Here is a 287,752-nt window from a genome sequence, read left to right as displayed (position 1 = left end):
ATCAGAGATGGGGAATCAGAGGCGGGGAATCAGAGGCAGGAAATCAGACACGGGGATTCAGAGGCTGGGAATCAGACGGGGGGAATCAAAGGCGGGGAATCAGAGCTGGGGAATCAGAGGCAGGGAATCAGAGTTGGGGATTCAGAGGCGGGGAATCAGATATGGGGAAACAGAGGCGGGGAATCAGAGGCGGGGAATTAGATATGGGGAATCAGAGGTGGGGAATCAGAGGTGGTGAATCAGAGATGGGGAATCACAGGCGGGGAATCAGAGGCAGGGAATCAGAGTTGGGGCATCAGAGGTTGGGAATTAGATATGGGGAAACAGAGGCGGGGAATCAGAGGCGGGGAAACAGAGGCGGGAAATCAGATATGGGGAATCAGAGGTGGGGAATCAGAGGCAGGGAATCAGATGTGCGGAATCAGAGATGGGGAATCAGAGGCAGCGAATCAGAATCAGAAGCGGGGAATCAGAGGCCGGGAATCAGAGGCCGGGAATCAGATGCTGGGAATAAGAGGCCGGGAATCAGAGGTGGGGAATCAGAGTCCGGGAATCAGAGATGGGGATTCAGAGGCGGAAAATGAGATATGTAGAATCAGAGGCGGGGAATCAGAGGCGGGGAAACAGAGGTGGGGAATCAGATATGTGGAATCAGAGGTGGCGAATCAAAGGCGGTGAATCAGAGATGGGGAATCAGAGGCTGGGAATCAGAGGCAGGGAATCAAACACGGGAAATCAGGGGCGGGGAATCAGAGCTGGGGAATCAGAGGCGGGGAATCAGAGTTGGGGAATCAGAGGCAGGGAATCAGATATGGGGAAACAAGGGCAGGGAATCAGAGGCGGGGAAACAGAGGCGGGGAATCAGATATGGGGAATCAGAGGTGTGGAATCAGAGGTTGGGAATCAGAGGCAGGGAATCAGAGGCGGCGAAACAGAGGCGGGGAATCAGATATGGGGAATCAGAGGTGGCGAATCAAAGGCGGTGAAACAGAGATGGGGAATCAGGGCAGGGAATCAGAGGCAGGGAATCAAACACGGGGAATCAGAGCTGGGGAATCAGAGGCGGGGAATTAGAGTTGGGGAATCAGAGGAGGGGAATCAGAGGCGGGGAAACAGAGGCGGGGAATCAGATATGGGGAATCAGAGGTGGGGAATCAGAGGTTCGGAATCAGAGGCAGGGAATCAGAGGCGGGGAATCAGAGGCAGGGAATCAGATGTGCGGAATCGGAGATGGGGAATCAGAGGTAGGGAATCAGAGGTGGGGAATCAGAGGCGGGGAATAAGAGGCCGGGAATCAGATATGGGGAAACAGAGGTGGGGAATCAGAGGCGGGGAAACAGAGGCGGGGAATCAGATATGGGGAATCAGAGGTGGGGAATCAGAGGTTGGGAATCAGAGGCAGGGAATCAGAGGCTTGGAATCAGATGCAGGGAATCAGATGCGGGGAATCAGAGGCGGGGTATCAGAGCTGGGGAATCAGAGGTGGGGAATCAGAGTTGGGGAATCAGAGGCGGGGACTTAGATATTGGGAAACAGAGGCGGGAAATCAGAGGCGGGGAAACAGAGGCGGGGAATCAGATATGGGGAATCAGAGGTGGGCTATCAGAGGCAGGGAATCAGATGTGCGGAATCAGAGATGGGGAATCAGAGGCAGGGAATCAGAATCAGAAGCAGGGAATCAGAGGCCGGGAATCAGAGGCCGGAATCAGATGCCGGGAATAAGAGGCCGGGAATCAGAGATGGGGATTCAGAGGCGGGGAATGAGATATGGGGAATCAGAGGCGGGGAATCAGAGGCGGGGAATCAGAGGCGGGGAAACAGATGCGGGGAATCAGATATGGGGAATCAGAGGTGGCGAATCAAAGGCGGTGAATCAGAGATGCGAAATCAGAGGCCGGGAATCAGAGGCAGGGAATCAAACACGGGGAATCAGAGGCGGGGAATCAGAGCTGGGGAATCAGAGGCGGGGAATCAGAGTTGGGGAATCAGAGGCGGGGAAGCAGAGGCAGGGAATCAGACGCGGGGATTCAGAGGCGGGGAATCATAGTTGGGAATCAGAGGCGGATAATCAGATATGGGGAAACAGAGGCGGGGAATCAGGGGCGGGGAAACAGAGGCGGGGAATCAGATATGGGGAATCGGATGCGGGGAATCAGAGGCGGGGAATCAGAGCTGTGGAATCAGAGGCGGGGAATCAGAGTTGGGGCATCAGAGGTGGGGAATTAGATATGGGGAAACAGAGGCGGGGAATCAGAGGCGTGGAAACAGAGGCGGGGAATCAGATATGGGGAATCAGACGTGGGGAATCAGAGGCAGGTAATCAGACGTGCGGAATCAGAGATGGGGAATCAGAGGCAGGGAATCAGAATCAGAAGCGGGGAGTCAGAGGCCGGGAATCAGAGGCCTGGAATCAGATGCTGGGAATAAGAGGCCGGGAATAAGAGGTGGGGAATCAGATTCCGGGAATCAGAGATGGGGAGTCAGAGGCGGGGAATGAGATATGGAGAATCAGAGGCGGGGAATCAGAGGCGGGGAAACAGAGGTGGGGAATCAGATATGGGGAATCAGAGGTGGCGAATCAAAGGCGGTGAATCAGAGATGGGGAATCAGAGGCGGGGAATCAGAGGCAGGGAATCAAACACGGGGAATCAGAGGCGGGGAATCAGAGCTGGGGAATCAGAGGCTGGGAATCAAAGTTGGGGAATCAGAGTCAGGGAATCAGATATGGGGAAACAGGGGCGGGGAATCAGAGGCGGGGAAACAGAGGCGGGGAATCAGATATGGGGAATCAGAGGCGGGGAATTAGAGGCGTGGAAACAGAGGCGGGGAATCAGATATGGGGAATCAGAGGCGGGGAATCAGAGGCTTGGAAACAGAGGCGGGGAATCAGATATGGGGAATCAGAGGTGGGGAATCAGAGGCAGGTAATCAGATGTGCGGAATCAGAGATGGGGAATCAGAGGCAGGGAAACAGAATCAGAAGCGGGGAGTCAGAGGCCGGGAATCAGAGGCCTGGAATCAGATGCTGGGAATAAGAGGCCGGGAATCAGAGGTGGGGAATCAGAGTCCGGGAGTCAGAGATGGGGATTCAGAGGCGGGGAATGAGATATGGAGAATCAGAGGCGGGGAATCAGAGGCGGGGAAACAGAGGTGGGGAATCAGATATGGGGAATCAGAGGTGGCGAATCAAAGGCGGTGAATCAGAGATGGGGAATCAGAGGCGGGGAATCAGAGGCAGGGAATCAAACACGGGGAATCAGAGGCGGGGAATCAGAGCTGGGGGAATCAGAGGCTGGGAATCAAAGTTGTGGAATCAGAGGCAGGGAATCAGATATGGGGAAACAGGGGCGGGGAATCAGAGGCGGGGAAACAGAGGCGGGGAATCAGATATGGGGAATCAGAGGCGGGGAATTAGAGTTGGGGAATCAGAGGCGGGGAATCAGAGGTGGGGAAACAGAGGCGGGGAATCAAACACGGGGAATCAGAGGTGGGGAATCAGAGGTTGGGAATCAGAGGCAGGGAATCAGAGGCGGGGAATCAGAGGCGGGGAATCAGAGGCAGGGATTCAGATGTGCGGAATCGGAGATGGGGAATCAGAGGCAGGGAATCAGAGGCGGGGAATCAGAGGCGGGGAATCAGAGGCCGGGAATCAGATATGGGGAATCAGAGCCGGGGAATCAGAGGTGGGGAAACAGAGGCTGGGAATCAGATATGGGGAATCAGAGGTGGGGAATCAGAGGTTGGGAATCAGAGGCAGGGAATCAGAGGCTTGGAATCAGATGCAGGGAATCAGATGCGGGGAATCAGAGGCGGGGAATCAGAGCTGGGGAATCAGAGGTGGGGAATCAGAGTTGGGGAATCAGAGGCGGGGACTTAGATATTGGGAAACAGAGGCGTGGAATCAGAGGCGGGGAAACAGAGGCGGGGAATCAGATATGGGGAATCAGAGATGGGGAATCAGAGGCAGGGAATCAGATGTGCGGAATCAGAGATGGGGAATCAAAGGCAGGGAATCAGAATCAGAAGCAGGGAATCAGAGGCCGGGAATCAGAGGCCGGAATCAGATGCCGGGAAAAAGAGGCCGGGAATCAGAGGTGGGGATTCAGAGGCGGGGAATGAGATATGGGGAATCAGAGGCGGGGAATCAGAGGCGGGGAAACAGAGGCGGGGAATCAGATATGGGGAATCAGAGGTGGCGAATCAAAGGCGGTGATTCAGAGATGGGGAATCAGAGGACGGGAATCAGAGGCAGGGAATCAAACACGGGGAATCAGAGGCGGGGAATCAGAGCTGGGGAATCAGAGGCTGGGAATCAAAGTTGGGGAATCAGAGGCAGGGAATCAGATATGGGGAAACAGGGGCGGGGAAACAGAGGCGGGGAATCAGATATGGGGAATCAGAGATGGGGAATCAGAGGCAGGGAATCAGATGTGCGGAATCAGAGATGGGGAATCAAAGGCAGGGAATCAGAATCAGAAGCAGGGAATCAGAGGCCGGGAATCAGAGGCCGGAATCAGATGCCGGGAAAAAGAGGCCGGGAATCAGAGGTGGGGATTCAGAGGCGGGGAATGAGATATGGGGAATCAGAGGCGGGGAATCAGAGGCGGGGAAACAGAGGCGGGGAATCAGATATGGGGAATCAGAGGTGGCGAATCAAAGGCGGTGATTCAGAGATGGGGAATCAGAGGACGGGAATCAGAGGCAGGGAATCAAACACGGGGAATCAGAGGCGGGGAATCAGAGCTGGGGAATCAGAGGCTGGGAATCAAAGTTGGGGAATCAGAGGCAGGGAATCAGATATGGGGAAACAGGGGCGGGGAATCAGAGGCAGGGAAACAGAGGCGGGGAATCAGATATGGGGAATCAGAGGCGGGGAATTAGAGTTGGGGAATCAGAGGCGGGGAATCAGAGGCGGGGAATCAGAGCTGGGGAATCAGAGGCTGGGAATCAAAGTTGGGGAATCAGAGGCAGGGAATCAGATATGGGGAAACAGTGGCGGGGAATCAGAGGCAGGGAAACAGAGGCGGGGAATCAGATATGGGGAATCAGAGGCGGGGAATTAGAGTTGGGGAATCAGAGGCGGGGAATCAGAGGCGGGGAAACAGAGACGGGGAATCAAACACGGGGAATCAGAGGTGGGGAATCAGAGGTTGGGAATCAGAGGCAGGGAATCAGAGGCGGGGAATCAGAGGCGGGGAATCAGAGGCAGGGAATCAGATGTGCGGAATCGGAGATGGGGAATCAGAGGCAGGGAATCAGAGGCGGGGAATCAGAGTCCGGGAATCAGATATGGGGAAACAGAGGCGGGGAATCAGAGGCGGGGAATCAGAGGCTGGGAATCAAAGTTGGGGAATCAGAGTCAGGGAATCAGATATGGGGAAACAGGGGCGGGGAATCAGAGGCGGGGAAACAGAGGCGGGGAATCAGATATGGGGAATCAGAGGCGGGGAATTAGAGTTGGGGAATCAGATGCGGGGAATCAGTGGTGGGGAAACAGAGGCGGGGAATCAAACACGGGGAATCAGAGGTGGGGAATCAGAGGTTGGAAATCAGAGGCAGGGAATCAGCGGCGGGGAATCAGAGGCGGGGAGTCAGAGGCAGGGAATCAGATGTGCGGAATCGGTGATGGGGAATCAGAGGCAGGGAATCAGAGGCGGGGAATCAGAGGCCGGGAATCAGATATGGGGAAACAGAGGCGGGGAATCAGAGGCGGGGAAACAGAGGCTGGGAATCAGATATCGGGAATCAGAGGTGGGGATCAGAGGTTGGGAATCAGAGGCAGGGGATCAGAGGCTTGGAATCAGATGCAGGGAATCAGATGCCGGGAATCAGAGGCGGGTAATCAGAGCTGGGGAATCAGAGTCTGGGAATCAAAGTTGGGGAATCAGAGGCAGGGAATAAGATATGGGGAAGCAGGGGCGGGGAATCAGAGGCGGGGAAACAGAGGCGGGGAATCAGATATGGGGAATCAGAGGCGGGGAATTAGAGTTGGGGAATCAGAGGCGGGGAATCAGAGGCGGGGAAACAGAGGCGGGGCATCAAACACGGGGAATCAGAGGCGGGGAATGAGAGGCAGGGAATCAGATGTGCGGAATCGGAGATGGGGAATCAGAGGCAGGGAATCAGAGGCGGGGAATCAGAGGCGGGGAATCAGAGGCCGGGAATCAGATATGGGGAAACAGAAGCGGGGAATCAGAGGCGGGGAAACAGAAGCTGGGAATCAGGTATGGAGAATCAGATGTGGGGAATCAGAGGCGGGGAATCAGAGCTGGGGAATCAGAGGTGGGGAATCAAAGTTGGGGAATCAGAGGCGGGGACTTAGATATGGGGAAACAGAGGCGGGGAATCAGAGCTGGGGAATCAGAGGCTGGGAATCAAAGTTGGGGAATCAGAGGCAGGGAATCAGATATGGGGAAACAGGGGCGGGGAATCAGAGGCAGGGAAACAGAGGCGGGGAATCAGATATGGGGAATCAGAGGCGGGGAATTAGAGTTGGGGAATCAGAGGCGGGGAATCAGAGGCGGGGAATCAGAGCTGGGGAATCAGAGGCTGGGAATCAAAGTTGGGGAATCAGAGGCAGGGAATCAGATATGGGGAAACAGTGGCGGGGAATCAGAGGCAGGGAAACAGAGGCGGGGAATCAGATATGGGGAATCAGAGGCGGGGAATTAGAGTTGGGGAATCAGAGGCGGGGAATCAGAGGCGGGGAAACAGAGACGGGGAATCAAACACGGGGAATCAGAGGTGGGGAATCAGAGGTTGGGAATCAGAGGCAGGGAATCAGAGGCGGGGAATCAGAGGCGGGGAATCAGAGGCAGGGAATCAGATGTGCGGAATCGGAGATGGGGAATCAGAGGCAGGGAATCAGAGGCGGGGAATCAGAGTCCGGGAATCAGATATGGGGAAACAGAGGCGGGGAATCAGAGGCGGGGAATCAGAGGCTGGGAATCAAAGTTGGGGAATCAGAGTCAGGGAATCAGATATGGGGAAACAGGGGCGGGGAATCAGAGGCGGGGAAACAGAGGCGGGGAATCAGATATGGGGAATCAGAGGCGGGGAATTAGAGTTGGGGAATCAGATGCGGGGAATCAGTGGTGGGGAAACAGAGGCGGGGAATCAAACACGGGGAATCAGAGGTGGGGAATCAGAGGTTGGAAATCAGAGGCAGGGAATCAGCGGCGGGGAATCAGAGGCGGGGAGTCAGAGGCAGGGAATCAGATGTGCGGAATCGGTGATGGGGAATCAGAGGCAGGGAATCAGAGGCGGGGAATCAGAGGCCGGGAATCAGATATGGGGAAACAGAGGCGGGGAATCAGAGGCGGGGAAACAGAGGCTGGGAATCAGATATCGGGAATCAGAGGTGGGGATCAGAGGTTGGGAATCAGAGGCAGGGGATCAGAGGCTTGGAATCAGATGCAGGGAATCAGATGCCGGGAATCAGAGGCGGGTAATCAGAGCTGGGGAATCAGAGTCTGGGAATCAAAGTTGGGGAATCAGAGGCAGGGAATAAGATATGGGGAAGCAGGGGCGGGGAATCAGAGGCGGGGAAACAGAGGCGGGGAATCAGATATGGGGAATCAGAGGCGGGGAATTAGAGTTGGGGAATCAGAGGCGGGGAATCAGAGGCGGGGAAACAGAGGCGGGGCATCAAACACGGGGAATCAGAGGCGGGGAATGAGAGGCAGGGAATCAGATGTGCGGAATCGGAGATGGGGAATCAGAGGCAGGGAATCAGAGGCGGGGAATCAGAGGCGGGGAATCAGAGGCCGGGAATCAGATATGGGGAAACAGAAGCGGGGAATCAGAGGCGGGGAAACAGAAGCTGGGAATCAGGTATGGAGAATCAGATGTGGGGAATCAGAGGCGGGGAATCAGAGCTGGGGAATCAGAGGTGGGGAATCAAAGTTGGGGAATCAGAGGCGGGGACTTAGATATGGGGAAACAGAGGCGGGGAATCAGAGACGGGGATTCAGATATGGGGAATCAGAGGTGGGGAATCAGAGGCAGGGAATTAGATGTGCGGAATCAGAAATGGGGAATCAGAGGCAGGGAATCAGAATCAGAAGCAGGGAATCAGAGGCCGGGAATCAGAGGCCGGAATCAGATGCCGGGAATAAGAGGTCGGGAATCAGAGGTGGGGAATCAGAGTCCGGGAATCAGAGATGGGGAATCAGATGCGGGGAATGAGTTATGGGGAATCAGAGGCGGGGAATCAGAGGCGGGGAAACAGTGGCGAGGAATCAGATATGGGGAATCAGAGGTGGCGAATCAAAGGCGGTGAATCAGAGATGGGGAATCAGAGCTGGGGAATCAGAGGCAGGGGATCAAACACGGGGAATCAGAGGCGGGGAATCAGAGCTGGGGAATCAGAGGCGGGGAATCAGAGTTGGGGAATCAGAGGCGGGGAATCAGAGCTGGGGAATCAGAGGTGGGGAATCAGAGTCGGGGAATCAGAGGCAGGGAATCGGATGTGCGGAATCAGAGATGGGGAATCAGAGGTGGGGAATCAGAGGCGGTGAATCTGAGATGGGGAATCAGAGGCGGGGAATCAGAGGCAGGTTATCAGACACGGGGATTCAGAGGCTGGGAATCAGACGCGGGGAATCAAAGGCGGGGAATGAAGCTGGGGAATCAGAGGCAGGGAATCAGAGTTGGGGATTCAGAGGCGGGGAATCAGATATGGGGAAACAGAGGCGGGGAATCAGAGGCGGGGAAACAGAGGCTGGGAATCAGATATGGGGAATCAGAGGTGGGGAATCAGAGGTTGGGAATCAGAGGCAGGGAATCAGAGGCTTGGAATCAGATGCAGGGAATCAGATGCGGGGAATCAGAGGCGGGGAATCAGAGCTGGGGAATCAGAGGTGGGGAATCAGAGTTGGGGAATCAGAGGCGGGGACTTAGATGTTGGGAAACAGAGGCGTGGAATCAGAGGCGGGGAAACAGAGGCGGGGAATCAGATATGGGGAATCAGAGATGGGGAATCAGAGGCAGGGAATCAGATGTGCGGAATCAGAGATGGGGAATCAAAGGCAGGGAATCAGAGGCCTGGAATCAGATGCTGGGAATAAGAGGCCGGGAATCAGAGGTGGGGAATCAGAGTCCGGGAGTCAGAGATGGGGATTCAGAGGCGGGGAATGAGATATGGAGAATCAGAGGCGGGGAATCAGAGGCGGGGAAACAGAGGTGGGGAATCAGATATGGGGAATCAGAGGTGGCGAATCAAAGGCGGTGAATCAGAGATGGGGAATCAGAGGCGGGGAATCAGAGGCAGGGAATCAAACACGGGGAATCAGAGGCGGGGAATCAGAGCTGGGGGAATCAGAGGCTGGGAATCAAAGTTGTGGAATCAGAGGCAGGGAATCAGATATGGGGAAACAGGGGCGGGGAATCAGAGGCGGGGAAACAGAGGCGGGGAATCAGATATGGGGAATCAGAGGCGGGGAATTAGAGTTGGGGAATCAGAGGCGGGGAATCAGAGGTGGGGAAACAGAGGCGGGGAATCAAACACGGGGAATCAGAGGTGGGGAATCAGAGGTTGGGAATCAGAGGCAGGGAATCAGAGGCGGGGAATCAGAGGCGAGGAATCAGAGGCAGGGATTCAGATGTGCGGAATCGGAGATGGGGAATCAGAGGCAGGGAATCAGAGGCGGGGAATCAGAGGCGGGGAATCAGAGGCCGGGAATCAGATATGGGGAATCAGAGCCGGGGAATCAGAGGTGGGGAAACAGAGGCTGGGAATCAGATATGGGGAATCAGAGGTGGGGAATCAGAGGTTGGGAATCAGAGGCAGGGAATCAGAGGCTTGGAATCAGATGCAGGGAATCAGATGCGGGGAATCAGAGGCGGGGAATCAGAGCTGGGGAATCAGAGGTGGGGAATCAGAGTTGGGGAATCAGAAGCGGGGACTTAGATATTGGGAAACAGAGGCGTGGAATCAGAGGCGGGGAAACAGAGGCGGGGAATCAGATATGGGGAATCAGAGATGGGGAATCAGAGGCAGGGAATCAGATGTGCGGAATCAGAGATGGGGAATCAAAGGCAGGGAATCAGAATCAGAACCAGGGAATCAGAGGCCGGGAATCAGAGGCCGGAATCAGATGCCGGGAAAAAGAGGCCGGGAATCAGAGGTGGGGATTCAGAGGCGGGGAATGAGATATGGGGAATCAGAGGCGGGGAATCAGAGGCGGGGAAACAGAGGCGGGGAATCAGATATGGGGAATCAGAGGTGGCGAATCAAAGGCGGTGATTCAGAGATGGGGAATCAGAGGACGGGAATCAGAGGCAGGGAATCAAACACGGGGAATCAGAGGCGGGGAATCAGAGCTGGGGAATCAGAGGCTGGGAATCAAAGTTGGGGAATCAGAGGCAGGGAATCAGATATGGGGAAACAGGGGCGGGGAATCAGAGGCAGGGAAACAGAGGCGGGGAATCAGATATGGGGATTCAGAGGCGGGGAATTAGAGTTGGGGAATCAGAGGCGGGGAATCAGAGGCGGGGAATCAGAGCTGGGGAATCAGAGGCTGGGAATCAAAGTTGGGGAATCAGAGGCAGGGAATCAGATATGGGGAAACAGGGGCGGGGAATCAGAGGCAGGGAAACAGAGGCGGGGAATCAGATATGGGGAATCAGAGGCGGGGAATTAGAGTTGGGGAATCAGAGGCGGGGAATCAGAGGCGGGGAAACAGAGACGGGGAATCAAACACGGGGAATCAGAGGTGGGGAATCAGAGGTTGGGAATCAGAGGCAGGGAATCAGAGGCGGGGAATCAGAGGCGGGGAATCAGAGGCAGGGAATCAGATGTGCGGAATCGGAGATGGGGAATCAGAGGCAGGGAATCAGAGGCGGGGAATCAGAGTCCGGGAATCAGATATGGGGAAACAGAGGCGGGGAATCAGAGGCGGGGAATCAGAGGCTGGGAATCAAAGTTGGGGAATCAGAGTCAGGGAATCAGATATGGGGAAACAGGGGCGGGGAATCAGAGGCGGGGAAACAGAGGCGGGGAATCAGATATGGGGAATCAGAGGCGGGGAATTAGAGTTGGGGAATCAGATGCGGGGAATCAGTGGTGGGGAAACAGAGGCGGGGAATCAAACACGGGGAATCAGAGGTGGGGAATCAGAGGTTGGAAATCAGAGGCAGGGAATCAGCGGCGGGGAATCAGAGGCGGGGAATCAGAGGCAGGGAATCAGATGTGCGGAATCGGTGATGGGGAATCAGAGGCAGGGAATCAGAGGCGGGGAATCAGAGGCCGGGAATCAGATATGGGGAAACAGAGGCGGGGAATCAGAGGCGGGGAAACAGAGGCTGGGAATCAGATATCGGGAATCAGAGGTGGGGATCAGAGGTTGGGAATCAGAGGCAGGGGATCAGAGGCTTGGAATCAGATGCAGGGAATCAGATGCCGGGAATCAGAGGCGGGTAATCAGAGCTGGGGAATCAGAGTCTGGGAATCAAAGTTGGGGAATCAGAGGCAGGGAATAAGATATGGGGAAGCAGGGGCGGGGAATCAGAGGCGGGGAAACAGAGGCGGGGAATCAGATATGGGGAATCAGAGGCGGGGAATTAGAGTTGGGGAATCAGAGGCGGGGAATCAGAGGCGGGGAAACAGAGGCGGGGCATCAAACACGGGGAATCAGAGGCGGGGAATGAGAGGCAGGGAATCAGATGTGCGGAATCGGAGATGGGGAATCAGAGGCAGGGAATCAGAGGCGGGGAATCAGAGGCGGGGAATCAAAGGCCGGGAATCAGATATGGGGAAACAGAAGCGGGGAATCAGAGGCGGGGAAACAGAGGCTGGGAATCAGGTATGGAGAATCAGATGTGGGGAATCAGAGGCGGGGAATCAGAGCTGGGGAATCAGAGGTGGGGAATCAATGTTGGGGAATCAGAGGCGGGGACTTAGATATAGGGAAACAGAGGCGGGGAATCAGAGGCTTGGAATCAGATGCAGGGAATCAGATGCGGGGAATCAGAGGCGGGGAATCAGAGCTGGGGAATCAGAGGTGGGGAATCAGAGTTGGGGAATCAGAGGCGGGGACTTAGATGTTGGGAAACAGAGGCGTGGAATCAGAGGCGGGGAAACAGAGGCGGGGAATCAGATATGGGGAATCAGAGATGGGGAATCAGAGGCAGGGAATCAGATGTGCGGAATCAGAGATGGGGAATCAAAGGCAGGGAATCAGAATCAGAAGCAGGGAATCAGAGGCCGGGAATCAGAGGCCGGAATCAGATGCCGGGAATAAGAGGCCGGGAATCAGAGGTGGGGAATCAGAGTCCGGGAATCAGTGATGGGGATTCAGAGGCGGGGAATGAGATATGGGGAATCAGAGGCAGGGAATCAGAGGCGGGGAAACAGAGGCGGGGAATCAGATATGGGGAATCAGAGGTGGCGAATCAAAGGCGGTGAATCAGAGATGGGGAATCAGAGGCCGGGAATCAGAGGCAGGGAATCAAACATGGGGAATCAGAGGCGGGGAATCAGAGCTGGGGAATCAGAGGCTGGGAATCAAAGTTGGGGAATAAGAGGCAGGGAATCAGATATGGGGAAACAGGGGCGGGGAATCAGAGGCGGGGAAACAGAGGCGGGAATCAGATATGGGGAATCAGAGGCGGGGAATTAGAGTTGGGGAATCAGAGGCGGGGAATCAGAGGCGGGGAAACAGAGGCGGGGAATCAAACACGGGGAATCAGTGGTGGGGAATCAGAGGTTGGGAATTAGAGGCAGGGAATCAGAGGCGGGGAATCAGAGGCGGGGAATCAGAGGCAGGGAATCAGATGTGCGGAATCGGAGATGGGGAATCAGAGGCAGGGAATCAGAGGCGGGGAATCAGAGTCCGGGAATCAGATATGGGGAAACAGAGGCGGGGAATCAGAGGCGGGGAAACAGAGGCTGCGAATCAGATATGGGGAATCAGAGGTGGGGAATCAGAGGTTGTGAATCAGAGGCAGGGAATCAGAGGCTTGGAATCAGATGCAGGGAATCAGATGCAGGGAATCAGAGGCGGGGAATCAGAGCTGGGGAATCAGAGGTGGGGAATCAGAGTTGGGGAATCAGAGGCGGGGACTTAGATATTGGGAAACAGAGGCGGGGAATCAGAGGCGGGGAAACAGAGGCGGGGAATCAGATATGGGGAATCAGAGATGGGGAATCAGAGGCAGGGAATAAGATGTTCGGAATCAGAGATGGGGAATCAAAGGCAGGGAATCAGAATCAGAAGCAGGGAATCAGAGGCCGGGAATCAGAGGCCGGAATCAGATGCCGGGAATAAGAGGCTGGGAATCAGAGGTGGGGAATCAGAGTCCGGGAATCAGAGATGGGGAATCAGAGGCGGGGAATGAGATATGGGGAATCAGAGGCGGGGAATCAGAGGCGGGGAAACAGAGGCGAGGAATCAGATATGGGGAATCAGAGGTGGCGAATCAAAGGCGGTGAATCAGAGATGGGGAATCAGAGGCGGGGAATCAGAGGCAGGGAATCAAACACGGGGAATCAGAGGCGGGGAATCAGAGCTGGGGAATCAGAGGCGGGGAATAAGAGTTGGGGAATCAGAGGCGGGGAATCAGAGCTTGGGAATCAGAGGTGGGGATCAGAGTCAGGGAATCAGAGGCAGGGAATCAGATGTGCGGAATCCGAGATGGGGAATCAGAGGTGGGGAATCAGAGGCTGTGAATCAGAGATGGGGAATCAGAGGCGGGGAATCAGAGGCAGGAAATCAGACACGGGGATTCAGAGGCTGGGAATCAGACGGGGGGAATCAAAGGCGGGGAATCAGAGCTGGGGAATCAGAGGCAGGGAATCAGAGTTGGGGATTCAGAGGCGGGGAATCAGATATGGGGAAACAGAGGCGGGGAATCAGAGGCGGGCAAACAGAGGCGGGGAATTAGATATGGGGAATCAGAGGTGGGGAATCAGAGGTGGTGAATCAGAGATGGGGAATCACAGGCGGGGAATCAGAGGCAGGGAATAGAACGCGGGGAATCAGAGGCAGGGAATCAGAGTTGGGGCATCAGAGGTTGGGAATTAGATATGGGGAAACAGAGGCAGGGAATCAGAGGCGGGGAAACAGAGGCGGGAAATCAGATATGGGGAATCAGAGGTGGGGAATCAGAGGCAGGGAATCAGATGTGCGGAATCAGAGATGGGGAATCAGAGGCAGTGAATCAGAATCAGAAGCGGGGAATCAGAGGCCGGGAATCAGAGGCCGGGAATCAGATGCTGGGAATAAGAGGCCGGGAATCAGAGGTGGGGAATCAGAGTCCGGGAATCAGAGATGGGATTCAGAGGCGGAAAATGAGATATGTAGAATCAGAGGCGGGGAATCAGAGGCGGGGAAACAGAGGTGGGGAATCAGATATGTGGAATCAGAGGTGGCGAATCAAAGGCGGTGAATCAGAGATGGGGAATCAGAGGCTGGGAATCAGAGGCATGGAATCAAACACGGGAAATCAGGGGCGGGGAATCAGAGCTGGGGAATCAGAGGCGGGGAATCAGAGTTGGGGAATCAGAGGCAGGGAATCAGATATGGGGAAACAAGGGCAGGGAATCAGAGGCGGGGAAACAGAGGCGGGGAATCAGATATGGGGAATCAGAGGTGTGGAATCAGAGGTTGGGAATCAGAGGCAGGGAATCAGAGGCGGCGAAACAGAGGCGGGGAATCAGATATGGGGAATCAGAGGTGGCGAATCAAAGGCGGTGAAACAGAGATGGGGAATCAGGGCAGGGAATCAGAGGCAGGGAATCAAACACGGGGAATCAGAGCTGGGGAATCAGAGGCGGGGAATTAGAGTTGGGGAATCAGAGGAGGGGAATCAGAGGCGGGGAAACAGAGGCGGGGAATCAGATATGGGGAATCAGAGGTGGGGAATCAGAGGTTCGGAATCAGAGGCAGGGAATCAGAGGCGGGGAATCAGAGGCAGGGAATCAGATGTGCGGAATCGGAGATGGGGAATCAGAGGTAGGGAATCAGAGGTGGGGAATCAGAGGCGGGGAATAAGAGGCCGGGAATCAGATATGGGGAAACAGAGGTGGGGAATCAGAGGCGGGGAAACAGAGGCGGGGAATCAGATATGGTGAATCAGAGGTGGGGAATCAGAGGTTGGGAATCAGAGGCAGGGAATCAGAGGCTTGGAATCAGATGCAGGGAATCAGATGCGGGGAATCAGAGGCGGGGAATCAGAGCTGGGGAATCAGAGGTGGGGAATCAGAGTTGGGGAATCAGAGGCGGGGACTTAGATATTGGGAAACAGAGGCGGGAAATCAGAGGCGAGGAAACAGAGAAGGGGAATCAGATATGGGGAATCAGAGGTGGGGAATCAGAGGCAGGGAATCAGATGTGCGGAATCAGAGATGGGGAATCAGAGGCAGGGAATCAGAATCAGAAGCAGGGAATCAGAGGCCGGGAATCAGAGGCCGGAATCAGATGCCGGGAATAAGAGGCCGGGAATCAGAGATGGGGATTCAGAGGCGGAGAATGAGATATGGGGAATCAGAGGCGGGGAATCAGAGGCGGGGAATCAGAGGCGGGGAAACAGATGCGGGGAATCAGATATGGGGAATCAGAGGTGGCGAATCAAAGGCGGTGAATCAGAGATGCGGAATCAGAGGCCGGGAATCAGAGGCAGGGAATCAAACACGGGGAATCAGAGGCGGGGAATCAGAGCTGGGGAATCAGAGGCGGGGAATCAGAGTTGGGGAATCAGAGGCGGGGAAGCAGAGGCAGGGAATCAGACGCGGGGATTCAGAGGCGGGGAATCATAGTTGGGAATCAGAGGCGGATAATCAGATATGGGGAAACAGAGGCGGGGAATCAGGGGCGGGGAAACAGAGGCGGGGAATCAGATATGGGGAATCGGATGCGGGGAATCAGAGGCGGGGAATCAGAGCTGTGGAATCAGAGGCGGGGAATCAGAGTTGGGGCATCAGAGGTGGGGAATTAGATATGGGGAAACAGAGGCGGGGAATCAGAGGCGTGGAAACAGAGGCGGGGAATCAGATATGGGGAATCAGACGTGGGGAATCAGAGGCAGGTAATCAGACGTGCGGAATCAGAGATGGGGAATCAGAGGCAGGGAATCAGAATCAGAAGCGGGGAGTCAGAGGCCGGGAATCAGAGGCCTGGAATGAGATGCTGGGAATAAGAGGCCGGGAATCAGAGGTGGGGAATCAGAGTCCGGGAATCAGAGATGGGGAGTCAGAGGCGGGGAATGAGATATGGAGAATCAGAGGCGGGGAATCAGAGGCGGGGAAACAGAGGTGGGGAATCAGATATGGGGAATCAGAGGTGGCGAATCAAAGGCGGTGAATCAGAGATGGGGAATCAGAGGCGGGGAATCAGAGGCAGGGAATCAAACACGTGGAATCAGAGGCGGGGAATCAGAGCTGGGGAATCAGAGGCTGGGAATCAAAGTTGGGGAATCAGAGTCAGGGAATCAGATATGGGGAAACAGGGGCGGGGAATCAGAGGCGGGGAAACAGAGGCGGGGAATCAGATATGGGGAATCAGAGGCGGGGAATTAGAGGCGTGGAAACAGAGGCGGGGAATCAGATATGGGGAATCAGAGGCGGGGAATCAGAGGCTTGGAAACAGAGGCGGGGAATCAGATATGGGGAATCAGAGGTGGGGAATCAGAGGCAGGTAATCACATGTGCGGAATCAGAGATGGGGAATCAGAGGCAGGGAATCAGAATCAGAAGCGGGGAGTCAGAGGCCGGGAATCAGAGGCCTGGAATCAGATGCTGGGAATAAGAGGCCGGGAATCAGAGGTGGGGAATCAGAGTCCGGGAGTCAGAGATGGGGATTCAGAGGCGGGGAATGGGATATGGAGAATCAGAGGCGGGGAATCAGAGGCGGGGAAACAGAGGTGGGGAATCAGATATGGGGAATCAGAGGTGGCGAATCAAAGGCGGTGAATCAGAGATGGGGAATCAGAGGCGGGGAATCAGAGCTGGGGGAATCAGAGGCTGGGAATCAAAGTTGTGGAATCAGAGGCAGGGAATCAGATATGGGGAAACAGGGGCGGGGAATCAGAGGCGGGGAAACAGAGGTGGGGAATCAGATATGGGGAATCAGAGGCAGGGAATTAGAGTTGGGGAATCAGAGGCGGGGAATCAGAGGTGGGGAAACAGAGGCGGGGAATCAAACACGGGGAATCAGAGGTGGGGAATCAGAGGTTGGGAATCAGAGGCAGGGAATCAGAGGCGTGGAATCAGAGGCGGGGAATCAGAGGCAGGGATTCAGATGTGCGGAATCGGAGATGGGGAATCAGAGGCAGGGAATCAGAGGCGGGGAATCAGAGGCGGGGAATCAGAGGCCGGGAATCAGATATGGGGAATCAGAGGCGGGGAATCAGAGGTGGGGAAACAGAGGCTGGGAATCAGATATGGGGAATCAGAGGTGGGGAATCAGAGGTTGGGAATCAGAGGCAGGGAATCAGAGGCTTGGAATCAGATGCAGGGAATCAGATGCGGGGAATCAGAGGCGGGGAATCAGATATGGGGAATCAGAGGCGGGGAATCAGAGGCCGGGAATCAGATATGGGGAAACAGAGGCGGGGAATCAGAGGCGGGGAAACAGAGGCTGGGAATCAGATATCGGGAATCAGAGGTGGGGATCAGAGGTTGGGAATCAGAGGCAGGGGATCAGAGGCTTGGAATCAGATGCAGGGAATCAGATGCCGGGAATCAGAGGCGGGTAATCAGAGCTGGGGAATCAGAGTCTGGGAATCAAAGTTGGGGAATCAGAGGCAGGGAATAAGATATGGGGAAGCAGGGGCGGGGAATCAGAGGCGGGGAAACAGAGGCGGGGAATCAGATATGGGGAATCAGAGGCGGGGAATTAGAGTTGGGGAATCAGAGGCGGGGAATCAGAGGCGGGGAAACAGAGGCGGGGCATCAAACACGGGGAATCAGAGGCGGGGAATGAGAGGCAGGGAATCAGATGTGCGGAATCGGAGATGGGGAATCAGAGGCAGGGAATCAGAGGCGGGGAATCAGAGGCGGGGAATCAGAGGCCGGGAATCAGATATGGGGAAACAGAAGCGGGGAATCAGAGGCGGGGAAACAGAAGCTGGGAATCAGGTCTGGAGAATCAGATGTGGGGAATCAGAGGCGGGGAATCAGAGCTGGGGAATCAGAGGTGGGGAATCAAAGTTGGGGAATCAGAGGCGGGGACTTAGATATGGGGAAACAGAGGCGGGGAATCAGAGACGGGGATTCAGATATGGGGAATCAGAGGTGGGGAATCAGAGGCAGGGAATTAGATGTGCGGAATCAGAAATGGGGAATCAGAGGCAGGGAATCAGAATCAGAAGCAGGGAATCAGAGGCCGGGAATCAGAGGCCGGAATCAGATGCCGGGAATAAGAGGTCGGGAATCAGAGGTGGGGAATCAGAGTCCGGGAATCAGAGATGGGGAATCAGATGCGGGGAATGAGTTATGGGGAATCAGAGGCGGGGAATCAGAGGCGGGGAAACAGTGGCGAGGAATCAGATATGGGGAATCAGAGGTGGCGAATCAAAGGCGGTGAATCAGAGATGGGGAATCAGAGCTGGGGAATCAGAGGCAGGGGATCAAACACGGGGAATCAGAGGCGGGGAATCAGAGCTGGGGAATCAGAGGCGGGGAATCAGAGTTGGGGAATCAGAGGCGGGGAATCAGAGCTGGGGAATCAGAGGTGGGGAATCAGAGTCGGGGAATCAGAGGCAGGGAATCGGATGTGCGGAATCAGAGATGGGGAATCAGAGGTGGGGAATCAGAGGCGGTGAATCTGAGATGGGGAATCAGAGGCGGGGAATCAGAGGCAGGTTATCAGACACGGGGATTCAGAGGCTGGGAATCAGACGCGGGGAATCAAAGGCGGGGAATGAAGCTGGGGAATCAGAGGCAGGGAATCAGAGTTGGGGATTCAGAGGCGGGGAATCAGATATGGGGAAACAGAGGCGGGGAATCAGAGGCGGGGAAACAGAGGCTGGGAATCAGATATGGGGAATCAGAGGTGGGGAATCAGAGGTTGGGAATCAGAGGCAGGGAATCAGAGGCTTGGAATCAGATGCAGGGAATCAGATGCGGGGAATCAGAGGCGGGGAATCAGAGCTGGGGAATCAGAGGTGGGGAATCAGAGTTGGGGAATCAGAGGCGGGGACTTAGATGTTGGGAAACAGAGGCGTGGAATCAGAGGCGGGGAAACAGAGGCGGGGAATCAGATATGGGGAATCAGAGATGGGGAATCAGAGGCAGGGAATCAGATGTGCGGAATCAGAGATGGGGAATCAAAGGCAGGGAATCAGAGGCCTGGAATCAGATGCTGGGAATAAGAGGCCGGGAATCAGAGGTGGGGAATCAGAGTCCGGGAGTCAGAGATGGGGATTCAGAGGCGGGGAATGAGATATGGAGAATCAGAGGCGGGGAATCAGAGGCGGGGAAACAGAGGTGGGGAATCAGATATGGGGAATCAGAGGTGGCGAATCAAAGGCGGTGAATCAGAGATGGGGAATCAGAGGCGGGGAATCAGAGGCAGGGAATCAAACACGGGGAATCAGAGGCGGGGAATCAGAGCTGGGGGAATCAGAGGCTGGGAATCAAAGTTGTGGAATCAGAGGCAGGGAATCAGATATGGGGAAACAGGGGCGGGGAATCAGAGGCGGGGAAACAGAGGCGGGGAATCAGATATGGGGAATCAGAGGCAGGGAATTAGAGTTGGGGAATCAGAGGCGGGGAATCAGAGGTGGGGAAACAGAGGCGGGGAATCAAACACGGGGAATCAGAGGTGGGGAATCAGAGGTTGGGAATCAGAGGCAGGGAATCAGAGGCGTGGAATCAGAGGCGGGGAATCAGAGGCAGGGATTCAGATGTGCGGAATCGGAGATGGGGAATCAGAGGCAGGGAATCAGAGGCGGGGAATCAGAGGCGGGGAATCAGAGGCCGGGAATCAGATATGGGGAATCAGAGGCGGGGAATCAGAGGTGGGGAAACAGAGGCTGGGAATCAGATATGGGGAATCAGAGGTGGGGAATCAGAGGTTGGGAATCAGAGGCAGGGAATCAGAGGCTTGGAATCAGATGCAGGGAATCAGATGCGGGGAATCAGAGGCGGGGAATCAGAGCTGGGGAATCAGAGGTGGGGAATCAGAGTTGGGGAATCAGAGGCGGGGACTTAGATATTGGGAAACAGAGGCGTGGAATCAGAGGCGGGGAAACAGAGGCGGGGAATCAGATATGGGGAATCAGAGATGGGGAATCAGAGTCAGGGAATCAGATGTGCGGAATCAGAGATGGGGAATCAAAGGCAGGGAATCAGAATCAGAAGCAGGGAATCAGAGGCCGGGAATCAGAGGCCGGAATCAGATGCCGGGAATAAGAGGCCGGGAATCAGAGGTGGGGATTCAGAGGCGGGGAATGAGATATGGGGAATCAGAGGCGGGGAATCAGAGGCGGGGAAACAGAGGCGGGGAATCAGATATGGGGAATCAGAGGTGGCGAATCAAAGGCGGTGATTCAGAGATGGGGAATCAGAGGACGGGAATCAGAGGCAGGGAATCAAACACGGGGAATCAGAGGCGGGGAATCAGAGCTGGGGAATCAGAGGCTGGGAATCAAAGTTGGGGAATCAGAGGCAGGGAATCAGATATGGGGAAACAGGGGCGGGGAATCAGAGGCAGGGAAACAGAGGCGGGGAATCAGATATGGGGAATCAGAGGCGGGGAATTAGAGTTGGGGAATCAGAGGCGGGGAATCAGAGGCGGGGAAACAGAGACGGGGAATCAAACACGGGGAATCAGAGGTGGGGAATCAGAGGTTGGGAATCAGAGGCAGGGAATCAGAGGCGGGGAATCAGAGGCGGGGAATCAGAGGCAGGGAATCAGAGGCAGGGAATCAGATGTTCGGAATCAGAGATCGGGAATCAAAGGCAGGGAATCAGAATCAGAAGCAGGGAATCAGAGGCCGGGAATCAGAGGCCGGAATCAGATGCCGGGAATAAGAGGCTGGGAATCAGAGGTGGGGAATCAGAGTCCGGGAATCAGAGATGGGGAATCAGAGGCGGGGAATGAGATATGGGGAATCAGAGGCGGGGAATCAGAGGCGGGGAAACAGAGGCGAGGAATCAGATATGGGGAATCAGAGGTGGCGAATCAAAGGCGGTGAATCAGAGATGGGGAATCAGAGGCGGGGAATCAGAGGCAGGGAATCAAACACGGGGAATCAGAGGCGGGGAATCAGAGCTGGGGAATCAGAGGCGGGGAATCAGAGTTGGGGAATCAGAGGCGGGGAATCAGAGCTTGGGAATCAGAGGTGGGGATCAGAGTCAGGGAATCAGAGGCAGGGAATCAGATGTGCGGAATCCGAGATGGGGAATCAGAGGTGGGGAATCAGAGGCTGTGAATCAGAGATGGGGAATCAGAGGCGGGGAATCAGAGGCAGGAAATCAGACACGGGGATTCAGAGGCTGGGAATCAGACGGGGCGAATCAAAGGCGGGGAATCAGAGCTGGGGAATCAGAGGCAGGGAATCAGAGGCGGGCAAACAGAGGCGTGGAATTAGATATGGGGAATCAGAGGTGGGGAATCAGAGGTGGTGAATCAGAGATGGGGAATCACAGGCGGGGAATCAGAGGCAGGGAATAGAACGCGGGGAATCAGAGGCAGGGAATCAGAGTTGGGGCATCAGAGGTTGGGAATTAGATATGGGGAAACAGAGGCGGGGAATCAGAGGCGGGGAAACAGAGGCGGGAAATCAGATATGGGGAATCAGAGGTGGGGAATCAGAGGCAGGGAATCAGATGTGCGGAATCAGAGATGGGGAATCAGAGGCAGCGAATCAGAATCAGAAGCGGGGAATCAGAGGCCGGGAATCAGAGGCCGGGAATCAGATGCTGTGAATAAGAGGCCGGGAATCAGAGGTGGGGAATCAGAGTCCGGGAATCAGAGATGGGGATTCAGAGGCGGAAAATGAGATATGTAGAATCAGAGGCGGGGAATCAGAGGCGGGGAAACAGAGGTGGGGAATCAGATATGTGGAATCAGAGGTGGCGAATCAAAGGCAGTGAATCAGAGATGGGGAATCAGAGGCGGGGAATCAGAGGAAGGGAATCAAACACGGGAAATCAGGGGCGGGGAATCAGAGCTGGGGAATCAGAGGCGGGGAATCAGAGTTGGGGAATCAGAGGCAGGGAATCAGATATGGGGAAACAAGGGCAGGGAATCAGAGGCGGGGAAACAGAGGCGGGGAATCAGATATGGGGAATCAGAGGTGTGGAATCAGAGGTTGGGAATCAGAGGCAGGGAATCAGAGGCGGCGAAACAGAGGCGGGGAATCAGATATGGGGAATCAGAGGTGGCGAATCAAAGGCGGTGTAACAGAGATGGGGAATCAGGGCAGGGAATCAGAGGCAGGGAATCAAACACGGGGAATCAGAGCTGGGGAATCAGAGGCGGGGAATTAGAGTTGGGGAATCAGAGGAGGGGAATCAGAGGCGGGGCAACAGAGGCGGGGAATCAGATATGGGGAATCAGAGGTGGGGAATCAGAGGTTCGGAATCAGAGGCAGGGAATCAGAGGCGGGGAATCAGAGGCAGGGAATCAGATGTGCGGAATCGGAGATGGGGAATCAGAGGTAGGGAATCAGAGGTGGGGAATCAGAGGCGGGGAATAAGAGGCCGGGAATCAGATATGGGGAAACAGAGGTGGGGAATCAGAGGCGGGGTAACAGAGGCGGGGAATCAGATATGGGGAATCAGAGGTGGGGAATCAGAGGTTGGGAATCAGAGGCAGCGAATCAGAGGCTTGGAATCAGATGCAGGGAATCAGATGCGGGGAATCAGAGGCGGGGAATCAGAGCTGGGGAATCAGAGGTGGGGAATCAGAGTTGGGGAATCAGAGGCGGGGACTTAGATATTGGGAAACAGAGGCGGGAAATCAGAGGCGGGGAAACAGAGGCGGGGAATCAGATATGGGGAATCAGAGGTGGGGAATCAGAGGCAGGGAATCAGATGTGCGGAATCAGAGATGGGGAATCAGAGGCAGGGAATCAGAATCAGAAGCAGGGAATCAGAGGCCGGGAATCAGAGGCCGGAATCAGATGCCGGGAATAAGAGGCCGGGAATCAGAGGTGGGGAATCAGAGTCCGGGAATCAGAGATGGGGATTCAGAGGCGGGGAATGAGATATGGGGAATCAGAGGCGGGGAATCAGAGGCGGGGAAACAGATGTGGGGAATCAGATATGGGGAATCAGAGGTGGCGAATCAAAGGCGGTGAATCAGAGATGCGGAATCAGAGGCCGGGAATCAGAGGCAGGGAATCAAACACGGGGAATCAGAGGCGGGGAATCAGAGCTGGGGAATCAGAGGCGGGGAATCAGAGTTGGGGAATCAGAGGCGGGGAAGCAGAGGCAGGGAATCAGACGCGGGGATTCAGAGGCGGGGAATCATAGTTGGGAATCAGAGGCGGATAATCAGATATGGGGAAACAGAGGCGGGGAATCAGGGGCGGGGAAACAGAGGCGGGGAATCAGATATGGGGAATCGGATGCGGGGAATCAGAGGCGGGGAATCAGAGCTGTGGAATCAGAGGCGGGGAATCAGAGTTGGGGCATCAGAGGTGGGGAATAAGATATGGGGAAACAGAGGCGGGGAATCAGAGGCGTGGAAACAGAGGCGGGGAATCAGATATGGGGAATCAGACGTGGGGAATCAGAGGCAGGGAATCAGAATCAGAAGCGGGGAGCCAGAGGCCGGGAATCAGAGGCCTGGAATCAGATGCTGGGAATAAGAGGCCGGGAATCAGAGGTGGGGAATCAGAGTCCGGGAATCAGAGATGGGGAGTCAGAGGCGGGGAATGAGATATGGAGAATCAGAGGCGGGGAATCAGAGGCGGGGAAACAGAGGTGGGGAATCAGATATGGGGAATCAGAGGTGGCGAATCAAAGGCGGTGAATCAGAGATGGGGAATCAGAGGCGGGGAATCAGAGGCAGGGAATCAAACACGGGGAATCAGAGGCGGGGAATCATAGCTGGGGAATCAGAGGCTGGGAATCAAAGTTGGGGAATCAGAGTCAGGGAATCAGATATGCGGAATCGGAGATGGGGAATCAGAGGCAGGGAATCAGAGGCGGGGAATCAGAGTCCGGGAATCAGATATGGGGAAACAGAGGCGGGGAATCAGAGGCGGGGAAACAGAGGCTGCGAATCAGATATGGGGAATCAGAGGTGGGGAATCAGAGGTTGTGAATCAGAGGCAGGGAATCAGAGGCTTGGAATCAGATGCAGGGAATCAGATGCAGGGAATCAGAGGCGGGGAATCAGAGCTGGGGAATCAGAGGTGGGGAATCAGAGTTGGGGAATCAGAGGCGGGGACTTAGATATTGGGAAACAGAGGCGGGGAATCAGAGGCGGGGAAACAGAGGCGGGGAATCAGATATGGTGAATCAGAGATGGGGAATCAGAGGCAGGGAATCAGATGTTCGGAATCAGAGATGGGGAATCAAAGGCAGGGAATCAGAATCAGAAGCAGGGAATCAGAGGCCGGGAATCAGAGGCCGGAATCAGATGCCGGGAATAAGAGGCTGGGAATCAGAGGTGGGGAATCAGAGTCCGGGAATCAGAGATGGGGAATCAGAGGCGGGGAATGAGATATGGGGAATCAGAGGCGGGGAATCAGAGGCGGGGAAACAGAGGCGAGGAATCAGATATGGGGAATCAGAGGTGGCGAATCAAAGGCGGTGAATCAGAGATGGGGAATCAGAGGCGGGGAATCAGAGGCAGGGAATCAAACACGGGGAATCAGAGGCGGGGAATCAGAGCTGGGGAATCAGAGGCGGGGAATCAGAGTTGGGGAATCAGAGGCGGGGAATCAGAGCTTGGGAATCAGAGGTGGGGATCAGAGTCAGGGAATCAGAGGCAGGGAATCAGATGTGCGGAATCCGAGATGGGGAATCAGAGGTGGGGATTCAGAGGCTGTGAATCAGAGATGGGGAATCAGAGGCGGGGAATCAGAGGCAGGAAATCAGACACGGGGATTCAGAGGCTGGGAATCAGACGGGGGGAATCAAAGGCGGGGAATCAGAGCTGGGGAATCAGAGGCAGGGAATCAGAGTTGGGGATTCAGAGGCGGGGAATCAGATATGGGGAAACAGAGGCGGGGAATCAGAGGCGGGCAAACAGAGGCGGGGAATTAGATATGGGGAATCAGAGGTGGGGAATCAGAGGCAGGGAATAGAACGTGGGGAATCAGAGGCAGGGAATCAGAGTTGGGGCATCAGAGGTTGGGAATTAGATATGGGGAAACAGAGGCGGGGAATCAGAGGCGGGGAAACAGAGGCGGGAAATCAGATATGGGGAATCAGAGGTGGGGAATCAGAGGCAGGGAATCAGATGTGCGGAATCAGAGATGGGGAATCAGAGGCAGCGAATCAGAATCAGAAGCGGGGAATCAGAGGCCGGGAATCAGAGGCCGGGAATCAGATGCTGGGAATAAGAGGCCGGGAATCAGAGGTGGGGAATCAGAGTCCGGGAATCAGAGATGGGGATTCAGAGGCGGAAAATGAGATATGTAGAATCAGAGGCGGGGAATCAGAGGCGGGGAAACAGAGGTGGGGAATCAGATATGTGGAATCAGAGGTGGCGAATCAAAGGCGGTGAATCAGAGATGGGGAATCAGAGGCTGGGAATCAGAGGCAGGGAATCAAACACGGGAAATCAGGGGCGGGGAATCAGAGCTGGGGAATCAGAGGCGGGGAATCAGAGTTGGGGAATGAGAGGCAGGGAATCAGATATGGGGAAACAAGGGCAGGGAATCAGAGGCGGGGAAACAGAGGCGGGGAATCAGATATGGGGAATCAGAGGTGTGGAATCAGAGGTTGGGAATCAGAGGCAGGGAATCAGAGGCGGCGAAACAGAGGCGGGGAATCAGATATGGGGAATCAGAGGTGGCGAATCAAAGGCGGTGAAACAGAGATGGGGAATCAGGGCAGGGAATCAGAGGCAGGGAATCAAACACGGGGAATCAGAGCTGGGGAATCAGAGGCGGGGAATTAGAGTTGGGGAATCAGAGGAGGGGAATCAGAGGCGGGGAAACAGAGGCGGGGAATCAGATATGGGGAATCAGAGGTGGGGAATCAGAGGTTCGGAATCAGAGGCAGGGAATCAGAGGCGGGGAATCAGAGGCAGGGAATCAGATGTGCGGAATCGGAGATGGGGAATCAGAGGTAGGGAATCAGAGGTGGGGAATCAGAGGCGGGGAATAAGAGGCCGGGAATCAGATATGGGGAAACAGAGGTGGGGAATCAGAGGCGGGGAAACAGAGGCGGGGAATCAGATATGGGGAATCAGAGGTGGGGAATCAGAGGTTGGGAATCAGAGGCAGGGAATCAGAGGCTTGGAATCAGATGCAGGGAATCAGATGCGGGGAATCAGAGGCGGGGAATCAGAGCTGGGGAATCAGAGGTGGGGAATCAGAGTTGGGGAATCAGAGGCGGGGACTTAGATATTGGGAAACAGAGGCGGGAAATCAGAGGCGGGGAAACAGAGGCGGGGAATCAGATATGGGGAATCAGAGGTGGGGAATCAGAGGCAGGGAATCAGATGTGCGGCATCAGAGATGGGGAATCAGAGGCAGGGAATCAGAATCAGAAGCAGGGAATCAGAGGCCGGGAATAAGAGGCCGGAATCAGATGCCGGGAATAAGAGGCCGGGAATCAGAGATGGGGATTCAGAGGCGGGGAATGAGATATGGGGAATCAGAGGCGGGGAATCAGAGGCGGGGAATCAGAGGCGGGGAAACAGATGCGGGGAATCAGATATGGGGAATCAGAGGTGGCGAATCAAAGGCGGTGAATCAGAGATGCGGAATCAGAGGCCGGGAATCAGAGGCAGGGAATCAAACACGGGGAATCAGAGGCGGGGAATCAGAGCTGGGGAATCAGAGGCGGGGAATCAGAGTTGGGGAATCAGAGGCGGGGAAGCAGAGGCAGGGAATCAGACGCGGGGATTCAGAGGCGGGGAATCATAGTTGGGAATCAGAGGCGGATAATCAGATATGGGGAAACAGAGGCGGGGAAACAGGGGCGGGGAAACAGAGGCGGGGAATCAGATATGGGGAATCGGATGCGGGGAATCAGAGGCGGGGAATCAGAGCTGTGGAATCAGAGGCGGGGAATCAGAGTTGGGGCATCAGAGGTGGGGAATTAGATATGGGGAAACAGAGGCGGGGAATCAGAGGCGTGGAAACAGAGGCGGGGAATCAGATATGGGGAATCAGACGTGGGGAATCAGAGGCAGGTAATCAGACATGCGGAATCAGAGATGGGGAATCAGAGGCAGGGAATCAGAATCAGAAGCGGGGAGTCAGAGGCCGGGAATCAGAGGCCTGGAATCAGATGCTGGGAATAAGAGGCCGGGAATCAGAGGTGGGGAATCAGAGTCCGGGAATCAGAGATGGGGAGTCAGAGGCGGGGAATGAGATATGGAGAATCAGAGGCGGGGAATCAGAGGCGGGGAAACAGAGGTGGGGAATCAGATATGGGGAATCAGAGGTGGCGAATCAAAGGCGGTGAATCAGAGATGGGGAATCAGAGGCGGGGAATCAGAGGCAGGGAATCAAACACGGGGAATCAGAGGCGGGCAATCAGAGCTGGGGAATCAGAGGCTGGGAATCAAAGTTGGGGAATCAGAGTCAGGGAATCAGATATGGGGAAACAGGGGCGGGGAATCAGAGGCGGGGAAACAGAGGCGGGGAATCAGATATGGGGAATCAGAGGCGGGGAATTAGAGGCGTGGAAACAGAGGCGGGGAATCAGATATGGGGAATCAGAGGCGGGGAATCAGAGGCGTGGAAACAGAGGCGGGGAATCAGATATGGGGAATCAGAGGTGGGGAATCAGAGGCAGGTAATCAGATGTGCGGAATCAGAGATGGGGAATCAGAGGCAGAGAATCAGAATCAGAAGCGGGGAGTCAGAGGCCGGGAATCAGATGCCTGGAATCAGATGCTGGGAATAAGAGGCCGGGAATCAGAGGTGGGGAATCAGAGTCCGGGAGTCAGAGATGGGGATTCAGAGGCGGGGAAACAGAGGCGGGGAATCAGATATGGGGAATCAGAGGCGGGGAATTAGAGTTGGGGATTCAGAGGCGGGGAATCAGAGGTGGGGAAACAGAGGCGGGGAATCAAACACGGGGAATCAGAGGTGGGGAATCAGAGGTTGGGAATCAGAGGCAGGGAATCAGAGGCGGGGAATCAGAGGCGGGGAATCAGAGGCGGGGAATCAGAGGCGGGGAAACAGAGACGGGGAATCAAACACGGGGAATCAGAGGTGGGGAATCAGAGGTTGGGAATCAGAGGCAGGGAATCAGAGGCGGGGAATCAGAGGCGGGGAATCAGAGGCAGGGAATCAGATGTGCGGAATCAGAGATGGGGAATCAGAGGCAGGGAATCAGAGGCGGGGAATCAGAGTCCGGGAATCAGATATGGGGAAACAGAGGCGGGGAATCAGAGGCGGGGAAACAGAGGCTGGGAATCAGATATGGGGAATCAGAGGTGGGGAATCAGAGGTTGGGAATCAGAGGCAGGGAATCAGAGGCTTGGAATCAGATGCAGGGAATCAGATGCAGGGAATAAGAGGCGGGGAATCAGAGCTGGGGAATCAGAGGTGGGGAATCAGAGTTGGGGAATCAGAGGCGGGGACTTAGATATTGGGAAACAGAGGCAGGGAATCAGAGGCGGGAAAACAGAGGCGGGGAATCAGATATGGGGAATCAGAGATGGGGAATCAGAGGCAGGGGATCAGATGTTCGGAATCAGAGATGGGGAATCAAAGGCAGGGAATCAGAATCAGAAGCAGGGAATCAGAGGCCGGGAATCAGAGGCCGGAATCAGATGCCGGGAATAAGAGGCTGGGAATCAGAGGTGGGGAATCAGAGTCCGGGAATCAGAGATGGGGAATCAGAGGCGGGGAATGAGATATGGGGAATCAGAGGCGGGGAATCAGAGGCGGGGAAACAGAGGCGAGGAATCTGATATGGGGAATCAGAGGTGGCGAATCAAAGGCGGTGAATCAGAGATGGGGAATCAGAGGCGGGGCATCAGAGGCAGGGAATCAAACACGGGGAATCAGAGGCGGGGAATCAGAGCTGGGGAATCAGAGGCGGGGAATCAGAGTTGGGGAATCAGAGGCGGGGAATCAGAGCTTGGGAATCAGAGGTGGGGATCAGAGTCAGGGAATCAGAGGCAGGGAATCAGATGTGCGGAATCCGAGATGGGGAATCAGAGGTGGGGAATCAGAGGCTGTGAATCAGAGATGGGGAATCAGAGGCGGGGAATCAGAGGCAGGAAATCAGACACGGGGATTCAGAGGCTGGGAATCAGACGGGGGGAATCAAAGGCGGGGAATCAGAGCTGGGGAATCAGAGGCAGGGAATCAGAGTTGGGGATTCAGAGGCGGGGAATCAGATATGGGGAAACAGAGGCGGGGAATCAGAGGCGGGCAAACAGAGGCGGGGAATTAGATATGGGGAATCAGAGGTGGGGAATCAGAGGTGGTGAATCAGAGATGGGGAATCACAGGCGGGGAATCAGAGGCAGGGAATAGAACGCGGGGAATCAGAGGCAGGGAATCAGAGTTGGGGCATCAGAGGTTGGGAATTAGATATGGGGAAACAGAGGCGGGGAATCAGAGGCGGGGAATCAGAGGCGGGAAATCAGATATGGGGAATCAGAGGTGGGGAATCAGAGGCAGGGAATCAGATGTGCGGAATCAGAGATGGGGAATCAGAGGCAGCGAATCAGAATCAGAAGCGGGGAATCAGAGGCCGGGAATCAGAGGCCGGGAATCAGATGCTGGGAATAAGAGGCCGGGAATCAGAGGTGGGGAATCAGAGTCCGGGAATCAGAGATGGGGATTCAGAGGCAGAAAATGAGATATGTAGAATCAGAGGCGGGGAATCAGAGGCGGGGAAACAGAGGTGGGGAATCAGATATGTGGAATCAGAGGTGGCGAATCAAAGGCAGTGAATCAGAGATGGGGAATCAGAGGCGGGGAATCAGAGGCAAGGAATCAAACACGGGAAATCAGGGGCGGGGAATCAGAGCTGGGGAATCAGAGGCGGGGAATCAGAGTTGGGGAATCAGAGGCAGGGAATCAGATATGGGGAAACAAGGGTAGGGAATCAGAGGCGGGGAAACAGAGGCGGGGAATCAGATATGGGGAATCAGAGGTGTGGAATCAGAGGTTGGGAATCAGAGGCAGGGAATCAGAGGCGGCGAAACAGAGGCGGGGAATCAGATATGGGGAATCAGAGGTGGCGAATCAAAGGCGGTGTAACAGAGATGGGGAATCAGGGCAGGGAATCAGAGGCAGGGAATCAAACACGGGGAATCAGAGCTGGGGAATCAGAGGCGGGGAATTAGAGTTGGGGAATCAGAGGAGGGGAATCAGAGGCGGGGCAACAGAGGCGGGGAATCAGATATGGGGAATCAGAGGTGGGGAATCAGAGGTTCGGAATCAGAGGCAGGGAATCAGAGGCGGGGAATCAGAGGCAGGGAATCAGATGTGCGGAATCGGAGATGGGGAATCAGAGGTAGGGAATCAGAGGTGGGGAATCAGAGGCGGGGAATAAGAGGCCGGGAATCAGATATGGGGAAACAGAGGTGGGGAATCAGAGGCGGGGTAACAGAGGCGGGGAATCAGATATGGGGTATCAGAGGTGGGGAATCAGAGGTTGGAAATCAGAGGCAGCGAATCAGAGGCTTGGAATCAGATGCAGGGAATCAGATGCGGGGAATCAGAGGCGGGGAATCAGAGCTGGGGAATCAGAGGTGGGGAATCAGAGTTGGGGAATCAGAGGCGGGGACTTAGATATTGGGAAACAGAGGCGGGAAATCAGAGGCGGGGAAACAGAGGCGGGGAATCAGATATGGGGAATCAGAGGTGGGGAATCAGAGGCAGGGAATCAGATGTGCGGAATCAGAGATGGGGAATCAGAGGCAGGGAATCAGAATCAGAAGCAGGGAATCAGAGGCCGGGAATCAGAGGCCGGAATCAGATGCCGGGAATAAGAGGCCGGGAATCAGAGGTGGGGAATCAGAGTCCGGGAATCAGAGATGGGGATTCAGAGGCGGGGAATGAGATATGGGGAATCAGAGGCGGGGAATCAGAGGCGGGGAAACAGATGCGGGGAATCAGATATGGGGAATCAGAGGTGGCGAATCAAAGGCGGTGAATCAGAGATGCGGAATCAGAGGCCGGGAATCAGAGGCAGGGAATCAAACACGGGGAATCAGAGGCGGGGATTCAGAGCTGGGGAATCAGAGGCGGGGAATCAGAGTTGGGGAATCAGAGGCGGGGAAGCAGAGGCAGGGAATCAGACGCGGGGATTCAGAGGCGGGGAATCATAGTTGGGAATCAGAGGCGGATAATCAGATATGGGGAAACAGAGGCGGGGAATCAGGGGCGGGGAAACAGAGGCGGGGAATCAGATATGGGGAATCGGATGCGGGGAATCAGAGGCGGGGAATCAGAGCTGTGGAATCAGAGGCGGGGAATCAGAGTTGGGGCATCAGAGGTGGGGAATTAGATATGGGGAAACAGAGGCGGGGAATCAGAGGCGTGGAAACAGAGGCGGGGAATCAGATATGGGGAATCAGACGTGGGGAATCAGAGGCAGGGAATCAGAATCAGAAGCGGGGAGCCAGAGGCCGGGAATCAGAGGCCTGGAATCAGATGCTGGGAATAAGAGGCCGGGAATCAGAGGTGGGGAATCAGAGTCCGGGAATCAGAGATGGGGAGTCAGAGGCGGGGAATGAGATATGGAGAATCAGAGGCGGGGAATCAGAGGCGGGGAAACAGAGGTGGGGAATCAGATATGGGGAATCAGAGGTGGCGAATCAAAGGCGGTGAATCAGTGATGGGGAATCAGAGGCGGGGAATCAGAGGCAGGGAATCAAACACGGGGAATCAGAGGCGGGGAATCAGAGCTGGGGAATCAGAGGCTGGGAATCAAAGTTGGGGAATCAGAGTCAGGGAATCAGATATGGGGAAACAGGGGCGGGGAATCAGAGGCGGGGAAACAGAGGCGGGGAATCAGATATGGGGAATCAGAGGCGGGGAATTAGAGTTGGGGAATCAGAGGCGGGGAATTAGTGGTGGGGAAACAGAGGCGGGGAATCAAACACGGGGAATCAGAGGTGGGGAATCAGAGGTTGGAAATTAGAGGCAGGGAATCAGCGGCGGGGAATCAGAGGCGGGGTATCAGAGGCAGGGAATCAGATGTGCGGAATCGGTGATGGGGAATCAGAGGCAGGGAATCAGAGGCGGGGAATCAGAGGCCGGGAATCAGATATGGGGAAACAGAGGCGGGGAATCAGAGGCGGGGAAACAGAGGCTGGGAATCAGATATGGGGAATCAGAGGTGGGGAATCAGAGGTTGGGAATCAGAGGCAGGGGATCAGAGGCTTGGAATCAGATGCAGGGAATCAGAGGCGGGGAAACAGAGGCGGGGAATCAAACACGGGGAATCAGAGGTGGGGAATCAGAGGTTGGGAATCAGAGGCAGGGAATCAGAGGCGGGGAATCAGAGGCGGGGAATGAGAGGCAGGGAATCAGATGTGCGGAATCGGAGATGGGGAATCAGAGGCAGGGAATCAGAGGCGGGGAATCAGAGGCGGGGAATCAGAGGCCGGGAATCAGATATGGGGAAACAGAAGCGGGGAATCAGTGGCGGGGAAACAGAGGCTGGGAATCAGGTATGGGGAATCAGATGTGGGGAATCAGAGGCGGGGAATCAGAGCTGGGGAATCAGAGGTGGGGAATCAAAGTTGGGGAATCAGAGGCGGGCACTTAGATATGGGGAAACAGAGGCGGGGAATCAGAGATGGGGAAACAGAGGCGTGGATTCAGATATGGGGAATCAGAGGTGGGGAATCAGAGGCAGGGAATTAGATGTGCGGAATCAGAAATGGGGAATCAGAGGCAGGGAATCAGAATCAGAAGCAGGGAATCAGAGGCCGGGAATCAGAGGCCGGAATCAGATGCCGGGAATAAGAGGTCGGGAATCAGAGGTGGGGAATAAGAGTCCGGGATCAGAGATGGGGAATCAGAGGCGGGGAATGAGATATGGGGAATCAGAGGCGGGGAAACAGTGGCGAGGAATCAGATATGGGGAATCAGAGGTGGCGAATCAAAGGCGGTGAATCAGAGATGGGGAATCAGAGCTGGGGAATCAGAGGCAGGGGATCAAACACGGGGAATCAGAGGCGGGGAATCAGAGCTGGGGAATCAGAGGCGGGGAATCAGAGTTGGGGAATCAGAGGCGGGGAATCAGAGCTGGGGAATCAGAGGTGGGGAATCAGAGGCGGTGAATCTGAGATGGGGAATCAGAGGCGGGGAATCAGAGGCAGGTTATCAGACACGGGGATTCAGAGTCTGGGAATCAGACGGGGGGAATCAAAGGCGGGGAATGAAGCTGGGGAATCAGAGGCAGGGAATCAGAGTTGGGGATTCAGAGGCGGGGAATCAGATATGGGGAAACAGAGGCGGGGAATCAGAGGCGGGCAAACAGTGGCGGGGAATTAGATATTGGGAATCAGTGGTGGGGAATCAGAGGTGGTGAATCAATGATGGGGAATCACAGGCGGGGAATCAGAGGCAGGGAATAGAACGCGGGGAATCAGAGGCAGGGAATCAGAGCTGGGGAATAAGAGGCGGGGAATCATAGTTGGGAATCAGAGGCGGAGAATCAGATATGGGGAAACAGAGGCGGGGAATCAGGGGCGGGGAAACAGAGGCGGGGAATCAGATATGGGGAATCGGATGTGGAGAATCAGAGGCAGGGAATCAGAGCTGGGGAATCAGAGGCGGGAAATCAGAGTTGGGGCATCAGAGGTGGGGAATTAGATCTGGGGAAACAGAGGCGGGGAATCAGATGTGCGGAATCAGAGGCGGGGAATCAGAGGCAGGGAATCAGAATCAGAAGCGGGGAGTCAGAGGCCGGGAATCAAGAGGCCTGGAATCAGATGCTGGGAATAAGAGGCCGGGAATCAGAGGTGGGGAATCAGAGTCCGGGAATCAGAGATGGGGAGTCAGAGGCGGGGAATCAGAGCTGGGGAATCAGAGGTGGGGAATCAGAGTTGGGGAATCAGAGGCGGGGACTTAGATATTGGGAAACAGAGGCGGGGAATCAGAGGCGGGGAAACAGAGGCGGGGAATCAGATATGGTGAATCAGAGATGGGGAATCAGAGGCAGGGAATCAGATGTTCGGAATCAGAGATGGGGAATCAAAGGCAGGGAATCAGAATCAGAAGCAGGGAATCAGAGGCCGGGAATCAGAGGCCGGAATCAGATGCCGGGAATAAGAGGCTGGGAATCAGAGGTGGGGAATCAGAGTCCGGGAATCAGAGATGGGGAATCAGAGGCGGGGAATGAGATATGGGGAATCAGAGGCGGGGAATCAGAGGCGGGGAAACAGAGGCGAGGAATCAGATATGGGGAATCAGAGGTGGCGAATCAAAGGCGGTGAATCAGAGATGGGGAATCAGAGGCGGGGAATCAGAGGCAGGGAATCAAACACGGGGAATCAGAGGCGGGGAATCAGAGCTGGGGAATCAGAGGCGGGGAATCAGAGTTGGGGAATCAGAGGCGGGGAATCAGAGCTTGGGAATCAGAGGTGGGGATCAGAGTCAGGGAATCAGAGGCAGGGAATCAGATGTGCGGAATCCGAGATGGGGAATCAGAGGTGGGGATTCAGAGGCTGTGAATCAGAGATGGGGAATCAGAGGCGGGGAATCAGAGGCAGGAAATCAGACACGGGGATTCAGAGGCTGGGAATCAGACGGGGGGAATCAAAGGCGGGGAATCAGAGCTGGGGAATCAGAGGCAGGGAATCAGAGTTGGGGATTCAGAGGCGGGGAATCAGATATGGGGAAACAGAGGCGGGGAATCAGAGGCGGGCAAACAGAGGCGGGGAATTAGATATGGGGAATCAGAGGTGGGGAATCAGAGGCAGGGAATAGAACGTGGGGAATCAGAGGCAGGGAATCAGAGTTGGGGCATCAGAGGTTGGGAATTAGATATGGGGAAACAGAGGCGGGGAATCAGAGGCGGGGAAACAGAGGCGGGAAATCAGATATGGGGAATCAGAGGTGGGGAATCAGAGGCAGGGAATCAGATGTGCGGAATCAGAGATGGGGAATCAGAGGCAGCGAATCAGAATCAGAAGCGGGGAATCAGAGGCCGGGAATCAGAGGCCGGGAATCAGATGCTGGGAATAAGAGGCCGGGAATCAGAGGTGGGGAATCAGAGTCCGGGAATCAGAGATGGGGATTCAGAGGCGGAAAATGAGATATGTAGAATCAGAGGCGGGGAATCAGAGGCGGGGAAACAGAGGTGGGGAATCAGATATGTGGAATCAGAGGTGGCGAATCAAAGGCGGTGAATCAGAGATGGGGAATCAGAGGCTGGGAATCAGAGGCAGGGAATCAAACACGGGAAATCAGGGGCGGGGAATCAGAGCTGGGGAATCAGAGGCGGGGAATCAGAGTTGGGGAATGAGAGGCAGGGAATCAGATATGGGGAAACAAGGGCAGGGAATCAGAGGCGGGGAAACAGAGGCGGGGAATCAGATATGGGGAATCAGAGGTGTGGAATCAGAGGTTGGGAATCAGAGGCAGGGAATCAGAGGCGGCGAAACAGAGGCGGGGAATCAGATATGGGGAATCAGAGGTGGCGAATCAAAGGCGGTGAAACAGAGATGGGGAATCAGGGCAGGGAATCAGAGGCAGGGAATCAAACACGGGGAATCAGAGCTGGGGAATCAGAGGCGGGGAATTAGAGTTGGGGAATCAGAGGAGGGGAATCAGAGGCGGGGAAACAGAGGCGGGGAATCAGATATGGGGAATCAGAGGTGGGGAATCAGAGGTTCGGAATCAGAGGCAGGGAATCAGAGGCGGGGAATCAGAGGCAGGGAATCAGATGTGCGGAATCGGAGATGGGGAATCAGAGGTAGGGAATCAGAGGTGGGGAATCAGAGGCGGGGAATAAGAGGCCGGGAATCAGATATGGGGAAACAGAGGTGGGGAATCAGAGGCGGGGAAACAGAGGCGGGGAATCAGATATGGGGAATCAGAGGTGGGGAATCAGAGGTTGGGAATCAGAGGCAGGGAATCAGAGGCTTGGAATCAGATGCAGGGAATCAGATGCGGGGAATCAGAGGCGGGGAATCAGAGCTGGGGAATCAGAGGTGGGGAATCAGAGTTGGGGAATCAGAGGCGGGGACTTAGATATTGGGAAACAGAGGCGGGAAATCAGAGGCGGGGAAACAGAGGCGGGGAATCAGATATGGGGAATCAGAGGTGGGGAATCAGAGGCAGGGAATCAGATGTGCGGCATCAGAGATGGGGAATCAGAGGCAGGGAATCAGAATCAGAAGCAGGGAATCAGAGGCCGGGAATAAGAGGCCGGAATCAGATGCCGGGAATAAGAGGCCGGGAATCAGAGATGGGGATTCAGAGGCGGGGAATGAGATATGGGGAATCAGAGGCGGGGAATCAGAGGCGGGGAATCAGAGGCGGGGAAACAGATGCGGGGAATCAGATATGGGGAATCAGAGGTGGCGAATCAAAGGCGGTGAATCAGAGATGCGGAATCAGAGGCCGGGAATCAGAGGCAGGGAATCAAACACGGGGAATCAGAGGCGGGGAATCAGAGCTGGGGAATCAGAGGCGGGGAATCAGAGTTGGGGAATCAGAGGCGGGGAAGCAGAGGCAGGGAATCAGACGCGGGGATTCAGAGGCGGGGAATCATAGTTGGGAATCAGAGGCGGATAATCAGATATGGGGAAACAGAGGCGGGGAAACAGGGGCGGGGAAACAGAGGCGGGGAATCAGATATGGGGAATCGGATGCGGGGAATCAGAGGCGGGGAATCAGAGCTGTGGAATCAGAGGCGGGGAATCAGAGTTGGGGCATCAGAGGTGGGGAATTAGATATGGGGAAACAGAGGCGGGGAATCAGAGGCGTGGAAACAGAGGCGGGGAATCAGATATGGGGAATCAGACGTGGGGAATCAGAGGCAGGTAATCAGACATGCGGAATCAGAGATGGGGAATCAGAGGCAGGGAATCAGAATCAGAAGCGGGGAGTCAGAGGCCGGGAATCAGAGGCCTGGAATCAGATGCTGGGAATAAGAGGCCGGGAATCAGAGGTGGGGAATCAGAGTCCGGGAATCAGAGATGGGGAGTCAGAGGCGGGGAATGAGATATGGAGAATCAGAGGCGGGGAATCAGAGGCGGGGAAACAGAGGTGGGGAATCAGATATGGGGAATCAGAGGTGGCGAATCAAAGGCGGTGAATCAGAGATGGGGAATCAGAGGCGGGGAATCAGAGGCAGGGAATCAAACACGGGGAATCAGAGGCGGGCAATCAGAGCTGGGGAATCAGAGGCTGGGAATCAAAGTTGGGGAATCAGAGTCAGGGAATCAGATATGGGGAAACAGGGGCGGGGAATCAGAGGCGGGGAAACAGAGGCGGGGAATCAGATATGGGGAATCAGAGGCGGGGAATTAGAGGCGTGGAAACAGAGGCGGGGAATCAGATATGGGGAATCAGAGGCGGGGAATCAGAGGCGTGGAAACAGAGGCGGGGAATCAGATATGGGGAATCAGAGGTGGGGAATCAGAGGCAGGTAATCAGATGTGCGGAATCAGAGATGGGGAATCAGAGGCAGAGAATCAGAATCAGAAGCGGGGAGTCAGAGGCCGGGAATCAGATGCCTGGAATCAGATGCTGGGAATAAGAGGCCGGGAATCAGAGGTGGGGAATCAGAGTCCGGGAGTCAGAGATGGGGATTCAGAGGCGGGGAAACAGAGGCGGGGAATCAGATATGGGGAATCAGAGGCGGGGAATTAGAGTTGGGGATTCAGAGGCGGGGAATCAGAGGTGGGGAAACAGAGGCGGGGAATCAAACACGGGGAATCAGAGGTGGGGAATCAGAGGTTGGGAATCAGAGGCAGGGAATCAGAGGCGGGGAATCAGAGGCGGGGAATCAGAGGCGGGGAATCAGAGGCGGGGAAACAGAGACGGGGAATCAAACACGGGGAATCAGAGGTGGGGAATCAGAGGTTGGGAATCAGAGGCAGGGAATCAGAGGCGGGGAATCAGAGGCGGGGAATCAGAGGCAGGGAATCAGATGTGCGGAATCAGAGATGGGGAATCAGAGGCAGGGAATCAGAGGCGGGGAATCAGAGTCCGGGAATCAGATATGGGGAAACAGAGGCGGGGAATCAGAGGCGGGGAAACAGAGGCTGGGAATCAGATATGGGGAATCAGAGGTGGGGAATCAGAGGTTGGGAATCAGAGGCAGGGAATCAGAGGCTTGGAATCAGATGCAGGGAATCAGATGCAGGGAATAAGAGGCGGGGAATCAGAGCTGGGGAATCAGAGGTGGGGAATCAGAGTTGGGGAATCAGAGGCGGGGACTTAGATATTGGGAAACAGAGGCAGGGAATCAGAGGCGGGAAAACAGAGGCGGGGAATCAGATATGGGGAATCAGAGATGGGGAATCAGAGGCAGGGGATCAGATGTTCGGAATCAGAGATGGGGAATCAAAGGCAGGGAATCAGAATCAGAAGCAGGGAATCAGAGGCCGGGAATCAGAGGCCGGAATCAGATGCCGGGAATAAGAGGCTGGGAATCAGAGGTGGGGAATCAGAGTCCGGGAATCAGAGATGGGGAATCAGAGGCGGGGAATGAGATATGGGGAATCAGAGGCGGGGAATCAGAGGCGGGGAAACAGAGGCGAGGAATCTGATATGGGGAATCAGAGGTGGCGAATCAAAGGCGGTGAATCAGAGATGGGGAATCAGAGGCGGGGAATCAGAGGCAGGGAATCAAACACGGGGAATCAGAGGCGGGGAATCAGAGCTGGGGAATCAGAGGCGGGGAATCAGAGTTGGGGAATCAGAGGCGGGGAATCAGAGCTTGGGAATCAGAGGTGGGGATCAGAGTCAGGGAATCAGAGGCAGGGAATCAGATGTGCGGAATCCGAGATGGGGAATCAGAGGTGGGGAATCAGAGGCTGTGAATCAGAGATGGGGAATCAGAGGCGGGGAATCAGAGGCAGGAAATCAGACACGGGGATTCAGAGGCTGGGAATCAGACGGGGGGAATCAAAGGCGGGGAATCAGAGCTGGGGAATCAGAGGCAGGGAATCAGAGTTGGGGATTCAGAGGCGGGGAATCAGATATGGGGAAACAGAGGCGGGGAATCAGAGGCGGGCAAACAGAGGCGGGGAATTAGATATGGGGAATCAGAGGTGGGGAATCAGAGGTGGTGAATCAGAGATGGGGAATCACAGGCGGGGAATCAGAGGCAGGGAATAGAACGCGGGGAATCAGAGGCAGGGAATCAGAGTTGGGGCATCAGAGGTTGGGAATTAGATATGGGGAAACAGAGGCGGGGAATCAGAGGCGGGGAATCAGAGGCGGGAAATCAGATATGGGGAATCAGAGGTGGGGAATCAGAGGCAGGGAATCAGATGTGCGGAATCAGAGATGGGGAATCAGAGGCAGCGAATCAGAATCAGAAGCGGGGAATCAGAGGCCGGGAATCAGAGGCCGGGAATCAGATGCTGGGAATAAGAGGCCGGGAATCAGAGGTGGGGAATCAGAGTCCGGGAATCAGAGATGGGGATTCAGAGGCAGAAAATGAGATATGTAGAATCAGAGGCGGGGAATCAGAGGCGGGGAAACAGAGGTGGGGAATCAGATATGTGGAATCAGAGGTGGCGAATCAAAGGCAGTGAATCAGAGATGGGGAATCAGAGGCGGGGAATCAGAGGCAAGGAATCAAACACGGGAAATCAGGGGCGGGGAATCAGAGCTGGGGAATCAGAGGCGGGGAATCAGAGTTGGGGAATCAGAGGCAGGGAATCAGATATGGGGAAACAAGGGTAGGGAATCAGAGGCGGGGAAACAGAGGCGGGGAATCAGATATGGGGAATCAGAGGTGTGGAATCAGAGGTTGGGAATCAGAGGCAGGGAATCAGAGGCGGCGAAACAGAGGCGGGGAATCAGATATGGGGAATCAGAGGTGGCGAATCAAAGGCGGTGTAACAGAGATGGGGAATCAGGGCAGGGAATCAGAGGCAGGGAATCAAACACGGGGAATCAGAGCTGGGGAATCAGAGGCGGGGAATTAGAGTTGGGGAATCAGAGGAGGGGAATCAGAGGCGGGGCAACAGAGGCGGGGAATCAGATATGGGGAATCAGAGGTGGGGAATCAGAGGTTCGGAATCAGAGGCAGGGAATCAGAGGCGGGGAATCAGAGGCAGGGAATCAGATGTGCGGAATCGGAGATGGGGAATCAGAGGTAGGGAATCAGAGGTGGGGAATCAGAGGCGGGGAATAAGAGGCCGGGAATCAGATATGGGGAAACAGAGGTGGGGAATCAGAGGCGGGGTAACAGAGGCGGGGAATCAGATATGGGGTATCAGAGGTGGGGAATCAGAGGTTGGAAATCAGAGGCAGCGAATCAGAGGCTTGGAATCAGATGCAGGGAATCAGATGCGGGGAATCAGAGGCGGGGAATCAGAGCTGGGGAATCAGAGGTGGGGAATCAGAGTTGGGGAATCAGAGGCGGGGACTTAGATATTGGGAAACAGAGGCGGGAAATCAGAGGCGGGGAAACAGAGGCGGGGAATCAGATATGGGGAATCAGAGGTGGGGAATCAGAGGCAGGGAATCAGATGTGCGGAATCAGAGATGGGGAATCAGAGGCAGGGAATCAGAATCAGAAGCAGGGAATCAGAGGCCGGGAATCAGAGGCCGGAATCAGATGCCGGGAATAAGAGGCCGGGAATCAGAGGTGGGGAATCAGAGTCCGGGAATCAGAGATGGGGATTCAGAGGCGGGGAATGAGATATGGGGAATCAGAGGCGGGGAATCAGAGGCGGGGAAACAGATGCGGGGAATCAGATATGGGGAATCAGAGGTGGCGAATCAAAGGCGGTGAATCAGAGATGCGGAATCAGAGGCCGGGAATCAGAGGCAGGGAATCAAACACGGGGAATCAGAGGCGGGGATTCAGAGCTGGGGAATCAGAGGCGGGGAATCAGAGTTGGGGAATCAGAGGCGGGGAAGCAGAGGCAGGGAATCAGACGCGGGGATTCAGAGGCGGGGAATCATAGTTGGGAATCAGAGGCGGATAATCAGATATGGGGAAACAGAGGCGGGGAATCAGGGGCGGGGAAACAGAGGCGGGGAATCAGATATGGGGAATCGGATGCGGGGAATCAGAGGCGGGGAATCAGAGCTGTGGAATCAGAGGCGGGGAATCAGAGTTGGGGCATCAGAGGTGGGGAATTAGATATGGGGAAACAGAGGCGGGGAATCAGAGGCGTGGAAACAGAGGCGGGGAATCAGATATGGGGAATCAGACGTGGGGAATCAGAGGCAGGGAATCAGAATCAGAAGCGGGGAGCCAGAGGCCGGGAATCAGAGGCCTGGAATCAGATGCTGGGAATAAGAGGCCGGGAATCAGAGGTGGGGAATCAGAGTCCGGGAATCAGAGATGGGGAGTCAGAGGCGGGGAATGAGATATGGAGAATCAGAGGCGGGGAATCAGAGGCGGGGAAACAGAGGTGGGGAATCAGATATGGGGAATCAGAGGTGGCGAATCAAAGGCGGTGAATCAGTGATGGGGAATCAGAGGCGGGGAATCAGAGGCAGGGAATCAAACACGGGGAATCAGAGGCGGGGAATCAGAGCTGGGGAATCAGAGGCTGGGAATCAAAGTTGGGGAATCAGAGTCAGGGAATCAGATATGGGGAAACAGGGGCGGGGAATCAGAGGCGGGGAAACAGAGGCGGGGAATCAGATATGGGGAATCAGAGGCGGGGAATTAGAGTTGGGGAATCAGAGGCGGGGAATTAGTGGTGGGGAAACAGAGGCGGGGAATCAAACACGGGGAATCAGAGGTGGGGAATCAGAGGTTGGAAATTAGAGGCAGGGAATCAGCGGCGGGGAATCAGAGGCGGGGTATCAGAGGCAGGGAATCAGATGTGCGGAATCGGTGATGGGGAATCAGAGGCAGGGAATCAGAGGCGGGGAATCAGAGGCCGGGAATCAGATATGGGGAAACAGAGGCGGGGAATCAGAGGCGGGGAAACAGAGGCTGGGAATCAGATATGGGGAATCAGAGGTGGGGAATCAGAGTTTGGGAATCAGAGGCAGGGGATCAGAGGCTTGGAATCAGATGCAGGGAATCAGAGGCGGGGAAACAGAGGCGGGGAATCAAACACGGGGAATCAGAGGTGGGGAATCAGAGGTTGGGAATCAGAGGCAGGGAATCAGAGGCGGGGAATCAGAGGCGGGGAATGAGAGGCAGGGAATCAGATGTGCGGAATCGGAGATGGGGAATCAGAGGCAGGGAATCAGAGGCGGGGAATCAGAGGCGGGGAATCAGAGGCCGGGAATCAGATATGGGGAAACAGAAGCGGGGAATCAGTGGCGGGGAAACAGAGGCTGGGAATCAGGTATGGGGAATCAGATGTGGGGAATCAGAGGCGGGGAATCAGAGCTGGGGAATCAGAGGTGGGGAATCAAAGTTGGGGAATCAGAGGCGGGCACTTAGATATGGGGAAACAGAGGCGGGGAATCAGAGATGGGGAAACAGAGGCGGGGATTCAGATATGGGGAATCAGAGGTGGGGAATCAGAGGCAGGGAATTAGATGTGCGGAATCAGAAATGGGGAATCAGAGGCAGGGAATCAGAATCAGAAGCAGGGAATCAGAGGCCGGGAATCAGAGGCCGGAATCAGATGCCGGGAATAAGAGGTCGGGAATCAGAGGTGGGGAATAAGAGTCCGGGATCAGAGATGGGGAATCAGAGGCGGGGAATGAGATATGGGGAATCAGAGGCGGGGAAACAGTGGCGAGGAATCAGATATGGGGAATCAGAGGTGGCGAATCAAAGGCGGTGAATCAGAGATGGGGAATCAGAGCTGGGGAATCAGAGGCAGGGGATCAAACACGGGGAATCAGAGGCGGGGAATCAGAGCTGGGGAATCAGAGGCGGGGAATCAGAGTTGGGGAATCAGAGGCGGGGAATCAGAGCTGGGGAATCAGAGGTGGGGAATCAGAGGCGGTGAATCTGAGATGGGGAATCAGAGGCGGGGAATCAGAGGCAGGTTATCAGACACGGGGATTCAGAGTCTGGGAATCAGACGGGGGGAATCAAAGGCGGGGAATGAAGCTGGGGAATCAGAGGCAGGGAATCAGAGTTGGGGATTCAGAGGCGGGGAATCAGATATGGGGAAACAGAGGCGGGGAATCAGAGGCGGGCAAACAGTGGCGGGGAATTAGATATTGGGAATCAGTGGTGGGGAATCAGAGGTGGTGAATCAATGATGGGGAATCACAGGCGGGGAATCAGAGGCAGGGAATAGAACGCGGGGAATCAGAGGCAGGGAATCAGAGCTGGGGAATAAGAGGCGGGGAATCATAGTTGGGAATCAGAGGCGGAGAATCAGATATGGGGAAACAGAGGCGGGGAATCAGGGGCGGGGAAACAGAGGCGGGGAATCAGATATGGGGAATCGGATGTGGAGAATCAGAGGCAGGGAATCAGAGCTGGGGAATCAGAGGCGGGAAATCAGAGTTGGGGCATCAGAGGTGGGGAATTAGATCTGGGGAAACAGAGGCGGGGAATCAGATGTGCGGAATCAGAGGCGGGGAATCAGAGGCAGGGAATCAGAATCAGAAGCGGGGAGTCAGAGGCCGGGAATCAAGAGGCCTGGAATCAGATGCTGGGAATAAGAGGCCGGGAATCAGAGGTGGGGAATCAGAGTCCGGGAATCAGAGATGGGGAGTCAGAGGCGGGGAATGAGATATGGAGAATCAGAGGCGGGGAATCAGAGGTGGGGAAACAGAGGTGGGGAATCAGATATGGGGAATCAGAGGTGGCGAATCTAAGGCTGTGAATCAGAGATGGGTATCAGAGGCGGGGAATCAGAGGCAGGGAATCAAACACGGGGAATCAGAGGCGGGGAATCAGAGCTGGGGAATCAAAGGCTGGGAATCAAAGTTGGGGAATCAGAGGCAGGGAATCAGATATGGGGAAACAGGGGCGGGGAATCAGAGGCGGGGAAACAGAGGCAGGGAATCAGATATGGGGAATCAGAGGCGGGGAATTAGAGTTGGGGAATCAGAGGCGGGGAATCAGAGGCGGGGAAACAGAGGCGGGGAATCAAACACGGGGAATCAGAGGTGGGGAATCAGAGGTTGGGAATCAGAGGCAGGGAATCAGAGGCGGGGAATCAGAGGCGGGGAATCAGAGGCAGGGAATCAGATGTGCGGAATCGGAGATGAGGAATCAGAGGCAGGGAATCAGAGGCGGGGAATCAGATGCGGGGAATCAGAGGCCGGGAATCAGATATGGGGAAACAGAGGCGGGGAATCAGAGGCGGGGAAACAGAGGCTGGGAATCAGATATGGGGAATCAGAAGTGGGGAAACAGAGGTTGGGAATCAGAGGCAGGGAATCAGAGGCTTGGAATCAGATGCAGGGAATCAGATGCGGGGAATCAGAGGCGGGGAATCAGAGCTGGGGAATCAAAGGCTGGGAATCAAAGTTGGGGAATCAGAGGCAGGGAATCAGAGGCGGGGAATCAGATGCGGGGAATCAGAGGCCGGGAATCAGATATGGGGAAACAGAGGCGGGGAATCAGAGGCGGGGAAACAGAGGCTGGGAATCAGATATGGGGAATCAGAGGTGGGGAATCAGAGGTTGGGAATCAGAGGCAGGGAATCAGAGGCTTGGAATCAGATGCAGGGAATCAGATGCGGGGAATCAGACGCGGGGAATCAGAGCTGGGGAATCAGAGGCTGGGAATCAAAGTTGGGGAATCAGAGGCAGGGAATCAGATATGGGGAAACAGGGGCGGGGAATCAGAGGCGGGGAAACAGAGGCGGGGAATCAGATATGGGGAATCAGAGGCGGGGAATTAGAGTTGGGGAATCAGAGGCGGGGAATCAGAGGCGGGGATACAGAGGCGGGGAATCAAACACGGGGAATCAGAGGTGGGGAATCAGAGTTTGGGAATCAGAGGCAGGGAATCAGAGGCGGGGAATCAGAGGCGGGGAATCAGAGGCAGGGAATCAGATGTGCGGAATCGGAGATGGGGAATCAGAGGCAGGGAATCAGAGGCGGGGAATCAGAGGCGGGGAACCAGAGGCCGGGAATCAGATATGGGGAAACAGAGGCGGGGAATCAGAGGCGGGGAAACAGATGCTGGGAATCAGATATGGGGAATCAGAGGTGGGGAATCAGAGGTTGGGAATCAGAGGCAGGGGATCAGAGGCTTGGAATCAGATGCAGGGAATCAGATGCGGGGAATCAGAGGCGGGGAATCAGAGCTGGGGAATCAGAGTCTGGGAATCAAAGTTGGGGAATCAGAGGCGGGGAATCAGATATGGGGAAACAGGGGCGGGGAATCAGAGGCGGGGAAACAGAGGCGGGGAATCAGATATGGGGAAGCAGAGGCGGGGAATTAGAGTTGGGGAATCAGAGGCGGGGAATCAGAGGCGGGGAGACAGAGGCGGGGAATCAAACACGGGGAATCAGAGGTGGGGAATCAGAGGTTGGGAATCAGAGGCAGGGAATCAGAGGCGGGGAATCAGAGGCGGGGAATGAGAGGCAGGGAATCAGATGTGCGGAATCGGAGATGGGGAATCAGAGGCACGGAATCAGAGGCGGGGAATCAGAGGCGGGGAATCAGAGGCCGGGAATCAGATATGGGGAAACAGAAGCGGGGAATCAGAGGTGGGGAAACAGAGGCTGGGAATCAGGTATGGGGAATCAGATGTGGGGAATCAGAGGCGGGGAATCAGAGCTGGGGAATCAGAGGTGGGGAATCAAAGTTGGGGAATCAGAGGCGGGGACTTAGATATGGGGAAACAGAGGCGGGGAATCAGAGACGGGGAAACAGAGGCGGGGATTCAGATATGGGGAATCAGAGGTGGGGAATAAGAGGCAGGGAATTAGATGTGCGGAATCAGAAATGGGGAATCAGAGGCAGGGAATCAGAATCAGAAGCAGGGAATCAGAGGCCGGGAATCAGAGGCCGGAATCAGATGCCGGGAATAAGAGGTCGGGAATCAGAGGTGGGGAATCAGTGTCCGGGAATCAGAGATGGGGAATCAGAGGCGGGGAATGAGATATGGGGAATCAGAGGCGGGGAATCAGAGGCGGGGAAACAGTGGCGAGGAATCAGATATGGGGAATCAGAGGTGGCGAATCAAAGGCGGTGAATCAGAGATGGGGAATCAGAGCTGGGGAATCAGAGGCAGGGGATCAAACACGGGGAATCAGAGGCGGGGAATCAGAGCTGGGGAATCAGAGGCGGGGAATCAGAGTTGGGGAATCAGAGGCGGGGAATCAGAGCTGGGGAATCAGAGGTGGGGAATCAGAGTCGGGGAATCAGAGGCAGGGAATCGGATGTGCGGAAACAGAGATGGGGAATCAGAGGTGGGGAATCAGAGGCGGTGAATCTGAGATGGGGAATCAGAGGCGGGGAATCAGAGGCAGGTTATCAGACACGGGGATTCAGAGGCTGGGAATCAGACGGGGGGAATCAAAGGCGGGGAATGAAGCTTGGGAATCAGAGGCAGGGAATCAGAGTTGGGGATTCAGAGGCGGGGAATCAGATATGGGGAAACAGAGGCGGGGAATCAGAGGCGGGCAAACAGAGGCGGGGAATTAGATATGGGGAATCAGTGGTGGGGAATCAGAGGTGGTGAATCAGTGATGGGGAATCACAGGCGGGGAATCAGAGGCAGGGAATAGAACACGGGGAATCAGAGGCAGGGAATCAGAGCTGGGGAATAAGAGGCGGGGAATCATAGTTGGGAATCAGAGGCGGGGAATCAGATATGGGGAAACAGAGGCGGGGAATCAGGGGCGGGGAAACAGAGGCGGGGAATCAGATATGGGGAATCGGATGTGGAGAATCAGAGGCAGGGAATCAGAGCTGGGGAATCAGAGGCGGGGAATCAGAGTTGGGGCATCAGAGGTGGGGAATTAGATCTGGGGAAACAGAGGCGGGGAATCAGATGTGCGGAATCAGAGGCGGGGAATCAGAGGCAGGGAATCAGAATCAGAAGCGGGGAGTCAGAGGCCGGGAATCAGAGGCCTGGAATCAGATGCTGGGAATAAGAGGCCGGGAATCAGAGGTGGGGAATCAGAGTCCGGGAATCAGAGATGGGGAGTCAGAGGCGGGGAATGAGATATGGAGAATCAGAGGCGGGGAATCAGAGGTGGGGAAACAGAGGTGGGGAATCAGATATGGGGAATCAGAGGTGGCGAATCAAAGGCTGTGAATCAGAGATGGGGAATCAGAGGCGGGGAATCAGAGGCAGGGAATCAAACACGGGGAATCAGAGGCGGGGAATCAGAGCTGGGGAATCAGAGGCTGGGAATCAAAGTTGGGGAATCAGAGGCAGGGAATCAGATATGGGGAAACAGGGGCGGGGAATCAGAGGCGGGGAAACAGAGGCAGGGAATCAGATATGGGGAATCAGAGGCGGGGAATTAGAGTTGGGGAATCAGAGGCGGGGAATCAGAGGCGGGGAAACAGAGGCGGGGAATCAAACACGGGGAATCAGAGGTGGGGAATCAGAGGTTGGGAATCAGAGGCAGGGAATCAGAGGCGGGGAATCAGAGGCGGGGAATCAGAGGCAGGGAATCAGATGTGCGGAATCGGAGATGAGGAATCAGAGGCAGGGAATCAGAGGCGGGGAATCAGATGCGGGGAATCAGAGGCCGGGAATCAGATATGGGGAAACAGAGGCGGGGAATCAGAGGCGGGGAAACAGAGGCTGGGAATCAGATATGGGGAATCAGAGGTGGGGAATCAGAGGTTGGGAATCAGAGGCAGGGAATCAGAGGCTTGGAATCAGATGCAGGGAATCAGATGCGGGGAATCAGAGGTGGGGAATCAGAGCTGGGGAATCAGAGGCTGGGAATCAAAGTTGGGGAATCAGAGGCAGGGAATCAGAGGCGGGGAATCAGATGCGGGGAATCAGAGGCCGGGAATCAGATATGGGGAAACAGAGGCGGGGAATCAGAGGCGGGGAAACAGAGGCTGGGAATCAGATATGGGGAATCAGAGGTGGGGAATCAGAGGTTGGGAATCAGAGGCAGGGAATCAGAGGCTTGGAATCAGATGCAGGGAATCAGATGCGGGGAATCAGAGGCGGGGAATCAGAGCTGGGGAATCAGAGGCTGGGAATCAAAGTTGGGGAATCAGAGGCAGGGAATCAGATATGGGGAAACAGGGGCGGGGAATCAGAGGCGGGGAAACAGAGGCGGGGAATCAGATATGGGGAATCAGAGGCGGGGAATTAGAGTTGGGGAATCAGAGGCGGGGAATCAGAGGCGGGGAAACAGAGGCTGGGAATCAAACACGGGGAATCAGAGGTGGGGAATCAGAGGTTGGGAATCAGAGGCAGGGAATCAGAGGCGGGGAATCAGAGGCGGGGAATCAGAGGCAGGGAATCAGATGTGCGGAATCGGAGATGGGGAATCAGAGGCAGGGAATCAAAGGCGGGGAATCAGAGGCGGGGAACCAGAGGCCGGGAATCAGATATGGGGAAACAGAGGCGGGGAATCAGAGGCGGGGAAACAGATGCTGGGAATCAGATATGGGGAATCAGAGGTGGGGAATCAGAGGTTGGGAATCAGAGGCAGGGAATCAGAGGCTTGGAATCAGATGCAGGGAATCAGATGCAGGGAATCAGAGGCGGGGAATCAGAGCTGGGGAATCAGAGGTGGGGAATTAGAGTTGGGGAATCAGAGGCGGGGACATAGATATTGGGAAACAGAGGCGGGGAATCAGAGGCGGGGAAACATAGGCGGGGAATCAAACACAGGGAATCAGAGGCTTGGAATCAGATGCAGCGAATCAGATGCGGGGAATCAGAGGCGGGGAATCAGAGCTGGGGAATCAGAGGTGGGGAATCAGAGTTGGGGAATCAGAGGCGGGGACTTAGATATTGGGAAACAGAGGCGTGGAATCAGAGGCGGGGAAACAGAGGCGGGGAATCAGATATGGGGAATCAGAGATGGGGAATCAGAGGCAGGGAATCAGATGTGCGGAATCAGAGATGGGTAATCAAAGGCAGGGAATCAGAATCAGAAGCAGGGAATCAGAGGCCGGGAATCAGTGGCCGGAATCAGATGCCGGGAATAAGAGGCCGGGAATCAGAGGTTGGGATTCAGAGGCGGGGAATGAGATATGGGGAATCAGAGGCGGGGAATCAGAGGCGGGGAAACAGAGGCGGGGAATCAGATATGGGGAATCAGAGGTGGCGAATCAAAGGCGGTGATTCAGAGATGGGGAATCAGAGGACGGGAATCAGAGGCAGGGAATCAAACACGGGGAATCAGAGGCGGGGAATCAGAGCTGGGGAATCAGAGGCTGGGAATCAAAGTTGGGGAATCAGAGGCAGGGAATCAGATATGGGGAAACAGGGGCGGGGAATCAGAGGCAGGGAAACAGAGGCGGGGAATCAGATATGGGGAATCAGAGGCGGGGAATTAGAGTTGGGGAATCAGAGGCGGGGAATCAGAGGCGGGGAAACAGAGACGGGGAATCAAACACGGGGAATCAGAGGTGGGGAATCAGACGTTGGGAATCAGAGGCAGGGAATCAGAGGCGGGGAATCAGAGGCGGGGAATCAGAGGCAGGGAATCAGATGTGCGGAATCGGAGATGGGGAATCAGAGGCAGGGAATCAGAGGCGGGGAATCAGAGTCCGGGAATCAGATATGGGGAAACAGAGGCGGGGAATCAGAGGCGGGGAATCAGAGGCGGGGAATCAGATGCGGGGAATCAGAGGCCGGGAATCAGATATGGGGAAACAGAGGCGGGGAATCAGAGGCGGGGAAACAGAGGCTGGGAATCAGATATGGGGAATCAGAGGTGGGGAATCAGAGGTTGGGAATCAGAGGCAGGGAATCAGAGGCTTGGAATCAGATGCAGGGAATCAGATGCGGGGAATCAGAGGCGGGGAATCAGAGCTGGGGAATCAGAGGCTGGGAATCAAAGTTGGGGAATCAGAGGCAGGGAATCAGATATGGGGAAACAGGGGCGGGGAATCAGAGGCGGGGAAACAGAGGCGGGGAATCAGATATGGGGAATCAGAGGCGGGGAATTAGAGTTGGGGAATCAGAGGCGGGGAATCAGAGGCGGGGATACAGAGGCTGGGAATCAAACACGGGGAATCAGAGGTGGGGAATCAGAGGTTGGGAATCAGAGGCAGGGTATCAGAGGCGGGGAATCAGAGGCGGGGAATCAGAGGCAGGGAATCAGATGTGCGGAATCGGAGATGGGGAATCAGAGGCAGGGAATCAGAGGCGGGGAATCAGAGGCGGGGAACCAGAGGCCGGGAATCAGATATGGGGAAACAGAGGCGGGGAATCAGAGGCGGGGAAACAGATGCTGGGAATCAGATATGGGGAATCAGAGGTGGGGAATCAGAGGTTGGGAATCAGAGGCAGGGAATCAGAGGCTTGGAATCAGATGCAGGGAATCAGATGCAGGGAATCAGAGGCGGGGAATCAGAGCTGGGGAATCAGAGGTGGGGAATCAGAGTTGGGGAATCAGAGGCGGGGACTTAGATATTGGGAAACAGAGGCAGGGAATCAGAGGTGGGGAAACAGAGGCGGGGAATGAGATATGGGGAATCAGAGGCGGGGAATCAGAAGCGGGGAAACAGTGGCGAGGAATCAGATATGGGGAATCAGAGGTGACGAATCAAAGGCGGTGAATCAGAGATGGGGAATCAGAGCTGGGGAATCAGAGGCAGGGGATCAAACACGGGGAATCAGAGGCGGGGAATCAGAGCTGGGGAATCAGAGGCGGGGAATCAGAGTTGGGGAATCAGAGGCGGGGAATCAGAGCTGGGGAATCAGAGGTGGGGAATCAGAGTCGGGGAATCAGAGGCAGGGAATCGGATGTGCGGAATCAGAGATGGGGAATCAGAGGTGGGGAATCAGAGGCGGTGAATCTGAGATGGGGAATCAGAGGCGGGGAATCAGAGGCAGGTTATCAGACACGGGGATTCAGAGTCTGGGAATCAGACGGGGGGAATCAAAGGCGGGGAATGAAGCTGGGGAATCAGAGGCAGGGAATCAGAGTTGGGGATTCAGAGGCGGGGAATCAGATATGGGGAAACAGAGGCGGGGAATCAGAGGCGGGCAAACAGTGGCGGGGAATTAGATATGGGGAATCAGTGGTGGGGAATCAGAGGTGGTGAATCAATGATGGGGAATCACAGGCGGGGAATCAGAGGCAGGGAATAGAACGCGGGGAATCAGAGGCAGGGAATCAGAGCTGGGGAATAAGAGGCGGGGAATCATAGTTGGGAATCAGAGGCGGGGAATCAGATATGGGGAAACAGAGGCGGGGAATCAGGGGCGGGGAAACAGAGGCGGGGAATCAGATATGGGGAATCGGATGTGGAGAATCAGAGGCAGGGAATCAGAGCTGGGGAATCAGAGGCGGGAAATCAGAGTTGGGGCATCAGAGGTGGGGAATTAGGTCTGGGGAAACAGAGGCGGGGAATCAGATGTGCGGAATCAGAGGCGGGGAATCAGAGGCAGGGAATCAGAATCAGAAGCGGGGAGTCAGAGGCCGGGAATCAGAGGCCTGGAATCAGATGCTGGGAATAAGAGGCCGGGAATCAGAGGTGGGGAATCAGAGTCCGGGAATCAGAGATGGGGAGTCAGAGGCGGGGAATGAGATATGGAGAATCAGAGGCGGGGAATCAGAGGTGGGGAAACAGATGTGGGGAATCAGATATGGGGAATCAGAGGTGGCGAATCAAAGGCTGTGAATCAGAGATGGGTATCAGAGGCGGGGAATCAGAGGCAGGGAATCAAACACGGGGAATCAGAGGCGGGGAATCAGAGCTGGGGAATCAAAGGCTGGGAATCAAAGTTGGGGAATCAGAGGCAGGGAATCAGATATGGGGAAACAGGGGCGGGGAATCAGAGGCGGGGAAACAGAGGCAGGGAATCAGATATGGGGAATCAGAGGCGGGGAATTAGAGTTGGGGAATCAGAGGCGGGGAATCAGAGGCGGGGAAACAGAGGCGGGGAATCAAACACGGGGAATCAGAGGTGGGGAATCAGAGGTTGGGAATCAGAGGCAGGGAATCAGAGGCGGGGAATCAGAGGCGGGGAATCAGAGGCAGGGAATCAGATGTGCGGAATCGGAGATGAGGAATCAGAGGCAGGGAATCAGAGGCGGGGAATCAGATGCGGGGAATCAGAGGCCGGGAATCAGATATGGGGAAACAGAGGCGGGGAATCAGAGGCGGGGAAACAGAGGCTGGGAATCAGATGTGGGGAATCAGAGGTGGGGAAACAGAGGTTGGGAATCAGAGGCAGGGAATCAGAGGCTTGGAATCAGATGCAGGGAATCAGATGCGGGGAATCAGAGGCGGGGAATCAGAGCTGGGGAATCAAAGGCTGGGAATCAAAGTTGGGGAATCAGAGGCAGGGAATCAGAGGCGGGGAATCAGATGCGGGGAATCAGAGGCCGGGAATCAGATATGGGGAAACAGAGGCGGGGAATCAGAGGCGGGGAAACAGAGGCTGGGAATCAGATATGGGGAATCAGAGGTGGGGAATCAGAGGTTGGGAATCAGAGGCAGGGAATCAGAGGCTTGGAATCAGATGCAGGGAATCAGATGCGGGGAATCAGAGGCGGGGAATCAGAGCTGGGGAATCAGAGGCTGGGAATCAAAGTTGGGGAATCAGAGGCAGGGAATCAGATATGGGGAAACAGGGGCGGGGAATCAGAGGCGGGGAAACAGAGGCGGGGAATCAGATATGGGGAATCAGAGGCGGGGAATTAGAGTTGGGGAATCAGAGGCGGGGAATCAGAGGCGGGGATACAGAGGCGGGGAATCAAACACGGGGAATCAGAGGTGGGGAATCAGAGGTTGGGAATCAGAGGCAGGGAATCAGAGGCGGGGAATCAGAGGCGGGGAATCAGAGGCAGGGAATCAGATGTGCGGAATCGGAGATGGGGAATCAGAGGCAGGGAATCAGAGGCGGGGAATCAGAGGCGGGAACCAGAGGCCGGGAATCAGATATGGGGAAACAGAGGCGGGGAATCAGAGGCGGGGAAACAGATGCTGGGAATCAGATATGGGGAATCAGAGGTGGGGAATCAGAGGTTGGGAATCAGAGGCAGGGGATCAGAGGCTTGGAATCAGATGCAGGGAATCAGATGCGGGGAATCAGAGGCGGGGAATCAGAGCTGGGGAATCAGAGTCTGGGAATCAAAGTTGGGGAATCAGAGGCGGGGAATCAGATATGGGGAAACAGGGGCGGGGAATCAGAGGCGGGGAAACAGAGGCGGGGAATCAGATATGGGGAAGCAGAGGCGGGGAATTAGAGTTGGGGAATCAGAGGCGGGGAATCAGAGGCGGGGAGACAGAGGCGGGGAATCAAACACGGGGAATCAGAGGTGGGGAATCAGAGGTTGGGAATCAGAGGCAGGGAATCAGAGGCGGGGAATCAGAGGCGGGGAATGAGAGGCAGGGAATCAGATGTGCGGAATCGGAGATGGGGAATCAGAGGCACGGAATCAGAGGCGGGGAATCAGAGGCGGGGAATCAGAGGCCGGGAATCAGATATGGGGAAACAGAAGCGGGGAATCAGAGGCGGGGAAACAGAGGCTGGGAATCAGGTATGGGGAATCAGATGTGGGGAATCAGAGGCGGGGAATCAGAGCTGGGGAATCAGAGGTGGGGAATCAAAGTTGGGGAATCAGAGGCGGGGACTTAGATATGGGGAAACAGAGGCGGGGAATCAGAGACGGGGAAACAGAGGCGGGGATTCAGATATGGGGAATCAGAGCTGGGGAATAAGAGGCAGGGAATTAGATGTGCGGAATCAGAAATGGGGAATCAGAGGCAGGGAATCAGAATCAGAAGCAGGGAATCAGAGGCCGGGAATCAGAGGCCGGAATCAGATGCCGGGAATAAGAGGTCGGGAATCAGAGGTGGGGAATCAGAGTCCGGGAATCAGAGATGGGGAATCAGAGGCGGGGAATGAGATATGGGGAATCAGAGGCGGGGAATCAGAGGCGGGGAAAGAGTGGCGAGGAATCAGATATGGGGAATCAGAGGTGGCGAATCAAAGGCGGTGAATCAGAGATGGGGAATCAGAGCTGGGGAATCAGAGGCAGGGGATCAAACACGGGGAATCAGAGGCGGAGAATCAGAGCTGGGGAATCAGAGGCGGGGAATCAGAGTTGGGGAATCAGAGGCGGGGAATCAGAGCTGGGGAATCAGAGGTGGGGAATCAGAGGCGGTGAATCTGAGATGGGGAATCAGAGGCGGGGAATCAGAGGCAGGTTATCAGACACGGGGATTCAGAGGCTGGGAATCAGACGGGGGGAATCAAAGGCGGGGAATGAAGCTGGGGAATCAGAGGCAGGGAATCAGTGTTGGGGATTCAGAGGCGGGGAATCAGATATGGGGAAACAGAGGCGGGGAATCAGAGGCGGGCAAACAGAGGCGGGGAATTAGATATGGGGAATCAGTGGTGGGGAATCAGAGGTGGTGAATCAGTGATGGGGAATCACAGGCGGGGAATCAGAGGCAGGGAATAGAACACGGGGAATCAGAGGCAGGGAATCAGAGCTGGGGAATAAGAGGCGGGGAATCATAGTTGGGAATCAGAGGCGGGGAATCAGATATGGGGAAACAGAGGCGGGGAATCAGGGGCAGGGAAACAGAGGCGGGGAATCAGATATGGGGAATCGGATGTGGAGAATCAGAGGCAGGGAATCAGAGCTGGGGAATCAGAGGCGGGGAATCAGAGTTGGGGCATCAGAGGTGGGGAATTAGATCTGGGGAAACAGAGGCGGGGAATCAGATGTGCGGAATCAGAGGCGGGGAATCAGAGGCAGGGAATCAGAATCAGAAGCGGGGAGTCAGAGGCCGGGAATCAGAGGCCTGGAATCAGATGCTGGGAATAAGAGGCCGGGAATCAGAGGTGGGGAATCAGAGTCCGGGAATCAGAGATGGGGCGTCAGAGGCGGGGAATGAGATATGGAGAATCAGAGGCGGGGAATCAGAGGTGGGGAAACAGAGGTGGGGAATCAGATATGGGGAATCAGAGGTGGCGAATCAGAGGCAGGGAATCAAACACGGGGAATCAGAGGCGGGGAATCAGAGCTGGGGAATCAGAGGCTGGGAATCAAAGTTGGGGAATCAGAGGCAGGGAATCAGATATGGGGAAACAGGGGCGGGGAATCAGAGGCGGGGAAACAGAGGCAGGGAATCAGATATGGGGAATCAGAGGCGGGGAATTAGAGTTGGGGAATCAGAGGCGGGGAATCAGAGGCGGGGAAACAGAGGCGGGGAATCAAACACGGGGAATCAGAGGTGGGGAATCAGAGGTTGGGAATCAGAGGCAGGGAATCAGAGGCGGGGAATCAGAGGCGGGGAATCAGAGGCAGGGAATCAGATGTGCGGAATCGGAGATGAGGAATCAGAGGCAGGGAATCAGAGGCGGGGAATCAGATGCGGGGAATCAGAGGCCGGGAATCAGATATGGGGAAACAGAGGCGGGGAATCAGAGGCGGGGAAACAGAGGCTGGGAATCAGATATGGGGAATCAGAGGTGGGGAATCAGAGGTTGGGAATCAGAGGCAGGGAATCAGAGGCTTGGAATCAGATGCAGGGAATCAGATGCGGGGAATCAGAGGCGGGGAATCAGAGCTGGGGAATCAGAGGCTGGGAATCAAAGTTGGGGAATCAGAGGCAGGGAATCAGAGGCGCGGAATCAGATGCGGGGAATCAGAGGCCGGGAATCAGATATGGGGAAACAGAGGCGGGGAATCAGAGGCTGGGAAACAGAGGCTGGGAATCAGATATGGGGAATCAGAGGTGGGGAATCAGAGGTTGGGAATCAGAGGCAGGGAATCAGAGGCTTGGAATCAGATGCAGGGAATCAGATGCGGGGAATCAGAGGCGGGGAATCAGAGCTGGGGAATCAGAGGCTGGGAATCAAAGTTGGGGAATCAGAGGCAGGGAATCAGATATGGGGAAACAGGGGCGGGGAATCAGAGGCGGGGAAACAGAGGCGGGGAATCAGATATGGGGAATCAGAGGCGGGGAATTAGAGTTGGGGAATCAGAGGCGGGGAATCAGAGGCGGGGATACAGAGGCGGGGAATCAAACACGGGGAATCAGAGGTGGGGAATCAGAGGTTGGGAATCAGAGGCAGGGAATCCGAGGCGGGGAATCAGAGGCGGGGAATCAGAGGCAGGGAATCAGATGTGCGGAATCGGAGATGGGGAATCAGAGGCAGGGAATCAGAGGCGGGGAATCAGAGGCGGGGAACCAGAGGCCGGGAATCAGATATGGGGAAACAGAGGCGGGGAATCAGAGGCGGGGAAACAGATGCTGGGAATCAGATATGGGGAATCAGAGGTGGGGAATCAGAGGTTGGGAATCAGAGGCAGGGAATCAGAGGCTTGGAATCAGATGCAGGGAATCAGATGCAGGGAATCAGAGGCGGGGAATCAGAGCTGGGGAATCAGAGGTGGGGAATTAGAGTTGGGGAATCAGAGGCGGGGACTTAGATGCTGGGAATAAGAGGCCGGGAATCAGAGGTGGGGAATCAGAGTCCGGGAATCAGAGATGGGGAGTCAGAGGCGGGGAATGAGATATGGAGAATCAGAGGCGGGGAATCAGAGGCGGGGAAACAGAGGTGGGGAATCAGATATGGGGAATCAGAGGTGGCGAATCAAAGGCGGTGAATCAGAGATGGGGAATCAGAGGCGGGGAATCAGAGGCAGGGAATCAAACACGGGGAATCAGAGGCGGGGAATCAGAGCTGGGGAATCAGAGGCTGGGAATCAAAGTTGGGGAATCAGAGTCAGGGAATCAGATATGGGGAAACAGGGGCGGGGAATCAGAGGCGGGGAAACAGAGGCGGGGAATCAGATATGGGGAATCAGAGGCGGGGAATTAGAGTTGGGGAATCAGAGGCGGGGAATTAGTGGTGGGGAAACAGAGGCGGGGAATCAAACACGGGGAATCAGAGGTGGGGAATCAGAGGTTGGAAATTGGAGGCAGGGAATCAGCGGCGGGGAATCAGAGGCGGGGAATCAGAGGCAGGGAATCAGATGTGCGGAATCGGTGATGGGGAATCAGAGGCAGGGAATCAGAGGCGGGGAATCAGAGGCCGGGAATCAGATATGGGGAAACAGAGGCGGGGAATCAGAGGCGGGGAAACAGAGGCTGGGAATCAGATATGGGGAATCAGAGGTGGGGAATCAGAGGTTGGGAATCAGAGGCAGGGGATCAGAGGCTTGGAATCAGATGCAGGGAATCAGATGCGGGGAATCAGAGGCGGGGAATCAGATCTGGGGAATCAGAGTCTGGGAATCAAAGTTGGGAAATCAGAGGCAGGGAATCAGATATGGGGAAACAGGGTCGGGGAATCAGAGGCGGGGAAACAGAGGCGGGGAATCAAATATGGGGAATCAGAGGCGGGGAATTAGAGTTGGGGAATCAGAGGCGGGGAATCAGAGGCGGGGAAACAGAGGCGGGGAATCAAACACGGGGAATCAGAGGTGGGGAATCAGAGGTTGGGAATCAGAGGCAGGGAATCAGAGGCGGGGAATCAGAGGCGGGGAATGAGAGGCAGGGAATCAGATGTGCGGAATCGGAGATGGGGAATCAGAGGCAGGGAATCAGAGGCGGGGAATCAGAGGCGGGGAATCAGAGGCCGGGAATCAGATATGGGGAAACAGAAGCGGGGAATCAGTGGCGGGGAAACAGAGGCTGGGAATCAGGTATGGCGAATCAGATGTGGGGAATCAGAGGCGGGGAATCAGAGCTGGGGAATCAGAGGTGGGGAATCAAAGTTGGGGAATCAGAGGCGGGGACTTAGATATGGGGAAACAGAGGCGGGGAATCAGAGATGGGGAAACAGAGGCGGGGATTCAGATATGGGGAATCAGAGGTGGGGAATCAGAGGCAGGGAATTAGATGTGCGGAATCAGAAATGGGGAATCAGAGGCAGGGAATCAGAATCAGAAGCAGGGAATCAGAGGCCGGGAATCAGAGGCCGGAATCAGATGCCGGGAATAAGAGGTCGGGAATCAGAGGTGGGGAATAAGAGTCCGGGAATCAGAGATGGGGAATCAGAGGCGGGGAATGAGATATGGGGAATCAGAGGCGGGGAATCAGAGGCGGGGAAACAGTGGCGAGGAATCAGATATGGGGAATCAGAGGTGGCGAATCAAAGGCGGTGAATCAGAGATGGGGAATCAGAGCTGGGGAATCAGAGGCAGGGGATCAAACACGGGGAATCAGAGGCGGGGAATCAGAGCTGGGGAATCAGAGGCGGGGAATCAGAGTTGGGGAATCAGAGGCGGGGAATCAGAGCTGGGGAATCAGAGGCGGGGAATCAGAGTTGGGGAATCAGAGGCGGGGAATCAGAGCTGGGGAATCAGAGGTGGGGAATCAGAGTCGGGGAATCAGAGGCAGGGAATCGGATGTGCGGAAACAGAGATGGGGAATCAGAGGTGGGGAATCAGAGGCGGTGAATCTGAGATGGGGAATCAGAGGCGGGGAATCAGAGGCAGGTTATCAGACACGGGGATTCAGAGGCTGGGAATCAGACGGGGGGAATCAAAGGCGGGGAATGAAGCTGGGGAATCAGAGGCAGGGAATCAGTGTTGGGGATTCAGAGGCGGGGAATCAGATATGGGGAAACAGAGGCGGGGAATCAGAGGCGGGCAAACAGAGGCGGGGAATTAGATATGGGGAATCAGTGGTGGGGAATCAGAGGTGGTGAATCAGTGATGGGGAATCACAGGCGGGGAATCAGAGGCAGGGAATAGAACACGGGGAATCAGAGGCAGGGAATCAGAGCTGGGGAATAAGAGGCGGGGAATCATAGTTGGGAATCAGAGGCGGGGAATCAGATATGGGGAAACAGAGGCGGGGAATCAGGGGCAGGGAAACAGAGGCGGGGAATCAGATATGGGGAATCGGATGTGGAGAATCAGAGGCAGGGAATCAGAGCTGGGGAATCAGAGGCGGGGAATCAGAGTTGGGGCATCAGAGGTGGGGAATTAGATCTGGGGAAACAGAGGCGGGGAATCAGATGTGCGGAATCAGAGGCGGGGAATCAGAGGCAGGGAATCAGAATCAGAAGCGGGGAGTCAGAGGCCGGGAATCAGAGGCCTGGAATCAGATGCTGGGAATAAGAGGCCGGGAATCAGAGGTGGGGAATCAGAGTCCGGGAATCAGAGATGGGGCGTCAGAGGCGGGGAATGAGATATGGAGAATCAGAGGCGGGGAATCAGAGGTGGGGAAACAGAGGTGGGGAATCAGATATGGGGAATCAGAGGTGGCGAATCAAAGGCTGTGAATCAGAGATGGGGAATCAGAGGCGGGGAATCAGAGGCAGGGAATCAAACACGGGGAATCAGAGGCGGGGAATCAGAGCTGGGGAATCAGAGGCTGGGAATCAAAGTTGGGGAATCAGAGGCAGGGAATCAGATATGGGGAAACAGGGGCGGGGAATCAGAGGCGGGGAAACAGAGGCAGGGAATCAGATATGGGGAATCAGAGGCGGGGAATTAGAGTTGGGGAATCAGAGGCGGGGAATCAGAGGCGGGGAAACAGAGGCGGGGAATCAAACACGGGGAATCAGAGGTGGGGAATCAGAGGTTGGGAATCAGAGGCAGGGAATCAGAGGCGGGGAATCAGAGGCGGGGAATCAGAGGCAGGGAATCAGATGTGCGGAATCGGAGATGAGGAATCAGAGGCAGGGAATCAGAGGCGGGGAATCAGATGCGGGGAATCAGAGGCCGGGAATCAGATATGGGGAAACAGAGGCGGGGAATCAGAGGCGGGGAAACAGAGGCTGGGAATCAGATATGGGGAATCAGAGGTGGGGAATCAGAGGTTGGGAATCAGAGGCAGGGAATCAGAGGCTTGGAATCAGATGCAGGGAATCAGATGCGGGGAATCAGAGGCGGGGAATCAGAGCTGGGGAATCAGAGGCTGGGAATCAAAGTTGGGGAATCAGAGGCAGGGAATCAGAAGCGGGGAATCAGATGCGGGGAATCAGAGGCCGGGAATCAGATATGGGGAAACAGAGGCGGGGAATCAGAGGCGGGGAAACAGAGGCTGGGAATCAGATATGGGGAATCAGAGGTGGGGAATCAGAGGTTGGGAATCAGAGGCAGGGAATCAGAGGCTTGGAATCAGATGCAGGGAATCAGATGCGGGGAATCAGAGGCGGGGAATCAGAGCTGGGGAATCAGAGGCTGGGAATCAAAGTTGGGGAATCAGAGGCAGGGAATCAGATATGGGGAAACAGGGGCGGGGAATCAGAGGCGGGGAAACAGAGGCGGGGAATCAGATATGGGGAATCAGAGGCGGGGAATTAGAGTTGGGTAATCAGAGGCGGGGAATCAGAGGCGGGGATACAGAGGCGGGGAATCAAACACGGGGAATCAGAGGTGGGGAATCAGAGGTTGGGAATCAGAGGCAGGGAATCAGAGGCGGGGAATCAGAGGCGGGGAATCAGAGGCAGGGAATCAGATGTGCGGAATCGGAGATGGGGAATCAGAGGCAGGGAATCAGAGGCGGGGAATCAGAGGCGGGGAACCAGAGGCCGGGAATCAGATATGGGGAAACAGAGGCGGGGAATCAGAGGCGGGGAAACAGATGCTGGGAATCAGATATGGGGAATCAGAGGTGGGGAATCAGAGGTTGGGAATCAGAGGCAGGGAATCAGAGGCTTGGAATCAGATGCAGGGAATCAGATGCAGGGAATCAGAGGCGGGGAATCAGAGCTGGGGAATCAGAGGTGGGGAATTAGAGTTGGGGAATCAGAGGCGGGGACTTAGATTCTGGGAATAAGAGGCCGGGAATCAGAGGTGGGGAATCAGAGTCCGGGAATCAGAGATGGGGAGTCAGAGGCGGGGAATGAGATATGGAGAATCAGAGGCGGGGAATCAGAGGCGGGGAAACAGAGGTGGGGAATCAGATATGGGGAATCAGAGGTGGCGAATCAAAGGCGGTGAATCAGAGATGGGGAATCAGAGGCGGGGAATCAGAGGCAGGGAATCAAACACGGGGAATCAGAGGCGGGGAATCAGAGCTGGGGAATCAGAGGCTGGGAATCAAAGTTGGGGAATCAGAGTCAGGGAATCAGATATGGGGAAACAGGGGCGGGGAATCAGAGGCGGGGAAACAGAGGCGGGGAATCAGATATGGGGAATCAGAGGCGGGGAATTAGAGTTGGGGAATCAGAGGCGGGGAATTAGTGGTGGGGAAACAGAGGCGGGGAATCAAACACGGGGAATCAGAGGTGGGGAATCAGAGGTTGGAAATTAGAGGCAGGGAATCAGCGGCGGGGAATCAGAGGCGGGGAATCAGAGGCAGGGAATCAGATGTGCGGAATCGGTGATGGGGAATCAGAGGCAGGGAATCAGAGGCGGGGAATCAGAGGCCGGGAATCAGATATGGGGAAACAGAGGCGGGGAATCAGAGGCGGGGAAACAGAGGCTGGGAATCAGATATGGGGAATCAGAGGTGGGGAATCAGAGGTTGGGAATCAGAGGCAGGGGATCAGAGGCTTGGAATCAGATGCAGGGAATCAGATGCGGGGAATCAGAGGCGGGGAATCAGAGCTGGGGAATCAGAGTCTGGGAATCAAAGTTGGGGAATCAGAGGCAGGGAATCAGATATGGGGAAACAGGGTCGGGGAATCAGAGGCGGGGAAACAGAGGCGGGGAATCAAATATGGGGAATCAGAGGCGGGGAATTAGAGTTGGGGAATCAGAGGCGGGGAATCAGAGGCGGGGAAACAGAGGCGGGGAATCAAACACGGGGAATCAGAGGTGGGGAATCAGAGGTTGGGAATCAGAGGCAGGGAATCAGAGGCGGGGAATCAGAGGCGGGGAATGAGAGGCAGGGAATCAGATGTGCGGAATCGGAGATGGGGAATCAGAGGCAGGGAATCAGAGGCGGGGAATCAGAGGCGGGGAATCAGAGGCCGGGAATCAGATATGGGGAAACAGAAGCGGGGAATCAGTGGCGGGGAAACAGAGGCTGGGAATCAGGTATGGCGAATCAGATGTGGGGAATCAGAGGCGGGGAATCAGAGCTGGGGAATCAGAGGTGGGGAATCAAAGTTGGGGAATCAGAGGCGGGGACTTAGATATGGGGAAACAGAGGCGGGGAATCAGAGATGGGGAAACAGAGGCGGGGATTCAGATATGGGGAATCAGAGGTGGGGAATCAGAGGCAGGGAATTAGATGTGCGGAATCAGAAATGGGGAATCAGAGGCAGGGAATCAGAATCAGAAGCAGGGAATCAGAGGCCGGGAATCAGAGGCCGGAATCAGATGCCGGGAATAAGAGGTCGGGAATCAGAGGTGGGGAATAAGAGTCCGGGAATCAGAGATGGGGAATCAGAGGCGGGGAATGAGATATGGGGAATCAGAGGCGGGGAATCAGAGGCGGGGAAACAGTGGCGAGGAATCAGATATGGGGAATCAGAGGTGGCGAATCAAAGGCGGTGAATCAGAGATGGGGAATCAGAGCTGGGGAATCAGAGGCAGGGGATCAAACACGGGGAATCAGAGGCGGGGAATCAGAGCTGGGGAATCAGAGGCGGGGAATCAGAGTTGGGGAATCAGAGGCGGGGAATCAGAGCTGGGGAATCAGAGGTGGGGAATCAGAGTCGGGGAATCAGAGGCAGGGAATCGGATGTGCGGAATCAGAGATGGGGAATCAGAGGTGGGGAATCAGAGGCGGTGAATCTGAGATGGGGAATCAGAGGCGGGGAATCAGAGGCAGGTTATCAGACACGGGGATTCAGAGTCTGGGAATCAGACGGGGGGAATCAAAGGCGGGGAATGAAGCTGGGGAATCAGAGGCAGGGAATCAGAGTTGGGGATTCAGAGGCGGGGAATCAGATATGGGGAAACAGAGGCGGGGAATCAGAGGCGGGCAAACAGTGGCGGGGAATTAGATATGGGGAATCAGTGGTGGGGAATCAGAGGTGGTGAATCAATGATGGGGAATCACAGGCGGGGAATCAGAGGCAGGGAATAGAACGCGGGGAATCAGAGGCAGGGAATCAGAGCTGGGGAATAAGAGGCGGGGAATCATAGTTGGGAATCAGAGGCGGGGAATCAGATATGGGGAAACAGAGGCGGGGAATCAGGGGCAGGGAAACAGAGGCGGGGAATCAGATATGGGGAATCGGATGTGGAGAATCAGAGGCAGGGAATCAGAGCTGGGGAATCAGAGGCGGGAAATCAGAGTTGGGGCATCAGAGGTGGGGAATTAGATCTGGGGAAACAGAGGCGGGGAATCAGATGTGCGGAATCAGAGGCGGGGAATCAGAGGCAGGGAATCAGAATCAGAAGCGGGGAGTCAGAGGCCGGGAATCAGAGGCCTGGAATCAGATGCTGGGAATAAGAGGCCGGGAATCAGAGGTGGGGAATCAGAGTCCGGGAATCAGAGATGGGGAGTCAGAGGCGGGGAATGAGATATGGAGAATCAGAGGCGGGGAATCAGAGGTGGGGAAACAGAGGTGGGGAATCAGATATGGGGAATCAGAGGTGGCGAATCAAAGGCTGTGAATCAGAGATGGGTATCAGAGGCGGGGAATCAGAGGCAGGGAATCAAACACGGGGAATCAGAGGCGGGGAATCAGAGCTGGGGAATCAAAGGCTGGGAATCAAAGTTGGGGAATCAGAGGCAGGGAATCAGATATGGGGAAACAGGGGCGGGGAATCAGAGGCGGGGAAACAGAGGCAGGGAATCAGATATGGGGAATCAGAGGCGGGGAATTAGAGTTGGGGAATCAGAGGCGGGGAATCAGAGGCGGGGAAACAGAGGCGGGGAATCAAACACGGGGAATCAGAGGTGGGGAATCAGAGGTTGGGAATCAGAGGCAGGGAATCAGAGGCGGGGAATCAGAGGCGGGGAATCAGAGGCAGGGAATCAGATGTGCGGAATCGGAGATGAGGAATCAGAGGCAGGGAATCAGAGGCGGGGAATCAGATGCGGGGAATCAGAGGCCGGGAATCAGATATGGGGAAACAGAGGCGTGGAATCAGAGGCGGGGAAACAGAGGCTGGGAATCAGATATGGGGAATCAGAGGTGGGGAAACAGAGGTTGGGAATCAGAGGCAGGGAATCAGAGGCTTGGAATCAGATGCAGGGAATCAGATGCGGGGAATCAGAGGCGGGGAATCAGAGCTGGGGAATCAAAGGCTGGGAATCAAAGTTGGGGAATCAGAGGCAGGGAATCAGAGGCGGGGAATCAGATGCGGGGAATCAGAGGCCGGGAATCAGATATGGGGAAACAGAGGCGGGGAATCAGAGGCGGGGAAACAGAGGCTGGGAATCAGATATGGGGAATCAGAGGTGGGGAATCAGAGGTTGGGAATCAGAGGCAGGGAATCAGAGGCTTGGAATCAGATGCAGGGAATCAGATGCGGGGAATCAGAGGCGGGGAATCAGAGCTGGGGAATCAGAGGCTGGGAATCAAAGTTGGGGAATCAGAGGCAGGGAATCAGATATGGGGAAACAGGGGCGGGGAATCAGAGGCGGGGAAACAGAGGCGGGGAATCAGATATGGGGAATCAGAGGCGGGGAATTAGAGTTGGGGAATCAGAGGCGGGGAATCAGAGGCGGGGATACAGAGGCGGGGAATCAAACACGGGGAATCAGAGGTGGGGAATCAGAGGTTGGGAATCAGAGGCAGGGAATCAGAGGCGGGGAATCAGAGGCGGGGAATCAGAGGCAGGGAATCAGATGTGCGGAATCGGAGATGGGGAATCAGAGGCAGGGAATCAGAGGCGGGGAATCAGAGGCGGGGAACCAGAGGCCGGGAATCAGATATGGGGAAACAGAGGCGGGGAATCAGAGGCGGGGAAACAGATGCTGGGAATCAGATATGGGGAATCAGAGGTGGGGAATCAGAGGTTGGGAATCAGAGGCAGGGGATCAGAGGCTTGGAATCAGATGCAGGGAATCAGATGCGGGGAATCAGAGGCGGGGAATCAGAGCTGGGGAATCAGAGTCTGGGAATCAAAGTTGGGGAATCAGAGGCGGGGAATCAGATATGGGGAAACAGGGGCGGGGAATCAGAGGCAGGGAAACAGAGGCGGGGAATCAGATATGGGGAAGCAGAGGCGGGGAATTAGAGTTGGGGAATCAGAGGCGGGGAATCAGAGGCGGGGAGACAGAGGCGGGGAATCAAACACGGGGAATCAGAGGTGGGGAATCAGAGGTTGGGAATCAGAGGCAGGGAATCAGAGGCGGGGAATCAGAGGCGGGGAATGAGAGGCAGGGAATCAGATGTGCGGAATCGGAGATGGGGAATCAGAGGCACGGAATCAGAGGCGGGGAATCAGAGGCGGGGAATCAGAGGCCGGGAATCAGATATGGGGAAACAGAAGCGGGGAATCAGAGGCGGGGAAACAGAGGCTGGGAATCAGGTATGGGGAATCAGATGTGGGGAATCAGAGGCGGGGAATCAGAGCTGGGGAATCAGAGGTGGGGAATCAAAGTTGGGGAATCAGAGGCGGGGACTTAGATATGGGGAAACAGAGGCGGGGAATCAGAGACGGGGAAACAGAGGCGGGAATTCAGATATGGGGAATCAGAGGTGGGGAATAAGAGGCAGGGAATTAGATGTGCGGAATCAGAAATGGGGAATCAGAGGCAGGAAATCAGAATCAGAAGCAGGGAATCAGAGGCCGGGAATCAGAGGCCGGAATCAGATGCCGGGAATAAGAGGTCGGGAATCAGAGGTGGGGAATCAGAGTCCGGGAATCAGAGATGGGGAATCAGAGGCGGGGAATGAGATATGGGGAATCAGAGGCGGGGAATCAGAGGCGGGGAAACAGTGGCGAGGAATCAGATATGGGGAATCAGAGGTGGCGAATCAAAGGCGGTGAATCAGAGATGGGGAATCAGAGCTGGGGAATCAGAGGCAGGGGATCAAACACGGGGAATCAGAGGCGGGGAATCAGAGCTGGGGAATCAGAGGCGGGGAATCAGAGTTGGGGAATCAGAGGCGGGGAATCAGAGCTGGGGAATCAGAGGTGGGGAATCAGAGTCGGGGAATCAGAGGCAGGGAATCGGATGTGCGGAAACAGAGATGGGGAATCAGAGGTGGGGAATCAGAGGCGGTGAATCTGAGATGGGGAATCAGAGGCGGGGAATCAGAGGCAGGTTATCAGACACGGGGATTCAGAGGCTGGGAATCAGACGGGGGGAATCAAAGGCGGGGAATGAAGCTGGGGAATCAGAGGCAGGGAATCAGTGTTGGGGATTCAGAGGCGGGGAATCAGATATGGGGAAACAGAGGCGGGGAATCAGAGGCGGGCAAACAGAGGCGGGGAATTAGATATGGGGAATCAGTGGTGGGGAATCAGAGGTGGTGAATCAGTGATGGGGAATCACAGGCGGGGAATCAGAGGCAGGGAATAGAACACGGGGAATCAGAGGCAGGGAATCAGAGCTGGGGAATAAGAGGCGGGGAATCATAGTTGGGAATCAGAGGCGGGGAATCAGATATGGGGAAACAGAGGCGGGGAATCAGGGGCAGGGAAACAGAGGCGGGGAATCAGATATGGGGAATCGGATGTGGAGAATCAGAGGCAGGGAATCAGAGCTGGGGAATCAGAGGCGGGGAATCAGAGTTGGGGCATCAGAGGTGGGGAATTAGATCTGGGGAAACAGAGGCGGGGAATCAGATGTGCGGAATCAGAGGCGGGGAATCAGAGGCAGGGAATCAGAATCAGAAGCGGGGAGTCAGAGGCCGGGAATCAGAGGCCTGGAATCAGATGCTGGGAATAAGAGGCCGGGAATCAGAGGTGGGGAATCAGAGTCCGGGAATCAGAGATGGGGCGTCAGAGGCGGGGAATGAGATATGGAGAATCAGAGGCGGGGAATCAGAGGTGGGGAAACAGAGGTGGGGAATCAGATATGGGGAATCAGAGGTGGCGAATCAAAGGCTGTGAATCAGAGATGGGGAATCAGAGGCGGGGAATCAGAGGCAGGGAATCAAACACGGGGAATCAGAGGCGGGGAATCAGAGCTGGGGAATCAGAGGCTGGGAATCAAAGTTGGGGAATCAGAGGCAGGGAATCAGATATGGGGAAACAGGGGCGGGGAATCAGAGGCGGGGAAACAGAGGCAGGGAATCAGATATGGGGAATCAGAGGCGGGGAATTAGAGTTGGGGAATGAGAGGCGGGGAATCAGAGGCGGGGAAACAGAGGCGGGGAATCAAACACGGGGAATCAGAGGTGTGGAATCAGAGGTTGGGAATCAGAGGCAGGGAATCAGAGGCGGGGAATCAGAGGCGGGGAATCAGAGGCAGGGAATCAGATGTGCGGAATCGGAGATGAGGAATCAGAGGCAGGGAATCAGAGGCGGGGAATCAGATGCGGGGAATCAGAGGCCGGGAATCAGATATGGGGAAACAGAGGCGGGGAATCAGAGGCGGGGAAACAGAGGCTGGGAATCAGATATGGGGAATCAGAGGTGGGGAATCAGAGGTTGGGAATCAGAGGCAGGGAATCAGAGGCTTGGAATCAGATGCAGGGAATCAGATGCGGGGAATCAGAGGCGGGGAATCAGAGCTGGGGAATCAGAGGCTGGGAATCAAAGTTGGGGAATCAGAGGCAGGGAATCAGAGGCGGGGAAGCAGATGCGGGGAATCAGAGGCCGGGAATCAGATATGGGGAAACAGAGGCGGGGAATCAGAGGCGGGGAAACAGAGGCTGGGAATCAGATATGGGGAATCAGAGGTGGGGAATCTGAGGTTGGGAATCAGAGGCAGGGAATCAGAGGCTTGGAATCAGATGCAGGGAATCAGATGCGGGGAATCAGAGGCGGGGAATCAGAGCTGGGGAATCAGAGGCTGGGAATCAAAGTTGGGGAATCAGAGGCAGGGAATCAGATATGGGGAAACAGGGGCGGGGAATCAGAGGCGGGGAAACAGAGGCGGGGAATCAGATATGGGGAATCAGAGGCGGGGAATTAGAGTTGGGGAATCAGAGGCGGGGAATCAGAGGCGGGGATACAGAGGCGGGGAATCAAACACGGGGAATCAGAGGTGGGGAATCAGAGGTTGGGAATCAGAGGCAGGGAATCAGAGGCGGGGAATCAGAGGCGGGGAATCAGAGGCAGGGAATCAGATGTGCGGAATCGGAGATGGGGAATCAGAGGCAGGGAATCAGAGGCGGGGAATCAGAGGCGGGGAACCAGAGGCCGGGAATCAGATATGGGGAAACAGAGGCGGGGAATCAGAGGCGGGGAAACAGATGCTGGGAATCAGATATGGGGAATCAGAGGTGGGGAATCAGAGGTTGGGAATCAGAGGCAGGGAATCAGAGGCTTGGAATCAGATGCAGGGAATCAGATGCAGGGAATCAGAGGCGGGGAATCAGAGCTGGGGAATCAGAGGTGGGGAATTAGAGTTGGGGAATCAGAGGCGGGGACTTAGATATTGGGAAACAGAGGCGGGGAATCAGAGGCGGGGAAACATAGGCGGGGAATCAAACACGGGGAATCAGAGGTGGGGAATCAGAGGCTTGGAATCAGATGCAGCGAATCAGATGCGGGAAATCAGAGGCGGGGAATCAGAGCTGGGGAATCAGAGGTGGGGAATCAGAGTTGGGGAATCAGAGGCGGGGAATCAGATATGGGGAATCAGAGATGGGGAATCAGAGGCAGGGAATCAGATGTGCGGAATCAGAGATGGGTAATCAAAGGCAGGGAATCAGAATCAGAAGCATTGAATCAGAGGCCGGGAATCAGAGGCCGGAATCAGATGCCGGGAATAAGAGGCCGGGAATCAGAGGTGGGGATTCAGAGGCGGGGAATGAGATATGGGGAATCAGAGGCGGGGAATCAGAGGCGGGGAAACAGAGGCGGGGAATCAGATATGGGGAATCAGAGGTGGCGAATCAAAGGCGGTGATTCAGAGATGGGGAATCAGAGGACGGGAATCAGAGGCAGGGAATCAAACACGGGGAATCAGAGGCGGGGAATCAGAGCTGGGGAATCAGAGGCTGGGAATCAAAGTTGGGGAATCAGAGGCAGGGAATCAGATATGGGGAAACAGGGGCGGGGAATCAGAGGCAGGGAAACAGAGGCGGGGAATCAGATATGGGGAATCAGAGGCGGGGAATAAGAGTTGGGGAATCAGAGGCGGGGAATCAGAGGCGGGGAAACAGAGACGGGGAATCAAACACGGGGAATCAGAGGTGGGGAATCAGAGGTTGGGAATCAGAGGCAGGGAATCAGAGGCGGGGAATCAGAGGCGGGGAATCAGAGGCAGGGAATCAGATGTGCGGAATCGGAGATGGGGAATCAGAGGCAGGGAATCAGAGGCGGGGAATCAGAGTCCGGGAATCAGATATGGGGAAACAGAGGCGGGGAATCAGAGGCGGGGAAACAGAGGCTGGGAATCAGATATGGGGAATCAGAGGTGGGGAATCAGAGGTTGGGAATCAGAGGCAGGGAATCAGAGGCTTGGAATCAGATGCAGGGAATCAGATGCAGGGAATCAGAGGCGGGGAATCAGAGCTGGGGAATCAGAGGTGGGGAATCAGAGTTGGGGAATCAGAGGCGGGGACTTAGATATTGGGAAACAGAGGCAGGGAATCAGAGGTGGGGAAACAGAGGCGGGGAATGAGATATGGGGAATCAGAGGCGGGGAATCAGAAGCGGGGAAACAGTGGCGAGGAATCAGATATGGGGAATCAGAGGTGGCGAATCAAAGGCGGTGAATCAGAGATGGGTAATCAGAGCTGGGGAATCAGAGGCAGGGGATCAAACACGGGGAATCAGAGGCGGGGAATCAGAGCTGGGGAATCAGAGGCGGGGAATCAGAGTTGGGGAATCAGAGGCGGGGAATCAGAGCTGGGGAATCAGAGGTGGGGAATCAGAGTCGGGGAATCAGAGGCAGGGAATCGGATGTGCGGAATCAGAGATGGGGAATCAGAGGTGGGGAATCAGAGGCGGTGAATCTGAGATGGGGAATCAGAGGCGGGGAATCAGAGGCAGGTTATCAGACACGGGGATTCAGAGTCTGGGAATCAGACGGGGGGAATCAAAGGCGGGGAATGAAGCTGGGGAATCAGAGGCAGGGAATCAGAGTTGGGGATTCAGAGGCGGGGAATCAGATATGGGGAAACAGAGGCGGGGAATCAGAGGCGGGCAAACAGTGGCGGGGAATTAGATATGGGGAATCAGTGGTGGGGAATCAGAGGTGGTGAATCAATGATGGGGAATCACAGGCGGGGAATCAGAGGCAGGGAATAGAACGCGGGGAATCAGAGGCAGGGAATCAGAGCTGGGGAATAAGAGGCGGGGAATCATAGTTGGGAATCAGAGGCGGGGAATCAGATATGGGGAAACAGAGGCGGGGATTCAGGGGCGGGGAAACAGAGGCGGGGAATCAGATATGGGGAATCGGATGTGGAGAATCAGAGGCAGGGAATCAGAGCTGGGGAATCAGAGGCGGGAAATCAGAGTTGGGGCATCAGAGGTGGGGAATTAGATCTGGGGAAACAGAGGCGGGGAATCAGATGTGCGGAATCAGAGGCGGGGAATCAGAGGCAGGGAATCAGAATCAGAAGCGGGGAGTCAGAGGCCGGGAATCAGAGGCCTGGAATCAGATGCTGGGAATAAGAGGCCGGGAATCAGAGTTGGGGAATCAGAGTCCGGGAATCAGAGATGGGGAGTCAGAGGCGGGGAATGAGATATGGAGAATCAGAGGCGGGGAATCAGAGGTGGGGAAACAGAGGTGGGGAATCAGATATGGGGAATCAGAGGTGGCGAATCAAAGGCTGTGAATCAGAGATGGGTATCAGAGGCGGGGAATCAGAGGCAGGGAATCAAACACGGGGAATCAGAGGCGGGGAATCAGAGCTGGGGAATCAAAGGCTGGGAATCAAAGTTGGGGAATCAGAGGCAGGGAATCAGATATGGGGAAACAGGGGCGGGGAATAAGAGGCGGGGAAACAGAGGCAGGGAATCAGATATGGGGAATCAGAGGCGGGGAATTAGAGTTGGGGAATCAGAGGCGGGGAATCAGAGGCGGGGAAACAGAGGCGGGGAATCAAACACGGGGAATCAGAGGTGGGGAATCAGAGGTTGGGAATCAGAGGCAGGGAATCAGAGGCGGGGAATCAGAGGCGGGGAATCAGAGGCAGGGAATCAGATGTGCGGAATCGGAGATGAGGAATCAGAGGCATGGAATCAGAGGCGGGGAATCAGATGCGGGGAATCAGAGGCCGGGAATCAGATATGGGGAAACAGAGGCGGGGAATCAGAGGCGGGGAAACAGAGGCTGGGAATCAGATATGGGGAATCAGAGGTGGGGAAACAGAGGTTGGGAATCAGAGGCAGGGAATCAGAGGCTTGGAATCAGATGCAGGGAATCAGATGCGGGGAATCAGAGGCGGGGAATCAGAGCTGGGGAATCAAAGGCTGGGAATCAAAGTTGGGGAATCAGAGGCAGGGAATCAGAGGCGGGGAATCAGATGCGGGGAATCAGAGGCCGGGAATCAGATATGGGGAAACAGAGGCGGGGAATCAGAGGCGGGGAAACAGAGGCTGGGAATCAGATATGGGGAATCAGAGGTGGGGAATCAGAGGTTGGGAATCAGAGGCAGGGAATCAGAGGCTTGGAATCAGATGCAGGGAATCAGATGCGGGGAATCAGAGGCGGGGAATCAGAGCTGGGGAATCAGAGGCTGGGAATCAAAGTTGGGGAATCAGAGGCAGGGAATCAGATATGGGGAAACAGGGGCGGGGAATCAGAGGCGGGGAAACAGAGGCGGGGAATCAGATATGGGGAATCAGAGGCGGGGAATTAGAGTTGGGGAATCAGAGGCGGTGAATCAGAGGCGGGGATACAGAGGCGGGGAATCAAACACGGGGAATCAGATGTGGGGAATCAGAGGTTGGGAATCAGAGGCAGGGAATCAGAGGCGGGGAATCAGAGGCGGGGAATCAGAGGCAGGGAATCAGATGTGCGGAATCGGAGATGGGGAATCAGAGGCAGGGAATCAGAGGCGGGGAATCAGAGGCGGGGAACCAGAGGCCGGGAATCAGATATGGGGAAACAGAGGCGGGGAATCAGAGGCGGGGAATCAGAGGAGGGGACTTAGATATTGGGAAACAGAGGCGGGGAATCAGAGGCGGGGAAACATAGGCGGGGAATCAAACACGGGGAATCAGAGGTGGGGAATCAGAGGCTTGGAATCAGATGCAGGGAATCAGATGCGGGGAATCAGAGGCGGGGAATCAGAGCTGGGGAATAAGAGGTGGGGAATCAGAGTTGGGGAATCAGAGGCGGGGACTTAGATATTGGGAAACAGAGGCGTGGAATCAGAGGCGGGGAAACAGAGGCGGGGAATCAGATATGGGGAATCAGAGATGGGGAATCAGAGGCAGGGAATCAGATGTGCGGAATCAGAGATGGGTAATCAAAGGCAGGGAATCAGAATCAGAAGCAGGGAATCAGAGGCCGGGAATCAGAGGCCGGAATCAGATGCCGGGAATAAGAGGCCGGGAATCAGAGGTGGGGATTCAGAGGCGGGGAATGAGATATGGGGAATCACAGGCGGGGAATCAGAGGCGGGGAAACAGAGGCGGGGAATCAGATATGGGGAATCAGAGGTGGCGAATCAAAGGCGGTGATTCAGAGATGGGGAATCAGAGGACGGGAATCAGAGGCAGGGAATCAAACACGGGGAATCAGAGGCGGGGAATCAGAGCTGGGGAATCAGAGGCTGGGAATCAAAGTTGGGGAATCAGAGGCAGGGAATCAGATATGGGGAAACAGGGGCGGGGAATCAGAGGCAGGGAAACAGAGGCGGGGAATCAGATATGGGGAATCAGAGGCGGGGAATTAGAGTTGGGGAATCAGAGGCGGGGAATCAGAGGCGGGGAAACAGAGACGGGGAATCAAACACGGGGAATCAGAGGTGGGGAATCAGAGGTTGGGAATCAGAGGCAGGGAATCAGAGGCGGGGAATCAGAGGCGGGGAATCAGAGGCAGGGAATCAGATGTGCGGAATCGGAGATGGGGAATCAGAGGCAGGGAATCAGAGGCGGGGAATCAGAGTCCGGGAATCAGATATGGGGAAACAGAGGCGGGGAATCAGAGGCGGGGAAACAGAGGCTGGGAATCAGATATGGGGAATCAGAGGTGGGGAATCAGAGGTTGGGAATCAGAGGCAGGGAATCAGAGGCTTGGAATCAGATGCAGGGAATCAGATGCAGGGAATCAGAGGCGGGGAATCAGAGCTGGGGAATCAGAGGTGGGGAATCAGAGTTGGGGAATCAGAGGCGGGGACTTAGATATTGGGAAATAGAGGCAGGGAATCAGAGGCGGGGAAACAGAGGCGGGGAATCAGATATGGGGAATCAGAGATGGGGAATCAGCGGCAGGGAATCAGATGTTCGGAATCAGAGATGGGGAATCAAAGGCAGGGAATCAGAATCAGAAGCAGGGAATCAGAGGCCGGGAATCAGAGTCCGGAATCAGATGCCGGGAATAAGAGGCTGGGAATCAGAGGTGGGGAATCAGAGTCCGGGAATCAGAGATGGGGAATCAGAGGCGGGGAATGAGATATGGGGAATCAGAGGCGGGGAATCAGAGGCGGGGAAACAGAGGCGAGGAATCAGATATGGGGAATCAGAGGTGGCGAATCAAAGGCGGTGAATCAGAGATGGGGAATCAGAGGCGGGGAATCAGAGGCAGGGAATCAAACACGGGGAATCAGAGGCGGGGAATCAGAGCTGGGGAATCAGAGGCGGGGAATCAGAGTTGGGGAATCAGAGGCGGGGAATCAGAGCTTGGGAATCAGAGGTGGGGATCAGAGTCAGGGAATCAGAGGCAGGGAATCAGATGTGCGGAATCCGAGATGGGGAATCAGAGGTGGGGAATCAGAGGCTGTGAATCAGAGATGGGGAATCAGAGGCGGGGAATCAGAGGCAGGAAATCAGACACGGGGATTCAGAGGCTGGGAATCAGACGGGGCGAATCAAAGGCGGGGAATCAGAGCTGGGGAATCAGAGGCAGGGAATCAGAGTTGGGGATTCAGAGGCGGGGAATCAGATATGGGGAAACAGAGGCGGGGAATCAGAGGCGGGCAAACAGAGGCGGGGAATTAGATATGGGGAATCAGAGGTGGGGAATCAGAGGTGGTGAATCAGAGATGGGGAATCACAGGCGGGGAATCAGAGGCAGGGAATAGAACGCGGGGAATCAGAGGCAGGGAATCAGAGTTGGGGCATCAGAGGTTGGGAATTAGATATGGGGAAACAGAGGTGGGGAATCAGAGGCGGGGAAACAGAGGCGGGAAATCAGATATGGGGAATCAGAGGTGGGGAATCAGAGGCAGGGAATCAGATGTGCGGAATCAGAGATGGGGAATCAGAGGCAGCGAATCAGAATCAGAAGCGGGGAATCAGAGGCCGGGAATCAGAGGCCGGGAATCAGACGGGGGGAATCAAAGGCGGGGAATGAAGCTGGGGAATCAGAGGCAGGGAATCAGAGTTGGGGATTCAGAGGCGGGGAATCAGATATGGGGAAACAGAGGCGGGGAATCAGAGGCGGGCAAACAGAGGCGGGGAATTAGATATGGGGAATCAGTGGTGGGGAATCAGAGGTGGTGAATCAGTGATGGGGAATCACAGGCGGGGAATCAGAGGCAGGGAATAGAACACGGGGAATCAGAGGCAGGGAATCAGAGCTGGGGAATAAGAGGCGGGGAATCATAGTTGGGAATCAGAGGCGGGGAATCAGATATGGGGAAACAGAGGCGGGGAATCAGGGGCGGGGAAACAGAGGCGGGGAATCAGATATGGGGAATCGGATGTGGAGAATCAGAGGCAGGGAATCAGAGCTGGGGAATCAGAGGCGGGGAATCAGAGTTGGGGCATCAGAGGTGGGGAATTAGATCTGGGGAAACAGAGGCGGGGAATCAGATGTGCGGAATCAGAGGCGGGGTATCAGAGGCAGGGAATCAGAATCAGAAGCGGGGAGTCAGAGGCCGGGAATCAGAGGCCTGGAATCAGATGCTGGGAATAAGAGGCCGGGAATCAGAGGTGGGGAATCAGAGTCCGGGAATCAGAGATGGGGAGTCAGAGGCGGGGAATGAGATATGGAGAATCAGAGGCGGGGAATCAGAGGTGGGGAAACAGAGGTGGGGAATCAGATATGGGGAATCAGAGGTGGCGAATCAAAGGCTGTGAATCAGAGATGGGGAATCAGAGGCGGGGAATCAGAGGCAGGGAATCAAACACGGGGAATCAGAGGCGGGGAATCAGAGCTGGGGAATCAGAGGCTGGGAATCAAAGTTGGGGAATCAGAGGCAGGGAATCAGATATGGGGAAACAGGGGCGGGGAATCAGAGGCGGGGAAACAGAGGCAGGGAATCAGATATGGGGAATCAGAGGCGGGGAATTAGAGTTGGGGAATCAGAGGCGGGGAATCAGAGGCGGGGAATCAGAGGCGGGGAAACAGAGGCGGGGAATCAAACACGGGGAATCAGAGGTGGGGAATCAGAGGTTGGGAATCAGAGGCAGGGAATCAGAGGCGGGGAATCAGAGGCGGGGAATCAGAGGCAGGGAATCAGATGTGCGGAATCGGAGATGAGGAATCAGAGGCAGGGAATCAGAGGGGGGGAATCAGATGCGGGGAATCAGAGGCCGGGAATCAGATATGGGGAAACAGAGGCGGGGAATCAGAGGCGGGGAAACAGAGGCTGGGAATCAGATATGGGGAATCAGAGGTGGGGAATCAGAGGTTGGGAATCAGAGGCAGGGAATCAGAGGCTTGGAATCAGATGCAGGGAATCAGATGCGGGGAATCAGAGGCGGGGAATCAGAGCTGGGGAATCAGAGGCTGGGAATCAAAGTTGGGGAATCAGAGGCAGGGAATCAGAGGCGGGGAATCAGATGCGGGGAATCAGAGGCCGGGAATCAGATATGGGGAAACAGAGGCGGGGAATCAGAGGCGGGGAAACAGAGGCTGGGAATCAGATATGGGGAATCAGAGGTGGGGAATCAGAGGTTGGGAATCAGAGGCAGGGAATCAGAGGCTTGGAATCAGATGCAGGGAATCAGATGCGGGGAATCAGAGGCGGGGAATCAGAGCTGGGGAATCAGAGGCTGGGAATCAAAGTTGGGGAATCAGAGGCAGGGAATCAGATATGGGGAAACAGGGGCGGGGAATCAGAGGCGGGGAAACAGAGGCGGGGAATCAGATATGGGGAATCAGAGGCGGGGAATTAGAGTTGGGGAATCAGAGGCGGGGAATCAGAGGCGGGGATACAGAGGCGGGGAATCAAACACGGGGAATCAGAGGTGGGGAATCAGAGGTTGGGAATCAGAGGCAGGGAATCAGAGGCGGGGAATCAGAGGCGGGGAATCAGAGGCAGGGAATCAGATGTGCGGAATCGGAGATGGGGAATCAGAGGCAGGGAATCAGAGGCGGGGAATCAGAGGCGGGGAACCAGAGGCCGGGAATCAGATATGGGGAAACAGAGGCGGGGAATCAGAGGCGGGGAAACAGATGCTGGGAATCAGATATGGGGAATCAGAGGTGGGGAATCAGAGGTTGGGAATCAGAGGCAGGGAATCAGAGGCTTGGAATCAGATGCAGGGAATCAGATGCAGGGAATCAGAGGCGGGGAATCAGAGCTGGGGAATCAGAGGTGGGGAATTAGAGTTGGGGAATCAGAGGCGGGGACTTAGATATTGGGAAACAGAGGCGGGGAATCAGAGGCGGGGAAACATAGGCGGGGAATCAAACACGGGGAATCAGAGGTGGGGAATCAGAGGCTTGGAATCAGATGCAGGGAATCAGATGCGGGGAATCAGAGGCGGGGAATCAGAGCTGGGGAATCAGAGGTGGGGAATCAGAGTTGGGGAATCAGAGGCGGGGACTTAGATATTGGGAAACAGAGGCGTGGAATCAGAGGCGGGGAAACAGAGGCGGGGAATCAGATATGGGGAATCAGAGATGGGGAATCAGAGGCAGGGAATCAGATGTGCGGAATCAGAGATGGGTAATCAAAGGCAGGGAATCAGAATCAGAAGCAGGGAATCAGAGGCCGGGAATCAGAGGCCGGAATCAGATGCCGGGAATAAGAGGCCGGGAATCAGACGTGGGGATTCAGAGGCGGGGAATGAGATATGGGGAATCAGAGGCGGGGAATCAGAGGCGGGGAAACAGAGGCGGGGAATCAGATATGGGGAATCAGAGGTGGCGAATCAAAGGCGGTGATTCAGAGATGGGGAATCAGAGGACGGGAATCAGAGACAGGGAATCAAACACGGGGAATCAGAGGCGGGGAATCAGAGCTGGGGAATCAGAGGCTGGGAATCAAAGTTGGGGAATCAGAGGCAGGGAATCAGATATGGGGAAACAGGGGCGGGGAATCAGAGGCAGGGAAACAGAGGCGGGGAATCAGATATGGGGAATCAGAGGCGGGGAATTAGAGTTGGGGAATCAGAGGCGGGGAATCAGAGGCGGGGAAACAGAGACGGGGAATCAAACACGGGGAATCAGAGGTGGGGAATCAGAGGTTGGGAATCAGAGGCAGGGAATCAGAGGCGGGGAATCAGAGGCGGGGAATCAGAGGCAGGGAATCAGATGTGCGGAATCGGAGATGGGGAATCAGAGGCAGGGAATCAGAGGCGGGGAATCAGAGTCCGGGAATCAGATATGGGGAAACAGAGGCGGGGAATCAGAGGCGGGGAAACAGAGGCTGGGAATCAGATATGGGGAATCAGAGGTGGGGAATCAGAGGTTGGGAATCAGAGGCAGGGAATCATAGGCTTGGAATCAGATGCAGGGAATCAGATGCAGGGAATCAGAGGCGGGGAATCAGAGCTGGGGAATCAGAGGTGGGGAATCAGAGTTGGGGAATCAGAGGCGGGGACTTAGATATTGGGAAACAGAGGCAGGGAATCAGAGGCGGGGAAACAGAGGCGGGGAATCAGATATGGGGAATCAGAGATGGCGAATCAGAGGCAGGGAATCAGATGTTCGGAATCAGAGATGGGGAATCAAAGGCAGGGAATCAGAATCAGAAGCAGGGAATCAGAGGCCGGGAATCAGAGGCCGGAATCAGATGCCGGGAATAAGAGGCTGGGAATCAGAGGTGGGGAATCAGAGTCCGGGAATCAGAGATGGGGAATCAGAGGCGGGGAATGAGATATGGGGAATCAGAGGCGGGGAATCAGAGGCGGGGAAACAGAGGCGAGGAATCAGATATGGGGAATCAGAGGTGGCGAATCAAAGGCGGTGAATCAGAGATTGGGAATCAGAGGCGGGGAATCAGAGGCAGGGAATCAAACACGGGGAATCAGAGGCGGGGAATCAGAGCTGGGGAATCAGAGGCGGGGAATCAGAGTTGGGGAATCAGAGGCGGGGAATCAGAGCTTGGGAATCAGAGGTGGGGATCAGAGTCAGGGAATCAGAGGCAGGGAATCAGATGTGCGGAATCCGAGATGGGGAATCAGAGGTGGGGAATCAGAGGCTGTGAATCAGAGATGGGGAATCAGAGGCGGGGAATCAGAGGCAGGAAATCAGACACGGGGATTCAGAGGCTGGGAATCAGACGGGGCGAATCAAAGGCGGGGAATCAGAGCTGGGGAATCAGAGGCAGGGAATCAGAGTTGGGGATTCAGAGGCGGGGAATCAGATATGGGGAAACAGAGGCGGGGAATCAGAGGCGGGCAAACAGAGGCGGGGAATTAGATATGGGGAATCAGAGGTGGGGAATCAGAGGTGGTGAATCAGAGATGGGGAATCACAGGCGGTTAATCAGAGGCAGGGAATAGAACGCGGGGAATCAGAGGCAGGGAATCAGAGTTGGGGCATCAGAGGTTGGGAATTAGATATGGGGAAACAGAGGCGGGGAATCAGAGGCGGGGAAACAGAGGCGGGAAATCAGATATGGGGAATCAGAGGTGGGGAATCAGAGGCAGGGAATCAGATGTGCGGAATCAGAGATGGGGAATCAGAGGCAGCGAATCAGAATCAGAAGCGGGGAATCAGAGGCCGGGAATCAGAGGCCGGGAATCAGATGCTGGGAATAAGAGGCCGGGAATCAGAGGTGGGGAATCAGAGTCCGGGAATCAGAGATGGGGATTCAGAGGCGGAAAATGAGATATGTAGAATCAGAGGCGGGGAATCAGAGGCGGGGAAACAGAGGTGGGGAATCAGATATGTGGAATCAGAGGTGGCGAATCAAAGGCAGTGAATTAGAGATGGGGAATCAGAGGCGGGGAATCAGAGGCAGGGAATCAAACACGGGAAATCAGGGGCGGGGAATCAGAGCTGGGGAATCAGAGGCGGGGAATCAGAGTTGGGGAATCAGAGGCAGGGAATCAGATATGGGGAAACAAGGGCAGGGAATCAGAGGCGGGGAAACAGAGGCGGGGAATCAGATATGGGGAATCAGAGGTGTGGAATCAGAGGTTGGGAATCAGAGGCAGGGAATCAGAGGCGGCGAAACAGAGGCGGGGAATCAGATATGGGGAATCAGAGGTGGCGAATCAAAGGCGGTGTAACAGAGATGGGGAATCAGGGCAGGGAATCAGAGGCAGGGAATCAAACACGGGGAATCAGAGCTGGGGAATCAGAGGTGGGGAATTAGAGTTGGGGAATCAGAGGAGGGGAATCAGAGGCGGGGCAACAGAGGCGGGGAATCAGATATGGGGAATCAGAGGTGGGGAATCAGAGGTTCGGAATCAGAGGCAGGGAATCAGAGGCGGGGAATCAGAGGCAGGGAATCAGATGTGCGGAATCGGAGATGGGGAATCAGAGGTAGGGAATCAGAGGTGGGGAATCAGAGGCGGGGAATAAGAGGCCGGGAATCAGATATGGGGAAACTGAGGTGGGGAATCAGAGGCGGGGTAACAGAGGCGGGGAATCAGATATGGGGAATCAGAGGTGGGGAATCAGAGGTTGGGAATCAGAGGCAGCGAATCAGAGGCTTGTAATCAGATGCAGGGAATCAGATGCGGGGAATCAGAGGCGGGGAATCAGAGCTGGGGAATCAGAGGTGGGGAATCAGAGTTGGGGAATCAGAGGCGGGGACTTAGATATTGGGAAACAGAGGCGGGAAATCAGAGGCGGGGAAACAGAGGCGGGGAATCAGATATGGGGAATCAGAGGTGGGGACTCAGAGGCAGGGAATCAGATGTGCGGAATCAGAGATGGGGAATCAGAGGCAGGGAATCAGAATCAGAAGCAGGGAATCAGAGGCCGGGAATCAGAGGCCGGAATCAGATGCCGGGAATAAGAGGCCGGGAATCAGAGGTGGGGAATCAGAGTCCGGGAATCAGAGATGGGGATTCAGAGGCGGGGAATGAGATATGGGGAAACAGAGGCGGGGAATCAGGGGCGGGGAAACAGAGGCGGGGAATCAGATATGGGGAATAGGATGCGGGGAATCAGAGGCGGGGAATCAGAGCTGTGGAATCAGAGGCGGGGAATCAGAGTTGGGGCATCAGAGGTGGGGAATTAGATATGGGGAAACAGAGGCGGGGAATCAGAGGCGTGGAAACAGAGGCGGGGAATCAGATATGGGGAATCAGACGTGGGGAATCAGAGGCAGGGTATCAGAATCAGAAGCGGGGAGCCAGAGGCCGGGAATCAGAGGCCTGGAATCAGATGCTGGGAATAAGAGGCCGGGAATCAGAGGTGGGGAATCAGAGTCCGGGAATCAGAGATGGGGAGTCAGAGGCGGGGAATGAGATATGGAGAATCAGAGGCGGGGAATCAGAGGCGGGGAAACAGAGGTGGGGAATCAGATATGGGGAATCAGAGGTGGCGAATCAAAGGCGGTGAATCAGAGATGGGGAATCAGAGGCGGGGAATCAGAGGCAGGGAATCAAACACGGGGAATCAGAGGCGGGGAATCAGAGCTGGGGAATCAGAGGCTGGGAATCAAAGTTGGGGAATCAGAGTCAGGGAATCAGATATGGGGAAACAGGGGCGGGGAATCAGAGGCGGGGAAACAGAGGCGGGGAATCAGATATGGGGAATCAGAGGCGGGGAATTAGAGTTGGGGAATCAGAGGCGGGGAATTAGTGGTGGGGAAACAGAGACGGGGAATCAAACACGGGGAATCAGAGGTGGGGAATCAGAGGTTGGAAATTAGAGGCAGGGAATCAGCGGCGGGGAATCAGAGGCGGGGAATCAGAGGCAGGGAATCAGACGTGCGGAATCGGTGATGGGGAATCAGAGGCAGGGAATCAGAGGCGGGGAATCAGAGGCCGGGAATCAGATATGGGGAAACAGAGGCGGGGAATCAGAGTCGGGGAAACAGAGGCTGGGAATCAGATATGGGGAATCAGAGGTGGGGAATCAGAGGTTGGGAATCAGAGGCAGGGGATCAGAGGCTTGGAATCAGATGCAGGGAATCAGATGCGGGGAATCAGAGGCGGGGAATCAGAGCTGGGGAATCAGAGTCTGGGAATCAAAGTTGGGGAATCAGAGGCAGGGAATCAGATATTGGGAAACAGGGTCGGGGAATCAGAGGCGGGGAAACAGAGGCGGGGAATCAAATATGGGGAATCAGAGGCGGGGAATTAGAGTTGGGGAATCAGAGGCGGGGAATCAGAGGCGGGGAAACAGAGGCGGGGAATCAAACACGGGGAATCAGAGGTGGGGAATCAGAGGTTGGGAATCAGAGGCAGGGAATCAGAGGCGGGGAATCAGAGGCGGGGAATGAGAGGCAGGGAATCAGATGTGCGGAATCGGAGATGGGGAATCAGAGGCAGGGAATCAGAGGCGGGGAATCAGAGGCGGGGAATCAGAGGCCGGGAATCAGATATGGGGAAACAGAAGCGGGGAATCAGTGGCGGGGAAACAGAGGCTGGGAATCAGGTATGGCGAATCAGATGTGGGGAATCAGAGGCGGGGAATCAGAGCTGGGGAATCAGAGGTGGGGAATCAAAGTTGGGGAATCAGAGGCGGGGACTTAGATATGGGGAAACAGAGGCGGGGAATCAGAGATGGGGAAACAGAGGCGGGGATTCAGATATGGGGAATCAGAGGTGGGGAATCAGAGGCAGGGAATTAGATGTGCGGAATCAGAAATGGGGAATCAGAGGCAGGGAATCAGAATCAGAAGCAGGGAATCAGAGGCCGGGAATCAGAGGCCGGAATCAGATGCCGGGAATAAGAGGTCGGGAATCAGAGGTGGGGAATAAGAGTCCGGGAATCAGAGATGGGGAATCAGAGGCGGGGAATGAGATATGGGGAATCAGAGGCTTGGAATCAGATGCAGGGAATCAGATGCAGGGAATCAGAGGCGGGGAATCAGAGCTGGGGAATCAGAGGTGGGGAATCAGAGTTGGGGAATCAGAGGCGGGGACTTAGATATTGGGAAACAGAGGCAGGGAATCAGAGGCGGGGAAACAGAGGCGGGGAATCAGATATGGGGAATCAGAGATGGGGAATCAGAGGCAGGGAATCAGATGTTCGGAATCAGAGATGGGGAATCAAAGGCAGGGAATCAGAATCAGAAGCAGGGAATCAGAGGCCGGGAATCAGAGGCCGGAATCAGATGCCGGGAATAAGAGGCTGGGAATCAGAGGTGGGGAATCAGAGTCCGGGAATCAGAGATGGGGAATCAGAGGCGGGGAATGAGATATGGGGAATCAGAGGCGGGGAATCAGAGGCGGGGAAACAGAGGCGAGGAATCAGATATGGGGAATCAGAGGTGGCGAATCAAAGGCGGTGAATCAGAGATGGGGAATCAGAGGCGGGGAATCAGAGGCAGGGAATCAAACACGGGGAATCAGAGGCGGGGAATCAGAGCTGGGGAATCAGAGGCGGGGAATCAGAGTTGGGGAATCAGAGGCGGGGAATCAGAGCTTGGGAATCAGAGGTGGGGATCAGAGTCAGGGAATCAGAGGCAGGGAATCAGATGTGCGGAATCCGAGATGGGGAATCAGAGGTGGGGAATCAGAGGCTGTGAATCAGAGATGGGGAATCAGAGGCGGGGAATCAGAGGCAGGAAATCAGACACGGGGATTCAGAGGCTGGGAATCAGACGGGGCGAATCAAAGGCGGGGAATCAGAGCTGGGGAATCAGAGGCAGGGAATCAGAGTTGGGGATTCAGAGGCGGGGAATCAGATATGGGGAAACAGAGGCGGGGAATCAGAGGCGGGCAAACAGAGGCGGGGAATTAGATATGGGGAATCAGAGGTGGGGAATCAGAGGTGGTGAATCAGAGATGGGGAATCACAGGCGGTTAATCAGAGGCAGGGAATAGAACGCGGGGAATCAGAGGCAGGGAATCAGAGTTGGGGCATCAGAGGTTGGGAATTAGATATGGGGAAACAGAGGCGGGGAATCAGAGGCAGGGAAACAGAGGCGGGAAATCAGATATGGGGAATCAGAGGTGGGGAATCAGAGGCAGGGAATCAGATGTGCAGAATCAGAGATGGGGAATCAGAGGCAGCGAATCAGAATCAGAAGCGGGGAATCAGAGGCCGGGAATCAGAGGCCGGGAATCAGATGCTGGGAATAAGAGGCCGGGAATCAGAGGTGGGGAATCAGAGTCCGGGAATCAGAGATGGGGATTCAGAGGCGGAAAATGAGATATGTAGAATCAGAGGCGGGGAATCAGAGGCGGGGAAACAGAGGTGGGGAATCAGATATGTGGAATCAGAGGTATCGAATCAAAGGCAGTGAATCAGAGATGGGGAATCAGAGGCGGGGAATCAGAGGCAGGGAATCAAACACGGGAAATCAGGGGCGGGGAATCAGAGCTGGGGAATCAGAGGCGGGGAATCAGAGTTGGGGAATCAGAGGCAGGGAATCAGATATGGGGAAACAAGGGCAGGGAATCAGAGGCGGGGAAACAGAGGCGGGGAATCAGATATGGGGAATCAGAGGTGTGGAATCAGAGGTTGGGAATCAGAGGCAGGGAATCAGAGGCGGCGAAACAGAGGCGGGGAATCTGATATGGGGAATCAGAGGTGGCGAATCAAAGGCGGTGTAACAGAGATGGGGAATCAGGGCAGGGAATCAGAGGCAGGGAATCAAACACGGGGAATCAGAGCTGGGGAATCAGAGGTGGGGAATTAGAGTTGGGGAATCAGAGGAGGGGAATCAGAGGCGGGGCAACAGAGGCGGGGAATCAGATATGGGGAATCAGAGGTGGGGAATCAGAGGTTCGGAATCAGAGGCAGGGAATCAGAGGCGGGGAATCAGAGGCAGGGAATCAGATGTGCGGAATCGGAGATGGGGAATCAGAGGTAGGGAATCAGAGGTGGGGAATCAGAGGCGGGGAATAAGAGGCCGGGAATCAGATATGGGGAAACTGAGGTGGGGAATCAGAGGCGGGGTAACAGAGGCGGGGAATCAGATATGGGGAATCAGAGGTGGGGAATCAGAGGTTGGGAATCAGAGGCAGCGAATCAGAGGCTTGGAATCAGATGCAGGGAATCAGATGCGGGGAATCAGAGGCGGGGAATCAGAGCTGGGGAATCAGAGGTGGGGAATCAGAGTTGGGGAATCAGTGGCGGGGACTTAGATATTGGGAAACAGAGGCGGGAAATCAGAGGCGGGGAAACAGAGGCGGGGAATCAGATATGGGGAATCAGAGGTGGGGAATCAGAGGCAGGGAATCAGATGTGCGGAATCAGAGATGGGGAATCAGAGGCAGGGAATCAGAATCAGAAGCAGGGAATCAGAGGCCGGGAATCAGAGGCCGGAATCAGATGCCGGGAATAAGAGGCCGGGAATCAGAGGTGGGGAATCAGAGTCCGGGAATCAGAGATGGGGATTCAGAGGCGGGGAATGAGATATGGGGAAACAGAGGCGGGGAATCAGGGGCGGGGAAACAGAGGCGGGGAATCAGATATGGGGAATAGGATGCGGGGAATCAGAGGCGGGGAATCAGAGCTGTGGAATCAGAGGCGGGGAATCAGAGTTGGGGCATCAGAGGTGGGGAATTAGATATGGGGAAACAGAGGCGGGGAATCAGAGGCGTGGAAACAGAGGCGGGGAATCAGATATGGGGAATCAGACGTGGGGAATCAGAGGCAGGGTATCAGAATCAGAAGCGGGGAGCCAGAGGCCGGGAATCAGAGGCCTGGAATCAGATGCTGGGAATAAGAGGCCGGGAATCAGAGGTGGGGAATCAGAGTCCGGGAATCAGAGATGGGGAGTCAGAGGCGGGGAATGAGATATGGAGAATCAGAGGCGGGGAATCAGAGGCGGGGAAACAGAGGTGGGGAATCAGATATGGGGAATCAGAGGTGGCGAATCAAAGGCGGTGAATCAGAGATGGGGAATCAGAGGCGGGGAATCAGAGGCAGGGAATCAAACACGGGGAATCAGAGGCGGGGAATCAGAGCTGGGGAATCAGAGGCTGGGAATCAAAGTTGGGGAATCAGAGTCAGGGAATCAGATATGGGGAAACAGGGGCGGGGAATCAGAGGCGGGGAAACAGAGGCGGGGAATCAGATATGGGGAGTCAGAGGCGGGGAATTAGAGTTGGGGAATCAGAGGCGGGGAATTAGTGGTGGGGAAACAGAGGCGGGGAATCAAACACGGGGAATCAGAGGTGGGGAATCAGAGGTTGGAAATTAGAGGCAGGGAATCAGCGGCGGGGAATCAGAGGCGGGGAATCAGAGGCAGGGAATCAGACGTGCGGAATCGGTGATGGGGAATCAGAGGCAGGGAATCAGAGGCGGGGAATCAGAGGCCGGGAATCAGATATGGGGAAACAGAGGCGGGGAATCAGAGGCGGGGAAACAGAGGCTGGGAATCAGATATGGGGAATCAGAGGTGGGGAATCAGAGGTTGGGAATCAGAGGCAGGGGATCAGAGGCTTGGAATCAGATGCAGGGAATCAGATGCGGGGAATCAGAGGCGGGGAATCAGAGCTGGGGAATCAGAGTCTGGGAATCAAAGTTGGGGAATCAGAGGCAGGGAATCAGATATGGGGAAACAGGGTCGGGGAATCAGAGGCGGGGAAACAGAGGCGGGGAATCAAATATGGGGAATCAGAGGCGGGGAATTAGAGTTGGGGAATCAGAGGCGGGGAATCAGAGGCGGGGAAACAGAGGCGGGGAATCAAACACGGGGAATCAGAGGTGGGGAATCAGAGGTTGGGAATCAGAGGCAGGGAATCAGAGGCGGGGAATCAGAGGCGGGGAATGAGAGGCAGGGAATCAGATGTGCGGAATCGGAGATGGGGAATCAGAGGCAGGGAATCAGAGGCGGGGAATCAGAGGCGGGGAATCAGAGGCCGGGAATCAGATATGGGGAAACAGAAGCGGGGAATCAGTGGCGGGGAAACAGAGGCTGGGAATCAGGTATGGCGAATCAGATGTGGGGAATCAGAGGCGGGGAATCAGAGCTGGGGAATCAGAGGTGGGGAATCAAAGTTGGGGAATCAGAGGCGGGGACTTAGATATGGGGAAACAGAGGCGGGGAATCAGAGATGGGGAAACAGAGGCGGGGATTCAGATATGGGGAATCAGAGGTGGGGAATCAGAGGCAGGGAATTAGATGTGCGGAATCAGAAATGGGGAATCAGAGGCAGGGAATCAGAATCAGAAGCAGGGAATCAGAGGCCGGGAATCAGAGGCCGGAATCAGATGCCGGGAATAAGAGGTCGGGAATCAGAGGTGGGGAATAAGAGTCCGGGAATCAGAGATGGGGAATCAGAGGCGGGGAATGAGATATGGGGAATCAGAGGCGGGGAATCAGAGGCGGGGAAACAGTGGCGAGGAATCAGATATGGGGAATCAGAGGTGGCGAATCAAAGGCGGTGAATCAGAGATGGGGAATCAGAGCTGGGGAATCAGAGGCAGGGGATCAAACACGGGGAATCAGAGACGGGGAATCAGAGCTGGGGAATCAGAGGCGGGGAATCAGAGTTGGGGAATCAGAGGCGGGGAATCAGAGCTGGGGAATCAGAGGTGGGGAATCAGAGTCGGGGAATCAGAGGCAGGGAATCGGATGTGCGGAATCAGAGATGGGGAATCAGAGGTGGGGAATCAGAGGCGGTGAATCTGAGATGGGGAATCAGAGGCGGGGAATCAGAGGCAGGTTATCAGACACGGGGATTCAGAGTCTGGGAATCAGACGGGGGGAATCAAAGGCGGGGAATGAAGCTGGGGAATCAGAGGCAGGGAATCAGAGTTGGGGATTCAGAGGCGGGGAATCAGATATGGGGAAACAGAGGCGGGGAGTCAGAGGCGGGCAAACAGAGGCGGGGAATTAGATATGGGGAATCAGTGGTGGGGAATCAGAGGTGGTGAATCAATGATGGGGAATCACAGGCGGGGAATCAGAGGCAGGGAATAGAACGCGGGGAATCAGAGGCAGGGAATCAGAGCTGGGGAATAAGAGGCGGGGAATCATAGTTGGGAATCAGAGGCGGGGAATCAGATATGGGGAAACAGAGGCGGGGAATCAGGGGCGGGGAAACAGAGGCGGGGAATCAGATATGGGGAATCGGATGTGGAGAATCAGAGGCAGGGAATCAGAGCTGGGGAATCAGAGGCGGGAAATCAGAGTTGGGGCATCAGAGGTGGGGAATTAGATCTGGGGAAACAGAGGCGGGGAATCAGATGTGCAGAATCAGAGGCGGGGAATCAGAGGCAGGGAATCAGAATCAGAAGCGGGGAGTCAGAGGCCGGGAATCAGAGGCCTGGAATCAGATGCTGGGAATAAGAGGCCGGGAATCAGAGGTGGGGAATCAGAGTCCGGGAATCAGAGATGGGGAGTCAGAGGCGGGGAATGAGATATGGAGAATCAGAGGCGGGGAATCAGAGGTGGGGAAACAGAGGTGGGGAATCAGATATGGGGAATCAGAGGTGGCGAATCAAAGGCTGTGAATCAGAGATGGGGAATCAGAGGCGGGGAATCAGAGGCAGGGAATCAAACACGGGGAATCAGAGGCGGGGAATCAGAGCTGGGGAATCAAAGGCTGGGAATCAAAGTTGGGGAATCAGAGGCAGGGAATCAGATATGGGGAAACAGGGGCGGGGAATCAGAGGCGGGGAAACAGAGGCAGGGAATCAGATATGGGGAATCAGAGGCGGGGAATTAGAGTTGGGGAATCAGAGGCGGGGAATCAGAGGCGGGGAAACAGAGGCGGGGAATCAAACACGGGGAATCAGAGGTGGGGAATCAGAGGTTGGGAATCAGAGGCAGGGAATCAGAGGCGGGGAATCAGAGGCGGGGAATCAGAGGCAGGGAATCAGATGTGCGGAATCGGAGATGAGGAATCAGAGGCAGGGAATCAGAGGCGGGGAATCAGATGCGGGGAATCAGAGGCCGGGAATCAGATATGGGGAAACAGAGGCGGGGAAACAGAGGTTGGGAATCAGAGGCAGGGAATCAGAGGCTTGGAATCAGATGCAGGGAATCAGATGCGGGGAATCAGAGGCGGGGAATCAGAGCTGGGGAATCAGAGGCTGGGAATCAAAGTTGGGGAATCAGAGGCAGGGAATCAGAGGCGGGGAATCAGATGCGGGGAATCAGAGGCCGGGAATCAGATATGGGGAAACAGAGGCGGGGAATCAGAGGCGGGGAAACAGAGGCTGGGAATCAGATATGGGGAATCAGAGGTGGGGAATCAGAGGTTGGGAATCAGAGGCAGGGAATCAGAGGCTTGGAATCAGATGCAGGGAATCAGATGCGGGGAATCAGAGGCGGGGAATCAGAGCTGGGGAATCAGAGGCTGGGAATCAAAGTTGGGGAATCAGAGGCAGGGAATCAGATATGGGGAAACAGGGGCGGGGAATCAGAGGCGGGGAAACAGAGGCGGGGAATCAGATATGGGGAATCAGAGGCGGGGAATTAGAGTTGGGGAATCAGAGGCGGGGAATCAGAGGCGGGGATACAGAGGCGGGGAATCAAACACGGGGAATCAGAGGTGGGGAATCAGAGGTTGGGAATCAGAGGCAGGGAATCAGAGGTGGGGAATCAGAGGCGGGGAATCAGAGGCAGGGAATCAGATGTGCGGAATCGGAGATGGGGAATCAGAGGCAGGGAATCAGAGGCGGGGAATCAGAGGCGGGGAACCAGAGGCCGGGAATCAGATATGGGGAAACAGAGGCGGGGAATCAGAGGCGGGGAAACAGATGCTGGGAATCAGATATGGGGAATCAGAGGTGGGGAATCAGAGGTTGGGAATCAGAGGCAGGGGATCAGAGGCTTGGAATCAGATGCAGGGAATCAGATGCGGGGAATCAGAGGCGGGGAATCAGAGCTGGGGAATCAGAGTCTGGGAATCAAAGTTGGGGAATCAGAGGCGGGGAATTAGATATGGGGAAACAGGGGCGGGGAATCAGAGGCGGGGAAACAGAGGCGGGGAATCAGATATGGGGAAGCAGAGGCGGGGAATTAGAGTTGGGGAATCAGAGGCGGGGAATCAGAGGCGGGGAGACAGAGGCGGGGAATCAAACACGGGGAATCAGAGGTGGGGAATCAGAGGTTGGGAATCAGAGGCAGGGAATCAGAGGCGGGGAATCAGAGGCGGGGAATGAGAGGCAGGGAATCAGATGTGCGGAATCGGAGATGGGGAATCAGAGGCACGGAATCAGAGGCGGGGAATCAGAGGCGGGGAATCAGAGGCTTGGAATCAGATGCAGGGAATCAGATGCGGGGAATCAGAGGCGGGGAATCAGAGCTGGGGAATCAGAGGGCGGGAATCAGATATGGGGAAACAGAGGCGGGGAATCAGAGGCGGGGAAACAGAGGCTGGGAATCAGATATGGGGAATCAGAGGTGGGGAATCAGAGGTTGGGAATCAGAGGCAGGGAATCAGAGGCTTGGAATCAGATGCAGGGAATCAGATGCGGGGAATCAGAGGCGGGGAATCAGAGCTGGGGAATCAGAGGCTGGGAATCAAAGTTGGGGAATCAGAGGCAGGGAATCAGATATGGGGAAACAGGGGCGGGGAATCAGAGGCGGGGAAACAGAGGCGGGGAATCAGATATGGGGAATCAGAGGCGGGGAATTAGAGTTGGGGAATCAGAGGCGGGGAATCAGAGGCGGGGATACAGAGGCGGGGAATCAAACACGGGGAATCAGAGGTGGGGAATCAGAGGTTGGGAATCAGAGGCAGGGAATCAGAGGCGGGGAATCAGAGGCGGGGAATCAGAGGCAGGGAATCAGATGTGCGGAATCGGAGATGGGGAATCAGAGGCAGGGAATCAGAGGCGGGGAATCAGAGGCGGGGAACCAGAGGCCGGGAATCAGATATGGGGAAACAGAGGCGGGGAATCAGAGGCGGGGAAACAGATGCTGGGAATCAGATATGGGGAATCAGAGGTGGGGAATCAGAGGTTGGGAATCAGAGGCAGGGGATCAGAGGCTTGGAATCAGATGCAGGGAATCAGATGCGGGGAATCAGAGGCGGGGAATCAGAGCTGGGGAATCAGAGTCTGGGAATCAAAGTTGGGGAATCAGAGGCGGGGAATCAGATATGGGGAAACAGGGGCGGGGAATCAGAGGCGGGGAAACAGAGGCGGGGAATCAGATATGGGGAAGCAGAGGCGGGGAATTAGAGGGGGAATCAGAGGCGGGGAATCAGAGGCGCGGAGACAGAGGCGGGGAATCAAACACGGGGAATCAGAGGTGGGGAATCAGAGGTTGGGAATCAGAGGCAGGGAATCAGAGGCGGGGAATCAGAGGCGGGGAATGAGAGGCAGGGAATCAGATGTGCGGAATCGGAGATGGGGAATCAGAGGCACGGAATCAGAGGCGGGGAATCAGAGGCGGGGAATCAGAGGCCGGGAATCAGATATGGGGAAACAGAAGCGGGGAATCAGAGGCGGGGAAACAGAGGCTGGGAATCAGGTATGGGGAATCAGATGTGGGGAATCAGAGGCGGGGAATCAGAGCTGGGGAATCAGAGGTGGGGAATCAAAGTTGGGGAATCAGAGGCGGGCACTTAGATATGGGGAAACAGAGGCGGGGAATCAGAGACGGGGAAACAGAGGCGGGGATTCAGATATGGGGAATCAGAGGTGGGGAATAAGAGGCAGGGAATTAGATGTGCGGAATCAGAAATGGGGAATCAGAGGCAGGGAATCAGAATCATAAGCAGGGAATCAGAGGCCGGGAATCAGAGGCCGGAATCAGATGCCGGGAATAAGAGGTCGGGAATCAGAGGTGGGGAATCAGAGTCCGGGAATCAGAGATGGGGAATCAGAGGCGGGGAATGAGATATGGGGAATCAGAGGCGGGGAATCAGAGGCGGGGAAACTGTGGCGAGGAATCAGATATGGGGAATCAGAGGTGGCGAATCAAAGGCGGTGAATCAGAGATGGGGAATCAGAGCTGGGGAATCAGAGGCAGGGGATCAAACACGGGGAATCAGAGGCGGGGAATCAGAGCTGGGGAATCAGAGGCGGGGAATCAGAGTTGGGGAATCAGAGGCGGGGAATCAGAGCTGGGGAATCAGAGGTGGGGAATCAGAGTCGGGGAATCAGAGGCAGGGAATCGGATGTGCGGAAACAGAGATGGGGAATCAGAGGTGGGGAATCAGAGGCGGTGAATCTGAGATGGGGAATCAGAGGCGGGGAATCAGAGGCAGGTTATCAGACACGGGGATTCAGAGGCTGGGAATCAGACGGGGGGAATCAAAGGCGGGGAATGAAGCTGGGGAATCAGAGGCAGGGAATCAGAGTTGGGGATTCAGAGGCGGGGAATCAGATATGGGGAAACAGAGGCGGGGAATCAGAGGCGGGCAAACAGAGGCGGGGAATTAGATATGGGGAATCAGTGGTGGGGAATCAGAGGTGGTGAATCAGTGATGGGGAATCACAGGCGGGGAATCAGAGGCAGGGAATAGAACACGGGGAATCAGAGGCAGGGAATCAGAGCTGGGGAATAAGAGGCGGGGAATCATAGTTGGGAATCAGAGGCGGGGAATCAGATATGGGGAAACAGAGGCGGGGAATCAGGGGCGGGGAAACAGAGGCGGGGAATCAGATATGGGGAATCGGATGTGGAGAATCAGAGGCAGGGAATCAGAGCTGGAGAATCAGAGGCGGGGAATCAGAGTTGGGGCATCAGAGGTGGGGAATTAGATCTGGGGAAACAGAGGCGGGGAATCAGATGTGCGGAATCAGAGGCGGGGAATCAGAGGCAGGGAATCAGAATCAGAAGCGGGGAGTCAGAGGCCGGGAATCAGAGGCCTGGAATCAGATGCTGGGAATAAGAGGCCGGGAATCAGAGGTGGGGAATCAGAGTCCGGGAATCAGAGATGGGGAGTCAGAGGCGGGGAATGAGATATGGAGAATCAGAGGCGGGGAATCAGAGGTGGGGAAACAGAGGTGGGGAATCAGATATGGGGAATCAGAGGTGGCGAATCAAAGGCTGTGAATCAGAGATGGGGAATCAGAGGCGGGGAATCAGAGGCAGGGAATCAAACACGGGGAATCAGAGGCGGGGAATCAGAGCTGGGGAATCAAAGGCTGGGAATCAAAGTTGGGGAATCAGAGGCAGGGAATCAGATATGGGGAAACAGGGGCGGGGAATCAGAGGCGGGGAAACAGAGGCAGGGAATCAGATATGGGGAATCAGAGGCGGGGAATTAGAGTTGGGGAATCAGAGGCGGGGAATCAGAGGCGGGGAAACAGAGGCGGGGAATCAAACACGGGGAATCAGAGGTGTGGAATCAGAGGTTGGGAATCAGAGGCAGGGAATCAGAGGCGGGGAATCAGAGGCGGGGAATCAGAGGCAGGGAATCAGATGTGCGGAATCGGAGATGAGGAATCAGAGGCAGGGAATCAGAGGCGGGGAATCAGATGCGGGGAATCAGAGGCCGGGAATCAGATATGGGGAAACAGAGGCGGGGAAACAGAGGTTGGGAATCAGAGGCAGGGAATCAGAGGCTTGGAATCAGATGCAGGGAATCAGATGCGGGGAATCAGAGGCGGGGAATCAGAGCTGGGGAATCAGAGGCTGGGAATCAAAGTTGGGGAATCAGAGGCAGGGAATCAGAGGCGGGGAATCAGATGCGGGGAATCAGAGGCCGGGAATCAGATATGGGGAAACAGAGGCGGGGAATCAGAGGCGGGGAAACAGAGGCTGGGAATCAGATATGGGGAATCAGAGGTGGGGAATCAGAGGTTGGGAATCAGAGGCAGGGAATCAGAGGCTTGGAACCAGATGCAGGGAATCAGATGCGGGGAATCAGAGGCGGGGAATCAGAGCTGGGGAATCAGAGGCTGGGAATCAAAGTTGGGGAATCAGAGGCAGGGAATCAGATATGGGGAAACAGGGGCGGGGAATCAGAGGCGGGGAAACAGAGGCGGGGAATCAGATATGGGGAATCAGAGGCGGGGAATTAGAGTTGGGGAATCAGAGGCGGGGAATCAGAGGCGGGGATACAGAGGCGGGGAATCAAACACGGGGAATCAGAGGTGGGGAATCAGAGGTTGGGAATCAGAGGCAGGGAATCAGAGGCGGGGAATCAGAGGCGGGGAATCAGAGGCAGGGAATCAGATGTGCGGAATCGGAGATGGGGAATCAGAGGCAGGGAATCAGAGGCGGGGAATCAGAGGCGGGGAACCAGAGGCCGGGAATCAGATATGGGGAAACAGAGGCGGGGAATCAGAGGCGGGGAAACAGATGCTGGGAATCAGATATGGGGAATCAGAGGTGGGGAATCAGAGGTTGGGAATCAGAGGCAGGGGATCAGAGGCTTGGAATCAGATGCAGGGAATCAGATGCGGGGAATCAGAGGCGGGGAATCAGAGCTGGGGAATCAGAGTCTGGGAATCAAAGTTGGGGAATCAGAGGCGGGGAATTAGATATGGGGAAACAGGGGCGGGGAATCAGAGGCGGGGAAACAGAGGCGGGGAATCAGATATGGGGAAGCAGAGGCGGGGAATTAGAGTTGGGGAATCAGAGGCGGGGAATCAGAGGCGGGGAGACAGAGGCGGGGAATCAAACACGGGGAATCAGAGGTGGGGAATCAGAGGTTGGGAATCAGAGGCAGGGAATCAGAGGCGGGGAATCAGAGGCGGGGAATGAGAGGCAGGGAATCAGATGTGCGGAATCGGAGATGGGGAATCAGAGGCACGGAATCAGAGGCGGGGAATCAGAGGCGGGGAATCAGAGGCTTGGAATCAGATGCAGGGAATCAGATGCGGGGAATCAGAGGCGGGGAATCAGAGCTGGGGAATCAGAGGCTGGGAATCAAAGTTGGGGAATCAGAGGCAGGGAATCAGAGGCGGGGAATCAGATGCGGGGAATCAGAGGGCGGGAATCAGATATGGGGAAACAGAGGCGGGGAATCAGAGGCGGGGAAACAGAGGCTGGGAATCAGATATGGGGAATCAGAGGTGGGGAATCAGAGGTTGGGAATCAGAGGCAGGGAATCAGAGGCTTGGAATCAGATGCAGGGAATCAGATGCGGGGAATCAGAGGCGGGGAATCAGAGCTGGGGAATCAGAGGCTGGGAATCAAAGTTGGGGAATCAGAGGCAGGGAATCAGATATGGGGAAACAGGGGCGGGGAATCAGAGGCGGGGAAACAGAGGCGGGGAATCAGATATGGGGAATCAGAGGCGGGGAATTAGAGTTGGGGAATCAGAGGCGGGGAATCAGAGGCGGGGATACAGAGGCGGGGAATCAAACACGGGGAATCAGAGGTGGGGAATCAGAGGTTGGGAATCAGAGGCAGGGAATCAGAGGCGGGGAATCAGAGGCGGGGAATCAGAGGCAGGGAATCAGATGTGCGGAATCGGAGATGGGGAATCAGAGGCAGGGAATCAGAGGCGGGGAATCAGAGGCGGGGAACCAGAGGCCGGGAATCAGATATGGGGAAACAGAGGCGGGGAATCAGAGGCGGGGAAACAGATGCTGGGAATCAGATATGGGGAATCAGAGGTGGGGAATCAGAGGTTGGGAATCAGAGGCAGGGGATCAGAGGCTTGGAATCAGATGCAGGGAATCAGAGGCAGGGAATCAGAGGCGGGGAATCAGAGGCGGGGAATGAGAGGCAGGGAATCAGATGTGCGGAATCGGAGATGGGGAATCAGAGGCACGGAATCAGAGGCACGGAATCAGAGGCGGGGAATCAGAGGCCGGGAATCAGATATGGGGAAACAGAAGCGGGGAATCAGAGGCGGGGAAACAGAGGCTGGGAATCAGGTATGGGGAATCAGATGTGGGGAATCAGAGGCGGGGAATCAGAGCTGGGGAATCAGAGGTGGGGAATCAAAGTTGGGGAATCAGAGGCGGGCACTTAGATATGGGGAAACAGAGGCGGGGAATCAGAGACGGGGAAACAGAGGCGGGGATTCAGATATGGGGAATCAGAGGTGGGGAATAAGAGGCAGGGAATTAGATGTGCGGAATCAGAAATGGGGAATCAGAGGCAGGGAATCAGAATCAGAAGCAGGGAATCAGAGGCCGGGAATCAGAGGCCGGAATCAGATGCCGGGAATAAGAGGTCGGGAATCAGAGGTGGGGAATCAGAGTCCGGGAATCAGAGATGGGGAATCAGAGGCGGGGAATGAGATATGGGGAATCAGAGGCGGGGAATCAGAGGCGGGGAAACTGTGGCGAGGAATCAGATATGGGGAATCAGAGGTGGCGAATCAAAGGCGGTGAATCAGAGATGGGGAATCAGAGCTGGGGAATCAGAGGCAGGGGATCAAACACGGGGAATCAGAGGCGGGGAATCAGAGCTGGGGAATCAGAGGCGGGGAATCAGAGTTGGGGAATCAGAGGCGGGGAATCAGAGCTGGGGAATCAGAGGTGGGGAATCAGAGTCGGGGAATCAGAGGCAGGGAATCGGATGTGCGGAAACAGAGATGGGGAATCAGAGGTGGGGAATCAGAGGCGGTGAATCTGAGATGGGGAATCAGAGGCGGGGAATCAGAGGCAGGTTATCAGACACGGGGATTCAGAGGCTGGGAATCAGACGGGGGGAATCAAAGGCGGGGAATGAAGCTGGGGAATCAGAGGCAGGGAATCAGAGTTGGGGATTCAGAGGCGGGGAATCAGATATGGGGAAACAGAGGTGGGGAATCAGAGGCGGGCAAACAGAGGCGGGGAATTAGATATGGGGAATCAGTGGTGGGGAATCAGAGGTGGTGAATAAGTGATGGGGAATCACAGGCGGGGAATCAGAGGCAGGGAATAGAACACGGGGAATCAGAGGCAGGGAATCAGAGCTGGGGAATAAGAGGCGGGGAATCATAGTTGGGAATCAGAGGCGGGGAATCAGATATGGGGAAACAGAGGCGGGGAATCAGGGGCGGGGAAACAGAGGCGGGGAATCAGATATGGGGAATCGGATGTGGAGAATCAGAGGCAGGGAATCAGAGCTGGAGAATCAGAGGCGGGGAATCAGAGTTGGGGCATCAGAGGTGGGGAATTAGATCTGGGGAAACAGAGGCGGGGAATCAGATGTGCGGAATCAGAGGCGGGGAATCAGAGGCAGGGAATCAGAATCAGAAGCGGGGAGTCAGAGGCCGGGAATCAGAGGCCTGGAATCAGATGCTGGGAATAAGAGGCCGGGAATCAGAGGTGGGGAATCAGAGTCCGGGAATCAGAGATGGGGAGTCAGAGGCGGGGAATGAGATATGGAGAATCAGAGGCGGGGAATCAGAGGTGGGGAAACAGAGGTGGGGAATCAGATATGGGGAATCAGAGGTGGCGAATCAAAGGCTGTGAATCAGAGATGGGGAATCAGAGTCGGGGAATCAGAGGCAGGGAATCAAACACGGGGAATCAGAGGCGGGGAATCAGAGCTGGGGAATCAGAGGCTGGGAATCAAAGTTGGGGAATCAGAGGCAGGGAATCAGATATGGGGAAACAGGGGCGGGGAATTAGAGGCGGGGAAACAGAGGCAGGGAATCGGATATGGGGAATCAGAGGCGGGGAATTAGAGTTGGGGAATCAGAGGCGGGGAATCAGAGGCGGGGAAACAGAGGCGGGGAATCAAACACGGGGAATCAGAGGTGGGGAATCAGAGGTTGGGAATCAGAGGCAGGGAATCAGAGGCGGGGAATCAGAGGCGGGGAATCAGAGGCAGGGAATCAGATGTGCGGAATCGGAGATGAGGAATCAGAGGCAGGGAATCAGAGGCGGGGAATCAGATGCGGGGAATCAGAGGCCGGGAATCAGATATGGGGAAACAGAGGCGGGGAATCAGAGGCGGGGAAACAGAGGCTGGGAATCAGATATGGGGAATCAGAGGTGGGGAATCAGAGGTTGGGAATCAGAGGCAGGGAATGAGAGGCTTGGAATCAGATGCAGGGAATCGGATGCGGGGAATCAGAGGCGGGGAATCAGAGCTGGGGAATCAGAGGCTGGGAATCAAAGTTGGGGAATCAGAGGCAGGGAATCAGAGGCGGGGAATCAGATGCGGGGAATCAGAGGCCGGGAATCAGATATGGGGAAACAGAGGCGGGGAATCAGAGGCGGGGAAACAGAGGCTGGGAATCAGATATGGGGAATCAGAGGTGGGGAATCAGAGGTTGGGAATCAGAGGCAGGGAATCAGAGGCTTGGAATCAGATGCAGGGAATCAGATGCGGGGAATCAGAGGCGGGGAATCAGAGCTGGGGAATCAGAGGCTGGGAATCAAAGTTGGGGAATCAGAGGCAGGGAATCAGATATGGGGAAACAGGGGCGGGGAATCAGAGGCGGGGAAACAGAGGCTGGGAATCAGGTATGGGGAATCAGATGTGGGGAATCAGAGGCGGGGAATCAGAGCTGGGGAATCAGAGGTGGGGAATCAAAGTTGGGGAATCAGAGGCGGGCACTTAGATATGGGGAAACAGAGGCGGGGAATCAGAGACGGGGAAACAGAGGCGGGGATTCAGATATGGGGAATCAGAGGTGGGGAATAAGAGGCAGGGAATTAGATGTGCGGAATCAGAAATGGGGAATCAGAGGCAGGGAATCAGAATCAGAAGCAGGGAATCAGAGGCCGGGAATCAGAGGCCGGAATCAGATGCCGGGAATAAGAGGTCGGGAATCAGAGGTGGGGAATCAGAGTCCGGGAATCAGAGATGGGGAATCAGAGGCGGGGAATGAGATATGTGGAATCAGAGGCGGGGAATCAGAGGCGGGGAAACTGTGGCGAGGAATCAGATATGGGGAATCAGAGGTGGCGAATCAAAGGCGGTGAATCAGAGATGGGGAATCAGTGCTGGGGAATCTGAGGCAGGGGATCAAACACGGGGAATCAGAGGCGGGGAATCAGAGCTGGGGAATCAGAGGCGGGGAATCAGAGTTGGGGAATCAGAGGCGGGGAATCAGAGCTGGGGAATCAGAGGTGGGGAATCAGAGTCGGGGAATCAGAGGCAGGGAATCGGATGTGCGGAAACAGAGATGGGGAATCAGAGGTGGGGAATCAGAGGCGGTGAATCTGAGATGGGGAATCAGAGGCGGGGAATCAGAGGCAGGTTATCAGACACGGGGATTCAGAGGCTGGGAATCAGACGGGGGGAATCAAAGGCGGGGAATGAAGCTGGGGAATCAGAGGCAGGGAATCAGAGTTGGGGATTCAGAGGCGGGGAATCAGATATGGGGAAACAGAGGCGGGGAATCAGAGGCGGGCAAACAGAGGCGGGGAATTAGATATGGGGAATCAGTGGTGGGGAATCAGAGGTGGTGAATCAGTGATGGGGAATCACAGGCGGGGAATCAGAGGCAGGGAATAGAACACGGGGAATCAGAGGCAGGGAATCAGAGCTGGGGAATAAGAGGCGGGGAATCATAGTTGGGAATCAGAGGCGGGGAATCAGATATGGGGAAACAGAGGCGGGGAATCAGGGGCGGGGAAACAGAGGCGGGGAATCAGATATGGGGAATCGGATGTGGAGAATCAGAGGCAGGGAATCAGAGCTGGAGAATCAGAGGCGGGGAATCAGAGTTGGGGCATCAGAGGTGGGGAATTAGATCTGGGGAAACAGAGGCGGGGAATCAGATGTGCGGAATCAGAGGCGGGGAATCAGAGGCAGGGAATCAGAATCAGAAGCGGGGAGTCAGAGGCCGGGAATCAGAGGCCTGGAATCAGATGCTGGGAATAAGAGGCCGGGAATCAGAGGTGGGGAATCAGAGTCCGGGAATCAGAGATGGGGAGTCAGAGGCGGGGAATGAGATATGGAGAATCAGAGGCGGGGAATCAGAGGTGGGGAAACAGAGGTGGGGAATCAGATATGGGGAATCAGAGGTGGCGAATCAAAGGCTGTGAATCAGAGATGGGGAATCAGAGGCGGGGAATCAGAGGCAGGGAATCAAACACGGGGAATCAGAGGCGGGGAATCAGAGCTGGGGAATCAGAGGCTGGGAATCAAAGTTGGGGAATCAGAGGCAGGGAATCAGATATGGGGAAACAGGGGCGGGGAATTAGAGGCGGGGAAACAGAGGCAGGGAATCAGATATGGGGAATCAGAGGCGGGGAATTAGAGTTGGGGAATCAGAGGCGGGGAATCAGAGGCGGGGAAACAGAGGCGGGGAATCAAACACGGGGAATCAGAGGTGGGGAATCAGAGGTTGGGAATCAGAGGCAGGGAATCAGAGGCGGGGAATCAGAGCTGGGGAATCAGAGGCGGGGAATCAGAGTTGGGGAATCAGAGGCGGGGAATCAGAGCTGGGGAATCAGAGGTGGGGAATCAGAGTCGGGGAATCAGAGGCAGGGAATCGGATGTGCGGAAACAGAGATGGGGAATCAGAGGTGGGGAATCAGAGGCGGTGAATCTGAGATGGGGAATCAGAGGCGGGGAATCAGAGGCAGGTTATCAGACACGGGGATTCAGAGGCTGGGAATCAGACGGGGGGAATCAAAGGCGGGGAATGAAGCTGGGGAATCAGAGGCAGGGAATCAGAGTTGGGGATTCAGAGGCGGGGAATCAGATATGGGGAAACAGAGGCGGGGAATCAGAGGCGGGCAAACAGAGGCGGGGAATTAGATATGGGGAATCAGTGGTGGGGAATCAGAGGTGGTGAATCAGTGATGGGGAATCACAGGCGGGGAATCAGAGGCAGGGAATAGAACACGGGGAATCAGAGGCAGGGAATCAGAGCTGGGGAATAAGAGGCGGGGAATCATAGTTGGGAATCAGAGGCGGGGAATCAGAAGCGGGGAATCAGATGCGGGGAATCAGAGGCCGGGAATCAGATATGGGGAAACAGAGGCGGGGAATCAGAGGCGGGGAAACAGAGGCTGGGAATCAGATATGGGGAATCAGAGGTGGGGAATCAGAGGTTGGGAATCAGAGGCAGGGAATGAGAGGCTTGGAATCAGATGCAGGGAATCAGATGCGGGGAATCAGAGGCGGGGAATCAGAGCTGGGGAATCAGAGGCTGGGAATCAAAGTTGGGGAATCAGAGGCAGGGAATCAGAGGCGGGGAATCAGATGCGGGGAATCAGAGGCCGGGAATCAGATATGGGGAAACAGAGGCGGGGAATCAGAGGCGGGGAAACAGAGGCTGGGAATCAGATATGGGGAATCAGAGGTGGGGAATCAGAGGTTGGGAATCAGAGGCAGGGAATCAGAGGCTTGGAATCAGATGCAGGGAATCAGATGCGGGGAATCAGAGGCGGGGAATCAGAGCTGGGGAATCAGAGGCTGGGAATCAAAGTTGGGGAATCAGAGGCAGGGAATCAGATATGGGGAAACAGGGGCGGGGAATCAGAGGCGGGGAAACAGAGGCGGGGAATCAGATATGGGGAATCAGAGGCGGGGAATTAGAGTTGGGGAATCAGAGGCGGGGAATCAGAGGCGGGGATACAGAGGCGGGGAATCAAACACGGGGAATCAGAGGTGGGGAATCAGAGGTTGGGAATCAGAGGCAGGGAATCAGAGGCGGGGAATCAGAGGCGGGGAATCAGAGGCAGGGAATCAGATGTGCGGAATCGGAGATGGGGAATCAGAGGCAGGGAATCAGAGGCGGGGAATCAGAGGCGGGGAACCAGAGGCCGGGAATCAGATATGGGGAAACAGAGGCGGGGAATCAGAGGCGGGGAAACAGATGCTGGGAATCAGATATGGGGAATCAGAGGTGGGGAATCAGAGGTTGGGAATCAGAGGCAGGGAATCAGAGGCTTGGAATCAGATGCAGGGAATCAGATGCAGGGAATCAGAGGCGGGGAATCAGAGCTGGGGAATCAGAGGTGGGGAATTAGAGTTGGGGAATCAGAGGCGGGGACTTAGATATTGGGAAACAGAGGCGGGGAATCAGAGGCGGGGAAACATAGGCGGGGAATCAAACACGGGGAATCAGAGGTGGGGAATCAGAGGTTGGAAATCAGAGGCAGGGAATCAGAGGCGGGGAATCAGAGGCGGGGAATCAGAGGCAGGGAATCACATGTGCGGAATCGGAGATGGGGAATCAGAGGCAGGGAATCAGAGGCGGGGAATCAGAGGCGGGGAATCAGAGGCCGGGAATCAGATATGGGGAAACAGAGGCGGGGAATCAGAGGTGGGGAAACAGAGGCTGGGAATCAGATATGGGGAATCAGAGGTGGGGAATCAGAGGTTGGGAATCAGAGGCAGGGAATCAGAGGCTTGGAATCAGATGCAGGGAATCAGATGCGGGGAATCAGAGGCGGGGAATCAGAGCTGGGGAATCAGAGGCTGGGAATCAAAGTTGGGGAATCAGAGGCAGGGAATCAGATATGGGGAAACAGGGGCGGGGAATCAGAGGCGGGGAAACAGAGGCGGGGAATCAGATATGGGGAATCAGAGGCGGGGAATTAGAGTTGGGGAATCAGAGGCGGGGAATCAGAGGCGGGGAAACAGAGGCGGGGAATCAAACACGGGGAATCAGAGGTGGGGAATCAGAGGTTGGGAATCAGAGGCAGGGAATCAGAGGCGGGGAATCAGAGGCGGGGAATGAGAGGCAGGGAATCAGATGTGCGGAATCGGAGATGGGGAATCAGAGGCAGGGAATCAGAGGCTGGGAATCAGAGGCGGGGAATCAGAGGCCGGGAATCAGATATGGGGAAACAGAGGCGGGGAATCAGAGGCGGGGAAACAGAGGCTGGGAATCAGATATGGGGAATCAGAGGTGGGGAATCAGAGGCGGGGAATCAGAGCTGGGGAATCAGAGGTGGGGAATCAAAGTTGGGGAATCAGAGGCGGGGACTTAGATATGGGGAAACAGAGGCGGGGAATCAGAGACGGGGAAACAGAGGCGGGGATTCAGATATGGGGAATCAGAGGTGGGGAATCAGAGGCAGGGAATTAGATGTACGGAATCAGAAATGGGAAATCAGAGGCAGGGAATCAGAATCAGAAGCAGGGAATCAGAGGCCGGGAATCAGAGGCCGGAATCAGATGCCGGGAATAAGAGGTCGGGAATCAGAGGTGGGGAATCAGAGTCCGGGAATCAGAGATGGGGAATCAGAGGCGGGGAATGAGATATGGGGAATCAGAGGCGGGGAATCAGAGGCGGGGAAACAGTGGCGAGGAATCAGATATGGGGAATCAGAGGTGGCGAATCAAAGGCGGTGAATCAGAGATGGGGAATCAGAGCTGGGGAATCAGAGGCAGGGGATCAAACACGCGGAATCAGAGGCGGGGAATCAGAGCTGGGGAATCAGAGGCGGGGAATCAGAGTTGGGGAATCAGAGGCGGGGAATCAGAGCTGGGGAATCAGAGGTGGGGAATCAGAGTCGGGGAATCAGAGGCAGGGAATCGGATGTGCGGAATCAGAGATGGGGAATCAGAGTTGGGGAATCAGAGGCGGTGAATCTGAGATGGGGAATCAGAGGCTGGGAATCAGAGGCAGGTTATCAGACACGGGGATTCAGAGGCTGGGAATCAGACGGGGGGAATCAAAGGCGGGGAATGAAGCTGGGGAATCAGAGGCAGGGAATCAGAGTTGGGGATTCAGAGGCGGGGAATCAGATATGGGGAAACAGAGGCGGGGAATCAGAGGCGGGCAAACAGAGGCGGGGAATTAGATATGGGGAATCAGTGGTGGGGAATCAGAGGTGGTGAATCAGAGATGGGGAATCACAGGCGGGGAATCAGAGGCAGGGAATAGAACGCGGGGAATCAGAGGCAGGGAATCAGAGCTGGGGAATAAGAGGCGGGGAATCATAGTTGGGAATCAGAGGCGGGGAATTAGATATGGGGAAACAGAGGCGGGGAATCAGGGGCGGGGAAACAGAGGCGGGGAATCAGATATGGGGAATCGGATGTGGGGAATCAGAGGCGGGGAATCAGAGCTGTGGAATCAGAGGCGGGGAAACAGAGGCGGGGAATCAAACACGGGGAATCAGAGGTGGGGAATCAGAGGTTGGGAATCAGAGGCAGGGAATCAGAGGCGGGGAATCAGAGGCGGGGAATCAGAGGCAGGGAATCAGATGTGCGGAATCGGAGATGAGGAATCAGAGGCAGGGAATCAGAGGCGGGGAATCAGATGCGGGGAATCAGAGGCCGGGAATCAGATATGGGGAAACAGAGGCGGGGAATCAGAGGCGGGGAAACAGAGGCTGGGAATCAGATATGGGGAATCAGAGGTGGGGAATCAGAGGTTGGGAATCAGAGGCAGGGAATCAGAGGCTTGGAATCAGATGCAGGGAATCAGATGCGGGGAATCAGAGGCGGGGAATCAGAGCTGGGGAATCAGAGGCTGGGAATCAAAGTTGGGGAATCAGAGGCAGGGAATCAGATATGGGGAAACAGGGGCAGGGAATCAGAGGCGGGGAAACAGAGGCGGGGAATCAGATATGGGGAATCAGAGGCGGGGAATTAGAGTTGGGGAATCAGAGGAGGGGAATCAGAGGCGGGGATACAGAGGCGGGGAATCAAACACGGGGAATCAGAGGTGGGTAATCAGAGGTTGGGAATCAGAGGCAGGGAATCAGAGGCGGGGAATCAGAGGCGGGGAATCAGAGGCAGGGAATCAGATGTGCGGAATCGGAGATGGGGAATCAGAGGCAGGGAATCAGAGGCGGGGAACCAGAGGCCGGGAATCAGATATGGGGAAACAGAGGCGGGGAATCAGAGGCGGGGAAACAGATGCTGGGAATCAGATATGGGGAATCAGAGGTGGGGAATCAGTGGTTGGGAATCAGAGGCAGGGAATCAGAGGCTTGGAATCAGATGCAGGGAATCAGATGCAGGGAATCAGAGGTGGGGAATCAGAGCTGGGGAATCGGAGGTGGGGAATTAGAGTTGGGGAATCAGAGGCGGGGACTTAGATATTGGGAAACAGAGGCGGGGAATCAGAGGCGGGGAAACATAGGCGGGGAATCAAACACGGGGAATCAGAGGTGGGGAATCAGAGGTTGGAAATCAGAGGCAGGGAATCAGAGGCGGGGAATCAGAGGCGGGGAATCAGAGGCAGGGGATCAGATGTGCGGAATCGGAGATGGGGAATCAGAGGCAGGGAATCAGAGGCGGGGAATCAGAGGCGGGGAATCAGAGGCCGGGAATCAGATATGGGGAAACAGAGGCGGGGAATCAGAGGCGGGGAAACAGAGGCTGGGAATCAGATATGGGGAATCAGAGGTGGGGAATCAGAGGTTGGGAATCAGAGGCAGGGAATCAGAGGCTTGGAATCAGATGCAGGGAATCAGATGCGGGGAATCAGAGGCGGGGAATCAGAGCTGGGGAATCAGAGGCTGGGAATCAAAGTTGGGGAATCAGAGGCAGGGAATCAGATATGGGGAAACAGGGGCGGGGAATCAGAGGCGGGGAAACAGAGGCGGGGAATCAGATATGGGGAATCAGAGGCGGGGAATTAAAGTTGGGGAATCAGAGGCGGGGAATCAGAGGCGGGGAAACAGAGGCGGGGAATCAAACACGGGGAATCAGAGGTGGGGAATCAGAGGTTGGGAATCAGAGGCAGGGAATCAGAGGCGGGGAATCAGAGGCGGGGAATGAGAGGCAGGGAATCAGATGTGCGGAATCGGAGATGGGGAATCAGAGGCAGGGAATCAGAGGCGGGGAATCAGATATGGGGAATCAGAGGTGGCGAATCAAAGGCGGTGATTCAGAGATGGGGAATCAGAGGACGGGAATCAGAGGCAGGGAATCAAACACGGGGAATCAGAGGCGGGGAATCAGAGCTGGGGAATCAGAGGCTGGGAATCAAAGTTTGGGAATCAGAGGCAGGGAATCAGATATGGGGAAACAGGGGCGGGGAATCAGAGGCAGGGAAACAGAGGCGGGGAATCAGATATGGGGAATCAGAGGCGGGGAATTAGAGTTGGGGAATCAGAGGCGGGGAATCAGAGGCGGGGAAACAGAGACGGGGAATCAAACACGGGGAATCAGAGGTGGGGAATCAGAGGTTGGGAATCAGAGGCAGGGAATCAGAGGCGGGGAATCAGCGGCGGGGAATCAGAGGCAGGGAATCAGATGTGCGGAATCGGAGATGGGGAATCAGAGGCAGGGAATCAGAGGCGGGGAATCAGAGTCCGGGAATCAGATATTGGGAAACAGAGGCGGGGAATCAGAGGCGGGGAAACAGAGGCTGGGAATCAGATATGGGGAATCAGAGGTGGGGAATCAGAGGTTGGGAATCAGAGGCAGGGAATCAGAGGCTTGGAATCAGATGCAGGGAATCAGATGCAGGGAATCACAGGCGGGGAATCAGAGCTGGGGAATCAGAGGTGGGGAATCAGAGTTGGGGAATCAGAGGCGGGGACTTAGATATTGGGAAACAGAGGCAGGGAATCAGAGGCGGGGAAACAGAGGCGGGGAATCAGATATGGGGAATCAGAGATGGGGAATCAGAGGCAGGGAATCAGATGTTCGGAATCAGAGATGGGGAATCAAAGGCAGGGAATCAGAATCAGAAGCAGGGAATCAGAGGCCGGGAATCAGAGGCCGGAATCAGATGCCGGGAATAAGAGGCTGGGAATCAGAGGTGGGGAATCAGAGTCCGGGAATCAGAGATGGGGAATCAGAGGCGGGGAATGAGATATGGGGAATCAGAGGCGGGGAATCAGAGGCGGGGAAACAGAGGCGAGGAATCAGATATGGGGAATCAGAGGTGGCGAATCAAAGGCGGTGAATCAGAGATGGGGAATCAGAGGCGGGGAATCAGAGGCAGGGAATCACACACGGGGAATCAGAGGCGGGGAATCAGAGCTGGGGAATCAGAGGCGTGGAATCAGAGTTGGGGAATCAGAGGCGGGGAATCAGAGCTTGGGAATCAGAGGTGGGGATCAGAGTCAGGGAATCAGAGGCAGGGAAGCAGATGTGCGGAATCCGAGATGGGGAATCAGAGGTGGGGAATCAGAGGCTGTGAATCAGAGATGGGGAATCAGAGGCGGGGAATCAGAGGCAGGAAATCAGACACGGGGATTCAGAGGCTGGGAATCAGACGGGGCGAATCAAAGGCGGGGAATCAGAGCTGGGGAATCAGAGGCAGGGAATCAGAGTTGGGGATTCAGAGGCGGGGAATCAGATATGGGGAAACAGAGGCGGGGAATCAGAGGCGGGCAAACAGAGGCGGGGAATTATATATGGGGAATCAGAGGTGGGGAATCAGAGGTGGTGAATCAGAGATGGGGAATCACAGGCGGGGAATCAGAGGCAGGGAATAGAACGCGGGGAATCAGAGGCAGGGAATCAGAGTTGGGGCATCAGAGGTTGGGAATTAGATATGGGGAAACAGAGGCGGGGAATCAGAGGCGGGGAAACAGAGGCGGGAAATCAGATATGGGGAATCAGAGGTGGGGAATCAGAGGCAGGGAATCAGATGTGCGGAATCAGAGATGGGGAATCAGAGGCAGCGAATCAGAATCAGAAGCGGGGAATCAGAGGCCGGGAATCAGAGGCCGGGAATCAGATGCTGGGAATAAGAGGCCGGGAATCGGAGATGGGGAATCAGAGGCGGGGAATGAGATATGGGGAATCAGAGGCGGGGAATCAGAGGCGGGGAAACAGTGGCGAGGAATCAGATATGGGGAATCAGAGGTGGCGAATCAAAGGCGGTGAATCAGAGATGGGGAATCAGAGCTGGGGAATCAGAGGCAGGGGATCAAACACGCGGAATCAGAGGCGGGGAATCAGAGCTGGGGAATCAGAGGCGGGGAATCAGAGTTGGGGAATCAGAGGCGGGGAATCAGAGCTGGGGAATCAGAGGTGTGGAATCAGAGTCGGGGAATCAGAGGCAGGGAATCGGATGTGCGGAATCAGAGATGGAGAATCAGAGTTGGGGAATCAGAGGCGGTGAATCTGAGATGGGGAATCAGAGGCGGGGAATCAGAGGCAGGTTATCAGACACGGGGATTCAGAGGCTGGGAATCAGACGGGGGGAATCAAAGGCGGGGAATGAAGCTGGGGAATCAGAGGCAGGGAATCAGAGTTGGGGATTCAGAGGCGGGGAATCAGATATGGGGAAACAGAGGCGGGGAATCAGAGGCGGGCAAACAGAGGCGGGGAATTAGATATGGGGAATCAGTGGTGGGGAATCAGAGGTGGTGAATCAGAGATGGGGAATCACAGGCGGGGAATCAGAGGCAGGGAATAGAACGCGGGGAATCAGAGGCAGGGAATCAGAGCTGGGGAATAAGAGGCGGGGAATCATAGTTGGGAATCAGAGGCGGGGAATTAGATATGGGGAAACAGAGGCGGGGAATCAGGGGCGGGGAAACAGAGGCGGGGAATCAGATATGGGGAATCGGATGTGGGGAATCAGAGGCGGGGAATCAGAGCTGTGGAATCAGAGGCGGGGAAACAGAGGCGGGGAATCAAACACGGGGAATCAGAGGTGGGGAATCAGAGGTTGGGAATCAGAGGCAGGGAATCAGAGGCGGGGAATCAGAGGCGGGGAATCAGAGGCAGGGAATCAGATGTGCGGAATCGGAGATGAGGAATCAGAGGCAGGGAATCAGAGGCGGGGAATCAGATGCGGGGAATCAGAGGCCGGGAATCAGATATGGGGAAACAGAGGCGGGGAATCAGAGGCGGGGAAACAGAGGCTGGGAATCAGATATGGGGAATCAGAGGTGGGGAATCAGAGGTTGGGAATCAGAGGCTGGGAATCAGAGGCTTGGAATCAGATGCAGGGAATCAGATGCGGGGAATCAGAGGCGGGGAATCAGAGCTGGGGAATCAGAGGCTGGGAATCAAAGTTGGGGAATCAGAGGCAGGGAATCAGATATGGGGAAACAGGGGCAGGGAATCAGAGGCGGGGAAACAGAGGCGGGGAATCAGATATGGGGAATCAGAGGCGGGGAATTAGAGTTGGGGAATCAGAGGAGGGGAATCAGAGGCGGGGATACAGAGGCGGGGAATCAAACACGGGGAATCAGAGGTGGGTAATCAGAGGTTGGGAATCAGAGGCAGGGAATCAGAGGCGGGGAATCAGAGGCGGGGAATCAGAGGCAGGGAATCAGATGTGCGGAATCGGAGATGGGGAATCAGAGGCAGGGAATCAGAGGCGGGGAAACAGAGGCCGGGAATCAGATATGGGGAAACAGAGGCGGGGAATCAGAGGCGGGGAAACAGATGCTGGGAATCAGATATGGGGAATCAGAGGTGGGGAATCAGAGGTTGGGAATCAGAGGCAGGGAATCAGAGGCTTGGAATCAGATGCAGGGAATCAGATGCAGGGAATCAGAGGCGGGGAATCAGAGCTGGGGAATCGGAGGTGGGGAATTAGAGTTGGGGAATCAGAGGCGGGGACTTAGATATTGGGAAACAGAGGCAGGGAATCAGAGGCGGGGAAACATAGGCGGGGAATCAAACACGGGGAATCAGAGGTGGGGAATCAGAGGTTGGAAATCAGAGGCAGGGAATCAGAGGCGGGGAATCAGAGGCGGGGAATCAGAGGCAGGGGATCAGATGTGCGGAATCTGAGATGGGGAATCAGAGGCAGGGAATCAGAGGCGGGGAATCAGAGGCGGGGAATCAGAGGCGGGGAATCAGAGGCCGGGAATCAGATATGGGGAAACAGAGGCGGGGAATCAGAGGCGGGGAAACAGAGGCTGGGAATCAGATATGGGGAATCAGAGGTGGGGAATCAGAGGTTGGGAATCAGAGGCAGGGAATCAGAGGCTTGGAATCAGATGCAGGGAATCAGATGCGGGGAATCAGAGGCGGGGAATCAGAGCTGGGGAATCAGAGGCTGGGAATCAAAGTTGGGGAATCAGAGGCAGGGAATCAGATATGGGTAAACAGGGGCGGGGAATCAGAGGCGGGGAAACAGAGGCGGGGAATCAGATATGGGGAATCAGAGGCGGGGAATTAGAGTTGGGGAATCAGAGGCGGGGAATCAGAGGCGGGGAAACAGAGGCGGGGAATCAAACACGGGGAATCAGAGGTGGGGAATCAGAGGTTGGGAATCAGAGGCAGGGAATCAGAGGCGGGGAATCAGAGGCGGGGAATGAGAGGCAGGGAATCAGATGTGCGGAATCGGAGATGGGGAATCAGAGGCAGGGAATCAGAGGCGGGGAATCAGATATGGGGAATCAGAGGTGGCGAATCAAAGGCGGTGATTCAGAGATGGGGAATCAGAGGACGGGAATCAGAGGCAGGGAATCAAACACGGGGAATCAGAGGCGGGGAATCAGAGCTGGGGAATCAGAGGCTGGGAATCAAAGTTGGGGAATCAGAGGCAGGGAATCAGATATGGGGAAACAGGGGCGGGGAATCAGAGGCAGGGAAACAGAGGCGGGGAATCAGATATGGGGAATCAGAGGCGGGGAATTAGAGTTGGGGAATCAGAGGCGGGGAATCAGAGGCGGGGAAACAGAGACGGGGAATCAAACACGGGGAATCAGAGGTGGGGAATCAGAGGTTGGGAATCAGAGGAAGGGAATCAGAGGCGGGGAATCAGCGGCGGGGAATCAGAGGCAGGGAATCAGATGTGCGGAATCGGAGATGGGGAATCAGAGGCAGGGAATCAGAGGCGGGGAATCAGAGTCCGGGAATCAGATATGGGGAAACAGAGGCGGGGAATCAGAGGCGGGGAAACAGAGGCTGGGAATCAGATATGGGGAATCAGAGGTGGGGAATCAGAGGTTGGGAATCAGAGGCAGGGAATCAGAGGCTTGGAATCAGATATGGGGAATCAGAGGTGGGGAATCAGAGGTTGGGAATCAGAGGCAGGGAATGAGAGGCTTGGAATCAGATGCAGGGAATCAGATGCGGGGAATCAGAGGCGGGGAATCAGAGCTGGGGAATCAGAGGCTGGGAATCAAAGTTGGGGAATCAGAGGCAGGGAATCAGAGGCGGGGAATCAGATGCGGGGAATCAGAGGCCGGGAATCAGATATGGGGAAACAGAGGCGGGGAATCAGAGGCGGGGAAACAGAGGCTGGGAATCAGATATGGGGAATCAGAGGTGGGGAATCAGAGGTTGGGAATCAGAGGCAGGGAATCAGAGGCTTGGAATCAGATGCAGGGAATCAGATGCGGGGAATCAGAGGCGGGGAATCAGAGCTGGGGAATCAGAGGCTGGGAATCAAAGTTGGGGAATCAGAGGCAGGGAATCAGATATGGGGAAACAGGGGCGGGGAATCAGAGGCGGGGAAACAGAGGCGGGGAATCAGATATGGGGAATCAGAGGCGGGGAATTAGAGTTGGGGAATCAGAGGCGGGGAATCAGAGGCGGGGATACAGAGGCGGGGAATCAAACACGGGGAATCAGAGGTGGGGAATCAGAGGTTGGGAATCAGAGGCAGGGAATCAGAGGCGGGGAATCAGAGGCGGGGAATCAGAGGCAGGGAATCAGATGTGCGGAATCGGAGATGGGGAATCAGAGGCAGGGAATCAGAGGCGGGGAATCAGAGGCGGGGAACCAGAGGCCGGGAATCAGATATGGGGAAACAGAGGCGGGGAATCAGAGGCGGGGAAACAGATGCTGGGAATCAGATATGGGGAATCAGAGGTGGGGAATCAGAGGTTGGGAATCAGAGGCAGGGAATCAGAGGCTTGGAATCAGATGCAGGGAATCAGATGCAGGGAATCAGAGGCGGGGAATCAGAGCTGGGGAATCAGAGTTGGGGAATTAGAGTTGGGGAATCAGAGGCGGGGACTTAGATATTGGGAAACAGAGGCGGGGAATCAGAGGCGGGGAAACATAGGCGGGGAATCAAACACGGGGAATCAGAGGTGGGGAATCAGAGGTTGGAAATCAGAGGCAGGGAATCAGAGGCGGGGAATCAGAGGCGGGGAATCAGAGGCAGGGAATCACATGTGCGGAATCGGAGATGGGGAATCAGAGGCAGGGAATCAGAGGCGGGGAATCAGAGGCGGGGAATCAGAGGCCGGGAATCAGATATGGGGAAACAGAGGCGGGGAATCAGAGGTGGGGAAACAGAGGCTGGGAATCAGATATGGGGAATCAGAGGTGGGGAATCAGAGGTTGGGAATCAGAGGCAGGGAATCAGAGGCTTGGAATCAGATGCAGGGAATCAGATGCGGGGAATCAGAGGCGGGGAATCAGAGCTGGGGAATCAGAGGCTGGGAATCAAAGTTGGGGAATCAGAGGCAGGGAATCAGATATGGGGAAACAGGGGCGGGGAATCAGAGGCGGGGAAACAGAGGCGGGGAATCAGATATGGGGAATCAGAGGCGGGGAATTAGAGTTGGGGAATCAGAGGCGGGGAATCAGAGGCGGGGAAACAGAGGCGGGGAATCAAACACGGGGAATCAGAGGTGGGGAATCAGAGGTTGGGAATCAGAGGCAGGGAATCAGAGGCGGGGAATCAGAGGCGGGGAATGAGAGGCAGGGAATCAGATGTGCGGAATCGGAGATGGGGAATCAGAGGCAGGGAATCAGAGGCTGGGAATCAGAGGCGGGGAATCAGAGGCCGGGAATCAGATATGGGGAAACAGAGGCGGGGAATCAGAGGCGGGGAAACAGAGGCTGGGAATCAGATATGGGGAATCAGAGGTGGGGAATCAGAGGCGGGGAATCAGAGCTGGGGAATCAGAGGTGGGGAATCAAAGTTGGGGAATCAGAGGCGGGGACTTAGATATGGGGAAACAGAGGCGGGGAATCAGAGACGGGGAAACAGAGGCGGGGATTCAGATATGGGGAATCAGAGGTGGGGAATCAGAGGCAGGGAATTAGATGTACGGAATCAGAAATGGGAAATCAGAGGCAGGGAATCAGAATCAGAAGCAGGGAATCAGAGGCCGGGAATCAGAGGCCGGAATCAGATGCCGGGAATAAGAGGTCGGGAATCAGAGGTGGGGAATCAGAGTCCGGGAATCAGAGATGGGGAATCAGAGGCGGGGAATGAGATATGGGGAATCAGAGGCGGGGAATCAGAGGCGGGGAAACAGTGGCGAGGAATCAGATATGGGGAATCAGAGGTGGCGAATCAAAGGCGGTGAATCAGAGATGGGGAATCAGAGCTGGGGAATCAGAGGCAGGGGATCAAACACGCGGAATCAGAGGCGGGGAATCAGAGCTGGGGAATCAGAGGCGGGGAATCAGAGTTGGGGAATCAGAGGCGGGGAATCAGAGCTGGGGAATCAGAGGTGGGGAATCAGAGTCGGGGAATCAGAGGCAGGGAATCGGATGTGCGGAATCAGAGATGGGGAATCAGAGTTGGGGAATCAGAGGCGGTGAATCTGAGATGGGGAATCAGAGGCGGGGAATCAGAGGCAGGTTATCAGACACGGGGATTCAGAGGCTGGGAATCAGACGGGGGGAATCAAAGGCGGGGAATGAAGCTGGGGAATCAGAGGCAGGGAATCAGAGTTGGGGATTCAGAGGCGGGGAATCAGATATGGGGAAACAGAGGCGGGGAATCAGAGGCGGGCAAACAGAGGCGGGGAATTAGATATGGGGAATCAGTGGTGGGGAATCAGAGGTGGTGAATCAGAGATGGGGAATCACAGGCGGGGAATCAGAGGCAGGGAATAGAACGCGGGGAATCAGAGGCAGGGAATCAGAGCTGGGGAATAAGAGGCGGGGAATCATAGTTGGGAATCAGAGGCGGGGAATTAGATATGGGGAAACAGAGGCGGGGAATCAGGGGCGGGGAAACAGAGGCGGGGAATCAGATATGGGGAATCGGATGTGGGGAATCAGAGGCGGGGAATCAGAGCTGTGGAATCAGAGGCGGGGAAACAGAGGCGGGGAATCAAACACGGGGAATCAGAGGTGGGGAATCAGAGGTTGGGAATCAGAGGCAGGGAATCAGAGGCGGGGAATCAGAGGCGGGGAATCAGAGGCAGGGAATCAGATGTGCGGAATCGGAGATGAGGAATCAGAGGCAGGGAATCAGAGGCGGGGAATCAGATGCGGGGAATCAGAGGCCGGGAATCAGATATGGGGAAACAGAGGCGGGGAATCAGAGGCGGGGAAACAGAGGCTGGGAATCAGATATGGGGAATCAGAGGTGGGGAATCAGAGGTTGGGAATCAGAGGCAGGGAATACGAGGCTTGGAATCAGATGCAGGGAATCAGATGCGGGGAATCAGAGGCGGGGAATCAGAGCTGGGGAATCAGAGGCTGGGAATCAAAGTTGGGGAATCAGAGGCAGGGAATCAGATATGGGGAAACAGGGGCAGGGAATCAGAGGCGGGGAAACAGAGGCGGGGAATCAGATATGGGGAATCAGAGGCGGGGAATTAGAGTTGGGGAATCAGAGGAGGGGAATCAGAGGCGGGGATACAGAGGCGGGGAATCAAACACGGGGAATCAGAGGTGGGTAATCAGAGGTTGGGAATCAGAGGCAGGGAATCAGAGGCGGGGAATCAGAGGCGGGGAATCAGAGGCAGGGAATCAGATGTGCGGAATCGGAGATGGGGAATCAGAGGCAGGGAATCAGAGGCGGGGAACCAGAGGCCGGGAATCAGATATGGGGAAACAGAGGCGGGGAATCAGAGGCGGGGAAACAGATGCTGGGAATCAGATATGGGGAATCAGAGGTGGGGAATCAGTGGTTGGGAATCAGAGGCAGGGAATCAGAGGCTTGGAATCAGATGCAGGGAATCAGATGCAGGGAATCAGAGGCGGGGAATCAGAGCTGGGGAATCGGAGGTGGGGAATTAGAGTTGGGGAATCAGAGGCGGGGACTTAGATATTGGGAAACAGAGGCGGGGAATCAGAGGCGGGGAAACATAGGCGGGGAATCAAACACGGGGAATCAGAGGTGGGGAATCAGAGGTTGGAAATCAGAGGCAGGGAATCAGAGGCGGGGAATCAGAGGCGGGGAATCAGAGGCAGGGGATCTGATGTGCGGAATCGGAGATGGGGAATCAGAGGCAGGGAATCAGAGGCGGGGAATCAGAGGCGGGGAATCAGAGGCCGGGAATCAGATATGGGGAAACAGAGGCGGGGAATCAGAGGCGGGGAAACAGAGGCTGGGAATCAGATATGGGGAATCAGAGGTGGGGAATCAGAGGTTGGGAATCAGAGGCAGGGAATCAGAGGCTTGGAATCAGATGCAGGGAATCAGATGCGGGGAATCAGAGGCGGGGAATCAGAGCTGGGGAATCAGAGGCTGGGAATCAAAGTTGGGGAATCAGAGGCAGGGAATCAGATATGGGGAAACAGGGGCGGGGAATCAGAGGCGGGGAAACAGAGGCGGGGAATCAGATATGGGGAATCAGAGGCGGGGAATTAGAGTTGGGGAATCAGAGGCGGGGAATCAGAGGCGGGGAAACAGAGGCGGGGAATCAAACACGGGGAATCAGAGGTGGGGAATCAGAGGTTGGGAATCAGAGGCAGGGAATCAGAGGCGGGGAATCAGAGGCGGGGAATGAGAGGCAGGGAATCAGATGTGCGGAATCGGAGATGGGGAATCAGAGGCAGGGAATCAGAGGCGGGGAATCAGATATGGGGAATCAGAGGTGGCGAATCAAAGGCGGTGATTCAGAGATGGGGAATCAGAGGACGGGAATCAGAGGCAGGGAATCAAACACGGGGAATCAGAGGCGGGGAATCAGAGCTGGGGAATCAGAGGCTGGGAATCAAAGTTGGGGAATCAGAGGCAGGGAATCAGATATGGGGAAACAGGGGCGGGGAATCAGAGGCAGGGAAACAGAGGCGGGGAATCAGATATGGGGAATCAGAGGCGGGGAATTAGAGTTGGGGAATCAGAGGCGGGGAATCAGAGGCGGGGAAACAGAGACGGGGAATCAAACACGGGGAATCAGAGGTGGGGAATCAGAGGTTGGGAATCAGAGGCAGGGAATCAGAGGCGGGGAATCAGCGGCGGGGAATCAGAGGCAGGGAATCAGATGTGCAGAATCGGAGATGGGGAATCAGAGGCAGGGAATCAGAGGCGGGGAATCAGAGTCCGGGAATCAGATATTGGGAAACAGAGGCGGGGAATCAGAGGCGGGGAAACAGAGGCTGGGAATCAGATATGGGGAATCAGAGGTGGGGAATCAGAGGTTGGGAATCAGAGGCAGGGAATCAGAGGCTTGGAATCAGATGCAGGGAATCAGATGCAGGGAATCACAGGCGGGGAATCAGAGCTGGGGAATCAGAGGTGGGGAATCAGAGTTGGGGAATCAGAGGCGGGGACTTAGATATTGGGAAACAGAGGCAGGGAATCAGAGGCGGGGAAACAGAGGCGGGGAATCAGATATGGGGAATCAGAGATGGGGAATCAGAGGCAGGGAATCAGATGTTCGGAATCAGAGATGGGGAATCAAAGGCAGGGAATCAGAATCAGAAGCAGGGAATCAGAGGCCGGGAATCAGAGGCCGGAATCAGATGCCGGGAATAAGAGGCTGGGAATCAGAGGTGGGGAATCAGAGTCCGGGAATCAGAGATGGGGAATCAGAGGCGGGGAATGAGATATGGGGAATCAGAGGCGGGGAATCAGAGGCGGGGAAACAGAGGCGAGGAATCAGATATGGGGAATCAGAGGTGGCGAATCAAAGGCGGTGAATCAGAGATGGGGAATCAGAGGCGGGGAATCAGAGGCAGGGAATCAAACACGGGGAATCAGAGGCGGGGAATCAGAGCTGGGGAATCAGAGGCGTGGAATCAGAGTTGGGGAATCAGAGGCGGGGAATCAGAGCTTGGGAATCAGAGGTGGGGATCAGAGTCAGGGAATCAGAGGCAGGGAAGCAGATGTGCGGAATCCGAGATGGGGAATCAGAGGTGGGGAATCAGAGGCTGTGAATCAGAGATGGGGAATCAGAGGCGGGGAATCAGAGGCAGGAAATCAGACACGGGGATTCAGAGGCTGGGAATCAGACGGGGCGAATCAAAGGCGGGGAATCAGAGCTGGGGAATCAGAGGCAGGGAATCAGAGTTGGGGATTCAGAGGCGGGGAATCAGATATGGGGAAACAGAGGCGGGGAATCAGAGGCGGGCAAACAGAGGCGGGGAATTATATATGGGGAATCAGAGGTGGGGAATCAGAGGTGGTGAATCAGAGATGGGGAATCACAGGCGGGGAATCAGAGGCAGGGAATAGAACGCGGGGAATCAGAGGCAGGGAATCAGAGTTGGGGCATCAGAGGTTTGGAATTAGATATGGGGAAACAGAGGCGGGGAATCAGAGGCGGGGAAACAGAGGCGGGAAATCAGATATGGGGAATCAGAGGTGGGGAATCAGAGGCAGGGAATCAGATGTGCGGAATCAGAGATGGGGAATCAGAGGCAGCGAATCAGAATCAGAAGCGGGGAATCAGAGGCCGGGAATCAGAGGCCGGGAATCAGATGCTGGGAATAAGAGGCCGGGAATCAGAGATGGGGAATCAGAGGCGGGGAATGAGATATGGGGAATCAGAGGCGGGGAATCAGAGGCGGGGAAACAGTGGCGAGGAATCAGATATGGGGAATCAGAGGTGGCGAATCAAAGGCGGTGAATCAGAGATGGGGAATCAGAGCTGGGGAATCAGAGGCAGGGGATCAAACACGCGGAATCAGAGGCGGGGAATCAGAGCTGGGGAATCAGAGGCGGGGAATCAGAGTTGGGGAATCAGAGGCGGGGAATCAGAGCTGGGGAATCAGAGGTGGGGAATCAGAGTCGGGGAATCAGAGGCAGGGAATCGGATGTGCGGAATCAGAGATGGAGAATCAGAGTTGGGGAATCAGAGGCGGTGAATCTGAGATGGGGAATCAGAGGCGGGGAATCAGAGGCAGGTTATCAGACACGGGGATTCAGAGGCTGGGAATCAGACGGGGGGAATCAAAGGCGGGGAATGAAGCTGGGGAATCAGAGGCAGGGAATCAGAGTTGGGGATTCAGAGGCGGGGAATCAGATATGGGGAAACAGAGGCGGGGAATCAGAGGCGGGCAAACAGAGGCGGGGAATTAGATATGGGGAATCAGTGGTGGGGAATCAGAGGTGGTGAATCAGAGATGGGGAATCACAGGCGGGGAATCAGAGGCAGGGAATAGAACGCGGGGAATCAGAGGCAGGGAATCAGAGCTGGGGAATAAGAGGCGGGGAATCATAGTTGGGAATCAGAGGCGGGGAATTAGATATGGGGAAACAGAGGCGGGGAATCAGGGGCGGGGAAACAGAGGCGGGGAATCAGATATGGGGAATCGGATGTGGGGAATCAGAGGCGGGGAATCAGAGCTGTGGAATCAGAGGCGGGGAAACAGAGGCGGGGAATCAAACACGGGGAATCAGAGGTGGGGAATCAGAGGTTGGGAATCAGAGGCAGGGAATCAGAGGCGGGGAATCAGAGGCGGGGAATCAGAGGCAGGGAATCAGATGTGCGGAATCGGAGATGAGGAATCAGAGGCAGGGAATCAGAGGCGGGGAATCAGATGCGGGGAATCAGAGGCCGGGAATCAGATATGGGGAAACAGAGGCGGGGAATCAGAGGCGGGGAAACAGAGGCTGGGAATCAGATATGGGGAATCAGAGGTGGGGAATCAGAGGTTGGGAATCAGAGGCTGGGAATCAGAGGCTTGGAATCAGATGCAGGGAATCAGATGCGGGGAATCAGAGGCGGGGAATCAGAGCTGGGGAATCAGAGGCTGGGAATCAAAGTTGGGGAATCAGAGGCAGGGAATCAGATATGGGGAAACAGGGGCAGGGAATCAGAGGCGGGGAAACAGAGGCGGGGAATCAGATATGGGGAATCAGAGGCGGGGAATTAGAGTTGGGGAATCAGAGGAGGGGAATCAGAGGCGGGGATACAGAGGCGGGGAATCAAACACGGGGAATCAGAGGTGGGTAATCAGAGGTTGGGAATCAGAGGCAGGGAATCAGAGGCGGGGAATCAGAGGCGGGGAATCAGAGGCAGGGAATCAGATGTGCGGAATCGGAGATGGGGAATCAGAGGCAGGGAATCAGAGGCGGGGAAACAGAGGCCGGGAATCAGATATGGGGAAACAGAGGCGGGGAATCAGAGGCGGGGAAACAGATGCTGGGAATCAGATATGGGGAATCAGAGGTGGGGAATCAGAGGTTGGGAATCAGAGGCAGGGAATCAGAGGCTTGGAATCAGATGCAGGGAATCAGATGCAGGGAATCAGAGGCGGGGAATCAGAGCTGGGGAATCGGAGGTGGGGAATTAGAGTTGGGGAATCAGAGGCGGGGACTTAGATATTGGGAAACAGAGGCGGGGAATCAGAGGCGGGGAAACATAGGCGGGGAATCAAACACGGGGAATCAGAGGTGGGGAATCAGAGGTTGGAAATCAGAGGCAGGGAATCAGAGGCGGGGAATCAGAGGCGGGGAATCAGAGGCAGGGGATCAGATGTGCGGAATCGGAGATGGGGAATCAGAGGCAGGGAATCAGAGGCGGGGAATCAGAGGCGGGGAATCAGAGGCCGGGAATCAGATATGGGGAAACAGAGGCGGGGAATCAGAGGCGGGGAAACAGAGGCTGGGAATCAGATATGGGGAATCAGAGGTGGGGAATCAGAGGTTGGGAATCAGAGGCAGGGAATCAGAGGCTTGGAATCAGATGCAGGGAATCAGATGCGGGGAATCAGAGGCGGGGAATCAGAGCTGGGGAATCAGAGGCTGGGAATCAAAGTTGGGGAATCAGAGGCAGGGAATCAGATATGGGTAAACAGGGGCGGGGAATCAGAGGCGGGGAAACAGAGGCGGGGAATCAGATATGGGGAATCAGAGGCGGGGAATTAGAGTTGGGGAATCAGAGGCGGGGAATCAGAGGCGGGGAAACAGAGGCGGGGAATCAAACACGGGGAATCAGAGGTGGGGAATCAGAGGTTGGGAATCAGAGGCAGGGAATCAGAGGCGGGGAATCAGAGGCGGGGAATGAGAGGCAGGGAATCAGATGTGCGGAATCGGAGATGGGGAATCAGAGGCAGGGAATCAGAGGCGGGGAATCAGATATGGGGAATCAGAGGTGGCGAATCAAAGGCGGTGATTCAGAGATGGGGAATCAGAGGACGGGAATCAGAGGCAGGGAATCAAACACGGGGAATCAGAGGCGGGGAATCAGAGCTGGGGAATCAGAGGCTGGGAATCAAAGTTGGGGAATCAGAGGCAGGGAATCAGATATGGGGAAACAGGGGCGGGGAATCAGAGGCAGGGAAACAGAGGCGGGGAATCAGATATGGGGAATCAGAGGCGGGGAATTAGAGTTGGGGAATCAGAGGCGGGGAATCAGAGGCGGGGAAACAGAGACGGGGAATCAAACACGGGGAATCAGAGGTGGGGAATCAGAGGTTGGGAATCAGAGGCAGGGAATCAGAGGCGGGGAATCAGCGGCGGGGAATCAGAGGCAGGGAATCAGATGTGCGGAATCGGAGATGGGGAATCAGAGGCAGGGAATCAGAGGCGGGGAATCAGAGTCCGGGAATCAGATATGGGGAAACAGAGGCGGGGAATCAGAGGCGGGGAAACAGAGGCTGGGAATCAGATATGGGGAATCAGAGGTGGGGAATCAGAGGTTGGGAATCAGAGGCAGGGAATCAGAGGCTTGGAATCAGATGCAGGGAATCAGATGCAGGGAATCACAGGCGGGGAATCAGAGCTGGGGAATCAGAGGTGGGGAATCAGAGTTGGGGAATCAGAGGCGGGGACTTAGATATTGGGAAACAGAGGCAGGGAATCAGAGGCGGGGAAACAGAGGCGGGGAATCAGATATGGGGAATCAGAGATGGGGAATCAGAGGCAGGGAATCAGATGTTCGGAATCAGAGATGGGGAATCAAAGGCAGGGAATCAGAATCAGAAGCAGGGAATCAGAGGCCGGGAATCAGAGGCCGGAATCAGATGCCGGGAATAAGAGGCTGGGAATCAGAGGTGGGGAATCAGAGTCCGGGAATCAGAGATGGGGAATCAGAGGCGGGGAATGAGATATGGGGAATCAGAGGCGGGGAATCAGAGGCGGGGAAACAGAGGCGAGGAATCAGATATGGGGAATCAGAGGTGGCGAATCAAAGGCGGTGAATCAGAGATGGGGAATCAGAGGCGGGGAATCAGAGGCAGGGAATCAAACACGGGGAATCAGAGGCGGGGAATCAGAGCTGGGGAATCAGAGGCGGGGAATCAGAGTTGGGGAATCAGAGGCGGGGAATCAGAGCTTGGGAATCAGAGGTGGGGATCAGAGTCAGGGAATCAGAGGCAGGGAAGCAGATGTGCGGAATCCGAGATGGGGAATCAGAGGTGGGGAATCAGAGGCTGTGAATCAGAGATGGGGAATCAGAGGCGGGGAATCAGAGGCAGGAAATCAGACACGGGGATTCAGAGGCTGGGAATCAGACGGGGCGAATCAAAGGCGGGGAATCAGAGCTGGGGAATCAGAGGCAGGGAATCAGAGTTGGGGATTCAGAGGCGGGGAATCAGATATGGGGAAACAGAGGCGGGGAATCAGAGGCGGGCAAACAGAGGCGGGGAATTATATATGGGGAATCAGAGGTGGGGAATCAGAGGTGGTGAATCAGAGATGGGTAATCACAGGCGGGGAATCAGAGGCAGGGAATAGAACGCGGGGAATCAGAGGCAGGGAATCAGAGTTGGGGCATCAGAGGTTGGGAATTAGATATGGGGAAACAGAGGCGGGGAATCAGAGGCGGGGAAACAGAGGCGGGAAACCAGATATGGGGAATCAGAGGTGGGGAATCAGAGGCAGGGAATCAGATGTGCGGAATCAGAGATGGGGAATCAGAGGCAGCGAATCAGAATCAGAAGCGGGGAATCAGAGGCCGGGAATCAGAGGCCGGGAATCAGATGCTGGGAATAAGAGGCCGGGAATCAGAGGTGGGGAATCAGAGTCCGGGAATCAGAGATGGGGATTCAGAGGCGGAAAATGAGATATGTAGAATCAGAGGCGGGGAATCAGAGGCGGGGAAACAGAGGTGGGGAATCAGATATGTGGAATCAGAGGTGGCGAATCAAAGGCAGTGAATCAGAGATGGGGAATCAGAGGCGGGGAATCAGAGGCAGGGAATCAAACACGGGAAATCAGGGTCGGGGAATCAGAGCTGGGGAATCAGAGGCGGGGAATCAGAGTTGGGGAATCAGAGGCAGGGAATCAGATATGGGGAAACAAGGGCAGGGAATCAGAGGCGGGGAAACAGAGGCGGGGAATCAGATATGGGGAATCAGAGGTGTGGAATCAGAGGTTGGGAATCAGAGGCAGGGAATCAGAGACGGCGAAACAGAGGCGGGGAATCAGATATGGGGAATCAGAGGTGGCGAATCAAAGGCGGTGAATCAGAGATGGGGAATCAGAGGCTTGGAATCAGATGCAGGGAATCAGATGCAGGGAATCAGAGGCGGGGAATCAGAGCTGGGGAATCGGAGGTGGGGAATTAGAGTTGGGGAATCAGAGGCGGGGACTTAGATATTGGGAAACAGAGGCGGGGAATCAGAGGCGGGGAAACATAGGCGGGGAATCAAACACGGGGAATCAGAGGTGGGGAATCAGAGGTTGGAAATCAGAGGCAGGGAATCAGAGGCGGGGAATCAGAGGCGGGGAATCAGAGGCAGGGGATCAGATGTGCGGAATCGGAGATGGGGAATCAGAGGCAGGGAATCAGAGGCGGGGAATCAGAGGCGGGGAATCAGAGGCCGGGAATCAGATATGGGGAAACAGAGGCGGGGAATCAGAGGCGGGGAAACAGAGGCTGGGAATCAGATATGGGGAATCAGAGGTGGGGAATCAGAGGTTGGGAATCAGAGGCAGGGAATCAGAGGCTTGGAATCAGATGCAGGGAATCAGATGCGGGGAATCAGAGGCGGGGAATCAGAGCTGGGGAATCAGAGGCTGGGAATCAAAGTTGGGGAATCAGAGGCAGGGAATCAGATATGGGGAAACAGGGGCGGGGCATCAGAGGCGGGGAAACAGAGGCGGGGAATCAGATATGGGGAATCAGAGGCGGGGAATTAGAGTTGGGGAATCAGAGGCGGGGAATCAGAGGCGGGGAAACAGAGGCGGGGAATCAAACACGGGAAATCAGAGGTGGGGAATCAGAGGTTGGGAATCAGAGGCAGGGAATCAGAGGCGGGGAATCAGAGGCGGGGAATGAGAGGCAGGGAATCAGATGTGCGGAATCGGAGATGGGGAATCAGAGGCAGGGAATCAGAGGCGGGGAATCAGATATGGGGAATCAGAGGTGGCGAATCAAAGGCGGTGATTCAGAGATGGGGAATCAGAGGACGGGAATCAGAGGCAGGGAATCAAACACGGGGAATCAGAGGCAGGGAATCAGAGCTGGGGAATCAGAGGCTGGGAATCAAAGTTGGGGAATCAGAGGCAGGGAATCAGATATGGGGAAATAGGGGCGGGGAATCAGAGGCAGGGAAACAGAGGCGGGGAATCAGATATGGGGAATCAGAGGCGGGGAATTAGAGTTGGGGAATCAGAGGCGGGGAATCAGAGGCGGGGAAACAGAGACGGGGAATCAAACACGGGGAATCAGAGGTGGGGAATCAGAGGTTGGGAATCAGAGGCAGGGAATCAGAGGCGGGGAATCAGCGGCGGGGAATCAGAGGCAGGGAATCAGATGTGCGGAATCAGAGATGGGGAATCAGAGGCAGGGAATCAGAGGCGGGGAATCAGAGTCCGGGAATCAGATATGGGGAAACAGAGGCGGGGAATCAGAGGCGGGGAAACAGAGGCTGGGAATCAGATATGGGGAATCAGAGGTGGGGAATCAGAGGTTGGGAATCAGAGGCAGGGAATCAGAGGCTTGGAATCAGATGCAGGGAATCAGATGCAGGGAATCACAGGCGGGGAATCAGAGCTGGGGAATCAGAGGTGGGGAATCAGAGTTGGGGAATCAGAGGCGGGGACTTAGATATTGGGAAACAGAGGCAGGGAATCAGAGGCGGGGAAACAGAGGCGGGGTATCAGATATGGGGAATCAGAGATGGGGAATCAGAGGCAGGGAATCAGATGTTCGGAATCAGAGATGGGGAATCAAAGGCAGGGAATCAGAATCAGAAGCAGGGAATCAGAGGCCGGGAATCAGAGGCCGGAATCAGATGCCGGGAATAAGAGGCTGGGAATCAGAGGTGGGGAATCAGAGTCCGGGAATCAGAGATGGGGAATCAGAGGCAGGGAATGAGATATGGGGAATCAGAGGCGGGGAATCAGAGGCGGGGAAACAGAGGCGAGGAATCAGGTATGGGGAATCAGAGGTGGTGAATCAAAGGCGGTGAATCAGAGATGGGGAATCAGAGGCGGGGAATCAGAGGCAGGGAATCAAACACGGGGAATCAGAGGCGGGGAATCAGAGCTGGGGAATCAGAGGCGGGGAATCAGAGTTGGGGAATCAGAGGCGGGGAATCAGAGCTTGGGAATCAGACGTGGGGATCAGAGTCAGGGAATCAGAGGCAGGGAAGCAGATATGCGGAATCCGAGATGGGGAATCAGAGGTGGGGAATCAGAGGCTGTGAATCAGAGATGGGGAATCAGAGGCGGGGAATCAGAGGCAGGAAATCAGACACGGGGATTCAGAGGCTGGGAATCAGACGGGGCGAATCAAAGGCGGGGAATCAGAGCTGGGGAATCATAGGCAGGGAATCAGAGTTGGGGATTCAGAGGCGGGGAATCAGATATGGGGAAACAGAGGCGGGGAATCAGAGGCGGGCAAACAGAGGCGGGGAATTATATATGGGGAATCAGAGGTGGGGAATCAGAGGTGGTGAATCAGAGATGGGGAATCACAGGCGGGGAATCAGAGGCAGGGAATAGAACGCGGGGAATCAGAGGCAGGGAATCAGAGTTGGGGCATCAGAGGTTGGGAATTAGATATGGGGAAACAGAGGCGGGGAATCAGAGGCGGGGAAACAGAGGCGGGAAATCAGATATGGGGAATCAGAGGTGGGGAATCAGAGGCAGGGAATCAGATGTGCGGAATCAGAGATGGGGAATCAGAGGCAGCGAATCAGAATCAGAAGCGGGGAATCAGAGGCCGGGAATCAGAGGCCGGGAATCAGATGCTGGGAATAAGAGGCCGGGAATCAGAGGTGGGGAATCAGAGTCCGGGAATCAGAGATGGGGATTCAGAGGCGGAAAATGAGATATGTAGAATCAGAGGCGGGGAATCAGAGGCGGGGAAACAGAGGTGGGGAATCAGATATGTGGAATCAGAGGTGGCGAATCAAAGGCAGTGAATCAGAGATGGGGAATCAGAGGCGGGGAATCAGAGGCAGGGAATCAAACACGGGAAATCAGGGGCGGGGAATCAGAGCTGGGGAATCAGAGGCGGGGAATCAGAGTTGGGGAATCAGAGGCAGGGAATCAGATATGGGGAAACAAGGGCAGGGAATCAGAGGCGGGGAAACAGAGGCGGGGAATCAGATATGGGGAATCAGAGGTGTGGAATCAGAGATTGGGAATCAGAGGCAGGGAATCAGAGGCGGCGAAACAGAGGCGGGGAATCAGATATGGGGAATCAGAGGTGGCGAATCAAAGGCGGTGTAACAGAGATGGGGAATCAGGGCAGGGAATCAGAGGCAGGGAATCAAACACGGGGAATCAGAGCTGGGGAATCAGAGGCGGGGAATTAGAGTTGGGAAATCAGAGGAGGGGAATCAGAGGCGGGGCAACAGAGGCGGGGAATCAGATATGGGGAATCAGAGGTGGGGAATCAGAGGTTCGGAATCAGAGGCAGGGAATCAGAGGCGGGGAATCAGAGGCAGGGAATCAGATGTGCGGAATCGGAGATGGGGAATCAGAGGTAGGGAATCAGAGGTGGGGAATCAGAGGCGGGGAATAAGAGGCCGGGAATCAGATATGGGGAAACAGAGGTGGGGAATCAGAGGCGGGGTAACAGAGGCGGGGAATCAGATATGGGGAATCAGAGGTGGGGAATCAGAGGTTGGGAATCAGAGGCAGCGAATCAGAGGCTTGGAATCAGATGCAGGGAATCAGATGCGGGGAATCAGAGGCGGGGAATCAGAGCTGGGGAATCAGAGGTGGGGAATCAGAGTTGGGGAATCAGAGGCGGGGACTTAGATATTGGGAAACAGAGGCGGGAAATCAGAGGCGGGGAAACAGAGGCGGGGAATCAGATATGGGGAATCAGAGGTGGGGAATCAGAGGCAGGGAATCAGATGTGCGGAATCAGAGATGGGGAATCAGAGGCAGGGAATCAGAATCAGAAGCAGGGAATCAGAGGCCGGGAATCAGAGGCCGGAATCAGATGCCGGGAATAAGAGGCCGGGAATCAGAGGTGGGGAATCAGAGTCCGGGAATCAGAGATGGGGATTCAGAGGCGGGGAATGAGATATGGGGAATCAGAGGCGGGGAATCAGAGGCGGGGAAACAGATGCGGGGAATCAGATATGGGGAATCAGAGGTGGCGAATCAAAGGCGGTGAATCAGAGATGCGGAATCAGAGGCCGGGAATCAGAGGCAGGGAATCAAACACGGGGAATCAGAGGCGGGGAATCAGAGCTGGGGAATCAGAGGCGGGGAATCAGAGTTGGGGAATCAGAGGCGGGGAAGCAGAGGCAGGGAATCAGACGCGGGGATTCAGAGGCGGGGAATCATAGTTGGGAATCAAAGGCGGATAATCAGATATGGGGAAACAGAGGCGGGGAATCAGGGGCGGGGAAACAGAGGCGGGGAATCAGATATGGGGAATTGGATGCGGGGAATCAGAGGCGGGGAATCAGAGCTGTGGAATCAGAGGCGGGGAATCAGAGTTGGGGCATCAGAGGTGGGGATTTAGATATGGGGAAACAGAGGCGGGGAATCAGAGGCGTGGAAACAGAGGCGGGGAATCAGATATGGGGAATCAGACGTGGGGAATCAGAGGCAGGGAATCAGAATCAGAAGCGGGGAGCCAGAGGCCGGGAATCAGAGGCCTGGAATCAGATGCTGGGAATAAGAGGCCGGGAATCAGAGGTGGGGAATCAGAGTCCGGGAATCAGAGATGGGGAGTCAGAGGCGGGGAATGAGATATGGAGAATCAGAGGCGGGGAATCAGAGGCGGGGAAACAGAGGTGGGGAATCAGATATGGGGAATCAGAGGTGGCGAATCAAAGGCGGTGAATCAGAGATGGGGAATCAGAGGCGGGGAATCAGAGGCAGGGAATCAAACACGGGGAATCAGAGGCGGGGAATCAGAGCTGGGGAATCAGAGGCTGGGAATCAAAGTTGGGGAACCAGAGTCAGGGAATCAGATATGCGGAATCGGAGATGGGGAATCAGAGGCAGGGAATCAGAGGCGGGGAATCAGAGTCCGGGAATCAGATATGGGGAAACAGAGGCGGGGAATCAGAGGCGGGGAAACAGAGGCTGCGAATCAGATATGGGGAATCAGAGGTGGGGAATCAGAGGTTGTGAATCAGAGGCAGGGAATCAGAGGCTTGGAATCAGATGCAGGGAATCAGATGCAGGGAATCAGAGGCGGGGAATCAGAGCTGGGGAATCAGAGGTGGGGAATCAGAGTTGGGGAATCAGAGGCGGGGACTTAGATATTGGGAAACAGAGGCGGGGAATCAGAGGCGGGGAAACAGAGGCGGGGAATCAGATATGGGGAATCAGAGATGGGGAATCAGAGGCAGGGAATCAGATGTTCGGAATCAGAGATGGGGAATCAAAGGCAGGGAATCAGAATCAGAAGCAGGGAATCAGAGGCCGGGAATCAGAGGCCGGAATCAGATGCCGGGAATAAGAGGCTGGGAATCAGAGGTGGGGAATCAGAGTCCGGGAATCAGAGATGGGGAATCAGAGGCGGGGAATGAGATATGGGGAATCAGAGGCGGGGAATCAGAGGCGGGGAAACAGAGGCGAGGAATCAGATATGGGGAATCAGAGGCGGCGAATCAAAGGCGGTGAATCAGAGATGGGGAATCAGAGGCGGGGAATCAGAGGCAGGGAATCAAACACGGGGAATCAGAGGCGGGGAATCAGAGCTGGGGAATCAGAGGGGGGGAATCAGAGTTGGGGAATCAGAGGCGGGGAATCAGAGCTTGGGAATCAGAGGTGGGGATCAGAGTCAGGGAATCAGAGGCAGGGAATCAGATGTGCGGAATCCGAGATGGGGAATCAGAGGTGGGGAATCAGAGGCTGTGAATCAGAGATGGGGAATCAGAGGCGGGGAATCAGAGGCAGGAAATCAGACACGGGGATTCAGAGGCTGGGAATCAGACGGGGGGAATCAAAGGCGGGGAATCAGAGCTGGGGAATCAGAGGCAGGGAATCAGAGTTGGGGATTCAGAGGCGGGGAATCAGATATGGGGAAACAGAGGCGGGGAATCAGAGGCGGGCAAACAGAGGCGGGGAATTAGATATGGGGAATCAGAGGTGGGGAATCAGAGGTGGTGAATCAGAGATGGGGAATCACAGGCGGGGAATCAGAGGCAGGGAATAGAACGCGGGGAATCAGAGGCAGGGAATCAGAGTTGGGGCATCAGAGGTTGGGAATTAGATATGGGGAAACAGAGGCGGGGAATCAGAGGCGGGGAAACAGAGGCGGGAAATCAGATATGGGGAATCAGAGGTGGGGAATCAGAGGCAGGGAATCAGATGTGCGGAATCAGAGATGGGGAATCAGAGGCAGCGAATCAGAATCAGAAGCGGGGAATCAGAGGCCGGGAATCAGAGGCCGGGAATCAGATGCTGGGAATAAGAGGCCGGGAATCAGAGGTGGGGAATCAGAGTCCGGGAATCAGAGATGGGGATTCAGAGGCGGAAAATGAGATATGTAGAATCAGAGGCGGGGAATCAGAGGCGGGGAAACAGAGGTGGGGAATCAGATATGTGGAATCAGAGGTGGCGAATCAAAGGCGGTGAATCAGAGATGGGGAATCAGAGGCTGGGAATCAGAGGCAGGGAATCAAACACGGGAAATCAGGGGCGGGGAATCAGAGCTGGGGAATCAGAGGCGGGGAATCAGAGTTGGGGAATCAGAGGCAAAGAATCAGATATGGGGAAACAAGGGCAGGGAATCAGAGGCGGGGAAACAGAGGCGGGGAATCAGATATGGGGAATCAGAGGTGTGGAATCAGAGGTTGGGAATCAGAGGCAGGGAATCAGAGGCGGCGAAACAGAGGCGGGGAATCAGATATGGGGAATCAGAGGTGGCGAATCAAAGGCGGTGAAACAGAGATGGGGAATCAGGGCAGGGAATCAGAGGCAGGGAATCAAACACGGGGAATCAGAGCTGGGGAATCAGAGGCGGGGAATTAGAGTTGGGGAATCAGAGGAGGGGAATCAGAGGCGGGGAAACAGAGGCGGGGAATCAGATATGGGGAATCAGAGGTGGGGAATCAGAGGTTCGGAATCAGAGGCAGGGAATCAGAGGCGGGGAATCAGAGGCAGGGAATCAGATGTGCGGAATCGGAGATGGGGAATCAGAGGTAGGGAATCAGAGGTGGGGAATCAGAGGCGGGGAATAAGAGGCCGGGAATCAGATATGGGGAAACAGAGGTGGGGAATCAGAGGCGGGGAAACAGAGGCGGGGAATCAGATATGGGGAATCAGAGGTGGGGAATCAGAGGTTTGGAATCAGAGGCAGGGAATCAGAGGCTTGGAATCAGATGCAGGGAATCAGATGCGGGGAATCAGTGGCGGGGAATCAGAGCTGGGGAATCAGAGGTGGGGAATCAGAGTTGGGGAATCAGAGGCGGGGACTTAGATATTGGGAAACAGAGGCGGGAAATCAGAGGCGGGGAAACAGAGGCGGGGAATCAGATATGGGGAATCAGAGGTGGGGAATCAGAGGCAGGGAATCAGATGTGCGGAATCAGAGATGGGGAATCAGAGGCAGGGAATCAGAATCAGAAGCAGGGAATCAGAGGCCGGGAATCAGAGGCCGGAATCAGATGCCGGGAATAAGAGGCCGGGAATCAGAGATGGGGATTCAGAGGCGGGGAATGAGATATGGGGAATCAGAGGCGGGGAATCAGAGGCGGGGAATCAGAGGCGGGGAAACAGATGCGGGGAATCAGATATGGGGAATCAGAGGTGGCGAATCAAAGGCGGTGAATCAGAGATGCGGAATCAGAGGCCGGGAATCAGAGGCAGGGAATCAAACACGGGGAATCAGAGGCGGGGAATCAGAGCTGGGGAATCAGAGGCGGGGAATCAGAGTTGGGGAATCAGAGGCGGGGAAGCAGAGGCAGGGAATCAGACGCGGGGATTCAGAGGCGGGGAATCATAGTTGGGAATCAGAGGCGGATAATCAGATATGGGGAAACAGAGGCGGGGAAACAGGGGCGGGGAAACAGAGGCGGGGAATCAGATATGGGGAATCGGATGCGGGGAATCAGAGGCGGGGAATCAGAGCTGTGGAATCATAGGCGGGGAATCAGAGTTGGGGCATCAGAGGTGGGGAATCAGAGGCAGGTAATCAGACGTGCGGAATCAGAGATGGGGAATCAGAGGCAGGGAATCAGAATCAGAAGCGGGGAGTCAGAGGCCGGGAATCAGAGGCCTGGAATCAGATGCTGGGAATAAGAGGCCGGGAATCAGAGGTGGGGAATCAGAGTCCGGGAATCAGAGATGGGGAGTCAGAGGCGGGGAATCAGAGTTGGGGAATCAGAGGCGGGGAATCAGAGCTTGGGAATCAGAGGTGGGGATCAGAGTCAGGGAATCAGAGGCAGGGAAGCAGATGTGCGGAATCCGAGATGGGGAATCAGAGGTGGGGAATCAGAGGCTGTGAATCAGAGATGGGGAATCAGAGGCGGGGAATCAGAGGCAGGAAATCAGACACGGGGATTCAGAGGCTGGGAATCAGACGGGGCGAATCAAAGGCGGGGAATCAGAGCTGGGGAATCAGAGGCAGGGAATCAGAGTTGGGGATTCAGAGGCGGGGAATCAGATATGGGGAAACAGAGGCGGGGAATCAGAGGCGGGCAAACAGAGGCGGGGAATTATATATGGGGAATCAGAGGTGGGGAATCAGAGGTGGTGAATCAGAGATGGGGAATCACAGGCGGGGAATCAGAGGCAGGGAATAGAACGCGGGGAATCAGAGGCAGGGAATCAGAGTTGGGGCATCAGAGGTTGGGAATTAGATATGGGGAAACAGAGGCGGGGAATCAGAGGCGGGGAAACAGAGGCGGGAAATCAGATATGGGGAATCAGAGGTGGGGAATCAGAGGCAGGGAATCAGATGTGCGGAATCAGAGATGGGGAATCAGAGGCAGCGAATCAGAATCAGAAGCGGGGAATCAGAGGCCGGGAATCAGAGGCCGGGAATCAGATGCTGGGAATAAGAGGCCGGGAATCAGAGGTGGGGAATCAGAGTCCGGGAATCAGAGATGGGGATTCAGAGGCGGAAAATGAGATATGTAGAATCAGAGGCGGGGAATCAGAGGCGGGGAAACAGAGGTGGGGAATCAGATATGTGGAATCAGAGGTGGCGAATCAAAGGCAGTGAATCAGAGATGGGGAATCAGAGGCGGGGAATCAGAGGCAGGGAATCAAACACGGGAAATCAGGGGCGGGGAATCAGAGCTGGGGAATCAGAGGCGGGGAATCAGAGTTGGGGAATCAGAGGCAGGGAATCAGATATGGGGAAACAAGGGCAGGGAATCAGAGGCGGGGAAACAGAGGCGGGGAATCAGATATGGGGAATCAGAGGTGTGGAATCAGAGGTTGGGAATCAGAGGCAGGGAATCAGAGGCGGCGAAACAGAGGCGGGGAATCAGATATGGGGAATCAGAGGTGGCGAATCAAAGGCGGTGTAACAGAGATGGGGAATCAGGGCAGGGAATCAGAGGCAGGGAATCAAACACGGGGAATCAGAGCTGGGGAATCAGAGGCGGGGAATTAGAGTTGGGGAATCAGAGGAGGGGAATCAGAGGCGGGGCAACAGAGGCGGGGAATCAGATATGGGGAATCAGAGGTGGGGAATCAGAGGTTCGGAATCAGAGGCAGGGAATCAGAGGCGGGGAATCAGAGGCAGGGAATCAGATGTGCGGAATCGGAGATGGGGAATCAGAGGTAGGGAATCAGAGGTGGGGAATCAGATGCGGGGAATAAGAGGCCGGGAATCAGATATGGGGAAACAGAGGTGGGGAATCAGAGGCGGGGTAACAGAGGCGGGGAATCAGATATGGGGAATCAGAGGTGGGGAATCAGAGGTTGGGAATCAGAGGCAGCGAATCAGAGGCTTGGAATCAGATGCAGGGAATCAGATGCGGGGAATCAGAGGCGGGGAATCAGAGCTGGGGAATCAGAGGTGGGGAATCAGAGTTGGGGAATCACAGGCGGGGACTTAGATATTGGGAAACAGAGGCGGGAAATCAGAGGCGAGGAAACAGAGAAGGGGAATCAGATATGGGGAATCAGAGGTGGGGAATCAGAGGCAGGGAATCAGATGTGCGGAATCAGAGATGGGGAATCAGAGGCAGGGAATCAGAATCAGAAGCAGGGAATCAGAGGCCGGGAATCAGAGGCCGGAATCAGATGCCGGGAATAAGAGGCCGGGAATCAGAGGTGGGGAATCAGAGTCCGGGAATCAGAGATGGGGATTCAGAGGCGGGGAATGAGATATGGGGAATCAGAGGCGGGGAATCAGAGGCGGGGAAACAGATGCGGGGAATCAGATATGGGGAATCAGAGGTGGCGAATCAAAGGTGGTGAATCAGAGATGCGGAATCAGAGGCCGGGAATCAGAGGCAGGGAATCAAACACGGGGAATCAGAGGCGGGGAATCAGAGCTGGGGAATCAGAGGCGGGGAATCAGAGTTGGGGAATCAGAGGCGGGGAAGCAGAGGCAGGGAATCAGACGCGGGGATTCAGAGGCGGGGAATCATAGTTGGGAATCAAAGGCGGATAATCAGATATGGGGAAACAGAGGCGGGGAATCAGGGGCGGGGAAACAGAGGCGGGGAATCAGATATGGGGAATTGGATGCGGGGAATCAGAGGCGGGGAATCAGAGCTGTGGAATCAGAGGCGGGGAATCAGAGTTGGGGCATCAGAGGTGGGGAATTAGATATGGGGAAACAGAGGCGGGGAATCAGAGGCGTGGAAACAGAGGCGGGGAATCAGATATGGGGAATCAGACGTGGGGAATCAGAGGCAGGGAATCAGAATCAGAAGCGGGGAGCCAGAGGCCGGGAATCAGAGGCCTGGAATCAGATGCTGGGAATAAGAGGCCGGGAATCAGAGGTGGGGAATCAGAGTCCGGGAATCAGAGATGGGGAGTCAGAGGCGGGGAATGAGATATGGAGAATCAGAGGCGGGGTATCAGAGGCGGGGAAACAGAGGTGGGGAATCAGATATGGGGAATCAGAGGTGGCGAATCAAAGGCAATGAATCAGAGATGGGGAATCAGAGGCGGGGAATCAGAGGCAGGGAATCAAACACGGGGAATCAGAGGCGGGGAATCAGAGCTGGGGAATCAGAGGCTGGGAATCAAAGTTGGGGAACCAGAGTCAGGGAATCAGATATGCGGAATCGGAGATGGGGAATCAGAGGCAGGGAATCAGAGGCGGGGAATCAGAGTCCGGGAATCAGATATGGGGAAACAGAGGCGGGGAATCAGAGGCGGGGAAACAGAGGCTGCGAATCAGATATGGGGAATCAGAGGTGGGGAATCAGAGGTTGTGAATCAGAGGCAGGGAATCAGAGGCTTGGAATCAGATGCAGGGAATCAGATGCAGGGAATCAGAGGCGGGGAATCAGAGCTGGGGAATCAGAGGTGGGGAATCAGAGTTGGGGAATCAGAGGCGGGGACTTAGATATTGGGAAACAGAGAAGGGGAATCAGAGGCGGGGAAACAGAGGCGGGGAATCAGATATGGGGAATCAGAGATGGGGAATCAGAGGCAGGGAATCAGATGTTCGGAATCAGAGATGGGGAATCAAAGGCAGGGAATCAGAATCAGAAGCAGGGAATCAGAGGCCGGGAATCAGAGGCCGGAATCAGATGCCGGGAATAAGAGGCTGGGAATCAGAGGTGTGGAATCAGAGTCCGGGAATCAGAGATGGGGAATCAGAGGCGGGGAATGAGATATGGGGAATCAGAGGCGGGGAATCAGAGGCGGGGAAACAGAGGCGAGGAATCAGATATGGGGAATCAGAGGCGGCGAATCAAAGGCGGTGAATCAGAGATGGGGAATCAGAGGCGGGGAATCAGAGGCAGGGAATCAAACACGGGGAATCAGAGGCGGGGAATCAGAGCTGGGGAATCAGAGGCGGGGAATCAGAGTTGGGGAATCAGAGGCGGGGAATCAGAGCTTGGGAATCAGAGGTGGGGATCAGAGTCAGGGAATCAGAGGCAGGGAATTAGATGTGCGGAATCCGAGATGGGGAATCAGAGGTGGGGAATCAGAGGCTGTGAATCAGAGATGGGAAATCAGAGGCGGGGAATCAGAGGCAGGAAATCAGACACGGGGATTCAGAGGCTGGGAATCAGACGGGGGGAATCAAAGGCGGGGAATCAGAGCTGGGGAATCAGAGGCAGGGAATCAGAGTTGGGGATTCAGAGGCGGGGAATCAGATATGGGGAAACAGAGGCGGGGAATCAGAGGCGGGAAAACAGAGGCGGGGAATTAGATATGGGAAATCAGAGGTGGGGAATCAGAGGTGGTGAATCAGAGATGGGGAATCACAGGCGGGGAATCAGAGGCAGGGAATAGAACGCGGGGAATCAGAGGCAGGGAATCAGAGTTGGGGCATCAGAGGTTGGGAATTAGATATGGGGAAACAGAGGCGGGGAATCAGAGGCGGGGAAACAGAGGCGGGAAATCAGATATGGGGAATCAGAGGTGGGGAATCAGAGGCAGGGAATCAGATGTGCGGAATCAGAGATGGGGAATCAGAGGCAGCGAATCAGAATCAGAAGCGGGGAATCAGAGGCCGGGAATCAGAGGCCGGGAATCAGATGCTGGGAATAAGAGGCCGGGAATCAGAGGTGGGGAATCAGAGTCCGGGAATCAGAGATGGGGATTCAGAGGCGGAAAATGAGATATGTAGAATCAGAGGCGGGGAATCAGAGGCGGGGAAACAGAGGTGGGGAATCAGATATGTGGAATCAGAGGTGGCGAATCAAAGGCGGTGAATCAGAGATGGGGAATCAGAGGCTGGGAATCAGAGGCAGGGAATCAAACACGGGAAATCAGGGGCGTGGAATCAGAGCTGGGGAATCAGAGGCGGGGAATCAGAGTTGGGGAATCAGAGGCAGGGAATCAGATATGGGGAAACAAGGGCAGGGAATCAGAGGCGGGGAAACAGAGGCGGGGAATCAGATATGGGGAATCAGAGGTGTGGAATCAGAGGTTGGGAATCAGAGGCAGGGAATCAGAGGCGGCGAAACAGAGGCGGGGAATCAGATATGGGGAATCAGAGGTGGCGAATCAAAGGCGGTGAAACAGAGATGGGGAATCAGGGCAGGGAATCAGAGGCAGGGAATCAAACACGGGGAATCAGAGCTGGGGAATCAGAGGCGGGGAATTAGAGTTGGGGAATCAGAGGAGGGGAATCAGAGGCGGGGAAACAGAGGCGGGGAATCAGATATGGGGAATCAGAGGTGGGGAATCAGAGGTTCGGAATCAGAGGCAGGGAATCAGAGGCGGGGAATCAGAGGCAGGGAATCAGATGTGCGGAATCGGAGATGGGGAATCAGAGGTAGGGAATCAGAGGTGGGGAATCAGAGGCGGGGAATAAGAGGCCGGGAATCAGATATGGGGAAACAGAGGTGGGGAATCAGAGGCGGGGAAACAGAGGCGGGGAATCAGATATGGGGAATCAGAGGTGGGGAATCAGAGGTTGGGAATCAGAGGCAGGGAATCAGAGGCTTGGAATCAGATGCAGGGAATCAGATGCGGGGAATCAGTGGCGGGGAATCAGAGCTGGGGAATCAGAGGTGGGGAATCAGAGTTGGGGAATCAGAGGCGGGGACTTAGATATTGGGAAACAGAGGCGGGAAATCAGAGGCGGGGAAACAGAGGCGGGGAATCAGATATGGGGAATCAGAGGTGGGGAATCAGAGGCAGGGAATCAGATGTGCGGAATCAGAGATGGGGAATCAGAGGCAGGGAATCAGAATCAGAAGCAGGGAATCAGAGGCCGGGAATCAGAGGCCGGAATCAGATGCCGGGAATAAGAGGCCGGGAATCAGAGATGGGGATTCAGAGGCGGGGAATGAGATATGGGGAATCAGAGGCGGGGAATCAGAGGCGGGGAATCAGAGGCGGGGAAACAGATGCGGGGAATCAGATATGGGGAATCAGAGGTGGCGAATCAAAGGCGGTGAATCAGAGATGCGGAATCAGAGGCCGGGAATCAGAGGCAGGGAAACAAACACGGGGAATCAGAGGCGGGGAATCAGAGCTGGGGAATCAGAGGCGGGGAATCAGAGTTGGGGAATCAGAGGCGGGGAAGCAGAGGCAGGGAATCAGACGCGGGGATTCAGAGGCGGGGAATCATAGTTGGGAATCAGAGGCGGATAATCAGATATGGGGAAACAGAGGCGGGGAAACAGGGGCGGGGAAACAGAGGCGGGGAATCAGATATGGGGAATCAGAGGTGGGGAATCAGAGGTTCGGAATCAGAGGCAGGGAATCAGAGGCGGGGAATCAGAGGCAGGGAATCAGATGTGCGGAATCGGAGATGGGGAATCAGAGGTAGGGAATCAGAGGTGGGGAATCAGAGGCGGGGAATAAGAGGCCGGGAATCAGATATGGGGAAACAGAGGTGGGGAATCAGAGGCGGGGTAACAGAGGCGGGGAATCAGATATGGGGAATCAGAGGTGGGGAATCAGAGGTTGGGAATCAGAGGCAGCGAATCAGAGGCTTGGAATCAGATGCAGGGAATCAGATGCGGGGAATCAGAGGCGGGGAATCAGAGCTGGGGAATCAGAGGTGGGGAATCAGAGTTGGGGAATCAGAGGCGGGGACTTAGATATTGGGAAACAGAGGCGGGAAATCAGAGGCGAGGAAACAGAGAAGGGGAATCAGATATGGGGAATCAGAGGTGGGGAATCAGAGGCAGGGAATCAGATGTGCGGAATCAGAGATGGGGAATCAGAGGCAGGGAATCAGAATCAGAAGCAGGGAATCAGAGGCCGGGAATCAGAGGCCGGAATCAGATGCCGGGAATAAGAGGCCGGGAATCAGAGGTGGGGAATCAGAGTCCGGGAATCAGAGATGGGGATTCAGAGGCGGGGAATGAGATATGGGGAATCAGAGGCGGGGAATCAGAGGCGGGGAAACAGATGCGGGGAATCAGATATGGGGAATCAGAGGTGGCGAATCAAAGGCGGTGAATCAGAGATGCGGAATCAGAGGCCGGGAATCAGAGGCAGGGAATCAAACACGGGGAATCAGAGGCGGGGAATCAGAGCTGGGGAATCAGAGGCGGGGAATCAGAGTTGGGGAATCAGAGGCGGGGAAGCAGAGGCAGGGAATCAGACGCGGGGATTCAGAGGCGGGGAATCATAGTTGGGAATCAAAGGCGGATAATCAGATATGGGGAAACAGAGGCGGGGAATCAGGGGCGGGGAAACAGAGGCGGGGAATCAGATATGGGGAATTGGATGCGGGGAATCAGAGGCGGGGAATCAGAGCTGTGGAATCAGAGGCGGGGAATCAGAGTTGGGGCATCAGAGGTGGGGAATTAGATATGGGGAAACAGAGGCGGGGAATCAGAGGCGTGGAAACAGAGGCGGGGAATCAGATATGGGGAATCAGACGTGGGGAATCAGAGGCAGGGAATCAGAATCAGAAGCGGGGAGCCAGAGGCCGGGAATCAGAGGCCTGGAATCAGATGCTGGGAATAAGAGGCCGGGAATCAGAGGTGGGGAATCAGAGTCCGGGAATCAGAGATGGGGAGTCAGAGGCGGGGAATGAGATATGGAGAATCAGAGGCGGGGTATCAGAGGCGGGGAAACAGAGGTGGGGAATCAGATATGGGGAATCAGAGGTGGCGAATCAAAGGCGGTGAATCAGAGATGGGGAATCAGAGGCGGGGAATCAGAGGCAGGGAATCAAACACGGGGAATCAGAGGCGGGGAATCAGAGCTGGGGAATCAGAGGCTGGGAATCAAAGTTGGGGAACCAGAGTCAGGGAATCAGATATGCGGAATCGGAGATGGGGAATCAGAGGCAGGGAATCAGAGGCGGGGAATCAGAGTCCGGGAATCAGATATGGGGAAACAGAGGCGGGGAATCAGAGGCGGGGAAACAGAGGCTGCGAATCAGATATGGGGAATCAGAGGTGGGGAATCAGAGGTTGTGAATCAGAGGCAGGGAATCAGAGGCTTGGAATCAGATGCAGGGAATCAGATGCAGGGAATCAGAGGCGGGGAATCAGAGCTGGGGAATCAGAGGTGGGGAATCAGAGTTGGGGAATCAGAGGCGGGGACTTAGATATTGGGAAACAGAGAAGGGGAATCAGAGGCGGGGAAACAGAGGCGGGGAATCAGATATGGGGAATCAGAGATGGGGAATCAGAGGCAGGGAATCAGATGTTCGGAATCAGAGATGGGGAATCAAAGGCAGGGAATCAGAATCAGAAGCAGGGAATCAGAGGCCGGGAATCAGAGGCCGGAATCAGATGCCGGGAATAAGAGGCTGCGAATCAGAGGTGGGGAATCAGAGTCCGGGAATCAGAGATGGGGAATCAGAGGCGGGGAATGAGATATGGGGAATCAGAGGCGGGGAATCAGAGGCGGGGAAACAGAGGCGAGGAATCAGATATGGGGAATCAGAGGCGGCGAATCAAAGGCGGTGAATCAGAGATGGGGAATCAGAGGCGGGGAATCAGAGGCAGGGAATCAAACACGGGGAATCAGAGGCGGGGAATCAGAGCTGGGGAATCAGAGGGGGGGAATCAGAGTTGGGGAATCAGAGGCGGGGAATCAGAGCTTGGGAATCAGAGGTGGGGATCAGAGTCAGGGAATCAGAGGCAGGGAATCAGATGTGCGGAATCCGAGATGGGGAATCAGAGGTGGGGAATCAGAGGCTGTGAATCAGAGATGGGAAATCAGAGGCGGGGAATCAGAGGCAGGAAATCAGACACGGGGATTCAGAGGCTGGGAATCAGACGGGGGGAATCAAAGGCGGGGAATCAGAGCTGGGGAATCAGAGGCAGGGAATCAGAGTTGGGGATTCAGAGGCGGGGAATCAGATATGGGGAAACAGAGGCGGGGAATCAGAGGCGGGCAAACAGAGGCGGGGAATTAGATATGGGAAATCAGAGGTGGGGAATCAGAGGTGGTGAATCAGAGATGGGGAATCACAGGCGGGGAATCAGAGGCAGGGAATAGAACGCGGGGAATCAGAGGCAGGGAATCAGAGTTGGGGCATCAGAGGTTGGGAATTAGATATGGGGAAACAGAGGCGGGGAATCAGAGGCGGGGAAACAGAGGCGGGAAATCAGATATGGGGAATCAGAGGTGGGGAATCAGAGGCAGGGAATCAGATGTGCGGAATCAGAGATGGGGAATCAGAGGCAGCGAATCAGAATCAGAAGCGGGGAATCAGAGGCCGGGAATCAGAGGCCGGGAATCAGATGCTGGGAATAAGAGGCCGGGAATCAGAGGTGGGGAATCAGAGTCCGGGAATCAGAGATGGGGATTCAGAGGCGGAAAATGAGATATGTAGAATCAGAGGCGGGGAATCAGAGGCGGGGAAACAGAGGTGGGGAATCAGATATGTGGAATCAGAGGTGGCGAATCAAAGGCGGTGAATCAGAGATGGGGAATCAGAGGCTGGGAATCAGAGGCAGGGAATCAAACACGGGAAATCAGGGGCGGGGAATCAGAGCTGGGGAATCAGAGGCGGGGAATCAGAGTTGGGGAATCAGAGGCAGGGAATCAGATATGGGGAAACAAGGGCAGGGAATCAGAGGCGGGGAAACAGAGGCGGGGAATCAGATATGGGGAATCAGAGGTGTGGAATCAGAGGTTGGGAATCAGAGGCAGGGAATCAGAGGCGGCGAAACAGAGGCGGGGAATCAGATATGGGGAATCAGAGGTGGCGAATCAAAGGCGGTGAAACAGAGATGGGGAATCAGGGCAGGGAATCAGAGGCAGGGAATCAAACACGGGGAATCAGAGCTGGGGAATCAGAGGCGGGGAATTAGAGTTGGGGAATCAGAGGTGGGGAATCAGAGGCAGGGAATCAGACACGGGGATTCAGAGGCTGGGAATCAGACGGGGGGAATCAAAGGCGGGGAATCAGAGCTGGGGAATCAGAGGCAGGGAATCAGAGTTGGGGATTCAGAGGCGGGGAATCAGATATGGGGAAACAGAGGCGGGGAATCAGAGGCGGGCAAACAGAGGCGGGGAATTAGATATGGGAAATCAGAGGTGGGGAATCAGAGGTGGTGAATCAGAGATGGGGAATCACAGGCGGGGAATCAGAGGCAGGGAATAGAACGCGGGGAATCAGAGGCAGGGAATCAGAGTTGGGGCATCAGAGGTTGGGAATTAGATATGGGGAAACAGAGGCGGGGAATCAGAGGCGGGGAAACAGAGGCGGGAAATCAGATATGGGGAATCAGAGGTGGGGAATCAGAGGCAGGGAATCAGATGTGCGGAATCAGAGATGGGGAATCAGAGGCAGCGAATCAGAATCAGAAGCGGGGAATCAGAGGCCGGGAATCAGAGGCCGGGAATCAGATGCTGGGAATAAGAGGCCGGGAATCAGAGGTGGGGAATCAGAGTCCGGGAATCAGAGATGGGGATTCAGAGGCGGAAAATGAGATATGTAGAATCAGAGGCGGGGAATCAGAGGCGGGGAAACAGAGGTGGGGAATCAGATATGTGGAATCAGAGGTGGCGAATCAAAGGCGGTGAATCAGAGATGGGGAATCAGAGGCTGGGAATCAGAGGCAGGGAATCAAACACGGGAAATCAGGGGCGGGGAATCAGAGCTGGGGAATCAGAGGCGGGGAATCAGAGTTGGGGAATCAGAGGCAGGGAATCAGATATGGGGAAACAAGGGCAGGGAATCAGAGGCGGGGAAACAGAGGCGGGGAATCAGATATGGGGAATCAGAGGTGTGGAATCAGAGGTTGGGAATCAGAGGCAGGGAATCAGAGGCGGCGAAACAGAGGCGGGGAATCAGATATGGGGAATCAGAGGTGGCGAATCAAAGGCGGTGAAACAGAGATGGGGAATCAGGGCAGGGAATCAGAGGCAGGGAATCAAACACGGGGAATCAGAGCTGGGGAATCAGAGGCGGGGAATTAGAGTTGGGGAATCAGAGGTGGGGAATCAGAGGCAGGGAATCAGATGTGCGGAATCAGAGATGGGGAATCAGAGGCAGGGAATCAGAATCAGAAGCAGGGAATCAGAGGCCGGGAATCAGAGGCCGGAATCAGATGCCGGGAATAAGAGGCCGGGAATCAGAGATGGGGATTCAGAGGCGGGGAATGAGATATGGGGAATCAGAGGCGGGGAATCAGAGGCGGGGAATCAGAGGCGGGGAAACAGATGCGGGGAATCAGATATGGGGAATCAGAGGTGGCGAATCAAAGGCGGTGAATCAGAGATGCGGAATCAGAGGCCGGGAATCAGAGGCAGGGAATCAAACACGGGGAATCAGAGGCGGGGAATCAGAGCTGGGGAATCAGAGGCGGGGAATCAGAGTTGGGGAATCAGAGGCGGGGAAGCAGAGGCAGGGAATCAGACGCGGGGATTCAGAGGCGGGGAATCATAGTTGGGAATCAGAGGCGGATAATCAGATATGGGGAAACAGAGGCGGGGAAACAGGGGCGGGGAAACAGAGGCGGGGAATCAGATATGGGGAATCGGATGCGGGGAATCAGAGGCGGGGAATCAGAGCTGTGGAATCATAGGCGGGGAATCAGAGTTGGGGCATCAGAGGTGGGGAATCAGAGGCAGGTAATCAGACGTGCGGAATCAGAGATGGGGAATCAGAGGCAGGGAATCAGAATCAGAAGCGGGGAGTCAGAGGCCGGGAATCAGAGGCCTGGAATCAGATGCTGGGAATAAGAGGCCGGGAATCAGAGGTGGGGAATCAGAGTCCGGGAATCAGAGATGGGGAGTCAGAGGCGGGGAATCAGAGTTGGGGAATCAGAGGCGGGGAATAAGAGCTTGGGAATCAGAGGTGGGGATCAGAGTCAGGGAATCAGAGGCAGGGAAGCAGATGTGCGGAATCCGAGATGGGGAATCAGAGGTGGGGAATCAGAGGCTGTGAATCAGAGATGGGGAATCAGAGGCGGGGAATCAGAGGCAGGAAATCAGACACGGGGATTCAGAGGCTGGGAATCAGACGGGGCGAATCAAAGGCGGGGAATCAGAGCTGGGGAATCAGAGGCAGGGAATCAGAGTTGGGGATTCAGAGGCGGGGAATCAGATATGGGGAAACAGAGGCGGGGAATCAGAGGCGGGCAAACAGAGGCGGGGAATTATATATGGGGAATCAGAGGTGGGGAATCAGAGGTGGTGAATCAGAGATGGGGAATCACAGGCGGGGAATCAGAGGCAGGGAATAGAACGCGGGGAATCAGAGGCAGGGAATCAGAGTTGGGGCATCAGAGGTTGGGAATTAGATATGGGGAAACAGAGGCGGGGAATCAGAGGCGGGGAAACAGAGGCGGGAAATCAGATATGGGGAATCAGAGGTGGGGAATCAGAGGCAGGGAATCAGATGTGCGGAATCAGAGATGGGGAATCAGAGGCAGCGAATCAGAATCAGAAGCGGGGAATCAGAGGCCGGGAATCAGAGGCCGGGAATCAGATGCTGGGAATAAGAGGCCGGGAATCAGAGGTGGGGAATCAGAGTCCGGGAATCAGAGATGGGGATTCAGAGGCGGAAAATGAGATATGTAGAATCAGAGGCGGGGAATCAGAGGCGGGGAAACAGAGGTGGGGAATCAGATATGTGGAATCAGAGGTGGCGAATCAAAGGCAGTGAATCAGAGATGGGGAATCAGAGGCGGGGAATCAGAGGCAGGGAATCAAACACGGGAAATCAGGGGCGGGGAATCAGAGCTGGGGAATCAGAGGCGGGGAATCAGAGTTGGGGAATCAGAGGCAGGGAATCAGATATGGGGAAACAAGGGCAGGGAATCAGAGGCGGGGAAACAGAGGCGGGGAATCAGATATGGGGAATCAGAGGTGTGGAATCAGAGGTTGGGAATCAGAGGCAGGGAATCAGAGGCGGCGAAACAGAGGCGGGGAATCAGATATGGGGAATCAGAGGTGGCGAATCAAAGGCGGTGTAACAGAGATGGGGAATCAGGGCAGGGAATCAGAGGCAGGGAATCAAACACGGGGAATCAGAGCTGGGGAATCAGAGGCGGGGAATTAGAGTTGGGGAATCAGAGGAGGGGAATCAGAGGCGGGGCAACAGAGGCGGGGAATCAGATATGGGGAATCAGAGGTGGGGAATCAGAGGTTCGGAATCAGAGGCAGGGAATCAGAGGCGGGGAATCAGAGGCAGGGAATCAGATGTGCGGAATCGGAGATGGGGAATCAGAGGTAGGGAATCAGAGGTGGGGAATCAGATGCGGGGAATAAGAGGCCGGGAATCAGATATGGGGAAACAGAGGTGGGGAATCAGAGGCGGGGTAACAGAGGCGGGGAATCAGATATGGGGAATCAGAGGTGGGGAATCAGAGGTTGGGAATCAGAGGCAGCGAATCAGAGGCTTGGAATCAGATGCAGGGAATCAGATGCGGGGAATCAGAGGCGGGGAATCAGAGCTGGGGAATCAGAGGTGGGGAATCAGAGTTGGGGAATCAGAGGCGGGGACTTAGATATTGGGAAACAGAGGCGGGAAATCAGAGGCGAGGAAACAGAGAAGGGGAATCAGATATGGGGAATCAGAGGTGGGGAATCAGAGGCAGGGAATCAGATGTGCGGAATCAGAGATGGGGAATCAGAGGCAGGGAATCAGAATCAGAAGCAGGGAATCAGAGGCCGGGAATCAGAGGCCGGAATCAGATGCCGGGAATAAGAGGCCGGGAATCAGAGGTGGGGAATCAGAGTCCGGGAATCAGAGATGGGGATTCAGAGGCGGGGAATGAGATATGGGGAATCAGAGGCGGGGAATCAGAGGCGGGGAAACAGATGCGGGGAATCAGATATGGGGAATCAGAGGTGGCGAATCAAAGGCGGTGAATCAGAGATGCGGAATCAGAGGCCGGGAATCAGAGGCAGGGAATCAAACACGGGGAATCAGAGGCGGGGAATCAGAGCTGGGGAATCAGAGGCGGGGAATCAGAGTTGGGGAATCAGAGGCGGGGAAGCAGAGGCAGGGAATCAGACGCGGGGATTCAGAGGCGGGGAATCATAGTTGGGAATCAAAGGCGGATAATCAGATATGGGGAAACAGAGGCGGGGAATCAGGGGCGGGGAAACAGAGGCGGGGAATCAGATATGGGGAATTGGATGCGGGGAATCAGAGGCGGGGAATCAGAGCTGTGGAATCAGAGGCGGGGAATCAGAGTTGGGGCATCAGAGGTGGGGAATTAGATATGGGGAAACAGAGGCGGGGAATCAGAGGCGTGGAAACAGAGGCGGGGAATCAGATATGGGGAATCAGACGTGGGGAATCAGAGGCAGGGAATCAGAATCAGAAGCGGGGAGCCAGAGGCCGGGAATCAGAGGCCTGGAATCAGATGCTGGGAATAAGAGGCCGGGAATCAGAGGTGGGGAATCAGAGTCCGGGAATCAGAGATGGGGAGTCAGAGGCGGGGAATGAGATATGGAGAATCAGAGGCGGGGTATCAGAGGCGGGGAAACAGAGGTGGGGAATCAGATATGGGGAATCAGAGGTGGCGAATCAAAGGCAATGAATCAGAGATGGGGAATCAGAGGCGGGGAATCAGAGGCAGGGAATCAAACACGGGGAATCAGAGGCGGGGAATCAGAGCTGGGGAATCAGAGGCTGGGAATCAAAGTTGGGGAACCAGAGTCAGGGAATCAGATATGCGGAATCGGAGATGGGGAATCAGAGGCAGGGAATCAGAGGCGGGGAATCAGAGTCCGGGAATCAGATATGGGGAAACAGAGGCGGGGAATCAGAGGCGGGGAAACAGAGGCTGCGAATCAGATATGGGGAATCAGAGGTGGGGAATCAGAGGTTGTGAATCAGAGGCAGGGAATCAGAGGCTTGGAATCAGATGCAGGGAATCAGATGCAGGGAATCAGAGGCGGGGAATCAGAGCTGGGGAATCAGAGGTGGGGAATCAGAGTTGGGGAATCAGAGGCGGGGACTTAGATATTGGGAAACAGAGAAGGGGAATCAGAGGCGGGGAAACAGAGGCGGGGAATCAGATATGGGGAATCAGAGATGGGGAATCAGAGGCAGGGAATCAGATGTTCGGAATCAGAGATGGGGAATCAAAGGCAGGGAATCAGAATCAGAAGCAGGGAATCAGAGGCCGGGAATCAGAGGCCGGAATCAGATGCCGGGAATAAGAGGCTGGGAATCAGAGGTGGGGAATCAGAGTCCGGGAATCAGAGATGGGGAATCAGAGGCGGGGAATGAGATATGGGGAATCAGAGGCGGGGAATCAGAGGCGGGGAAACAGAGGCGAGGAATCAGATATGGGGAATCAGAGGCGGCGAATCAAAGGCGGTGAATCAGAGATGGGGAATCAGAGGCGGGGAATCAGAGGCAGGGAATCAAACACGGGGAATCAGAGGCGGGGAATCAGAGCTGGGGAATCAGAGGCGGGGAATCAGAGTTGGGGAATCAGAGGCGGGGAATCAGAGCTTGGGAATCAGAGGTGGGGATCAGAGTCAGGGAATCAGAGGCAGGGAATTAGATGTGCGGAATCCGAGATGGGGAATCAGAGGTGGGGAATCAGAGGCTGTGAATCAGAGATGGGAAATCAGAGGCGGGGAATCAGAGGCAGGAAATCAGACACGGGGATTCAGAGGCTGGGAATCAGACGGGGGGAATCAAAGGCGGGGAATCAGAGCTGGGGAATCAGAGGCAGGGAATCAGAGTTGGGGATTCAGAGGCGGGGAATCAGATATGGGGAAACAGAGGCGGGGAATCAGAGGCGGGCAAACAGAGGCGGGGAATTAGATATGGGAAATCAGAGGTGGGGAATCAGAGGTGGTGAATCAGAGATGGGGAATCACAGGCGGGGAATCAGAGGCAGGGAATAGAACGCGGGGAATCAGAGGCAGGGAATCAGAGTTGGGGCATCAGAGGTTGGGAATTAGATATGGGGAAACAGAGGCGGGGAATCAGAGGCGGGGAAACAGAGGCGGGAAATCAGATATGGGGAATCAGAGGTGGGGAATCAGAGGCAGGGAATCAGATGTGCGGAATCAGAGATGGGGAATCAGAGGCAGCGAATCAGAATCAGAAGCGGGGAATCAGAGGCCGGGAATCAGAGGCCGGGAATCAGATGCTGGGAATAAGAGGCCGGGAATCAGAGGTGGGGAATCAGAGTCCGGGAATCAGAGATGGGGATTCAGAGGCGGAAAATGAGATATGTAGAATCAGAGGCGGGGAATCAGAGGCGGGGAAACAGAGGTGGGGAATCAGATATGTGGAATCAGAGGTGGCGAATCAAAGGCGGTGAATCAGAGATGGGGAATCAGAGGCTGGGAATCAGAGGCAGGGAATCAAACACGGGAAATCAGGGGCGTGGAATCAGAGCTGGGGAATCAGAGGCGGGGAATCAGAGTTGGGGAATCAGAGGCAGGGAATCAGATATGGGGAAACAAGGGCAGGGAATCAGAGGCGGGGAAACAGAGGCGGGGAATCAGATATGGGGAATCAGAGGTGTGGAATCAGAGGTTGGGAATCAGAGGCAGGGAATCAGAGGCGGCGAAACAGAGGCGGGGAATCAGATATGGGGAATCAGAGGTGGCGAATCAAAGGCGGTGAAACAGAGATGGGGAATCAGGGCAGGGAATCAGAGGCAGGGAATCAAACACGGGGAATCAGAGCTGGGGAATCAGAGGCGGGGAATTAGAGTTGGGGAATCAGAGGAGGGGAATCAGAGGCGGGGAAACAGAGGCGGGGAATCAGATATGGGGAATCAGAGGTGGGGAATCAGAGGTTCGGAATCAGAGGCAGGGAATCAGAGGCGGGGAATCAGAGGCAGGGAATCAGATGTGCGGAATCGGAGATGGGGAATCAGAGGTAGGGAATCAGAGGTGGGGAATCAGAGGCGGGGAATAAGAGGCCGGGAATCAGATATGGGGAAACAGAGGTGGGGAATCAGAGGCGGGGAAACAGAGGCGGGGAATCAGATATGGGGAATCAGAGGTGGGGAATCAGAGGTTGGGAATCAGAGGCAGGGAATCAGAGGCTTGGAATCAGATGCAGGGAATCAGATGCGGGGAATCAGTGGCGGGGAATCAGAGCTGGGGAATCAGAGGTGGGGAATCAGAGTTGGGGAATCAGAGGCGGGGACTTAGATATTGGGAAACAGAGGCGGGAAATCAGAGGCGGGGAAACAGAGGCGGGGAATCAGATATGGGGAATCAGAGGTGGGGAATCAGAGGCAGGGAATCAGATGTGCGGAATCAGAGATGGGGAATCAGAGGCAGGGAATCAGAATCAGAAGCAGGGAATCAGAGGCCGGGAATCAGAGGCCGGAATCAGATGCCGGGAATAAGAGGCCGGGAATCAGAGATGGGGATTCAGAGGCGGGGAATGAGATATGGGGAATCAGAGGCGGGGAATCAGAGGCGGGGAATCAGAGGCGGGGAAACAGATGCGGGGAATCAGATATGGGGAATCAGAGGTGGCGAATCAAAGGCGGTGAATCAGAGATGCGGAATCAGAGGCCGGGAATCAGAGGCAGGGAAACAAACACGGGGAATCAGAGGCGGGGAATCAGAGCTGGGGAATCAGAGGCGGGGAATCAGAGTTGGGGAATCAGAGGCGGGGAAGCAGAGGCAGGGAATCAGACGCGGGGATTCAGAGGCGGGGAATCATAGTTGGGAATCAGAGGCGGATAATCAGATATGGGGAAACAGAGGCGGGGAAACAAGGGCGGGGAAACAGAGGCGGGGAATCAGATATGGGGAATCAGAGGTGGGGAATCAGAGGTTCGGAATCAGAGGCAGGGAATCAGAGGCGGGGAATCAGAGGCAGGGAATCAGATGTGCGGAATCGGAGATGGGGAATCAGAGGTAGGGAATCAGAGGTGGGGAATCAGAGGCGGGGAATAAGAGGCCGGGAATCAGATATGGGGAAACATAGGTGGGGAATCAGAGGCGGGGTAACAGAGGCGGGGAATCAGATATGGGGAATCAGAGGTGGGGAATCAGAGGTTGGGAATCAGAGGCAGCGAATCAGAGGCTTGGAATCAGATGCAGGGAATCAGATGCGGGGAATCAGAGGCGGGGAATCAGAGCTGGGGAATCAGAGGTGGGGAATCAGAGTTGGGGAATCAGAGGCGGGGACTTAGATATTGGGAAACAGAGGCGGGAAATCAGAGGCGAGGAAACAGAGAAGGGGAATCAGATATGGGGAATCAGAGGTGGGGAATCAGAGGCAGGGAATCAGATGTGCGGAATCAGAGATGGGGAATCAGAGGCAGGGAATCAGAATCAGAAGCAGGGAATCAGAGGCCGGGAATCAGAGGCCGGAATCAGATGCCGGGAATAAGAGGCCGGGAATCAGAGGTGGGGAATCAGAGTCCGGGAATCAGAGATGGGGATTCAGAGGCGGGGAATGAGATATGGGGAATCAGAGGCGGGGAATCAGAGGCGGGGAAACAGATGCGGGGAATCAGATATGGGGAATCAGAGGTGGCGAATCAAAGGCGGTGAATCAGAGATGCGGAATCAGAGGCCGGGAATCAGAGGCAGGGAATCAAACACGGGGAATCAGAGGCGGGGAATCAGAGCTGGGGAATCAGAGGCGGGGAATCAGAGTTGGGGAATCAGAGGCGGGGAAGCAGAGGCAGGGAATCAGACGCGGGGATTCAGAGGCGGGGAATCATAGTTGGGAATCAAAGGCGGATAATCAGATATGGGGAAACAGAGGCGGGGAATCAGGGGCGGGGAAACAGAGGCGGGGAATCAGATATGGGGAATTGGATGCGGGGAATCAGAGGCGGGGAATCAGAGCTGTGGAATCAGAGGCGGGGAATCAGAGTTGGGGCATCAGAGGTGGGGAATTAGATATGGGGAAACAGAGGCGGGGAATCAGAGGCGTGGAAACAGAGGCGGGGAATCAGATATGGGGAATCAGACGTGGGGAATCAGAGGCAGGGAATCAGAATCAGAAGCGGGGAGCCAGAGGCCGGGAATCAGAGGCCTGGAATCAGATGCTGGGAATAAGAGGCCGGGAATCAGAGGTGGGGAATCAGAGTCCGGGAATCAGAGATGGGGAGTCAGAGGCGGGGAATGAGATATGGAGAATCAGAGGCGGGGTATCAGAGGCGGGGAAACAGAGGTGGGGAATCAGATATGGGGAATCAGAGGTGGCGAATCAAAGGCGGTGAATCAGAGATGGGGAATCAGAGGCGGGGAATCAGAGGCAGGGAATCAAACACGGGGAATCAGAGGCGGGGAATCAGAGCTGGGGAATCAGAGGCTGGGAATCAAAGTTGGGGAACCAGAGTCAGGGAATCAGATATGCGGAATCGGAGATGGGGAATCAGAGGCAGGGAATCAGAGGCGGGGAATCAGAGTCCGGGAATCAGATATGGGGAAACAGAGGCGGGGAATCAGAGGCGGGGAAACAGAGGCTGCGAATCAGATATGGGGAATCAGAGGTGGGGAATCAGAGGTTGTGAATCAGAGGCAGGGAATCAGAGGCTTGGAATCAGATGCAGGGAATCAGATGCAGGGAATCAGAGGCGGGGAATCAGAGCTGGGGAATCAGAGGTGGGGAATCAGAGTTGGGGAATCAGAGGCGGGGACTTAGATATTGGGAAACAGAGAAGGGGAATCAGAGGCGGGGAAACAGAGGCGGGGAATCAGATATGGGGAATCAGAGATGGGGAATCAGAGGCAGGGAATCAGATGTTCGGAATCAGAGATGGGGAATCAAAGGCAGGGAATCAGAATCAGAAGCAGGGAATCAGAGGCCGGGAATCAGAGGCCGGAATCAGATGCCGGGAATAAGAGGCTGGGAATCAGAGGTGGGGAATCAGAGTCCGGGAATCAGAGATGGGGAATCAGAGGCGGGGAATGAGATATGGGGAATCAGAGGCGGGGAATCAGAGGCGGGGAAACAGAGGCGAGGAATCAGATATGGGGAATCAGAGGCGGCGAATCAAAGGCGGTGAATCAGAGATGGGGAATCAGAGGCGGGGAATCAGAGGCAGGGAATCAAACACGGGGAATCAGAGGCGGGGAATCAGAGCTGGGGAATCAGAGGGGGGGAATCAGAGTTGGGGAATCAGAGGCGGGGAATCAGAGCTTGGGAATCAGAGGTGGGGATCAGAGTCAGGGAATCAGAGGCAGGGAATCAGATGTGCGGAATCCGAGATGGGGAATCAGAGGTGGGGAATCAGAGGCTGTGAATCAGAGATGGGAAATCAGAGGCGGGGAATCAGAGGCAGGAAATCAGACACGGGGATTCAGAGGCTGGGAATCAGACGGGGGGAATCAAAGGCGGGGAATCAGAGCTGGGGAATCAGAGGCAGGGAATCAGAGTTGGGGATTCAGAGGCGGGGAATCAGATATGGGGAAACAGAGGCGGGGAATCAGAGGCGGGCAAACAGAGGCGGGGAATTAGATATGGGAAATCAGAGGTGGGGAATCAGAGGTGGTGAATCAGAGATGGGGAATCACAGGCGGGGAATCAGAGGCAAGGAATAGAACGCGGGGAATCAGAGGCAGGGAATCAGAGTTGGGGCATCAGAGGTTGGGAATTAGATATGGGGAAACAGAGGCGGGGAATCAGAGGCGGGGAAACAGAGGCGGGAAATCAGATATGGGGAATCAGAGGTGGGGAATCAGAGGCAGGGAATCAGATGTGCGGAATCAGAGATGGGGAATCAGAGGCAGCGAATCAGAATCAGAAGCGGGGAATCAGAGGCCGGGAATCAGAGGCCGGGAATCAGATGCTGGGAATAAGAGGCCGGGAATCAGAGGTGGGGAATCAGAGTCCGGGAATCAGAGATGGGGATTCAGAGGCGGAAAATGAGATATGTAGAATCAGAGGCGGGGAATCAGAGGCGGGGAAACAGAGGTGGGGAATCAGATATGTGGAATCAGAGGTGGCGAATCAAAGGCGGTGAATCAGAGATGGGGAATCAGAGGCTGGGAATCAGAGGCAGGGAATCAAACACGGGAAATCAGGGGCGGGGAATCAGAGCTGGGGAATCAGAGGCGGGGAATCAGAGTTGGGGAATCAGAGGCAGGGAATCAGATATGGGGAAACAAGGGCAGGGAATCAGAGGCGGGGAAACAGAGGCGGGGAATCAGATATGGGGAATCAGAGGTGTGGAATCAGAGGTTGGGAATCAGAGGCAGGGAATCAGAGGCGGCGAAACAGAGGCGGGGAATCAGATATGGGGAATCAGAGGTGGCGAATCAAAGGCGGTGAAACAGAGATGGGGAATCAGGGCAGGGAATCAGAGGCAGGGAATCAAACACGGGGAATCAGAGCTGGGGAATCAGAGGCGGGGAATTAGAGTTGGGGAATCAGAGGAGGGGAATCAGAGGCGGGGAAACAGAGGCGGGGAATCAGATATGGGGAATCAGAGGTGGGGAATCAGAGGTTCGGAATCAGAGGCAGGGAATCAGAGGCGGGGAATCAGAGGCAGGGAATCAGATGTGCGGAATCGGAGATGGGGAATCAGAGGTAGGGAATCAGAGGTGGGGAATCAGAGGCGGGGAATAAGAGGCCGGGAATCAGATATGGGGAAACAGAGGTGGGGAATCAGAGGCGGGGAAACAGAGGCGGGGAATCAGATATGGGGAATCAGAGGTGGGGAATCAGAGGTTGGGAATCAGAGGCAGGGAATCAGAGGCTTGGAATCAGATGCAGGGAATCAGATGCGGGGAATCAGTGGCGGGGAATCAGAGCTGGGGAATCAGAGGTGGGGAATCAGAGTTGGGGAATCAGAGGCGGGGACTTAGATATTGGGAAACAGAGGCGGGAAATCAGAGGCGGGGAAACAGAGGCGGGGAATCAGATATGGGGAATCAGAGGTGGGGAATCAGAGGCAGGGAATCAGATGTGCGGAATCAGAGATGGGGAATCAGAGGCAGGGAATCAGAATCAGAAGCAGGGAATCAGAGGCCGGGAATCAGAGGCCGGAATCAGATGCCGGGAATAAGAGGCCGGGAATCAGAGATGGGGATTCAGAGGCGGGGAATGAGATATGGGGAATCAGAGGCGGGGAATCAGAGGCGGGGAATCAGAGGCGGGGAAACAGATGCGGGGAATCAGATATGGGGAATCAGAGGTGGCGAATCAAAGGCGGTGAATCAGAGATGCGGAATCAGAGGCCGGGAATCAGAGGCAGGGAAACAAACACGGGGAATCAGAGGCGGGGAATCAGAGCTGGGGAATCAGAGGCGGGGAATCAGAGTTGGGGAATCAGAGGCGGGGAAGCAGAGGCAGGGAATCAGACGCGGGGATTCAGAGGCGGGGAATCATAGTTGGGAATCAGAGGCGGATAATCAGATATGGGGAAACAGAGGCGGGGAAACAGGGGCGGGGAAACAGAGGCGGGGAATCAGATATGGGGAATCGGATGCGGGGAATCAGAGGCGGGGAATCAGAGCTGTGGAATCATAGGCGGGGAATCAGAGTTGGGGCATCAGAGGTGGGGAATTAGATATGGGGAAACAGAGGCGGGGAATCAGAGGCGTGGAAACAGAGGCGGGGAATCAGATATGGGGAATCAGACGTGGGGAATCAGAGGCAGGTAATCAGACGTGCGGAATCAGAGATGGGGAATCAGAGGCAGGGAATCAGAATCAGAAGCGGGGAGTCAGAGGCCGGGAATCAGAGGCCTGGAATCAGATGCTGGGAATAAGAGGCCGGGAATCAGAGGTGGGGAATCAGAGTCCGGGAATCAGAGATGGGGAGTCAGAGGCGGGGAATGAGATATGGAGAATCAGAGGCGGGGAATCAGAGGCGGGGAAACAGAGGTGGGGAATCAGATATGGGGAATCAGAGGTGGCGAATCAAAGGCGGTGAATCAGAGATGGGGAATCAGAGGCGGGGAATCAGAGGCAGGGAATCAAACACGGGGAATCAGAGGCGGGGAATCAGAGCTGGGGAATCAGAGGCTGGGAATCAAAGTTGGGGAATCAGAGTCAGGGAATCAGATATGGGGAAACAGGGGCGGGGAATCAGAGGCGGGGAAACAGAGGCGGGGAATCAGATATGGGGAATCAGAGGCGGGGAATTAGAGGCGTGGAAACAGAGGCGGGGAATCAGATATGGGGAATCAGAGGCGGGGAATCAGAGGCGTGGAAACAGAGGCGGGGAATCAGATATGGGGAATCAGAGGTGGGGAATCAGAGGCAGGTAATCAGATGTGCGGAATCAGAGATGGGGAATCAGAGGCAGAGAATCAGAATCAGAAGCGGGGAGTCAGAGGCTGGGAATCAGAGGCCTGGAATCAGATGCTGGGAATAAGAGGCCGGGAATCAGAGGTGGGGAATCAGAGTCCGGGAGTCAGAGATGGGGATTCAGAGGCGGGGAATGAGATATGGAGAATCAGAGGCGGGGAATCAGAGGCGGGGAAACAGAGGTGGGGAATCAGATATGGGGAATCAGAGGTGGCGAATCAAAGGCGGTGAATCAGAGATGGGGAATCAGAGGCGGGGAATCAGAGGCAGGGAATCAAACACGGGGAATCAGAGGCGGGGAATCAGAGCTGGGGGAATCAGAGGCTGGGAATCAAAGTTGTGGAATCAGAGGCAGGGAATCAGATATGGGGAAACAGGGGCGGGGAATCAGAGGCGGGGAAACAGAGGCGGGGAATCAGATATGGGGAATCAGAGGCGGGGAATTAGAGTTGGGGAATCAGAGGCGGGGAATCAGAGGTGGGGAAACAGAGGCGGGGAATCAAACACGGGGAATCAGAGGTGGGGAATCAGAGGTTGGGAATCAGAGGCAGGGAATCAGAGGCGGGGAATCAGAGGCGGGGAATCAGAGGCAGGGATTCAGATGTGCGGAATCGGAGATGGGGAATCAGAGGCAGGGAATCAGAGGCGGGGAATCAGAGGCGGGGAATCAGAGGCCGGGAATCAGATATGGGGAATCAGAGGCGGGGAATCAGAGGTGGGGAAACAGAGGCTGGGAATCAGATATGGGGAATCAGAGGTGGGGAATCAGAGGTTGGGAATCAGAGGCAGGGAATCAGAGGCTTGGAATCAGATGCAGGGAATCAGATGCGGGGAATCAGAGGCGGGGAATCAGAGGCGGGGAATCAGAGCTGGGGAATCAGAGGTGGGGAATCAGAGTTGGGGAATCAGAGGCGGGGACTTAGATATTGGGAAACAGAGGCGTGGAATCAGAGGCGGGGAAACAGAGGCGGGGAATCAGATATGGGGAATCAGAGGCAGGGAATCAGATGTGCGGAATCAGAGATGGGGAATCAAAGGCAGGGAATCAGAATCAGAAGCAGGGAATCAGAGGCCGGGAATCAGAGGCCTGAATCAGATGCCGGGAATAAGAGGCCGGGAATCAGAGGTGGGGATTCAGAGGCGGGGAATGAGATATGGGGAATCAGAGGCGGGGAATCAGAGGCGGGGAAACAGAGGCGGGGAATCAGATATGGGGAATCAGAGGTGGCGAATCAAAGGCGGTGATTCAGAGATGGGGAATCAGAGGACGGGAATCAGAGGCAGGGAATCAAACACGGGGAATCAGAGGCGGGGAATCAGAGCTGGGGAATCAGAGGCTGGGAATCAAAGTTGGGGAATCAGAGGCAGGGAATCAGATATGGGGAAACAGGGGCGGGGAATCAGAGGCAGGGAAACAGAGGCGGGGAATCAGATATGGGGAATCAGAGGCGGGGAATTAGAGTTGGGGAATCAGAGGCGGGGAATCAGAGGCTGGGAAACAGAGACGGGGAATCAAACACGGGGAATCAGAGGTGGGGAATCAGAGGTTGGGAATCAGAGGCAGGGAATCAGAGGCGGGGAATCAGAGGCGGGGAATCAGAGGCAGGGAATCAGATGTGCGGAATCGGAGATGGGGAAACAGAGGCAGGGAATCAGAGGCGGGGAATCAGAGTCCGGGAATCAGATATGGGGAAACAGAGGCGGGGAATCAGAGGTGGGGAAACAGAGGCTGGGAATCAGATATGGGGAATCAGAGGTGGGGAATCAGAGTTTGGGAATCAGAGGCAGGGAATCAGAGGCTTGGAATCAGATGCAGGGAATCAGATGCAGGGAATCAGAGGCGGGGAATCAGAGCTGGGGAATCAGAGGTGGGGAATCAGAGTTGGGGAATCAGAGGCGGGGACTTAGATATTGGGAAACAGAGGCAGGGAATCAGAGGCGGGGAAACAGAGGCGGGGAATCAGATATGGGGAATCAGAGATGGGGAATCAGAGGCAGGGAATCAGATGTTCGGAATCAGAGATGGGGAATCAAAGGCAGGGAATCAGAATCAGAAGCAGGGAATCAGAGGCCGGGAATCAGAGGCCGGAATCAGATGCCGGGAATAAGAGGCTGGGAATCAGAGGTGGGGAATCAGAGTCCGGGAATGAGATATGGGGAATCAGAGGCGGGGAATCAGAGGCGGGGAAACAGAGGCGAGGAATCAGATATGGGGAATCAGAGGTGGCGAATCAAAGGCGGTGAATCAGAGATGGGGAATCGGAGGCGGGGAATCAGAGGCAGGGAATCAAACACGGGGTATCAGAGGCGGGGAATCAGAGCTGGGGAATCAGAGGCGGGGAATCAGAGTTGGGGAATCAGAGGCGGGGAATCAGAGCTTGGGAATCAGAGGTGGGGATCAGAGTCAGGGAATCAGAGGCAGGGAATCAGATGTGCGGAATCCGAGATGGGGAATCAGAGGTGGGGAATCAGAGGCTGTGAATCAGAGATGGGGAATCAGAGGCGGGGAATCAGAGGCAGGAAATCAGACACGGGGATTCAGAGGCTGGGAATCAGACGGGGCGAATCAAAGGCGGGGAATCAGAGCTGGGGAATCAGAGGCAGGGAATCAGAGTTGGGGATTCAGAGGCGGGGAATCAGATATGGGGAAACAGAGGCGGGGAATCAGAGGCGGGCAAACAGAGGCGGGGAATTAGATATGGGGAATCAGAGGTGGGGAATCAGAGGTGGTGAATCAGAGATGGGGAATCACAGGCGGGGAATCAGAGGCAGGGAATAGAACGCGGGGAATCAGAGGCAGGGAATCAGAGTTGGGGCATCAGAGGTTGGGAATTAGATATGGGGAAACAGAGGCGGGGAATCAGAGGCGGGGAAACAGAGGCGGGAAATCAGATATGGGGAATCAGAGGTTGGGAATCAGAGGCAGGGAATCAGATGTGCGGAATCAGAGATGGGGAATCAGAGGCAGCGAATCAGAATCAGAAGCGGGGAATCAGAGGCCGGGAATCAGAGGCCGGGAATCAGATGCTGGGAATAAGAGGCCGGGAATCAGAGGTGGGGAATCAGAGTCCGGGAATCAGAGATGGGGATTCAGAGGCGGAAAATGAGATATGTAGAATCAGAGGCGGGGAATCAGAGGCGGGGAAACAGAGGTGGGGAATCAGATATGTGGAATCAGAGGTGGCGAATCAAAGGCAGTGAATCAGAGATGGGGAATCAGAGGCGGGGAATCAGAGGCAGGGAATCAAACACGGGAAATCAGGGGCGGGGAATCAGAGCTGGGGAATCAGAGGCGGGGAATCAGAGTTGGGGAATCAGAGGCAGGGAATCAGATATGGGGAAACAAGGGCAGGGAATCAGAGGCGGGGAAACAGAGGCGGGGAATCAGATATGGGGAATCAGAGGTGTGGAATCAGAGGTTGGGAATCAGAGGCAGGGAATCAGAGGCGGCGAAACAGAGGCGGGGAATCAGATATGGGGAATCAGAGGTGGCGAATCAAAGGCGGTGTAACAGAGATGGGGAATCAGGGCAGGGAATCAGAGGCAGGGAATCAAACACGGGGAATCAGAGCTGGGGAATCAGAGGCGGGGAATTAGAGTTGGGGAATCAGAGGAGGTGAATCAGAGGCGGGGCAACAGAGGCGGGGAATCAGATATGGGGAATCAGAGGTGGGGAATCAGAGGTTCGGAATCAGAGGCAGGGAATCAGAGGCGGGGAATCAGAGGCAGGGAATCAGATGTGCGGAATCGGAGATGGGGAATCAGAGGTAGGGAATCAGAGGTGGGGAATCAGAGGCGGGGAATAAGAGGCCGGGAATCAGATATGGGGAAACAGAGGTGGGGAATCAGAGGCGGGGTAACAGAGGCGGGGAATCAGATATGGGGAATCAGAGGTGGGGAATCAGAGGTTGGGATTCAGAGGCAGCGAATCAGAGGCTTGGAATCAGATGCAGGGAATCAGATGCGGGGAATCAGAGGCGGGGAATCAGAGCTGGGGAATCAGAGGTGGGGAATCAGAGTTGGGGAATCAGAGGCGGGGACTTAGATATTGGGAAACAGAGGCGGGAAATCAGAGGCGGGGAAACAGAGGCGGGGAATCAGATATGGGGAATCAGAGGTGGGGAATCAGAGGCAGGGAATCAGATGTGCGGAATCAGAGATGGGGAATCAGAGGCAGGGAATCAGAATCAGAAGCAGGGAATCAGAGGCCGGGAATCAGAGGCCGGAATCAGATGCCGGGAATAAGAGGCCGGGAATCAGAGGTGGGGAATCAGAGTCCGGGAATCAGAGATGGGGATTCAGAGGCGGGGAATGAGATATGGGGAATCAGAGGCGGGGAATCAGAGGCGGGGAAACAGATGCGGGGAATCAGATATGGGGAATCAGAGGTGGCGAATCAAAGGCGGTGAATCAGAGATGCGGAATCAGAGGCCGGGAATCAGAGGCAGGGAATCAAACACGGGGAATCAGAGGCGGGGAATCAGAGCTGGGGAATCAGAGGCGGGGAATCAGAGTTGGGGAATCAGAGGCGGGGAAGCAGAGGCAGGGAATCAGACGCGGGGATTCAGAGGCGGGGAATCATAGTTGGGAATCAGAGGCGGATAATCAGATATGGGGAAACAGAGGCGGGGAATCAGGGGCGGGGAAACAGAGGCGGGGAATCAGATATGGGGAATCGGATGCGGGGAATCAGAGGCGGGGAATCAGAGCTGTGGAATCAGATGCGGGGAATCAGAGTTGGGGCATCAGAGGTGGGGAATTAGATATGGGGAAACAGAGGCGGGGAATCAGAGGCGTGGAAACAGAGGCGGGGAATCAGATATGGGGAATCAGACGTGGGGAATCAGAGGCAGGGAATCAGAATCAGAAGCGGGGAGCCAGAGGCCGGGAATCAGAGGCCTGGAATCAGATGCTGGGAATAAGAGGCCGGGAATCAGAGGTGGGGAATCAGAGTCCGGGAATCAGAGATGGGGAGTCAGAGGCGGGGAATGAGATATGGAGAATCAGAGGCGGGGAATCAGAGGCGGGGAAACAGAGGTGGGGAATCAGATATGGGGAATCAGAGGTGGCGAATCAAAGGCGGTGAATCAGAGATGGGGAATCAGAGGCGGGGAATCAGAGGCAGGGAATCAAACACGGGGAATCAGAGGCGGGGAATCAGAGCTGGGGAATCAGAGGCTGGGAATCAAAGTTGGGGAATCAGAGTCAGGGAATCAGATATGGGGAAACAGGGGCGGGGAATCAGAGGCGGGGAAACAGAGGCGGGGAATCAGATATGGGGAATCAGAGGCGGGGAATTAGAGTTGGGGAATCAGAGGCGGGGAATTAGTGGTGGGGAAACAGAGGCGGGGAATCAAACACGGGGAATCAGAGGTGGGGAATCAGAGGTTGGAAATTAGAGGCAGGGAATCAGCGGCGGGGAATCAGAGGTGGGGAATCAGAGGCAGGGAATCAGATGTGCGGAATCGGTGAAGGGGAATCAGAGGCAGGGAATCAGAGGCGGGGAATCAGAGGCCGGGAATCAGATATGGGGAAACAGAGGCGGGGAATCAGAGGCGGGGAAACAGAGGCTGGGAATCAGATATGGGGAATCAGAGGTGGGGAATCAGAGGTTGGGAATCAGAGGCAGGGGATCAGAGGCTTGGAATCAGATGCAGGGAATCAGATGCGGGGAATCAGAGGCGGGGAATCAGAGCTGGGGAATCAGAGTCTGGGAATCAAAGTTGGGGAATCAGAGGCAGGGAATCAGATATGGGGAAACAGGGTCGGGGAATCAGAGGCGGGGAAACAGAGGCGGGGAATCAAATATGGGGAATCAGAGGCGGGGAATTAGAGTTGGGGAATCAGAGGCGGGGAATAAGAGGCGGGGAAACAGAGGCGGGGAATCAAACACGGGGAATCAGAGGTGGGGAATCAGAGGTTGGGAATCAGAGGCAGGGAATCAGAGGCAGGGAATCAGAGGCGGGGAATGAGAGGCAGGGAATCAGATGTGCGGAATCGGAGATGGGGAATCAGAGGCAGGGAATCAGAGGCGGGGAATCAGAGGCGGGGAATCAGAGGCCGGGAATCAGATATGGGGAAACAGAAGCGGGGAATCAGTGGCGGGGAAACAGAGGCTGGGAATCAGGTATGGGGAATCAGATGTGGGGAATCAGAGCTGGGGAATCAGAGGTGGGGAATCAAAGTTGGGGAATCAGAGGCGGGGACTTAGATATGGGGAAACAGAGGCGGGGAATCAGAGATGGGGAAAAGAGGCGGGGATTCAGATATGGGGAATCAGAGGTGGGGAATCAGAGGCAGGGAATTAGATGTGCGGAATCAGAAATGGGGAATCAGAGGCAGGGAATCAGAATCAGAAGCAGGGAATCAGAGGCCGGGAATCAGAGGCCGGAATCAGATGCCGGGAATAAGAGGTCGGGAATCAGAGGTGGGGAATAACAGTCCGGGAATCAGAGATGGGGAATCAGAGGCGGGGAATGAGATATGGGGAATCAGAGGCGGGGAATCAGAGGCGGGGAATCAGAGGCGGGGAAACAGTGGCGAGGAATCAGATATGGGGAATCAGAGGTGGCGAATCAAAGGCGGTGAATCAGAGATGGGGAATCAGAGCTGGGGAATCAGAGGCAGGGGATCAAACACGGGGAATCAGAGGCGGGGAATCAGAGCTGGGGAATCAGAGGCGGGGAATCAGAGTTGGGGAATCAGAGGCGGGGAATCAGAGCTGGGGAATCCGAGGTGGGGAATCAGAGTCGGGGAATCAGAGGCAGGGAATCGGATGTGCGGAATCAGAGATGGGGAATCAGAGGTGGGGAATCAGAGGCGGTGAATCTGAGATGGGGAATCAGAGGCGGGGAATCAGAGGCAGGTTATCAGACACGGGGATTCAGAGGCTGGGAATCAGACGGGGGGAATCAAAGGCGGGGAATGAAGCTGGGGAATCAGAGGCAGGGAATCAGAGTTGGGGATTCAGAGGCGGGGAATCAGATATGGGGAAACAGAGGCGGGGAATCAGAGGCGGGCAAACAGAGGCGGGGAATTAGATATGGGGAATCAGTGGTGGGGAATCAGAGGTGGTGAATCAGTGATGGGGAATCACAGGCGGGGAATCAGAGGCAGGGAATAGAACGCGGGGAATCAGAGGCAGGGAATCAGAGCTGGGGAATAAGAGGCGGGGAATCATAGTTGGGAATCAGAGGCGGGGAATCAGATATGGGGAAACAGAGGCGGGGAATCAGGGGCGGGGAAACAGAGGCGGGGAATCAGATATGGGGAATCGGAAGTGGAGAATCAGAGGCAGGGAATCAGAGCTGGGGAATCAGAGGCGGGAAATCAGAGTTGGGGCATCAGAGGTGGGGAATTAGATCTGGGGAAACAGAGGCGGGGAATCAGATGTGCGGAATCAGAGGCGGGGAATCAGAGGCAGGGAATCAGAATCAGAAGCGGGGAGTCAGAGGCCGGGAATCAGAGGCCTGGAATCAGATGCTGGGAATAAGAGGCCGGGAATCAGAGGTGGGGAATCAGAGTCCGGGAATCAGAGATGGGGAATCAGAGGCGGGGAATGAGATATGGGGAATCAGAGGCGGGGAATCAGAGGCGGGGAATCAGAGGCGGGGAAACAGTGGCGAGGAATCAGATATGGGGAATCAGAGGTGGCGAATCAAAGGCGGTGAATCAGAGATGGGGAATCAGAGCTGGGGAATCAGAGGCAGGGGATCAAACACGGGGAATCAGAGGCGGGGAATCAGAGCTGGGGAATCAGAGGCGGGGAATCAGAGTTGGGGAATCAGAGGCGGGGAATCAGAGCTGGGGAATCCGAGGTGGGGAATCAGAGTCGGGGAATCAGAGGCAGGGAATCGGATGTGCGGAATCAGAGATGGGGAATCAGAGGTGGGGAATCAGAGGCGGTGAATCTGAGATGGGGAATCAGAGGCGGGGAATCAGAGGCAGGTTATCAGACACGGGGATTCAGAGGCTGGGAATCAGACGGGGGGAATCAAAGGCGGGGAATGAAGCTGGGGAATCAGAGGCAGGGAATCAGAGTTGGGGATTCAGAGGCGGGGAATCAGATATGGGGAAACAGAGGCGGGGAATCAGAGGCGGGCAAACAGAGGCGGGGAATTAGATATGGGGAATCAGTGGTGGGGAATCAGAGGTGGTGAATCAGTGATGGGGAATCACAGGCGGGGAATCAGAGGCAGGGAATAGAACGCGGGGAATCAGAGGCAGGGAATCAGAGCTGGGGAATAAGAGGCGGGGAATCATAGTTGGGAATCAGAGGCGGGGAATCAGATATGGGGAAACAGAGGCGGGGAATCAGGGGCGGGGAAACAGAGGCGGGGAATCAGATATGGGGAATCGGAAGTGGAGAATCAGAGGCAGGGAATCAGAGCTGGGGAATCAGAGGCGGGAAATCAGAGTTGGGGCATCAGAGGTGGGGAATTAGATCTGGGGAAACAGAGGCGGGGAATCAGATGTGCGGAATCAGAGGCGGGGAATCAGAGGCAGGGAATCAGAATCAGAAGCGGGGAGTCAGAGGCCGGGAATCAGAGGCCTGGAATCAGATGCTGGGAATAAGAGGCCGGGAATCAGAGGTGGGGAATCAGAGTCCGGGAATCAGAGATGGGGAGTCAGAGGCGGGGAATGAGATATGGAGAATCAGAGGCGGGGAATCAGAGGTGGGGAAACAGAGGTGGGGAATCAGATATGGGGAATCAGAGGTGGCGAATCAAAGGCTGTGAATCAGAGATGGGGAATCAGAGGCGGGGAATCAGAGGCAGGGAATCAAACACGGGGAATCAGAGGCGGGGAATCAGAGCTGGGGAATCAAAGGCTGGGAATCAAAGTTGGGGAATCAGAGGCAGGGAATCAGATATGGGGAAACAGGGGCGGGGAATCAGAGGCGGGGAAACAGAGGCAGGGAATCAGATATGGGGAATCAGAGGCGGGGAATTAGAGTTGGGGAATCAGAGGCGGGGAATCAGAGGCGGGGAAACAGAGGCGGGGAATCAAACACGGGGAATCAGAGGTGGGGAATCAGAGGTTGGGAATCAGAGGCAGGGAATCAGAGGCGGGGAATCAGAGGCGGGGAATCAGAGGCAGGGAATCAGATGTGCGGAATCGGAGATGAGGAATCAGAGGCAGGGAATCAGAGGCGGGGAATCAGATGCAGGGAATCAGAGGCCGGGAATCAGATATGGGGAAACAGAGGCGGGGAATCAGAGGCGGGGAAACAGAGGCTGGAAATCAGATATGGGGAATCAGAGGTGGGGAAACAGAGGTTGGGAATCAGAGGCAGGGAATCAGAGGCTTGGAATCAGATGCAGGGAATCAGATGCGGGGAATCAGAGGCGGGGAATCAGAGCTGGGAAATCAGAGGCTGGGAATCAAAGTTGGGGAATCAGAGGCAGGGAATCAGAGGCGAGGAATCAGATGCGGGGAATCAGAGGCCGGGAATCAGATATGGGGAAACAGAGGCGGGGAATCAGAGGCGGGGAAACAGAGGCTGGGAATCAGATATGGGGAATCAGAGGTGGGGAATCAGAGGTTGGGAATCAGAGGCAGGGAATCAGAGGCTTGGAATCAGATGCAGGGAATCAGATGCGGGGAATCAGAGGCGGGGAATCAGAGCTGGGGAATCAGAGGCTGGGAATCAAAGTTGGGGAATCAGAGGCAAGGAATCAGATATGGGGAAACAGGGGCGGGGAATCAGAGGCGGGGAAACAGAGGCGGGGAATCAGATATGGGGAATCAGAGGCGGGGAATTAGAGTTGGGGAATCAGAGGCGGGGAATCAGAGGCGGGGATACAGAGGCGGGGAATCAAACACGGGGAATCAGAGGTGGGGAATCAGAGGTTGGGAATCAGAGGCAGGGAATCAGAGGCGGGGAATCAGAGGCGGGGAATCAGAGGCAGGGAATCAGATGTGCGGAATCGGAGATGGGGAATCAGAGGCAGGGAATCAGAGGCGGGGAATCAGAGGCGGGGAACCAGAGGCCGGGAATCAGATATGGGGAAACAGAGGCGGGGAATCAGAGGCGGGGAAACAGATGCTGGGAATCAGATATGGGGAATCAGAGGTGGGGAATCAGAGGTTGGGAATCAGAGGCAGGGGATCAGAGGCTTGGAATCAGATGCAGGGAATCAGATGCGGGGAATCAGAGGCGGGGAATCAGAGCTGGGGAATCAGAGTCTGGGAATCAAAGTTGGGGAATCAGAGGCGGGGAATCAGATATGGGGAATCAGGGGCGGGGAATCAGAGGCGGGGAAACAGAGGCGGGGAATCAGATATGGGGAAGCAGAGGCGGGGAATTAGAGTTGGGGAATCAGAGGCGGGGAATCAGAGGCGGGGAGACAGAGGCGGGGAATCAAGCACGGGGAATCAGAGGTGGGGAATCAGAGGTTGGGAATCAGAGGCAGGGAATCAGAGGCGGGGAATCAGAGGCGGGGAATGAGAGGCAGGGAATCAGATGTGCGGAATCGGAGATGGGGAATCAGAGGCACGGAATCAGAGGCGGGGAATCAGAGGCGGGGAATCAGAGGCCGGGAATCAGATGTGGGGAAACAGAAGCGGGGAATCAGAGGCGGGGAAACAGAGGCTGGGAATCAGGTATGGGGAATCAGATGTGGGGAATCAGAGGCGGGGAATCAGAGCTGGGGAATCAGAGGTGGGGAATCAAAGTTGGGGAATCAGAGGCGGGGACTTAGATATGGGGAAACAGAGGCGGGGAATCAGAGACGGGGAAACAGAGACGGGGATTCAGATATGGGGAATCAGAGGTGGGGAATAAGAGGCAGGGAATTAGATGTGCGGAATCAGAAATGGGGAATCAGAGGCAGGGAATCAGAATCAGAAGCAGGGAATCAGAGGCCGGGAATCAGAGGCCGGAATCAGATGCCGGGAATAAGAGGTCGGGAATCAGAGGTGGGGAATCAGAGTCCGGGAATCAGAGATGGGGAATCAGAGGCGGGGAATGAGATATGGGGAATCAGAGGCGGGGAATCAGAGGCGGGGAAACAGTGGCGAGGAATCAGATATGGGGAATCAGAGGTGGCGAATCAAAGGCGGTGAATCAGAGATGGGGAATCAGAGCTGGGGAATCAGAGGCAGGGGATCAAACACGGGGAATCAGAGGCGGGGAATCAGAGCTGGGGAATCAGAGGCGGGGAATCAGAGTTGGGGAATCAGAGGCGGGGAATCAGAGCTGGGGAATCAGAGATGGGGAATCAGAGTCGGGGAATCAGAGGCAGGGAATCGGATGTGCGGAAACAGAGATGGGGAATCAGAGGTGGGGAATCAGAGGCGGTGAATCTGAGATGGGGAATCAGAGGCGGGGAATCAGAGGCAGGTTATCAGACACGGGGATTCAGAGGCTGGGAATCAGACGGGGGGAATCAAAGGCGGGGAATGAAGCTGGGGAATCAGAGGCAGGGAATCAGAGTTGGGGATTCAGAGGCGGGGAATCAGATATGGGGAAACAGAGGCGGGGAATCAGAGGCGGGCAAACAGAGGCGGGGAATTAGATATGGGGAATCAGTGGTGGGGAATCAGAGGTGGTGAATCAGTGATGGGGAATCACAGGCGGGGAATCAGAGGCAGGGAATAGAACACGGGGAATCAGAGGCAGGGAATCAGAGCTGGGGAATAAGAGGCGGGGAATCATAGTTGGGAATCAGAGGCGGGGAATCAGATATGGGGAAACAGAGGCAGGGAATCAGGGGCGGGGAAACAGAGGCGGGGAATCAGATATGGGGAATCGGATGTGGAGAATCAGAGGCAGGGAATCAGAGCTGGGGAATCAGAGGCGGGGAATCAGAGTTGGGGCTTCAGAGGTGGGGAATTAGATCTGGGGAAACAGAGGCGGGGAATCAGATGTGCGGAATCAGAGGCGGGGAATCAGAGGCAGGGAATCAGAATCAGAAGCGGGGAGTCAGAGGCCGGGAATCAGAGGCCTGGAATCAGATGCTGGGAATAAGAGGCCGGGAATCAGAGGTGGGGAATCAGAGTCCGGGAATCAGAGATGGGGAGTCAGAGGCGGGGAATGAGATATGGAGAATCAGAGGCGGGGAATCAGAGGTGGGGAAACAGAGGTGGGGAATCAGATATGGGGAATCAGAGGTGGCGAATCAAAGGCTGTGAATCAGAGATGGGGAATCAGAGGCGGGGAATCAGAGGCAGGGAATCAGAGCTGGGGAATCAGAGGCTGGGAATCAAAGTTGGGGAATCAGAGGCAGGGAATCAGATATGGGGAAACAGGGGCGGGGAATCAGAGGCGGGGAAACAGAGGCAGGGAATCAGATATGGGGAATCAGAGGCGGGGAATTAGAGTTGGGGAATCAGAGGCGGGGAATCAGAGGCGGGGAAACAGAGGCGGGGAATCAAACACGGGGAATCAGAGGTGGGGAATAAGAGGTTGGGAATCAGAGGCAGGGAATCAGAGGCGGGGAATCAGAGGCGGGGAATCAGAGGCAGGGAATCAGATGTGCGGAATCGGAGATGAGGAATCAGAGGCAGGGAATCAGAGGCGGGGAATCAGATGCGGGGAATCAGAGGCCGGGAATCAGATATGGGGAAACAGAGGCGGGGAATCAGAGGCGGGGAAACAGAGGCTGGGAATCAGATATGGGGAATCAGAGGTGGGGAATCAGAGGTTGGGAATCAGAGGCAGGGAATCAGAGGCTTGGAATCAGATGCAGGGAATCAGATGCGGGGAATCAGAGGCGGGGAATCAGAGCTGGGGAATCAGAGGCTGGGAATCAAAGTTGGGGAATCAGAGGCAGGGAATCAGAGGCGGGGAATCAGATGCGGGGAATCAGAGGCCGGGAATCAGATATGGGGAAACAGAGGCGGGGAATCAGAGGCGGGGAAACAGAGGCTGGGAATCAGATATGGGGAATCAGAGGTGGGGAATCAGAGGTTGGGAATCAGAGGCAGGGAATCAGAGGCTTGGAATCAGATGCAGGGAATCAGATGCGGGGAATCAGAGGCGGGGAATCAGAGCTGGGGAATCAGAGGCTGGGAATCAAAGTTGGGGAATCAGAGGCAGGGAATCAGATATGGGGAAACAGGGGCGGGGAATCAGAGGCGGGAAACAGAGGCGGGGAATCAGATATTGGGAATCAGAGGCGGGGAATAAGAGTTGGGGAATCAGAGGCGGGGAATCAGAGGCGGGGATACAGAGGCGGGGAATCAAACACGGGGAATCAGAGGTGGGGAATCAGAGGTTGGGAATCAGAGGCAGGGAATCAGAGGCGGGGAATCAGAGGCGGGGAATCAGAGGCAGGGAATCAGATGTGCGGAATCGGAGATGGGGAATCAGAGGCAGGGAATCAGAGGCGGGGAATCAGAGGCGGGGAACCAGAGGCCGGGAATCAGATATGGGGAAACAGAGGCGGGGAATCAGAGGCGGGGAAACAGATGCTGGGAATCAGATATGGGGAATCAGAGGTGGGGAATCAGAGGTTGGGAATCAGAGGCAGGGAATCAGAGGCTTGGAATCAGATGCAGGGAATCAGATGCAGGGAATCAGAGGCGGGGAATCAGAGCTGGGGAATCAGAGGTGGGGAATTAGAGTTGGGGAATCAGAGGCGGGGACTTAGATATTGGGAAACAGAGGCGGGGAATCAGAGGCGGGGAAACATAGGCGTGGAATCAAACACGGGGAATCAGAGGTGGGGAATCAGAGGTTGGAAATCAGAGGCAGGGAATCAGAGGCGGGGAATCAGAGGCGGGGAATCAGAGGCAGGGAATCACATGTGCGGAATCGGAGATGGGGAATCAGAGGCAGGGAATCAGAGGCGGGGAATCAGAGGCGGGGAATCAGAGGCCGGGAATCAGATATGGGGAAACAGAGGCGGGGAATCAGAGGTGGGGAAACAGAGGCTGGGAATCAGATATGGGGAATCAGAGGTGGGGAATCAGAGGTTGGGAATCAGAGGCAGGGAATCAGAGGCTTGGAATCAGATGCAGGGAATCAGATGCGGGGAATCAGAGGCGGGGAATCAGAGCTGGGGAATCAGAGGCTGGGAATCAAAGTTGGGGAATCAGAGGCAGGGAATCAGATATGGGGAAACAGGGGCGGGGAATCAGAGGCGGGGAAACAGAGGCGGGGAATCAGATATGGGGAATCAGAGGCGGGGAATTAGAGTTGGGGAATCAGAGGCGGGGAATCAGAGGCGGGGAAACAGAGGCGGGGAATCAAACACGGGGAATCAGAGGTGGGGAATCAGAGGTTGGGAATCAGAGGCAGGGAATCAGAGGCGGGGAATCAGAGGCGGGGAATGAGAGGCAGGGAATCAGATGTGTGGAATCGGAGATGGGGAATCAGAGGCAGGGAATCAGAGGCGGGGAATCAGAGGCGGGGAATCAGAGGCCGGGAATCAGATATGGGGAAACAGAGGCGGGGAATCAGAGGCGGGGAAACAGAGGCTGGGAATCAGATATGGGGAATCAGAGGTGGGGAATCAGAGGCGGGGAATCAGAGCTGGGGAATCAGAGGTGGGGAATCAAAGTTGGGGAATCAGAGGCGGGGACTTAGATATGGGGAAACAGAGGCGGGGAATCAGAGACGGGGAAACAGAGGCGGGGATTCAGATATGGGGAATCAGAGGTGGGGAATCAGAGGCAGGGAATTAGATGTACGGAATCAGAAATGGGGAATCAGAGGCAGGGAATCAGAATCAGAAGCAGGGAATCAGAGGCCGGGAATCAGAGGCCGGAATCAGATGCCGGGAATAAGAGGTCGGGAATCAGAGGTGGGGAATCAGAGTCCGGGAATCAGAGATGGGGAATCAGAGGCGGGGAATGAGATATGGGGAATCAGAGGCGGGGAATCAGAGGCGGGGAAACAGTGGCGAGGAATCAGATATGGGGAATCAGAGGTGGCGAATCAAAGGCGGTGAATCAGAGATGGGGAATCAGAGCTGGGGAATCAGAGGCAGGGGATCAAACACGCGGAATCAGAGGCGGGGAATCAGAGCTGGGGAATCAGAGGCGGGGAATCAGAGTTGGGGAATCAGAGGCGGGGAATCAGAGCTGGGGAATCAGAGGTGGGGAATCAGAGTCGGGGAATCAGAGGCAGGGAATCGGATGTGCGGAATCAGAGATGGGGAATCAGAGTTGGGGAATCAGAGGCGGTGAATCTGAGATGGGGAATCAGAGGCGGGGAATCAGAGGCAGGTTATCAGACACGGGGATTCAGAGGCTGGGAATCAGACGGGGGGAATCAAAGGCGGGGAATGAAGCTGGGGAATCAGAGGCAGGGAATCAGAGTTGGGGATTCAGAGGCGGGGAATCAGATATGGGGAAACAGAGGCGGGGAATCAGAGGCGGGCAAACAGAGGCGGGGAATTAGATATGGGGAATCAGTGGTGGGGAATCAGAGGTGGTGAATCAGAGATGGGGAATCACAGGCGGGGAATCAGAGGCAGGGAATAGAACGCGGGGAATCAGAGGCAGGGAATCAGAGCTGGGGAATAAGAGGCGGGGAATCATAGTTGGGAATCAGAGGCGGGGAATTAGATATGGGGAAACAGAGGCGGGGAATCAGGGGCGGGGAAACAGAGGCGGGGAATCAGATATGGGGAATCGGATGTGGGGAATCAGAGGCGGGGAATCAGAGCTGTGGAATCAGAGGCGGGGAAACAGAGGCGGGGAATCAAACACGGGGAATCAGAGGTGGGGAATCAGAGGTTGGGAATCAGAGGCAGGGAATCAGAGGCGGGGAATCAGAGGCGGGGAATCAGAGGCAGGGAGTCAGATGTGCGGAATCGGAGATGAGGAATCAGAGGCAGGGAATCAGAGGCGGGGAATCAGATGCGGGGAATCAGAGGCCGGGAATCAGATATGGGGAAACAGAGGCGGGGAATCAGAGGCGGGGAAACAGAGGCTGGGAATCAGATATGGGGAATCAGAGGTGGGGAATCAGAGGTTGGGAATCAGAGGCAGGGAATCAGAGGCTTGGAATCAGATGCAGGGAATCAGATGCGGGGAATCAGAGGCGGGGAATCAGAGCTGGGGAATCAGAGGCTGGGAATCAAAGTTGGGGAATCAGAGGCAGGGAATCAGATATGGGGAAACAGGGGCGGGGAATCAGAGGCGGGGAAACAGAGGCGGGGAATCAGATATGGGGAATCAGAGGCGGGGAATTAGAGTTCGGGAATCAGAGGAGGGGAATCAGAGGTGGGGATACAGAGGCGGGGAATCAAACACGGGGAATCAGAGGTGGGTAATCAGAGGTTGGGAATCAGAGGCAGGGAATCAGAGGCGGGGAATCAGAGGCGGGGAATCAGAGGCAGGGAATCAGATGTGCGGAATCGGAGATGGGGAATCAGAGGAAGGGAATCAGAGGCGGGGAATCAGAGGTGGGGAACCAGAGGTCGGGAATCAGATATGGGGAAACAGAGGCGGGGAATCAGAGGCGGGGAAACAGATGCTGGGAATCAGATATGGGGAATCAGAGGTGGGGAATCAGAGGTTGGGAATCAGAGGCAGGGAATCAGAGGCTTGGAATCAGATGCAGGGAATCAGATGCAGGGAATCAGAGGCGGGGAATCAGAGCTGGGGAATCGGAGGTGGGGAATTAGAGTTGGGGAATCAGAGGCGGGGACTTAGATATTGGGAAACAGAGGCGGGGAATCAGAGGCGGGGAAACATAGGCGGGGAATCAAACACGGGGAATCAGAGGTGGGGAATCAGAGGTTGGAAATCAGAGGCAGGGAATCAGAGGCGGGGAATCAGAGGCGGGGAATCAGAGGCAGGGGATCAGATGTGCGGAATCGGAGATGGGGAATCAGAGGCAGGGAATCAGAGGCGGGGAATCAGAGGCGGGGAATCAGAGGCCGGGAATCAGATATGGGGAAACAGAGGCGGGGAATCAGAGGCGGGGAAACAGAGGCTGGGAATCAGATATGGGTATCAGAGGTGGGGAATCAGAGGTTGGGAATCAGAGGCAGGGAATCAGAGGCTTGGAATCAGATGCAGGGAATCAGATGCGGGGAATCAGAGGCGGGGAATCAGAGCTGGGGAATCAGAGGCTGGGAATCAAAGTTGGGGAATCAGAGGCAGGGAATCAGATATGGGGAAACAGGGGCGGGGAATCAGAGGCGGGGAAACAGAGGCGGGGAATCAGATATGGGGAATCAGAGGCGGGGAATTAGAGTTGGGGAATCAGAGGCGGGGAATCAGAGGCGGGGAAACAGAGGCGGGGAATCAAACACGGGGAATCAGAGGTGGGGAATCAGAGGTTGGGAATCAGAGGCAGGGAATCAGAGGCGGGGAATCAGAGGCGGGGAATGAGAGGCAGGGAATCAGATGTGCGGAATCGGAGATGGGGAATCAGAGGCAGGGAATCAGAGGCGGGGAATCAGAGGCGGGGAATCAGAGGCCGGGAATCAGATATGGGGAAACAGAGGCGGGGAATCAGAGGCGGGGAAACAGAGGCTGGGAATCAGATATGGGGAATCAGAGGTGGGGAATCAGAGGCGGGGAATCAGAGCTGGGGAATCAGAGGTGGGGAATCAAAGTTGGGGAATCAGAGGCGGGGACTTAGATATGGGGAAACAGAGGCGGGGAATCACAGACGGGGAAACAGAGGCGGGGATTCAGATATGGGGAATCAGAGGTGGGGAATCAGAGGCAGGGAATTAGATGTGCGGAATCAGAACTGGGGAATCAGAGGCAGGGAATCAGAAGCAGAAGCAGGGAATCAGAGGCCGGGAATCAGAGGCCGGAATCAGATGCCGGGAATAAGAGGTCGGGAATCAGAGGTGGGGAATCAGAGTCCGGGAATCAGAGATGGGGAATCAGAGGCGGGGAATGAGATATGGGGAATCAGAGGCGGGGAATCAGAGGCGGGGAAACAGTGGCGAGGAATGAGATATGGGGAATCAGAGGTGGCGAATCAAAGGCGGTGAATCAGAGATGGGGAATCAGAGCTGGGGAATCAGAGGCAGGGGATCAAACACGGGGAATCAGAGGCGGGGAATCAGAGCTGGGGAATCAGAGGCGGGGAATCAGAGTTGGGGAATCAGAGGCGGGGAATCAGAGCTGGGGAATCAGAGGTGGGGAATCAGAGTCGGGGAATCAGAGGCAGGGAATCGGATGTGCGGAATCAGAGATGGGGAATCAGAGTTGGGGAATCAGAGGCGGTGAATCTGAGATGGGGAATCAGAGGCGGGGAATCAGAGACAGGTTATCAGACACGGGGATTCAGAGGCTGGGAATCAGACGGGGGGAATCAAAGGCGGGTAATGAAGCTGGGGAATCAGAGGCAGGGAATCAGAGTTGGGGATTCAGAGGCGGGTAATCAGATATGGGGAAACAGAGGCGGGGAATCAGAGGCGGGAAAACAGAGGCGGGGAATTAGATATGGGGAATCAGTGGTGGGGAATCAGAGGTGGTGAATCAGAGATGGGGAATCACAGGCGGGGAATCATAGGCAGGGAATAGAACGCGGGGAATCAGAGGCAGGGAATCAGATATGGCGAAACAGGGGCGGGGAATCAGAGGCGGGGAAACAGAGGCAGGGAATCAGATATGGGGAATCAGAGGCAGGGAATTAGAGTTGGGGAATTAGAGGGGGGAATCAGAGGCGGGGAAACAGAGGCGGGGAATCAAACACGGGGAATCAGAGGTGGGGAATCAGAGGTTGGGAATCAGATGCAGGGAATCAGAGGCGGGGAATCAGAGGCGGGGAATCAGAGGCAGGGAATCAGATGTGCGGAATCGGAGATGGGGAATCAGAGGCAGGGAATCAGAGGCGGGGAATCAGAGGCGGGGAATCAGAGGCCGGGAATAAGATATGGGGAAACAGAGGCGGGGAAACAGAGGCTGGGGATCAGATATGGGGAATCAGAGGTGGGGAATCAGAGGTTGGGAATCAGAGGCAGGGAATCAGAGGCTTGGAATCAGATGCAGGGAATCAGATGCGGGGAATCAGAGGCGGGGAATCAGAGCTGGGGAATCAGATGCTGGGAATCAAAGTTGGGGAATCAGAGGCGGGGAATCAGAGGCGGGGAAACAGAGGCGGGGAATCAAACACGGGGAATCAGAGGTGGGGAATCAGATATGGGGAATCAGAGGCGGGGAATTAGAGTTGGGGAATCAGAGGCGGGGAATCAGAGGCGGGGAAACAGAGGCGGGGAATCAAACACGGGGAATCAGAGGTGGGGAATCAAAGGTTGGGAATCAGAGGCAGGGAATCAGAGGCGGGGAATCAGAGGCGGGGAATCAGAGGCAGGGAATCAGATGTGCGGAATCGGAGATGGGGAATCAGAGGCAGGGAATCAGAGGCGGGAAATCAGAGGCGGGGAATCAGAGGCCGGGAATCAGATATGGGGAAACAGAGGCGGGGAATCAGAGGCGGGGAAACAGAGGCTGGGAATCAGATATGGGGAATCAGAGGTGGGGAATCAGAGGTTGGGAATCAGAGGCAGGGAATCAGAGGCTTGGAATCAGATGCAGGGAATCAGATGCGGGGATTCAGAGGCGGGGATTAAGAGCTCGGGAATCAGAGGTGGGGAATCAGAGTTGGGGAATCAGAGGCGGGGAATCAGATATGGGGAATCAGAGATGGGGAATCAGAGGCAGGGAATCAGATGTGCGGAATCATAGATGGGGAATCAAAGGCAGGGAATCAGAATCAGAAGCAGGGAATCAGAGGCCGGGAATCAGAGGCCGGAATCAGATGCCGGGAATAAGTGGCCGGGAATCAGAGGTGGGGAATCAGAGTCCGGGAATCAGAGGCGGGGAATCAGAGGCGGGGAAACAGAGGCGGGGAATCAGATATGGGGAATCAGAGGTGGCGAATCAAAGGCGGTGAATCAGAGATGGGGAATCAGAGGCCGGGAATCGGAGGCAGGGAATCAAACACGGGGAATCAGAGGCGGGGAATCAGAGCTGGGGAATCAGAGGCTGGGAATCAAAGTTGGGGATTCAGAGGCAGGGAATCAGATATGGGGAAACAGGGGCGGGGAATCAGAGGCGGGGAAACAGAGGCAGGGAATCAGATATGGGGAATCAGAGGCGGTGAATTAGAGTTGGGGAATCAGAGGCGGGGAAACAGAGGCGGGGAATCAAACACGGGGAATCAGAGGTGGGGAATCAGAGGTTGGGAATCAGAGGCAGGGAATCAGAGGCGGCGAAACAGAGGCGGGGAATCAGATATGGGGAATCAGAGGTGGCGAATTAAAGGCGGTGAAACAGAGATGGGGAATCAGGGCAGGGAATCAGAGGCAGGGAATCAAACACGGGGAATCAGAGCTGGGGAATCAGAGGCGGGGAATTAGAGTTGGGGAATCAGAGGAGGGGAATCAGAGGCGGGGAAACAGAGGCGGGGAATCAGATATGGGGAATCATAGGTGGGGAATCAGAGGTTCGGAATCAGAGGCAGGGAATCAGAGGCGGGGAATCAGAGGCAGGGAATCAGATGTGCGGAATCGGAGATGGGGAATCAGAGGTAGGGAATCAGAGGTGGGGAATCAGAGGCGGGGAATAAGAGGCCGGGAATCAGATATGGGGAAACAGAGGTGGGGAATCAGAGGCGGGGAAACAGAGGCGGGGAATCAGATATGGGGAATCAGAGGTGGGGAATCAGAGGTTGGGAATCAGAGGCAGGGAATCAGAGGCTTGGAATCAGATGCAGGGAATCAGATGCGGGGAATCAGAGGCGGGGAATCAGAGCTGGGGAATCAGAGGTGGGGAATCAGAGTTGGGGAATCAGAGGCGGGGACTTAGATATTGGGAAACAGAGGCGGGAAATCAGAGGCGGGGAAACAGAGGAGGGGAATCAGATATGGGGAATCAGAGGTGGGGAATCAGAGGCAGGGAATCAGATGTGCGGAATCAGAGATGGGGAATCAGAGGCAGGGAATCAGAATCAGAAGCAGGGAATCAGAGGCCGGGAATCAGAGGCCGGAATCAGATGCCGGGAATAAGAGGCCGGGAATCAAAGATGGGGATTCAGAGGCGGGGAATGAGATATGGGGAATCAGAGGCGGGGAATCAGAGGCGGGGAATCAGAGGCGGGGAAACAGATGCGGGGAATCAGATATGGGGAATCAGAGGTGGCGAATCAAAGGCGGTGAATCAGAGATGCGGAATCAGAGGCCGGGAATCAGAGGCAGGGAATCAAACACGGGGAATCAGAGGCGGGGAATCAGAGCTGGGGAATCAGAGGCGGGGAATCAGAGTTGGGGAATCAGAGGCGGGGAAGCAGAGGCAGGGAATCAGACGCGGGGATTCAGAGGCGGGGAATCATAGTTGGGAATCAGAGGCGGATAATCAGATATGGGGAAACAGAGGCGGGGAAACAGGGGCGGGGAAACAGAGGCGGGGAATCAGATATGGGGAATCGGATGCGGGGAATCAGAGGCGGGGAATCAGAGCTGTGGAATCAGAGGCGGGGAATCAGAGTTGGGGCATCAGAGGTGGGGAATTAGATATGGGGAAACAGAGGCGGGGAATCAGAGGCGTGGAAACAGAGGCGGGGAATCAGATATGGGGAATCAGACGTGGGGAATCAGAGGCAGGTAATCAGACGTGCGGAATCAGAGATGGGGAATCAGAGGCAGGGAATCAGAATCAGAAGCGGGGAGTCAGAGGCCGGGAATCAGAGGCCTGGAATCAGATGCTGGGAATAAGAGGCCGGGAATCAGAGGTGGGGAATCAGAGTCCGGGAATCAGAGATGGGGAGTCAGAGGTGGGGAATGAGATATGGAGAATCAGAGGCGGGGAATCAGAGGCGGGGAAACAGAGGTGGGGAATCAGATATGGGGAATCAGAGGTGGCGAATCAAAGGCGGTGAATCAGAGATGGGGAATCAGAGGCGGGGAATCAGAGGCAGGGAATCAAACACGGGGAATCAGAGGCGGGGAATCAGAGCTGGGGAATCAGAGGCTGGGAATGAAAGTTGGGGAATCAGAGTCAGGGAATCAGATATGGGGAAACAGGGGCGGGGAATCAGAGGCGGGGAAACAGAGGCGGGGAATCAGATATGGGGAATCAGAGGCAGGGAATTAGAGGCGTGGAAACAGAGGCGGGGAATCAGATATGGGGAATCAGAGGCGGGGAATCAGAGGCGTGGAAACAGAGGCGGGGAATCAGATATGGGGAATCAGAGGCGGGGAAACAGAGGCGGGGAATCAAACACGGGGAATCAGAGGTGGGGAATCAGAGGTTGGGAATCAGAGGCAGGGAATCAGAGGCGGGGAATCAGAGGCGGGGAATCAGAGGCAGGGAGTCAGATGTGCGGAATCGGAGATGAGGAATCAGAGGCAGGGAATCAGAGGCGGGGAATCAGATGCGGGGAATCAGAGGCCGGGAATCAGATATGGGGAAACAGAGGCGGGGAATCAGAGGCGGGGAAACAGAGGCTGGGAATCAGATATGGGGAATCAGAGGTGGGGAATCAGAGGTTGGGAATCAGAGGCAGGGAATCAGAGGCTTGGAATCAGATGCAGGGAATCAGATGCGGGGAATCAGAGGCGGGGAATCAGAGCTGGGGAATCAGAGGCTGGGAATCAAAGTTGGGGAATCAGAGGCAGGGAATCAGATATGGGGAAACAGGGGCGGGGAATCAGAGGCGGGGAAACAGAGGCGGGGAATCAGATATGGGGAATCAGAGGCGGGGAATTAGAGTTGGGGAATCAGAGGAGGGGAATCAGAGGCGGGGATACAGAGGCGGGGAATCAAACACGGGGAATCAGAGGTGGGTAATCAGAGGTTGGGAATCAGAGGCAGGGAATCAGAGGCGGGGAATCAGAGGCGGGGAATCAGAGGAAGGGAATCAGATGTGCGGAATCGGAGATGGGGAATCAGAGGCAGGGAATCAGAGGCGGGGAATCAGAGGTGGGGAACCAGAGGTCGGGAATCAGATATGGGGAAACAGAGGCGGGGAATCAGAGGCGGGGAAACAGATGCTGGGAATCAGATATGGGGAATCAGAGGTGGGGAATCAGAGGTTGGGAATCAGAGGCAGGGAATCAGAGGCTTGGAATCAGATGCAGGGAATCAGATGCAGGGAATCAGAGGCGGGGAATCAGAGCTGGGGAATCGGAGGTGGGGAATTAGAGTTGGGGAATCAGAGGCGGGGACTTAGATATTGGGAAACAGAGGCGGGGAATCAGAGGCGGGGAAACATAGGCGGGGAATCAAACACGGGGAATCAGAGGTGGGGAATCAGAGGTTGGAAATCAGAGGCAGGGAATCAGAGGCGGGGAATCAGAGGCGGGGAATCAGAGGCAGGGGATCAGATGTGCGGAATCGGAGATGGGGAATCAGAGGCAGGGAATCAGAGACGGGGAATCAGAGGCGGGGAATCAGAGGCCGGGAATCAGATATGGGGAAACAGAGGCGGGGAATCAGAGGCGGGGAAACAGAGGCTGGGAATCAGATATGGGGAATCAGAGGTGGGGAATCAGAGGTTGGGAATCAGAGGCAGGGAATCAGAGGCTTGGAATCAGATGCAGGGAATCAGATGCGGGGAATCAGAGGCGGGGAATCAGAGCTGGGGAATCAGAGGCTGGGAATCAAAGTTGGGGAATCAGAGGCAGGGAATCAGATATGGGGAAACAGGGGCGGGGAATCAGAGGCGGGGAAACAGAGGCGGGGAATCAGATATGGGGAATCAGAGGCGGGGAATTAGAGTTGGGGAATCAGAGGCGGGGAATCAGAGGCGGGGAAACAGAGGCGGGGAATCAAACACGGGGAATCAGAGGTGGGGAATCAGAGGTTGGGAATCAGAGGCAGGGAATCAGAGGCGGGGAATCAGAGGCGGGGAATGAGAGGCAGGGAATCAGATGTGCGGAATCGGAGATGGGGAATCAGAGGCAGGGAATCAGAGGCGGGGAATCAGAGGCGGGGAATCAGAGGCCGGGAATCAGATATGGGGAAACAGAGGCGGGGAATCAGAGGCGGGGAAACAGAGGCTGGGAATCAGATATGGGGAATCAGAGGTGGGGAATCAGAGGCGGGGAATCAGAGCTGGGGAATCAGAGGTGGGGAATCAAAGTTGGGGAATCAGAGGCGGGGACTTAGATATGGGGAAACAGAGGCGGGGAATCACAGACGGGGAAACAGAGGCGGGGATTCAGATATGGGGAATCAGAGGTGGGGAATCAGAGGCAGGGAATTAGATGTGCGGAATCAGAACTGGGGAATCAGAGGCAGGGAATCAGAAGCAGAAGCAGGGAATCAGAGGCCGGGAATCAGAGGCCGGAATCAGATGCCGGGAATAAGAGGTCGGGAATCAGAGGTGGGGAATCAGAGTCCGGGAATCAGAGATGGGGAATCAGAGGCGGGGAATGAGATATGGGGAATCAGAGGCGGGGAATCAGAGGCGGGGAAACAGTGGCGAGGAATGAGATATGGGGAATCAGAGGTGGCGAATCAAAGGCGGTGAATCAGAGATGGGGAATCAGAGCTGGGGAATCAGAGGCAGGGGATCAAACACGGGGAATCAGAGGCGGGGAATCAGAGCTGGGGAATCAGAGGCGGGGAATCAGAGTTGGGGAATCAGAGGCGGGGAATCAGAGCTGGGGAATCAGAGGTGGGGAATCAGAGTCGGGGAATCAGAGGCAGGGAATCGGATGTGCGGAATCAGAGATGGGGAATCAGAGTTGGGGAATCAGAGGCGGTGAATCTGAGATGGGGAATCAGAGGCGGGGAATCAGAGACAGGTTATCAGACACGGGGATTCAGAGGCTGGGAATCAGACGGGGGGAATCAAAGGCGGGTAATGAAGCTGGGGAATCAGAGGCAGGGAATCAGAGTTGGGGATTCAGAGGCGGGTAATCAGATATGGGGAAACAGAGGCGGGGAATCAGAGGCGGGAAAACAGAGGCGGGGAATTAGGTATGGGGAATCTGTGGTGGGGAATCAGAGGTGGTGAATCAGAGATGGGGAATCACAGGCGGGGAATCATAGGCAGGGAATAGAACGCGGGGAATCAGAGGCAGGGAATCAGATATGGCGAAACAGGGGCGGGGAATCAGAGGCGGGGAAACAGAGGCAGGGAATCAGATATGGGGAATCAGAGGCAGGGAATTAGAGTTGGGGAATCAGAGGGGGGAATCAGAGGCGGGGAAACAGAGGCGGGGAATCAAACACGGGGAATCAGAGGTGGGGAATCAGAGGTTGGGAATCAGATGCAGGGAATCAGAGGCGGGGAATCAGAGGCGGGGAATCAGAGGCAGGGAATCAGATGTGCGGAATCGGAGATGGGGAATCAGAGGCAGGGAATCAGAGGCGGGGAATCAGAGGCGGGGAATCAGAGGCCGGGAATAAGATATGGGGAAACAGAGGCGGGGAAACAGAGGCTGGGGATCAGATATGGGGAATCAGAGGTGGGGAATCAGAGGTTGGGAATCAGAGGCAGGGAATCAGAGGCTTGGAATCAGATGCAGGGAATCAGATGCGGGGAATCAGAGGCGGGGAATCAGAGCTGGGGAATCAGATGCTGGGAATCAAAGTTGGGGAATCAGAGGCGGGGAATCAGAGGCGGGGAAACAGAGGCGGGGAATCAAACACGGGGAATCAGAGGTGGGGAATCAGATATGGGGAATCAGAGGCGGGGAATTAGAGTTGGGGAGTCAGAGGCGGGGAATCAGAGGCGGGGAAACAGAGGCGGGGAATCAAACACGGGGAATCAGAGGTGGGGAATCAAAGGTTGGGAATCAGAGGCAGGGAATCAGAGGCGGGGAATCAGAGGCGGGGAATCAGAGGCGGGGAATCAGAGGCAGGGAATCAGATGTGCGGAATCGGAGATGGGGAATCAGAGGCAGGGAATCAGAGGCGGGAAATCAGAGGCGGGGAATCAGAGGCCGGGAATCAGATATGGGGAAACAGAGGCGGGGAATCAGAGGCGGGGAAACAGAGGCTGGGAATCAGATATGGGGAATCAGAGGTGGGGAATCAGAGGTTGGGAATCAGAGGCAGGGAATCAGAGGCTTGGAATCAGATGCAGGGAATCAGATGCGGGGATTCAGAGGCGGGGAATCAGAGCTCGGGAATCAGAGGTGGGGAATCAGAGTTGGGGAATCAGAGGCGGGGAATCAGATATGGGGAATCAGAGATGGGGAATCAGAGGCAGGGAATCAGATGTGCGGAATCATAGATGGGGAATCAAAGGCAGGGAATCAGAATCAGAAGCAGGGAATCAGAGGCCGGGAATCAGAGGCCGGAATCAGATGCCGGGAATAAGTGGCCGGGAATCAGAGGTGGGGAATCAGAGTCCGGGAATCAGAGATGGGGATTCAGAGGCGGGGAATGAGATATGGGGAATCAGAGGCGGGGAATCAGAGGCGGGGAAACAGAGGCGGGGAATCAGATATGGGGAATCAGAGGTGGCGAATCAAAGGCGGTGAATCAGAGATGGGGAATCAGAGGCCGGGAATCGGAGGCAGGGAATCAAACACGGGGAATCAGAGGCGGGGAATCAGAGCTGGGGAATCAGAGGCTGGGAATCAAAGTTGGGGATTCAGAGGCAGGGAATCAGATATGGGGAAACAGGGGCGGGGAATCAGAGGCGGGGAAACAGAGGCAGGGAATCAGATATGGGGAATCAGAGGCGGTGAATTAGAGTTGGGGAATCAGAGGCGGGGAAACAGAGGCGGGGAATCAAACACGGGGAATCAGAGGTGGGGAATCAGAGGTTGGGAATCAGAGGCAGGGAATCAGAGGCGGCGAAACAGAGGCGGGGAATCAGATATGGGGAATCAGAGGTGGCGAATCAAAGGCGGTGAAACAGAGATGGGGAATCAGGGCAGGGAATCAGAGGCAGGGAATCAAACACGGGGAATCAGAGCTGGGGAATCAGAGGCGGGGAATTAGAGTTGGGGAATCAGAGGAGGGGAATCAGAGGCGGGGAAACAGAGGCGGGGAATCAGATATGGGGAATCATAGGTGGGGAATCAGAGGTTCGGTATCAGAGGCAGGGAATCAGAGGCGGGGAATCAGAGGCAGGGAATCAGATGTGCGGAATCGGAGATGGGGAATCAGAGGTAGGGAATCAGAGGTGGGGAATCAGAGGCGGGGAATAAGAGGCCGGGAATCAGATATGGGGAAACAGAGGTGGGGAATCAGAGGCGGGGAAGCAGAGGCGGGGAATCAGATATGGGGAATCAGAGGTGGGGAATCAGAGGTTGGGAATCAGAGGCAGGGAATCAGAGGCTTGGAATCAGATGCAGGGAATCAGATGCGGGGAATCAGAGGCGGGGAATCAGAGCTGGGGAATCAGAGGTGGGGAATCAGAGTTGGGGAATCAGAGGCGGGGACTTAGATATTGGGAAACAGAGGCGGGAAATCAGAGGCGGGGAAACAGAGGAGGGGAATCAGATATGGGGAATCAGAGGTGGGGAATCAGAGGCAGGGAATCAGATGTGCGGAATCAGAGATGGGGAATCAGAGGCAGGGAATCAGAATCAGAAGCAGGGAATCAGAGGCCGGGAATCAGAGGCCGGAATCAGATGCCGGGAATAAGAGGCCGGGAATCAGAGATGGGGATTCAGAGGCGGGGAATGAGATATGGGGAATCAGAGGCGGGGAATCAGAGGCGGGGAATCAGAGGCGGGGAAACAGATGCGGGGAATCAGATATGGGGAATCAGAGGTGGCGAATCAAAGGCGGTGAATCAGAGATGCGGAATCAGAGGCCGGGAATCAGAGGCAGGGAATCAAACACGGGGAATCAGAGGCGGGGAATCAGAGCTGGGGAATCAGAGGCGGGGAATCAGAGTTGGGGAATCAGAGGCGGGGAAGCAGAGGCAGGGAATCAGACGCGTGGATTCAGAGGCGGGGAATCATAGTTGGGAATCAGAGGCGGATAATCAGATATGGGGAAACAGAGGCGGGGAAACAGGGGCGGGGAAACAGAGGCGGGGAATCAGATATGGGGAATCGGATGCGGGGAATCAGAGGCGGGGAATCAGAGCTGTGGAATCAGAGGCGGGGAATCAGAGTTGGGGCATCAGAGGTGGGGCATTAGATATGGGGAAACAGAGGCGGGGAATCAGAGGCGTGGAAACAGAGGCGGGGAATCAGATATGGGGAATCAGACGTGGGGAATCAGAGGCAGGTAATCAGACGTGCGGAATCAGAGATGGGGAATCAGAGGCAGGGAATCAGAATCAGAAGCGGGGAGTCAGAGGCCGGGAATCAGAGGCCTGAAATCAGATGCTGGGAATAAGAGGCCGGGAATCAGAGGTGGGGAATCAGAGTCCGGGAATCAGAGATGGGGAGTCAGAGGCGGGGAATGAGATATGGAGAATCAGAGGCGGGGAATCAGAGGCGGGGAAACAGAGGTGGGGAATCAGATATGGGGAATCAGAGGTGGCGAATCAAAGGCGGTGAATCAGAGATGGGGAATCAGAGGCGGGGAATCAGAGGCAGGGAATCAAACACGGGGAATCAGAGGCGGGGAATCAGAGCTGGGGAATCAGAGGCTGGGAATCAAAGTTGGGGAATCAGAGTCAGGGAATCAGATATGGGGAAACAGGGGCGGGGAATCAGAGGCGGGGAAACAGAGGCGGGGAATCAGATATGGGGAATCAGAGGCGGGGAATTAGAGGCGTGGAAACAGAGGCGGGGAATCAGATATGGGGAATCAGAGGCGGGGAATCAGAGGCGTGGAAACAGAGGCGGGGAATCAGATATGGGGAATCAGAGGTGGGGAATCAGAGGCAGGTAATCAGATGTGCGGAATCAGAGATGGGGAATCAGAGGCAGAGAATCAGAATCAGAAGCGGGGAGTCAGAGGCCGGGAATCAGAGGCCTGGAATCAGATGCTGGGAATAAGAGGCCGGGAATCAGAGGTGGGGAATCAGAGTCCTGGAGTCAGAGATGGGGATTCAGAGGCGGGGAATGAGATATGGAGAATCAGAGGCGGGGAATCAGAGGCGGGGAAACAGAGGTGGGGAATCAGATATGGGGAATCAGAGGTGGCGAATCAAAGGCGGTGAATCAGAGATGGGGAATCAGAGGCGGGGAATCAGAGGCAGGGAATCAAACACGGGGAATCAGAGGCGGGGAATCAGAGCTGGGGGAATCAGAGGCTGGGAATCAAAGTTGTGGAATCAGAGGCAGGGAATCAGATATGGGGAAACAGGGGCGGGGAATCAGAGGCGGGGAAACAGAGGCGGGGAATCAGATATGGGGAATCAGAGGCGGGGAATTAGAGTTGGGGAATCAGAGGCGGGGAATCAGAGGTGGGGAAACAGAGGCGGGGAATCAAACACGGGGAATCAGAGGTGGGGATTCAGAGGTTGGGAATCAGAGGCAGGGAATCAGAGGCGGGGAATCAGAGGCGGGGAATCAGAGGCAGGGATTCAGATGTGCGGAATCGGAGATGGGGAATCAGAGGCAGGGAATCAGAGGCGGGGAATCAGAGGCGGGGAATCAGAGGCCGGGAATCAGATATGGGGAATCAGAGGCGGGGAATCAGAGGTGGGGAAACAGAGGCTGGGAATCAGATATGGGGAATCAGAGGTGGGGAATCAGAGGTTGGGAATCAGAGGCAGGGAATCAGAGGCTTGGAATCAGATGCAGGGAATCAGATGCGGGGAATCAGAGGCGGGGAATCAGAGCTGGGGAATCAGAGGTGGGGAATCAGAGTTGGGGAATCAGAGGCGGGGACTTAGATATTGGGAAACAGAGGCGTGGAATCAGAGGCGGGGAAACAGAGGCGGGGAATCAGATATGGGGAATCAGAGATGGGGAATCAGAGGCAGGGAATCAGATGTGCGGAATCAGAGATGGGGAATCAAAGGCAGGGAATCAGAATCAGAAGCAGGGAATCAGAGGCCGGGAATCAGAGGCCGGAATCAGATGCCGGGAATAAGAGGCCGGGAATCAGAGGTGGGGATTCAGAGGCGGGGAATGAGATATGGGGAATCAGAGGCGGGGAATCAGAGGCGGGGAAACAGAGGCGGGGAATCAGATATGGGGAATCAGAGGTGGGGAATCAGAGGTTGGGAATCAGAGGCAGGGAATCAGAGGCTTGGAATCAGATGCAGGGAATCAGATGCAGGGAATCAGAGGCGGGGAATCAGAGCTGGGGAATCAGAGGTGGGGAATCAGAGTTGGGGAATCAGAGGCGGGGACTTAGATATTGGGAAACAGTGGCAGGGAATCAGAGGCGGGGAAACAGAGGCGGGGAATCAGATATGGGGAATCAGAGATGGGGAATCAGAGGCAGGGAATCAGATGTTCGGAATCAGAGATGGGGAATCAATGGCAGGGAATCAGAATCAGAAGCAGGGAATCAGAGGCCGGGAATCAGAGGCCGGAATCAGATGCCGGGAATAAGAGGCTGGGAATCAGAGGTGGGGAATCAGAGTCCGGGAATCAGAGATGGGGAATCAGAGGCGGGGAATGAGATATGGGGAATCAGAGGCGGGGAATCAGAGGCGGGGAAACAGAGGCGAGGAATCAGATATGGGGAATCAGAGGTGGCGAATCAAAGGCGGTGAATCAGAGATGGGGAATCAGAGGCGGGGAATCAGAGGCAGGGAATCAAACACGGGGAATCAGAGGCGGGGAATCAGAGCTGGGGAATCAGAGGCGGGGAATCAGAGTTGGGGAATCAGAGGCGGGGAATCAGAGCTTGGGAATCAGAGGTGGGGATCAGAGTCAGGGAATCAGAGGCAGGGAATCAGATGTGCGGAATCCGAGATGGGGAATCAGAGGCGGGGAATCAGAGGCCTGAAATCAGATGCTGGGAATAAGAGGCCGGGAATCAGAGGTGGGGAATCAGAGTCCGGGAATCAGAGATGGGGAGTCAGAGGCGGGGAATGAGATATGGAGAATCAGAGGCGGGGAATCAGAGGCGGGGAAACAGAGGTGGGGAATCAGATATGGGGAATCAGAGGTGGCGAATCAAAGGCGGTGAATCAGAGATGGGGAATCAGAGGCGGGGAATCAGAGGCAGGGAATCAAACACGGGGAATCAGAGGCGGGGAATCAGAGCTGGGGAATCAGAGGCTGGGAATCAAAGTTGGGGAATCAGAGTCAGGGAATCAGATATGGGGAAACAGGGGCGGGGAATCAGAGGCGGGGAAACAGAGGCGGGGAATCAGATATGGGGAATCAGAGGCGGGGAATTAGAGGCGTGGAAACAGAGGCGGGGAATCAGATATGGGGAATCAGAGGCGGGGAATCAGAGGCGTGGAAACAGAGGCGGGGAATCAGATATGGGGAATCAGAGGTGGGGAATCAGAGGCAGGTAATCAGATGTGCGGAATCAGAGATGGGGAATCAGAGGCAGAGAATCAGAATCAGAAGCGGGGAGTCAGAGGCCGGGAATCAGAGGCCTGGAATCAGATGCTGGGAATAAGAGGCCGGGAATCAGAGGTGGGGAATCAGAGTCCTGGAGTCAGAGATGGGGATTCAGAGGCGGGGAATGAGATATGGAGAATCAGAGGCGGGGAATCAGAGGCGGGGAAACAGAGGTGGGGAATCAGATATGGGGAATCAGAGGTGGCGAATCAAAGGCGGTGAATCAGAGATGGGGAATCAGAGGCGGGGAATCAGAGGCAGGGAATCAAACACGGGGAATCAGAGGCGGGGAATCAGAGCTGGGGGAATCAGAGGCTGGGAATCAAAGTTGTGGAATCAGAGGCAGGGAATCAGATATGGGGAAACAGGGGCGGGGAATCAGAGGCGGGGAAACAGAGGCGGGGAATCAGATATGGGGAATCAGAGGCGGGGAATTAGAGTTGGGGAATCAGAGGCGGGGAATCAGAGGTGGGGAAACAGAGGCGGGGAATCAAACACGGGGAATCAGAGGTGGGGATTCAGAGGTTGGGAATCAGAGGCAGGGAATCAGAGGCGGGGAATCAGAGGCGGGGAATCAGAGGCAGGGATTCAGATGTGCGGAATCGGAGATGGGGAATCAGAGGCAGGGAATCAGAGGCGGGGAATCAGAGGCGGGGAATCAGAGGCCGGGAATCAGATATGGGGAATCAGAGGCGGGGAATCAGAGGTGGGGAAACAGAGGCTGGGAATCAGATATGGGGAATCAGAGGTGGGGAATCAGAGGTTGGGAATCAGAGGCAGGGAATCAGAGGCTTGGAATCAGATGCAGGGAATCAGATGCGGGGAATCAGAGGCGGGGAATCAGAGCTGGGGAATCAGAGGTGGGGAATCAGAGTTGGGGAATCAGAGGCGGGGACTTAGATATTGGGAAACAGAGGCGTGGAATCAGAGGCGGGGAAACAGAGGCGGGGAATCAGATATGGGGAATCAGAGATGGGGAATCAGAGGCAGGGAATCAGATGTGCGGAATCAGAGATGGGGAATCAAAGGCAGGGAATCAGAATCAGAAGCAGGGAATCAGAGGCCGGGAATCAGAGGCCGGAATCAGATGCCGGGAATAAGAGGCCGGGAATCAGAGGTGGGGATTCAGAGGCGGGGAATGAGATATGGGGAATCAGAGGCGGGGAATCAGAGGCGGGGAAACAGAGGCGGGGAATCAGATATGGGGAATCAGAGGTGGGGAATCAGAGGTTGGGAATCAGAGGCAGGGAATCAGAGGCTTGGAATCAGATGCAGGGAATCAGATGCAGGGAATCAGAGGCGGGGAATCAGAGCTGGGGAATCAGAGGTGGGGAATCAGAGTTGGGGAATCAGAGGCGGGGACTTAGATATTGGGAAACAGTGGCAGGGAATCAGAGGCGGGGAAACAGAGGCGGGGAATCAGATATGGGGAATCAGAGATGGGGAATCAGAGGCAGGGAATCAGATGTTCGGAATCAGAGATGGGGAATCAATGGCAGGGAATCAGAATCAGAAGCAGGGAATCAGAGGCCGGGAATCAGAGGCCGGAATCAGATGCCGGGAATAAGAGGCTGGGAATCAGAGGTGGGGAATCAGAGTCCGGGAATCAGAGATGGGGAATCAGAGGCGGGGAATGAGATATGGGGAATCAGAGGCGGGGAATCAGAGGCGGGGAAACAGAGGCGAGGAATCAGATATGGGGAATCAGAGGTGGCGAATCAAAGGCGGTGAATCAGAGATGGGGAATCAGAGGCGGGGAATCAGAGGCAGGGAATCAAACACGGGGAATCAGAGGCGGGGAATCAGAGCTGGGGAATCAGAGGCGGGGAATCAGAGTTGGGGAATCAGAGGCGGGGAATCAGAGCTTGGGAATCAGAGGTGGGGATCAGAGTCAGGGAATCAGAGGCAGGGAATCAGATGTGCGGAATCCGAGATGGGGAATCAGAGGTGGGGAATCAGAGGCTGTGAATCAGAGATGGGGAATCAGAGGCGGGGAATCAGAGGCAGGAAATCAGACACGGGGATTCAGAGGCTGGGAATCAGACGGGGCGAATCAAAGGCGGGGAATCAGAGCTGGGGAATCAGAGGCAGGAAATCAGAGTTGGGGATTCAGAGGCGGGGAATCAGATATGGGGAAACAGAGGCGGGGAATCAGAGGCGGGCAAACAGAGGCGGGGAATTAGATATGGGGAATCAGAGGTGGGGAATCAGAGGTGGTGAATCAGAGATGGGGAATCACAGGCGGGGAATCAGAGGCAGGGAATAGAACGCGGGGAATCAGAGGCAGGGAATCAGAGTTGGGGCATCAGAGGTTGGGAATTAGATATGGGGAAACAGAGGCGGGGAATCAGAGGCGGGGAAACAGAGGCGGGAAATCAGATATGGGGAATCAGACGTGGGGAATCAGAGGCAGGGAATCAGATGTGCGGAATCAGAGATGGGGAATCAGAGGCAGCGAATCAGAATCAGAAGCGGGGAATCAGAGGCCGGGAATCAGAGTCCGGGAATCAGAGATGGGGATTCAGAGGCGGAAAATGAGATATGTAGAATCAGAGGCGGGGAATCAGAGGCGGGGAAACAGAGGCGGGGAATTAGAGTTGGGGAATCAGAGGCGGGGAATCAGAGGCAGGGAAACAGAGACGGGGAATCAAACACGGGGAATCAGAGGTGGGGAATCAGAGGTTGGGAATCAGAGGCAGGGAATCAGAGGCGGGGAATCAGAGGCGGGGAATCAGAGGCAGGGAATCAGATGTGCGGAATCGGAGATGGGGAATCAGAGGCAGGGAATCAGAGGCGGCGAATCAGAGTCCGGGAATCAGATATGGGGAAACAGAGGCGGGGAATCAGAGGCGGGGAAACAGAGGCTGGGAATCAGATATGGGGAATCAGAGGTGGGGAATCAGAGGTTGGGAATCAGAGGCAGGGAATCAGAGGCTTGGAATCAGATGCAGGGAATCAGATGCAGGGAATCAGAGGCGGGGAATCAGAGCTGGGGAATCAGAGGTGGGGAATCAGAGTTGGGGAATCAGAGGTGGGGAATCAGAGTTGGGGAATCAGAGGCGGGGACTTAGATATTGGGAAACAGAGGCAGGGAATCAGAGGCGGGGAAACAGAGGCGGGGAATCAGATATGGGGAATCAGAGATGGGGAATCAGAGGCAGGGAATCAGATGTTCGGAATCAGAGATGGGGAATCAAAGGCAGGGAATCAGAATCAGAAGCAGGGAATCAGAGGCCGGGAATCAGAGGCCGGAATCAGATGCCGGGAATAAGAGGCTGGGAATCAGAGGTGGGGAATCAGAGTCCGGGAATCAGAGATGGGGAATCAGAGGCGGGGAATGAGATATGGGGAATCAGAGGCGGGGAATGAGAGGCGGGGAAACAGAGGCGAGGAATCAGATATGGGGAATCAGAGGTGGCGAATCAAAGGCGGTGAATCAGAGATGGGGAATCAGAGGCGGGGAATCAGAGGCAGGGAATCAAACACGGGGAATCAGAGGCGGGGAATCAGAGCTGGGGAATCAGAGGCGGGGAATCAGAGTTGGGGAATCAGAGGCGGGGAATCAGAGCTTGGGAATCAGAGGTGGGGATCAGAGTCAGGGAATCAGAGGCAGGGAATCAGATGTGCGGAATCCGAGATGGGGAATCAGAGGTGGGGAATCAGAGGCTGTGAATCAGAGATGGGGAATCAGAGGCGGGGAATCAGAGGCAGGAAATCAGACACGTGGATTCAGAGGCTGGGAATCAGACGGGGCGAATCAAAGGCGGGGAATCAGAGCTGGGGAATCAGAGGCAGGGAATCAGAGTTGGGGATTCAGAGGCGGGGAATCAGATATGGGGAAACAGAGGCGAAGAATCAGAGGCGGGCAAACAGAGGCGGGGAATTAGATATGGGGAATCAGAGGTGGGGAATCAGAGGTGGTGAATCAGAGATGGGGAATCACAGGCGGGGAATCAGAGGCAGGGAATAGAACGCGGGGAATCAGAGGCAGGGAATCAGAGTTGGGGCATCAGAGGTTGGGAATTAGATTTGGGGAAACAGAGGCGGGGAATCAGAGGCGGGGAAACAGAGGCGGGAAATCAGATATGGGGAATCAGAGGTGGGGAATCAGAGGCAGGGAATCAGATGTGCGGAATCAGAGATGGGGAATCAGAGGCAGCGAATCAGAATCAGAAGCGGGGAATCAGAGGCCGGGAATCAGAGGCCGGGAATCAGATGCTGGGAATAAGAGGCCGGGAATCAGAGGTGGGGAATCAGAGTCTGGGAATCAGAGATGGGGATTCAGAGGCGGAAAATGAGATATGTAGAATCAGAGGCGGGGAATCAGAGGCGGGGAAACAGAGGTGGGGAATCAGATATGTGGAATCAGAGGTGGCGAATCAAAGGCAGTGAATCAGAGATGGGGAATCAGAGGCGGGGAATCAGAGGCAGGGAATCAAACACGGGAAATCAGGGGCGGGGAATCAGAGCTGGGGAATCAGAGGCGGGGAATCAGAGTTGGGGAATCAGAGGCAGGGAATCAGATATGGGGAAACAAGGGCAGGGAATCAGAGGCGGGGAAACAGAGGCGGGGAATCAGATATGGGGAATCAGAGGTGTGGAATCAGAGGTTGGGAATCAGAGGCAGGGAATCAGAGGCGGCGAAACAGAGGCGGGGAATCAGATATGGGGAATCAGAGGTGGCGAATCAAAGGCGGTGTAACAGAGATGGGGAATCAGGGCAGGGAATCAGAGGCAGGGAATCAAACACGGGGAATCAGAGCTGGGGAATCAGAGGCGGGGAATTAGAGTTGGGGAATGAGAGGCGGGGAATCAGAGGCGGGGCAACAGAGGCGGGGAATCAGATATGGGGAATCAGAGGTGGGGAATCAGAGGTTCGGAATGAGAGGCAGGGAATCAGAGGCGGGGAATCAGAGGCAGGGAATCAGATGTGCGGAATCGGAGATGGGGAATCAGAGGTAGGGAATCAGAGGTGGGGAATCAGAGGCGGGGAATAAGAGGCCGGGAATCAGATATGGGGAAACAGAGGTGGGGAATCAGAGGCGGGGTAACAGAGGCGGGGAATCAGATATGGGGAATCAGAGGTGGGGAATCAGAGGTTGGGAATCAGAGGCAGCGAATCAGAGGCTTGGAATCAGATGCAGGGAATCAGATGCGGGGAATCAGAGGCGGGGAATCAGAGCTGGGGAATCAGAGGTGGGGAATCAGAGTTGGGGAATCAGAGGCGGGGACTTAGATATTGGGAAACAGAGGCGGGAAATCAGAGGCGGGGAAACAGAGGCGGGGAATCAGATATGGGGAATCAGAGGTGGGGAATCAGAGGCAGGGAATCAGATGTGCGGAATCAGAGATGGGGAATCAGAGGCAGGGAATCAGAATCAGAAGCAGGGAATCAGAGGCCGGGAATCAGAGGCCGGAATCAGATGCCGGGAATAAGAGGCCGGGAATCAGAGGTGGGGAATCAGAGTCCGGGAATCAGAGATGGGGATTCAGAGGCGGGGAATGAGATATGGGGAATCAGAGGCGGGGAATCAGAGGCGGGGAAACAGATGCGGGGAATCAGATATGGGGAATCAGAGGTGGCGAATCAAAGGCGGTGAATCAGAGATGCGGAATCAGAGGCTGGGAATCAGAGGCACGGAATCAAACACGGGGAATCAGAGTTGGGGAATCAGAGGCAGGGAATCAGATATGGGGAAACAAGGGCAGGGAATCAGAGGTGGGGAAACAGAGGCGGGGAATCAGATATGGGGAATCAGAGGTGTGGAATCAGAGGTTGGGAATCAGAGGCAGGGAATCAGAGGCGGCGAAACAGAGGCGGGGAATCAGATATGGGGAATCAGAGGTGGCGAATCAAAGGCGGTGTAACAGAGATGGGGAATCAGGGCAGGGAATCAGAGGCAGGGAATCAAACACGGGGAATCAGAGCTGGGGAATTAGAGTTGGGGAATCAGAGGAGGGGAATCAGAGGCGGGGCAACAGAGGCGGGGAATCAGATATGGGGAATCAGAGGTGGGGAATCAGAGGTTCGGAATCAGAGGCAGGGAATCAGAGGCGGGGAATCAGAGGCAGGGAATCAGATGTGCGGAATCGGAGATGGGGAATCAGAGGTAGGGAATCAGAGGTGGGGAATCAGAGGCGGGGAATAAGAGGCCGGGAATCAGATATGGGGAAACAGAGGTGGGGAATCAGAGGCGGGGTAACAGAGGCGGGGAATCAGATATGGGGAATCAGAGGTGGGGAATCAGAGGTTGGGAATCAGAGGCAGCGAATCAGAGGCTTGGAATCAGATGCAGGGAATCAGATGCGGGGAATCAGAGGCGGGGAATCAGAGCTGGGGAATCAGAGGTGGGGAATCAGAGTTGGGGAATCAGAGGCGGGGACTTAGATATTGGGAAACAGAGGCGGGAAATCAGAGGCGGGGAAACAGAGGCGGGGAATCAGATATGGGGAATCAGAGGTGGGGAATCAGAGGCAGGGAATCAGATGTGCGGAATCAGAGATGGGGAATCAGAGGCAGGGAATCAGAATCAGAAGCAGGGAATCAGAGGCCGGGAATCAGAGGCCGGAATCAGATGCCGGGAATAAGAGCCCGGGAATCAGAGGTGGGGAATCAGAGTCCGGGAATCAGAGATGGGGATTCAGAGGCGGGGAATGAGATATGGGGAATCAGAGGCGGGGAATCAGAGGCGGGGAAACAGATGCGGGGAATCAGATATGGGGAATCAGAGGTGGCGAATCAAAGGCGGTGAATCAGAGATGCGGAATCAGAGGCCGGGAATCAGAGGCAGGGAATCAAACACGGGGAATCAGAGGCGGGGAATCAGAGCTGGGGAATCAGAGGCGGGGAATCAGAGTTGGGGAATCAGAGGCGGGGAAGCAGAGGCAGGGAATCAGACGCGGGGATTCAGAGGCGGGGAATCATAGTTGGGAATCAGAGGCGGATAATCAGATATGGGGAAACAGAGGCGGGGAATCAGGGGCGGGGAAACAGAGGCCGGAATCAGATGCCGGGAATAAGAGGCCGGGAATCAGAGGTGGGGAATCAGAGTCCGGGAATCAGAGATGGGGATTCAGAGGCGGGGAATGAGATATGGGGAATCAGGGGCGGGGAAACAGAGGCGGGGAATCAGATATGGGGAATCGGATGCGGGGAATCAGAGGCGGGGAATCAGAGCTGTGGAATCAGAGGCGGGGAATCAGAGTTGGGGCATCAGAGGTGGGGAATTAGATATGGGGAAACAGAGGCGGGGAATCAGAGGCGTGGAAACAGAGGCGGGGAATCAGATATGGGGAATCAGACGTGGGGAATCAGAGGCAGGGAATCAGAATCAGAAGCGGGGAGCCAGAGGCCGGGAATCAGAGGCCTGGAATCAGATACTGGGAATAAGAGGCCGGGAATCAGAGGTGGGGAATCAGAGTCCGGGAATCAGAGATGGGGAGTCAGAGGCGGGGAATGAGATATGGAGAATCAGAGGCGGGGAATCAGAGGCGGGGAAACAGAGGTGGGGAATCAGATATGGGGAATCAGAGGTGGCGAATCAAAGGCGGTGAATCAGAGATGGGGAATCAGAGGCGGGGAATCAGAGGCAGGGAATCAAACACGGGGAATCAGAGGCGGGGAATCAGAGCTGGGGAATCAGAGGCTGGGAATCAAAGTTGGGGAATCAGAGTCAGGGAATCAGATATGGGGAAACAGGGGCGGGGAATCAGAGGCGGGGAAACAGAGGCGGGGAATCAGATATGGGGAATCAGAGGCGGGGAATTAGAGTTGGGGAATCAGAGGCGGGGAATTAGTGGTGGGGAAACAGAGGCGGGGAATCAAACACGGGGAATCAGAGGCGGGGAATCAGAGGCAGGGAATCAGATGTGCGGAATCGGTGAAGGGGAATCAGAGGCAGGGAATCAGAGGCGGGGAATCAGAGGCCGGGAATCAGATATGGGGAAACAGAGGCGGGGAATCAGAGGCGGGGAAACAGAGGCTGGGAATCAGATATGGGGAATCAGAGGTGGGGAATCAGAGGTTGGGAATCAGAGGCAGGGGATCAGAGGCTTGGAATCAGATGCAGGGAATCAGATGCGGGGAATCAGAGGCGGGGAATCAGAGCTGGGGAATCAGAGTCTGGGAATCAAAGTTGGGGAATCAGAGGCAGGGAATCAGATATGGGGAAACAGGGTCGGGGAATCAGAGGCGGGGAAACAGAGGCGGGGAATCAAATATGGGGAATCAGAGGCGGGGAATTAGAGTTGGGGAATCAGAGGCGGGGAATCAGAGGCGGGGAAACAGAGGCGGGGAATCAAACACGGGGAATCAGAGGTGGGGAATCAGAGGTTGGGAATCAGAGGCAGGGAATCAGAGGCGGGGAATCAGAGGCGGGGAATGAGAGGCAGGGAATCAGATGTGCGGAATCGGAGATGGGGAATCAGAGGCAGGGAATCAGAGGCGGGGAATCAGAGGCGGGGAATCAGAGGCCGGGAATCAGATATGGGGAAACAGAAGCGGGGAATCAGTGGCGGGGAAACAGAGGCTGGGAATCAGGTATGGGGAATCAGATGTGGGGAATCAGAGGCGGGGAATCAGAGCTGGGGAATCAGAGGTGGGGAATCAAAGTTGGGAATCAGAGGCGGGGACTTAGATATGGGGAAACAGAGGCGGGGAATCAGAGATGGGGAAACAGAGGCGGGGATTCAGATATGGGGAATCAGAGGTGGGGAATCAGAGGCAGGGAATTAGATGTGCGGAATCAGAAATGGGGAATCAGAGGCAGGGAATCAGAATCAGAAGCAGGGAATCAGAGGCCGGGAATCAGAGGCCGGAATCAGATGCCGGGAATAAGAGGTCGGGAATCAGAGGTGGGGAATAAGAGTCCGGGAATCAGAGATGGGGAATCAGAGGCGGGGAATGAGATATGGGGAATCAGAGGCGGGGAATCAGAGGCGGGGAAACAGTGGCGAGGAATCAGATATGGGGAATCAGAGGTGGCGAATCAAAGGCGGTGAATCAGAGATGGGGAATCAGAGCTGGGGAATCAGAGGCAGGGGATCAAACACGGGGAATCAGAGGCGGGGAATCAGAGCTGGGGAATCAGAGGCGGGGAATCAGAGTTGGGGAATCAGAGGCGGGGAATCAGAGCTGGGGAATCAGAGGTGGGGAATCAGAGTCGGGGAATCAGAGGCAGGGAATCGGATGTGCGGAATCAGAGATGGGGAATCAGAGGTGGGGAATCAGAGGCGGTGAATCTGAGATGGGGAATCAGAGGCGGGGAATCAGAGGCAGGTTATCAGACACGGGGATTCAGAGGCTGGGAATCAGACGGGGGGAATCAAAGGCGGGGAATGAAGCTGGGGAATCAGAGGCAGGGAATCAGAGTTGGGGATTCAGAGGCGGGGAATCAGATATGGGGAAACAGAGGCGTGGAATCAGAGGCGGGCAAACAGAGGCGGGGAATTAGATATGGGGAATCGGATGTGGAGAATCAGAGGCAGGGAATCAGAGCTGGGGAATCAGAGGCGGGAAATCAGAGTTGGGGCATCAGAGGTGGGGAATTAGATCTGGGGAAACAGAGGCGGGGAATCAGATGTGCGGAATCAGAGGCGGGGAATCAGAGGCAGGGAATCAGAATCAGAAGCGGGGAGTCAGAGGCCGGGAATCAGAGGCCTGGAATCAGATGCTGGGAATAAGAGGCCGGGAATCAGAGGTGGGGAATCAGAGTCCGGGAATCAGAGATGGGGAGTCAGAGGCGGGGAATGAGATATGGAGAATCAGAGGCGGGGAATCAGAGGTGGGGAAACAGAGGTGGGGAATCAGATATGGGGAATCAGAGGTGGCGAATCAAAGGCTGTGAATCAGAGATGGGGAATCAGAGGCGGGGAATCAGAGGCAGGGAATCAAACACGGGGAATCAGAGGCGGGGAATCAGAGCTGGGGAATCAAAGGCTTGGAATCAAAGTTGGGGAATCAGAGGCAGGGAATCAGATATGGGGAAACAGGGGCGGGGAATCAGAGGCGGGGAAACAGAGGCAGGGAATCAGATATGGGGAATCAGAGGCGGGGAATTAGAGTTGGGGAATCAGAGGCGGGGAATCAGAGGCGGGGAAACAGAGGCGGGGAATCAAACACGGGGAATCAGAGGTGGGGAATCAGAGGTTGGGAATCAGAGGCAGGGAATCAGAGGCGGGGAATCAGAGGTGGGGAATCAGAGGCAGGGAATCAGATGTGCGGATTCGGAGATGAGGAATCAGAGGCAGGGAATCAGAGGCGGGGAATCAGATGCGGGGAATCAGAGGCCGGGAATCAGATATGGGGAAACAGAGGCGGGGAATCAGAGGCGGGGAAACAGAGGCTGGGAATCAGATATGGGGAATCAGAGGTGGGGAAACAGAGGTTGGGAATCAGAGGCAGGGAATCAGAGGCTTGGAATCAGATGCAGGGAATCAGATGCGGGGAATCAGAGGCGGGGAATCAGAGCTGGGGAATCAGAGGCTGGGAATCAAAGTTGGGGAATCAGAGGCAGGGAATCAGAGGCGGGGAATCAGATGCGGGGAATCAGAGGCCGGGAATCAGATATGGGGAAACAGAGGCGGGGAATCAGAGGCGGGGAAACGAGAGGCTGGGAATCAGATATGGGGAATCAGAGGTGGGGAATCAGAGGTTGGGAATCAGAGGCAGGGAATCAGAGGCTTGGAATCAGATGCAGGGAATCAGATGCGGGGAATCAGAGGCGGGGAATCAGAGCTGGGGAATCAGAGGCTGGGAATCAAAGTTGGGGAATCAGAGGCAGGGAATCAGATATGGGGAAACAGGGGCGGGGAATCAGAGGCGGGGAAACAGAGGCGGGGAATCAGATATGGGGAATCAGAGGCGGGGAATTAGAGTTGGGGAATCAGAGGCGGGGAATCAGAGGTGGGGATACAGAGGCGGGGAATCAAACACGGGGAATCAGAGGTGGGGAATCAGAGGTTGGGAATCAGAGGCAGGGAATCAGAGGCGGGGAATCAGAGGCGGGGAATCAGAGGCAGGGAATCAGATGTGCGGAATCGGAGATGGGGAATCAGAGGCAGGGAATCAGAGGCGGGGAATCAGAGGCGGGGAACCAGAGGCCGGGAATCAGATATGGGGAAACAGAGGCGGGGAATCAGAGGCGGGGAAACAGATGCTGGGAATCAGATATGGGGAATCAGAGGTGGGGAATCAGAGGTTGGGAATCAGAGGCAGGGGATCAGAGGCTTGGAATCAGATGCAGGGAATCAGATGCGGGGAATCAGAGGCGGGGAATCAGAGCTGGGGAATCAGAGTCTGGGAATCAAAGTTGGGGAATCAGAGGCGGGGAATCAGATATGGGGAATCAGGGGCGGGGAATCAGAGGCGGGGAAACAGAGGCGGGGAATCAGATATGGGGAAGCAGAGGCGGGGAATTAGAGTTGGGGAATCAGAGGCGGGGAATCAGAGGCGGGGAGACAGAGGCAGGGAATCAAACACGGGGAATCAGAGGTGGGGAATCAGAGGTTGGGAATCAGAGGCAGGGAATCAGAGGCGGGGAATTAGAGGCGGGGAATGAGAGGCAGGGAATCAGATGTGCGGAATCGGAGATGGGGAATCAGAGGCACGGAATCAGAGGCGGGGAATCAGAGGCGGGGAATCAGAGGCCGGGAATCAGATGTGGGGAAACAGAGGCGGGGAATCAGAGGCGGGGAAACAGAGGCTGGGAATCAGGTATGGGGAATCAGATGTGGGGAATCAGAGGCGGGGAATCAGAGCTGGGGAATCAGAGGTGGGGAATCAAAGTTGGGGATTCAGAGGCGGGGAATCAGATATGGGGAAACAGAGGCGGGGAATCAGAGGCGGGCAAACAGAGGCGGGGAATTAGATATGGGGAATCAGAGGTGGGGAATCAGAGGTGGTGAATCAGAGATGGGGAATCACAGGCGGGGAATCAGAGGCAGGGAATAGAACGCGGGGAATCAGAGGCAGGGAATCAGAGTTGGGGCATCAGAGGCGGGGAATCATAGGCAGGAAATCAGACACGGGGATTCAGAGGCTGGGAATCAGACGGGGCGAATCAAAGGCGGGGAATCAGAGCTGGGGAATCAGAGGCAGGGAATCAGAGTTGGGGATTCAGAGGCGGGGAATCAGATATGGGGAAACAGAGGCGCGGAATCAGAGGCGGGCAAACAGAGGCGGGGAATTAGATATGGGGAATCAGAGGTGGGGAATCAGAGGTGGTGAATCAGAGATGGGGAATCACAGGCGGGGAATCAGAGGCAGGGAATAGAACGCGGGGAATCAGAGGCAGGGAATCAGAGTTGGGGCATCAGAGGTTGGGAATTAGATATGGGGAAACAGAGGCGGGGAATCAGAGGCGGGGAAACAGAGGCGGGAAATCAGATATGGGGAATCAGAGGTGGGGAATCAGAGGCAGGGAATCAGATGTGCGGAATCAGAGATGGGGAATCAGAGGCAGCGAATCAGAATCAGAAGCGGGGAATCAGAGGCCGGGAATCAGAGGCCGGGAATCAGATGCTGGGAATAAGAGGCCGGGAATCAGAGGTGGGGAATCAGAGTCCGGGAATCAGAGATGGGGATTCAGAGGCGGAAAATGAGATATGTAGAATCAGAGGCGGGGAATCATAGGCGGGGAAACAGAGGTGGGGAATCAGATATGTGGAATCAGAGGTGGCGAATCAAAGGCAGTGAATCAGAGATGGGAAATCAGAGGCGGGGAATCAGAGGCAGGGAATCAAACACGGGAAATCAGGGGCGGGGAATCAGAGCTGGGGAATCAGAGGCGGGGAATCAGAGTTGGGGAATCAGAGGCAGGGAATCAGATATGGGGAAATAAGGGCAGGGAATCAGAGGCGGGGAAACAGAGGCGGGGAATCAGATATGGGGAATCAGAGGTGGCGAATCAAAGGCGGTGTAACAGAGATGGGGAATCAGGGCAGGGAATCAGAGGCAGGGAATCAAACACGGGGAATCAGAGCTGGGGAATCAGAGGCGGGGAATTAGAGTTGGGGAATCAGAGGAGAGGTATCAGAGGCGGGGCAACAGAGGCGGGGAATCAGATATGGGGAATCAGAGGTGGGGAATCAGAGGTTCGGAATCAGAGGCAGGGAATCAGAGGCGGGGAATCAGAGGCAGGGAATCAGATGTGCGGAATCGGAGATGGGGAATCAGAGGTAGGGAATCAGAGGTGGGGAATCAGAGGCGGGGAATAAGAGGCCGGGAATCAGATATGGGGAAACAGAGGTGGGGAATCAGAGGCGGGGTAACAGAGGAGGGGAATCACATATGGGGAATCAGAGGTGGGGAATCAGAGGTTGGGAATCAGAGGCAGCGAATCAGAGGCTTGGAATCAGATGCAGGGAATCAGATGCGGGGAATCAGAGGCGGGGAATCAGAGCTGGGGAATCAGAGGTGGGGAATCAGAGTTGGGGAATCAGAGGCGGGGACTTAGATATTGGGAAACAGAGGCGGGAAATCAGAGGTGGGGAAACAGAGGCGGGGAATCAGATATGGGGAATCAGAGGTGGGGAATCAGAGGCAGGGAATCAGATGTGCGGAATCAGAGATGGGGAATCAGAGGCAGGGAATCAGAATCAGAAGCAGGGAATCAGAGGCCGGGAATCAGAGGCCGGAATCAGATGCCGGGAATAAGAGGCCGGGAATCAGAGGTGGGGAATCAGAGTCCGGGAATCAGAGATGGGGATTCAGAGGCGGGGAATGAGATATGGGGAATCAGAGGCGGGGAATCAGAGGCGGGGAAACAGATGCGGGGAATCAGATATGGGGAATCAGAGGTGGCGAATCAAAGGCGGTGAATCAGAGATGCGGAATCAGAGGCCGGGAATCAGAGGCAGGGAATCAAACACGGGGAATCAGAGTTGGGGAATCAGAGGCAGGGAATCAGATATGGGGAAACAAGGGCAGGGAATCAGAGGTGGGGAAACAGAGGCGGGGAATCAGATATGGGGAATCAGAGGTGTGGAATCAGAGGTTGGGAATCAGAGGCAGGGAATCAGAGGCGGCGAAACAGAGGCGGGGAATCAGATATGGGGAATCAGAGGTGGCGAATCAAAGGCGGTGTAACAGAGATGGGGAATCAGGGCAGGGAATCAGAGGCAGGGAATCAAACACGGGGAATCAGAGCTGGGGAATCAGAGGCGGGGAATTAGAGTTGGGGAATCAGAGGAGGGGAATCAGAGGCGGGGCAACAGAGGCGGGGAATCAGATATGGGGAATCAGAGGTGGGGAATCAGAGGTTCGGAATCAGAGGCAGGGAATCAGAGGCGGGGAATCAGAGGCAGGGAATCAGATGTGCGGAATCGGAGATGGGGAATCAGAGGTAGGGAATCAGAGGTGGGGAATCAGAGGCGGGGAATAAGAGGCCGGGAATCAGATATGGGGAAACAGAGGTGGGGAATCAGAGGCGGGGTAACAGAGGCGGGGAATCAGATATGGGGAATCAGAGGTGGGGAATCAGAGGTTGGGAATCAGAGGCAGCGAATCAGAGGCTTGGAATCAGATGCAGGGAATCAGATGCGGGGAATCAGAGGCGGGGAATCAGAGCTGGGGAATCAGAGGTGGGGAATCAGAGTTGGGGAATCAGAGGCGGGGACTTAGATATTGGGAAACAGAGGCGGGAAATCAGAGGCGGGGAAACAGAGGCGGGGAATCAGATATGGGGAATCAGAGGTGGGGAATCAGAGGCAGGGAATCAGATGTGCGGAATCAGAGATGGGGAATCAGAGGCAGGGAATCAGAATCAGAAGCAGGGAATCAGAGGCCGGGAATCAGAGGCCGGAATCAGATGCCGGGAATAAGAGGCCGGGAATCAGAGGTGGGGAATCAGAGTCCGGGAATCAGAGATGGGGATTCAGAGGCGGGGAATGAGATATGGGGAATCAGAGGCGGGGAATCAGAGGCGGGGAAACAGATGCGGGGAATCAGATATGGGGAATCAGAGGTGGCGAATCAAAGGCGGTGAATCAGAGATGCGGAATCAGAGGCCGGGAATCAGAGGCAGGGAATCAAACACGGGGAATCAGAGGCGGGGAATCAGAGCTGGGGAATCAGAGGCGGGGAATCAGAGTTGGGGAATCAGAGGCGGGGAAGCAGAGGCAGGGAATCAGACGCGGGGATTCAGAGGCGGGGAATCATAGTTGGGAATCAGAGGCGGATAATCAGATATGGGGAAACAGAGGGGGGGAATCAGGGGCGGGGAAACAGAGGCGGGGAATCAGATATGGGGAATCGGATGCGGGGAATCAGAGGCGGGGAATCAGAGCTGTGGAATCAGAGGCGGGGAATCAGAGTTGGGGCATCAGAGGTGGGGAATTAGATATGGGGAAACAGAGGCGGGGAATCAGAGGCGTGGAAACAGAGGCGGGGAATCAGATATGGGGAATCAGACGTGGGGAATCAGAGGCAGGGAATCAGAATCAGAAGCGGGGAGCCAGAGGCCGGGAATCAGAGGCCTGGAATCAGATGCTGGGAATAAGAGGCCGGGAATCAGAGGTGGGGAATCAGAGTCCGGGAATCAGAGATGGGGAGTCAGAGGTGGGGAATGAGATATGGAGAATCAGAGGCGGGGAATCAGAGGCGGGGAAACAGAGGTGGGGAATCAGATATGGGGAATCAGAGGAGGCGAATCAAAGGCGGTGAATCAGAGATGGGGAATCAGAGGCGGGGAATCAGAGGCAGGGAATCAAACACGGGGAATCAGAGGCGGGGAATCAGAGCTGGGGAATCAGAGGCTGGGAATCAAAGTTGGGGAATCAGAGTCAGGGAATCAGATATGGGGAAACAGGGGCGGGGAATCAGAGGCGGGGAAACAGAGGCGGGGAATCAGATATGGGGAATCAGAGGCGGGGAATTAGAGTTGGGGAATCAGAGGCGGGGAATTAGTGGTGGGGAAACAGAGGCGGGGAATCAAACACGGGGAATCAGAGGCGGGGAATCAGAGGCAGGGAATCAGATGTGCGGAATCGTTGAAGGGGAATCAGAGGCAGGGAATCAGAGGCGGGGAATCAGAGGCCGGGAATCAGATATGGGGAAACAGAGGCGGGGAATCAGAGGCGGGGAAACAGAGGCTGGGAATCAGATATGGGGAATCAGAGGTGGGGAATCAGAGGTTGGGAATCAGAGGCAGGGGATCAGAGGCTTGGAATCAGATGCAGGGAATCAGATGCGGGGAATCAGAGGCGGGGAATCAGAGCTGGGGAATCAGAGTCTGCGAATCAAAGTTGGGGAATCAGAGGCAGGGAATCAGATATGGGGAAACAGGGTGGGGGAATCAGAGGCGGGGAAACAGAGGCGGGGAATCAAATATGGGGAATCAGAGGCGGGGAATTAGAGTTGGGGAATCAGAGGCGGGGAATCAGAGGCGGGGAAACAGAGGCGGGGAATCAATCACGGGGAATCAGAGGTGGGGAATCAGAGGTTGGGAATCAGAGGCAGGGAATCAGAGGCGGGGAATCAGAGGCGGGGAATGAGAGGCAGGGAATCAGATGTGCGGAATCGGAGATGGGGAATCAGAGGCAGGGAATCAGAGGCGTGGAATCAGAGGCGGGGAATCAGAGGCCGGGAATCAGATATGGGGAAACAGAAGCGGGGAATCAGTGGCGGGGAAACAGAGGCTGGGAATCAGGTATGGGGAATCAAATGTGGGGAATCAGAGGCGGGGAATCAGAGCTGGGGAATCAGAGGTGGGGAATCAAAGTTGGGGAATCAGAGGCGGGGACTTAGATATGGGGAAACAGAGGCGGGGAATCAGAGATGGGGAAACAGAGGCGGGGATTCAGATATGGGGAATCAGAGGTGGGGAATCAGAGGCAGGGAATCAGAATCAGAAGCAGGGAATCAGAGGCCGGGAATCAGAGGCCGGAATCAGATGCCGGGAATAAGAGGTCGGGAATCAGAGGTGGGGAATAAGAGTCCGGGAATCAGAGATGGGGAATCAGAGGCGGGGAATGAGATATGGGGAATCAGAGGCGGGGAATCAGAGGCGGGGAAACAGTGGCGAGGAATCAGATATGCGGAATCAGAGGTGGCGAATCAAAGGCGGTGAATCAGAGATGGGGAATCAGAGCTGGGGAATCAGAGGCAGGGGATCAAACACGGGGAATCAGAGGCGGGGAATCAGAGCTGGGGAATCAGAGGCGGGGAATCAGAGTTGGGGAATCAGAGGCGGGGAATCAGAGCTGGGGAATCAGAGGTGGGGAATCAGAGTCGGGGAATCAGAGGCAGGGAATCGGATGTGCGGAATCAGAGATGGGGAATCAGAGGTGGGGAATCAGAGGCGGTGAATCTGAGATGGGGAATCAGAGCTGGGGAATCAGAGGTGGGGAATCAGACGGGGGGAATCAAAGGCGGGGAATGAAGCTGGGGAATCAGAGGCAGGGAATCAGAGTTGGGGATTCAGAGGCGGGGAATCAGATATGGGGAAACAGAGGCGGGGAATCAGAGGCGGGCAAACAGAGGCGGGGAATTAGATATGGGGAATCAGTGGTGGGGAATCAGAGGTGGTGAATCAGTGATGGGGAATCACAGGCGGGGAATCAGAGGCAGGGAATAGAACGCGGGGAATCAGAGGCAGGGAATCAGAGCTGGGGAATAAGAGGCGGGGAATCATAGTTGGGAATCAGAGGCGGGGAATCAGATATGGGGAAACAGAGGCGGGGAATCAGGGGCGGGGAAACAGAGGCGGGGAATCAGATATGGGGAATCGTATGTGGAGAATCAGAGGCAGGGAATCAGAGCTGGGGAATCAGAGGCGGGAAATCAGAGTTGGGGCATCAGAGGTGGGGAATTAGATCTGGGGAAACAGAGGCGGGGAATCAGATGTGCGGAATCAGAGGCGGGGAATCAGAGGCAGGGAATCAGAGGTGGGGAAACAGAGGTGGGGAATCAGATATGGGGAATCAGAGGTGGCGAATCAAAGGCTGTGAATCAGAGATGGGGAATCAGAGGCGGGGAATCCGAGGCAGGGAATCAAACACGGGGAATCAGAGGCGGGGAATCAGAGCTGGGGAATCAAAGGCTGGGAATCAAAGTTGGGGAATCAGAGGCAGGGAATCAGATATGGGGAAACAGGGGCGGGGAATCAGAGGCGGGGAAACAGAGGCAGGGAATCAGATATGGGGAATCAGAGGCGGGGAATTAGAGTTGGGGAATCAGAGGCGGGGAATCAGAGGCGGGGAAACAGAGGCGGGGAATCAAACACGGGGAATCAGAGGTGGGGAATCAGAGGTTGGGAATCAGAGGCAGGGAATCAGAGGCGGGGAATCAGAGGCGGGGAATCAGAGGCAGGGAATCAGATGTGCGGAATCGGAGATGAGGAATCAGAGGCAGGGAATCAGAGGCGGGGAATCAGATGCGGGGAATCAGAGGCCGGGAATCAGATATGGGGAAACAGAGGCGGGGAATCAGAGGCGGGGAAACAGAGGCTGGGAATCAGATATGGGGAATCAGAGGTGGGGAAACAGAGGTTGGGAATCAGAGGCAGGGAATCAGAGGCTTGGAATCAGATGCAGGGAATCAGATGCGGGGAATCAGAGGCGGGGAATCAGAGCTGGGGAATCAGAGGCTGGGAATCAAAGTTGGGGAATCAGAGGCAGGGAATCAGAGGCGGGGAATCAGATGCGGGGAATCAGAGGCCGGGAATCAGATATGGGGAAACAGAGGCGGGGAATCAGAGGCGGGGAAACAGAGGCTGGGAATCAGATATGGGGAATCAGAGGTGGGGAATCAGAGGTTGGGAATCAGAGGCAGGGAATCAGAGGCTTGGAATCAGATGCAGGGAATCAGATGCGGGGAATCAGAGGCGGGGAATCAGAGCTGGGGAATCAGAGGCTGGGAATCAAAGTTGGGGAATCAGAGGCAGGGAATCAGATATGGGGAAACAGGGGCGGGGAATCAGAGGCGGGGAAACAGAGGCGGGGAATCAGATATGGGGAATCAGAGGCGGGGAATTAGAGTTGGGGAATCAGAGGCGGGGAATCAGAGGCGGGGATACAGAGGCGGGGAATCAAACACGGGGAATCAGAGGTGGGGAATCAGAGGTTGGGAATCAGAGGCAGGGAATCAGAGGCGGGGAATCAGAGGCGGGGAATCAGAGGCAGGGAATCAGATGTGCGGAATCGGAGATGGGGAATCAGAGGCAGGGAATCAGAGGCGGGGAATCAGAGGCGGGGAACCAGAGGCCGGGAATCAGATATGGGGAAACAGAGGTGGGGAATCAGAGGTTGGGAATCAGAGGCAGGGGATCAGAGGCGGGGAAACAGAGGCGGGGAATCAGATATGGGGAAGCAGAGGCGGGGAATTAGAGTTGGGGAATCAGAGGCGGGGAATCAGAGGCGGGGAATCAGAGGCGGGGAAACAGATGCTGGGAATCAGATATGGGGAATCAGAGGTGGGGAATCAGAGGTTGGGAATCAGAGGCAGGGGATCAGAGGCTTGGAATCAGATGCAGGGAATCAGATGCGGGGAATCAGATGCGGGGAATCAGAGCTGGGGAATCAGAGTCTGGGAAACAAAGTTGGGGAATCAGAGGCGGGGAATCAGATATGGGGAATCAGGGGCGGGGAATCAGAGGCGGGGAAACAGAGGCGGGGAATCAGATATGGGGAAGCAGAGGCGGGGAATTAGAGTTGGGGAATCAGAGGCGGGGAATCAGAGGCGGGGAGACAGAGGCGGGGAATCAAACACGGGGAATCAGAGGTGGGGAATCAGAGGTTGGGAATCAGAGGCAGGGAATCAGAGGCGGGGAATCAGAGGCGGGGAATGAGAGGCAGGGAATCAGATGTGCGGAATCGGAGATGGGGAATCAGAGGCACGGAATCAGAGGCGGGGAATCAGAGGCGGGGAATCAGAGGCCGGGAATCAGATGTGGGGAAACAGAAGCGGGGAATCAGAGGCGGGGAAACAGAGGCTGGGAATCAGGTATGGGGAATCAGATGTGGGGAATCAGAGGCGGGGAATCAGAGCTGGGGAATCAGAGGTGGGGAATCAAAGTTGGGGAATCAGAGGCGGGGACTTAGATATGGGGAAACAGAGGCGGGGAATCAGAGACGGGGAAACAGAGGCGGGGATTCAGATATGGGGAATCAGAGGTGGGGAATAAGAGGCAGGGAATTAGATGTGCGGAATCAGAAATGGGGAATCAGAGGCAGGGAATCAGAATCAGAAGCAGGGAATCAGAGGCCGGGAATCAGAGGCCGGAATCAGATGCCGGGAATAAGAGGTCGGGAATCAGAGGTGGGGAATCAGAGTCCGGGAATCAGAGATGGGGAATCAGAGGCGGGGAATGAGATATGGGGAATCAGAGGCGGGGAATCAGAGGCGGGGAAACAGTGGCGAGGAATCAGATATGGGGAATCAGAGATGGCGAATCAAAGGCGGTGAATCAGAGATGGGGAATCAGAGCTGGGGAATCAGAGGCAGGGGATCAAACACGGGGAATCAGAGGCGGGGAATCAGAGCTGGGGAATCAGAGGCGGGGAATCAGAGTTGGGGAATCAGAGGCGGGGAATCAGAGCTGGGGAATCAGAGGTGGGGAATCAGATATGGGGAATCAGAGGTGGGGAATCAGAGGTTGGGAATCAGAGGCAGCGAATCAGAGGCTTGGAATCAGATGCAGGGAATCAGATGCGGGGAATCAGAGGCGGGGAATCAGAGCTGGGGAATCAGAGGTGGGGAATCAGAGTTGGGGAATCAGAGGCGGGGACTTAGATATTGGGAAACAGAGGCGGGAAATCAGAGGCGGGGAAACAGAGGCGGGGAATCAGATATGGGGAATCAGAGGTGGGGAATCAGAGGCAGGGAATCAGATGTGCGGAATCAGAGATGGGGAATCAGAGGCAGGGAATCAGAATCAGAAGCAGGGAATCAGAGGCCGGGAATCAGAGGCCGGAATCAGATGCCGGGAATAAGAGGCCGGGAATCAGAGGTGGGGTATCAGAGTCCGGGAATCAGAGATGGGGATTCAGAGGCGGGGAATGAGATATGGGGAATCAGAGGCGGGGAATCAGAGGCGGGGAAACAGATGCGGGGAATCAGATATGGGGAATCAGAGGTGGCGAATCAAAGGCGGTGAATCAGAGATGCGGAATCAGAGGCCGGGAATCAGAGGCAGGGAATCAAACACGGGGAATCAGAGGCGGGGAATCAGAGCTGGGGAATCAGAGGCGGGGAATCAGAGTTGGGGAATCAGAGGCGGGGAAGCAGAGGCAGGGAATCAGACGCGGGGATTCAGAGGCGGGGAATCATAGTTGGGAATCAGAGGCGGATAATCAGATATGGGGAAACAGAGGCGGGGAATCAGGGGCGGGGAAACAGAGGCGGGGAATCAGATATGGGGAATCGGATGCGGGGAATCAGAGGCGGGGAATCAGAGCTGTGGAATCAGAGGCGGGGAATCAGAGTTGGGGCATCAGAGGTGGGGAATTAGATATGGGGAAACAGAGGCGGGGAATCAGAGGCGTGGAAACAGAGGCGGGGAATCAGATATGGGGAATCAGACGTGGGGAATCAGAGGCAGGGAATCAGAATCAGAAGCGGGGAGCCAGAGGCCGGGAATCAGAAACCTGGAATCAGATGCTGGGAATAAGAGGCCGGGAATCAGAGGTGGGGAATCAGAGTCCGGGAATCAGAGATGGGGAGTCAGAGGCGGGGAATGAGATATGGAGAATCAGAGGCGGGGAATCAGAGGCGGGGAAACAGAGGTGGGGAATCAGATATGGGGAATCAGAGGAGGCGAATCAAAGGCGGTGAATCAGAGATGGGGAATCAGAGGCGGGGAATCAGAGGCAGGGAATCAAACACGGGGAATCAGAGGCGGGGAATCAGAGCTGGGGAATCAGAGGCTGGGAATCAAAGTTGGGGAATCAGAGTCAGGGAATCAGATATGGGGAAACAGGGGCGGGGAATCAGAGGCGGGGAAACAGAGGCGGGGAATCAGATATGGGGAATCAGAGGCGGGGAATTAGAGTTGGGGAATCAGAGGCGGGGAATTAGTGGTGGGGAAACAGAGGCGGGGAATCAAACACGGGGAATCAGAGGCGGGGAATCAGAGGCAGGGAATCAGATGTGCGGAATCGGTGAAGGGGAATCAGAGGCAGGGAATCAGAGGCGGGGAATCAGAGGCCGGGAATCAGATATGGGGAAACAGAGGCGGGGAATCAGAGGCGGGGAAACAGAGGCTGGGAATCAGATATGGGGAATCAGAGGTGGGGAATCAGAGGTTGGGAATCAGAGGCAGGGGATCAGAGGCTTGGAATCAGATGCAGGGAATCAGATGCGGGGAATCAGAGGCGGGGAATCAGAGCTGGGGAATCAGAGTCTGGGAATCAAAGTTGGGGAATCAGAGGCAGGGAATCAGATATGGGGAAACAGGGTCGGGGAATCAGAGGCGGGGAAACAGAGGCGGGGAATCAAATATGGGGAATCAGAGGCGGGGAATTAGAGTTGGGGAATCAGAGGCGGGGAATCAGAGGCGGGGAAACAGAGGCGGGGAATCAATCACGGGGAATCAGAGGTGGGGAATCAGAGGTTGGGAATCAGAGGCAGGGAATCAGAGGCGGGGAATCAGAGGCGGGGAATGAGAGGCAGGGAATCAGATGTGCGGAATCGGAGATGGGGAATCAGAGGCAGGGAATCAGAGGCGGGGAATCAGAAGCGGGGAATCAGAGGCCGGGAATCAGATATGGGGAAACAGAAGCGGGGAATCAGTGGCGGGGAAACAGAGGCTGGGAATCAGGTATGGGGAATCAGATGTGGGGAATCAGAGGCGGGGAATCAGAGCTGGGGAATCAGAGGTGGGGAATCAAAGTTGGGGAATCAGAGGCGGGGACTTAGATATGGGGAAACAGAGGCGGGGAATCAGAGATGGGGAAACAGAGGCGGGGATTCAGATATGGGGAATCAGAGGTGGGGAATCAGAGGCAGGGAATTAGATGTGCGGAATCAGAAATGGGGAATCAGAGGCAGGGAATCAGAATCAGAAGCAGGGAATCAGAGGCCGGGAATCAGAGGCCGGAATCAGATGCCGGGAATAAGAGGTCGGGAATCAGAGGTGGGGAATAAGAGTCCGGGAATCAGAGATGGGGAATCAGAGGCGGGGAATGAGATATGGGGAATCAGAGGCGGGGAATCAGAGGCGGGGAAACAGTGGCGAGGAATCAGATATGGGGAATCAGAGGTGGCGAATCAAAGGCGGTGAATCAGAGATGGGGAATCAGAGCTGGGGAATCAGAGGCAGGGGATCAAACACGGGGAATCAGAGGCGGGGAATCAGAGCTGGGGAATCAGAGGCGGGGAATCAGAGTTGGGGAATCAGAGGCGGGGAATCAGAGCTGGGGAATCAGAGGTGGGGAATCAGAGTCGGGGAATCAGAGGCAGGGAATCGGATGTGCGGAATCAGAGATGGGGAATCAGAGGTGGGGAATCAGAGGCGGTGAATCTGAGATGGGGAATCAGAGGCGGGGAATCAGAGGCAGGTTATCAGACACGGGGATTCAGAGGCTGGGAATCAGACGGGGGGAATCAAAGGCGGGGAATTAAGCTGGGGAATCAGAGGCAGGGAATCAGAGTTGGGGATTCAGAGGCGGGGAATCAGATATGGGGAAACAGAGGCGGGGAATCAGAGGCGGGCAAACAGAGGCGGGGAATTAGATATGGGGAATCAGTGGTGGGGAATCAGAGGTGGTGAATCAGTGATGGGGAATCACAGGCGGGGAAATAGAGGCAGGGAATAGAACGCGGGGAATCAGAGGCAGGGAATCAGAGCTGGGGAATAAGAGGCGGGGAATCATAGTTGGGAATCAGAGGCGGGGAATCAGATATGGGGAAACAGAGGCGGGGAATCAGGGGCGGGGAAACAGAGGCGGGGAATCAGATATGGGGAATCGGATGTGGAGAATCAGAGGCAGGGAATCAGAGCTGGGGAATCAGAGGCGGGAAATCAGAGTTGGGGCATCAGAGGTGGGGAATTAGATCTGGGGAAACAGAGGCGGGGAATCAGATGTGCGGAATCAGAGGCGGGGAATCAGAGGCAGGGAATCAGAGGTGGGGAAACAGAGGTGGGGAATCAGATATGGGGAATCAGAGGTGGCGAATCAAAGGCTGTGAATCAGAGATGGGGAATCAGAGGCGGGGAATCCGAGGCAGGGAATCAAACACGGGGAATCAGAGGCGGGGAATCAGAGCTGGGGAATCAAAGGCTGGGAATCAAAGTTGGGGAATCAGAGGCAGGGAATCAGATATGGGGAAACAGGGGCGGGGAATCAGAGGCGGGGAAACAGAGGCAGGGAATCAGATATGGGGAATCAGAGGCGGGGAATTAGAGTTGGGGAATCAGAGGCGGGGAATCAGAGGCGGGGAAACAGAGGCGGGGAATCAAACACGGGGAATCAGAGGTGGGGAATCAGAGGTTGGGAATCAGAGGCAGGGAATCAGAGGCGGGGAATCAGAGGCGGGGAATCAGAGGCAGGGAATCAGATGTGCGGAATCGGAGATGAGGAATCAGAGGCAGGGAATCAGAGGCGGGGAATCAGATGCGGGGAATCAGAGGCCGGGAATCAGATATGGGGAAACAGAGGCGGGGAATCAGAGGCGGGGAAACAGAGGCTGGGAATCAGATATGGGGAATCAGAGGTGGGGAAACAGAGGTTGGGAATCAGAGGCAGGGAATCAGAGGCTTGGAATCAGATGCAGGGAATCAGATGCGGGGAATCAGAGGCTGGGAATCAGAGCTGGGGAATCAGAGGCTGGGAATCAAAGTTGGGGAATCAGAGGCAGGGAATCAGAGGCGGGGAATCAGATGCGGGGAATCAGAGGCCGGGAATCAGATATGGGGAAACAGAGGCGGGGAATCAGAGGCGGGGAAACAGAGGCTGGGAATCAGATATGGGGAATCAGAGGTGGGGAATCAGAGGTTGGGAATCAGAGGCAGGGAATCAGAGGCTTGGAATCAGATGCAGGGAATCAGATGCGGGGAATCAGAGGCGGGGAATCAGAGCTGGGGAATCAGAGGCTGGGAATCAAAGTTGGGGAATCAGAGGCAGGGAATCAGATATGGGGAAACAGGGGCGGGGAATCAGAGGCGGGGAAACAGAGGCGGGGAATCAGATATGGGGAATCAGAGGCGGGGAATTAGAGTTGGGGAATCAGAGGCGGGGAATCAGAGGCGGGGATACAGAGGCGGGGAATCAAACACGGGGAATCAGAGGTGGGGAATCCGAGGTTGGGAATCAGAGGCAGGGAATCAGAGGCGGGGAATCAGAGGCGGGGAATCAGAGGCAGGGAATCAGATGTGCGGAATCGGAGATGGGGAATCAGAGGCAGGGAATCAGAGGCGGGGAATCAGAGGCGGGGAACCAGAGGCCGGGAATCAGATATGGGGAAACAGAGGCGGGGAATCAGAGGCGGGGAAACAGATGCTGGGAATCAGATATGGGGAATCAGAGGTGGGGAATCAGAGGTTGGGAATCAGAGGCAGGGGATCAGAGGCTTGGAATCAGATGCAGGGAATCAGATGCGGGGAATCAGAGGCGGGGAATCAGAGCTGGGGAATCAGAGTCTGGGAATCAAAGTTGGGGAATCAGAGGCGGGGAAACAGATATGGGGAATCAGGGGCGGGGAATCAGAGGCGGGGAAACAGAGGCGGGGAATCAGATATGGGGAAGCAGAGGCTGGGAATTAGAGTTGGGGAATCAGAGGCGGGGAATCAGAGGCGGGGAGACAGAGGCGGGGAATCAAACACGGGGAATCAGAGGTGGGGAATCAGAGGTTGGGAATCAGAGGCAGGGAATCAGAGGCGGGGAATCAGAGGCGGGGAATGAGAGGCAGGGAATCAGATGTGCGGAATCGGAGATGGGGAATCAGAGGCACGGAATCAGAGGCGGGGAATCAGAGGCGGGGAATCAGAGGCCGGGAATCAGATGTGGGGCAACAGAAGCGGGGAATCAGAGGCGGGGAAAAAGAGGCTGGGAATCAGGTATGGGGAATCAGATGTGGGGAATCAGAGGCGGGGAATCAGAGCTGGGGAATCAGAGGTGGGGAATCAAAGTTGGGGAATCAGAGGCGGGGACTTAGATATGGGGAAACAGAGGCGGGGAATCAGAGACGGGGAAACAGAGGCGGGGATTCAGATATGGGGAATCAGAGGTGGGGAATAAGAGGCAGGGAATTAGATGTGCGGAATCAGAAATGGGGAATCAGAGGCAGGGAATCAGAATCAGAAGCAGGGAATCAGAGGCCGGGAATCAGAGGCCGGAATCAGATGCCGGGAATAAGAGGTCGGGAATCAGAGGTGGGGAATCAGAGTCCGGGAATCAGAGATGGGGAATCAGAGGCGGGGAATGAGATATGGGGAATCAGAGGCGGGGAATCAGAGGCGGGGAAACAGTGGCGAGGAATCAGATATGGGGAATCAGAGATGGCGAATCAAAGGCGGTGAATCAGAGATGGGGAATCAGAGCTGGGGAATCAGAGGCAGGGGATCAAACACGGGGAATCAGAGGCGGGGAATCAGAGCTGGGGAATCAGAGGCGGGGAATCAGAGTTGGGGAATCAGAGGCGGGGAATCAGAGCTGGGGAATCAGAGGTGGGGAATCAGAGTCGGGGAATCAGAGGCAGGGAATCGGATGTGCGGAAACAGAGATGGGGAATCAGAGGTGGGGAATCAGAGGCGGTGAATCTGAGATGGGGAATCAGAGGCGGGGAATCAGAGGCAGGTTATCAGACACGGGGATTCAGAGGCTGGGAATCAGACGGGGGGAATCAAAGGCGGGGAATGAAGCTGGGGAATCAGAGGCAGGGAATCAGAGTTGGGGATTCAGAGGCGGGGAATCAGATATGGGGAAACAGAGGCGTGGAATCAGAGGCGGGCAAACAGAGGCGGGGAATTAGATATGGTGAATCAGTGGTGGGGAATCAGAGGTGGTGAATCAGTGATGGGGAATCACAGGCGGGGAATCAGAGGCAGGGAATAGAACACGGGGAATCAGAGGCAGGGAATCAGAGCTGGGGAATAAGAGGCGGGGAATCATAGTTGGGAATCAGAGGCGGGGAATCAGATATGGGGAAACAGAGGCGGGGAATCAGGGGCGGGGAAACAGAGGCGGGGAATCAGATATGGGGAATCGGATGTGGAGAATCAGAGGCAGGGAATCAGAGCTGGGGAATCAGAGGCGGGGAATCAGAGTTGGGGCATCAGAGGTGGGGAATTAGATCTGGGGAAACAGAGGCGGGGAATCAGATGTGCGGAATCAGAGGCGGGGAATCAGAGGCAGGGAATCAGAGGCCGGAATCAGATGCCGGGAATAAGAGGCCGGGAATCAGAGGTGGGGAATCAGAGTCCGGGAATCAGAGATGGGGATTCAGAGGCGGGGAATGAGATATGGGGAATCAGAGGCGGGGAATCAGAGGCGGGGAAACAGATGCGGGGAATCAGATATGGGGAATCAGAGGTGGCGAATCAAAGGCGGTGAATCAGAGATGCGGAATCAGAGGCCGGGAATCAGAGGCAGGGAATCAAACACGGGGAATCAGAGGCGGGGAATCAGAGCTGGGGAATCAGAGGCGGGGAATCAGAGTTGGGGAATCAGAGGCGGGGAAGCAGAGGCAGGGAATCAGACGCGGGGATTCAGAGGCGGGGAATCATAGTTGGGAATCAGAGGCGGATAATCAGATATGGGGAAACAGAGGCGGGGAATCAGGGGCGGGGAAACAGAGGCGGGGAATCAGATATGGGGAATCGGATGCGGGGAATCAGAGGCGGGGAATCAGAGCTGTGGAATCAGAGGCGGGGAATCAGAGTTGGGGCATCAGAGGTGGGGAATTAGATATGGGGAAACAGAGGCGGGGAATCAGAGGCGTGGAAACAGAGGCGGGGAATCAGATATGGGGAATCATACGTGGGGAATCAGAGGCAGGGAATCAGAATCAGAAGCGGGGAGCCAGAGGCCGGGAATCAGAGGCCTGGAATCAGATGCTGGGAATAAGAGGCCGGGAATCAGAGGTGGGGAATCAGAGTCCGGGAATCAGAGATGGGGAGTCAGAGGCGGGTAATGAGATATGGAGAATCAGAGGCGGGGAATCAGAGGCGGGGAAACAGAGGTGGGGAATCAGATATGGGGAATCAGAGGTGGCGAATCAAAGGCGGTGAATCAGAGATGGGGAATCAGAGGCGGGGAATCAGAGGCAGGGAATCAAACACGGGGAATCAGAGGCGGGGAATCAGAGCTGGGGAATCAGAGGCTGGGAATCAAAGTTGGGGAATCAGAGTCAGGGAATCAGATATGGGGAAACAGGGGCGGGGAATCAGAGGCGGGGAAACAGAGGCGGGGAATCAGATATGGGGAATCAGAGGCGGGGAATTAGAGTTGGGGAATCAGAGGCGGGGAATTAGTGGTGGGGAAACAGAGGCGGGGAATGAAACACGGGGAATCAGAGGCGGGGAATCAGAGGCAGGGAATCAGATGTGCGGAATCGGTGAAGGGGAATCAGAGGCAGGGAATCAGAGGCGGGGAATCAGAGGCCGGGAATCAGATATGGGGAAACAGAGGCGGGGAATCAGAGGCGGGGAAACAGAGGCTGGGAATCAGATATGGGGAATCAGAGGTGGGGAATCAGAGGTTGGGAATCAGAGGCAGGGGATCAGAGGCTTGGAATCAGATGCAGGGAATCAGATGCGGGGAATCAGAGGCGGGGAATCAGAGCTGGGGAATCAGAGTCTGGGAATCAAAGTTGGGGAATCAGAGGCAGGGAATCAGATACGGGGAAACAGGGTCGGGGAATCAGAGGCGGGGAAACAGAGGCGGGGAATCAAATATGGGGAATCAGAGGCGGGGAATTAGAGTTGGGGAATCAGAGGCGGGGAATCAGAGGCGGGGAAACAGAGGCGGGGAATCAAACACGGGGAATCAGAGGTGGGGAATCAGAGGTTGGGAATCAGAGGCAGGGAATCAGAGGCGGGGAATCAGAGGCGGGGAATGAGAGGCAGGGAATCAGATGTGCGGAATCGGAGATGGGGAATCAGAGGCAGGGAATCAGAGGCGGGGAATCAGAGGCGGGGAATCAGAGGCCGGGAATCAGATATGGGGAAACAGAAGCGGGGAATCAGTGGCGGGGAAACAGAGGCTGGGAATCACGTATGGGGAATCAGATGTGGGGAATCAGAGGCGGGGAATCAGAGCTGGGGAATCGGAGGTGGGGAATCAAAGTTGAGGAATCAGAGGCGGGGACTTAGATATGGGGAAACAGAGGCGGGGAATCAGAGATGGGGAAACAGAGGCGGGGATTCAGATATGGGGAATCAGAGGTGGGGAATCAGAGGCAGGGAATTAGATGTGCGGAATCAGAAATGGGGAATCAGAGGCAGGGAATCAGAATCAGAAGCAGGGAATCAGAGGCCGGGAATCAGAGGCCGGAATCAGATGCCGGGAATAAGAGGTCGGGAATCAGAGGTGGGGAATAAGAGTCCGGGAATCAGAGATGGGGAATCAGAGGCGGGGAATGAGATATGGGGAATCAGAGGCGGGGAATCAGAGGCGGGGAAACAGTGGCGAGGAATCAGATATGGGGAATCAGAGGTGGCGAATCAAAGGCGGTGAATCAGAGATGGGGAATCAGAGCTGGGGAATCAGAGGCAGGGGATCAAACACGGGGAATCAGAGGCGGGGAATCAGAGCTGGGGAATCAGAGGCGGGGAATCAGAGTTGGGGAATCAGAGGCGGGGAATCAGAGCTGGGGAATCAGAGGTGGGGAATCAGAGTCGGGGAATCAGAGGCAGGGAATCGGATGTGCGGAATCAGAGATGGGGAATCAGAGGTGGGGAATCAGAGGCGGTGAATCTGAGATGGGGAATCAGAGGCGGGGAATCAGAGGCAGGTTATCAGACACGGGGATTCAGAGGCTGGGAATCAGACGGGGGGAATCAAAGGCGGGGAATGAAGCTGGGGAATCAGAGGCAGGGAATCAGAGTTGGGGATTCAGAGGCGGGGAATCAGATATGGGGAAACAGAGGCGGGGAATCAGAGGCGGGCAAACAGAGGCGGGGAATTAGATATGGGGAATCAGTGGTGGGGAATCAGAGGTGGTGAATCAGTGATGGGGAATCACAGGCGGGGAATCAGAGGCAGGGAATAGAACGCGGGGAATCAGAGGCAGGGAATCAGAGCTGGGGAATAAGAGGCGGGGAATCATAGTTGGGAATCAGAGGCGGGGAATCAGATATGGGGAAACAGAGGCGGGGAATCAGGGGCGGGGAAACAGAGGCGGGGAATCAGATATGGGGAATCGGATGTGGAGAATCAGAGGCAGGGAATCAGAGCTGGGGAATCAGAGGCGGGAAATCAGAGTTGGGGCATCAGAGGTGGGGAATTAGATCTGGGGAAACAGAGGCGGGGAATCAGATGTGCGGAATCAGAGGCGGGGAATCAGAGGCAGGGAATCAGAATCAGAAGCGGGGAGTCAGAGGCCGGGAATCAGAGGCCTGGAATCAGATGCTGGGAATAAGAGGCCGGGAATCAGAGGTGGGGAATCAGAGTCGGGGAATCAGAGGCAGGGAATCGGATGTGCGGAATCAGAGATGGGGAATCAGAGGTGGGGAATCAGAGGCGGTGAATCTGAGATGGGGAATCAGAGGCGGGGAATCAGAGGCAGGTTATCAGACACGGGGATTCAGAGGCTGGGAATCAGACGGGGGGAATCAAAGGCGGGGAATGAAGCTGGGGAATCAGAGGCAGGGAATCAGAGTTGGGGATTCAGAGGCGGGGAATCAGATATGGGGAAACAGAGGCGGGGAATCAGAGGCGGGCAAACAGAGGCGGGGAATTAGATATGGGGAATCAGTGGTGGGGAATCAGAGGTGGTGAATCAGTGATGGGGAATCACAGGCGGGGAATCAGAGGCAGGGAATAGAACGCGGGGAATCAGAGGCAGGGAATCAGAGCTGGGGAATAAGAGGCGGGGAATCATAGTTGGGAATCAGAGGCGGGGAATCAGATATGGGGAAACAGAGGCGGGGAATCAGGGGCGGGGAAACAGAGGCGGGGAATCAGATATGGGGAATCGGATGTGGAGAATCAGAGGCAGGGAATCAGAGCTGGGGAATCAGAGGCGGGAAATCAGAGTTGGGGCATCAGAGGTGGGGAATTAGATCTGGGGAAACAGAGGCGGGGAATCAGATGTGCGGAATCAGAGGCGGGGAATCAGAGGCAGGGAATCAGAATCAGAAGCGGGGAGTCAGAGGCCGGGAATCAGAGGCCTGGAATCAGATGCTGGGAATAAGAGGCCGGGAATCAGAGGTGGGGAATCAGAGTCCGGGAATCAGAGATGGGGAGTCAGAGGCGGGGAATGAGATATGGAGAATCAGAGGCGGGGAATCAGAGGTGGGGAAACAGAGGTGGGGAATCAGATATGGGGAATCAGAGGTGGCGAATCAAAGGCTGTGAATCAGAGATGGGGAATCAGAGGCGGGGAATCAGAGGCAGGGAATCAAACACGGGGAATCAGAGGCGGGGAATCAGAGCTGGGGAATCAAAGGCTGGGAATCAAAGTTGGGGAATCAGAGGCAGGGAATCAGATATGGGGAAACAGGGGCGGGGAATCAGAGGCGGGGAAACAGAGGCAGGGAATCAGATATGGGGAATCAGAGGCGGGGAATTAGAGTTGGGGAATCAGAGGCGGGGAATCAGAGGCGGGGAAACAGAGGCGGGGAATCAAACACGGGGAATCAGAGGTGGGGAATCAGAGGTTGGGAATCAGAGGCAGGGAATCAGAGGCGGGGAATCAGAGGCGGGGAATCAGAGGCAGGGAATCAGATGTGCGGAATCGGAGATGAGGAATCAGAGGCAGGGAATCAGAGGCGGGGAATCAGATGCGGGCAATCAGAGGCCGGGAATCAGATATGGGGAAACAGAGGCGGGGAATCAGAGGCGGGGAAACAGAGGCTGGGAATCAGATATGGGGAATCAGAGGTGGGGAAACAGAGGTTGGGAATCAGAGGCAGGGAATCAGAGGCTTGGAATCAGATGCAGGGAATCAGAGGCGGGGAATCAGAGTTGGGGAATCAGAGGCTGGGAATCAAAGTTGGGGAATCAGAGGCAGGGAATCAGAGGCGGGGAATCAGATGCGGGGAATCAGAGGCCGGGAATCAGATATGGGGAAACAGAGGCGGGGAATCAGAGGCGGGGAAACAGAGGCTGTGAATCAGATATGGGGAATCAGAGGTGGGGAATCAGAGGTTGGGAATCAGAGGCAGGGAATCAGAGGCTTGGAATCAGATGCAGGGAATCAGATGCGGGGAATCAGAGGCGGGGAATCAGAGCTGGGGAATCAGAGGCTGGGAATCAAAGTTGGGGAATCAGAGGCAGGGAATCAGATATGGGGAAACAGGGGCGGGGAATCAGAGGCGGGGAAACAGAGGCGGGGAATCAGATATGGGGAATCAGAGGCGGGGAATTAGAGTTGGGGAATCAGAGGCGGGGAATCAGAGGCGGGGATACAGAGGCGGGGAATCAAACACGGGGAATCAGAGGTGGGGAATCAGAGGTTGGGAATCAGAGGCAGGGAATCAGAGGCGGGGAATCAGAGGCGGGGAATCAGAGGCAGGGAATCAGATGTGCGGAATCGGAGATGGGGAATCAGAGGCAGGGAATCAGAGGCGGGGAATCAGAGGCGGGGAACCAGAGGCCGGGAATCAGATATGGGGAAACAGAGGCGGGGAATCAGAGGCGGGGAAACAGATGCTGGGAATCAGATATGGGGAATCAGAGGTGGGGAATCAGAGGTTGGGAATCAGAGGCAGGGGATCAGAGGCTTGGAATCAGATGCAGGGAATCAGATGCGGGGAATCAGAGGCGGGGAATCAGAGCTGGGGAATCAGAGTCTGGGAATCAAAGTTGGGGAATCAGAGGCGGGGAATCAGATATGGGGAATCAGGGGCGGGGAATCAGAGGCGGGGAAACAGAGGCGGGGAATCAGATATGGGGAAGCAGAGGCGGGGAATTAGAGTTGGGGAATCAGAGGCGGGGAATCAGAGGCGGGGAGACAGAGGCGGGGAATCAAACACGGGGAATCAGAGGTGGGGAATCAGAGGTTGGGAATCAGAGGCAGGGAATCAGAGGCGGGGAATCAGAGGCGGGGAATGAGAGGCAGGGAATCAGATGTGCGGAATCGGAGATGGGGAATCAGAGGCACGGAATCAGAGGCGGGGAATCAGAGGCGGGGAATCAGAGGCCGGGAATCAGATGTGGGGAAACAGAAGCGGGGAATCAGAGGCGGGAAAACAGAGGCTGGGAATCAGGTATGGGGAATCAGATGTGGGGAATCAGAGGCGGGGAATCAGAGCTGGGGAATCAGAGGTGGGGAATCAAAGTTGGGGAATCAGAGGCGGGGACTTAGATATGGGGAAACAGAGGCGGGGAATCAGAGACGGGGAAACAGAGGCGGGGATTCAGATATGGGGAATCAGAGGTGGGGAATAAGAGGCAGGGAATTAGATGTGCGGAATCAGAAATGGGGAATCAGAGGCAGGGAATCAGAATCAGAAGCAGGGAATCAGAGTCCGGGAATCAGAGATGGGGAATCAGAGGCGGGGAATGAGATATGGGGAATCAGAGGCGGGGAATCAGAGGCGGGGAAACAGTGGCGAGGAATCAGATATGGGGAATCAGAGATGGCGAATCAAAGGCGGTGAATCAGAGATGGGGAATCAGAGCTGGGGAATCAGAGGCAGGGGATCAAACACGGGGAATCAGAGGCGGGGAATCAGAGCTGGGGAATCAGAGGCGGGGAATCAGAGTTGGGGAATCAGAGGCGGGGAATCAGAGCTGGGGAATCAGAGGTGGGGAATCAGAGTCGGGGAATCAGAGGCAGGGAATCGGATGTGCGGAAACAGAGATGGGGAATCAGAGGTGGGGAATCAGAGGCGGTGAATCTGAGATGGGGAATCAGAGGCGGGGAATCAGAGGCAGGTTATCAGACACGGGGATTCAGAGGCTGGGAATCAGACGGGGGGAATCAAAGGCGGGGAATGAAGCTGGGGAATCAGAGGCAGGGAATCAGAGTTGCGGATTCAGAGGCGGGGAATCAGATATGGGGAAACAGAGGCGGGGAATCAGAGGCGGGCAAACAGAGGCGGGGAATTAGATATGGGGAATCAGTGGTGGGGAATCAGAGGTGGTGAATCAGTGATGGGGAATCACAGGCGGGGAATCAGAGGCAGGGAATAGAACACGGGGAATCAGAGGCAGGGAATCAGAGCTGGGGAATAAGAGGCGGGGAATCATAGTTGGGAATCAGAGGCGGGGAATCAGATATGGGGAAACAGAGGCGGGGAATCAGGGGCGGGGAAACAGAGGCGGGGAATCAGATATGGGGAATCGGATGTGGAGAATCAGAGGCAGGGAATCAGAGCTGGGGAATCAGAGGCGGGGAATCAGAGTTGGGGCATCAGAGGTGGGGAATTAGATCTGGGGAAACAGAGGCGGGGAATCAGATTTGCGGAATCAGAGGCGGGGAATCAGAGGCAGGGAATCAGAATCAGAAGCGGGGAGTCAGAGGCCGGGAATCAGAGGCCTGGAATCCGATGCTGGGAATAAGAGGCCGGGAATCAGAGGTGGGGAATCAGAGTCCGGGAATCAGAGATGGGGAGTCAGAGGCGGGGAATGAGATATGGAGAATCAGAGGCGGGGAATCAGAGGTGGGGAAACAGAGGTGGGGAATCAGATATGGGGAATCAGAGGTGGCGAATCAAAGGCTGTGAATCAGAGATGGGGAATCAGAGGCGGGGAATCAGAGGCAGGGAATCAAACACGGGGAATCAGAGGCGGGGAATCAGAGCTGGGGAATCAGAGGCTGGGAATCAAAGTTGGGGAATCAGAGGCAGGGAATCAGATATGGGGAAACAGGGGCGGGGAATCAGAGGCGGGGAAACAGAGGCAGGGAATCAGATATGGGGAATCAGAGGCGGGGAATTAGAGTTGGGGAATCAGAGGCGGGGAATCAGAGGCGGGGAAACAGAGGCGGGGAATCAAACACGGGGAATCAGAGGTGGGGAATCAGAGGTTGGGAATCAGAGGCAGGGAATCAGAGGCGGGGAATCAGAGGCGGGGAATCAGAGGCAGGGAATCAGATGTGCGGAATCGGAGATGAGGAATCAGAGGCAGGGAATCAGAGGCGGGGAATCAGATGCGGGGAATCAGAGGCCGGGAATCAGATATGGGGAAACAGAGGCGGGGAATCAGAGGCGGGGAAACAGAGGCTGGGAATCAGATATGGGGAATCAGAGGTGGGGAATCAGAGGTTGGGAATCAGAGGCAGGGAATCAGAGGCTTGGAATCAGATGCAGGGAATCAGATGCGGGGAATCAGAGGCGGGGAATCAGAGCTGGGGAATCAGAGGCTGGGAATCAAAGTTGGGGAATCAGAGGCAGGGAATCAGAGGCGGGAAATCAGATGCGGGGAATCAGAGGCCGGGAATCAGATATGGGGAAACAGAGGCGGGGAATCAGAGGCGGGGAAACAGAGGCTGGGAATCAGATATGGGGAATCAGAGGTGGGGAATCAGAGGTTGGGAATCAGAGGCAGGGAATCAGAGGCTTGGAATCAGATGCAGGGAATCAGATGCGGGGAATCAGAGGCGGGGAATCAGAGCTGGGGAATCAGAGGCTGGGAATCAAAGTTGCGGAATCAGAGGCAGGGAATCAGATATGGGGAAACAGGGGCGGGGAATCAGAGGCGGGGAAACAGAGGCGGGGAATCAGATATGGGGAATCAGAGGCGGGGAATTAGAGTTGGGGAATCAGAGGCGGGGAATCAGAGGCGGGGATACAGAGGCGGGGAATCAAACACGGGGAATCAGAGGTGGGGAATCAGAGGTTGGGAATCAGAGGCAGGGAATCAGAGGCGGGGAATCAGAGGCGGGGAATCAGAGGCAGGGAATCAGATGTGCGGAATCGGAGATGGGGAATCAGAGGCAGGGAATCAGAGGCGGGGAATCAGAGGCGGGGAACCAGAGGCCGGGAATCAGATATGGGGAAACAGAGGCGGGGAATCAGAGGCGGGGAAATAGATGCTGGGAATCAGATATGGGGAATCAGAGGTGGGGAATCAGAGGTTGGGAATCAGAGGCAGGGAATCAGAGGCTTGGAATCAGATGCAGGGAATCAGATGCAGGGAATCAGAGGCGGGGAATCAGAGCTGGGGAATCAGAGGTGGGGAATTAGAGTTGGGGAATCAGAGGCGGGGACTTAGATATTGGGAAACAGAGGCGGGGAATCAGAGGCGGGGAAACATAGGCGGGGAATCAAACACGGGGAATCAGAGGTGGGGAATCAGAGGTTGGAAATCAGAGGCAGGGAATCAGAGGCGGGGAATCAGAGGCGGGGAATCAGAGGCAGGGAATCACATGTGCGGAATCGGAGATGGGGAATCAGAGGCAGGGAATCAGAGGCGGGGAATCAGAGGCGGGGAATCAGAGGCCGGGAATCAGATATGGGGAAACAGAGGCGGGGAATCAGAGGTGGGGAAACAGAGGCTGGGAATCAGATATGGGGAATCAGAGGTGGGGAATCAGAGGTTGGGAATCAGAGGCAGGGAATCAGAGGCTTGGAATCAGATGCAGGGAATCAGATGCGGGGAATCAGAGGCGGGGAATCAGAGCTGGGGAATCATAGGCTGGGAATCAAAGTTGGGGAATCAGAGGCAGGGAATCAGATATGGGGAAACAGGGGCGGGGAATCAGAGGCGGGGAAACAGAGGCGGGGACTCAGATATGGGGAATCAGAGGCGGGGAATTAGAGTTGGGGAATCAGAGGCGGGGAATCAGAGGCGGGGAAACAGAGGCGGGGAATCAAACACGGGGAATCAGAGGTGGGGAATCAGAGGTTGGGAATCAGAGGCAGGGAATCAGAGGCGGGGAATCAGAGGCGGGGAATGAGAGGCAGGGAATCAGATGTGCGGAATCGGAGATGGGGAATCAGAGGCAGGGAATCAGAGGCGGGGAATCAGAGGCGGGGAATCAGAGGCCGGGAATCAGATATGGGGAATCAGAGGCGGGGAATCAGAGCTGGGGAATCAGAGGTGGGGAATCAGAGTCGGGGAATCAGAGGCAGGGAATCGGATGTGCGGAAACAGAGATGGGGAATCAGAGGTGGGGAATCAGAGGCGGTGAATCTGAGATGGGGAATCAGAGGCGGGGAATCAGAGGCAGGTTATCAGACACGGGGATTCAGAGGCTGGGAATCAGACGGGGGGAATCAAAGGCGGGGAATGAAGCTGGGGAATCAGAGGCAGGGAATCAGAGTTGGGGATTCAGAGGCGGGGAATCAGATATGGGGAAACAGAGGCGGGGAATCAGAGGCGGGCAAACAGAGGCGGGGAATTAGATATGGGGAATCAGTGGTGGGGAATCAGAGGTGGTGAATCAGTGATGGGGAATCACAGGCGGGGAATCAGAGGCAGGGAATAGAACACGGGGAATCAGAGGCAGGGAATCAGAGGCGGGGAATCAGATATGGGGAAACAGAGGCGGGGAATCAGGGGCGGGGAAACAGAGGCGGGGAATCAGATATGGGGAATCGGATGTGGAGAATCAGAGGCAGGGAATCAGAGCTGGGGAATCAGAGGCGGGAAATCAGAGTTGGGGCATCAGAGGTGGGGAATTAGATCTGGGAAAACAGAGGCGGGGAATCAGATGTGCGGAATCAGAGGCGGGGAATCAGAGGCAGGGAATCAGAATCAGAAGCGGGGAGTCAGAGGCCGGGAATCAGAGGCCTGGAATCAGATGCTGGGAATAAGAGGCCGGGAATCAGAGGTGGGGAATCAGAGTCCGGGAATCAGAGATGGGGAGTCAGAGACGGGGAATGAGATATGGAGAATCAGAGGCGGGGAATCAGAGGTGGGGAAACAGAGGTGGGGAATCAGATATGGGGAATCAGAGGTGGCGAATCAAAGGCTGTGAATCAGAGATGGGGAATCAGAGGCGGGGAATCAGAGGCAGGGAATCAAACACGGGGAATCAGAGGCGGGGAATCAGAGCTGGGGAATCAAAGGCTGGTAATCAAAGTTGGGGAATCAGAGGCAGGGAATCAGATATGGGGAAACAGGGGCGGGGAATCAGAGGCGGGGAAACAGAGGCAGGGAATCAGATATGGGGAATCAGAGGCGGGGAATTAGAGTTGGGGAATCAGAGGCGGGGAATCAGAGGCGGGGAAACAGAGGCGGGGAATCAAACACGGGGAATCAGAGGTGGGGAATCAGAGGTTGGGAATCAGAGGCAGGGAATCAGAGGCGGGGAATCAGAGGCGGGGAATCAGAGGCAGGGAATCAGATGTGCGGAATCGGAGATGAGGAATCAGAGGCAGGGAATCAGAGGCGGGGAATCAGATGCGGGCAATCAGAGGCCGGGAATCAGATATGGGGAAACAGAGGCGGGGAATCAGAGGCGGGGAAACAGAGGCTGGGAATCAGATATGGGGAATCAGAGGTGGGGAAACAGAGGTTGGGAATCAGAGGCAGGGAATCAGAGGCTTGGAATCAGATGCAGGGAATCAGATGCGGGGAATCAGAGGCGGGGAATCAGAGTTGGGGAATCAGAGGCTGGGAATCAAAGTTGGGGAATCAGAGGCAGGGAATCAGAGGCGGGGAATCAGATGCGGGGAATCAGAGGCCGGGAATCAGATATGGGGAAACAGAGGCGGGGAATCAGAGGCGGGGAAACAGAGGCTGGGAATCAGATATGGGGAATCAGAGGTGGGGAATCAGAGGTTGGGAATCAGAGGCAGGGAATCAGAGGCTTGGAATCAGATGCAGGGAATCAGATGCGGGGTATCAGAGGCGGGGAATCAGATTCGGGGAATCAGAGCTGGGGAATCAGAGGCTGGGAATCAAAGTTGGGGAATCAGAGGCAGGGAATCAGATATGGGGAAACAGGGGCGGGGAATCAGAGGCGGGGAAACAGAGGCGGGGAATCAGATATGGGGAATCAGAGGCGGGGAATTAGAGTTGGGGAATCAGAGGCGGGGAATCAGAGGCGGGGATACAGAGGCGGGGAATCAAACACGGGGAATCAGAGGTGGGGAATCAGAGGTTGGGAATCAGAGGCAGGGAATCAGAGGCGGGGAATCAGAGGCGGGGAATCAGAGGCAGGGAATCAGATGTGCTGAATCGGAGATGGGGAATCAGAGGCAGGGAATCAGAGGCGGGGAATCAGAGGCGGGGAACCAGAGGCCGGGAATCAGATATGGGGAAACAGAGGCGGGGAATCAGAGGCGGGGAAACAGATGCTGGGAATCAGATATGGGGAATCAGAGGTGGGGAATCAGAGGTTGGGAATCAGAGGCAGGGGATCAGAGGCTTGGAATCAGATGCAGGGAATCAGATGCGGGGAATCAGAGGCGGGGAATCAGAGCTGGGGAATCAGAGTCTGGGAATCAAAGTTGGGGAATCAGAGGCGGGGAATCAGATATGGGGAATCAGGGGCGGGGAATCAGAGGCGGGGAAACAGAGGCGGGGAATCAGATATGGGGAAGCAGAGGCGGGGAATTAGAGTTGGGGAATCAGAGGCGGGGAATCAGAGGCGGGGAGACAGAGGCGGGGAATCAAACACGGGGAATCAGAGGTGGGGAATCAGAGGTTGGGAATCAGAGGCAGGGAATCAGAGGCGGGGAATCAGAGGCGGGGAATGAGAGGCAGGGAATCAGATGTGCGGAATCGGAGATGGGGAATCAGAGGCACGGAATCAGAGGCGGGGAATCAGAGGCGGGGAATCAGAGGCCGGGAATCAGATGTGGGGAAACAGAAGCGGGGAATCAGAGGCGGGGAAACAGAGGCTGGGAATCAGGTATGGGGAATCAGATGTGGGGAATCAGAGGCGGGGAATCAGAGCTGGGGAATCAGAGGTGGGGAATCAAAGTTGGGGAATCAGAGGCGGGGACTTAGATATGGGGAAACAGAGGCGGGGAATCAGAGACGGGGAAACAGAGGCGGGGATTCAGATATGGGGAATCAGAGGTGGGGAATAAGAGGCAGGGAATTAGATGTGCGGAATCAGAAATGGGGAATCAGAGGCAGGGAATCAGAATCAGAAGCAGGGAATCAGAGGCCGGGAATCAGAGGCCGGAATCAGATGCCGGGAATAAGAGGTCGGGAATCAGAGGTGGGGAATCAGAGTCCGGGAATCAGAGATGGGGAATCAGAGGCGGGGAATGAGATATGGGGAATCAGAGGCGGGGAATCAGAGGCGGGGAAACAGTGGCGAGGAATCAGATATGGGGAATCAGAGATGGCGAATCAAAGGCGGTGAATCAGAGATGGGGAATCAGAGCTGGGGAATCAGAGGCAGGGGATCAAACACGGGGAATCAGAGGCGGGGAATCAGAGCTGGGGAATCAGAGGCGGGGAATCAGAGTTGGGGAATCAGAGGCGGGGAATCAGAGCTGGGGAATCAGAGGTGGGGAATCAGAGTCGGGGAATCAGAGGCAGGGAATCGGATGTGCGGAAACAGAGATGGGGAATCAGAGGTGGGGAATCAGAGGCGGTGAATCTCAGATGGGGAATCAGAGGCGGGGAATCAGAGGCAGGTTATCAGACACGGGGATTCAGAGGCTGGGAATCAGACGGGGGGAATCAAAGGCGGGGAATGAAGCTGGGGAATCAGAGGCAGGGAATCAGAGTTGGGGATTCAGAGGCGGGGAATCAGTTATGGGGAAACAGAGGCGGGGAATCAGAGGCGGGCAAACAGAGGCGGGGAATTAGATATGGGGAATCAGTGGTGGGGAATCAGAGGTGGTGAATCAGTGATGGGGAATCACAGGCGGGGAATCAGAGGCAGGGAATAGAACACGGGGAATCAGAGGCAGGGAATCAGAGCTGGGGAATAAGAGGCGGGGAATCATAGTTGGGAATCAGAGGCGGGGAATCAGATATGGGGAAACAGAGGCGGGGAATCAGGGGCGGGGAAACAGAGGCGGGGAATCAGATATGGGGAATCGGATGTGGAGAATCAGAGGCAGGGAATCAGAGCTGGGGAATCAGAGGCGGGGAATCAGAGTTGGGGCATCAGAGGTGGGGAATTAGATCTGGGGAAACAGAGGCGGGGAATCAGATGTGCGGAATCAGAGGCGGGGAATCAGAGGCAGGGAATCAGAATCAGAAGCGGGGAGTCAGAGGCCGGGAATCAGAGGCCTGGAATCCGATGCTGGGAATAAGAGGCCGGGAATCAGAGGTGGGGAATCAGAGTCCGGGAATCAGAGATGGGGAGTCAGAGGCGGGGAATGAGATATGGAGAATCAGAGGCGGGGAATCAGAGGTGGGGAAACAGAGGTGGGGAATCAGATATGGGGAATCAGAGGTGGCGAATCAAAGGCTGTGAATCAGAGATGGGGAATCAGAGGCGGGGAATCAGAGGCAGGGAATCAAACACGGGGAATCAGAGGCGGGGAATCAGAGCTGGGGAATCAGAGGCTGGGAATCAAAGTTGGGGAATCAGAGGCAGGGAATCAGATATGGGGAAACAGGGGCGGGGAATCAGAGGCGGGGAAACAGAGGCAGGGAATCAGATATGGGGAATCAGAGGCGGGGAATTAGAGTTGGGGAATCAGAGGCGGGGAATCAGAGGCGGGGAAACAGAGGCGGGGAATCAAACACGGGGAATCAGAGGTGGGGAATCAGAGGTTGGGAATCAGAGGCAGGGAATCAGAGGCGGGGAATCAGAGGCGGGGAATCAGAGGCAGGGAATCAGATGTGCGGAATCGGAGATGAGGAATCAGAGGCAGGGAATCAGAGGCGGGGAATCAGATGCGGGGAATCAGAGGCCGGGAATCAGATATGGGGAAACAGAGGCGGGGAATCAGAGGCGGGGAAACAGAGGCTGGGAATCAGATATGGGGAATCAGAGGTGGGGAATCAGAGGTTGGGAATCAGAGGCAGGGAATCAGAGGCTTGGAATCAGATGCAGGGAATCAGATGCGGGGTATCAGAGGCGGGGAATCAGAGGCGGGGAATCAGAGGCAGGTTATCAGACACGGGGATTCAGAGGCTGGGAATCAGACGGGGGGAATCAAAGGCGGGGAATGAAGCTGGGGAATCAGAGGCAGGGAATCAGAGTTGGGGATTCAGAGGCGGGGAATCAGATATGGGGAAACAGAGGCGGGGAATCAGAGGCGGGCAAACAGAGGCGGGGAATTAGATATGGGGAATCAGTGGTGGGGAATCAGAGGTGGTGAATCAGTGATGGGGAATCACAGGCGGGGAATCAGAGGCAGGGAATAGAACGCGGGGAATCAGAGGCAGGGAATCAGAGCTGGGGAATAAGAGGCGGGGAATCATAGTTGGGAATCAGAGGCGGGGAATCAGATATGGGGAAACAGAGGCGGGGAATCAGGGGCGGGGAAACAGAGGCGGGGAATCAGATATGGGGAATCGGATGTGGAGAATCAGAGGCAGGGAATCAGAGCTGGGGAATCAGAGGCGGGAAATCAGAGTTGGGGCATCAGAGGTGGGGAATTAGATCTGGGGAAACAGAGGCGGGGAATCAGATGTGCGGAATCAGAGGCGGGGTATCAGAGGCAGGGAATCAGAATCAGAAGCGGGGAGTCAGAGGCCGGGAATCAGAGGCCTGGAATCAGATGCTGGGAATAAGAGGCCGGGAATCAGAGGTGGGGAATCAGAGTCCGGGAATCAGAGATGGGGAGTCAGAGGCGGGGAATGAGATATGGAGAATCAGAGGCGGGGAATCAGAGGTGGGGAAACAGAGGTGGGGAATCAGATATGGGGAATCAGAGGTGGCGAATCAAAGGCTGTGAATCAGAGATGGGGAATCAGAGGCGGGGAATCAGAGGCAGGGAATCAAACACGGGGAATCAGAGGCGGGGAATCAGAGCTGGGGAATCAAAGGCTGGGAATCAAAGTTGGGGAATCAGAGGCAGGGAATCAGATATGGGGAAACAGGGGCGGGGAATCAGAGGCGGGGAAACAGAGGCAGGGAATCAGATATGTGGAATCAGAGGCGGGGAATTAGAGTTGGGGAATCAGAGGCGGGGAATCAGAGGCGGGGAAACAGAGGCGGGGAATCAAACACGGGGAATCAGAGGTGGGGAATCAGAGGTTGGGAATCAGAGGCAGGGAATCAGAGGCGGGGAATCAGAGGCGGGGAATCAGAGGCAGGGAATCAGATGTGCGGAATCGGAGATGAGGAATCAGAGGCAGGGAATCAGAGGCGGGGAATCAGATGCGGGCAATCAGAGGCCGGGAATCAGATATGGGGAAACAGAGGCGGGGAATCAGAGGCGGGGAAACAGAGGCTGGGAATCAGATATGGGGAATCAGAGGTGGGGAAACAGAGGTTGGGAATCAGAGGCAGGGAATCAGAGGCTTGGAATCAGATGCAGGGAATCAGATGCGGGGAATCAGAGGCGGGGAATCAGAGTTGGGGAATCAGAGGCTGGGAATCAAAGTTGGGGAATCAGAGGCAGGGAATCAGAGGCGGGGAATCAGATGCGGGGAATCAGAGGCCGGGAATCAGATATGGGGAAACAGAGGCGGGGAATCAGAGGCGGGGAAACAGAGGTTGTGAATCAGATATGGGGAATCAGAGGTGGGGAATCAGAGGTTGGGAATCAGAGGCAGGGAATCAGAGGCTTGGAATCAGATGCAGGGAATCAGATGCGGGGAATCAGAGGCGGGGAATCAGAGCTGGGGAATCAGAGGCTGGGAATCAAAGTTGGGGAATCAGAGGCAGGGAATCAGATATGGGGAAACAGGGGCGGGGAATCAGAGGCGGGGAAACAGAGGCGGGGAATCAGATATGGGGAATCAGAGGCGGGGAATTAGAGTTGGGGAATCAGAGGCGGGGAATCAGAGGCGGGGATACAGAGGCGGGGAATCAAACACGGGGAATCAGAGGTGGGGAATCAGAGGTTGGGAATCAGAGGCAGGGAATCAGAGGCGGGGAATCAGAGGCGGGGAATCAGAGGCAGGGAATCAGATGTGCGGAATCGGAGATGGGGAATCAGAGGCAGGGAATCAGAGGCGGGGAATCAGAGGCGGGGAACCAGAGGCCGGGAATCAGATATGGGGAAACAGAGGCGGGGAATCAGAGGCGGGGAAACAGATGCTGGGAATCAGATATGGGGAATCAGAGGTGGGGAATCAGAGGTTGGGAATCAGAGGCAGGGGATCAGAGGCTTGGAATCAGATGCAGGGAATCAGATGCGGGGAATCAGAGGCGGGGAATCAGAGCTGGGGAATCAGAGTCTGGGAATCAAAGTTGGGGAATCAGAGGCGGGGAATCAGATATGGGGAATCAGGGGCGGGGAATCAGAGGCGGGGAAACAGAGGCGGGGAATCAGATATGGGGAAGCAGAGGCGGGGAATTAGAGTTGGGGAATCAGAGGCGGGGAATCAGAGGCGGGGAGACAGAGGCGGGGAATCAAACACGGGGAATCAGAGGTGGGGAATCAGAGGTTGGGAATCAGAGGCAGGGAATCAGAGGCGGGGAATCAGAGGCGGGGAATGAGAGGCAGGGAATCAGATGTGCGGAATCGGAGATGGGGAATCAGAGGCACGGAATCAGAGGCGGGGAATCAGAGGCGGGGAATCAGAGGCCGGGAATCAGATGTGGGGAAACAGAAGCGGGGAATCAGAGGCGGGGAAACAGAGGCTGGGAATCAGGTATGGGGAATCAGATGTGGGGAATCAGAGGCGGGGAATCAGAGCTGGGGAATCAGAGGTGGGGAATCAAAGTTGGGGAATCAGAGGCGGGGACTTAGATATGGGGAAACAGAGGCGGGGAATCAGAGACGGGGAAACAGAGGCGGGGATTCAGATATGGGGAATCAAGTTGGGGAATAAGAGGCAGGGAATTAGATGTGCGGAATCAGAAATGGGGAATCAGAGGCAGGGAATCAGAATCAGAAGCAGGGAATCAGAGTCCGGGAATCAGAGATGGGGAATCAGAGGCGGGGAATGAGATATGGGGAATCAGAGGCGGGGAATCAGAGGCGGGGAAACAGTGGCGAGGAATCAGATATGGGGAATCAGAGATGGCGAATCAAAGGCGGTGAATCAGAGATGGGGAATCAGAGCTGGGGAATCAGAGGCAGGGGATCAAACACGGGGAATCAGAGGCGGGGAATCAGAGCTGGGGAATCAGAGGCGGGGAATCAGAGTTGGGGAATCAGAGGCGGGGAATCAGAGCTGGGGAATCAGAGGTGGGGAATCAGAGTCGGGGAATCAGAGGCAGGGAATCGGATGTGCGGAAACAGAGATGGGGAATCAGAGGTGGGGAATCAGAGGCGGTGAATCTGAGATGGGGAATCAGAGGCGGGGAATCAGAGGCAGGTTATCAGACACGGGGATTCAGAGGCTGGGAATCAGACGGGGGGAATCAAAGGCGGGGAATGAAGCTGGGGAATCAGAGGCAGGGAATCAGAGTTGGGGATTCAGAGGCGGGGAATCAGATATGGGGAAACAGAGGCGGGGAATCAGAGGCGGGCAAACAGAGGCGGGGAATTAGATATGGGGAATCAGTGGTGGGGAATCAGAGGTGGTGAATCAGTGATGGGGAATCACAGGCGGGGAATCAGAGGCAGGGAATAGAACACGGGGAATCAGAGGCAGGGAATCAGAGCTGGGGAATAAGAGGCGGGGAATCATAGTTGGGAATCAGAGGCGGGGAATCAGATATGGGGAAACAGAGGCGGGGAATCAGGGGCGGGGAAACAGAGGCGGGGAATCAGATATGGGGAATCGGATGTGGAGAATCAGAGGCAGGGAATCAGAGCTGGGGAATCAGAGGCGGGGAATCAGAGTTGGGGCATCAGAGGTGGGGAATTAGATCTGGGGAAACAGAGGCGGGGAATCAGATGTGCGGAATCAGAGGCGGGGAATCAGAGGCAGGGAATCAGAATCAGAAGCGGGGAGTCAGAGGCCGGGAATCAGAGGCCTGGAATCCGATGCTGGGAATAAGAGGCCGGGAATCAGAGGTGGGGAATCAGAGTCCGGGAATCAGAGATGGGGAGTCAGAGGCGGGGAATGAGATATGGAGAATCAGAGGCGGGGAATCAGAGGTGGGGAAACAGAGGTGGGGAATCAGATATGGGGAATCAGAGGTGGCGAATCAAAGGCTGTGAATCAGAGATGGGGAATCAGAGGCGGGGAATCAGAGGCAGGGAATCAAACACGGGGAATCAGAGACGGGGAATCAGAGCTGGGGAATCAGAGGCTGGGAATCAAAGTTGGGGAATCAGAGGCAGGGAATCAGATATGGGGAAACAGGGGCGGGGAATCAGAGGCGGGGAAACAGAGGCAGGGAATCAGATATGGGGAATCAGAGGCGGGGAATTAGAGTTGGGGAATCAGAGGCGGGGAATCAGAGGCGGGGAAACAGAGGCGGTGAATCAAACACGGGGAATCAGAGGTGGGGAATCAGAGGTTGGGAATCAGAGGCAGGGAATCAGAGGCGGGGAATCAGAGGCGGGGAATCAGAGGCAGGGAATCAGATGTGCGGAATCGGAGATGAGGAATCAGAGGCAGGGAATCAGAGGCGGGGAATCAGATGCGGGGAATCAGAGGCCGGGAATCAGATATGGGGAAACAGAGGCGGGGAATCAGAGGCGGGGAAACAGAGGCTGGGAATCAGATATGGGGAATCAGAGGTGGGGAATCAGAGGTTGGGAATCAGAGGCAGGGAATCAGAGGCTTGGAATCAGATGCAGGGAATCAGATGCGGGGAATCAGAGGCGGGGAATCAGAGCTGGGGAATCAGAGGCTGGGAATCAAAGTTGGGGAATCAGAGGCAGGGAATCAGAGGCGGGAAATCAGATGCGGGGAATCAGAGGCCGGGAATCAGATATGGGGAAACAGAGGCGGGGAATCAGAGGCGGGGAAACAGAGGCTGGGAATCAGATATGGGGAATCAGAGGTGGGGAATCAGAGGTTGGGAATCAGAGGCAGGGAATCAGAGGCTTGGAATCAGATGCAGGGAATCAGATGCGGGGAATCAGAGGCAGGAATCAGAGCTGGGGAATCAGAGGCTGGGAATCAAAGTTGGGGAATCAGAGGCAGGGAATCAGATATGGGGAAACAGGGGCGGGGAATCAGAGGCGGGGAAACAGAGGGGGGGAATCAGATATGGGGAATCAGAGGCGGGGAATTAGAGTTGGGGAATCAGAGGCGGGGAATCAGAGGCGGGGATACAGAGGCGGGGAATCAAACACGGGGAATCAGAGGTGGGGAATCAGAGGTTGGGAATCAGAGGCAGGGAATCAGAGGCGGGGAATCAGAGGCGGGGAATCAGAGGCAGGGAATCAGATGTGCGGAATCGGAGATGGGGAATCAGAGGCAGGGAATCAGAGGCGGGGAATCAGAGGCGGGGAACCAGAGGCCGGGAATCAGATATGGGGAAACAGAGGCGGGGAATCAGAGGCGGGGAAATAGATGCTGGGAATCAGATATGGGGAATCAGAGGTGGGGAATCAGAGGTTGGGAATCAGAGGCAGGGAATCAGAGGCTTGGAATCAGATGCAGGGAATCAGATGCAGGGAATCAGAGGCGGGGAATCAGAGCTGGGGAATCAGAGGTGGGGAATTAGAGTTGGGGAATCAGAGGTGGGGACTTAGATATTGGGAAACAGAGGCGGGGAATCAGAGGCGGGGAAACATAGGCGGGGAATCAAACACGGGGAATCAGAGGTGGGGAATCAGAGGTTGGAAATCAGAGGCAGGGAATCAGAGGCGGGGAATCAGAGGCGGGGAATCAGAGGCAGGGAATCACATGTGCGGAATCGGAGATGGGGAATCAGAGGCAGGGAATCAGAGGCGGGGAATCAGAGGCGGGGAATCAGAGGCCGGGAATCAGATATGGGGAAACAGAGGCGGGGAATCAGAGGTGGGGAAACAGAGGCTGGGAATCAGATATGGGGAATCAGAGGTGGGGAATCAGAGGTTGGGAATCAGAGGCAGGGAATCAGAGGCTTGGAATCAGATGCAGGGAATCAGATGCGGGGAATCAGAGGCGGGGAATCAGAGCTGGGGAATCATAGGCTGGGAATCAAAGTTGGGGAATCAGAGGCAGGGAATCAGATATGGGGAAACAGGGGCGGGGAATCAGAGGCGGGGAAACAGAGGCGGGGACTCAGATATGGGGAATCAGAGGCGGGGAATTAGAGTTGGGGAATCAGAGGCGGGGAATCAGAGGCGGGGAAACAGAGGCGGGGAATCAAACACGGGGAATCAGAGGTGGGGAATCAGAGGTTGGGAATCAGAGGCAGGGAATCAGAGGCGGGGAATCAGAGGCGGGGAATGAGAGGCAGGGAATCAGATGTGCGGAATCGGAGATGGGGAATCAGAGGCAGGGAATCAGAGGCGGGGAATCAGAGGCGGGGAATCAGAGGCCGGGAATCAGATATGGGGAATCAGAGGCGGGGAATCAGAGCTGGGGAATCAGAGGTGGGGAATCAGAGTCGGGGAATCAGAGGCAGGGAATCGGATGTGCGGAAACAGAGATGGGGAATCAGAGGTGGGGAATCAGAGGCGGTGAATCTGAGATGGGGAATCAGAGGCGGGGAATCAGAGGCAGGTTATCAGACACGGGGATTCAGAGGCTGGGAATCAGACGGGGGGAATCAAAGGCGGGGAATGAAGCTGGGGAATCAGAGGCAGGGAATCAGAGTTGGGGATTCAGAGGCGGGGAATCAGATATGGGGAAACAGAGGCGGGGAATCAGAGGCGGGCAAACAGAGGCGGGGAATTAGATATGGGGAATCAGTGGTGGGGAATCAGAGGTGGTGAATCAGTGATGGGGAATCACAGGCGGGGAATCAGAGGCAGGGAATAGAACACGGGGAATCAGAGGCAGGGAATCAGAGGCGGGGAATCAGATATGGGGAAACAGAGGCGGGGAATCAGGGGCGGGGAAACAGAGGCGGGGAATCAGATATGGGGAATCGGATGTGGAGAATCAGAGGCAGGGAATCAGAGCTGGGGAATCAGAGGCGGGAAATCAGAGTTGGGGCATCAGAGGTGGGGAATTAGATCTGGGAAAACAGAGGCGGGGAATCAGATGTGCGGAATCAGAGGCGGGGAATCAGAGGCAGGGAATCAGAATCAGAAGCGGGGAGTCAGAGGCCGGGAATCAGAGGCCTGGAATCAGATGCTGTGAATAAGAGGCCGGGAATCAGAGGTGGGGAATCAGAGTCCGGGAATCAGAGATGGGGAGTCAGAGACGGGGAATGAGATATGGAGAATCAGAGGCGGGGAATCAGAGGTGGGGAAACAGAGGTGGGGAATCAGATATGGGGAATCAGAGGTGGCGAATCAAAGGCTGTGAATCAGAGATGGGGAATCAGAGGCGGGGAATCAGAGGCAGGGAATCAAACACGGGGAATCAGAGGCGGGGAATCAGAGCTGGGGAATCAAAGGCTGGTAATCAAAGTTGGGGAATCAGAGGCAGGGAATCAGATATGGGGAAACAGGGGCGGGGAATCAGAGGCGGGGAAACAGAGGCAGGGAATCAGATATGGGGAATCAGAGGCGGGGAATTAGAGTTGGGGAATCAGAGGCGGGGAATCAGAGGCGGGGAAACAGAGGCGGGGAATCAAACACGGGGAATCAGAGGTGGGGAATCAGAGGTTGGGAATCAGAGGCAGGGAATCAGAGGCGGGGAATCAGAGGCGGGGAATCAGAGGCAGGGAATCAGATGTGCGGAATCGGAGATGAGGAATCAGAGGCAGGGAATCAGAGGCGGGGAATCAGATGCGGGCAATCAGAGGCCGGGAATCAGATATGGGGAAACAGAGGCGGGGAATCAGAGGCGGGGTAACAGAGGCTGGGAATCAGATATGGGGAATCAGAGGTGGGGAAACAGAGGTTGGGAATCAGAGGCAGGGAATCAGAGGCTTGGAATCAGATGCAGGGAATCAGATGCGGGGAATCAGAGGCGGGGAATCAGAGTTGGGGAATCAGAGGCTGGGAATCAAAGTTGGGGAATCAGAGGCAGGGAATCAGAGGCGGGGAATCAGATGCGGGGAATCAGAGGCCGGGAATCAGATATGGGGAAACAGAGGCGGGGAATCAGAGGCGGGGAAACAGAGGCTGGGAATCAGATATGGGGAATCAGAGGTGGGGAATCAGAGGTTGGGAATCAGAGGCAGGGAATCAGAGGCTTGGAATCAGATGCAGGGAATCAGATGCGGGGAATCAGAGGCGGGGAATCAGATTCGGGGAATCAGAGCTGGGGAATCAGAGGCTGGGAATCAAAGTTGGGGAATCAGAGGCAGGGAATCAGATATGGGGAAACAGGGGCGGGGAATCAGAGGCGGGGAAACAGAGGCGGGGAATCAGATATGGGGAATCAGAGGCGGGGAATTAGAGTTGGGGAATCAGAGGCGGGGAATCAGAGGCGGGGATACAGAGGCGGGGAATCAAACACGGGGAATCAGAGGTGGGGAATCAGAGGTTGGGAATCAGAGGCAGGGAATCAGAGGCGGGGAATCAGAGGCGGGGAATCAGAGGCAGGGAATCAGATGTGCTGAATCGGAGATGGGGAATCAGAGGCAGGGAATCAGAGGCGGGGAATCAGAGGCGGGGAACCAGAGGCCGGGAATCAGATATGGGGAAACAGAGGCGGGGAATCAGAGGCGGGGAAACAGATGCTGGGAATCAGATATGGGGAATCAGAGGTGGGGAATCAGAGGTTGGGAATCAGAGGCAGGGGATCAGAGGCTTGGAATCAGATGCAGGGAATCAGATGCGGGGAATCAGAGGCGGGGAATCAGAGCTGGGGAATCAGAGTCTGGGAATCAAAGTTGGGGAATCAGAGGCGGGGAATCAGATATGGGGAATCAGGGGCGGGGAATCAGAGGCGGGGAAACAGAGGCGGGGAATCAGATATGGGGAAGCAGAGGCGGGGAATTAGAGTTGGGGAATCAGAGGCGGGGAATCAGAGGCGGGGAGACAGAGGCGGGGAATCAAACACGGGGAATCAGAGGTGGGGAATCAGAGGTTGGGAATCAGAGGCAGGGAATCAGAGGCGGGGAATCAGAGGCGGGGAATGAGAGGCAGGGAATCAGATGTGCGGAATCGGAGATGGGGAATCAGAGGCACGGAATCAGAGGCGGGGAATCAGAGGCGGGGAATCAGAGGCCGGGAATCAGATGTGGGGAAACAGAAGCGGGGAATCAGAGGCGGGGAAACAGAGGCTGGGAATCAGGTATGGGGAATCAGATGTGGGGAATCAGAGGCGGGGAATCAGAGCTGGGGAATCAGAGGTGGGGAATCAAAGTTGGGGAATCAGAGGCGGGGACTTAGATATGGGGAAACAGAGGCGGGGAATCAGAGACGGGGAAACAGAGGCGGGGATTCAGATATGGGGAATCAGAGGTGGGGAATAAGAGGCAGGGAATTAGATGTGCGGAATCAGAAATGGGGAATCAGAGGCAGGGAATCAGAATCAGAAGCAGGGAATCAGAGGCCGGGAATCAGAGGCCGGAATCAGATGCCGGGAATAAGAGGTCGGGAATCAGAGGTGGGGAATCAGAGTCCGGGAATCAGAGATGGGGAATCAGAGGCGGGGAATGAGATATGGGGAATCAGAGGCGGGGAATCAGAGGCGGGGAAACAGTGGCGAGGAATCAGATATGGGGAATCAGAGATGGCGAATCAAAGGCGGTGAATCAGAGATGGGGAATCAGAGCTGGGGAATCAGAGGCAGGGGATCAAACACGGGGAATCAGAGGCGGGGAATCAGAGCTGGGGAATCAGAGGCGGGGAATCAGAGTTGGGGAATCAGGCGGGGAATCAGAGCTGGGGAATCAGAGGTGGGGAATCAGAGTCGGGGAATCAGAGGCAGGGAATCGGATGTGCGGAAACAGAGATGGGGAATCAGAGGTGGGGAATCAGAGGCGGTGAATCTGAGATGGGGAATCAGAGGCGGGGAATCAGAGGCAGGTTATCAGACACGGGGATTCAGAGGCTGGGAATCAGACGGGGGGAATCAAAGGCGGGGAATGAAGCTGGGGAATCAGAGGCAGGGAATCAGAGTTGGGGATTCAGAGGCGGGGAATCAGATATGGGGAAACAGAGGCGGGGAATCAGAGGCGGGCAAACAGAGGCGGGGAATTAGATATGGGGAATCAGTGGTGGGGAATCAGAGGTGGTGAATCAGTGATGGGGAATCACAGGCGGGGAATCAGAGGCAGGGAATAGAACACGGGGAATCAGAGGCAGGGAATCAGAGCTGGGGAATAAGAGGCGGGGAATCATAGTTGGGAATCAGAGGCGGGGAATCAGATATGGGGAAACAGAGGCGGGGAATCAGGGGCGGGGAAACAGAGGCGGGGAATCAGATATGGGGAATCGGATGTGGAGAATCAGAGGCAGGGAATCAGAGCTGGGGAATCAGAGGCGGGGAATCAGAGTTGGGGCATCAGAGGTGGGGAATTAGATCTGGGGAAACAGAGGCGGGGAATCAGATGTGCGGAATCAGAGGCGGGGAATCAGAGGCAGGGAATCAGAATCAGAAGCGGGGAGTCAGAGGCCGGGAATCAGAGGCCTGGAATCCGATGCTGGGAATAAGAGGCCGGGAATCAGAGGTGGGGAATCAGAGTCCGGGAATCAGAGATGGGGAGTCAGAGGCGGGGAATGAGATATGGAGAATCAGAGGCGGGGAATCAGAGGTGGGGAAACAGAGGTGGGGAATCAGATATGGGGAATCAGACGTGGCGAATCAAAGGCTGTGAATCAGAGATGGGGAATCAGAGGCGGGGAATCAGAGGCAGGGAATCAAACACGGGGAATCAGAGGCGGGGAATCAGAGCTGGGGAATCAGAGGCTGGGAATCAAAGTTGGGGAATCAGAGGCAGGGAATCAGATATGGGGAAACAGGGGCGGGGAATCAGAGGCGGGGAAACAGAGGCAGGGAATCAGATATGGGGAATCAGAGGCGGGGAATTAGAGTTGGGGAATCAGAGGCGGGGAATCAGAGGCGGGGAAACAGAGGCGGGGAATCAAACACGGGGAATCAGAGGTGGGGAATCAGAGGTTTGGAATCAGAGGCAGGGAATCAGAGGCGGGGAATCAGAGGCGGGGAATCAGAGGCAGGGAATCATATGTGCGGAATCGGAGATGAGGAATCAGAGGCAGGGAATCAGAGGCGGGGAATCAGATGCGGGGAATCAGAGGCCGGGAATCAGATATGGGGAAACAGAGGCGGGGAATCAGAGGCGGGGAAACAGAGGCTGGGAATCAGATATGGGGAATCAGAGGTGGGGAATCAGAGGTTGGGAATCAGAGGCAGGGAATCAGAGGCTTGGAATCAGATGCAGGGAATCAGATGCGGGGTATCAGAGGCGGGGAATCAGAGCTGGGGAATCAGAGGCTGGGAATCAAAGTTGGGGAATCAGAGGCAGGGAATCAGAGGCGGGAAATCAGATGCGGGGAATCAGAGGCCGGGAATCAGATATGGGGAAACAGAGGCGGGGAATCAGAGGCGGGGAAACAGAGGCTGGGAATCAGATATGGGGAATCAGAGGTGGGGAATCAGAGGTTGGGAATCAGAGGCAGGGAATCAGAGGCTTGGAATCAGATGCAGGGAATCAGATGCGGGGAATCAGAGGCGGGGAATCAGAGCTGGGGAATCAGAGGCTGGGAATCAAAGTTGGGGAATCAGAGGCAGGGAATCAGATATGGGGAAACAGGGGCGGGGAATCAGAGGCGGGGAAACAGAGGCGGGGAATCAGATATGGGGAATCAGAGGCGGGGAATTAGAGTTGGGGAATCAGAGGCGGGGAATCAGAGGCGGGGATACAGAGGCGGGGAATCAAACACGGGGAATCAGAGGTGGGGAATCAGAGGTTGGGAATCAGAGGCAGGGAATCAGAGGCGGGGAATCAGAGGCGGGGAATCAGAGGCAGGGAATCAGATGTGCGGAATCGGAGATGGGGAATCAGAGGCAGGGAATCAGAGGCGGGGAATCAGAGGCGGGGAACCAGAGGCCGGGAATCAGATATGGGGAAACAGAGGTGGGGAATCAGAGGCGGGGAAATAGATGCTGGGAATCAGATATGGGGAATCAGAGGTGGGGAATCAGAGGTTGGGAATCAGAGGCAGGGAATCAGAGGCTTGGAATCAGATGCAGGGAATCAGATGCAGGGAATCAGAGGCGGGGAATCAGAGCTGGGGAATCAGAGGTGGGGAATTAGAGTTGGGGAATCAGAGGCGGGGACTTAGATATTGGGAAACAGAGGCGGGGAATCAGAGGCGGGGAAACATAGGCGGGGAATCAAACACGGGGAATCAGAGGTGGGGAATCAGAGGTTGGAAATCAGAGGCAGGGAATCAGAGGCGGGGAATCAGAGGCGGGGAATCAGAGGCAGGGAATCACATGTGCGGAATCGGAGATGGGGAATCAGAGGCAGGGAATCAGAGGCGGGGAATCAGAGGCGGGGAATCAGAGGCCGGGAATCAGATATGGGGAAACAGAGGCGGGGAATCAGAGGTGGGGAAACAGAGGCTGGGAATCAGATATGGGGAATCAGAGGTGGGGAATCAGAGGTTGGGAATCAGAGGCAGGGAATCAGAGGCTTGGAATCAGATGCAGGGAATCAGATGCGGGGAATCAGAGGCGGGGAATCAGAGCTGGGGAATCATAGGCTGGGAATCAAAGTTGGGGAATCAGAGGCAGGGAATCAGATATGGGGAAACAGGGGCGGGGAATCAGAGGCGGGGAAACAGAGGCGGGGACTCAGATATGGGGAATCAGAGGCGGGGAATTAGAGTTGGGGAATCAGAGGCGGGGAATCAGAGGCGGGGAAACAGAGGCGGGGAATCAAACACGGGGAATCAGAGGTGGGGAATCAGAGGTTGGGAATCAGAGGCAGGGAATAAGAGGCGGGGAATCAGAGGCGGGGAATGAGAGGCAGGGAATCAGATGTGCGGAATCGGAGATGGGGAATCAGAGACAGGGAATCAGAGGCGGGGAATCAGAGGCGGGGAATCAGAGGCCGGGAATCAGATATGGGGAAACAGAGGCGGGGAATCAGAGGCGGGGAAACAGAGGCTGGGAATCAGATATGGGGAATCAGAGGTGGGGAATCAGAGGCGGGGAATCAGAGCTGGGGAATCAGAGGTGGGGAATCAAAGTTGGGGAATCAGAGGCGGGGACTTAGATATGGGGAAACAGAGGCGGGGAATCAGAGACGGGGAAACAGAGGCGGGGATTCAGATATGGGGAATCAGAGGTGGGGAATCAGAGGCAGGGAATTAGATGTACGGAATCAGAAATGGGGAATCAGAGGCAGGGAATCAGAATCAGAAGCAGAGAATCAGAGGCCGGGAATCAGAGGCCGGAATCAGATGCCGGGAATAAGAGGTCGGGAATCAGAGGTGGGGAATCAGAGTCCGGGAATCAGAGATGGGGAATCAGAGGCGGGGAATGAGATATGGGGAATCAGAGGCGGGGAATCAGAGGCGGGGAAACAGTGGCGAGGAATCAGATATGGGGAATCAGAGGTGGCGAATCAAAGGCGGTGAATCAGAGATGGGGAATCAGAGCTGGGGAATCAGAGGCAGGGGATCAAACACGCGGAATCAGAGGCGGGGAATCAGAGCTGGGGAATCAGAGGCGGGGAATCAGAGTTGGGGAATCAGAGGCGGGGAATCAGAGCTGGGGAATCAGAGGTGGGGAATCAGAGTCGGGGAATCAGAGGCAGGGAATCGGATGTGCGGAATCAGAGATGGGGAATCAGAGTTGGGGAATCAGAGGCGGTGAATCTGAGATGGGGAATCAGAGGCGGGGAATCAGAGGCAGGTTATCAGACACGGGGATTCAGAGGCTGGGAATCAGACGGGGGGAATCAAAGGCGGGGAATGAAGCTGGGGAATCAGAGTTGGGGATTCAGAGGCGGGGAATCAGATATGGGGAAACAGAGGCGGGGAATCAGAGGCGGGCAAACAGAGGCGGGGAATTAGATATGTGGAATCAGTGGTGGGGAATCAGAGGTGGTGAATCAGAGATGGGGAATCACAGGCGGGGAATCAGAGGCAGGGAATAGAACGCGGGGAATCAGAGGCAGGGAATCAGAGCTGGGGAATAAGAGGCGGGGAATCATAGTTGGGAATCAGAGGCGGGGAATTAGATATGGGGAAACAGAGGCGGGGAATCAGGGGCGGGGAAACAGAGGCGGGGAATCAGATATGGGGAATCGGATGTGGGGAATCAGAGGCGGGGAATCAGAGCTGTGGAATCAGAGGCGGGGAAACAGAGGCGGGGAATCAAACACGGGGAATCAGAGGTGGGGAATCAGAGGTTGGGAATCAGAGGCAGGGAATCAGAGGCGGGGAATCAGAGGCGGGGAATCAGAGGCAGGGAATCAGATGTGCGGAATCGGAGATGAGGAATCAGAGGCAGGGAATCAGAGGCGGGGAATCAGATGCGGGGAATCAGAGGCCGGGAATCAGATATGGGGAAACAGAGGCGGGGAATCAGAGGCGGGGAAACAGAGGCTGGGAATCAGATATGGGGAATCAGAGGTGGGGAATCAGAGGTTGGGAATCAGAGGCAGGGAATCAGAGGCTTGGAATCAGATGCAGGGAATCAGATGCGGGGAATCAGAGGCGGGGAATCAGAGCTGGGGAATCAGAGGCTGGGAATCAAAGTTGGGGAATCAGAGGCAGGGAATCAGATATGGGGAAACAGGGGCGGGGAATCAGAGGCGGGGAAACAGAGGCGGGGAATCAGATATGGGGAATCAGAGGCGGGGAATTAGAGTTGGGGAATCAGAGGAGGGGAATCAGAGGCGGGGATACAGAGGCGGGGAATCAAACACGGGGAATCAGAGGTGGGTAATCAGAGGTTGGGAATCAGAGGCAGGGAAGCAGAGGCGGGGAATCAGAGGCGGGGAATCAGAGGCAGGGAATCAGATGTGCGGAATCGGAGATGGGGAATCAGAGGCAGGGAATCAGAGGCGGGGAATCAGAGGCGGGGAACCAGAGGCCGGGAATCAGATATGGGGAAACAGAGGCGGGGAATCAGAGGCGGGGAAACAGATGCTGGGAATCAGATATGGGGAATCAGAGGTGGGGAATCAGAGGTTGGGAATCAGAGGCAGGGAATCAGAGGCTTGGAATCAGATGCAGGGAATCAGATGCAGGGAATCAGAGGCGGGGAATCAGAGCTGGGGAATTGGAGGTGGGGAATTAGAGTTGGGGAATCAGAGGCGGGGACTTAGATATTGGGAAACAGAGGCGGGGAATCAGAGGCGGGGAAACATAGGCGGGGAATCAAACACGGGGAATCAGAGGTGGGGAATCAGAGGTTGGAAATCAGAGGCAGGGAATCAGAGGCGGGGAATCAGAGGCGGGGAATCAGAGGCAGGGGATCAGATGTGCGGAATCGGAGATGCGGAATCAGAGGCAGGGAATCAGAGGCGGGGAATCAGAGGCGGGGAATCAGAGGCCGGGAATCAGATATGGGGAAACAGAGGCGGGGAATCAGAGGCGGGGAAACAGAGGCTGGGAATCAGATATGGGGAATCAGAGGTGGGGAATCAGAGGTTGGGAATCAGAGGCAGGGAATCAGAGGCTTGGAATCAGATGCAGGGAATCAGATGCGGGGAATCAGAGGCGGGGAATCAGAGCCTGGGAATCAGAGGCTGGGAATCAAAGTTGGGGAATCAGAGGCAGGGAATCAGATATGGGGAAACAGGGGCGGGGAATCAGAGGCGGGGAAACAGAGGCGGGGAATCAGATATGGGGAATCAGAGGCGGGGAATTAGAGTTGGGGAATCAGAGGCGGGGAATCAGAGGCGGGGAAACAGAGGCGGGGAATCAAACACGGGGAATCAGAGGTGGGGAATCAGAGGTTGGGAATCAGAGGCAGGGAATCAGAGGCGGGGAATCAGAGGCGGGGAATGAGAGGCAGGGAATCAGATGTGCGGAATCGGAGATGGGGAATCAGAGGCAGGGAATCAGAGGCGGGGAATCAGAGGCGGGGAATCAGAGGCCGGGAATCAGATATGGGGAAACAGAGGCGGGGAATCAGAGGCGGGGAAACAGAGGCTGGGAATCAGATATGGGGAATCAGAGGTGGGGAATCAGAGGCGGGGAATCAGAGCTGGGGAATCAGAGGTGGGGAATCAAAGTTGGGGAATCAGAGGCGGGGACTTAGATATGGGGAAACAGAGGCGGGGAATCACAGACGGGGAAACAGAGGCGGGGATTCAGATATGGGGAATCAGAGGTGGGGAATCAGAGGCAGGGAATTAGATGTGCGGAATCAGAACTGGGGAATCAGAGGCAGGGAATCAGAAGCAGAAGCAGGGAATCAGAGGCCGGGAATCAGAGGCCGGAATCAGATGCCGGGAATAAGAGGTCGGGAATCAGAGGTGGGGAATCAGAGTCCGGGAATCAGAGATGGGGAATCAGAGGCGGGGAATGAGATATGGGGAATCAGAGGCGGGGAATCAGAGGCGGGGAAACAGTGGCGAGGAATGAGATATGGGGAATCAGAGGTGGCGAATCAAAGGCGGTGAATCAGAGATGGGGAATCAGAGCTGGGGAATCAGAGGCAGGGGATCAAACACGGGGAATCAGAGGCGGGGAATCAGAGCTGGGGAATCAGAGGCGGGGAATCAGAGTTGGGGAATCAGAGGCGGGGAATCAGAGCTGGGGAATCAGAGGTGGGGAATCAGAGTCGGGGAATCAGAGGCAGGGAATCGGATGTGCGGAATCAGAGATGGGGAATCAGAGTTGGGGAATCAGAGGCGGTGAATCTGAGATGGGGAATCAGAGGCGGGGAATCAGAGACAGGTTATCAGACACGGGGATTCAGAGGCTGGGAATCAGACGGGGGGAATCAAAGGCGGGTAATGAAGCTGGGGAATCAGAGGCAGTGAATCAGAGTTGGGGATTCAGAGGCGGGTAATCAGATATGGGGAAACAGAGGCGGGGAATCAGAGGCGGGCAAACAGAGGCGGGGAATTAGATATGGGGAATCAGTGGTGGGGAATCAGAGGTGGTGAATCAGAGATGGGGAATCACAGGCGGGGAATCATAGGCAGGGAATAGAACGCGGGGAATCAGAGGCAGGGAATCAGATATGGCGAAACAGGGGCGGGGAATCAGAGGCGGGGAAACAGAGGCAGGGAATCAGATATGGGGAATCAGAGGCAGGGAATTAGAGTTGGGGAATCAGAGGGGGGAATCAGAGGCGGGGAAACAGAGGCGGGGAATCAAACACGGGGAATCAGAGGTGGGGAATCAGAGGTTGGGAATCAGATGCAGGGAATCAGAGGCGGGGAATCAGAGGCGGGGAATCAGAGGCAGGGAATCAGATGTGCGGAATCGGAGATGGGGAATCAGAGGCAGGGAATCAGAGGCGGGGAATCAGAGGCGGGGAATCAGAGGCCGGGAATAAGATATGGGGAAACAGAGGCGGGGAAACAGAGGCTGGGGATCAGATATGGGGAATCAGAGGTGGGGAATCAGAGGTTGGGAATCAGAGGCAGGGAATCAGAGGCTTGGAATCAGATGCAGGGAATCAAATGCGGGGAATCAGAGGCGGGGAATCAGAGCTGGGGAATCAGATGCTGGGAATCAAAGTTGGGGAATCAGAGGCGGGGAATCAGAGGCGGGGAAACAGAGGCGGGGAATCAAACACGGGGAATCAGAGGTGGGGAATCAGATATGGGGAATCAGAGGCGGGGAATTAGAGTTGGGGAATCAGAGGCGGGGAATCAGAGGCGGGGAAACAGAGGCGGGGAATCAAACACGGGGAATCAGAGGTGGGGAATCAGAGGTTGGGAATCAGAGGCAGGGAATCAGAGGCGGGGAATCAGAGGCGGGGAATCAGAGGCAGGGAATCAGATGTGCGGAATCGGAGATGGGGAATCAGAGGCAGGGAATCAGAGGCGGGAAATCAGAGGCGGGGAATCAGAGGCCGGGAATCAGATATGGGGAAACAGAGGCGGGGAATCAGAGGCGGGGAAACAGAGGCTGGGAATCAGATATGGGGAATCAGAGGTGGGGAATCAGAGGTTGGGAATCAGAGGCAGGGAATCAGAGGCTTGGAATCAGATGCAGGGAATCAGATGTGGGGATTCAGAGGCGGGGAATCAGAGCTGGGGAATCAGAGGTGGGGAATCAGAGTTGGGGAATCAGAGGCGGGGAATCAGATATGGGGAATCAGAGATGGGGAATCAGAGGCAGGGAATCAGATGTGCGGAATCATAGATGGGGAATCAAAGGCAGGGAATCAGAATCAGAAGCAGGGAATCAGAGGCCGGGAATCAGAGGCCGGAATCAGATGCCGGGAATAAGTGGCCGGGAATCAGAGGTGGGGAATCAGAGTCCTGGAATCAGAGATGGGGATTCAGAGGCGGGGAATGAGATATGGGGAATCAGAGGCGGGGAATCAGAGGCGGGGAAACAGAGGCGGGGAATCAGATATGGGGAATCAGAGGTGGCGAATCAAAGGCGGTGAATCAGAGATGGGGAATCAGAGGCCGGGAATCGGAGGCAGGGAATCAAACACGGGGAATCAGAGGCGGGGAATCAGAGCTGGGGAATCAGAGGCTGGGAATCAAAGTTGGGGATTCAGAGGCAGGGAATCAGATATGGGGAAACAGGGGCGGGGAATCAGAGGCGGGGAAACAGAGGCAGGGAATCAGATATGGGGAATCAGAGGCGGTGAATTAGAGTTGGGGAATCAGAGGCGGGGAAACAGAGGCGGGGAATCAAACACGGGGAATCAGAGGTGGGGAATCAGAGTCCTGGAATCAGAGATGGGGATTCAGAGGCGGGGAATGAGATATGGGGAATCAGAGGCGGGGAATCAGAGGCGGGGAAACAGAGGCGGGGAATCAGATATGGGGAATCAGAGGTGGCGAATCAAAGGCGGTGAATCAGAGATGGGGAATCAGAGGCCGGGAATCGGAGGCAGGGAATCAAACACGGGGAATCAGAGGCGGGGAATCAGAGCTGGGGAATCAGAGGCTGGGAATCAAAGTTGGGGATTCAGAGGCAGGGAATCAGATATGGGGAAACAGGGGCGGGGAATCAGAGGCGGGGAAACAGAGGCAGGGAATCAGATATGGGGAATCAGAGGCGGTGAATTAGAGTTGGGGAATCAGAGGCGGGGAAACAGAGGCGGGGAATCAAACACGGGGAATCAGAGGTGGGGAATCAGAGGTTGGGAATCAGAGGCATGGAATCAGAGGCGGGGAATCAGAGGCGGGGAATCAGAGGCAGGGAATCAGATGTGCGGAATCGGAGCTGGGGAATCAGAGGCAGGGAATCAGAGGCGGGGAATCAGAGTCCGGGAATCAGATATGGGGAAACAGAGGCGGGGAATCAGAGGCGGGGAAACAGAGGCTGGGAATCAGATATGGGGAATCAGAGGTGGGGAATCAGAGGTTGGGAATCAGAGGCAGGGAATCAGAGGCTTGGAATCAGATGCAGGGAATCAGATGCAGGGAATCAGAGGCGGGGAATCAGAGCTGGGGAATCAGAGGTGGGGAATCAGAGTTGGGGAATCAGAGGCGGGGACTTAGATATTGGGAAACAGAGGCGGGGAATCAGAGGCAGGGAAACAGAGGCGGGGAATCAGATATGGGGAATCAGAGATGGGGAATCAGAGGCAGGGAATCAGATGTTCGGAATCAGAGATGGGGAATCAAAGGCAGGGAATCAGAATCAGAAGCAGGGAATCAGAGGCCGGGAATCAGAGGCCGGAATCAGATGCCGGGAATAAGAGGCTGGGAATCAGAGGTGGGGAATCAGAGTCCGGGAATCAGAGATGGGGAATCAGAGGCGGGGAATGAGATATGGGGAATCAGAGGTGGGGAATCAGAGGCGGGGAAACAGAGGCGAGGAATCAGATATGGGGAATCAGAGGTGGCGAATCAAAGGCGGTGAATCAGAGATGGGGAATCAGAGGCGGGGAATCAGAGGCAGGGAATCAAACACGGGGAATCAGAGGCGGGGAATCAGAGCTGGGGAATCAGAGGAGGGGAATCAGAGTTGGGGAATCAGAGGCGGGGAATCAGAGCTTGGGAATCAGAGGTGGGGATCAGAGTCAGGGAATCAGAGGCAGGGAATCAGATGTGCGGAATCCGAGATGGGGAATCAGAGGCAGGGAATCGGATGTGCGGAATCAGAGATGGGGAATCAGAGTTGGGGAATCAGAGGCGGTGAATCTGAGATGGGGAATCAGAGGCGGGGAATCAGAGGCAGGTTATCAGACACGGGGATTCAGAGGCTGGGAATCAGACGGGGGGAATCAAAGGCGGGTAATGAAGCTGGGGAATCAGAGGCAGGGAATCAGAGTTGGGGATTCAGAGGCGGGTAATCAGATATGGGGAAACAGAGGCGGGGAATCAGAGGCGGGCAAACAGAGGCGGGGAATTAGATATGGGGAATCAGTGGTGGGGAATCAGAGGTGGTGAATCAGAGATGGGGAATCACAGGCGGGGAATCAGAGGCAGGGAATAGAACGCGGGGAATCAGAGGCAGGGAATCAGAGCTGGGGAATAAGAGGCGGGGAATCATAGTTGGGAATCAGAGGCGGGGAATCAGATATGGGGAAACAGAGGCGGGGAATCAGGGGCGGGGAAACAGAGGCGGGGAATCAGATATGGGGAATCGGATGTGGGGAATCAGAGGCGGGGAATCAGAGCTGTGGAATCAGAGGCGGGGAATCAGAGTTGGGGCATCAGAGGTGGGGAATTAGATATGGGGAAACAGAGGCGGGGAATCAGAGGCGTGGAAAACGAGGCGGGGAATCAGATATGGGGAATCAGAGGTGGGGAATCAGAGGCAGGTAATCAGATGTGCGGAATCAGAGATCGGGAATCAGAGGCAGGGAATCAGAATCAGAAGCGGGGAATCAGAGGCGGGGAATCAGAGGCGGGGAATCAGAGGCAGGGAATCAGATGTGCGGAATCGGAGATGGGGAATCAGAGGCAGGGAATCAGAGGCGGGGAATCAGAGGCGGGAAATCAGAGGCCGGGAATAAGATATGGGGAAACAGAGGCGGGGAAACAGAGGCTGGGGATCAGATATGGGGAATCAGAGGTGGGGAATCAGAGGTTGGGAATCAGAGGCAGGGAATCAGAGGCTTGGAATCAGATGCAGGGAATCAGATGCGGGGAATCAGAGGCGGGGAATCAGAGCTGGGGAATCAGATGCTGGGAATCAAAGTTGGGGAATCAGAGGCAGGGAATCAGATATGGGGAAACAGGGGCGGGGAATCAGAGGCGGGGAAACAGAGGCGGGGAATCAGATATGGGGAATCAGAGGCGGGGAATTAGAGTTGGGGAATCAGAGGCGGGGAATCAGAGGCGGGGAAACAGAGGCGGGGAATCAAACACGGGGAATCAGAGGTGGGGAATCAGAGGTTGGGAATCAGAGGCAGGGAATCAGAGGCGGGGAATCAGAGGCGGGGAATCAGAGGCAGGGAATCAGATGTGCGGAATCGGAGATGGGGAATCAGAGGCAGGGAATCAGAGGCGGGAAATCAGAGGCGGGGAATCAGATATGGGGAAACAGAGGCGGGGAATCAGAGGTGGGGAAACAGAGGCTGGGAATCAGATATGGGGAATCAGAGGTGGGGAATCAGAGGTTGGGAATCAGAGGCAGGGAATCAGAGGCTTGGAATCAGATGCTGGGAATCAGATGCGGGGATTCAGAGGCGGGGAATCAGAGCTGGGGAATCAGAGGTGGGGAATCAGAGTTGGGGAATCAGAGGCGGGGAATCAGATATGGGGAATCAGAGATGGGGAATCAGAGGCAGGGAATCAGATGTGCGGAATCAGAGATGGGGAATCAAAGGCAGGGAATCAGAATCAGAAGCAGGGAATCAGAGGCCGGGAATCAGAGGCCGGAATCAGATGCCGGGAATAAGAGGCCGGGAATCAGAGGTGGGGAATCAGAGTCCGGGAATCAGAGATCGGGATTCAGAGGCGGGAATGAGATATGGGGAATCAGAGGCGGGGAATCAGAGGCGGGGAAACAGAGGCGGGGAATCAGATATGGGGAATCAGAGGTGGCGAATCAAAGGCGGTGAATCAGAGATGGGGAATCAGAGGCCGGGAATCGGAGGCAGGGAATCAAACACGGGGAATCAGAGGCGGGGAATCAGAGCTGGGGAATCAGAGGCTGGGAATCAAAGTTGGGGATTCAGAGGCAGGGAATCAGATATGGGGAAACAGGGGCGGGGAATCAGAGGCGGGGAAACAGAGGCAGGGAATCAGATATGGGGAATCAGAGGCGGGGAATTAGAGTTGGGGAATCAGAAGCGGGGAATCAGAGGCGGGGAAACTGAGGCGGGGAATCAAACACGGGGAATCAGAGGTGGGGAATCAGAGGTTGGGAATCAGAGGCATGGAATCAGAGGCGGGGAATCAGAGGCGGGGAATCATAGGCAGGGAATCAGATGTGCGGAATCGGAGCTGGGGAATCAGAGGCAGGGAATCAGAGGCGGGGAATCAGAGTCCGGGAATCAGATATGGGGAAACAGAGGCGGGGAATCAGAGGCGGGGAAACAGAGGCTGGGAATCAGATATGGGGAATCAGAGGTGGGGAATCAGAGGTTGGGAATCAGAGGCAGGGAATCAGAGGCTTGGAATCAGATGCAGGGAATCAGATGCAGGGAATCAGAGGCGGGGAATCAGAGCTGGGGAATCAGAGGTGGGGAATCAGAGTTGGGGAATCAGAGGCGGGGACTTAGATATTGGGAAACAGAGGCGGGGAATCAGAGGCAGGGAAACAGAGGCGGGGAATCAGATATGGGGAATCAGAGATGGGGAATCAGAGGCAGGGAATCAGATGTTCGGAATCAGAGATGGGGAATCAAAGGCAGGGAATCAGAATCAGAAGCAGGGAATCAGAGGCCGGGAATCAGAGGCCGGAATCAGATGCCGGGAATAAGAGGCTGGGAATCAGAGGTGGGGAATCAGAGTCCGGGAATCAGAGATGGGGAATCAGAGGCGGGGAATGAGATATGGGGAATCAGAGGTGGGGAATCAGAGGCGGGGAAACAGAGGCGAGGAATCAGATATGGGGAATCAGAGGTGGCGAATCAAAGGCGGTGAATCAGAGATGGGGAATCAGAGGCGGGGAATCAGAGGCAGGGAATCAAACACGGGGAATCAGAGGCGGGGAATCAGAGCTGGGGAATCAGAGGCGGGGAATCAGAGTTGGGGAAACAGATGCTGGGAATCAGATATGGGGAATCAGAGGTGGGGAATCAGAGGTTGGGAATCAGAGGCAGGGAATCAGAGGCTTGGAATCAGATGCAGGGAATCAGATGCAGGGAATCAGAGGCGGGGAATCAGAGCTGGGGAATCAGAGGTGGGGAATTAGAGTTGGGGAATCAGAGGCGGGGACTTAGATATTGGGAAACAGAGGCGGGGAATCAGAGGCGGGGAAACATAGGCGGGGAATCAAACACGGGGAATCAGAGGTGGGGAATCAGAGGTTGGAAATCAGAGCCAGGGAATCAGAGGCGGGGAATCAGAGGCGGGGAATCAGAGGCAGGGAATCACATGTGCGGAATCGGAGATGGGGAATCAGAGGCAGGGAATCAGAGGCGGGGAATCAGAGGCGGGGAATCAGAGGCCGGGAATCAGATATGGGGAAACAGAGGCGGGGAATCAGAGGTGGGGAAACAGAGGCTGGGAATCAGATATGGGGAATCAGAGGTGGGGAATCAGAGGTTGGGAATCAGAGGCAGGGAATCAGAGGCTTGGAATCAGATGCAGGGAATCAGATGCGGGGAATCAGAGGCGGGGAATCAGAGCTGGGGAATCATAGGCTGGGAATCAAAGTTGGGGAATCAGAGGCAGGGAATCAGATATGGGGAAACAGGGGCGGGGAATCAGAGGCGGGGAAACAGAGGCGGGGACTCAGATATGGGGAATCAGAGGCGGGGAATTAGAGTTGGGGAATCAGAGGCGGGGAATCAGAGGCGGGGAAACAGAGGCGGGGAATCAAACACGGGGAATCAGAGGTGGGGAATCAGAGGTTGGGAATCAGAGGCAGGGAATCAGAGGCGGGGAATCAGAGGCGGGGAATGAGAGGCAGGGAATCAGATGTGCGGAATCGGAGATGGGGAATCAGAGGCAGGGAATCAGAGGCGGGGAATCAGAGGCGGGGAATCAGAGGCCGGGAATCAGATATGGGGAAACAGAGGCGGGGAATCAGAGGCGGGGAAACAGAGGCTGGGAATCAGATATGGGGAATCAGAGGTGGGGAATCAGAGGCGGGGAATCAGAGCTGGGGAATCAGAGGTGGGGAATCAAAGTTGGGGAATCAGAGGCGGGGACTTAGATATGGGGAAACAGAGGCGGGGAATCAGATACGGGGAAACAGAGGCAGGGATTCAGATATGGGGAATCAGAGGTGGGGAATCAGAGGCAGGGAATTAGATGTACGGAATCAGAAATGGGGAATCAGAGGCAGGGAATCAGAATCAGAAGCAGGGAATCAGAGGCCGGGAATCAGAGGCCGGAATCAGATGCCGGGAATAAGAGGTCGGGAATCAGAGGTGGGGAATCAGAGTCCGGGAATCAGAGATGGGGAATCAGAGGCGGGGAATGAGATATGGGGAATCAGAGGCGGGGAATCAGAGGCGGGGAAACAGTGGCGAGGAATCAGATATGGGGAATCAGAGGTGGCGAATCAAAGGCGGTGAATCAGAGATGGGGAATCAGAGCTGGGGAATCAGAGGCAGGGGATCAAACACGCGGAATCAGAGGCGGGGAATCAGAGCTGGGGAATCAGAGGCGGGGAATCAGAGTTGGGGAATCAGAGGCGGGGAATCAGAGCTGGGGAATCAGAGGTGGGGAATCAGAGTCGGGGAATCAGAGGCAGGGAATCGGATGTGCGGAATCAGAGATGGGGAATCAGAGTTGGGGAATCAGAGGCGGTGAATCTGAGATGGGGAATCAGAGGCGGGGAATCAGAGGCAGGTTATCAGACACGGGGATTCAGAGGCTGGGAATCAGACGGGGGGAATCAAAGGCGGGGAATGAAGCTTGGGAATCAGAGGCAGGGAATCAGAGTTGGGGATTCAGAGGCGGGGAATCAGATATGGGGAAACAGAGGCGGGGAATCAGAGGCGGGCAAACAGAGGCGGGGAATTAGATATGGGGAATCAGTGGTGGGGAATCAGAGGTGGTGAATCAGAGATGGGGAATCACAGGCGGGGAATCAGAGGCAGGGAATAGAACGCGGGGAATCAGAGGCAGGGAATCAGAGGCGGGGAAACAGATGCTGGGAATCAGATATGGGGAATCAGAGGTGGGGAATCAGAGGCAGGGAATCAGAGGCTTGGAATCAGATGCAGGGAATCAGATGCAGGGAATCAGAGGCGGGGAATCAGAGCTGGGGAATCGGAGGTGGGGAATTAGAGTTGGGGAATCAGAGGCGGGGACTTAGATATTGGGAAACAGAGGCGGGGAATCAGAGGCGGGGAAACATAGGCGGGGAATCAAACACGGGGAATCAGAGGTGGGGAATCAGAGGTTGGAAATCAGAGGCAGGGAATCAGAGGCGGGGAATCAGAGGCGGGGAATCAGAGGCAGGGGATCAGATGTGCGGAATCGGAGATGGGGAATCAGAGGCAGGGAATCAGAGGCAGTGAATCAGAGGCGGGGAATCAGAGGCCGGGAATCAGATATGGGGAAACAGAGGCGGGGAATCAGAGGCGGGGAAACAGAGGCTGGGAATCAGATATGGGGAATCAGAGGTGGGGAATCAGAGGTTGGGAATCAGAGGCAGGGAATCAGAGGCTTGGAATCAGATGCAGGGAATCAGATGCGGGGAATCAGAGGCGGGGAATCAGAGCTGGGGAATCAGAGGCTGGGAATCAAAGTTGGGGAATCAGAGGCAGGGAATCAGATATGGGGAAACAGAGGCGGGGAATCAGAGGCGGGGAAACAGAGGCGGGGAATCAGATATGGGGAATCAGAGGCGGGGAATTAGAGTTGGGGAATCAGAGGCGGGGAATCAGAGGCGGGGAAACAGAGGCGGGGAATCAAACACGGGGAATCAGAGGTGGGGAATCAGAGGTTGGGAATCAGAGGCAGGGAATCAGAGGCGGGGAATCAGAGGCGGGGAATGAGAGGCAGGGAATCAGATGTGCGGAATCGGAGATGGGGAATCAGAGGCAGGGAATCAGAGGCGGGGAATCAGAGGCGGGGAATCAGAGGCCGGGAATCAGATATGGGGAAACAGAGGTGGGGAATCAGAGGCGGGGAAACAGAGGCTGGGAATCAGATATGGGGAATCAGAGGTGAGGAATCAGAGGCGGGGAATCAGAGCTGGGGAATCAGAGGTGGGGAATCAAAGTTGGGGAATCAGAGGCGGGGACTTAGATATGGGGAAACAGAGGCGGGGAATCACAGACGGGGAAACAGAGGCGGGGATTCAGATATGGGGAATCAGAGGTTGGGAATCAGAGGCAGGGAATTAGATGTGCGGAATCAGAACTGGGGAATCAGAGGCAGGGAATCAGAAGCAGAAGCAGGGAATCAGAGGCCGGGAATCAGAGGCCGGAATCAGATGCCGGGAATAAGAGGTCGGGAATCAGAGGTGGGGAATCAGAGTCCGGGAATCAGAGATGGGGAATCAGAGGCGGGGAATGAGATATGGGGAATCAGAGGCGGGGAATCAGAGGCGGGGAAACAGTGGCGAGGAATGAGATATGGGGAATCAGAGGTGGCGAATCAAAGGCGGTGAATCAGAGATGGGGAATCAGAGCTGGGGAATCAGAGGCAGGGGATCAAACACGGGGAATCAGAGGCGGGGAATCAGAGCTGGGGAATCAGAGGCGGGGAATCAGAGTTGGGGAATCAGAGGCGGGGAATCAGATCTGGGGAATCAGAGGTGGGGAATCAGAGTCGGGGAATCAGAGGCAGGGAATCGGATGTGCGGAATCAGAGATGGGGAATCAGAGTTGGGGAATCAGAGGCGGTGAATCTGAGATGGGGAATCAGAGGCGGGGAATCAGAGACAGGTTATCAGACACGGGGATTCAGAGGCTGGGAATCAGAGTTGGGGATTCAGAGGCGGGTAATCAGATATGGGGAAACAGAGGCGGGGAATCAGAGGCGGGCAAACAGAGGCGGGGAATTAGATATGGGGAATCAGTGGTGGGGAATCAGAGGTGGTGAATCAGATATGGGGAATCACAGGCGGGGAATCATAGGCAGGGAATAGAACGCGGGGAATCAGAGGCAGGGAATCAGATATGGCGAAACAGGGGCGGGGAATCAGAGGCGGGGAAACAGAGGCAGGGAATCAGATATGGGGAATCAGAGGCAGGGAATTAGAGTTGGGGAATCAGAGGGGGGAATCAGAGGCGGGGAAACAGAGGCGGGGAATCGAACACGGGGAATCAGAGGTGGGGAATCAGAGGTTGGGAATCAGATGCAGGGAATCAGAGGCGGGGAATCAGAGGCGGGGAATCAGAGGCAGGGAATCAGATGTGCGGAATCGGAGATGGGGAATCAGAGGCAGGGAATCAGAGGCGGGGAATCAGAGGCGGGGAATCAGAGGCCGGGAATAAGATATGGGGAAACAGAGGCGGGGAAACAGAGGCTGGGGATCAGATATGGGGAATCAGAGGTGGGGAATCAGAGGTTGGGAATCAGAGGCAGGGAATCAGAGGCTTGGAATCAGATGCAGGGAATCAGATGCGGGGAATCAGAGGCGGGGAATCAGAGCTGGGGAATCAGATGCTGGGAATCAAAGTTGGGGAATCAGAGGCGGGGAATCAGAGGCGGGGAATTAGAGTTGGGGAATCAGAGGCGGGGAATCAGAGGCGGGGAAACAGAGGCGGGGAATCAAACACGGGGAATCAGAGGTGGGGAATCAGAGGTTGGGAATCAGAGGCAGGGAATCAGAGGCGGGGAATCAGAGGCGGGGAATCAGAGGCAGGGAATCAGATGTGCGGAATCGGAGATGGGGAATCAGAGGCAGGGAATCAGAGGCGGGAAATCAGAGGCGGGGAATCAGAGGCCGGGAATCAGATATGGGGAAACAGAGGCAGGGAATCAGATGTGCGGAATCAGAGATGGGGAATCAAAGGCAGGGAATCAGAATCAGAAGCAGGGAATCAGAGGCCGGGAATCAGAGGCCGGAATCAGATGCCGGGAATAAGAGGCCGGGAATCAGAGGTGGGGAATCAGAGTCCGGGAATCAGAGATCGGGATTCAGAGGCGGGAATGAGATATGGGGAATCAGAGGCGGGGAATCAGAGGCGGGGAAACAGAGGCGGGGAATCAGATATGGGGAATCAGAGGTGGCGAATCAAAGGCGGTGAATCAGAGATGGGGAATCAGAGGCCGGGAATCGGAGGCAGGGAATCAAACACGGGGAATCAGAGGCGGGGAATCAGAGCTGGGGAATCAGAGGCTGGGAATCAAAGTTGGGGATTCAGAGGCAGGGAATCAGATATGGGGAAACAGGGGCGGGGAATCAGAGGCGGGGAAACAGAGGCAGGGAATCAGATATGGGGAATCAGAGGCGGGGAATTAGAGTTGGGGAATCAGAAGCGGGGAATCAGAGGCGGGGAAACTGAGGCGGGGAATCAAACACGGGGAATCAGAGGTGGGGAATCAGAGGTTGGGAATCAGAGGCATGGAATCAGAGGCGGGGAATCAGAGGCGTGGAATCATAGGCAGGGAATCAGATGTGCGGAATCGGAGCTGGGGAATCAGAGGCAGGGAATCAGAGGCGGGGAATCAGAGTCCGGGAATCAGATATGGGGAAACAGAGGCGGGGAATCAGAGGCGGGGAAACAGAGGCTGGGAATCAGATATGGGGAATCAGAGGTGGGGAATCAGAGGTTGGGAATCAGAGGCAGGGAATCAGAGGCTTGGAATCAGATGCAGGGAATCAGATGCAGGGAATCAGAGGCGGGGAATCAGAGCTGGGGAATCAGAGGTGGGGAATCAGAGTTGGGGAATCAGAGGCGGGGACTTAGATATTGGGAAACAGAGGCGGGGAATCAGAGGCAGGGAAACAGAGGCGGGGAATCAGATATGGGGAATCAGAGATGGGGAATCAGAGGCAGGGAATCAGATGTTCGGAATCAGAGATGGGGAATCAAAGGCAGGGAATCAGAATCAGAAGCAGGGAATCAGAGGCCGGGAATCAGAGGCCGGAATCAGATGCCGGGAATAAGAGGCTGGGAATCAGAGGTGGGGAATCAGAGTCCGGGAATCAGAGATGGGGAATCAGAGGCGGGGAATGAGATATGGGGAATCAGAGGTGGGGAATCAGAGGCGGGGAAACAGAGGCGAGGAATCAGATATGGGGAATCAGAGGTGGCGAATCAAAGGCGGTGAATCAGAGATGGGGAATCAGAGGCGGGGAATCAGAGGCAGGGAATCAAACACGGGGAATCAGAGGCGGGGAATCAGAGCTGGGGAATCAGAGGCGGGGAATCAGAGTTGGGGAAACAGATGCTGGGAATCAGATATGGGGAATCAGAGGTGGGGAATCAGAGGTTGGGAATCAGAGGCAGGGAATCAGAGGCTTGGAATCAGATGCAGGGAATCAGATGCAGGGAATCAGAGGCGGGGAATCAGAGCTGGGGAATCAGAGGTGGGGAATTAGAGTTGGGGAATCAGAGGTGGGGACTTAGATATTGGGAAACAGAGGCGGGGAATCAGAGGCGGGAAAACATAGGCGGGGAATCAAACACGGGGAATCAGAGGTGGGGAATCAGAGGTTGGAAATCAGAGCCAGGGAATCAGAGGCGGGGAATCAGAGGCGGGGAATCAGAGGCAGGGAATCACATGTGCGGAATCGGAGATGGGGAATCAGAGGCAGGGAATCAGAGGCGGGGAATCAGAGGCGGGGAATCAGAGGCCGGGAATCAGATATGGGGAAACAGAGGCGGGGAATCAGAGGTGGGGAAACAGAGGCTGGGAATCAGATATGGGGAATCAGAGGTGGGGAATCAGAGGTTGGGAATCAGAGGCAGGGAATCAGAGGCTTGGAATCAGATGCAGGGAATCAGATGCGGGGAATCAGAGGCGGGGAATCAGAGCTGGGGAATCATAGGCTGGGAATCAAAGTTGGGGAATCAGAGGCAGGGAATCAGATATGGGGAAACAGGGGCGGGGAATCAGAGGCGGGGAAACAGAGGCGGGGACTCAGATATGGGGAATCAGAGGCGGGGAATTAGAGTTGGGGAATCAGAGGCGGGGAATCAGAGGCGGGGAAACAGAGGCGGGGAATCAAACACGGGGAATCAGAGGTGGGGAATCAGAGGTTGGGAATCAGAGGCAGGGAATCAGAGGCGGGGAATCAGAGGCGGGGAATGAGAGGCAGGGAATCAGATGTGCGGAATCGGAGATGGGGAATCAGAGGCAGGGAATCAGAGGCGGGGAATCAGAGGCGGGGAATCAGAGGCCGGGAATCAGATATGGGGAAACAGAGGCGGGGAATCAGAGGCGGGGAAACAGAGGCTGGGAATCAGATATGGGGAATCAGAGGTGGGGAATCAGAGGCGGGGAATCAGAGCTGGGGAATCAGAGGTGGGGAATCAAAGTTGGGGAATCAGAGGCGGGGACTTAGATATGGGGAAACAGAGGCGGGGAATCAGATACGGGGAAACAGAGGCGGGGATTCAGATATGGGGAATCAGAGGTGGGGAATCAGAGGCAGGGAATTAGATGTACGGAATCAGAAATGGGGAATCAGAGGCAGGGAATCAGAATCAGAAGCAGGGAATCAGAGGCCGGGAATCAGAGGCCGGAATCAGATGCCGGGAATAAGAGGTCGGGAATCAGAGGTGGGGAATCAGAGTCCGGGAATCAGAGATGGGGAATCAGAGGCGGGGAATGAGATATGGGGAATCAGAGGCGGGGAATCAGAGGCGGGGAAACAGTGGCGAGGAATCAGATATGGGGAATCAGAGGTGGCGAATCAAAGGCGGTGAATCAGAGATGGGGAATCAGAGCTGGGGAATCAGAGGCAGGGGATCAAACACGCGGAATCAGAGGCGGGGAATCAGAGCTGGGGAATCAGAGGCGGGGAATCAGAGTTGGGGAATCAGAGGCGGGGAATAAGAGCTGGGGAATCAGAGGTGGGGAATCAGAGTCGGGGAATCAGAGGCAGGGAATCGGATGTGCGGAATCAGAGATGGGGAATCAGAGTTGGGGAATCAGAGGCGGTGAATCTGAGATGGGGAATCAGAGGCGGGGAATCAGAGGCAGGTTATCAGACACGGGGATTCAGAGGCTGGGAATCAGACGGGGGGAATCAAAGGCGGGGAATGAAGCTTGGGAATCAGAGGCAGGGAATCAGAGTTGGGGATTCAGAGGCGGGGAATCAGATATGGGGAAACAGAGGCGGGGAATCAGAGGCGGGCAAACAGAGGCGGGGAATTAGATATGGGGAATCAGTGGTGGGGAATCAGAGGTGGTGAATCAGAGATGGGGAATCACAGGCGGGGAATCAGAGGCAGGGAATAGAACGCGGGGAATCAGAGGCAGGGAATCAGAGGCGGGGAAACAGATGCTGGGAATCAGATATGGGGAATCAGAGGTGGGGAATCAGAGGTTGGGAATCAGAGGCAGGGAATCAGAGGCTTGGAATCAGATGCAGGGAATCAGATGCAGGGAATCAGAGGCGGGGAATCAGAGCTGGGGAATCGGAGGTGGGGAATTAGAGTTGGGGAATCAGAGGCGGGGACTTAGATATTGGGAAACAGAGGCGGGGAATCAGAGGCGGGGAAACATAGGCGGGGAATCAAACACGGGGAATCAGAGGTGGGGAATCAGAGGTTGGAAATCAGAGGCAGGGAATCAGAGGCGGGGAATCAGAGGCGGGGAATCAGAGGCAGGGGATCAGATGTGCGGAATCGGAGATGGGGAATCAGAGGCAGGGAATCAGAGGCAGTGAATCAGAGGCGGGGAATCAGAGGCCGGGAATCAGATATGGGGAAACAGAGGCGGGGAATCAGAGGCGGGGAAACAGAGGCTGGGAATCAGATATGGGGAATCAGAGGTGGGGAATCAGAGGTTGGGAATCAGAGGCAGGGAATCAGAGGCTTGGAATCAGATGCAGGGAATCAGATGCGGGGAATCAGAGGCGGGGAATCAGAGCTGGGGAATCAGAGGCTGGGAATCAAAGTTGGGGAATCAGAGGCAGGGAATCAGATATGGGGAAACAGAGGCGGGGAATCAGAGGCGGGGAAACAGAGACGGGGAATCAGATATGGGGAATCAGAGGCGGGGAATTAGAGTTGGGGAATCAGAGGCGGGGAATCAGAGGCGGGGAAACAGAGGCGGGGAATCAAACACGGGGAATCAGAGGTGGGGAATCAGAGGTTGGGAATCAGAGGCAGGGAATCAGAGGCGGGGAATCAGAGGCGGGGAATGAGAGGCAGGGAATCAGATGTGCGGAATCGGAGATGGGGAATCAGAGGCAGGGAATCAGAGGCGGGGAATCAGAGGCGGGGAATCAGAGGCCGGGAATCAGATATGGGGAAACAGAGGTGGGGAATCAGAGGCGGGGAAACAGAGGCTGGGAATCAGATATGGGGAATCAGAGGTGGGGAATCAGAGGCGGGGAATCAGAGCTGGGGAATCAGAGGTGGGGAATCAAAGTTGGGGAATCAGAGGCGGGGACTTAGATATGGGGAAACAGAGGCGGGGAATCACAGACGGGGAAACAGAGGCGGGGATTCAGATATGGGGAATCAGAGGTTGGGAATCAGAGGCAGGGAATTAGATGTGCGGAATCAGAACTGGGGAATCAGAGGCAGGGAATCAGAAGCAGAAGCAGGGAATCAGAGGCCGGGAATCAGAGGCCGGAATCAGATGCCGGGAATAAGAGGTCGGGAATCAGAGGTGGGGAATCAGAGTCCGGGAATCAGAGATGGGGAATCAGAGGCGGGGAATGAGATATGGGGAATCAGAGGCGGGGAATCAGAGGCGGGGAAACAGTGGCGAGGAATGAGATATGGGGAATCAGAGGTGGCGAATCAAAGGCGGTGAATCAGAGATGGGGAATCAGAGCTGGGGAATCAGAGGCAGGGGATCAAACACGGGGAATCAGAGGCGGGGAATCAGAGCTGGGGAATCAGAGGCGGGGAATCAGAGTTGGGGAATCAGAGGCGGGGAATCAGAGCTGGGGAATCAGAGGTGGGGAATCAGAGTCGGGGAATCAGAGGCAGGGAATCGGATGTGCGGAATCAGAGATGGGGAATCAGAGTTGGGGAATCAGAGGCGGTGAATCTGAGATGGGGAATCAGAGGCGGGGAATCAGAGACAGGTTATCAGACACGGGGATTCAGAGGCTGGGAATCAGAGTTGGGGATTCAGAGGCGGGTAATCAGATATGGGGAAACAGAGGCGGGGAATCAGAGGCGGGCAAACAGAGGCGGGGAATTAGATATGGGGAATCAGTGGTGGGGAATCAGAGGTGGTGAATCAGAGATGGGGAATCACAGGCGGGGAATCATAGGCAGGGAATAGAACGCGGGGAATCAGAGGCAGGGAATCAGATATGGCGAAACAGGGGCGGGGAATCAGAGGCGGGGAAACAGAGGCAGGGAATCAGATATGGGGAATCAGAGGCAGGGAATTAGAGTTGGGGAATCAGAGGGGGGAATCAGAGGCGGGGAAACAGAGGCGGGGAATCGAACACGGGGAATCAGAGGTGGGGAATCAGAGGTTGGGAATCAGATGCAGGGAATCAGAGGCGGGGAATCAGAGGCGGGGAATCAGAGGCAGGGAATCAGATGTGCGGAATCGGAGATGGGGAATCAGAGGCAGGGAATCAGAGGCGGGGAATCAGAGGCGGGGAATCAGAGGCCGGGAATAAGATATGGGGAAACAGAGGCGGGGAAACAGAGGCTGGGGATCAGATATGGGGAATCAGAGGTGGGGAATCAGAGGTTGGGAATCAGAGGCAGGGAATCAGAGGCTTGGAATCAGATGCAGGGAATCAGATGCGGGGAATCAGAGGCGGGGAATCAGAGCTGGGGAATCAGATGCTGGGAATCAAAGTTGGGGAATCAGAGGCGGGGAATCAGAGGCGGGGAATTAGAGTTGGGGAATCAGAGGCGGGGAATCAGAGGCGGGGAAACAGAGGCGGGGAATCAAACACGGGGAATCAGAGGTGGGGAATCAGAGGTTGGGAATCAGAGGCAGGGAATCAGAGGCGGGGAATCAGAGGCGGGGAATCAGAGGCAGGGAATCAGATGTGCGGAATCGGAGATGGGGAATCAGAGGCAGGGAATCAGAGGCGGGAAATCAGAGGCGGGGAATCAGAGGCCGGGAATCAGATATGGGGAAACAGAGGCGGGGAATCAGAGGCGGGGAAACAGAGGCTGGGAATCAGATATGGGGAATCAGAGGTGGGGAATCAGAGGTTGGGAATCAGAGGCAGGGAATCAGAGGCTTGGAATCAGATGCAGGGAATCAGATGCGGGGATTCAGAGGCGGGGAATCAGAGCTGGGGAATCAGAGGTGGGGAATCAGAGTTGGGGAATCAGAGGCGGGGAATCAGATATGGGGAATCAGAGATGGGGAATCAGAGGCAGGGAATCAGATGTGCGGAATCATAGATGGGGAATCAAAGGCAGGGAATCAGAATCAGAAGCAGGGAATCAGAGGCCGGGAATCAGAGGCCGGAATCAGATGCCGGGAATAAGTGGCCGGGAATCAGAGGTGGGGAATCAGAGTCCGGGAATCAGAGATGGGGATTCAGAGGCGGGGAATGAGATATGGGGAATCAGAGGCGGGGAATCAGAGGCGGGGAAACAGAGGCGGGGAATCAGATATGGGGAATCAGAGGTGGCGAATCAAAGGCGGTGAATCAGAGATGGGGAATCAGAGGCCGGGAATCGGAGGCAGGGAATCAAACACGGGGAATCAGAGGAGGGGAATCAGAGCTGGGGAATCAGAGGCTGGGAATCAAAGTTGGGGATTCAGAGGCAGGGAATCAGATATGGGGAAACAGGGGCGGGGAATCAGAGGCGGGGAAACAGAGGCAGGGAATCAGATATGGGGAATCAGAGGCGGTGAATTAGAGTTGGGGAATCAGAGGCGGGGAAACAGAGGCGGGGAATCAAACACGGGGAATCAGAGGTGGGGAATCAGAGGTTGGGAATCAGAGGCATGGAATCAGAGGCGGGGAATCAGAGGCGGGGAATCAGAGGCAGGGAATCAGATGTGCGGAATCGGAGCTGGGGAATCAGAGGCAGGGAATCAGAGGCGGGGAATCAGAGTCCGGGAATCAGATATGGGGAAACAGAGGCGGGGAAACAGAGGCTGGGAATCAGATATGGGGAATCAGAGGTGGGGAATCAGAGGTTGGGAATCAGAGGCAGGGAATCAGAGGCTTGGAATCAGATGCAGGGAATCAGATGCAGGGAATCAGAGGCGGGGAATCAGAGCTGGGGAATCAGAGGTGGGGAATCAGAGTTGGGGAATCAGAGGCGGGGACTTAGATATTGGGAAACAGAGGCGGGGAATCAGAGGCAGGGAAACAGAGGCGGGGAATCAGATATGGGGAATCAGAGATGGGGAATCAGAGGCAGGGAATCAGATGTTCGGAATCAGAGATGGGGAATCAAAGGCAGGGAATCAGAATCAGAAGCAGGGAATCAGAGGCCGGGAATCAGAGGCCGGAATCAGATGCCGGGAATAAGAGGCTGGGAATCAGAGGTGGGGAATCAGAGTCCGGGAATCAGAGATGGGGAATCAGAGGCGGGGAATGAGATATGGGGAATCAGAGGTGGGGAATCAGAGGCGGGGAAACAGAGGCGAGGAATCAGATATGGGGAATCAGAGGTGGCGAATCAAAGGCGGTGAATCAGAGATGGGGAATCAGAGGCGGGGAATCAGAGGCAGGGAATCAAACACGGGGAATCAGAGGCGGGGAATCAGAGCTGGGAATCAGAGGAGGGGAATCAGAGTTGGGGAATCAGAGGCGGGGAATCAGAGCTTGGGAATCAGAGGTGGGGATCAGAGTCAGGGAATCAGAGGCAGGGAATCAGATGTGCGGAATCCGAGATGGGGAATCAGAGGCAGGGAATCGGATGTGCGGAATCAGAGATGGGGAATCAGAGTTGGGGAATCAGAGGCGGTGAATCTGAGATGGGGAATCAGAGGCGGGGAATCAGAGGCAGGTTATCAGACACGGGGATTCAGAGGCTGGGAATCAGACGGGGGGAATCAAAGGCGGGTAATGAAGCTGGGGAATCAGAGGCAGGGAATCAGAGTTGGGGATTCAGAGGCGGGTAATCAGATATGGGGAAACAGAGGCGGGGAATCAGAGGCGGGCAAACAGAGGCGGGGAATTAGATATGGGGAATCAGTGGTGGGGAATCAGAGGTGGTGAATCAGAGATGGGGAATCACAGGCGGGGAATCTGAGGCAGGGAATAGAACGCGGGGAATCAGAGGCAGGGAATCAGAGCTGGGGAATAAGAGGCGGGGAATCATAGTTGGGAATCAGAGGCGGGGAATCAGATATGGGGAAACAGAGGCGGGGAATCAGGGGCGGGGAAACAGAGGCGGGGAATCAGATATGGGGAATCGGATGTGGGGAATCAGAGGCGGGGAATCAGAGCTGTGGAATCAGAGGCGGGGAATCAGAGTTGGGGCATCAGAGGTGGGGAATTAGATATGGGGAAACAGAGGCAGGGAATCAGAGGCGTGGAAACAGAGGTGGGGAATCAGATATGGGGAATCAGAGGTGGGGAATCAGAGGCAGGTAATCAGATGTGCGGAATCAGAGATCGGGAATCAGAGGCAGGGAATCAGAATCAGAAGCGGGGAGTCAGAGGCCGGGAATCAGAGGCCTGGAATCAGATGCTGGGAATAAGAGGCCGGGAATCAGAGGTGGGGAATCAGAGTCCGGGAATCAGAGATGGGGAGTCAAAGGCGGGGAATGAGATATGGAGAATCAGAGGCGGGGAATCAGAGGCGGGGAAACAGAGGTGGGGAATCAGATATGGGGAATCAGAGGTGGCGAATCAAAGGCGGTGAATCAGAGATGGGGAATCAGAGGAGGGGAATCAGAGGCAGGGAATCAAACACGGGGAATCAGAGGCGGGGAATCAGGGGCGGGGAAACAGAGGCGGGGAATCAGATATGGGGAATCGGATGTGGGGAATCAGAGGCGGGGAATCAGAGCTGTGGAATCAGAGGCGGGGAAACAGAGGCGGGGAATCAAACACGGGGAATCAGAGGTGGGGAATCAGAGGTTGGGAATCAGAGGCAGGGAATCAGAGGCGGGGAATCAGAGGCGGGGAATCAGAGGCAGGGAATCAGATGTGCGGAATCGGAGATGAGGAATCAGAGGCAGGGAATCAGAGGCGGGGAATCAGATGCGGGGAATCAGAGGCCGGGAATCAGATATGGGGAAACAGAGGCGGGAAATCAGAGGCGGGGAAACAGAGGCTGGGAATCAGATATGGGGAATCAGAGGTGGGGAATCAGAGGTTGGGAATCAGAGGCAGGGAATCAGAGGCTTGGAATCAGATGCAGGGAATCAGATGCGGGGAATCAGAGGCGGGGAATCAGAGCTGGGGAATCAGAGGCTGGGAATCAAAGTTGGGGAATCAGAGGCAGGGAATCAGATATGGGGAAACAGGGGCGGGGAATCAGAGGCGGGGAAACAGAGGCGGGGAATCAGATATGGGGAATCAGAGGCGGGGAATTAGAGTTGGGGAATCAGAGGAGGGGAATCAGAGGCGGGGATACAGAGGCGGGGAATCAAACACGGGGAATCAGAGGTGGGTAATCAGAGGTTGGGAATCAGAGGCAGGGAATCAGAGGCGGGGAATCAGAGGCGGGGAATCAGAGGCAGGGAATCAGATGTGCGGAATCGGAGATGGGGAATCAGAGGCAGGGAATCAGATATGGGGAAACAGAGGCGGGGAACCAGAGGCGGGGAAACAGATGCTGGGAATCAGATATGGGGAATCAGAGGTGGGGAATCAGAGGTTGGGAATCAGAGGCAGGGAATCAGAGGCTTGGAATCAGATGCAGGGAATCAGATGCAGGGAATCAGAGGCGGGGAATCAGAGCTGGGGAATCGGAGGTGGGGAATTAGAGTTGGGGAATCAGAGGCGGGGACTTAGATATTGCGAAACAGAGGCGGGGAATCAGAGGCGGGGAAACATAGGCGGGGAATCAAACACGGGGAATCAGAGGTGGGGAATCAGAGGTTGGAAATCAGAGGCAGGGAATCAGAGGCGGGGAATCAGAGGCGGGGAATCAGAGGCAGGGGATCAGATGTGCGGAATCGGAGATGCGGAATCAGAGGCAGGGAATCAGAGGCGGGGAATCAGAGGCGGGGAATCAGAGGCCGGGAATCAGATATGGGGAAACAGAGGCGGGGAATCAGAGGCGGGGAAACAGAGGCTGGGAATCAGATATGGGGAATCAGAGGTGGGGAATCAGAGGTTGGGAATCAGAGGCAGGGAATCAGAGGCTTGGAATCAGATGCAGGGAATCAGATGCGGGGAATCAGAGGCGGGGAATCAGAGCTGGGGAATCAGAGGCTGGGAATCAAAGTTGGGGAATCAGAGGCAGGGAATCAGATATGGGGAAACAGGGGCGGGGAATCAGAGGCGGGGAAACAGAGGCGGGGAATCAGATATGGGGAATCAGAGGCGGGGAATTAGAGTTGGGGAATCAGAGGCGGGGAATCAGAGGCGGGGAAACAGAGGCGGGGAATCAAACACGGGGAATCAGAGGTGGGGAATCAGAGGTTGGGAATCAGAGGCAGGGAATCAGAGGCGGGGAATCAGAGGCGGGGAATGAGAGGCAGGGAATCAGATGTGCGGAATCGGAGATGGGGAATCAGAGGCAGGGAATCAGAGGCGGGGAATCAGAGGCGGGGAATCAGAGGCCGGGAATCAGATATGGGGAAACAGAGGCAGGGAATCAGAGGCGGGGAAACAGAGGCTGGGAATCAGATATGGGGAATCAGAGGTGGGGAATCAGAGGCGGGGAATCAGAGCTGGGGAATCAGAGGTGGGGAATCAAAGTTGGGGAATCAGAGGCGGGGACTTAGATATGGGGAAACAGAGGCGGGGAATCACAGACGGGGAAACAGAGGCGGGGATTCAGATATGGGGAATCAGAGGTGGGGAATCAGAGGAAGGGAATTAGATGTGCGGAATCAGAACTGGGGAATCAGAGGCAGGGAATCAGAAGCAGAAGCAGGGAATCAGAGGCCGGGAATCAGAGGCCGAAATCAGATGCCGGGAATAAGAGGTCGGGAATCAGAGGTGGGGAATCAGAGTCCGGGAATCAGAGATGGGGAATCAGAGGCGGGGAATGAGATATGGGGAATCAGAGGCGGGGAATCAGAGGCGGGGAAACAGTGGCGAGGAATGAGATATGGGGAATCAGAGGTGGCGAATCAAAGGCGGTGAATCAGAGATGGGGAATCAGAGCTGGGGAATCAGAGGCAGGGGATCAAACACGGGGAATCAGAGGCGGGGAATCAGAGCTGGGGAATCAGAGGCGGGGAATCAGAGTTGGGGAATCAGAGGCGGGGAATCAGAGCTGGGGAATCAGAGGTGGGGAATCAGAGTCGGGGAATCAGAGGCAGGGAATCGGATGTGCGGAATCAGAGATGGGGAATCAGAGTTGGGGAATCAGAGGCGGTGAATCTGAGATGGGGAATCAGAGGCGGGGAATCAGAGACAGGTTATCAGACACAGGGATTCAGAGGCTGGGAATCAGACGGGGGGAATCAAAGGCGGGTAATGAAGCTGGGGAATCAGAGGCAGTGAATCAGAGTTGGGGATTCAGAGGCGGGTAATCAGATATGGGGAAACAGAGGCGGGGAATCAGAGGCGGGCAAACAGAGGCGGGGAATTAGATATGGGGAATCAGTGGTGGGGAATCAGAGGTGGTGAATCAGAGATGGGGAATCACAGGCGGGGAATCATAGGCAGGGAATAGAACGCGGGGAATCAGAGGCAGGGAATCAGATATGGCGAAACAGGGGCGGGGAATCAGAGGCGGGGAAACAGAGGCAGGGAATCAGATATGGGGAATCAGAGGCAGGGAATTAGAGTTGGGGAATCAGAGGGGGGAATCAGAGGCGGGGAAACAGAGGCGGGGAATCAAACACGGGGAATCAGAGGTGGGGAATCAGAGGTTGGGAATCAGATGCAGGGAATCAGAGGCGGGGAATCAGAGGCGGGGAATCAGAGGCAGGGAATCAGATGTGCGGAATCGGAGATGGGGAATCAGAGGCAGGGAATCAGAGGCGGGGAATCAGAGGCGGGGAATCAGAGGCCGGGAATAAGATATGGGGAAACAGAGGCGGGGAAACAGAGGCTGGGGATCAGATATGGGGAATCAGAGGTGGGGAATCAGAGGTTGGGAATCAGAGGCAGGGAATCAGAGGCTTGGAATCAGATGCAGGGAATCAGATGCGGGGAATCAGAGGCGGGGAATCAGAGCTGGGGAATCAGATGCTGGGAATCAAAGTTGGGGATTCAGAGGCGGGGAATCAGAGGCGGGGAAACAGAGGCGGGGAATCAAACACGGGGAATCAGAGGTGGGGAATCAGATATGGGGAATCAGAGGCGGGGAATTAGAGTTGGGGAATCAGAGGCGGGGAATCAGAGGCGGGGAAACAGAGGCGGGGAATCAAACACGGGGAATCAGAGGTGGGGAATCAGAGGTTGGGAATCAGAGGCAGGGAATCAGAGGCGGGGAATCAGAGGCGGGGAATCAGAGGCAGGGAATCAGATGTGCGGAATCGGAGATGGGGAATCAGAGGCAGGGAATCAGAGGCGGGAAATCAGAGGCGGGGAATCAGAGGCCGGGAATCAGATATGGGGAAACAGAGGCGGGGAATCAGAGGCGGGGAAACAGAGGCTGGGAATCAGATATGGGGAATCAGAGGTGGGGAATCAGAGGTTGGGAATCAGAGGCAGGGAATCAGAGGCTTGGAATCAGATGCAGGGAATCAGATGCGGGGATTCAGAGGCGGGGAATCAGAGCTGGGCAATCAGAGGTGGGGAATCAGAGTTGGGGAATCAGAGGCGGGGAATCAGATATGGGGAATCAGAGATGGGGAATCAGAGGCAGGGAATCAGATGTGCGGAATCATAGATGGGGAATCAAAGGCAGGGAATCAGAATCAGAAGCAGGGAATCAGAGGCCGGGAATCAGAGGCCGGAATCAGATGCCGGGAATAAGTGGCCGGGAATCAGAGGTGGGGAATCAGAGTCCTGGAATCAGAGATGTGGATTCAGAGGCGGGGAATGAGATATGGGGAATCAGAGGCGGGGAATCAGAGGCGGGGAAACAGAGGCGGGGAATCAAACACGGGGAATCAGAGGTGGGGAATCAGAGGTTGGGAATCGGAGGCAGGGAATCAAACACGGGGAATCAGAGGTGGCGAATCAAAGGCGGTGAATCAGAGATGGGGAATCAGAGGCCGGGAATCGGAGGCAGGGAATCAAACACGGGGAATCAGAGGCGGGGAATCAGAGCTGGGGAATCAGAGGCTGGGAATCAAAGTTGGGGATTCAGAGGCAGGGAATCAGATATGGGGAAACAGGGGCGGGGAATCAGAGGCGGGGAAACAGAGGCAGGGAATCAGATATGGGGAATCAGAGGCGGTGAATTAGAGTTGGGGAATCAGAGGCGGGGAAACAGAGGCGGGGAATCAAACACGGGGAATCAGAGGTGGGGAATCAGAGGTTGGGAATCAGAGGCATGGAATCAGAGGCGGGGAATCAGAGGCGGGGAATCAGAGGCAGGGAATCAGATGTGCGGAATCGGAGCTGGGGAATCAGAGGCAGGGAATCAGAGGCGGGGAATCAGAGTCCGGGAATCAGATATGGGGAAACAGAGGCGGGGAATCAGAGGCGGGGAAACAGAGGCTGGGAATCAGATATGGGGAATCAGAGGTGGGGAATCAGAGGTTGGGAATCAGAGGCAGGGAATCAGAGGCTTGGAATCAGATGCAGGGAATCAGATGCAGGGAATCAGAGGCGGGGAATCAGAGCTGGGGAATCAGAGGTGGGGAATCAGAGTTGGGGAATCAGAGGCGGGGACTTAGATATTGGGAAACAGAGGCGGGGAATCAGAGGCAGGGAAACAGAGGCGGGGAATCAGATATGGGGAATCAGAGATGGGGAATCAGAGGCAGGGAATCAGATGTTCGGAATCAGAGATGGGGAATCAAAGGCAGGGAATCAGAATCAGAAGCAGGGAATCAGAGGCCGGGAATCAGAGGCCGGAATCAGATGCCGGGAATAAGAGGCTGGGAATCAGAGGTGGGGAATCAGAGTCCGGGAATCAGAGATGGGGAATCAGAGGCGGGGAATGAGATATGGGGAATCAGAGGTGGGGAATCAGAGGCGGGGAAACAGAGGCGAGGAATCAGATATGGGGAATCAGAGGTGGCGAATCAAAGGCGGTGAATCAGAGATGGGGAATCAGAGGCGGGGAATCAGAGGCAGGGAATCAAACACGGGGAATCAGAGGCGGGGAATCAGAGCTGGGGAATCAGAGGAGGGGAATCAGAGTTGGGGAATCAGAGGCGGGGAATCAGAGCTTGGGAATCAGAGGTGGGGATCAGAGTCAGGGAATCAGAGGCAGGGAATCAGATGTGCGGAATCCGAGATGGGGAATCAGAGGCAGGGAATCGGATGTGCGGAATCAGAGATGGGGAATCAGAGTTGGGGAATCAGAGGCGGTGAATCTGAGATGGGGAATCAGAGGCGGGGAGTCAGAGGCAGGTTATCAGACACGGGGATTCAGAGGCTGGGAATCAGACGGGGGGAATCAAAGGCGGGTAATGAAGCTGGGGAATCAGAGGCAGGGAATCAGAGTTGGGGATTCAGAGGCGGGTAATCAGATATGGGGAAACAGAGGCGGGGAATCAGAGGCGGGCAAACAGAGGCGGGGAATTAGATATGGGGAATCAGTGGTGGGGAATCAGAGGTGGTGAATCAGAGATGGGGAATCACAGGCGGGGAATCAGAGGCAGGGAATAGAACGCGGGGAATCAGAGGCAGGGAATCAGAGCTGGGGAATAAGAGGCGGGGAATCATAGTTGGGAATCAGAGGCGGGGAATCAGATATGGGGAAACAGAGGCGGGGAATCAGGGGCGGGGAAACAGAGGCGGGGAATCAGATATGGGGAATCGGATGTGGGGAATCAGAGGCGGGGAATCAGAGCTGTGGAATCAGAGGCGGGGAATCAGAGTTGGGGCATCAGAGGTGGGGAATTAGATATGGGGAAACAGAGGCGGGGAATCAGAGGCGTGGAAACAGAGGCGGGGAATCAGATATGGGGAATCAGAGGTGGGGAATCAGAGGCAGGTAATCAGATGTGCGGAATCAGAGATCGGGAATCAGAGGCAGGGAATCAGAATCAGAAGCGGGGAATCAGAGGCGGGGAATCAGAGGCGGGGAATCAGAGGCAGGGAATCAGATGTGCGGAATCGGAGATGGGGAATCAGAGGCAGGGAATCAGAGGCGGGGAATCAGAGGCGGGAAATCAGAGGCCGGGAATAAGATATGGGGAAACAGAGGCGGGGAAACAGAGGCTGGGGATCAGATATGGGGAATCAGAGGTGGGGAATCAGAGGTTGGGAATCAGAGGCAGGGAATCAGAGGCTTGGAATCAGATGCAGGGAATCAGATGCGGGGAATCAGAGGCGGGGAATCAGAGCTGGGGAATCAGATGCTGGGAATCAAAGTTGGGGAATCAGAGGCAGGGAATCAGATATGGGGAAACAGGGGCTAGGAATCAGAGGCGGGGAAACAGAGGCGGGGAATCAGATATGGGGAATCAGAGGCGGGGAATTAGAGTTGGGGAATCAGAGGCGGGGAATCAGAGGCGGGGAAACAGAGGCGGGGAATCAAACACGGGGAATCAGAGGTGGGGAATCAGAGGTTGGGAATCAGAGGCAGGGAATCAGAGGCGGGGAATCAGAGGCGGGGAATCAGAGGCAGGGAATCAGATGTGCGGAATCGGAGATGGGGAATCAGAGGCAGGGAATCAGAGGCGGGAAATCAGAGGCGGGGAATCAGATATGGGGAAACAGAGGCGGGGAATCAGAGGTGGGGAAACAGAGGCTGGGAATCAGATATGGGGAATCAGAGGTGGGGAATCAGAGGTTGGGAATCAGAGGCAGGGAATCAGAGGCTTGGAATCAGATGCAGGGAATCAGATGCGGGGATTCAGAGGCGGGGAATCAGAGCTGGGGAATCAGAGGTGGGGAATCAGAGTTGGGGAATCAGAGGCGGGGAATCAGATATGGGGAATCAGAGATGGGGAATCAGAGGCAGGGAATCAGATGTGCGGAATCAGAGATGGGGAATCAAAGGCAGGGAATCAGAATCAGAAGCAGGGAATCAGAGGCCGGGAATCAGAGGCCGGAATCAGATGCCGGGAATAAGAGGCCGGGAATCAGAGGTGGGGAATCAGAGTCCGGGAATCAGAGATCGGGATTCAGAGGCGGGAATGAGATATGGGGAATCAGAGGCGGGGAATCAGAGGCGGGGAAACAGAGGCGGGGAATCAGATATGGGGAATCAGAGTTGGCGAATCAAAGGCGGTGAATCAGAGATGGGGAATCAGAGGCCGGGAATCGGAGGCAGGGAATCAAACACGGGGAATCAGAGGCGGGGAATCAGAGCTGGGGAATCAGAGGCTGGGAATCAAAGTTGGGGATTCAGAGGCAGGGAATCAGATATGGGGAAACAGGGGCGGGGAATCAGAGGCGGGGAAACAGAGGCAGGGAATCAGATATGGGGAATCAGAGGCGGGGAATTAGAGTTGGGGAATCAGAGGCGGGGAATCAGAGGCGGGGAAACTGAGGCGGGGAATCAAACACGGGGAATCAGAGGTGGGGAATCAGAGGTTGGGAATCAGAGGCATGGAATCAGAGGCGGGGAATCAGAGGCGGGGAATCATAGGCAGGGAATCAGATGTGCGGAATCGGAGCTGGGGAATCAGAGGCAGGGAATCAGAGGCGGGGAATCAGAGTCCGGGAATCAGATATGGGGAAACAGAGGCGGGGAATCAGAGGCGGGGAAACAGAGGCTGGGAATCAGATATGGGGAATCAGAGGTGGGGAATCAGAGGTTGGGAATCAGAGGCAGGGAATCAGAGGCTTGGAATCAGATGCAGGGAATCAGATGCAGGGAATCAGAGGCGGGGAATCAGAGTCCGGGAATCAGATATGGGGAAACAGAGGCGGGGAATCAGAGGCGGGGAAACAGAGGCTGGGAATCAGATATGGGGAATCAGAGGTGGGGAATCAGAGGTTGGGAATCAGAGGCAGGGAATCAGAGGCTTGGAATCAGATGCAGGGAATCAGATGCAGGGAATCAGAGGCGGGGAATCAGAGCTGGGGAATCAGAGGTGGGGAATCAGAGTTGGGGAATCAGAGGCGGGGACTTAGATATTGGGAAACAGAGGCGGGGAATAAGAGGCAGGGAAACAGAGGCGGGGAATCAGATATGGGGAATCAGAGATGGGGAATCAGAGGCAGGGAATCAGATGTTCGGAATCAGAGATGGGGAATCAAAGGCAGGGAATCAGAATCAGAAGCAGGGAATCAGAGGCCGGGAATCAGAGGCCGGAATCAGATGCCGGGAATAAGAGGCTGGGAATCAGAGGTGGGGAATCAGAGTCCGGGAATCAGAGATGGGGAATCAGAGGCGGGGAATGAGATATGGGGAATCAGAGGTGGGGAATCAGAGGCGGGGAAACAGAGGCGAGGAATCAGATATGGGGAATCAGAGGTGGCGAATCAAAGGCGGTGAATCAGAGATGGGGAATCAGAGGCGGGGAATCAGAGGCAGGGAATCAAACACGGGGAATCAGAGGCGGGGAATCAGAGCTGGGGAATCAGAGGAGGGGAATCAGAGTTGGGGAATCAGAGGCGGGGAATCAGAGCTTGGGAATCAGAGGTGGGGATCAGAGTCAGGGAATCAGAGGCAGGGAATCAGATGTGCGGAATCCGAGATGGGGAATCAGAGGCAGGGAATCGGATGTGCGGAATCAGAGATGGGGAATCAGAGTTGGGGAATCAGAGGCGGTGAATCTGAGATGGGGAATCAGAGGCGGGGAATCAGAGGCAGGTTATCAGACACGGGGATTCAGAGGCTGGGAATCAGACGGGGGGAATCAAAGGCGGGTAATGAAGCTGGGGAATCAGAGGCAGGGAATCAGAGTTGGGGATTCAGAGGCGGGTAATCAGATATGGGGAAACAGAGGCGGGGAATCAGAGGCGGGCAAACAGAGGCGGGGAATTAGATATGGGGAATCAGTGGTGGGGAATCAGAGGTGGTGAATCAGAGATGGGGAATCACAGGCGGGGAATCAGAGGCAGGGAATAGAACGCGGGGAATCAGAGGCAGGGAATCAGAGCTGGGGAATAAGAGGCGGGGAATCATAGTTGGGAATCAGAGGCGGGGAATCAGATATGGGGAAACAGAGGCGGGGAATCAGGGGCGGGGAAATAGAGGCGGGGAATCAGATATGGGGAATCGGATGTGGGGAATCAGAGGCGGGGAATCAGAGCTGTGGAATCAGAGGCGGGGAATCAGAGTTGGGGCATCAGAGGTGGGGAATTAGATATGGGGAAACAGAGGCGGGGAATCAGAGGCATGGAAACAGAGGCGGGGAATCAGATATGGGGAATCAGAGGTGGGGAATCAGAGGCAGGTAATCAGATGTGCGGAATCAGAGATCGGGAATCAGAGGCAGGGAATCAGAATCAGAAGCGGGGAATCAGAGGTGGGGAATCAGAGGTTGGGAATCAGATGCAGGGAATCAGAGGCGGGGAATCAGAGGCGGGGAATCAGAGGCAGGGAATCAGATGTGCGGAATCGGAGATGGGGAATCAGAGGCAGGGAATCAGAGGCGGGGAATCAGAGGCGGGGAATCAGAGGCCGGGAATAAGATATGGGGAAACAGAGGCGGGGAAACAGAGGCTGGGGATCAGATATGGGGAATCAGAGGTGGGGAATCCGAGATGGGGAATCAGAGGCAGGGAATCGGATGTGCGGAATCAGAGATGGGGAATCAGAGGCAGGGAATCGGATGTGCGGAATCAGAGATGGGGAATCAGAGTTGGGGAATCAGAGGCGGTGAATCTGAGATGGGGAATCAGAGGCGGGGAATCAGAGGCAGGTTATCAGACACGGGGATTCAGAGGCTGGGAATCAGACGGGGGGAATCAAAGGCGGGTAATGAAGCTGGGGAATCAGAGGCAGGGAATCAGAGTTGGGGATTCAGAGGCGGGTAATCAGATATGGGGAAACAGAGGCGGGGAATCAGAGGCGGGCAAACAGAGGCGGGGAATTAGATATGGGGAATCAGTGGTGGGGAATCAGAGGTGGTGAATCAGAGATGGGGAATCACAGGCGGGGAATCAGAGGCAGGGAATAGAACGCGGGGAATCAGAGGCAGGGAATCAGAGCTGGGGAATAAGAGGCGGGGAATCATAGTTGGGAATCAGAGGCGGGGAATCAGATATGGGGAAACAGAGGCGGGGAATCAGGTGCGGGGAAATAGAGGCGGGGAATCAGATATGGGGAATCGGATGTGGGGAATCAGAGGCGGGGAATCAGAGCTGTGGAATCAGAGGCGGGGAATCAGAGTTGGGGCATCAGAGGTGGGGAATTAGATATGGGGAAACAGAGGCGGGGAATCAGAGGCGTGGAAACAGAGGCGGGGAATCAGATATGGGGAATCAGAGGTGGGGAATCAGAGGCAGGTAATCAGATGTGCGGAATCAGAGATCGGGAATCAGAGGCAGGGAATCAGAATCAGAAGCGGGGAATCAGAGGTGGGGAATCAGAGGTTGGGAATCAGATGCAGGGAATCAGAGGCGGGGAATCAGAGGCGGGGAATCAGAGGCAGGGAATCAGATGTGCGGAATCGGAGATGGGGAATCAGAGGCAGGGAATCAGAGGCGGGGAATCAGAGGCGGGGAATCAGAGGCCGGGAATAAGATATGGGGAAACAGAGGCGGGGAAACAGAGGCTGGGGATCAGATATGGGGAATCAGAGGTGGGGAATCAGAGGTTGGGAATCAGAGGCAGGGAATCAGAGGCTTGGAATCAGATGCAGGGAATCAGATGCGGGGAATCAGAGGCGGGGAATCAGAGCTGGGGAATCAGATGCTGGGAATCAAAGTTGGGGATTCAGAGGCGGGGAATCAGAGGCGGGGAAACAGAGGCGGGGAATCAAACACGGGGAATCAGAGGTGGGGAATCAGATATGGGGAATCAGAGGCGGGGAATTAGAGTTGGGGAATCAGAGGCGGGGAATCAGAGGCGGGGAAACAGAGGCGGGGAATCAAACACGGGGAATCAGAGGTGGGGAATCAGAGGTTGGGAATCAGAGGCAGGGAATCAGAGGCGGGGAATCAGAGGCGGGGAATCAGAGGCAGGGAATCAGATGTGCGGAATCGGAGATGGGGAATCAGAGGCAGGGAATCAGAGGCGGGAAATCAGAGGCGGGGAATCAGAGGCCGGGAATCAGATATGGGGAAACAGAGGCGGGGAATCAGAGGCGGGGAAACAGAGGCTGGGAATCAGATATGGGGAATCAGAGGTGGGGAATCAGAGGTTGGGAATCAGAGGCAGGGAATCAGAGGCTTGGAATCAGATGCAGGGAATCAGATGCGGGGATTCAGAGGCGGGGAATCAGAGCTGGGGAATCAGAGGTGGGGAATCAGAGTTGGGGAATCAGAGGCGGGGAATCAGATATGGGGAATCAGAGATGGGGAATCAGAGGCAGGGAATCAGATGTGCGGAATCATAGATGGGGAATCAAAGGCAGGGAATCAGAATCAGAAGCAGGGAATCAGAGGCCGGGAATCAGAGGCCGGAATCAGATGCCGGGAATAAGTGGCCGGGAATCAGAGGTGGGGAATCAGAGTCCTGGAATCAGAGATGTGGATTCAGAGGCGGGGAATGAGATATGGGGAATCAGAGGCGGGGAATCAGAGGCGGGGAAACAGAGGCGGGGAATCAAACACGGGGAATCAGAGGTGGGGAATCAGAGGTTGGGAATCGGAGGCAGGGAATCAAACACGGGGAATCAGAGGTGGCGAATCAAAGGCGGTGAATCAGAGATGGGGAATCAGAGGCCGGGAATCGGAGGCAGGGAATCAAACACGGGGAATCAGAGGCGGGGAATCAGAGCTGGGGAATCAGAGGCTGGGAATCAAAGTTGGGGATTCAGAGGCAGGGAATCAGATATGGGGAAACAGGGGCGGGGAATCAGAGGCGGGGAAACAGAGGCAGGGAATCAGATATGGGGAATCAGAGGCGGTGAATTAGAGTTGGGGAATCAGAGGCGGGGAAACAGAGGCGGGGAATCAAACACGGGGAATCAGAGGTGGGGAATCAGAGGTTGGGAATCAGAGGCATGGAATCAGAGGCGGGGAATCAGAGGCGGGGAATCAGAGGCAGGGAATCAGATGTGCGGAATCGGAGCTGGGGAATCAGAGGCAGGGAATCAGAGGCGGGGAATCAGAGTCCGGGAATCAGATATGGGGAAACAGAGGCGGGGAATCAGAGGCGGGGAAACAGAGGCTGGGAATCAGATATGGGGAATCAGAGGTGGGGAATCAGAGGTTGGGAATCAGAGGCAGGGAATCAGAGGCTTGGAATCAGATGCAGGGAATCAGATGCAGGGAATCAGAGGCGGGGAATCAGAGCTGGGGAATCAGAGGTGGGGAATCAGAGTTGGGGAATCAGAGGCGGGGACTTAGATATTGGGAAACAGAGGCGGGGAATCAGAGGCAGGGAAACAGAGGCGGGGAATCAGATATGGGGAATCAGAGATGGGGAATCAGAGGCAGGGAATCAGATGTTCGGAATCAGAGATGGGGAATCAAAGGCAGGGAATCAGAATCAGAAGCAGGGAATCAGAGGCCGGGAATCAGAGGCCGGAATCAGATGCCGGGAATAAGAGGCTGGGAATCAGAGGTGGGGAATCAGAGTCCGGGAATCAGAGATGGGGAATCAGAGGCGGGGAATGAGATATGGGGAATCAGAGGTGGGGAATCAGAGGCGGGGAAACAGAGGCGAGGAATCAGATATGGGGAATCAGAGGTGGCGAATCAAAGGCGGTGAATCAGAGATGGGGAATCAGAGGCGGGGAATCAGAGGCAGGGAATCAAACACGGGGAATCAGAGGCGGGGAATCAGAGCTGGGGAATCAGAGGAGGGGAATCAGAGTTGGGGAATCATAGGCGGGGAATCAGAGCTTGGGAATCAGAGGTGGGGATCAGAGTCAGGGAATCAGAGGCAGGGAATCAGATGTGCGGAATCCGAGATGGGGAATCAGAGGCAGGGAATCGGATGTGCGGAATCAGAGATGGGGAATCAGAGTTGGGGAATCAGAGGCGGTGAATCTGAGATGGGGAATCAGAGGCGGGGAGTCAGAGGCAGGTTATCAGACACGGGGATTCAGAGGCTGGGAATCAGACGGGGGGAATCAAAGGCGGGTAATGAAGCTGGGGAATCAGAGGCAGGGAATCAGAGTTGGGGATTCAGAGGCGGGTAATCAGATATGGGGAAACAGAGGCGGGGAATCAGAGGCGGGCAAACAGAGGCGGGGAATTAGATATGGGGAATCAGTGGTGGGGAATCAGAGGTGGTGAATCAGAGATGGGGAATCACAGGCGGGGAATCAGAGGCAGGGAATAGAACGCGGGGAATCAGAGGCAGGGAATCAGAGCTGGGGAATAAGAGGCGGGGAATCATAGTTGGGAATCAGAGGCGGGGAATCAGATATGGGGAAACAGAGGCGGGGAATCAGGGGCGGGGAAACAGAGGCGGGGAATCAGATATGGGGAATCGGATGTGGGGAATCAGAGGCGGGGAATCAGAGCTGTGGAATCAGAGGCGGGGAATCAGAGTTGGGGCATCAGAGGTGGGGAATTAGATATGGGGAAACAGAGGCGGGGAATCAGAGGCGTGGAAACAGAGGCGGGGAATCAGATATGGGGAATCAGAGGTGGGGAATCAGAGGCAGGTAATCAGATGTGCGGAATCAGAGATCGGGAATCAGAGGCAGGGAATCAGAATCAGAAGCGGGGAATCAGAGGCGGGGAATCAGAGGCGGGGAATCAGAGGCAGGGAATCAGATGTGCGGAATCGGAGATGGGGAATCAGAGGCAGGGAATCAGAGGCGGGGAATCAGAGGCGGGAAATCAGAGGCCGGGAATAAGATATGGGGAAACAGAGGCGGGGAAACAGAGGCTGGGGATCAGATATGGGGAATCAGAGGTGGGGAATCAGAGGTTGGGAATCAGAGGCAGGGAATCAGAGGCTTGGAATCAGATGCAGGGAATCAGATGCGGGGAATCAGAGGCGGGGAATCAGAGCTGGGGAATCAGATGCTGGGAATCAAAGTTGGGGAATCAGAGGCAGGGAATCAGATATGGGGAAACAGGGGCGGGGAATCAGAGGCGGGGAAACAAAGGCGGGGAATCAGATATGGGGAATCAGAGGCGGGGAATTAGAGTTGGGGAATCAGAGGCGGGGAATCAGAGGCGGGGAAACAGAGGCGGGGAATCAAACACGGGGAATCAGAGGTGGGGAATCAGAGGTTGGGAATCAGAGGCAGGGAATCAGAGGCGGGGAATCAGAGGCGGGGAATCAGAGGCAGGGAATCAGATGTGCGGAATCGGAGATGGGGAATCAGAGGCAGGGAATCAGAGGCGGGAAATCAGAGGCGGGGAATCAGATATGGGGAAACAGAGGCGGGGAATCAGAGGTGGGGAAACAGAGGCTGGGAATCAGATATGGGGAATCAGAGGTGGGGAATCAGAGGTTGGGAATCAGAGGCAGGGAATCAGAGGCTTGGAATCAGATGCAGGGAATCAGATGCGGGGATTCAGAGGCGGGGAATCAGAGCTGGGGAATCAGAGGTGGGGAATCAGAGTTGGGGAATCAGAGGCGGGGAATCAGATATGGGGAATCAGAGATGGGGAATCAGAGGCAGGGAATCAGATGTGCGGAATCAGAGATGGGGAATCAAAGGCAGGGAATCAGAATCAGAAGCAGGGAATCAGAGGCCGGGAATCAGAGGCCGGAATCAGATGCCGGGAATAAGAGGCCGGGAATCAGAGGTGGGGAATCAGAGTCCGGGAATCAGAGATCGGGATTCAGAGGCGGGAATGAGATATGGGGAATCAGAGGCGGGGAATCAGAGGCGGGGAAACAGAGGCGGGGAATCAGATATGGGGAATCAGAGGTGGCGAATCAAAGGCGGTGAATCAGAGATGGGGAATCAGAGGCCGGGAATCGGAGGCAGGGAATCAAACACGGGGAATCAGAGGCGGGGAATCAGAGCTGGGGAATCAGAGGCTGGGAATCAAAGTTGGGGATTCAGAGGCAGGGAATCAGATATGGGGAAACAGGGGCGGGGAATCAGAGGCGGGGAAACAGAGGCAGGGAATCAGATATGGGGAATCAGAGGCGGGGAATTAGAGTTGGGGAATCAGAGGCGGGGAATCAGAGGCGGGGAAACTGAGGCGGGGAATCAAACACGGGGAATAAGAGGTGGGGAATCAGAGGTTGGGAATCAGAGGCATGGAATCAGAGGCGGGGAATCAGAGGCGGGGAATCATAGGCAGGGAATCAGATGTGCGGAATCGGAGCTGGGGAATCAGAGGCAGGGAATCAGAGGCGGGGAATCAGAGTCCGGGAATCAGATATGGGGAAACAGAGGCGGGGAATCAGAGGCGGGGAAACAGAGGCTGGGAATCAGATATGGGGAATCAGAGGTGGGGAATCAGAGGTTGGGAATCAGAGGCAGGGAATCAGAGGCTTGGAATCAGATGCAGGGAATCAGATGCAGGGAATCAGAGGCGGGGAATCAGAGTCCGGGAATCAGATATGGGGAAACAGAGGCGGGGAATCAGAGGCGGGGAAACAGAGGCTGGGAATCAGATATGGGGAATCAGAGGTGGGGAATCAGAGGTTGGGAATCAGAGGCAGGGAATCAGAGGCTTGGAATCAGATGCAGGGAATCAGATGCAGGGAATCAGAGGCGGGGAATCAGAGCTGGGGAATCAGAGGTGGGGAATCAGAGTTGGGGAATCAGAGGCGGGGACTTAGATATTGGGAAACAGAGGCGGGGAATAAGAGGCAGGGAAACAGAGGCGGGGAATCAGATATGGGGAATCAGAGATGGGGAATCAGAGGCAGGGAATTAGATGTTCGGAATCAGAGATGGGGAATCAAAGGCAGGGATTCAGAATCAGAAGCAGGGAATCAGAGGCCGGGAATCAGAGGCCGGAATCAGATGCCGGGAATAAGAGGCTGGGAATCAGAGGTGGGGAATCAGAGTCCGGGAATCAGAGATGGGGAATCAGAGGCGGGGAATGAGATATGGGGAATCAGAGGTGGGGAATCAGAGGCGGGGAAACAGAGGCGAGGAATCAGATATGGGGAATCAGAGGTGGCGAATCAAAGGCGGTGAATCAGAGATGGGGAATCAGAGGCGGGGAATCAGAGGCAGGGAATCAAACACGGGGAATCAGAGGCGGGGAATCAGAGCTGGGGAATCAGAGGAGGGGAATCAGAGTTGGGGAATCAGAGGCGGGGAATCAGAGCTTGGGAATCAGAGGTGGGGATCAGAGTCAGGGAATCAGAGGCAGGGAATCAGATGTGCGGAATCCGAGATGGGGAATCAGAGGCAGGGAATCGGATGTGCGGAATCAGAGATGGGGAATCAGAGTTGGGGAATCAGAGGCGGTGAATCTGAGATGGGGAATCAGAGGCGGGGAATCAGAGGCAGGTTATCAGACACGGGGATTCAGAGGCTGGGAATCAGACGGGGGGAATCAAAGGCGGGTAATGAAGCTGGGGAATCAGAGGCAGGGAATCAGAGTTGGGGATTCAGAGGCGGGTAATCAGATATGGGGAAACAGAGGCGGGGAATCAGAGGCGGGCAAACAGAGGCGGGGAATTAGATATGGGGAATCAGTGGTGGGGAATCAGAGGTGGTGAATCAGAGATGGGGAATCACAGGCGGGGAATCAGAGGCAGGGAATAGAACGCGGGGAATCAGAGGCAGGGAATCAGAGCTGGGGAATAAGAGGCGGGGAATCATAGTTGGGAATCAGAGGCGGGGAATCAGATATGGGGAAACAGAGGCGGGGAATCAGGGGCGGGGAAATAGAGGCGGGGAATCAGATATGGGGAATCGGATGTGGGGAATCAGAGGCGGGGAATCAGAGCTGTGGAATCAGAGGCGGGGAATCAGAGTTGGGGCATCAGAGGTGGGGAATTAGATATGGGGAAACAGAGGCGGGGAATCAGAGGCGTGGAAACAGAGGCGGGGAATCAGATATGGGGAATCAGAGGTGGGGAATCAGAGGCAGGTAATCAGATGTGCGGAATCAGAGATCGGGAATCAGAGGCAGGGAATCAGAATCAGAAGCGGGGAATCAGAGGCGGGGAATCAGAGGTGGGGAATCAGAGGCAGGGAATCAGATGTGCGGAATCGGAGATGGGGAATCAGAGGCAGGGAATCAGAGGCGGGGAATCAGAGGCGGGAAATCAGAGGCCGGGAATAAGATATGGGGAAACAGAGGCGGGGAAACAGAGGCTGGGGATCAGATATGGGGAATCAGAGGTGGGGAATCAGAGGTTGGGAATCAGAGGCAGGGAATCAGAGGCTTGGAATCAGATGCAGGGAATCAGATGCGGGGAATCAGAGGCGGGGAATCAGAGCTGGGGAATCAGATGCTGGGAATCAAAGTTGGGGAATCAGAGGCAGGGAATCAGATATGGGGAAACAGGGGCGGGGAATCAGAGGCGGGGAAACAGAGGCGGGGAATCAGATATGGGGAATCAGAGGCGGGGAATTAGAGTTGGGGAATCAGAGGCGGGGAATCAGAGGCGGGGAAACAGAGGCGGGGAATCAAACACGGGGAATCAGAGGTGGGGAATCAGAGGTTGGGAATCAGAGGCAGGGAATCAGAGGCGGGGAATCAGAGGCGGGGAATCAGAGGCAGGGAATCAGATGTGCGGAATCGGAGATGGGGAATCAGAGGCAGGGAATCAGAGGCGGGAAATCAGAGGCGGGGAATCAGATATGGGGAAACAGAGGCGGGGAATCAGAGGTGGGGAAACAGAGGCTGGGAATCAGATATGGGGAATCAGAGGTGGGGAATCAGAGGTTGGGAATCAGAGGCAGGGAATCAGAGGCTTGGAATCAGATGCAGGGAATCAGATGCGGGGATTCAGAGGCGGGGAATCAGAGCTGGGGAATCAGAGGTGGGGAATCAGAGTTGGGGAATCAGAGGCGGGGAATCAGATATGGGGAATCAGAGATGGGGAATCAGAGGCAGGGAATCAGATGTGCGGAATCAGAGATGGGGAATCAAAGGCAGGGAATCAGAATCAGAAGCAGGGAATCAGAGGCCGGGAATCAGAGGCCGGAATCAGATGCCGGGAATAAGAGGCCGGGAATCAGAGGTGGGGAATCAGAGTCCGGGAATCAGAGATCGGGATTCAGAGGCGGGAATGAGATATGGGGAATCAGAGGCGGGGAATCAGAGGCGGGGAAACAGAGGCGGGGAATCAGATATGGGGAATCAGAGGTGGCGAATCAAAGGCGGTGAATCAGAGATGGGGAATCAGAGGCCGGGAATCGGAGGCAGGGAATCAAACACGGGGAATCAGAGGCGGGGAATCAGAGCTGGGGAATCAGAGGCTGGGAATCAAAGTTGGGGATTCAGAGGCAGGGAATCAGATATGGGGAAACAGGGGCGGGGAATCAGAGGCGGGGAAACAGAGGCAGGGAATCAGATATGGGGAATCAGAGGCGGGGAATTAGAGTTGGGGAATCAGAGGCGGGGAATCAGAGGCGGGGAAACTGAGGCGGGGAATCAAACACGGGGAATCAGAGGTGGGGAATCAGAGGTTGGGAATCAGAGGCATGGAATCAGAGGCGGGGAATCAGAGGCGGGGAATCATAGGCAGGGAATCAGATGTGCGGAATCGGAGCTGGGGAATCAGAGGCAGGGAATCAGAGGCGGGGAATCAGAGTCCGGGAATCAGATATGGGGAAACAGAGGCGGGGAATCAGAGGCGGGGAAACAGAGGCTGGGAATCAGATATGGGGAATCAGAGGTGGGGAATCAGAGGTTGCGAATCAGAGGCAGGGAATCAGAGGCTTGGAATCAGATGCAGGGAATCAGATGCAGGGAATCAGAGGCGGGGAATCAGAGCTGGGGAATCAGAGGTGGGGAATCAGAGTTGGGGAATCAGAGGCGGGGACTTAGATATTGGGAAACAGAGGCGGGGAATCAGAGGCAGGGAAACAGAGGCGGGGAATCAGATATGGGGAATCAGAGATGGGGAATCAGAGGCAGGGAATCAGATGTTCGGAATCAGAGATGGGGAATCAAAGGCAGGGAATCAGAATCAGAAGCAGGGAATCAGAGGCCGGGAATCAGAGGCCGGAATCAGATGCCGGGAATAAGAGGCTGGGAATCAGAGGTGGGGAATCAGAGTCCGGGAATCAGAGATGGGGAATCAGAGGCGGGGAATGAGATATGGGGAATCAGAGGTGGGGAATCAGAGGCGGGGAAACAGAGGCGAGGAATCAGATATGGGGAATCAGAGGTGGCGAATCAAAGGCGGTGAATCAGAGATGGGGAATCAGAGGCGGGGAATCAGAGGCAGGGAATCAAACACGGGGAATCAGAGGCGGGGAATCAGAGCTGGGGAATCAGAGGCCGGGAATCGGAGGTTGGGAATCAGAGGCAGGGAATCAGAGGCTTGGAATCAGATGCAGGGAATCAGATGCAGGGAATCAGAGGCGGGGAATCAGAGCTGGGGAATCAGAGGTGGGGAATTAGAGTTGGGGAATCAGAGGCGGGGACTTAGATATTGGGAAACAGAGGCGGGGAATCAGAGGCGGGGAAACATAGGCGGGGAATCAAACACGGGGAATCAGAGGTGGGGAATCAGAGGTTGGAAATCAGAGGCAGGGAATCAGAGGCGGGGAATCAGAGGCGGGGAATCAGAGGCAGGGAATCACATGTGCGGAATCGGAGATGGGGAATCAGAGGCAGGGAATCAGAGGCGGTGAATCAGAGGCGGGGAATCAGAGGCCGGGAATCAGATATGGGGAAACAGAGGCGGGGAATCAGAGGTGGGGAAACAGAGGCTGGGAATCAGATATGGGGAATCAGAGGTGGGGAATCAGAGGTTGGGAATCAGAGGCAGGGAATCAGAGGCTTGGAATCAGATTCAGGGAATCAGATGCGGGGAATCAGAGGCGGGGAATCAGAGCTGGGGAATCATAGGCTGGGAATCAAAGTTGGGGAATCAGAGGCAGGGAATCAGATATGGGGAAACAGGGGCGGGGAATCAGAGGCGGGGAAACAGAGGCGGGGACTCAGATATGGGGAATCAGAGGCGGGGAATTAGAGTTGGGGATTCAGAGGCGGGGAATCAGAGGCGGGGAAACAGAGGCGGGGAATCAAACACGGGGAATCAGAGGTGGGGAATCAGAGGTTGGGAATCAGAGGCAGGGAATCAGAGGTGGGGAATCAGAGGCGGGGAATGAGAGGCAGGGAATCAGATGTGCGGAATCGGAGATGGGGAATCAGAGGCAGGGAATCAGAGGCGGGGAATCAGAGGCGGGGAATCAGAGGCCGGGAATCAGATATGGGGAAACAGAGGCGGGGAATCAGAGGCGGGGAAACAGAGGCTGGGAATCAGATATGGGGAATCAGAGGTGGGGAATCAGAGGCGGGGAATCAGAGCTGGGGAATCAGAGGTGGGGAATCAAAGTTGGGGAATCAGAGGCGGGGACTTAGATATGGGGAAACAGAGGCGGGGAATCAGATACGGGGAAACAGAGGCGGGGATTCAGATATGGGGAATCAGAGGTGGGGAATCAGAGGCAGGGAATTAGATGTACGGAATCAGAAATGGGGAATCAGAGGCAGGGAATCAGAATCAGAAGCAGGGAATCAGAGGCCGGGAATCAGAGGCCGGAATCAGATGCCGGGAATAAGAGGTCGGGAATCAGAGGTGGGGAATCAGAGTCCGGGAATCAGAGATGGGGAATCAGAGGCGGGGAATGAGATATGGGGAATCAGAGGCGGGGAATCAGAGGCGGGGAAACAGTGGCGAGGAATCAGATATGGGGAATCAGAGGTGGCGAATCAAAGGCGGTGAATCAGAGATGGGGAATCAGAGCTGGGGAATCAGAGGCAGGGGATCAAACACGCGGAATCAGAGGCGGGGAATCAGAGCTGGGGAATCAGAGGCGGGGAATCAGAGTTGGGGAATCAGAGGCGGGGAATCAGAGCTGGGGAATCAGAGGTGGGGAATCAGAGTCGGGGAATCAGAGGCAGGGAATTGGATGTGCGGAATCAGAGATGGGGAATCAGAGTTGGGGAATCAGAGGCGGTGAATCTGAGATGGGGAATCAGAGGCGGGGAATCAGAGGCAGGTTATCAGACACGGGGATTCAGAGGCTGGGAATCAGACGGGGGGAATCAAAGGCGGGGAATGAAGCTGGGGAATCAGAGGCAGGGAATCAGAGTTGGGGATTCAGAGGCGGGGAATCAGATATGGGGAAACAGAGGCGGGGAATCAGAGGCGGGCAAACAGAGGCGGGGAATTAGATATGGGGAATCAGTGGTGGGGAATCAGAGGTGGTGAATCAGAGATGGGGAATCACAGGCGGGGAATAAGAGGCAGGGAATAGAACGCGGGGAATCAGAGGCAGGGAATCAGAGCTGGGGAATAAGAGGCGGGGAATCATAGTTGGGAATCAGAGGCGGGGAATTAGATATGGGGAAACAGAGGCGGGGAATCAGGGGCGGGGAAACAGAGGCGGGGATTCAGATATGGGGAATCGGATGTGGGGAATCAGAGGCGGGGAATCAGAGCTGTGGAATCAGAGGCGGGGAAACAGAGGCGGGGAATCAAACACAGGGAATCAGAGGTGGGGAATCAGAGGTTGGGAATCAGAGGCAGGGAATCAGAGGCGGGGAATCAGAGGCGGGGAATCAGAGGCAGGGAATCAGATGTGCGGAATCGGAGATGAGGAATCAGAGGCAGGGAATCAGAGGCGGGAAATCAGATGCGGGGAATCAGAGGCCGGGAATCAGATATGGGGAAACAGAGGCGGGGAATCAGAGGCGGGGAAACAGAGGCTGGGAATCAGATATGGGGAATCAGAGGTGGGGAATCAGAGGTTGGGAATCAGAGGCAGGGAATCAGAGGCTTGGAATCAGATGCAGGGAATCAGATGCGGGGAATCAGAGGCGGGGAATCAGAGCTGGGGAATCAGAGGCTGGGAATCAAAGTTGGGGAATCAGAGGCAGGGAATCAGATATGGGGAAACAGGGGCGGGGAATCAGAGGCGGGGAAACAGAGGCGGGGAATCAGATATGGGGAATCAGAGGCGGGGAATTAGAGTTGGGGAATCAGAGGAGGGGAATCAGAGGCGGGGATACTGAGGCGGGGAATCAAACACGGGGAATCAGAGGTGGGTAATCAGAGGCAGGGAATCAGATGTGCGGAATCGGAGGTGGGGAATCAGAGGCAGGGAATCAGAGGCGGGGAATCAGAGGCGGGGAACCAGAGGCCGGGAATCAGATATGGGGAAACAGAGGCGGGGAATCAGAGGCGGGGAAACAGATGCTGGGAATCAGATATGGGGAATCAGAGGTGGGGAATCAGAGGCGGGGAAACAGATGCTGGGAATCAGATGTGCGGAATCGGAGATGGGGAATCAGAGGCAGGGAATCAGAGGCGGGGAATCAGAGGCGGGGAACCAGAGGCCGGGAATCAGATATGGGGAAACAGAGGCGGGGAATCAGAGGCGGGGAAACTGATGCTGGGAATCAGATATGGGGAATCAGAGGTGGGGAATCAGAGGTTGGGAATCAGAGGCAGGGAATCAGAGGCTTGGAATCAGATGCAGGGAATCAGATGCAGGGAATCAGAGGCGGGGAATCAGAGCTGGGGAATCGGAGGTGGGGAATTAGAGTTGGGGAATCAGAGGCGGGGACTTAGATATTGGGAAACAGAGGCGGGGAATCAGAGGCGGGGAAACATAGGCGGGGAATCAAACACGGGGAATCAGAGGTGGGGAATCAGAGGTTGGAAATCAGAGGCAGGGAATCAGAGGCGGGGAATCAGAGGCGGGGAATCAGAGGCAGGGGATCAGATGTGCGGAATCGGAGATGGGGAATCAGAGGCAGGGAATCAGAGGCGGGGAATCAGAGGCGGGGAATCAGAGGCCGGGAATCAGATATGGGGAAACAGAGGCGGGGAATCAGAGGCGGGTAACAGAGGCTGGGAATCAGATATGGGGAATCAGAGGTGGGGAATCAGAGGTTGGGAATCAGAGGCAGGGAATCAGAGGCTTGGAATCAGATGCAGGGAATCAGATGCGGGGAATCAGAGGCGGGGAATCAGAGCTGGGGAATCAGAGGCTGGGAATCAAAGTTGGGGAATCAGAGGCAGGGAATCAGATATGGGGAAACAGGGGCGGGGAATCAGAGGCGGGGAAACAGAGGCGGGGAATCAGATATGGGGAATCAGAGGCGGGGAATTAGAGTTGGGGAATCAGAGGCGGGGAATCAGAGGCGGGGAAACAGAGGCGGGGAATCAAACACGGGGAATCAGAGGTGGGGAATCAGAGATTGGGAATCAGAGGCAGGGAATCAGAGGCGGGGAATCAGAGGCGGGGAATGAGAGGCAGGGAATCAGATGTGCGGAATCGGAGATGGGGAATCAGAGGCAGGGAATCAGAGGCGGGGAATCAGAGGCGGGGAATCAGAGGCCGGGAATCAGATATGGGGAAACAGAGGTGGGGAATCAGAGGCGGGGAAACAGAGGCGGGGAATCAGATATGGGGAATCGGATGTGGGGAATCAGAGGCGGGGAATCAGAGCTGTGGAATCAGAGGCGGGGAATCAGAGTTGGGGCATCAGAGGTGGGGAATTAGATATGGGGAAACAGAGGCGGGGAATCAGAGGCGTGGAAACAGAGGCGGGGAATCAGATATGGGGAATCAGAGGTGGGGAATCAGAGGCAGGTAATCAGATGTGCGGAATCAGAGATCGGGAATCAGAGGCAGGGAATCAGAATCAGAAGCGGGGAATCAGAGGCGGGGAATCAGAGGCGGGGAATCAGAGGCAGGGAATCAGATGTGCGGAATCGGAGATGGGGAATCAGAGGCAGGGAATCAGAGGCGGGGAATCAGAGGCGGGAAATCAGAGGCCGGGAATAAGATATGGGGAAACAGAGGCGGGGAAACAGAGGCTGGGGATCAGATATGGGGAATCAGAGGTGGGGAATCAGAGGTTGGGAATCAGAGGCAGGGAATCAGAGGCTTGGAATCAGATGCAGGGAATCAGATGCGGGGAATCAGAGGCGGGGAATCAGAGCTGGGGAATCAGATGCTGGGAATCAAAGTTGGGGAATCAGAGGCAGGGAATCAGATATGGGGAAACAGGGGCGGGGAATCAGAGGCGGGGAAACAGAGGCGGGGAATCAGATATGGGGAATCAGAGGCGGGGAATTAGAGTTGGGGAATCAGAGGCGGGGAATCAGAGGCGGGGAAACAGAGGCGGGGAATCAAACACGGGGAATCAGAGGTGGGGAATCAGAGGTTGGGAATCAGAGGCAGGGAATCAGAGGCGGGGAATCAGAGGCGGGGAATCAGAGGCAGGGAATCAGATGTGCGGAATCGGAGATGGGGAATCAGAGGCAGGGAATCAGAGGCG

This window comes from Narcine bancroftii, unplaced genomic scaffold (assembly GCF_036971445.1).
Source record: "Narcine bancroftii isolate sNarBan1 unplaced genomic scaffold, sNarBan1.hap1 Scaffold_160, whole genome shotgun sequence".
Lineage (NCBI taxonomy): Eukaryota > Metazoa > Chordata > Chondrichthyes > Torpediniformes > Narcinidae > Narcine > Narcine bancroftii.
Note: the sequence above shows the minus strand (reverse complement) of the source record.